General features: G+C 41.8%; 14 protein-coding genes and 1 long non-coding RNA gene across 27 annotated transcripts; 6 read left to right on the top strand and 9 right to left on the bottom strand.

Moving 5' to 3' along the window:
- Nucleotides 1-223: 223 nt before the first annotated feature.
- gap43 (growth associated protein 43) lies at nt 224-13,063 on the bottom strand. Of its 2 annotated transcripts, none has more exons than XM_004567025.5 (3): nt 12,714-13,063; nt 5,523-6,150; nt 224-1,553 (listed from the first exon to the last, which is right to left on the bottom strand). In XM_004567025.5, the coding sequence occupies exons 1-3, from the start codon at nt 12,741-12,743 to the stop codon at nt 1,474-1,476; spliced, it is 738 nt and encodes a 245-aa protein (XP_004567082.2). In that variant the 5' UTR covers nt 12,744-13,063; the 3' UTR covers nt 224-1,473. The 2 variants fall into 2 exon arrangements, with proteins under 2 accessions (XP_004567082.2, XP_004567083.1); XM_004567026.5 differs by having other exon boundaries at nt 5,532-6,150; nt 12,714-13,055.
- A 7,787-nt stretch (nt 13,064-20,850) lies between these two features.
- mpzl3 (myelin protein zero-like 3) lies at nt 20,851-33,807 on the bottom strand. The gene is made up of 6 exons (XM_024804939.2): nt 33,408-33,807; nt 29,628-29,794; nt 24,106-24,319; nt 23,013-23,169; nt 21,356-21,425; nt 20,851-21,149 (listed from the first exon to the last, which is right to left on the bottom strand). The coding sequence occupies exons 1-6, from the start codon at nt 33,475-33,477 to the stop codon at nt 21,069-21,071; spliced, it is 759 nt and encodes a 252-aa protein (XP_024660707.2). The 5' UTR covers nt 33,478-33,807; the 3' UTR covers nt 20,851-21,068.
- A 3,400-nt stretch (nt 33,808-37,207) lies between these two features.
- On the bottom strand, nt 37,208-61,698 carry LOC101480546 (myelin protein zero-like protein 2). The gene is made up of 4 exons (XM_004567055.3): nt 61,449-61,698; nt 42,566-42,735; nt 41,960-42,170; nt 37,208-40,181 (listed from the first exon to the last, which is right to left on the bottom strand). Exons 1-4 carry the CDS (start codon nt 61,696-61,698, stop codon nt 40,006-40,008), a joined length of 807 nt encoding a protein of 268 aa, XP_004567112.1. The 3' UTR covers nt 37,208-40,005.
- A 2,427-nt stretch (nt 61,699-64,125) lies between these two features.
- Nucleotides 64,126-68,013, top strand: LOC101473479 (T-cell surface glycoprotein CD3 epsilon chain). Its single transcript, XM_004567027.3, has 5 exons — nt 64,126-64,350; nt 64,762-64,944; nt 65,028-65,171; nt 65,340-65,392; nt 66,546-68,013. Exons 1-5 carry the CDS (start codon nt 64,278-64,280, stop codon nt 66,606-66,608), a joined length of 516 nt encoding a protein of 171 aa, XP_004567084.3. The 5' UTR covers nt 64,126-64,277; the 3' UTR covers nt 66,609-68,013.
- Nucleotides 68,014-75,738: 7,725 nt separating this feature from the next.
- Nucleotides 75,739-79,199, bottom strand: LOC101473769 (T-cell surface glycoprotein CD3 delta chain). 3 transcript variants are annotated; one of them, XM_076892193.1, is made up of 7 exons: nt 79,116-79,199; nt 78,722-78,793; nt 78,456-78,485; nt 78,128-78,307; nt 77,803-77,961; nt 76,639-76,697; nt 75,739-76,568 (listed from the first exon to the last, which is right to left on the bottom strand). In XM_076892193.1, the coding sequence occupies exons 2-7, from the start codon at nt 78,774-78,776 to the stop codon at nt 76,512-76,514; spliced, it is 540 nt and encodes a 179-aa protein (XP_076748308.1). In that variant the 5' UTR covers nt 78,777-78,793; nt 79,116-79,199; the 3' UTR covers nt 75,739-76,511. The 3 variants fall into 3 exon arrangements, with proteins under 3 accessions (XP_076748308.1, XP_076748310.1, XP_076748309.1); XM_076892195.1 differs by having other exon boundaries at nt 78,459-78,485; XM_076892194.1 differs by having other exon boundaries at nt 78,722-78,796; nt 79,116-79,183.
- A 936-nt stretch (nt 79,200-80,135) lies between these two features.
- tmem25 (transmembrane protein 25) lies at nt 80,136-87,597 on the bottom strand. The gene is made up of 9 exons (XM_004567033.4): nt 87,052-87,597; nt 85,594-85,711; nt 84,878-85,222; nt 84,512-84,802; nt 84,193-84,324; nt 84,043-84,076; nt 83,648-83,757; nt 80,878-80,967; nt 80,136-80,760 (listed from the first exon to the last, which is right to left on the bottom strand). Exons 2-9 carry the CDS (start codon nt 85,670-85,672, stop codon nt 80,687-80,689), a joined length of 1,155 nt encoding a protein of 384 aa, XP_004567090.1. The 5' UTR covers nt 85,673-85,711; nt 87,052-87,597; the 3' UTR covers nt 80,136-80,686.
- A 2,694-nt stretch (nt 87,598-90,291) lies between these two features.
- sik3 (SIK family kinase 3) lies at nt 90,292-130,632 on the bottom strand. 4 transcript variants are annotated; one of them, XM_076892192.1, is made up of 26 exons: nt 130,299-130,632; nt 111,073-111,189; nt 110,391-110,454; nt 109,124-109,285; nt 108,814-108,938; nt 108,464-108,587; nt 107,971-108,089; nt 105,519-105,629; nt 105,298-105,432; nt 104,936-105,016; nt 104,462-104,571; nt 104,041-104,197; nt 103,790-103,939; nt 103,622-103,695; nt 102,538-102,672; nt 101,160-101,301; nt 99,573-99,692; nt 99,081-99,139; nt 98,766-98,875; nt 97,210-97,376; nt 96,550-96,677; nt 95,043-95,794; nt 94,727-94,881; nt 94,111-94,240; nt 93,904-94,030; nt 90,292-93,743 (listed from the first exon to the last, which is right to left on the bottom strand). In XM_076892192.1, the coding sequence occupies exons 1-25, from the start codon at nt 130,587-130,589 to the stop codon at nt 93,909-93,911; spliced, it is 3,840 nt and encodes a 1,279-aa protein (XP_076748307.1). In that variant the 5' UTR covers nt 130,590-130,632; the 3' UTR covers nt 90,292-93,743; nt 93,904-93,908. The 4 variants fall into 4 exon arrangements, with proteins under 4 accessions (XP_076748307.1, XP_004567088.3, XP_023008970.3 ...); XM_004567031.3 differs by having other exon boundaries at nt 95,034-95,794; nt 130,299-130,631; XM_023153202.3 differs by having other exon boundaries at nt 95,034-95,794; nt 104,936-105,013; nt 130,299-130,630.
- Nucleotides 130,633-133,025: 2,393 nt separating this feature from the next.
- sidt2 (SID1 transmembrane family, member 2) lies at nt 133,026-152,152 on the top strand. Of its 2 annotated transcripts, XM_004567034.6 has the most exons (27): nt 133,026-133,422; nt 133,593-133,863; nt 133,956-134,077; nt 136,404-136,568; nt 136,694-136,739; nt 142,271-142,372; nt 142,619-142,702; nt 142,794-142,959; nt 143,126-143,219; nt 144,118-144,176; nt 144,399-144,425; nt 145,179-145,217; nt 145,301-145,378; nt 145,938-146,053; nt 148,471-148,544; nt 148,737-148,803; nt 148,906-148,979; nt 149,063-149,186; nt 149,314-149,431; nt 149,749-149,885; nt 149,986-150,094; nt 150,352-150,428; nt 150,614-150,660; nt 150,749-150,854; nt 150,955-151,065; nt 151,157-151,270; nt 151,377-152,152. In XM_004567034.6, the coding sequence occupies exons 2-27, from the start codon at nt 133,618-133,620 to the stop codon at nt 151,437-151,439; spliced, it is 2,565 nt and encodes an 854-aa protein (XP_004567091.1). In that variant the 5' UTR covers nt 133,026-133,422; nt 133,593-133,617; the 3' UTR covers nt 151,440-152,152. The 2 variants fall into 2 exon arrangements, with proteins under 2 accessions (XP_004567091.1, XP_004567092.1); XM_004567035.5 differs by lacking the exon at nt 144,399-144,425.
- Nucleotides 152,153-152,352: 200 nt separating this feature from the next.
- Nucleotides 152,353-171,685, bottom strand: cep164 (centrosomal protein 164). Of its 3 annotated transcripts, XM_076892190.1 has the most exons (28): nt 171,530-171,685; nt 171,061-171,144; nt 170,708-170,819; nt 167,760-167,985; nt 166,539-166,703; nt 166,334-166,444; nt 166,180-166,260; nt 165,910-166,014; nt 162,624-163,517; nt 162,014-162,067; nt 161,445-161,575; nt 160,656-161,195; nt 160,330-160,461; nt 160,043-160,238; nt 158,068-158,145; nt 157,801-157,923; nt 156,781-156,924; nt 156,571-156,654; nt 156,426-156,494; nt 156,083-156,342; nt 155,717-155,893; nt 155,042-155,198; nt 154,855-154,962; nt 154,442-154,544; nt 153,659-154,045; nt 153,483-153,555; nt 153,263-153,382; nt 152,353-153,116 (listed from the first exon to the last, which is right to left on the bottom strand). In XM_076892190.1, the coding sequence occupies exons 2-28, from the start codon at nt 171,137-171,139 to the stop codon at nt 153,020-153,022; spliced, it is 4,806 nt and encodes a 1,601-aa protein (XP_076748305.1). In that variant the 5' UTR covers nt 171,140-171,144; nt 171,530-171,685; the 3' UTR covers nt 152,353-153,019. The 3 variants fall into 3 exon arrangements, with proteins under 3 accessions (XP_076748305.1, XP_076748306.1, XP_024660760.2); XM_076892191.1 differs by lacking the exon at nt 162,624-163,517; XM_024804992.2 differs by lacking the exons at nt 162,014-162,067; nt 162,624-163,517.
- An 8,437-nt stretch (nt 171,686-180,122) lies between these two features.
- On the top strand, nt 180,123-182,225 carry LOC101475711 (apolipoprotein A-I). Its single transcript, XM_004567036.4, has 4 exons — nt 180,123-180,220; nt 180,763-180,814; nt 180,927-181,071; nt 181,247-182,225. Exons 2-4 carry the CDS (start codon nt 180,772-180,774, stop codon nt 181,845-181,847), a joined length of 789 nt encoding a protein of 262 aa, XP_004567093.1. The 5' UTR covers nt 180,123-180,220; nt 180,763-180,771; the 3' UTR covers nt 181,848-182,225.
- A 105-nt stretch (nt 182,226-182,330) lies between these two features.
- Nucleotides 182,331-186,221, top strand: LOC101481117 (T-box transcription factor TBX1). The gene is made up of 7 exons (XM_076892189.1): nt 182,331-183,812; nt 183,924-184,025; nt 184,185-184,356; nt 184,581-184,736; nt 184,882-184,949; nt 185,270-185,379; nt 185,713-186,221. The coding sequence occupies exons 1-7, from the start codon at nt 183,748-183,750 to the stop codon at nt 185,871-185,873; spliced, it is 834 nt and encodes a 277-aa protein (XP_076748304.1). The 5' UTR covers nt 182,331-183,747; the 3' UTR covers nt 185,874-186,221.
- Nucleotides 184,270-185,864, bottom strand: LOC143422032 (uncharacterized). The gene is made up of 3 exons (XR_013101630.1): nt 185,682-185,864; nt 185,225-185,340; nt 184,270-184,338 (listed from the first exon to the last, which is right to left on the bottom strand). It is a non-coding gene; the product is annotated as an uncharacterized LOC143422032 (long non-coding RNA).
- A 613-nt stretch (nt 186,222-186,834) lies between the features above and the next one.
- On the top strand, nt 186,835-202,430 carry bace1 (beta-secretase 1). Its single transcript, XM_004567037.4, has 9 exons — nt 186,835-187,733; nt 195,021-195,109; nt 195,206-195,422; nt 196,572-196,709; nt 197,234-197,368; nt 197,480-197,581; nt 197,693-197,842; nt 200,645-200,816; nt 200,947-202,430. Exons 1-9 carry the CDS (start codon nt 187,422-187,424, stop codon nt 201,183-201,185), a joined length of 1,554 nt encoding a protein of 517 aa, XP_004567094.3. The 5' UTR covers nt 186,835-187,421; the 3' UTR covers nt 201,186-202,430.
- Nucleotides 202,431-209,217: 6,787 nt separating this feature from the next.
- Nucleotides 209,218-224,065, top strand: pcsk7 (proprotein convertase subtilisin/kexin type 7). 3 transcript variants are annotated; one of them, XM_004567040.5, is made up of 17 exons: nt 209,218-209,511; nt 210,235-210,542; nt 211,585-211,827; nt 212,807-212,941; nt 213,422-213,587; nt 213,697-213,787; nt 213,896-213,950; nt 214,114-214,252; nt 214,361-214,461; nt 217,738-217,905; nt 218,953-219,057; nt 219,151-219,253; nt 221,457-221,613; nt 221,769-221,863; nt 221,965-222,070; nt 222,180-222,297; nt 222,837-224,065. In XM_004567040.5, exons 2-17 carry the CDS (start codon nt 210,294-210,296, stop codon nt 223,092-223,094), a joined length of 2,289 nt encoding a protein of 762 aa, XP_004567097.1. In that variant the 5' UTR covers nt 209,218-209,511; nt 210,235-210,293; the 3' UTR covers nt 223,095-224,065. The 3 variants fall into 3 exon arrangements, with proteins under 3 accessions (XP_004567097.1, XP_004567098.1, XP_004567099.1); XM_004567041.5 differs by having other exon boundaries at nt 209,226-209,354; XM_004567042.6 differs by lacking the exon at nt 209,218-209,511 and adding an exon at nt 210,002-210,104.
- A 598-nt stretch (nt 224,066-224,663) lies between these two features.
- tagln (transgelin) lies at nt 224,664-230,378 on the bottom strand. Of its 2 annotated transcripts, XM_004567038.6 has the most exons (6): nt 230,219-230,357; nt 227,226-227,269; nt 226,238-226,426; nt 225,920-226,091; nt 225,562-225,664; nt 224,664-225,477 (listed from the first exon to the last, which is right to left on the bottom strand). In XM_004567038.6, exons 2-6 carry the CDS (start codon nt 227,235-227,237, stop codon nt 225,339-225,341), a joined length of 615 nt encoding a protein of 204 aa, XP_004567095.1. In that variant the 5' UTR covers nt 227,238-227,269; nt 230,219-230,357; the 3' UTR covers nt 224,664-225,338. The 2 variants fall into 2 exon arrangements, with proteins under 2 accessions (XP_004567095.1, XP_004567096.1); XM_004567039.6 differs by lacking the exon at nt 227,226-227,269 and having other exon boundaries at nt 230,219-230,378.
- Nucleotides 230,379-232,014: the final 1,636 nt, after the last annotated feature.

Raw genomic sequence — 232,014 nt, 5'->3', positions numbered from 1 at the left:
ATCTTACAGGAATACTATCCATTCATTTTCTTCCACTAGTCCACTTCAGGGTCGCGGCGGGCGCTGCAGTCTATCCCAACTGTCATGGGGCAAGAGTTATAATAAAACCACACATGTGTGGTTTCGTGATGGATTCAGTGGAAAATAAGCATGATTATTGGAAACTGCCGGGTGTTTCAAAGTGACAATATGTTTCTATCAGGCTTTAAACAAACTCCACAGCTTATGATGGTAATTGGCACATTTGCTTTATTTTGAAAACAGACATTGAAACCATTTTTTATTTTTTTCATTTTTTTTTTTCTCACAAGTTTGAACTCCTCGATAAGATTGAAACTGGACATTGCACTCACTGGAACATAGGAAATTTTTTTGTTGTTGTTGTTTGCTCATTTGTTTGATTTTTCTCTTAATCTTTTTTTGTAACATCAGTGCAAGAGTATTTTTCCAATTCATATAAACTGTCATAACAACACCAAAGACATCAAAAAAGAAGCCGCCACACCTCTTAAGTTTTTTGTGACTGCGAAAAAGTTCCTCTCAGAGGGAGAGTTCCCATCATGCATCTGGTTCAATGGTTCATGCTATGGCCTCACGTTTGGTTGGCAGAGCACAAATTGTAATATGTAAGAGCCAGTTACATCAATAATATAGTTGATTTCTAGAGTTTTTATTATATGATCACATCATTTAAATGGCAATAGGTCCTTTATTTACTGTAACTGTGAGTATACAGAGTTTGTAAAAGGGGTGTAAACCAAGCTTGAATGACTCAAGCAGAATAGAGAAAGTTGAGTAAATATTGTTTTTGGGATTCAGGATAAAGCTGCCCCAACTGGAAATGTCACACATTTAATCATACATTCTATTATCCATTCAGTGTGTCAGTACATTACCTCTTTGTTGTGTTCTCAGTACACTTGGATCGTGTCGAAAACATGAATTGCATTTATAAACCTGGTTGTCTTTTTGTGCGTGCATTTGCAATACGGATTTCATTTGCAAAATGTGTCTGAAGAAAGAAAGTGCATTACAATGCAAATACAATACGGCGCATTGGCAATGCATTCTTTTTTTGAAATTTTAAATGTGTAAATATCCAGTTGGAAGCGTTCATTCCACCCCCGGTTTTACATCAAATAGTGAAGATGTACCAAATGAAATCATCCACCTCGACATCATCACCATCACGGTAAGAGTCGCTTTTCATAAACATCAGCAACATCAACATCATCATCACCGTCGTCGTCAGCATCGTCATCACTTGCGCATAGTACAGTGTTAGCTTGAGCCAAAAAACTTCACGCTGGAAACTCCCCCAACATGAGAAAATCATTGCCACACAAAAAATGACAAACAAATAGAAACGGACTGCCTTCACATTGAGAAGGCAAGAGCAACCTTTTTAGATTTTTCGTTTTTGTGGTATTCTTCATACTTTTAATTCTGCTTTCATTAAGTTAGACTTTAGCCTTAAGCATCCTTGGACTCGGTGGCCTCCGCCTCTGCATCTGCCGGGGTGGCCTCCTCTCCTTTAGACTCCTCTGCAGCATCTTAATGTAAGAAGTGGTGGGGTAGAGGGTGTAAGGGTAGAGAGAAGGGGTTTGGGGCGGGATAGATGAAAGGAGGGTGGAGAAAGAAGAGAAGAGGAGAGGTGGAGAGGTGGTTTTACATTGCGAGTAGAGTAATAAAGCTCTGTCTGGGGCGCCTGAGATACAGAGCTTCAAAGATTTCACTCATGAGCAGTAACTTTTGATGTTTTAAATATTTCACCCTCTATATGAAAAAAAAAGCCATGTAACATTCGGAAATTCTCAAAATATTCACATCTTCCCTCTCAAAAAAATTATTCGCACATGGAATTCTGTGTTGTTCACAATGTGTCAGCTCCACTTAAACTGAGAGCATGTCTGAAGCCCGCACTGACTGTGTAAATAATAAAAGAAGAGCTTGCTCCTAATGGACCCATGAAGCATTTGAACGGGCATCACAAAGCTAACAGGAGCATCTTGGCCTGTCACATCTGATACAGTGTGATGCCCAGAGTGCACTGCACTATGATAGCAGGCAACGATAACTTGCTAAGAGGTGCACACTGCTGAGTAGCAATCCGTGATACATCACAAAGCAAATGCTAATGAGATTCTTGCTCAGGTACTTTATATTTTTCAACATTAAATCATAATATCCTTCTTTAATAATCCTGTAGCTGGTGCGCTTTTTAGCTCCAAAAAAGCAAAGACATTCTCATTTATACTTAATAAAGACCTTCTTGCACTATGCAGGAGCAACACTGATTTTGGGGTCTTTGTTGTTCCTGCCCAAACTCGTTATCCGAGTGATCTCATCGGGGTGATGTCACACCCCGATGAGATCATATTCTTTTATTAGGAGGAGACATCAAGGAATGATATCATTGCAATGGAGACCAGGGTGCATGTCTCCTGGTGTGTGCGTGTGTTTGTGTGTGGGAGGGCGAGGGAGGGAGGGAAAGAGAGAAGTGGGGCAACGGTGTCTGCACTAATGCGCGATTGTGTGTGTGACTCAAGACAGCATGACTCATGGCAGATCTTCCAGGTAAGAGATAATTAGCTTGTTAGCCACTGTGACAGATTTGAGAATGTCCTTCACTACAGCCACTGAACTGTGCGATGCAAATCCAATTTCACCCAATTTACAGAGCCAAAGCCCGTCATTTCTTGTGTCTGACATCAGCGCGAGCTCACTTTCATACACCAGTTACCGGCTGAAGTGACAGTTTAGCTTTGCTGCTGGGTTTGTGTATGAAGATTGCAGACAGGGAAACAAACATTTATAAGTGTTTCATCATTTCTACTCACTGACCTCTTAGTCTTTAGTAAATAAGACTAATGAGATCATGGCAGAAAAAATATGAAGCGCAAAAGCTCTTTTCAGACTGATAACATCGCCAGCTTTAAATTCTGTCATTCGCACTGAGGTATGTTTTACATAAATGGTTCTCATAGCTTCATTGAAACATATGCAGGAGAGTTACAAAAACAGCCACACAGCAAAAGACTTGTTGCATTTGTGACCATTGACTCAAGTGAAGTGTAACCACACTTTTGAATGGTTGCTTTTCTCCATCATTGTCACTAAAATCTGAGATCAGAGAGAGCTAGTGCCACCCCTCATTCTCAAAGAGAGATTGAAATCTCTACTGAACTGGAAATGGCATCCTTTTTTAATCTTTTTTGGATTTACAATCAGAGTTGATGAGATAAAATGCTATTATATGTACGTTAATGTAGTTTAGGGCACGCTCTACTAACACAAGCCATTCACAAAGATGTGAGAGAGGACTTCTAATGATGTACAAGCCTGTCTTAATATGACAGCCTGCTTTCAGATATTGTGTCATTTTAAAAGTGCTGGGCAAACATTAATAGGTCTGATCTGGTTAGACTGTGGTCTCATAATCGACCAGGACGTTCATTCAGATGTAAAGCAGGTAAGTCCAGATAAATCGGATTTTGAATGTAAACATGTTCATATCTGAAAAAAGCTGATAAAAGTGCCAATATCCATAAGCATGGTATTAATTTCACTGCTATGCAGATGACACCCAACTCTTAGCGTTATAATGAGCTCTTGAGAACCACATATCTGGTGTTACAACTGATTCTGATCTAAGTCTCCATCTGCATATATATTTCATTAAAGGTACGTTGCAGCTTGTTTATGTGTTTATTATTTAATATAGTCTATAATCTGCTTTTAACAGCTTCAATGCTCTGTTTCCCAAAAAAAGAGTTAGAATTCACTAGATACATATAAAAACCTTATGTCACTCTAGGGTTTTCACTCAGTAGCACCCTGAAATCCCCCTGCTCACTGCTGCTCGCTGTGCCAAAACAAAAACTAAAATACATCTGACTCAGTCTGGAGTGGAGACTGAAGAAGTCACTTGGATGAGGAACGAAACATTAATCCCACTGAAAACGCTACAGAGTCAGCTTTATCAAATAAAGAAATCATCTTTCTATATCGTCTCTGAGTCACTACATCTGGACAGTCCAACATCACTGATGGCTTGTTTATAGTGAGAATCTGTTTCTACTACTTGTTACTTTTTCTAGTTAAGTTCTAGTGTTTTCTTTAATGTTTTTAACTTATTTTTCCTGCCTCCTCTTTTTAGTTTTCCAAATTAATCTACTATTTCTTTTCATTATTAATGAATCTGTTGCCACCTTTTAATGTAAGAGAAGTGCTCTATAAGTGCAGGAATTCGATAAGAATTTGTGACATAGAGACCGCCTCATAGAGTACCCATCATCCTTGTGGATGTGACTCTTTTCTGTGTGCAACAAACCTTAACTGAGCGATTTGGTCATAAATATTAATTTTGGTCTCTGAGTCACTTTGGTAAGTTAAGCAGATTGTAGACAGCAGTGAATTCTTAATAAGCAGATCTTTGTCAAGTAGTGTTTGTTTATGGCAGACTTCCCCAGTGCGGATCGTGACCAGTAGGGATCATTAATCATTCATTTAAATCAGAGCACCTGTTCTACCCGCACTGCTCCATGCAGGCCAGCTATCCCATCGAGGTGGTAACTATGACAACAGGGAGACAGTGCTGCCTAGGTGACCTACTTTCTGTGTAGTTCTCCAGTTGGTGTATGCATGTGTGTGTGTGTTTCCCACCTCACGCCCCCACCAGCTCCAGACTGAGCATGCTCCATTAACTACCTGTCTGACCCAGTCTGAGAGTCCTTGGACCAGAAATATGAGTTCATGTCAAGTGTATCTTGTGACAGTGTTGTATCAGTGGAATAATATCATTTAATCTCCAGTTTCTTCTCAGGTCCACATTCCTGCTGTAATTGGACATCACATGACAGTGCTGGAAGACTTTTTTTTTACCAAATAGTTTAACGTGATGTACTTTAAAAAAAAAAGAAGTTTAACTGGGTCATCCATTACAACCGTTTTTCATGACTATGGTAGCAGTCAGGTTAATATATCACACCTCGTGTGAAGGCATCTGAGAGCTTTATTAACCTCAGTGATTTATAATTCATGCTGCTTTTACATTATGCAAACAACACATTGCTTTTTATCAATAGCTTTGATCATTCCCAGTATAACAATATCAGTGTGTACCACACTCTTGACCAGTGCTTATCATTTTCTATGCCGGCCTCTGTCTAATCAGTATGGAGTTTTCATCTTGCAGAGGCTGAGCTACAAGGCTGTCTAATCTTATATTGAGCTGTGTCTCTGTGTTAACCAGTGAATGGTGGAGCACTGCCAAATATCTCTAAATCCCAAAGACACACCAAGCGGCTATGTCCTGTGGAGCCTGCCAAGCAGACTGTGTAAAAGCTCACCTATTCTTCTCGATTTTATATTTACAGTAAGTAATTGCTTTTTGATTGGTGGAAGTGGCTGGAACTATTTTTAGCCCTGAACTCACTGCCCTCACGAACATGTGCATAAGTGAGAATGTGCTGGTAAACCTTTCTTCCTGACCACATGGAGCTCTCTCCTATTCTGCATACCTTGTTTACCTTTTGTTTGGTTAGGCTCCTCCTTCTCAGCTGTCGGACTGACAGCAGCAGGCACGTCGGCTTGTCTGGCCTCCTCCTTTTTCTCTTCGCTCTTCTCCTCCTTCTTCTCTTCAGCTGTGGCCGTGGTGGGACTCTTGGCTGGGGCCTCCACCTCTTTGGGCTTCTCCTCAGCTTTCTCCTCCGCTTTTGGCTCCTCTTTCTTGGGTTCAGAGGGCGCTGCGGCGGCCGTGGGAGACGCAGCAGCCGGGGCGGCCGCTACAGGAGACGTTGCTGTGGCAGCAGCTGCTGGAGAGTTAGCTGGCTTGTCTGCCACAGGGCTTTTGGCTTGGTTTGTCTCCTCTTCCTCCTTCTTAGCCTCTTCTCCTGCGGCTTCATCCTGCTTAGCAGGTGCCTCCTCTCCCTCCGCTTTCTTTGCCTCCTCTCCTCCCTCTGTTGCCTCCTCTGCAGCAGCAGGACTGTCACCCTCTTTCTCCTCCTCTCCGTCTTTCATCTTTTTCCGAGTTATATGTCCACGGAAGCTGGCCTGTATTTTGGTGGCAGCCTTGTGGGCCTTGTCCTCGGGTTTGTTGGTGGTGCCATCCTGTTCAATCTTCTGGTCCGCCTCCTCATTCTTCTCCACCTGGCAGGCGATAGACAACATACCAGGTTAACATTTACTGCAAGAGTTGAAAAGGTTGCGCTGAATGTCTTTATTTTGCTAGTGTCCAGTTGTTGCTGTGTTTGTGTGTGTCTATCCCTCTTTTTGTTGGCATGCTGCTTGATCACGAGAAGGCATGCTTTATTTCTGTTTGCTAAAGTATGTAAAAAATAGTCAAACTGAAAGGTCAGAAGTCAAGAAAAGAAAAAAGTGTATATCGTGAAATGGGAAAGCTTAATAAATATATATATATTTCTAACCATTACATGACAATCATAGGCTGGGAAAAGGTTAAAATTTCAGGACATGTTTAGAATAAAAGTGCGGGATGAGATGAGGAGCAGAGTTAGGAGTAGGACAGGAGACAGGGTAATATTGAAAGTCTTTCCTTGATATTACCTTCGGTTACTGGATCCAAAGCTGTCCATCAAATAGTGGGTTGTGCTATGAGTCATATAAATCTAATGAAAAGAAATCAAATCAAATAAAGGAATGAATGATGAGCACTGAAAGTGGCAACACAAAATGAATCAGTACATTCCAAATGAATAGGCAAACAAATCAAGGTAAAATATTCTCTCGCAGGTGTTGGAACCAATCGAAAGCCTCAAATGAACGTGAATAAGTGTAATGAAGCAAAAGAACACAAACCGTCAAGCAGCATGCAGACTGTGTAGCATCAGTTATACCAAATGGAAAAACAAAGTGAGAAAACAACACAATCTATTTTTTATTTTTTTATTTTTTTATTTATTTTGGTCCTTCCAGGTATCAAGGCTTAGCTTGACCCTACAGCATTTTATCATTTCACGTGCCAGAGTGAGGAGATTTATTGTCTCCACATAATAAATCCAAGGCGCTGTGATTTTAGGTTGTGACAAGTGTCTCCGGGCATTTATTGCAGTTATTCAACCCAGGCATGAGGCTGATATTGTCCTCCTGATAATAACCCTGAAAATAGATTTAGTGAATAATTAAACTTAAATGTAGACGCTCTCCGTGGCATCCATTAATCTTTCCTGCAGTCTCTGCTAATGATATCCTCAAAATTATGAGCAGTGCTCAAAATCGGAGCCAATCTTTATTCTCTGGGTACAGTATATAGCAGCTCCGTGTCTGGCTGCTAGGGAACGAGCTCCCTGCTACAATCTCCTCACCATTCACTGCCATACCCCTCCCAACCATCAAAGGTTACCTTGACAACCAGAGTGCTAACTCATCACAGAGCCTGTCTGCTGTTCGGTGCTATGAAAGACTATATGTCACCCTGATTGGCAGTGCGCCTGACCCCTCGGGGGGAGCGGGCCAATAGGAACTCGTAAATCAGGTGGAGTAATCAGCATGGAAAAGCCAGGGATGCGATGAAGCAACGGTAGCAGCGGCAGGGTGTGGCGGTAGGGGGCAAAGGGGTAAAATGTATGTGCTTACATTAATGTCTGTGTCACCGAGATCTGGCAACGTCTTGTTTAAGGCCAATGAATCTGGGTGGAAAGAGCTTTCCTGCCTCTGCATCCACCCCCTATGTATGGTCTCCCAGTGTGTCATTATGTAGGATATGAGCTTTGACTTGGACAGCCTGTGTGAGGGATCACATCTGTGTGGAGTGATTTAAGACCCCGAGGCCCTAAATCAACACGTCTTCCTCAGGGTCAGTGTGTCAGTGCAATATTGGAGCAGCGAGGGCAAGGTGCAGCTGTATTGGTATATTCAGCTCCTCCGCCTTTATTCCCCCGGGTTCGGGTTAATATACACAGTCTTCCAGAGTAATATTGTGCAGTGTGAAATTATAAGACAGATAAATGAAATACACACTTAAATGTAGTGATTCACATTTAAAATCTGAACTGGAGCTAAACAAGCTACCGGCCAGTGGGTGTGGAAATAAACTTCAGCAGAACAGAGAGCAGGCAGACAAAGCACCACCACCACCACCACACCCTCTGCTCTTAATAATATGCACGTCTCCAGTGACTTATTGGGCTTTTATTGTGTCTGATCTCATAGGTGCTTACAATTGCCAAAAATCTGACCCGAGCACTTAACTCTTAATAGAATTACTTACTGGCTGGGTTCAGTGAGTCAGACGGAGAAAGAGAAAGCGATGGATGAAGGGTGTTTGGGAATAAGGGGTATGACATCATTATTGGAACAGAAGAGCGATGTCATTTATGTTAGAGGTTGGGGAAATGTGATAAAATACCAGAGGAGCACCAGATGATCTCATCTGGTGGTACGAAGACAGGAAGAAGCATCACCATCACAGTTTGACCACAGCTGGAGCGTCATCACTTGAATTATTGATACTTGTGTGTGCATCACCCTTAAAAAAATAAAAATAAAAAAATGCCGTGCTGTGATTTTTCTTCTTCTTCTTCATGGATTCACTTCTGAGATGCAAAACCAAAGATTACTTGACCCAGCACAGCTGACATTTGCCTGCACTGTATTTAAATCCCAAACAGAAGCATCATTGCACATCATTTAAGACCTGCACCTTGAAGCCTCTGACCGGTAATTGAACCCCGGTCACGTACCCTCCCTGCAGGCGCTTTTGCACCCGGCATCTATGTGGTGCACATCTCCATTCATAAATAAGGCAAGACTTAGTGGCTGTTTAAACTCTTCCTTGATTAATTTGCAGTGAGACAACATATTTGCATTATGAGTTAGTCAAATGGCTTACTACAATTAGCCTGCAGTGCTTGCTATTTGCACACAGTCGTTCTGGTTGCCATAGATACACTACTTTAACCGCTGAAAAACTGCTTTTAATCTCCAAGAAAATGTGGAATGTTTGCAACGTAATAGTGCAATTCTTGCAAGATTATGAAGCCAGCAATTATGCAATCTTTGTGCAATTATATTAGCTGTAGTATGATGTAGCAACATTAAAAAGGCTTGCTCCAGGATAAACTGACACTGTGCTATAAAAGCAGCTGACCTGTGACGAGAGAATCTAGTTCACGGGTTATCAAAATGCAAGAGTGCCATTCACCACAGGACACACACACACACCCTCTCTGTCGGATTTGTCTGCAAAGATAATAAATGGACATGGTGAAATGCGCTCAGTGCATTATCTGACTGGCTGGATGTGTCTATTACAGCTGCAGTCTGAGCCTCTCTCCCTGCCCGCCTCTGTCCTTGGGTGGGCACCGGCTGTTGTAAGAACCACACCCCACAGTCAATGGCTTTATCCATAACCACACACTCACACACGCACCATCCCCCCAATGGTGACACAAGTAACAATCCACCACCTTCCCACTGCCTCATTTAGAGTGCCATTAGGGACTTGTTTCAGGAGGCGGGGGGGGAGGGGAAGACACAGTGGAAGCAGCGAGGTTAGTGCCATCGGACCGCAACTCACACTAATGCATTCGTGCATGCTGTCTAATGATAATGTTGGGGTTTTTCTTACTTATTAATATTATTACTATTACTATTGCAATCCATTCAAGTCCTGAGATTATTTGCCTCTCCACTTCACCCAGCATTGAATGCCTCAAGCGAAAGAGGAGAGAAATATTAAAGGTAATATTTGCATGCATAATGGAGATGCTTGCTTTGCAGACACCCCTTTTTTTATTATCGCCAAGCCAACAGGTGCAGCTGCACTTTAATATGGGAGGCTTGTATGTAATAAAATTAGAAGTCATAAAACAGACTGTATAGCGCACTGGCACTCTTTGAAATAAAATGGAAAAACTCCACCGAGCAGTTGTCATATTACCACAGCTCCACCGAGCAGGTGGAGAGAGACTGTCAGCCACCCTTGCCGGTGGCACACGTTTCTCTCTGCAATGGCACCTCTATCTTGTCTTCGGCGTGATTTCTGTGGCCGTGTCTGCTTTCCTGCAGGAGCCATCCAGACAGCAAAGACTGAACTGCTGTCTGGAACTGCTGAATATCTCCCTCTTTCTCTCCCTGTCGTCTTTCACTCTCCATGAGCAAACTGCTACCCACTCATTCTCCCTCTCTCACACACACACATACACGCACATAGGCACAGCGGAGCACCACACCCTTTTAGCCGGCTATCTCCTGCAGATGAGGAGAGGGGGGCTCAGGTGGTGACTGCCACAGCCCCCGCTCGCCGTCTCTCGCCATCTCTCCCTCCTCTCACGCTTTTTTCCTCTTCCTTTGACGGTGAATTGATGAGCAGCCGTAAAGGATGCACTGTTTCTTCTACGATGGCCCGGGAAAAGATGCTCCACAGCAACTAATAAGCAGCCATATGCCGGCCTCATTACGTCCTCTGGAGCAGCCTTTAATTCACTTACATCAGCTCTCTGGCTGAACAAAGGCTCTGCAATCGCCACTGATCTCATCGGGGGCTGGAGATATATATGTTTCTTTCTTTCTTTCTTTATTACAGCCTAAAGCAGAGGAAAGTCTCAGTTGAGACTAAAAACCTTGTTTTCAAGAGTGACCTGGGCAAGAGAGCAGCCAGTCACACACTGCAAATGAGTGAGCACTGTATCCATAGGTAACCAGATAAGAGACGGGGTAGAGGAGAGAGGAAAAGAAGGTGATGCCTGAGGGAAAGGGCAAGGGTTGCGCACGGTGGTGGTTGTGTTAGTGGTGACGTGTGATAAGAAGTAGAGATGGAGAATTGAGTGTTAGAGGAATAGCTCATTTGGGCGGGATTTGATTCTGCTTAAGTTCTGCTTATAAGCACAACCTGGAACTGGGTTCAAGATGTTGAGGTGAGAGCTGAATATTGTTGTAAAGCTGCATAAAAAGCGAGGGAGGCAGATGGGACTTAAACTAGGTGCCCGTAGCCACTCCCATATAGTGGAGATGTTGCAACAGCACTTAACACTCCACAATGGCGGGACCCCACAGCAACGCTGCCATACTCCAGAGCAGAAAATCATGCTTTTTGCTCATCCATCCGTGAAGACCGCGCAGTCTGTCCGGATTCATTTATGCTCAAATGCAGGAGCACGAAGATAAGTGCTTGTAGGCTGGGAGGACGTTTTTTTTTCTTTTTTACCCTCCCCTGTGGTGCACGCTTGAGGCGGCGACAGCCTTCCGTAGGAAAAAAAAAAAAGCTAGTGCCTCACCCACATGGCTGCAGTGTGCAGCGTGCCGGCTTCTCTTCCTTCAATGTTTCCTCGTGCTGCTCCCTTTCTCATCTTCGCGCCTGCTCACCTACTCCAGCCACCACCACCACCACCATCACCACGTTCTCGCTCCACCACATATCTGCCAGTTGTAGTCAGCCATCTAGTTTCATTCCATCTTCACCTTTCTGCTTTGTTGCATTCATGCCTCTCCCTACCTCCACCCCCCCGCCCATGCCCCATACCTCACAGCCTCCACTCCCTGTCCCAATCCCTGTTTCACCTCTGTATCAGCGTCTTCTCCCTTTTCCCCCCTCCTCCATCTAGCTCCATGTGCACCACCCTGCTTCTGTTTCTCCCTCTTTCTCTCCCTGCATCCTGCTCCACCTGCATGGAGTTCATCTGGCAAGCCTTTCTTTCCTCTTTTTCTCTCTCTGCCAGAGCTAATATGACTCATCCGGGCTGACATTTAAGAAGCAATCAGAGTGCCATCGGAATCCAGCGTGTTATGGCTCTGATAAAAACCCTAATCAGTTCTGAGATAGCAGCAGGAGCATCGCCCGCGATCACATGCAGAACCACCGCGACAGCTGCTGAAATGCTACCTCAGTGCAACACCTTTCTTTCATTTCATATTCACTGCCGGGACAAGACTGGCCACGGGTACCCAGCACCACCCTTTCACACCCTTTTAAATGAGTGCTCACTTCATAGAACCCTCCATTGACAGCAACCACTCAAAAAGCTGGAGGGCTATGATAATCCATTTATGCTCATTTATTCCCATTGTATTCCCCCCTCGAGGCCACTGACATGATGGAGCTGCTCACTCAGTCAGTACCCCACCCTTTTTTCCCCCCTTCACACTGTGGAAATGATGCACTTTCCTCTGTCACCCACTTCTTCTGCTTAACATAAGACTAATACAGAAGATACCTAGACCTCTCCCCTGCCCCTGTTTAAGGCGTAGGTTAAGAGAAAACTGTCATTTATCTAAAGCATCACTCGCCGGTGGATGAGATTGGGTTTAGTGGATAAATCAGAGTATTTCAGCTTTGATATTGAAGACAATACATAATCTATCAAGTGCCATTCAGTAATAGTTCACTTTTTTCAAGCACTTAATCAATAAGAGGGAATACCGTCGGCCCAGGATCACATTACATTCTTGCTGCCTTTCTACAAGTACGGTGTGAGGTCTGAGAGGCATTGTGGCAGCATCCATTCATGCAGGATAATCACATTAACTAGGCGTGTCTGTGCTCCGTGGATAGATTTCTATAAAGACAAGTCAGGCCTCAAGTCACAGAAAATTACACCAACATTTTGGCTAATCCCACCTCGTGCCTCCTAATCTCACCAAAATTGGCAAAAAAGAAAAGAAAAGACAAAACTAAAAAACAAACCCAACAGTCACAAAGTTCAGAACTGAGGTGAAGCTGAAAAATATTGATAAAGCAAATCAGAGCAGTTTACCGGTTTGGTTCTTCTTATGCAGCACAGCATAGTTGTAGTATCCTCCCTTTTTCTTCTCTGCTTCTTTTCTTCCCTTTTTTCTCCCTTTCACTTCTCTCTCACCCTCTCCCTCTCTCTCTCTCTCGCTCTCGCTCGCTTTCGCGCGCACACACACTCTCTCGCTCACTCGCTCTCTCTCTCTCTTTTCTCTCTCTGGCTGTATCAACAGCTAAGCCGCCCAGTACATTTACTCATCCCAGTTTGCACACACGCGCTCTCCCGTCAGTCTGCCGGGGTGCGACTCTCTCACTCTTTCTTACTCGCTGCCTGACAATGACTGCGAGCCCACCCTTTAAACCCCTCCCTTCTGCCTCCCTCCTCGCTCCATCATCCCTCTCGCTCTCTCTCCTCCTCCTCCTCCTTTCCTTCTTCTTCTTCCGCCTCCTCGTCCTCTTCTCACTCATAGTGATGACCCCCCCACCACCACCACCACCACCTCTTTTAGATCGGCACTCCTCTCTTCTACATCTTCTCACCCACCTCCTCCTCCTCCTCTTTCTTGTTCCCTTACAGCCTGGCTCCAGCAAAAGCTGCGGCCCCACCCTAAAAAAGCCTCTCCCTTAATAAATGACTGGATACCTCCCCTCAGTTTGGTCTATTGATACATCTTTCTTTCAGCCGTTTCATTGTCTCTCTTTTTTTGCCCTCAACACCCACATAGCCTCACTACTTTATCCCCTCCCCTTTCTATAACATTTAAGGAGGTTTTTCTTCTTCTTCTTTTTCTTTTTGTTAAGTGGCTCCCAACTGGAAGTTGCCTCCTCTGATTGCTCAGAATCCCTCTCAGACTCGGAGTGTTACAGACTCTGGATCTCAGATCAGCATTATAAGCCCGGGAGCCCTGTTTCCAAATTACCACAGCAATGCCAAAAGCATGTTTTCTGGCACAGTCAGGGAGCAGCTCTTGGCCAGGATAGACGTGTGAAAGAGAGCAGTGATGATCGTTCAAACGCACGCACGCACGCACGCACGCACGCACGCACACACACACACACACACTCTTTGCTTTTAGGACACGTCACCCCACACCACCGATCCGCCAGCCCACCCCCCCCTTCCCTTCCCTTCGCTTCCCCGTACCAGCGCTCTCTGTTCTCATGGAAACACCAGCAGATAGACTCGAAGAGCAGAGGAGGAGGAGTGTGTGTGTCTGAGAGAGAGAGAGAGAGAGAGAGAGAGAGAGAAAGAGATAGACATAGAGAAAAAAGGAAGGAATGAAGGTAGGAGGAGGAAGCAAGAAGGCCGGGTGTGGCAGACAAGCAGGAGAAGCAAACTGCTTTTTTTCACCCCTTTTTTTTGTTTTGCATTTCTTTCCTCCCTCTGTGTCCACATTTGCACACACTCTGGGCTTAATAAGCAGGCACTAGGCATGCATTATCCCTAGAATCACATCTCAAGCCATTACCAATACAGTGAGGCTTGCAGGCGCATGGTCATGCAAACACCCACACTCTGTATTTGCCTTTCATAATGCACACAGACACGCACAGCGGTGTCAGAAGAGTCCCCACCCCCGCTCTGACACCGGCGAGCACCAGCAGATGCTACAGACACAATGAGGATGCAGGGAGGGATGGAGAACACGGGGGAGACAGACTGAGCCAGGGATGGAATAGGGAGGCAGGGAAAAGAGGAAGAGGAGGAGGAGAAGACCTGAGGGGGGGTTGCGCTTTGCTATTCTTCTCTTTTACAGGATTATTCCACATGCAGTTCACTGAAGGGAAATCATTAACCTGCAACGCTGAGCCTCAGCCTTCTCGGTGGTCACTGCTGCCACACAGGGAAGGCAAAAAAAAAAAAATCTAGCACCATTACTTGGCCATCCTACATCATCACGATGTGTCATCATGGCAAACCACGGCCAGTGACACAGATACTGTAGTAATGCAGGGTTCTGCTGAGTATGCATGACTCTGCCCTGCTTTACTTTTCCACAGTTGTGCACATTCATACTAAAGATGTCCAGCTCACAGTCCACATCCCACATCCCGCTGTAATAACCAGATAAGCGCTTTCCTGAAGGGGAGGTGCCTTTTTCTGTTCTGAAGCAGTTCAGATATCCCGCTTCTGTAAAGTGAAGCCAACATCAGATGTTCTTTGAGGGTGAAAACTATGTGCATAACTGGGAAATGAAGCTCTGACACTTATCATCTCTATTCCAAGAGCTTTCTGCACCAAAATAGGCAGAATGATTTACTTTTAAAGCAGGAGGCCTTGCCACGATTCAAACCCAGGAATTTCTTTTCTTTCTTTTTTTTTGCTGTGAGGATCCATTCTGGCATCCACCAAGGAAATGTCAACATTTGTTGACTTTCTTCGACAGTATTGCAGATATCACTGGTGTGGCGAGCACTGCTGCCTCACAGCAACAAGGTCCTGGGTTTGAATCCACCATCTGGCCGGGACCTTTCTGTCTGGAGTTTGCATGTTCTCTTCGGGTACTCTGGCTTCCTCCCACAGTCCAATGACATGCAGTTAGTGGGGTTAGGTTAGCTGGTGATTCTAAATTGCCCAGGGGTGTGAATGTGAGTGCGAATGGTTGTCAGTCCCTCTGTGTTAGTGCTGTGACAGACTGGAAACCTATCCAGGGTGTATCCCGCTTCTTGCCCTATGGCAGCAGAGATAAATGACCCTGAATTGGATAAGCAAATGAGGATGGATGGATGGATGGATGGATGGATAGATGGATGAAATAAACTGACTATCAAATCTAAAGTGAACACCTGACTGTCACCTCACTAAAGTAATTGCTGTTTCGCATCAAAATGATTATGATTCTGTTTACCCAGAGGTTTTCATCCAAACACAGTCGGAATTTAAATAAATGCAATTTTCTTGCATGTTGATGATCAGCATCAATATTTAAACATCAAGTGACACTTCAAATCAAATGCCCACTGGGAGCAGTGCTACAAATCATTTCAGAGAGGAATACAAAACACAATCCTAATCTTCTTATTCAAAAAAATAGAAAGGGGAGGGGGGGGGGGTGTATGTAAATGAAAACTTAGGAATTGCAAACACTCAAATTCCAAAGAGCCAGATTAGGCTCGCTGTGTGATCTGAAGAAGTGGCAGATAAAGAAACAGAGCCAGAGTGGTTGCTCCTGCAAAACAATCCATGTGCAGTTGCAAACAGACTGAACAGCAGTTGACAGGAAATAAACCCAGCCCAAAAGAAGCTGCTCACTCTTCACTGTATGCTAATGTGTGTCCAGTGACTTGATTGTTCTGTTAAGCGGCTGAGTCTGCTGCTGCACCGACCACAGAGATCAATAACACAACAGCGATCTGCCAGTACTGAGAAACGCTCAAGAGCCTAGTTCTGGCAACAGTTAAGTGGAAATACAGACAGCTTCCTTTTTTGTGATTGGTGTATTCTGTCATTAAATATAACGTTCAGGACACGAGTCGACACGTTTGTCTAATGATCAGCTATTCGTTTGCTGCTCGGTCTGTTTGTGCGTGCTTCCTCACAGAGCAGTGTTATATAGATTTATATAAACCTGTAGCATATGCAGAGCTCAGCCCAAAGGCAACTGAATACTAACTAATTAACTAACTAACTTATGAGCTTGTTCATATGAAACCATTAATATTGGTTTTTGAAGGGTTTTTTTTTTTTTTTTTTTACATGTAAATCCACAGTGTGTTGTATTTGTTGCAGTGCTGTCTGCCCTTTCAGGCTAGTTGTGATGAAGCTCCTCATCCGGAGTATGAAAGGTCACTGTATCTGTGAGAGACAATGAGATTCTACCTGCTGCAAATTATACATGCTGCAGGAATATGAATGCACAAACCAAGGGCATCTAATTGACCATCACCGTTTTAATCAGTTCATTTCCTTTAGGATGAGGACCTAAAAGTCAAAGGTACAAATGAGTGTACTTAATCAGTACTGTGGAGCACACTACACTTCACAAGTGGATGGAGTTTAAAAGTTGCAAAGAGCTTTTTTGCGAAATTCAAATAAAGTACATAAAGTGTACTACAAGTTATTTTTAACCAGTGCTTTCAGTCCAGGCAACATTCACATGCATCACTCACTCAATGAGGGCGTGTTCTTAAACAACATGATATTAAAGGAGCAGCAAATAAACAGACTCTTTAGGTGTTCTATAAAGGCTGTCGGCACCGATTGCATTGCTTTATAACCCACATAACAAACCCAGAGCATAAAGTCCCAAACCATCAGAATACTGGAACTATCTATACAATGATATGAAAGTATAACACTGATAGGATGGCACTGCAGTGGTAAATCCAGGCCTGTCTCGTGTCTGGTGACTGACACGGCAGCAACGTTGATTACAGGGATCAGCTGTCACGTTAAAGCAAATAAGTGGCCTGCTGAGCGGCCTGCCTGCACTCAAACGTATTATTACCATGCAAGGTGACTGGTCTGATGCTTTCGCCTGCTAGGTGACGCATTGTGTGTGTCACTATTCCGAAAAAACTAACATTGGAGAAAAAAGGGGGAACAAATCTTGTGGACTAAGTGGAAGCAGACACAGCATCACAAGTAATAAAATGACTCACTGTTGAGTAAATTTTAAGCATGATTGGAAAGAAACCACAACTGAGATTCAGTGAAAGTAAGATCGAATAAAAGTAAATACTAAGAAAAAGCAGTGATGCAAAGATGGATATGCACGGGTGGGGTGTGTGTGTAGTGATATTTCTCTTCTTTACTTTCTTTCATATGTTTAAGAAAGTGTAAATACATATGCACTGCAGTACTATATAGACAGTAATTTTATGTTTAAAGTTGTTTTAAGAGAGCACAATGCTAAAAGCAAAAACAGAAGGTTACGGGTGGAGGGAGCGGGGAGTTTTTGAATGTTTTCTGCTCGACCACTTCCAATTTGCATAAGAATGTTTGATAAAAATGCAAGGATCAATCAAATGTAATGACTGTTGTGAAATTTTGGGATTTTGTTTCATATTTCAAATACTTTTCAATATGTATTGTTTTGAAAAACGGTCCGTTGACCCACATTCAAGCCCCACTTTTCATATATCAAAATCTGAGGCAATATTTGAACATGAATATTTCAAAAACTGTTAAAGATAAAAGCCTTTTTTCTTCTACTGGTCTTTCATGCTATCAAAATGAATCAGATTCTAAAATATGGGACAGATATATTAAAAAATGTCAGATATGGTTAAAATATGAAAAGTCCACATCTGGAAACTCCAGAGTTTTGTTCTGTCTGGATTAGACTATGTGCTGATTTTTGTTTTTTTCATTTTTGCTCAATCCAGCATGAAAGTTGATGAAAGTATCACTCTCTTTATTTTTGTCAGTAATTATTCGTGTTCTATTTTTGCATTATTGTGAAATGTAACAACACACAATCTGATGTATTTTATTAGCATGTGCTCAAGTATGGGACTTTTTTTTTCATTTGAACTGAACACTCAGACATTTTTAATGTATCTGTTCCAAATTAAATATATCATTAACATGATTCAGGAAAGAGCAGTGAAAAGTCTTATGTCTTTTTACTTCAATAGTTTTTGAGATATTTATGTTCAAACATCGCCTCAAATTTCAATGTGCAAAAAAACGGTGCAAAAGTGGGTTGATGGACCATTTTCAAAAAAATATATCTTGAAAAGTATTTTATATATGAAGCCTTTGGACAATAATATTGTCTAAATTAAGTGGTGGAGGTGGTGTTGTGGCCAGAAATTGCAGTGCTCCAACATTTTCTGCTCATGTCAAATTACATGTTTATGCTAGCATTGAAGGCAACTTCAATGCTAGCCTGAAACATTACCACTGTTGCTGACATAGCTGGTCATCTTCCCCCCCATGGAAAAAACAAATGTCCAGGGTAATTTGTGTATTAAGTATTGTATTTGAAATCTTGCCCTGTCTACATAAATCTAATTCACTTCAATGAAAATACAGACTAAGGCTAATCATTAATCATCAGCAGGCAGACTGTGCTAGTTTACACCTGCAGACACAAAAACTCGATTCTGCACTCTCTGAATGTCTTATTGATGGGCAGGCAGAGTGCAGATAGCTGTGTGGAGTGATCTGGGATGAATGATCTGTTTCTGAATGCGACACCATGTGGACACAGTGTGTCCGGAGAGGCAATGAAACAGCCATTTGAACTTGTCCACCAGTTTAATGGTTTTGGACCCAGTGGTTCCAGATTCTTCCAGGTCTATTACTGAGACGGAAATACGCTCACAACCAGTTTACACTCACCAGTTGCACCAGCAAGTATGTCTTTGATGTAAAAGCACAGGGAGAACAACCACACAGGAAAGTCCCCAGCTGACCAGGACTTTCAGTGTCACTGTGCCAATTTTCCACCCTAAGCTCACTGCTTGCTCTGTTTACACGTGGGATATCTGCATTATTGAAGAGCACTTATTGCTTTTGCAACAGGTCGAATAATACAACGCAAACGATAACCATGTGTGTCTGATTTTAGGTCCAAACATAACACTTACGGGCTATAAAGACCATGTGGCAATCCTAACACTCAGTGGTAGTGAGTTTTCCCAGTGGGGGAGCAGATGGTTTATTGATCATTGTTGGGTCTACTTTCCACGAGATGCTGCTTTAGAGGAGTTTCTTTCAACACTTTCTCCGATTTCCAGCCGGTAACAATATCCGACAGCACAAATAAATTTAGGTAAATAAGGTAAATCTGCAGCACTTCCACTAGGGGAAAGTCATAATCGCTACTAAACCCAAAGGCAGACTTTAGGTTGATAAAAACAGATGTTCTGCAAAATGTTTTGCATAATTGAGCATTTAGAAAGATGGATGTTATGTGGCTCAATATTTGGAGCAGTAAATCTCTGCAGGTAAGTGATATTATGAGACAGGAGTGATACTATATCCTCTTAGCATGGAAAACAGAACATCTGAAGCGTCTCCTAAACAAGGTTTATCCAGAAATTTGAGTCCGGGCAACAGTCCAACGGTTTCCTTTCTTCAATCAGTTTTTTTAAATATATTTTTTCCCTGCTTGACACGAGTAAGCTGTTGCCATGGCAGTTCAGATGAAGGAGGAATAACTGTTTCACCACAGCAGTTTGTGAATTATTAAAACCTAGAGGACATGAATGAGCAGGCTGAGAAATAGAAAAGAAATGAGACAGATTGAGGACTTGTCGCTTTCAGTGCGTTTTGCTGGAGACTGTTTATTGGATCTTTTCATGTCTCTCAAGGCCCACGACTGTGTAGATGAGACAGACGCAACCACAAATTTACAAGTAGTTCCAAGACTCCAGCGTGTCCTCAGAGTTTTTAAAGGAATATTCAAGAACGTTCATGAATAGTTGAAGAGATCCATTCATGAATAGTGCAACAGAGCAAACAAGGAGAATAAGGGAGAAAATGGTGGCAGTGCGCCATGAACTTCAACATCAAACTGTCTCAATAGAAGTTAAATACAGATCCATCACTTTAATAAAAAAAAATAAGAATAAACAATTTCTTTATATTAAAGTACAATCATTTTTTAAAGCATTCTTACAAAGCCAAAAGAATCAGCTCAATTTATTTGTGAAAAAGAGATGCAAAAGCACGGTGTGCATCCAAAACCGTTATATTACATTACATAACCACATCTGCAGTCAAACACAGGACTTCCCTCCAAACAACTATCCAAAAGCAAATGCATACAGTTATTGCTGGAAGTGAAACAGAGTACTGACTATAAATACCATGAGTGATCTCAGTTAATGTTTAGTTTTTATTTATTTTTTTACAAATATTAATGATATGACAGAAATGTTCCACAAGAGTAAAACAGAGACACTGACAGATATCACACAGCCACTCTGATGGAGGCAATAAATTAGAAAAAAAAAATGTATGCATCTCCAAAAAACTAACAAAAACAAAAAAAACAAAAGAAAAGAATATTTGTGTTTGCATGCATTGCATACACAAGGACAGTTTGCCAAACAGTACCAGCCATGGTGCTTTGTGCACACAGAATAAAAAGTAAATACCATATTCACACCACAGACTTTAGATTTCTCTTCATCCCCAGCTCCGTCGTGTGAAAACAGTCAAAACAGCCTATAAATTCTAGCTTTTTTTTTTTTGGGGGGGGGGGGGGGGGGGGGGGGTGCATGAGCTTGGGAATACAAAAGAAAATCTAATTATTTGCATAGTGTTAAATATATGGAGTATTTACCAAAGAGGTCACCAAAACAAACCTCATCACCAAGTGGTGGAGTGGCTGAGTGGTGGACTGTGACATAGAAGATAGAAATCCTGCATTGATTTCCTATAAAGCACCAGGCTGCAGTTACATCTCCTGACCACCGGGGTTCTCTAGCAGTGGGAGTCAGCATAGCCTTCGGCTTCAGGAGGCCTCTTTTTAAAGTCTTTTAAGTAATACTCTTCGTCTGAGTCCTGGAAAAGAAAAGGAAGAAATACTTATGGACAGGTACACACAAAGACACAGAACAGCTACACAGGAAAAAATTAATCAATAATTTACAAATCCCAAAGTCCTGTTGTCAGACACCGAGGTCGTGTAAAATGAATCATGTGAAATGTATCTCGCAGACATGTCTCAGTAAGTTATTTATGGCTTTGTAGAAATTCTGTACTCTTACCATCACATATAGGTCACGGCATTTGGCCCTATCTTCTTTGTGTGTGTATCCTGGGATGCCATATTCATCCCTGATGAATGCAGAACGGACAGCAAAGATAGTTAAGAACGACATAATCACATGTTTGCAAAGTAAAAACCTGCCTGTGCTGTTTAGATACAATACGTACAAATCACCTTTCAAGCCCACAATAAAACACGTACTTTTCAACTGAGGCTCTCCATTTGTTGTTTCCACTTATGTCCATGTTTGCCACATTCAGTCTATAATTGGGCAGCAATTTAGGATATATTATCAGCTGTTAAAATATTTGAAGACCCAGTTTAGCTTTTTCCTCTTCATCTGAAAGAACAATGCCATCTGCCATAAATCTAATAGTGGACTATTACCTTCCCGCTGGCTCACTCGCTAGGTCACCATTGTGGCAGTCATCGATACGTCACTGATGTCTCGTTAGAGAGTTTCTCATGCCACAGTCGCATTGACTCCAGCTGTAGTATTTATTTTGCTGTGGAGATCCGCTGCAAACTAGGGCCACTCTGGTTTCAACGTTTCCTTCTAAGCTACAGGAGAATTGTTTCATGTTTTGTAGTGTGAGCTCAGAGCAGAGCAAGGACTACCATCATGGACGTTCATCAGAGGGAGGGAGGGAGGGAGAGGCAAACTGATTTTAAAACCCTGTTATTCAGCTCCACAAAGTAGCTGTCCATTAAAATCTTTGCACAGGAGCACCTTACACACTATATTATTTTAAAGTATATTTCCAGACAGACAGCAGCGTGTGCACATTTCTGATGCATACATTTGTATAAATATGTTTATATACTGGTACAAATGAAATATGAAACTGTGGGAAACACTGGATTTACACCACAAACAGACGTTAGCACTCAGACAATTATTCCTCAATAAATACAAAATAAATGTTTGAAATTATAATTCCCTATTAAAATGAATCCCATTTAATTATGTCAGTTAAGCATTAAGATGACGCAAGCGCTCAGTTAGCTTGGCAAAGCATAAAGACCAAAAACAAGGAAGACAGGCTAGTTCACCCAAAGGTAACAACATCAGATTTTCAGCAAATACAAAGATCACTGATAGATATATTCTAATTAAAATATTTTGGCCTTTTTACAAGTTTTCTATTCAGTGTTAAATAGCCAATTTTTGTTATTCTCTTGTTTTTTACTGTAAAGGTGTATTTGAGTGTAGTTAACAGTATAAAAACAGGAAAAAGTCAAAAGACAAAGATGAAACAATTTTTCAAAAAGATAATGGTAACAGTGGCAAGCTGCTTATATATAAGTATATAATGTTCGTAGAGCACCTAAGATTAATGTGAACCACAGCTGCAAGCCAGTACTTGTTTTAAAAGCTTCTTCCTGTATGAACCAGTGAAAAACAAGCCAGTACTGGCTGAAACCCTATGTGACTTCTAATCACATGACATACCAGCGAGAAGTCAGTTAAAGAGTGATTGATAGCCACTCTTCAGAAGCAAACACCCATTTTAAAAACTTAGATTCCTGTTTAACGTTTATTAAATCCATTTGAAAAAGCATGTCTATAACCATCAATCCTATTTATCACCTGCTGTGACCATCATTATCCCCTGGAGAGCCTCACCAGTGATTGGCAGAATGCATCTACTCACCCCTCTGTGACCTCTATGGGTGATCTGTGGGCCTTTGATTGGTTACGCTCTTTCTTGGGACACATCATCCGTCCAATAAGAATGAGGGTTATGACAGCAGAGGGAAGGAGGATGAAAAAAAGGAGGACTGCAACATCTGAGAAGCGAATGCTGGGCACTGAGGAGGAGGAGAAGATTGTTTGGTCATCAGGGGCACAGTTACATGATGTTTATGATCACACATCTACAGGACTTCATAAAAAATCTGCACTTGGCAGTCACCACATATACACACACACACTGTCACACAGACTGTAAACTGTATACATAGTATATACAGCAGCTCTATGAGTGCCACTATACAGTTGATGATAGCACGGAAAACGTGAAACAGTTTGTAATATTCTTGCAGAGAAGAGATGAAAAGACACATGGCTCACGTCTTTACAGTAAATATGCAGCTGAATCCAGCAGCTGATTAGAACAGCTTGCCTGTCTTTACCCATAGGTAACAAATCCACCAACCAGCATATCGCCAAAGCTCCCTGACAAAAAGTTCATTGCTAAGCTGTACAGAAAGAGAAAAAAACAACAATGGGCCATTACAGTGGGGCTACATGCCAGACTCTTCCCTGGCAGAGAATAGCAACTTCCTGGTTGGGTGGAAGCCGTTCCCGGAAAAATACAGTCAACATTTCACATGTTCATTTTACGTACCAGAGTTACAAACTGCACAGACAAGAGTGGGTTCAATCTTCCCTTCTAGGTTTTTATAAGCAATTCAAAATGTGATGAGCTACACTCCAGTCATTCTCTAATCATCTACCGTACACTCATAGCTGACGCAGGTTAATACATGTGAGACCAAATGCTTAAATCATGACAGGCTTACACAAACACAACATGGATGTTTGGATTAGTCTGCCATCCATTAAACTGTGAGGCTGGCATTGGAATTTTAAGCCTTTCCTAAGTCAGTCCAGTGTCTGCATGCACGCACTGTACAACTGATAATGAGAGGCACCAAAACCAGACACCTGAGTTGAAGTCAGGACAAACACAGAAAGAGTCTGAATGCAAGACAAGGATTTGACTTGTTAGGTTAGCATCTTACCCCTTGGTGTGACAATAAGTACAGTGTGTGAAGTCGTGGACCCGTGGACATCAGGTGGGTTTCTGACTGTGCATGTAAAGGTCCCATTGTCATTCAGTGTGGCATTGATTAAAGAGATGGAAGCATCTCCACGTGCCGGGGTGCCTTGCCACCGGATTCGACCGCCGAACTGACCCTCTGTTGGCGGGTACGCCCGTGAGGAGAAGTGGAGAAACTGAAAGGAGAAAAAGACATCTTACATCTTTATATGAAAGACAGAGGAGTGGTTAAATAGCCTGAGCAAGCTGAAAATGATATTTGAGTGTGCAGGAAGGCTGTGCAGTGAAATGTGGCTATGCATTGTGCATATTTCAACCTGCTGTGTCACACTAGGAGACTAACGCCTAAAACTGTGTAAATTAATGATCATTTTCCTGTTCAGAGAGCACATAATACTACTCATCATTTGCAAATCTAACTTGTCTGGAGAAACAGATGGCGGTTGGACATCCTTTCCTTGGGCAACATTGTTGACAGAGGGAAGAGGGCTCCTTGTTCCGTCTGAGAAATACGAATAAAATCCAGCAACTCCCAAAGGACATTCACGCTAGTGCACAATTCTGCAGGAGTCTTAAAAAATGAATCTACGTCTGTGTTTAACATTTACCACATCAGTCTGTTTTCAACAACAAACTCCATCCCTTTTATCACTCCCACATCAAGCTGACCCAGACCTCTCTACAACATGACATCCGGAGAATGAGTGTGCTGTGCATGTGGGTGGAAAAGAGGGGGATAAAAATGTGTAAACACGACAGAACATGTTTTGCACAGAGTAAACTAAGAGTGCAGAATGTGTGCTTTATTAAGTTTATGACACAACAATACGCACAGACATGGAGGAAAAGAAAATGAAAGTAAACAAATAAAATACAAACAAGAAAAGGGTAAAGAATACAGTCTGAAAGTATGTATTTGTATTGTCATGGTTTTCTGCTCCTGTTTGAATAATGTGAATAAAACTCCACCAACATGAAACACAGGATTTAATAAGAATCTCCTTTATTAAGATAAAAACATAATTATCTATTTCCACAGCAATACCAGATTTGACCTAAACACTGTTGTTATTTATAATCGCACCAGTTTCCACCTTTTTTTACTCTCAGTATTACTGCGTGCACGCCTCCTCAAACACAGATGATATTAAACAAGATCACAACAACTTACAATGTTACAGTAAGTTTTAAAAAGCAAAATCTTAACTAGTGTTGATCTGAACATCAAAAAAGTGAAAGAGTTGTTGACAGAGCTGCCGTCAACCCACTAAGAAACTGTTTGCAGTTATGTCACAACCCACTGAAAACACGTGCAAAGTTGTTGGTGTCGCATGCGCAAAATACCTACAAATTGTTGAGTGTGTGCTCTGTTAGCTGACAGTCACCCATAGTTTGCACATGAAATGCCGACAAACACAAACTACTCACCAAATGGTAGTGAAACTGAAAAGTGTGGTGCAAACAGGAAATCTGTTTGAAATCTGTTTGTTGTAGCAGTAAAGCAAATGTTCTCCATTTCGGTTTGCACTGCACTTTTCACTGCCTGGAGAGAAAAAGCCAGGTGTTTGGAGAGAGGTTAGCATCTTTCATGCAAACTACAGATGGCTCCAACAACCTGCTAATAAACAAAGTTTTTAGTGCTCTTTGCGACTGATTTCACGTGGCTGATGCCTGAGCTGTCCTCGCAACTCATACTACGCTTCTGACATATGGCAATTTAGACACAGAACATTTTCCGAACAATTTCCAATATAAATACAGATGAATCCATGCCCAGAGACCGCTAAACATACATGTAATTTCCTACAACTTAACCAGACAAGTATTTGAGCTAATACACATAATGACAAGTAGTACGCTCAAGTAGAACTGATAGCAGAGATAATCTAAGCCACTAATGCAGTGATTCTTTGTGCTCAGGAAATCTGATAAACATGAACCATTCACAAAGTGCTACAAACCCTAAATATAATCCCTCCCTTTCCTGAAAAGTACATGAAAATAAAACTGAACAAACACAATAAAGTTTTATATTATTTATAATGTATTCAAACTGGCTTCACAAACTCAGAACAATATTTACTTTGAAAAAAATCAAGATTAGGTAAAAACGTTTGCCTTGTTTGAAGTTTATACATTTACTGCCTGAAATGTGCAAATCTCTGTGAACACTGTCAACAAGGATAACTGCATATGATGTTCACAATAAACTGAGGCAGGAAAAAAGCAAAACCACAGAATCACCTGGATAATTACTAGGATTGATAAGGTTTTATGCTTTTACAGCCTCGTGCTGTAGAGGCAGGCAAAGATAAAGATGGTCATATCAGTGTTGCTCACTCTTGGTTGATCATTTAAAAGTTGGCAGAGCTCAGCCTACATGAGAAAAGCTTGAAATCAGTTACTACTACTAGACTCTGCTCAGGCTGAAAACAAACATTAGACCCAAAGGTACTTTTGAATTCATGAGAGATGCTGCAGCATGACTAAGGATGGAAGACTGTTTTCAACTGAGACCACCTACATTTAAACAAATGCTTCCCCTGACTTGAGAAGCTTAGCAGCAACTTTTAGATCATAATAATAGATTTTAATGTAACATTATTCAGCAAAACCCAATAGCCAAGTCCTTCAATTACCATCAGCTTCCACTGATATTTGATTGAACATTCAGCCTCTCTTCGCCAATCTACAAAATTAATTCTCATCAGGACTGGAGGTAATTATGTAAGCCACTGAAGCACTGCAGCAATTCAGATTGACACTAAAGCTTTGGCAGCAAAATTATATTTTCTGATAGAGGTTTTCACATGCTTATTCATGGCCTCTCCCAGCATGATATACGAGCAGGGACACACAGGCCAATAAAGCAGCCAAAACTGCAAATGAAATTGGATGGGAAGTAAATGAAGGCTTAGAAGTAAGTCTGGAAGTTTCTAATTGTTATTTGTATGTACTGGTCGCATCAGGAACCTGCCTCTTTTTATTTAGGTTGAGTTAGTTCTGATGAACTGCAGGAAAAGTGGGCTCCTTTTTTTTGTTAGGAAGCAGCTGGCTCCTCCCCCCCCCAAACAGCTGTATGGCTTTATCAAGCAATTACTGCAGACTGACACCCCAACGCTAATATAACATGCATCTCTCCCTCCACACAACTACATCTTAATGAGAGTGAACCAGCAGAACTCCATATCTGCAGAGCCACAAAGCATTAGCCTCTACTTTACTTCAAGTGCTCCTATAGGAAATGGTTGCATAGAGGGTTGCAGCTACCACACTATGGATTCTCACAGTCCAAATGCAATTACACAGAACCACAGTGGATGGCTATCTTAAAGTACAAATGGAAATGCTTAAATGATGTGGTGTGTTTCCAGTGGATTGGTCAGTGAAACTCAAGCCACACTTAGAGGACTGAATGCAGTTATGGGTTAGGATGGATACATTTCAACGCACTTCGAACAAGACCACAATTCCATCGCATGAGGAGGGGTCTATTAAGGTAGCTCACTTTCTGGGGTTTTACCGAGGAAGCCACAAAAGATGGACTGGAACATGAATGGGTAAAACGTGGACTTTTCTTTTTCTCTTCACACCGAGGCTCATAAATCAGATGAATTTGGCATAAACAAAATTGTAATTAAACTGAATTTGCTTGAGGGTGTTGCCGCTATCACAGCAGGTGTACAGGTACGTTCAGAAATCAAGCGAAGTCGAGCTGGCCATGAATGCAAATAAAGCAATCACATATTCAAACAAGCTGTGTTTGCACAAAGTGGCAATGCGTGTCACAAGCCTGTCTTATGAACAATTTCTGTGTGAGGCCCTGCAAGTTCAAAAATATTTTATGTCTGTTAAACTGTTTTTTGGGGGTGTTTTTCAGATTTTCAGCTGAAGAAATGTGTACAAATGATGTGTTTTGCAACAGAGGGCCTAAAGATCAAATTTAAAATGGGCTCTTTGCCAAGATGTCTGTTACGTGTAGACATGGCACTGGTTCATCCCATGAGTTAGGTGCCTTTTCAATGCTTGAATGATTCCTAGGTCAGTGTTATGTTGCTTATGAAGGACTGTGAGAATAAGTGAAAAAACAACCAGTGAGAAAAGAAAATCTCTGAAAGACTTTATGACAAGAAACTCTGGCCCCTTGAAAGCAAGAAAGAAGACATGAAGTGCAGGTCAGGAGGACCTTAGATATATAAATACTGTCTCGAGTCTATATTTTATCTTCCAACTATAACTTCAGCCTACAGTGATTGTGAAGCAACGTATCTGACATGTTTCACAAGGATTTTCTTGTTTTGTCTTGTTTTGCCCCACCTTAATAATCCATAGCTCCTTCCCTGCCAGGCTGAGTCATGTTTAGTTCAGCTACACTTTTTATTTCAGTTCAATGAAATCTAATTACAAAGACTTCACAAAATGCATTACATTTCTACAGTCAGTGTCAGAGATTTTGTCTTAATCTCTGGCTCTCTTCCACAGCATGAGCCTGGTTCTGCCAGAGGTTTCTTCCTGATAAAAGGGAGTTTTTCCTTCCCATTGTCGCCAAAGTGCATATGAGGGGCAGGGATAGCTCAGTAGGTAAAGTGGTCGCCCCATGATCGGAAGGTCGGCGGTTCGAATCCACTTAACGGCTACCCTGAGGTACCCCTGAGCAAGGTACCGTCCCTACACACTGCTCCCCGGGCGCCTGCTTAGTGGGCTGCCCACTGCTTCACTGAGTGAATGGGTCAAATGCAGAGAAAAACAAGTAATTTCCCCATGGGGATCAATAAAGTATCCATTATTATTATTATTATTATTATTATGATTGTTGGGTTTCTCTCTGTATGTATTATTGTAGGGTCTACCTTACAATATGAAGCGCCTTGAGGTGACTGCTGTTTTGGCGCTGTATGAATTAAATTGAATTGAAAAAAAGTCTTACCAGCACTCCATATTTAAAAAAAAAAAAAAAAAATGTATAGACAGACAGCCACCAATAAATGAATCTATGAACCGTTGACATAGAAAAATCGGCTACTGAGAACAGTAATTATCCTGCGAAGGAAACAAAAAATAAAAAATCAACAACCCCATAATCCTGTTTATCTGTTACCAAATTATAGTCGTGGTCTTCTAATTTTCATGTGTGATAATAAGTCATCATTAGTTAGTTCAGTAAATAATGTCATTACTGGAAGCACAGCTTTGATCTCTCTATGATCTTTTACAGAGTAATACTTTCAACTGACATCTACATTCAGCCGGTGCACTACAGTGTTTATTTGTTCTCTTGTCCAATTATCTTTTAATGTGTAAAACTCCCAAAATGAGTCAATTACAGGTGTTTTAGAAAAAAATGCATGTTTCTGAAAGAGCTGACTGAACATTACAGACTTTAACATTTCACGGCAGTTATGGCTGCAAATAAAGCACACACATTATTTTGCAACACTGGCTGCAACACAGCCTTGAAGTTAATTTGGATAAAAGTATACTCACCATCATTGGTGGACCTCCGCTCTGCGGCCGGTAAGACCAGTCAACTGTCATCCTACTAGTTGGCCTACTTGTGGAAGTAAATGAACAGGACAATGTGACAGTATCTCCTTTAGATGCATGGACCTCTGGTGGTGTAGTCACTGTGATGGAGGAGACTGGGGAAGGAGCTGGAGGTGAAATATTATAGTAGAAAAAAAAGAAGAAGAGAGATCCGCTGGTCAGAGATGAAAGCCAGCCAGAAAAAAAAAAAAAGAAAAAAAAAATGGCACTATCATGTACAGATTTATGTATATTTGTGTGTAAAGCAGGAAGGAGAACACAATGTGAGTGACGTTTTACCCACTGCAAAATAGAGTGTGCAAATATGCTCACACCAAGGTAACAACGTCCTCCGGATAGACACAGAACGCACTGACGCTAATGCAAGTTACTCATCCGACTCTCTTGCTGAATTGGACAGACCTTGTTTTACATTTGTATCTCTCAGAGGCCTTCAGCTCTGTCTCGCTCTAGATGGCTTTTCATTGTCATTTCTTCAGTGATAATACCAAGGGACTCAACATCAGCACTGTCCACAACAAACCGCTCAACTACACCTATAAACAAAACAAAACAAACAAACAAACGGCTTCTCTTGCTAGTGCTTGCACACACACCATGAAGACTGGATTCAAAACACAGTGGACAGACTGTGCAGCAAGGTTTGAAATTTCACCCTGTTCAATATCTTTGTTTAACATGTTGATTGCTACTTAGCAGTAAAAATAAAGTGCAAAGTTTGGCGCGATGTGACACTACATAAAAAAAATAAATAAAAAAAAATCAGTTCCATTTACCCTAATAGGACCTTAGGGATCTGTGGCAAATTTCACAGCAATCTAGCCGACAGCTTTGCCAAAATGATTTGTTCTGAACCACAGACACCAAGCTTCTCGTGGCCAATCCATCCAGACATGGTTATTTCAATAAATGCATAAAACTGCTGCTGATAGCAATACAGAAAATGTAGAGGATCGCCAACATGACCAGGAATGATCCTTGAGAGACTCTGTGCATCTGGAGCCATTTTTTTGCTTTGTTGTTTTATGCAGTAACTGTAAAGGTATTTTCAGTCTCAAGATGAAATGTCAGCATTGCTGTGGTGCATGCCACAGTCACCTCCTCTGGGGCTCATGAGAATTCTGGCTATGTGATAGATTTCTGACTGAAGCTATAACTGGTAGACTGATAAAACAGCCTGACCAACTTTGACTCGAGCTAAAGTGAATAAAAGCATCATCGTGGTGCAACATTGTCCCCTTCAAGACAAAGTATTTATGTGAAACCGGCTGCATTTTCCCTTCAGCTATCTCTGACATTAACACACTGCTTTTGGAGGGCAAAAATGAAAGAGCCCTTCATTTCCAGAAAAAGCCTCAACATGTATTTTCTTTAAGAATTTACCAAAAGCAAAACAGAGCGATCCCCTGATATAACCAATCTTATTAGAACAACACCACTGCTTTCACCAAGCATCCCAAGGGACATGATAAGGCCAAAGTTTATATTAAACACATGAGCAGAAGAGATCTCATCCAATCAGCCCGATTCATCGACAAAGACCTTGGGGTGACTTGAACAAAGCAATCTCTTCAAAACAGTGGAAATCAAAAAGCCAAACCACTCTTGAACTTGAAGATAATAAATGCTGATAATATCGTAATCAGTGCTGGGACAGGAACACCGGCAGCTCATCGTTGGGCATGTTGACACTCGTTTTTGGACATTTACTTGAGTAGAAGAGCGAGGATGAGAACACACTGTGTAAGCATGTTTTTATGTAACCCTGCAAGGAAAAACTCCCCATATTAGTACAACCTTGATTCCACAAAATTTGGATGCTCTGTAAAACGTAAACTCAAATAAACATATTTTTTGACAATATAACACACAAAACGTGTTTTGAAACTGAGGCATTTTACTCTTTCATAAAATACATAAGCTCATTTTGAATTTGATGGTAGCAACACGTCTCAAAGAAGTCAGGATGGGGAAAACAAACACCTGGAAATGTAAGAGGCACTAAAAAGAAACAGCTGGGGAACTTTTTCAACCAATTAGGTTTATTGCAATTAGGTCAGCAGCATGATTGAGTATTAAAAACCAGCTTAGAGAGGCTGATTTCTTTCCACATTTTTTTTCTTTAGCTTATGCTGGTGGGCTGAATTTCACTAGTCTGCAATAAACGGCATCTTTAAATTGTGAAACAATTTCAAAAACAATGTTCCTCAAGGTAAAATTGTGAAGAATATGTTAGCATCTACAGTACATTCACTATAAGATTCCAAGAATTTGGAGAAATCTCTGTGCGCGAGGGGCAAACTCACACAAATTCAGGTTAAAGCTATCATGCAAAGAAGAGGCATCAACACAATACAGAAAGGCAAATCCACTTAAAACAGAGACAGAACATAAATAATCTGACCACAGAATAGCATTAAATTTGAAATTATTTTTGGAAATGACACCACATCCTTTGGACTAAAGAGGAAACAGGAACAATCTGGCTTGATATCACTGCTCACTTATAGGTCCTGCATCTTTGAGAGTACAGTGGTGCATTAGTGCCTATGGAATTGGCACCACCATTGCTGAAAGGTATATACAGGTTATAGAGCTGCACATGCCCCCATGCAGACAACGTCTTTTGCAGGGAAGGCCTTCCATATTTTAGCAAGACCATGCAAAACTACATACTGCAGATATTACAGCAGCATGGCTTCATAATAGAAGAGTCCAGGTGCACAGTGAAGTCCCCGGTCTCAATTTTTGGGACACATTGCTGCCGTCAAATTCAAAATGAGCTAATGTTTTTCTTAAAATAATACATTTCCTCAGTTTAAACATTTCATATGATCTCTAAATTCTATTAACAATTAAATTTGGGTTTATGAAATATTTGAATCATTGCATTGTTTTTAGCTACATTTCACACAGCATCCTAGCATTTTCACAGAACTGCGTTTGTGGACGTGCTGATGTTACACCAACCTCTCCGTGTTTTATGTTGTCCACGACAGTCATGACTATTTTCACAATTTATTTTTCTTATTTTTTGAAAGTCTGCCCACAGTTCAGCGCCATCTTTGGCAAAATGCCGTGGTCTTGTGTTACTGAATACCAACTGTCTGATTTTTTTTTTTTCATAAGGTCTTATTATTATGCTTATTATTAAGAGCCGAGCGTGTGTGCCTGCCCCCACGGCAGCTACATTAGCAAGCCTCTGTGGATTATTAGGCTTATTACCACAAGAGGGAATCATTAATTAGTTGACAGTGACTTAACACTTGTCTGAGTACAGTTTACTACAACTTCGTGGTGTTTACTGGATTACATTTAGTATATTTTGTATTCACTGGTTTGTATTATATATTCACTGGCAGTGTTTATATCTAAAACGAAAAGCTATAAACGAAAAAAACTACAAATAAATATGGCGTGCTAGGTCTATGGAAGTGTTGAGTAGGCTTTAGACCCAGAAGGCCTCCATTGCCTTGGGCATTTATGTGATAGCCTTAAAAACGAAACGTGTAATGTACAACTAACAGTGGTGAGCTAACGACACTGAAAACTCAAACGTCAACTAAATTTTAAACAGCCTGTGTTTAACGAGTTATTGCGGAAATGGGACATAAGTGCCAGCCTACCAGCCCAAACTTTGAAAGACGCGACAGGGGTTGTGTGAGTATGGAGGCTCCAGTTTAAAAACAAGACAGCCGAGCCCGGGCTCGGTCTACTCACCCAAACAGCAGAGCCAATACAACAGCAAAACCACGTTCAGGGCGCTGGTTCTTCGGAGCGGTCGACGCATTTTGAAGTTGGGGGGAAAACGGGCTCCAATGCGTGAAGTTTAAAAAAAAAAAAAAGGTCCAAAGTTGCGTCAAAGCTTCAGTAAAATTCCGCCCATAGTCAATTTTTCATGACTCAGTCTCCGATAGCGTCGCCTAGGCGGACCGCCCTACCACTACCTGCCAAACAGGTGTATCAGGAAGTGGCGCTCAGACAGTAAAATTAATTTTAAGCATAGCCGCTGAATACAAGTAGACGCAATTTATGATAGCTATGACCCTCGCCTGATTCGTTCGTGTGTTTTTTATTACTCGCATGAGAAACTCCATGAAAATGCCACGATGGGACGCAAAACACTCGCGTAGTAACCCTGTTTTTCAGAATAAAGCAGCGATAACAAACATATGAGACCACCCGATGTCAGGTTTATGCCACAGCTGCCCTAAATTAACAGTATTTGTAATTACCAAAATATTTTTTTGTTTGTGTAATGTTTAATTTGGCAGTATGAACAAGCTCTTTAATCAACATATTGTTTGGAGTGCTAAAATGTAATTATTGTTTTTTTTATCCACGAATTCTCAGATTTACTATTTAACAAAAAAAAAGAATAACGCATATTATTTTATTTATTAAAATGCCCAATTGGAGTTATTTAATTAATAAAGCAAATAAATATGTTTTAGTGGTTGAGGATTATGCTTAATTCACTTATGATTCATCAGAAAAGGGCAGTGTGCCAACTCTTGTGTGTTGATGCAAGTATATGTGAACTTGTGTTGTGTATTTAAGATGGTTAATTTCTAAATAATAATAATAATAATACAACAAAACTGTTTTATTACGCCTGTTTTGAGGTTTTTAAAATAGACATTGGCCAAAAAGTGCCGAAATGAAACCACATTAAACTGCAATAAACTCCCACCCACCCACTCTCCTCTGTGTGTGGAGGCCTTATCTCCCAAGCCAACCCTACCCAGCGATGCTCTACTGGGACCTCTCCTGGTATTTCTAAGCATATTACACCACTATCGCTGTCCCCAATCTCATGTTTTTACCACTATAATTATATCCACTGGGAGAACGGGTTTGTTTTTCTAGCCTCAGTGTAGTTTCAGTGGGATATTATGTTTTATCCCCCAATTACATGTTTGCACACATCGTTTGATGTTTGTGTCTTTATTTGGTCTGAATTCTCAGCTCCATTCTTATATTCAACTGCTCTGCCAGGGACCTTTTTCCCCTCTAATCTGACAGCAGCTATGGTTGCTGTAATGGGCCTCCATAACTTCATTTTACGACACATCAGCGTAAGAGCAGCATCCTCTATTACAGTGGCTCCAGCTCTCTGAAATAGTACATGTAATATATCAGCAGGCTAATATAATTGTTTGTAATGTGCAGTTCAGGATCTTGGGGGAGGGATTGCACCATGGCATTAACTTCCTCTGCAAGTAATCCCTTCTTTCTTAATCTTAATCTCTAGGAATCTTTCTTAATGTGTTTCATGAAATGGTAAGAGATCAAATAGATTTGTTCTTATTCCATGTAAACTTGTGAGATGTGAGTGTGGCGGAGGTGAATTCTGCCTAAAGACATCACCCTGGGATGGATGTACACAGTATTTGTTTTTATTTTTTCTCTTTTTTTGGACAATATTTGTATCTACCAAAGGAGGGCTCTGCAGGGAAAAACCGACTGAGAACCACTTTGGTTGGTCAATTGCAGAATCTAAATTGATTGCAAAGTTTTTGTCCCCTCTCTCAGAGATGAGAGGCACAGGCCACAGGCTTTCTCCTCCTCCTCCTCCTCCCGTATCCATTCACAAGTACACTGTTTGTGTTGTATCTGTTAACAGTATTATGTAACAGTTCCCACACTGAGGCAGGGATACCACCTCTCTTTTTTTTTTCTTTTTTTTTGAATAGATGCTGAGATGCAGGACTCCTGGCTTACCAGGAAATGAGCACTAACACCTTCCATGTAGTGGGATATCTTATAATCTGATCGAGTATAGCCTCTTACCTAGATACATGCAGGCACATCAGATGAATACAGGGGCTCTCTGTCTGGTTACAGTGGCGGGGTCTCAGTTTCAGCTGAAATCTTCTCAGTCACAATGAAGTCTGTCCCCGCTCACTGACTCTCCGGTGGCTCTGGTGGACAAGAGGCCCGTTCTTCTGTTGTCAACACTGGATGGGGCTAATAAAGGTGATCTTAAATTGTCATGGGCCAGATGGTATATGGGAACCATCATCCATCGGGCAAAAAGACAAGAAAAAGCAAAAACCTGAGAATCCTGCAGTCTTTTCATCAGTTGATTTACACTGAAAAGCTGGTAAAAAGAACAAAAAGTCGAATCTGCTGCACTGGTTTGTGTATTTTAAAGGTTTTGCATACAGATGCACTTTCCTCAAGGCTGTCACAAGTAAGTACAACAACATTAGTCATAGCTGTACAAGCTGTACCTCTCACTGAGAATAAAGCTGACTCTCTGCCTTTAAAATAAATGTATTCATAACCAGTGAGTGTTTTTTTCTGCAACTCACTGTGCATGTTTTCTGTGTGCACACAAATGAGTGTAAAGTCATTTATTTCTACAACACTGTGCTAGGTACAGCCCACCTCTGGAGTGTGGAGTGCAGACTGGAAGGAGAAGGAGGAACGGAGCAAGACACGGCACAAGCAGGAAAAGGGAGTGAGTTCAAGAAAGGCACGAATCATTTCTTCAACATTTACTTTACTGTGCGCTCCCCGTAGAATATAGAGGTGTTTTCTGGGTGCGTGGCAATGCTGAACACACTGTGAAAGACAATGGCTTGATAAATGAGTCATGGGCGAGGAATGGCTAAGAGCACCTCTCCTGGGAGTTTAGTTCTCAAATAGGTAAGAGGGATGAATGCACAAAGGGCAGATACACAGAAATCAATCACCTCGGTCGCATACGATGTGTTTCCTTTCAATGACAGGAGAGGGGAGGGGTTAAGAACAACAGCTGCATTGAAAATTTAATGCGTCTATCGTCCTTCCCATCATGTTTCTGCTTGCCTGGCCAAATAGATTGATAGCACAGAGAGTGGTGTCATTAATTTGCCCAAAAGTGTTTTGGGTGTTGCATTCAAATTTGGTCAATGAAGATAAATAATGCTCTAGAAAGTCAAAAATCCAGGTGTACATTATGTTATTTAAACATCCACAGTTGATTATTATTATTATTATTATTGTTGCTCTTTCTACTATGAAATATAATTATTTAACATCCCCCCTTCCATTTTTAGTTAACCCTCCTGCAGACTTGCTGACACTGTTAAAGTCTGTCACTCAGTAACTAAAACTGGCCAGACTTTGATCGGTGCTCACAAATGGACTGCCAAACACACACACAAACACACAGACAAATGTATAGAGTGACATATTTGTAGACATGACCAATCAGAATTCAGTAAACAAACCCAGACTGAAGTGACAAAGGCAGGTATGAGCATACTGGACCTGCAAGGAATGAAACAGTGATTCAGGACATTAATGTTTACAGGTACAACAAGTGTAAAGCTCTCTAGACGCACAATAAACACGCAGCTGTAGATAATGCATTAAAGATAATGATGCATAATAAATGCTGGATAACAAGATTACTCTCTTACATAATAGATGACATATATCAAATCACACTGAGCTCTAAGTGAAGGTCTGCATGTCCGTGTCTTTTTTTGTGCAGTGAACTGAATGTAGTCAAGAGTCAAGGGCCATGATTATTAGAAAATTCTCTTTTTTTTATTATTTTCTTTATAAAAGCTCTATAACAAATACATAGAATGACACTTTTTTAAAACAACATGATAAAATATTTCTGGCTTTATCTACAAAAGAAGAAAATAAAAATCTATAAACATAGTGCTCAATATTCAAATAGAAGTAAAAAGTCTGTCACACAAGGATGAAAGACAGGCAGCAAATTCATTTGTTAGTAGACACGATGCATTCACAGGCGCATGGAGGGGGGGGGGAAAAACGGGCTCTCATTTTCAAATCAAAAGGGTTTTCAGATCTGACTGTGCGCTCCCACACAACACTCAGGGCAGGTGCATGCGCAGCTGCTTGCTCATGGATCAGATATTTGGCCTTGAGAAAAAATGGCAGCAATATTTATGCTTTGTTTCTCCATTTGATATGACACATTGTACGCATCTCTGTGTACTCGAGTAGGACAAAGCTACTCCTGACCAGTACTCGCAGGCTGGCGTCACGATGGTGTGCATAACCGACTGAAATGGAAGACCTCCTGTACATTATCTTTAATGACATTTAACTGTAAAACAAAGCCACTGTGTGAAAGATTAGCCCACAGGTACCAGAGATACTCTCCATTAAGACGATGAAAGAAAAAAAGCCTCAGTGCAATAAAGATCTGCATATATGGCTGATCATCAGCAGTGGTGTCCTTCTCTTTCTGTCTAAATACAGTTCACGCCAATGTCTTTAGGGAAATCGATCGCTTGGTGCAGCTGATTTTGGTATTGACTTCCTACATGTAACAAGATCCACGTGTCACCTGGGAGACAGCTACTGATTAAGAATTGTCCCCTCTTCCCTTCAGGACAGTAGCCAAGATTTCAGGGTTACTTCCACAAACCCTGCACTTTTACTCACACATTTCTCCCCACATATGAATATTTCCGGACTCAGTCAAGTAAAACGATTCTACTTTTGTTCTGTGCTCATTCAGCCTTGTTCTAACCTCTCTGTGCTTGCTTGGAAAGTTTTCAAACTTTCAGTTTTCCTCACAGATTTGTACAGACTGCACAATTCAACCTCAGCTGCAGCACCTTTTTAATCTGACCCCCGCTGGGCCTGATGGCGAGGTCCGCAGGTATCATCTGGCATCCCTCTGTCGAGCTTCCTGGCTGGCTCTGCTTCAGCTTCTCCTCCTCAATCTGAGTCGTCACCGCCATCATCATCATCCGAGCTCGGGCCTTCTTCCTCGGAGGAGCTCGAGTCTCTGGTGCTGGGATCTGAGATCATGCCGTCTGAACTGTCAATCTCTATGGAGGTCTCTGATAAGAAGAGGTGGACGGCCCTCGATGGGTGGCTGTGACAAACACGCACACAGATATGCACACGCAGGCGAACGGGGGAGACGAGCGAACACGGCACATATAGACACAACGGGATATGCATTCATGCATGATCATACATGTACACACCCACAAGTCACACACATTGGGGGGGCGGGGTCAAAGGACAAAGACAAGCAGACACAAACACAGCAGCAGGGACAGAGGGTTAGCATCAGCTAGGAATAATCTGTCCCAAATTAAGAGGAAAGGTTGGATGAACATCTCTCCCACATGAGCTCTGATTGGGTGCAATTATTTCCTTCTTATACAACTTTTTTTTTTAAGCAAGAGAGACACTTTGACTAAATCTGATCAGCGACAGCAAGAAGAACAAAACTTCCTCAACACCTTTCGCTTTCACGGTGTGACGCATTACAGTAACACTGTATTTCATAGAAAAAAACAAATAATCGTTGCACCTTTTACAGAGAGATCTGAAAACCCAAGAGAGAAGCAAAGAAAACTCCAGCGCCCAAGAAAAAAGGTGTATTTTTGACAAATTAGCTCATTGTTTGAAACAGACAGAAGGCCATTAAAATGGTTCAAAAGAAAAGAATTCAGAGCTGATCGTGTTAATGTTTCTGTGTTGTTATTGAATTTATACAAAAGTGCTGGTTAAAAATGTCTGTTTCCAACAAAGCAGCTCACCAACAGATCTTGATTGTTTCAAAGCACCTCGGTTATATTACACCAGTCACAAAATCGGGCTAACGATGACACAGGATGTCAGAGAAGTACAGCAATTTCACTTCAGCAGTGGAACAAAACAAAACAGAATCGTAAACCAGCATCCTCCTGCAGCTTCACATGAACCACGGAAGACTGAATCACACAGCCAATATTAATGACTAATGAAATAACAGCTTTGTGTGGGTTTCACAATATTACCATCATGTGGTGATTAAAGGAATTCAACAGAAGCGCTTTCATTGTAGCATTGTTTCTATTGTTTGCTGAACTACTATAACAAACATGCGCTGTGGTGCATTGCTATGTAGGAGTTTAAAATGCATCAGTAGGGAAGTAAGCAACAGGAATACACCATTGTTCTAAGTTTACATCAAAAGTTTACTCCAAACAGGAAGTGTGTTTGGAAGCACATTTAGTCTAACAGGAAAAGAGGATGCGATTAAACAGTCCTTTCTGAGAAAGGCGCGTGGTGATTCGCAGCAGTCTGGCTAAAAGGTCAGTGTCTACTGCTTTCAGCACAAAGGCACATTTTTCATTTTATGTCTGCTTTGTAAAAGCTGGCCCTTTGATTGGTCCAAATCTGTAGGATCCAAAGACTGCAGTTGGAGAGGAAGGAAGAAAGTGAATTGTCCGATAGGAAAAGAGCTGCAGGGAGGACCACAAGCCCTGATCCCCAGAGTTAGACTGAGAACGGGAGAGAAAGTGTGTGATTCTTCTTTTTTCTTTCCCTTTTGTCTCTTTTCTTACCACGCGGTGGGGTCTTTTCGCTCTTTGCGCGGGGCCTCCTCATTCCCTTCCAGCTCCCTTTGTCTCCTCCTCTTGCATCTCCTGCAGGATGCGATGATGAGGAGGAGGATGACTATGCCGGAGATGGCGGCTGCGATGGCAAATGCCAGCAGGAGAAGTCCGGAGAAAGAGGCTGAAAGTGATAGACAGGGATATTTATTTGAAAATAAACAACACCCTCAGCTCAAAGGCACTTTAACTGTGCTTTTCCAATATGTGTCTCCTGTAAGCCGGTATAAATACAAAAGCACTAGTAAGGCTACCAGGGCATCTTTAGAGACGACGAGGTCAGTGAGTCCACAACTTTGGTCGAAAGTGAAAGAAGTACAGCCTTTGCTTTTTGTATGTGCAGTAGAGGAACTTCCTCGTGGTGCCAGTTCATTTCTGGCTGCCAGTGATCACCTGACTTTTTCTCTAGTCAGGTGATCACAATTACTTTGCAGAATTCGAGCTTGGTTTCCACAAACACCTGCCAAAACTTTGTGTTTTTCATGCTAAGACTGTAAGATTAAATTTACTTCCCCTGTTACACTACGTCAGCATTCTAGCACTCACTCAGGTCTGCATACGTGACATCTCATAGCTGCTAGCACTGCTTTGTCTCATCTTGTTGACTGATTTTTTTCTGTGTTTAAATACTGATGCATAAAACACCAATCGTCATAACATTATGACCACTGACGGGTAAAATAAACACTGATTATCTCTTCATAGTGGCACTTGTTAGTGGGTGGGATAGATTAGATGAACATTTAGTCCTTAAAGTTTATATGTGGGAAGCCGGAAAAAATGTTAGTGTGAGGATTTGAGCGAGTGCGACAAGGGCAAACTTGTGATGGCCAGATAACTGAGTCAGAGCGGAGTGTGGGGTGTTCCCAGTCTGCAGTGGTCAGTACCTATCAAAAGTGGTCCATTAAAGGAAGAGTGGTGAACCAACGACAGGGTCGTGGGAGGCCAAGGCTCACTGATGCATGTGGGGAGTGAAGGCCGGCCCGTGTGCCCTGACCAACAGACAAGCTACTGTAGCTCAAAGTGCACAAAAAGTTCATGCTGGTTCTGATAGAAAGGTGTCAGAAGACACAGAGCAGTGTAGTGTTTTGTATGTGGGGCTGCATAGCTGCGGACCAGTCAGAGTGCCCATGAAAGCACCAACAATGGGCACGTAAGCAGAACAGAACCACAGAGCAATAAAGGAAGGTGGCCTGGGCTGATGAATCACGCTTTCTTTTATATCATGTCGATGGTCTGGAGAACACCTGGCACCTGTTTTAGGCAATGTCCTGTGGGGAAACCTTGGGTTCTGCCATCCACGTGGCTGTTACTTTGACACGTACCACCTACCTAAGCATTTTTGCAGACTATGAACACACTTTTATGGAAGCAGTATTTTTTGATGACTGTGGCCTCTTTCAGCAGGGCAATGCACCAAAATGGTTGAGGAATGGTTTGAGGAGCACAACAACCAGTTTTAGGTGTTGACTTGGACTCCAAATTCTCCAGATCTTAATTCAATCGAGCATCTGTGGGATGTGCTGGACAAACAAGTCGGATACCTGGAGGCCCCACCCTAAACTTACAGGACTTCTGCTGCTAACGTCTTGGTGCTGGCTACCACAGCCTTCACCACCAGTCTCTTTTTTTCAAGGATATTATTACACTAACTTGAATTTATTTCTAATTATTTATTTATTATTATCTTTATTATGCTTTTTATTATTATTTGATAAAATTAATATTTATTTCTTTAACATTTCTAAACTTTTCAGGTGAATTGCACATTGTGTTTTTGCTGGTTTAACTTGCGTTGCCATCAAATGTTTGACTTTCCACCATGACATAAAATGTATAGCTAGAAACGTTCAATGAAGGATGTACGAAGGAAAATGTTGGCTGAAAATTCAAACTGCTGACCTGTTTCAACTACTCTCAGTTTAATTTCTCCATCCGGGCCGTGGACATCGGGTGGGTTCTTCACTTGGCAGATGTAAGTGCCGTTGTAGATGAACTTGACCTCTCGAATTATGATGGAGGCATCGCTGCCCATGATGTCACCAGCCCAGGAAATGCACTTTCTGAAGAGTCCTTCTTGTGGAAGAAATGGTTTCCTTTGGTAGTAAAATACCTGCAAGAGAAAATTGGTGGATACATTTAGATAGGGTAACGATGGCAGGGAATAGTCAGAAGTTATCAAACTGAGTCCTCTGCTGCTGCTGCTGCTGCTGCTGGAGAGTGAAGACATTTTCTTCCAGCAAAGAAAGGAAAATAAAAGCCCAGACTTGCCCAAATCTCCCGCTTCTTACTCTGTCTATTCTCAATATCCCCACACACAAGTATACAAACACTGGCTGTCTTGAATGCTCCACAGGGAGCCAGATGACTCACCGGTTCCTCTCTTACTTGGATGAGGGGGCGGATGCTCCTTGACACAATGAGGGAGGTTTTGTGGTTTGTTCTCACTTTTTTTTGTCTTTGCAAAGACACAGACACGCACACATTCACCGACACGCACACACTCACCGACTGCCTTGGACCCCCCTTAAGTGGCCTGAAGCTCCACGTGATGACGACATCATCGGGTTTGATGGGAGACGAGCTCTCGAAGGTGCACCTCAGACGAACGTCTGTGCCGTTGACCGCCTCAACCTCCTCAGATGTGTATATACGCATCCCGCTGACCTGCAGCATGCCTGCAACATGTGAGCATAAATTGCAGCAGCAGAATTAACACAGTGGGTGAGATCAATACATGCACACGCAGATGGCGGGTAAAATAATCTCTGGAATGCACAAGAAAAAAATACAACCCAATAGGTGTTGTACAAATTCACCCTCATCAGTAATTCCCTTCTTTTTGAGTACATGCAGTGTACTCAGTGACCCTGCTTCTGCCTACGCAGTGCTGCTGCAAGAAAATCACTAAGTTGTCACTGGAAATACACAGTAGCCTATATTAGATACAGAAATCCTTCAAGTGCTAAAAGTAGGAATTTACTAACGCACAGCTACGATCAGAAATCCGCTTCATCCCATCACATTTGCTGAAAGATTTCAGATCAGGAGCCAATTCTGTGACACTTTGTGAATAATGGCCAATTTGATCACTGCGACTGAGAGAAGCCGGAAAGTGAGAGCCTGCAGTATATTAGGTGGATGTGGACCATGTCAGTCTTTACAGTACGGTGGAGCTATTAGACGAAAAATGGATGGACCTGAAGACCGGGGAGGGATATTGGCAACAATTTGGCTCCTCCATAGTATGATGGATAGAGCTGCCCAGAGTCAGCGCTGTTACACATTTACACCATGTGGAAACACACACACCTAGCATGCGGTGGGCCATGAATAGACGTGTTTAATGCTGACTTTCCGTCTGGCAGCCCATCAGTATGGCATAGGGAGCCAGACGATTATGTTTTCCCTCTCCCAGAGATCACAGACTCTGACAGCAGATCCTTGATGAAGTAGTCTCCTGAGTATGTGTGTTTGTGTGAGTGCAGGTTGATATGGAAGTCTGTGTGCGGTTGTGTAGTTAAAGCCACCAGAACTATTTATAGAGAGAGCTCTATATTCTAAAAACAACAGAAGCCATGTCTAGTGTTTTTCAATACCAAGAACACAGCAGACATCCTTCTGCAGGGCTAGTAGCTGCAGTGAGCTCAGGGTAGCCCAGACTTTTCCTATTGCCATTAGCACTATCTCTACAGATTAAGCCAAACACTTGAAAAGAATCGTACGTCTGATGGAAAAGCCCTCTCTGGCCAGACTGCTCACCTCAGTGTCTCATACCTGGCCTTGATTTTATACATACTAGGTTATAGTGAAGTATTTAGTCATCAAAACATCAGAATTAAATAAGGAGACGTTATTAATCAGTTCATTAGAAAAAAAAAAAGGCTGAACAGTAATTACATCTTTGTGACAGTGTTAATTATTAAAGATGTGAATAATATATAATATAAAGATGGATTAAGCTGTCCTTTACAACGTAAACTCTCAGTTAAGTAATTTGAGGTGGCTGGTGAATATCAATATAAGGCTTCAGGCACAAAACATCAGCAGCAGCAGCACAGAAATTAGAATAGTCTTGCAAAGCAGGCAAATTGAGCCATATTGTTACCGCTGGTTTATAATCACTGTGTGCATTAAGGCAGGAGCTTGCTGGGAAATGTTCAGCGGGGGCTTAGCTCCTTGGGCAGTGTGTTTTGTTCCCTATCAGGCTGGAGAGAGTTTCCTGTGGGCCGGGATGAGACCAGGCAACCCCTCGCAGCATTAAACAGACGAGCTTCTCTCTCCCTGACAGTGCTCTAACAGCCTAATGTGTTTTAAATGAGTCTGGTGAAACCTGGGAGTGCTGCGTACGAGTGAGCAGAGCAAGGCAGAAGATACCAATCTTGAACTTTTCAGTGCTTTGTTGGATGCACTTCAGAGGCTGTAAGCCTTAATTCACCACCTTTCCACCTCTTTCCTTCCCATCACTTGGCTGTGTGTATAGGAGCATGGAATTAATGGAGAGAACTGGCTGTGTTTAGGATGTTCATTAGGTCAAGAGCATCGACACTGGCTGCATCAGCACAGCCGCTTAATGACTCCCTCTCGACGGCAGGTGTGCGGCCGTGTGCACTTCTTCAATCCTGACACTTGAGTCCAGGCCACAAGGATGTCCAAGAAAAAGACAGGGAATAGCAGAATCGAGCAGGGGTTTGGTTCAAAATGAAATATTTAAAGACCTGCTCAATTTTGAGTGCTATGACTCCCTAATTTTAAGTTATCAGTACAGATGACACCGCATGGCATGGTTTCAAATCTGCTTTGAACCGGCCATGGCGTTCCCGAGGTCTACTCTTCTAGCCTGTTTCAGTGTGAAACCAACCAGTGGCTTAATTAAAGGAAAATGAATTAGACTCAGAGCAGCAAGTCATCACATTTTAGAAAAGCATCACAAAAAAACTATAAATATTACTACTCAGTGTCATACAAATGTCTGCTCATCTACATCTGAATTCCCTGTGAACGTGATATCTTCTTATTTTGACTTGTTGAACAGAAGTCATGCAGTGGGGGCGTGTTGCTATCTCCAACATACTGCGATAAAGACTCAACGTGCTGGACATCCCTGAAGAAATGTTACGCTTTGCAACTGATGGAGAGGCTCCAATTCAGAAGCGCTAAGTGACCTGATCAATCCTAACCACGAATCACTGGCTGTCCATGATCCTGTAAAGCATGTTACAGAGGCAACGAGTCATTTCAGATGTTTGCCAGCTGTTTGGTTCTCTCTCAAAGTCTAAAAGCCTTTTTGTTTATCTTAGTAAATGGACCAGGGGTCGCCTATCCTGTCTGGAGATTTGCAGAGATGTAACTAAAAGACAGGCAGCACACTATAGATGAGCCCTCATAGCAAACAGCAATAAAAGGAGGCCTTGTTTCAAAGTTTACATCTTCTTTCTTGAAAAAGTAGGAATATACTTCAGCTTTCTATTTAAGTATTCATTTATTTGGGGGGACAGCATAATGTGCTGTTGCAACTTGAGATTATGTCGTATTAAATATTTAAGTTGGCACGACTGATCAAATGGCACTATTGTTTAGTTCTGGCATGCTAAACTAGCAATAAACTGTTTATTTTGTTGTAAGCTGCATTGATCCCCTGTGGCCATAAGATACAAAAGCACAAAACAAGACACTGAGAATATTGTGCAAATAGCTTCATTTCTTTTTAAAGGAGATGAAATATTCTTGCAAAAGCAGTGATTAAATTTTTAAATTCTACAAATGTTACACTGACAGCAGCAATAAATAATAATTAAGCTAACAAGCATCATAGTCCACTGCGGTTCCATGTGCTGGAATACAGTCCCCTGCTGAATTTGTAACTTTGCTGACTTGCAAAGAAATGAACAGTCTCTAATTTTTATGATAGTTTAAATTTAATGGCGATGGAGAGAGAATATGAACCAAAACTCCAGAAGATAAAAAACACATTACATCATTTCCATGTCATTGAGTGAAGTAAGTATTTGATTCCCAAACAAAGCATGACTTAATACTGGGTGGAGAAACCCTTGTTGGCAAGAACAGTGGTGAGATGTTTCTTGTAGTTGGTCACCAGGTTTGCTCAGCAGGGATTTCGGTCCACTCCTCTTTACAGAAACTCTCTACATCCTTTAGGCTTCTTGGCTGCTGCTTGGCCACTAAAACTTCAGTTCAAGTCAATTAAATTTAATTTATACAGCGCCACGTCGCAACAGCAGTTCCCTCAAGGCGCTTTATATTATATTATTGTATTATACATACAGAGAAAAAACAACAATCATATAACCCGCTATGAGCAAGCACTTTGGCGACAGTGGGAAGAAAAAATTCCCTTTTAACAGGAAGAAAGCCTTCCCTCCACAGATTTTCTAAAGGAGTGAGGTCTGGAGATTTGCTAGGTCACTACATTACCTTAACGTCCATTTTTTGCCTTGGTGATATATTTTGAGTCACTGTCATGCTGGAAGATCCATCCATGACTCATCTTCAGTGTTCTGGCTGAGGAAAGGAAGAGGTTGTTTTCCGAGATGTTATGGTACATGCCCCCATTCATTAGCTCCTCAGTGGAGTGAAATTAGAAAAGTATTAAGGTCTCCACTTCTGTGTTTGACTGTGGGGGTTGTGTTCTTTGGGTCATACTCAAAATCTGTCTTCTTCCAAACAAAGAAACATCTTGAGTTTAGTTTCATCTGAATACAGCACCTTCTCCCAAACCCTGTCTGAAGCACTTAGATGTTCACTGGCAAACCTAACAGGGACCTGTACATGTGCCTTCATAAACAAGTCCATTAAAGTGTAGTGTGTTATCAGTGGTGGTATTGATGTCTATTGTCCCAGCTGTCTTCAAATCATTAACACTGTTCTCCAGTGGACTTTTGAGAGGATCTACCATCTTTCTTTCTTATAATCTCAACATCTTGGATGGAGCTTCAGATTGAGGCCGATTGATGGTCATTTTATACTTCTTGCATTTCCAAATAATCTCACCAGTAGTTGTCACCTTCTCACTAAGCTTCTTGCTGATGGTCATGTAGCCCATTACAGCCTTGTGCAGGTCAACAATCTTGTCCTTTGACAGCTCTTTGGTCGTGGCCACTGTGGTGGAAAGGTTGGAACACACGCAGATGATTCTGTGATAGGTGGGCTTTATATACAAGGTCTCAAGTATCTGTAATTGACTGACTGTAATCAGTATCAGTGACATGCAAATCAATTTATAACTTTCATCTAATGTTTTTTACGGACTTCTGGTTCACATTCAGTCGTGTCCAATAAAATGGAACTACTGTAAAAAATGATAGACTAAACATTTCTTTGAAAGCTTGCAAAGTTACAAATTCAGCAGGAGATGAAATAATTATTTCCTCCACTGTATTGCAATTATACGACCAGCACAGAGAAGAAGAACCAGAGAAGAAAGGGGGTACATTTCTGGTTAGAAGTCAGTACTCACAGCTAAACTCTTTTATTTTCACATCCGAGAAGTGACAGAGGACCTGGAAGATTAGCAGAGTAAAAGTGCAGTGCCTGTGCTCCTCTACCAAATTGTTTAAAAGCTTACACTGAAATGATTCACTGTGCTTCAAATGCGAGCGGAGGAAGCAGGTCCTCCGGGCCATAACACCTCATTTCACATTTCTACCCTCAACCAAGTCTATTTTCGAGTACATGAATTTAAATAAGTGTTACTAATCTCTTTTTGAGCAACAAAAAAGTACGCGCTTTCAACTGTGCTGTCCTTTTGACGCACGCAGAGCTGATTAAGAATTAAGGTTAATTAGGTCTTTTTAGAGGGAGAATGAGTATTAGCACGACGACAGCAGCATTAGGGTTATGTACAGTGCTTCTAACAGTAATTTGTCCCCATAGCTAGAAGTGCGTGATCACTATTTAATTTGCCATTAGCAGGCACTAATTGCTGAGGGGGACACATGCCGTTACATGAGTAAAGACATTACCAGTGTTGAACGGACCCATTTGGGGAAAGAAACAAGAAATAAGCAAGAAGCATAGGAGTGACTTATTAGTGCATAGATGGAGCTAGAGATTAGCCATGTCATTCTACACAGTTGCAGTCTGTAAGGATTAGATATGATAATGATGTTTGTTTGCTTGTATGTCCACTTGTCTCCTCCAGCATAAGTTTCTGTCCAATCTCGTTTGCTCAACTGTTTATGTCTGAACATCCTGTCCAGCCAATGCCGACCACACCCAGCACGCAGAGACAGAGAGAGGGCTTTCACAGCTTATTAAGTTGGAGCTATGTAGACTACGGAAGAGGGCATGGGAAGATTACAGGCAAATTGATTTGTCCTATTTGTGTTTGTGTGCAACTTGCTACTTTTTTCTTTTATTTGTGTGATTTTTTTTTTTTTTGCATTTTTTTTTACTCTTTGCAGGCAGAATGAAAAACTTTCATGTAAAACGTTTTATCTAGAAAGAGTTGGATTCCTTTACAGAAGGAAACAGAAATTCAATTGTCAGGATGACACGAAAACATAATATTTCAAAAATCCCACAACCTTTTTTTTTCTAATTGGAAATATTAAATACTGTGAAGCATCTGAATGACATCAGTTACATTCTTCACTGGTAATTAAAAAAGACCAAATTAGAGTCTTTGTGTGAAATGCGTCTGTAACCCGACGCCGTTACAGTTTAAATGAAAGACTTTCCCACATGGGATTTCCCGCCAGGTCAAAGTCTTATCTCTCCCAGACTTCTGGAGAAAGTGCGTATGTGCATGCGTGTATCCTTGTGCATATTTTTGTTGATGTAAACGTCAGCTGTTCGTGTTCCTGAACCAATACAGTATCGGATACAGCTAGGATCATAAAATATTGTCTTTCGTTGTTGAGTGGATATCGACCTGTGTGGGTTCGCTGGGTTAAGCCCAAGGGCCCATCTGTTGGCACAAGTCCACATGCACCCACACACACACACACACACACACACACACACACACACACACACACACACACACACACATTCACACACACGCTTCATTAGCTGGTGTTGGCGCAAGTCCAGAATATCTATCAATATCCCTTATATATCACAATAAAATGAACTTGCTGAACCTTTAATGCACTTTATTCTACCTGTCAACACTGCTCGGTACAAACTGCTCTGGCCCACTGTTCTGTCTGCAGCCGGAGAGGGTAAGTACTTTCATCTACTGTAATAATAATCTAACAGAGTCCTCTTGGCTGTGATTGGTTTTGCTTGGCTTGGCGGTCATCCCATGACTCTATGAAGCCTTGCAAAGACACAGAAATTATTAAGTACTTTCTGACCTGCATGTATGTATTTCAACCGGTGGCAGTGAGTGCAGGCAGGTTTATGAGTGCACAGCCTCATTCAAGGACGCTTCAGTGTTGCTTTTAATCTCACACTGCCAGACATGCAGGTATGTGTGGAATGAAGCAGTTGGCAGGAATCACTTTTATTCTTATTATTCTTATTAAAAGCTTAAAAATATTCTGGTTTTGGTATTCTAAAACTTTCTTTTGTGCGTGGTAGTGCACTGGTTGTTCCGGGTGCTATGCAGAGGTTAGCAGGCCTATTTCTACATGAAGCTGTCTGCTGTCACTTAGAAGCAGCGCCCAGAATGTGTGGAGCAACCAGAGTGTGGGGTCTTTTCATGTTTCCACTTTCATTTGGTCCCAGCTGTGAAAAAGACCAAAGTCATAACATAGCAAGAACTAAGGGGCGAAAAACATCAATAATTGTCCTTTGTGGTCAATATTTGAGGCTCCTGCATCTCCTTTGTTGACCTTTCTGACCTTTTAAAACCAATTTAAAACAGTCAGAATTTCAGAAGTTACTGCAGTTTGAGCCTTAACACAATCCGTCTCGCGTCATAGAGAAAGAGTTACATAAACAGTGTTCCTTAGCAACCATTAGTCACTAAGGAAGGAAAAAACTGAGGACTTTTTATCAGTACTAACTCCTGAGCCAAGGCTATAAAGTCAAAAATGATTATTGACTAAAGAACCATCTGGGAGAAACTATCTCCGTAGTTAATGACTACTGCATAATAATCTGTGAATCTGACTCCCCATTTTCATCTTAAAACGACAATATGTACTTTTTCATTACAGATTACATTATTATTTTTTTAATTATTCTTTTTGTGTTGCTTCAAGCTGTTGATTCACATTTAATCAAGTAACTATGAAATAATGAAGCCCTACCGAGTAAATACTGAGGAACCAGCAAATATGAAGTTTCACTTTAGTTGAAAAAGTTAATTAGATTATCCTGAGGAAATAAGGACGCACTGAGAGTGACGCATCACTGATCTGTTCCCAGGCTGGATTTTTTCGTTAGTTATTAAAAGTTATTTACATTTTTTTTTACCCTTGGAAGATAAAACTGAAGTATTTTTATTATCCAGGTTAAAAAAATACCATCTCATAGAGTTCTGCCAAGGATGCATATCACGTCCTTCCATCCATTCGCTTCCGCTTGTCCTTTTCATGGTCGCGGGGGGCGCTGGAGCCTATCCCAGCTGTCATAGGGCGAGAGGCAGGGTACACCCTGGACAGGTCGCCAGTCTGTCGCAGGGCCAACACACAGGGCCAGACAACCATTCGCACTCACATTCATTCGCACATTCACACCTAGTGACAATTTGGATTATCCAATTAACCTATCCCCACAAGCTGCATGTCTTTGGACGGTGGGAGGAAGCCGGAGTACCCGGAGGGAACCCACGCAAACACGGGGAGAACATGCAAACTCCACACAGAAAGACCCCAGCCTGATGTTGGAATTGAACTCAAGACCTTCTTGCTGTGCGGCAACAGTGCTAACCACTGTGCCACCGTGCTGCCCTCATAGCACATCCTGCACAACATATTCTTCACTCACTTGCTTTCCTACTTCGTCAACTGACCTTTCTCCCACTCGTCGGTAAACCTTAGCTAACCAAGAGGCAGGCAAACAAACTAAGACCTCTGCTGACTGCAATATTTTGCTTTGGTTACCAACAGCTGTACTTCCACAGCTTAAACATTTCCAGGCCGTTCTGGGTGTGTTTCACGCTGCAGAAAGGCAATGCTGCGTGGTATATAGAGCTCTTATCACAGCTCCTCAGCAAACCTTCTCTGTTGGGCTTTGGGGTTTGTTGATGCAGTTGCTCATAAATATGCATCTTTCTAAAGCAAGGGGAACAGAGCTAGTTTAAAAACAGAAGACACCATTGATTAGATGGTAAAGTATATCCACTAAAGTATATCCAGGCAGCTGTGAGTCACTGTGTAAGTGGTATTTTCTGCCAACCTGCGTTACAATTTGCAAAGAGGACGTTAGGTCTTATAGGGAGGCAACACTGCAGGAGAAATCGAGCAGCTGACACAACTCTCCGAATCAGGAAATTGGTTTCATTACATTATTTCCTTGTTGTGCGTGTTTGTGCCTTTCCTCTCCTCATTACGGCTCAGAAACAAAACGGAGCGCCGGAGGAAACCTGATTCTCTGTTACGCCAGTTTTGGAGGAAACACTTAGGACAGGAGCAAACACACAAAGAGCTCAGTGGATTACAAAGAGCCTCTTCTCTTCTTTGTAAGATGTTTCACAAGCCCAGGTTAGTTTTCCCTGGTTTTAACAAGGCCTCGCTTTCATGAGGGGCTGGACTGAGGGCTGGGAATAGCAGGTTCAGGTAACAGTGTGTTCACAGAGGAGGGGGACACAGGGCTGAGTGTTGACTGGTGTAATGGGAGGGAACCCCTGAATGAACACAACTTTGTTTGAGATACTGACATGTATGCTTTCTTTATACAATTCAGTTTTATTTATATAGGCCAAAATCACAACAGTGGCCTCAAGGTGCTTTATATCGTAACCCCTTCAATCAAATAACCCCCCTATGAGCAAGCACTCGGTGACAGTGAGAAGGAAAAACTCCCTTTTAACAGGAAGAAACCTCCAGCAAAATCAATTCAATTCAATTCAATTTTATTTATATAGCGCCAAATCACAACAAAAGTCGCCTCAAGGCGCTTCATAATCAGGCTCAGGGAGGGGCGGCAATGTGCCAAAACACGATGGGGGTGAAGACAAAAGACACGCTGTAAAAAAGAGTCAGAGATTAATACAAATTCCTCAACCCATTAGAGAATGCTCTACACTCAATTTGTTTAAGGCAAAGGTTAAAAACTGGTTATGGACAAATCAAGTGTGTGATCGTGTATGAGTTGTATAGTTTTAATGTTTTATTTGGGAACAGAATGGTGTGTATGTGTAAGTTTGGTGATGGAGTTTTTATTATGAATGAATGATGAATTTTTATGAATTATTATGTCTATTTTTTATGCTTAAGGACAACAGATGGAAATTAGCCCTTGGCTATAATCTGGTATGTATACATTCATGTAATTTTTTTTTACATTTATGTTCATTAACATGCACTGTCCTAAATAAATAAATAAATAAATAAATTTCCATTCACTCATGAACAGCTGGCCTTAAGTGATCTTTCTACTTTGTACTGTTTTACAAAAGTTACGGCAGCCCTGAGAGTTCAAACGCACTGCAACTTGAGAAAACCAGCAAATGCGGCTCACAAAGCTCACACAACTCAACAGAATTTGAACATAAAACAACAGAAGAAGAATTACAAATGAGTGTTTTTTTGGGAAGACAATAATGAGAGAGGTGAGGGTAGGTGAGGGTACCCTCACCTATGGCCACGAGCTGTGGGTAGTGACCGAAAGAACGAGATCGCGGATATAAGCGGCAGAAATGAGCTTCCTCCGAAGGGTGGCTGGCCTCTCCCTTAGAGATAGGGTGAGAAGTTCGGCCATCCGGGAGGGGCTCAGAGTAGAGCAGCTGCTGCTCCACATCGAAAGGAGCCAGCTGAGGTGGTTCGGGCATCTGACAAGGATGCCCCCTGGGCGCCTCCTGGGTGAGGTGTTCCAGGCATGTCCCACCGGGAGGAGGCCCCGGGGCAGACCCAGGACACGCTGGAGAGATTGTATCTCTCGGCTGGCCTGGGAACGCCTTGGTATTCCCCCGGATAAGCTGGAGGAGGTGGCTGGGGAGAGGGAGGTCTGGGCCTCTTTGCTTAGGCTGCTGCCCCCGCGACCCGGCCTCGGATAAAGCGGATGAAGATGGATGGATGGATGGAATAATGAGAGACCAGCTCCAGAAGTAACACCCCCCCCCCCCCCCCCCCCCCCCCACCCCAAAGAGCAGAGGATTTGTCTGTGTTGTGAGGCAGAAAATTATGCAAGGTACGGTGTGTTTTAATCACACGGTCCATATAATCATTTATTACATGCTTAGCTGTTTCCTGCCTGACACTTCCAAAGCTGTTCAGTCACATTCATTTCTCCCCCAAAAAACTTTCATATTTGTGTATCAAACTGTCACACAGACCTGTTCCATTCAGGTGTCCACACCTTTGGCCATGCTGTGTTAAGACATGAGGTCACTTTGAGGTGTCTCTTTTCTCTTGTCCATATTTAGGTCTGAAAATTAAACGCTGAACTGCTTGGTGTCATTCTTTCTAGTAACCACCAGGGGGCTGCACCAAAGGGACAGCACAGAAGTCAATGAAAAAATGGCCCTACATCTCTCCTGATTTATGACCTTTCCTAAGGGGGTTATGATCTCAGTCACTACTGGACTGAGGGTGTCAAGTCTTTTTTAAAGACAGCATGCTGCTCAGTTATGGTCCCATTTACTGTGAAATTGCTAATAAAGCTGGGTGTGCTATAGGGCTTGGCTTCTTTGAAAATGACAAGTTACTAGCACATGAACACTCAGTGTCCTATTCTTTGAAAAAACTAGTTTAATAGCCAAAATGTTCAACTTAAAGCTTTATAAATTGCAATAAAACCCAGTAGTTACTGTTTTGTTGGTGTGGTCTATTCTTTGCATACAGTCTATGACACTGCCGCTATTCCAAATAAAGCTGAAATGTAAAATTAATTATTAACAAGACATGACAAGCTAAAAGCTTTGATTAATTTACTTTGGAAAGCTGTTCCTTGTTTATAGGAAGACAAAGAAAAATATTTCTCCCAATAAAACAAGTCACAAATTTTGTCACTGCAATTTCTTTCTTATTGTGATTTGAACTCTTTAGACATGAACTATGCACAGCTAATGTGTCTGAGTACACTTAAAGGTCATTCCAAGCAGGGACCAAGCATCAATCTCTTTTTGAACACTTTCTTCCTCGTCTTTTTTCTCCCACTCCCCCTACTTCCTCCTGGCCAATTGTAATTCATCAGGCGACGGTGTTCAGAGGAAACGCGAAGTGGGTGAGTGAGGATAAGAGTTTAATCCATCAAACCTCTTCCACTCCCACCTCGCGGCTGACTCAGCTCCTCTTCGGGATTACAAACTCCTGAGGGGTTGGGGGGCGAGGGGGGTCCAATGAGCGCACTTCGATCCAGCTCACCCACAGCCCTCAGGCTTCTCTTGGACAGACAGTCCAACCCTTAATAGACAGCCTCACATATTTACTATGCAGCAAAAAAGATGTAGGTTTTGCGTGGTATGAGTCAGACTGCATGTGGTCTTGCTGTGGCTTTCACCTGTGACCCCCCGCCTCCCCGAGCAGATAAATAAGTGAGGCAGTGACAATTTATACACAGATCAGAGACCAAAGTGTGGAGGAGGTGCAGGCCTTTGCTCTCAGCTGGCTGCCTTAAAGGGGAACGGGCCAATTTTACAAATAGAGATCGCTTTACTTCAGAGAGAGGAAAGAGCTACTCTGTGAAAAGAGTTACATAACATGGTCTGGCTCTGTCTGGCTTTTTAGAAGGAATACTATGTAACTCAAGATGGAGGAAACAAAACATGGTTCCTGTAAAATGGAAAGTTGGATTTTAGACACACTTGCTTAGTTCTAATGCTGGTTTGTTTGTTAAGTCGGTCTAACAGAGTCTCACTGCATTTAATCAAAGATTCATGTTCACTGTTTCTTTTTTGTGAACAAGCACACAGACAAAAGTAGCTATTTCATAAAAAACTAATTGTATCAGTTACAGTGTTTAAATTTTTACTCAGAATTCACTGAAGAAGCTAAAGTTGAAATCCTAAAGGGGAAGGGTCTTTTTCTCTGGTATCACTTTTACACAGAGGTTATGTTTTCAGATACTTTTTGGGCAGTTTTAAGGAAAAGTAACGTCTGAATTCTGTCTCCACACTGAATCTGTGCATCTCTTTACATTCTGCCTCGACTTAGAGCTCAGGATGACACAGTGTCTTCCAGTGATTCAGCTCATGTGATGTTGTGGACTGATACTGTGAGGTCGTTTCACAGACTGTGTGGCTCTACTGTTGCAAAAGGTTTTAGAATTAGGAATTATACGCTGTCATCTGTTCAGCAGAAGTTACAAAGTTTGCAGGAATCCCATTTTTCTCTCCAGTGGGATTTCAGCCTATCATGGGTAGTCCAAGTTTCAGACTTGGGTTCAAGTTGAAAAATGTTGGAAAACAGGGTCTAAAAAAGTGGGGCCAAATCCTCCCACATGAGTCCTTTACCTCCTTTTATCATTTTCCTTCTCATTCATTTAAATTGTGATTACAGCACAAAAGCTTACAGCGGCTTTTGTATACACTGAAAAAATTTGCAGCCAACACATGAAAGTCAGAAGCTAAACAATGGAAAGGAAAATAAGGCAAAGTAACTCTCTCAGCTGGTGAAATACTATCGTCATGGCCACAGTTATAAGTTTAGTATTTCCTAATTCGTTTTTCTTAAATTTCATTTTGACTTTTCGTTTCTAATTCAGTTTAGCTTCAGTTAGTCTCCAAAGTGGGTTTTCTTCATTCAGTTACATTTTTATTGTTTGAAAATGTTTAGTTTTTAATACTTTCAGTCTTTTTAATTATTATTGAAGTCAATTCAGCTCAATTCATTTTCTTTTATACAGCTCTAAATCACAGCAACAGCCTCAAGGTGCTTAAAGACCCTACAATAATACAACAGAGAAAACCCCAAAAATCATATGAATCCCTATGAGCAAGTGATTTGGTGACAGTGGGACGGAAAAACTCCCCTTTAACAGGAAGAAACCTCCAACAGAACCAGGATCAGGGAGAGGCGGCGATCTGCCGAGACCGGTTGGGGTGAGGTGGGGTGGGGTGCATGACATATGTCAGAGGGAAGATTCAGGAAAATCAGCGCAGGCATTACAGTAAAGTCACAGCAGTTTTATTTTTTGAAAGCAGCTGACGCTCTGTCTTCTAGCCCTTTAAGACCTACCATAGAACCAAGTCCGCCAGAGCTTATATTATATTTTTACAGGAGCCATTTTTTGGAGCATTTCAAGTTGCTACACATCAATACAACCATTATAGCCCCAATTTTAATAATATGTCTGCATTAAGTGTATAGTAATTACATAAATTGCAAAAAAGTGCAATAAACTACAAAAAAATTTAAAATCGTTTTTGATTTTTTAACATATATTTCTAGTTAGAGAAAGAGGCTTATCCCTCAAAACTGTAAATACAAAAAAGTTGCACAAACTAGTTTCCCACCACAGGAAATTTATTTTAAGTGTCTTCATAGTTTTATTTTTGAGATACACCAATTTTCATATATTGCAGGAAAAACGAAAAAATATATTATAGTGCAAATTTGCAAAAAAGTAGCATATGCATCAAAATCAAATATTTCCAGCAGTGCAATATGAGTCCTCAGCATCCCAGAAACGACACAGAAAGTCATAAAGTCAAACATAACTTTTAAAAACACAAGTATAGGTTCATAAGGCCACAATGGTAAAAAACGACATTTCCGCAAAATTACGTCACTCCCGGTTTCGGGCAGGTCATGCCGGACATGTGATAGTTCACGCTGATGGACGTAGGAAGTGTTATGAACAGCTGATCGGATCGGCAAAGCGTGTTTCTGGAATATTATGTTTTTGTTGCTGCAAGTGCTTTTTATGCAGTTTTTGCAAAGCTGTATGTGGAAGGAAACTGTGACCTAGGACAAGCTGATGGCATAAGATGTAAGTACAACTCCTCCGGTTTCATATGCAAAAAAAATATTGCGCTAGCTTACGTGGTTGCAGTGCTACCAGGATTTAAAAATAGTTACGCAAAATGGAGCGTGTCCGCTCTGACCGGCTTTAAAGGGCTAGCTCCTACACTCTCTTTTTTTTTTTTCTTTTCTTTTATGTAGAAACCTTTTATTTTCTGAGACTCCATGCTTATTTATGCATGCACAGTGCCATAAAATTGAAATATTTGGTAAGATTTTGGCCTCATTTTATTCACACAATTCCCTTGGACTATATTTACTGGATGAACAAAGCATTTTCACTCAGATACTTTTTTTTTTTAATTATTATTATTTTTTGTGTGTGTTTATTGAGATCCCACACTCTCAATAAACACTTCAATCAGCGCCTCATCGGGCAAGTTGTTAAAATACTTTTACCAAACCAACAGACGGGTCATTCTGCTCCAGTTTGTATTAAATTGTTATGGTACAAAGTTTGAACGTTTATAATGATTGCTCTAAAACTATAACTTCATATATTAAATACTTTTGAAGATTTTTTTTTTAAATGTTGGTCTACCTACTTTTTTGCGCATTGAAATCTGAGAACATGAATATCTTGTAAAGTATTAAAGGTAACAGCCTGAAATTCTCCCAGGTCTTTATTACAATCAAAATGAATCTGTAATTTGGGACAGATACAATAAAAAAATGTCTGAGTATTGGCTAGTTCAAATATTGTTATAAGGCCCAGCACTCCCACAAAGTCACATATTTGATCTCACACTAATAAGAAAAAAAAAAGTTTCCAGATGGTACTGGAATTATAACTCACAAAATCATTTTTCTTAAATATATGTATAATTCTTCATGTTAAAACCTGGTTATCACCATCTCAAATCAGGAAATTATTGGATGTTTTTTGCTCAATTAGGTATTATTTGAATTAACTTAATGTAATTTTTGAAATATGGTTTGAATTTTTAGCTTATTTTTAGTTAACTATAGTCACCTTGGTCACTACTCCTCTGTTGAGTCAAAAAACGGTTCAACTTAACGATAACTTAAGCGACAAAAATTCTCAAGGTCCTCCTCCCCGCAGATAAGATGACTACGAAAGAGCTGCTGATATTCTGTGGAAACTGTCGAGTTATGTCATGCTGTAAACGTACTGGGGTGGGTCGTTTGAACTTGTACATGTGCGTGTTTAAAGTAACTCTAAACATCTTTGGGAATGATTGGCCAGCCAACAACTGAGTGCATGTAAGAAAAGTGACTACACAAGCCAAAAAAGCCACTCTCACAAACATACGGGCTTTGCATTTGCACGAGACGCAGCGACTCAAATGCTCCCTGCACCCAGATAAAGGCATTTCAAACCCCTGCTTCCATCTGGAGCCGAGCACAGTTTCTTGACATAAGTGCGGGGAGCACCTTGCCGTCATTGTCAAATATTTTTCACATGGGCCTCTAAACCCTCTGTGTTGGGATTGGTGCACCCTTGCATACAAGGCATTCGTCACTGTCAACTTAACACACCCCTCTAAGGTAATTCCAATGCACCACAAAGGCCAGGCGTCCCTCTAGTATGTCAACACAGCACGGCAAGTCAAAAAAAACCACAGTCACACTTTGTTATGTTGACCTATTATTAACATTGTTGTGGTGAGATTAGAGACCCGCTGGCAGGGAGATAACAGCTACATCCCAGTCAACAGAGCCTAAAGAAGCTGCTCCTTTACTGTCAACAAGGCAGAGCTAAGAAAAAGCTTAAACAATCACCGTTTATACAGCCCGGCCTGGAAAGTCGCAATCGTCAGCAGCCATTTGTTCGCATGTCTGTGCGTCTGTATGTGTGTTAAACCTGTAAGTCGGGACAGGCTGACACACATTAGTCAGTGTTTCATGCGTCGAGGATCATGTTTAAGAAAGAAAGGAACAATTGAAACAAAGTGAGAACAACAGAAACAAAAAGAGACGTACAGTAAGCAGAAGAGGATGAAAAAAATGTTCAGTTGGCGGTCTTTATTTGGATGATGAAAAGGAAAAATGAGAGAAATCTGGTCTAAGTGTTTGTTTTTGCTCTGTTTTTCTTCTTCTCAGCTGGCAGCGAGTACATGTAACTGAGTTATTGCTCTGCTGGCTTTGAAGCTAAGTGGTCAGACGTGGGGGAGAAAAAATATGCCCGAACTCAAACCCCCACTTTCATAACAAATGGATGAATAATGCAAAAGTACTGAACAATTTAAACAGGAGGCCCTGTCTATTCGCTGTGACATGTCTTACAAATTGGAAAATTCCAGAGGAAGTCTGGTCACTGTAAGATTACGGTTCAAATCCCGCTTTCTCCTTTAAGACATTTAATCAGCACAAAAGAAGAGAGTAATGTGGGGCTTTTAAGAAATGGCATGCCAAACCGCTACTGCTACAGATAACAACAGCAACTGCTGTTATTTTCACTTCATTTCCTGTTTCCTGTATTTATGTATATCATTAACTATTTGATTTCTTTATAAAAGAAAAAAAAAGTCTGTTGAAAAATGTGTTTCAATTGATGCTGGATTGCCTCCAAGAGGCCTGTGCTGCACAACAGGTCAAACAGACTGCAGTTTAACACTTTGATTTGACAGCTTTCAGGGGAAAAAGCTCTTTGTGTTTAAACTCCTGTGTTTTTATTCAGTTTGAATCTACTCTAACACCCTCCACCTCCATCACGAAGCAGGAAAACACAAGAGCTTTCCACAAAGCACAAATGCACTACCGAAATAAAAATGTATCCAAATTTGATAAGGATCACACTAGCTGAAGAAAATGAGCAACAAAAGAAACCCCATTGCTCTTAAATATGTCTTGATTTAAATATGATTTACTGAACTTAAAAATAAGAAATCCTGCCAACACACACTTTTCAAAAAACACACACAGCAGGAGTTCATTACGGTTTTCTGAGCCGTGAAGGATTTTTAACACTTGGTGACGGTGATGTTTAGCAGCAGCAGTGTGATTGTTCTCTTTGTTTCATCCTAAATCCCATAAAACTGACTTTTCTGTTTGCAGCAAGTCTACAAATGAATACAAACTGGCTTTGATCGCACGGTGACAGGCTTTTGCAGTCGAGAGAGAAACATCCCATTTATTTTGCATAGAGGGCTGCATATTTTATACCCTACATGGCTCGCAAAAATGTTGCGCTGGCTTGTTTTGTCATGCCTGCCCTTTTTTTTTATCAATAAAGCCAAAGGCAATGGTAGTGATTACAGCACAAAACGCTCGAGAACTGAGGTGCTGCTGAGCTGTAATCAGTCCCAACATGCTCCTCTTCATCCACATGCTGTTATTTGAGGATCCGTTCCTCTGCATCCACGCGTCCTCCTGCTCCGTCAGTGTCAGCCTGTGCTGTGACTGATCTGCAGGCACATGCTCATTGTAAACATAAGCAGCTTGCCACTACAGTGAATCCCTACATGGTGCTTTGGCAGTGGATGGACATGTTCAATCAATATAATCCACTTAACCGGGATGGACAGAGATTACTTCAAGGTTAAAGCAACCTGGCTTCTTGTGAATGAATTGCCACTGATTGATGGGCCAACTGATGCTATTAAAACATGTTCCATTAGTCGTGCCAAAGCAGTGATTAGATGTTGGCTGGAACTTTTTTTAGAGGTGGATAAGATCTATGATTGTTCATTTCCCTGCGCATCTGACAAGTTGTTATGATCCAAATTACATATCCTGAACACCAGCCCCCCTTCTCTTACGCCCCCTCTCTTAACGGAAAGCAGGTGGACTTATCTGAGGCCAGCGGGCGGCTTCACAGTCTCTGTGAATGTAAGCACGTTAATAGACAGGAAAGGAGTTTGCGTGAAACCACAAACACAATGGGTTCAATGTCGGTAATTGCTATTAAACCATTATCTTGCCTGGAATGGGCCCCACTATGGGTATTGTAAAGCCTTTACTGGAATTCTTAAGTGACCCACCCAGTGCCACTGTGCCAAGTTCCCCACTTCCCAGTGACGCAAGACACCGGTCTGAGATGGAGGTTAAAGGTCCCTGGGGAGCTTTAAGTAAAAGCCAGGCAATCAGCGTTTTTACTCTGAAGCTGTTATTATTGGAAGCTCTCTTTAAGGGTCAACCCAGATATGTGACACTGTGTAAACTTGTGGAAAGCACAGACGCAAAAATATACGCGCAAATTGCCAGATAAACCAGGCGTAAGTGTCCTGGTATGAATATAAAACAGCGTGTTATTGGATAACTTTTAAAATATTAACATACATTTAAAAAAACAACATAAAAAAATAAATAAATTTATATATCACAAAAAATATGTCAAACGGCAACTCACATTAAACCAAAATCACCGTTTCACTCAAATGAGCGGCTCTCACCTGACGCTGCGAGTCCAGACAGGACGGTGAACACATAGAGCCCCTTTACGCACATTGGATGGACGGTAAGAAAGCGACCGGTGGCGGTCAACCGAACCACAGAGACGCGATACAAATCTGTGGAAGCCCTCTGGAGAGGGATTGAATCGTGAAGTCGCGGTGATTCCTCGCCTGCTCCTCGTCTCCCAAAGACGCGTCCCAACTGGCCACTGCCCCCTCGCAGTTCATTTTTAGCACCCTCCCTCCACATTTTCGGGCGGAGTAAAAGTCATCCACTTTCCTCGCCGCCCTCTTATCTCCTTTTCACATGTAAAACTTAGAGACGGAGAATTCTTGATGGTCATACAACCTAATCTACAGCTACAGGCTTGATGCCACGCGTGGACTCTTGCGTAAAAATTTAACCTGGAGGCCAAATCAGTATTAAAGAGTTTATGGAAATGTACTAGTTCTTTTACAGCATTATTATATTCTCGTGTTATATGATGTAATGTGTTATCATTAAATGAAACAGCAAAAGCATGTATTTATTTATTTACATACATCTACATTTTCTTTAACGTGTACTTATTTAGTATTTTACTTATTTTTTATTTTGTGTATAATAGAGACAACAGACGCATTTAAGAACAGTCTGGATGTGATATATAGAATTTCCACATATTGAAGCTACTGTAACCGTGATATTAAATTGTAGCTTTCAAACTAATTTGATAGTTTATTCTTTACATGCTACAAATATGATTTTAATATCAAAGTGAATTACATTGACTTCTAAAACCAAACTTACTTGAACGGCTGTGCTCATGAAACAGGAGGATGTTACTGTGATGCTTCTTGTTGACCAGCAGAGGTATGTGCGCAGTTTACCGCCTTGAACCACTTGGGGGCAGAGCCGCACTTTGATGTGAACACACTGGCTCTGTAGGTCCAGTCAGAAGCCAGTGAGGAAGACTGGTTTTCAGATCTCCCCCTTTTTTATTGCTCAGATGCCAACATGTTCTGTTGCATTTTGACTTACAGACATAAGTTTGCATGATGTGAATGAAATTGATACAGTGGGAATACAAGTTAATTAGTAAAGTGAGGAATGGCGGTGACCCAGGAGAAGGTAAGGAATCTGCTCGCCGGCTGGGCCGATCTCTGTGGAGCCTGCATGTTCTGCCTGTGCCTTTCTCTGGGTCCTCTGGTTTCCCCTCACAGCACAAAGACATACATGTTAGGTAAACTGTGATGGATGCTAAGTGTAGACGTGAGAGTCCATAGCTGGATTGTCTGTTTTTTGATGAACATGGTGACCTGTCCAAGGTGCCATGGTCTACTCTGCATCTGTATAGGTTGAGCCCCCTGCTACCATAGCTGGTTAAGCTAGGCCAAGTTATCTAAAAATAGATGTACATGCAGTGATACTGCCTTTTGTATTACTTGTACTTTGTATTTGTACTACTTTTTAAACACTTAGTTTATTATACATTTTTGCCAATAGTTGCTAAACACATCTGTTCTGTGTCTTGACTGCAGACAGGCGGGTGAGGTGAGTGGAGCAGATGTGTTGCAGACACACAATTACAAATGGACACGTTGAAGGCACTCGATAGGGGCTCTAAACAGCAATGTCTCTATGCACTTGACTCATGAGCTGATCACCTAAGTCACATTTGAAACCCAGTAGTGAACAGTCACACTGTTTAAGGGTTTATTCATAGTTAACACACATTCTAAAGCCATAGTTATTAAAATGCTTTTTCAGTGCCAGGGTCTTGATGTCTGTCGCCTCCAGACATGTTCGACTGCATGACAACATTTTATTATCATCTGTAATTCTAACGGAATATCTGAAACTCTTATTGGTCTTTTATCAGTGACGTTTTTCTGTTTGGTTATTTGAAGACAACAAGAAATGGGGGAAGGGACGTTACATGTAAAAAAAAAAAAGACATCCACAAGTCACACACAAAGCAGGTGCTGTTTAAGAACAGGAACCGCCATGTTGGCTCAAAAAATAGCTCAGACACTTGTCACAGAGAAGTTTTTCATAACCTAAAAACTTCTTTTATCCATCATTTCGAACTGATCTATGAGTTGTTGTTACATACTGATGCATATAAGGCACAGTTTGTGAAACATACAAACTGCAGCTTGGTTGTAAATGTTTGATTCTTTGTGATTCACTGGAGTTAAATGTTGGTATTTTAATCATGCACATGGAAAATGATCAGAATGAGAAGTTTTACTGATCTAAGGATCTTTACAGTAGTGCATCATATGTTTTGCAAAGCCGCCCCAAACATCACTGTGAGCTGCTGTGAACGCCGCCATCTTCACTCGTCACACACTGCACATAAAACTAATTCCCATCAAAGATTCAGACTGTGTTTTCAGACTAAACAATATCTGCATGTAAGGGGGAGTTTAGGTGCAAACTAAAGAGCATGGAAATATACGCCACACTGTAGATATGAGCTACTCATTCAAGCGGTGTGACGTTAGCTGCTGTCATTTGCAGTTTTTTGTGTTTTTGATCTGTAATGAATCAGAAAACAAGCAGAAGCATTTCTATTCAGTATACTTCTTCAGTTTGACTTCATTTTGAGGTTTAACCGTGAATTCATCTTTAAAAAAAAAACACTTCCTGTGGGTGCAACGTGTGTGTGTCAGAACAAGAGAGAGAGAGAGAGAGAGAGAGAGAACCTCCTCGTCTAATTTGAAGCTTTTCGTCTCATTGAGCAGCATTTTGATGTAACTGAAATCTTCAAGTGGAAATATTCAAAAAGTTATAGTCTGTATATCAGAAAGCTCTAGAAAACAAAAACAGGCATCCTGAAGAAAATGCTCAGCATGGGTGTCCAGGCCGTGCTCGTCGTCGTCCTCCTCGGCGTTGCTACCACGAAAGCTGGCGAAGGTAACAGTCTGGCGTTTGTTTTAATTCATATTTTAAAGTCATTGAGTCTCACTTAACTTCTCTGGATTTAGAAACATGAATTCTGTCAACAAACTAGGACATCTAAGAGCATTTCAAAGAAATTTCTACAATTTCCTGTATGTCAATGATATGCTTTAATGTCCACATACACTTTTTGACATTTATATACTTTTGTCTTTGCTATATTGAACACATTTATTGTGAGCAGACATGGCCTCTTTTGGTAAATGTTAAAGGATTTCTTTTAATAATAATTTAGAATGATGTGTATTCATGCAGGGAAAATTCACAATGTGCAAAAGATGAGCCAAGTTTAAGGAAAGTGTCTCACATCTCAGATTGTCCCTTTCTGTGTGAAAAGTATCTTAATATCTGTCCATGTTTTTTCAGACAAAGTGGAATTCTGGAGGAGCAAAGTCAAACTGACCTGTCCAGGAAAGGCGAAATGGTTTTTCAAAAATGAACAAGTCTATAATGAAAGTGATACCTATGAATTCACATATACGAGTAAAGGCGAATACAGATGTGAATACGAAACTAATCAGAAATATTATTTCTATGTTGAAGGAAATGGTGAGTGAAAAAGAATCTTTTTCCTTTCCTGTCTTGTGTTAGCTGTTCATGCTGCTCTAACACTTGATGTCTTTTACCTCCAGTGTGTGAGAACTGCTTTGAGCTCGATGGAAACACATTATTTATGGTGATTGTCGGGGACTTACTCCTGACAATAATTATGATGGTCATAGTCTACAGGTGCACTAAGAAGAAAAGCCCAGCTGGGCCTCCTCAACCTTCCAAAGGTAAAAAGTGCACTTGGACAAATGAGTGACAGTCTACTAGTTTACCCTTTTGTCTTGGTTGAGTTAAAGGTTACCTCATGTCCTTTATACACCTTTAATTCTTGAGAAATTCTGTTATTATTGATATTACGAGCGTTAAGTTGTATTTACTCTGTCATCATCTTCCAGCACCTCCTCGATCGGGAGGCCGAGGTCCACCTGTCCCGTCTCCTGACTATGAGGTACGTACTGGATAATAAAAATTCTGTTTTACCTGGAATGTTAAATCCCCAATAATTCAGAAAGTATGGCTTTTATATTGTTGATGTTTTCATAGTTTTCATGGTTTCTCCATCTAACCACCCATTCATCCATCCAACCATCCATTTTCTACCGTTTATCCGCTAGATGAACGGAGCAGGTTTAGCAGGGTATTCCAGATGTCCTTTTGCCTTTAATACTTTTCTGTTCCTTCCTGGGAATCCTGAGGTACACTCAGGCAACAAGAGATATTAATATATTACAGTTTGGGGGAAAGAAGAGAAAGAGAAAAAAAAAATGCAGCCAAACTAATTAGTGATCTGAATTGGCAAATTGGCACTAAGTAAATAAAACTGAATTGAATTGTATTGAACTGAATTATTCATACTTTTTTTTATTTACCAGATGAAACAATTAATGTCCTGAAATGGTGTTTTCATGTTCTGTGAATTTTTTTTACTTTTCCACACATATTTTAATGTTGTTTTACATGATATTTAATGATGTGGTGCAAGGAGTGATAAAAATCAGAACATGTCATTTGATAAAAATCAAATCTGAATGACTAAAAAGATATTTTTAGCTTTGTTTGCACTAAATTCTTCCAGTTCCTTCATGTAACAAATAAGACTGTGTTAGACGATATTGGAACGAGACCAACGTTGCAATTGAATGGAATTGGATTAATTCCTGACCAGAGTTAATTAACTGTTTATCAACATAGAACATAGATTACACTAAATATTAACACTAATTTGCCAAGATGTGATTCCAAAGCCTGCTATGAGCAGAGTCCAAACTTGCCCAAATATTTTATACTTTCCCTCAATTTTGAGAGAACTAGCAAGATGTAATACATGCAAAAGTGTTAGAAGAAGAGATTCCCCTAAATCAGCTACTCAGATATGTTGGGATTAAAGAGCATCACTCCATTTTCACCTGGTTCATGGATCTGATGTAGTTCTTTAACCACTTATTTTCTTGGGCTTTCTGGGTGGTTGATTAAAATCCCTCCCTCCCGTAAATAAATAACATTATTTAAGCATATTGGACTATTTACCCACTTGGTGATGTGTACCTTAATCTGGCATCCTAAAGCAAAACATTTTATTGTTTGTTTTGTTTTTCTTGCAGGCACTGAACCCTCAAACTCGCGCCCAGGACACTTACTCCACGGTGGTCAACAGGATGGGATAGAAGCACTTCAGCTATCGACTCCGGGTCTCTGCACAAATGAAGGAAAACAATCACAAAAGACACACAAGAGTATCAGTCATGATCCGAGTAGCGTGCAGTGGCTTCTTCTGTTTTGAATTTGAAGGGTCACCTTAGCCAAAAACCAACACAACAAATTTTCTCCGTTTCCCTTTGACTTACAAGCAGGTAGAGTTCAGGCGGAATTTGCATTGAGATTCAAAAGTTAAAGATATTTCATTTAAATATTATTTAGTATTATAGTATATAGTATTTAAATACTTTTTTTTTTAAAAGTTAAAATAACAGATTTTATCAATATAAAACCATTTTCCAGTATATTTTGAGAATTGTTCAGTATAAAGGAGACGTTTGTGTATGTCGTCAAGTGGTTTGGAAATGGTGAGTTGGTGCTGATTTTAAATGAATCAGTGATGATCTGCCTGATTTCTAATGAAATGATATTAGCATCGTGACATGATGAGTGCCTGAAAAGTAGCCTGCAAAAAGTGAGTAAAAAACCAAATGTAACATGAAACATGTCCAACAGAAAGAAAGCGTTAGCACTGACATTAACCTAATGAACATTACAAATTTGTATTTGTTGTCGTGAACTGTTAATGCCAACAATGCCCATTTGCAAAGATGCTACCATGAAGCACGTAGAATACATAAACTTATCTAAAATGACTGTTAGGGGTATATCAAACAACAAAATATTCAAACTGATATTGTAGACTAAATATCATCTTTCAATATTGTGAGCCATAAAAACAGTTGTCAGGCTAATGAATAAAGAAAGATGCCGTCGGAGGCAAAGTTAAAGAAATCAAATTTTTTTGTGCTTATTGTACAGATTATTAGGTGTACACAGAAATGCAGTACAGCACTGCGACTGCAAGTTTGCTTTCTTGATGCCTGTAATATTCATGTTTTGCTTTTAAATATATTGTTTTGCTACCGTCATGAAGTTTTTAGTGTTAGTTAGTTGGTTAGTGGTGAGGGTGCACAGCAGCAAATAAATTTATTACTGTGTTGACATGGAATTGGATCACATCAGTCTGTAGGAGTGTGCCTGATAATGTGGATAGCCAAATATATGTGTTTATGGGCATTTGAGTATTTTGATCTTTTAATCTAAACATTGGCAGAAAGGGCTGTAATTTAGAGTGATAAAATCATATCAATTCAAATATACTTGCATGTCTTGTACATATATAAATAGAGTATATGCAGCATTTTAAGCTCTGACGTGTAAAAAGAGCATCAGATATGTAACATGCTGCATGCACAGACCTTTGAGGCTTACTTCTTTGCTTCTTCTTTCATTACATTATAATGTGATAACCTTTTTGTTACTGTAATGGACAACGTGCGTCATTAATATAATAAACCACAGTGAACACTGCTCTCATGTATGTCTTTGTTCATGGTTGAAAACAGTACTGGGATGGTTCAGCAGATAGAACTGTAACCGATTCATGAAGCTGCCTCAAAGCCACAGCTCATATCCGTAGCACCCCAGCCCCCATCACACAGTCATCACCAGTATGCCTTCGTTTCTGCTGTGACAGTCGCACACATCACCGTCTCTGGAAACATCCGATATATCTCTGAAACATTTCGCAATGCATAAACATATTTTTGATAGTGTTAAAGACACAGTGGAAATATCACATCATGTCATGTTTTGGGTTCTGTGTGATTTTTTTTTCCCAGCAGTGACGGAGCACAGCTGTACTGGTGGAAACAAAAGAGGGAAACACAACGTAATGTTTTATCTCCATGCAGATTATTAGTGATTGATAAATCTGTTACACTGTAAGCATCTCAGAAGAGCAGTGTTTAGTGGAAACACACCCACACTTACTGCTCAGTTATCTTCATTTACATCTTCTCTATATTTGTGAGAGAAAGAAGCAAAGAAAATAGGAGGGGGGTGGTGGTGTGTTCTTCTCTCTTTGTTGAGTCAAACCGCTCCCACACACAGACCTACATCTGCTCATCTGTTAGTGTGCACGAGCACACACGTTCATGTTGGATGAGAGCGTGCATGTGCTCGAAGGTGTGTGAACATGCCCTGAGTCAGAAGTTGGTGTTGTGTGTGTGTGTGTGTGTGTGTGTGTGTGTGTGTGTGTGTGTGTGTGTGTGTGTGTGTGTGTGTGTGTGTGTGTGTGTGTAGATCAGGTTTGTGTTTCAGAGCCGAGCTGCTTAAAGCTCCATTGTTTGATCTGTTCTCCGGCTCCGGTAGAAAACAGTAGTTTGTAGCTTTGTCACAGCAGAGTGAGGAAGAAGATGAGCTGCTATCAAAGACGTTAAGCTTTTAGATTATCTGACATGGGGACGCCTCTGAGTTTCTCTCCTCCTTAACTTTTGTGTTTCCTGCAACACTTTGTTACTATTTTAATCTTTCAGTTTTTTTAACCTTTCTCTCTGCTTTTCTCTTTGCTCTTGTTGTGTAACTTTCTCTTCAGTAAAAATTTTTTTTACTGATTTTATGCATCTCAAAATCAATGTGAACCTTTTGACTAAGGTTAAAGTATGACTAATTATTGCCATTATTTTTTATGTTGTATGATGATCATTAACAGTGGTACGTTTATTCAACTATTATTCTTTACTAATAGTCAGTATATTTTCACGTATGTCTGCTTTTTACTCCAATACATTTATGCCACACCTTTCATTACAAGCTATCCAGAGAGTAGATTTAATTTAATCTAAAACATTTAAAGTATATAAAATGCAATTAATTAAACTATCTAACTAAACATTCCATACAAATGTATTAGCTATTAAAATGTACAATAATATATAAAAAATAGTCATAAATAATGCAACTAAGTGACCATTCTTACTTAGTGTTCCCTCCAAGGCCCTGTACTTGTAATTGAGTATTTTAGTGTTATCATTAATTTAATTAAGTAATCTGAATTGCTAATTACTTATTTGGTGAATTGTAGAGGTGGGCAGATCTAAATAATATTCATCTAAATACTGATACCAACACTGGTATCAGTATCAGATTGATATTTATGCAATCGGGGGGGGGGTTGAGCTTATTTCAGCTTTTTTAGGGTGAGAGGCGGGGTACACCCTGGACAGGTCGCCAGTGTATCGCAGGGCTAACACAGACAGACAGCGATTTATTCACATCTAAGGGCAATTTAGAATCACCAATTAACCTAACCTAACTGTGTTCAGTTTTTTTTTTTATTGTTTTTTGTTTGTTTCATGAAAAAATTTCGTCATGTCAATTTATAGCCCATAGTATATGTAAACAACAGAAGCCGGCCCAAAGTCCTTTAAAGACAGGCACAGTTACATTCCAGGTCTCTTAAAAAACATCTGTTAGAAGTCGGAAACTGTGTTAACTAATTGTTGTGGGGAGTTAAAATGTACGATGATTCAGCTCATGTATCATGACACACTCCTCTAACCTACATAAGCTCCCTTTATAGGTTAAAAGTATTGGCAATACTGCTCTTAATTTACTTGGCATCGGATTGATACCAAAGGTTGCAGTATCACACAGCACTTGTGAATCTGTGCAGAGGCAGTGGGCTGTTGTAGCTGGTTGAGATAGGGCTCATTTTTACCAGTCACTGTTTTCTCTTGGGTTAATATATCAAAGGTTTCATTCATTAAAAGCATGACTGCTGTGTTAATTATTTAAACAAAGATTAACAACATTTCTCTTTCTTACGTTTAAATATGTTGAAATGGCAAGGCTGCAAAAGTAAAATTGCATGTGTTGGTACTTATTAGAGACCTTTTACCATTTGATACCACAGAAAGTTTCATGTGTAGGTATTGCTAGACCTCTTAGCATTTAGGATTGACATCATAGCATCACGTATTGGTTTCTGGACTCCATATCCATCCAGTGTTTGGATGCAACTATATTGGTAACCACAGTTAGAAGAAAGGGTGACGTGCTAATGCTAGTAAGTTTGCTTACCAAGCTGCATCTTTAAACTGTGCACAAAACAGGCACCTTTACCTGACAGTGTTCTAGCATTTCACTCACCAGAGCACAAATGTCAACCTCTTAGATGGGCTTTTTGTGAAATAATAATGCTATCGTTGGCAATTAAAATCGACGAGCTCTCAGCACTGGTACGGAGTCAGAGGGAATACCGAGAGTGTAGCCTGATGTGTTTCACCGAATCACGGCTGCACCAGGTCATTCCCGATGAGAATGCTTCCGTGGAAGGCTTCCACACTGTTCGGGCAGACAGGGACAGCATCGCTAGCGGTAAGCGGAAAGGAGGTGGGCTTGCTGTTTTAGTTAACAAGCGGTGGTGTAACCCTGCCAACATAACAGTCAAAGAAAGGATTTGTTGCCCGGACACTGAACTGTGTGCTGTTGGACTCAGGCCGTATTATTTACCCAGGGAATTCTCTCACGTCATCTTGGTGGCTGTTTATGTTCCTCCCTCTGCTAACCCCACAGCTGCATGTGACACTATCCACTCTGCCATAGCTCGGCTACAGACTCAGCACCCGAGTGCCTTTATTGTGATCTCGGGTGACTTCAACCATGTATCACTGGACAATACACTACCAACATTCAAACAATATGTGGACTGTCCCACCAGGGGAGAGAAAACTTTAGACTTACTGTATGCTAACGTCAAGGATGCATACAGCTCCTCCTCCCTCCCCCCACTTGGTAGGTCAGATCATAACCTGATTCACCTCACCCCCCGCTATGTGCCAATTGTGAGGAGGGAACCTGTGACCACCAGGACTGTTAGGAGGTGGTCAGAGGAGGCCTTAGCAGAACTACAGGGCTATTTCGAGGTGACCGACTGGGAAACACTCTGTGAGCCTCACGCCGAGGACATCAATGGGCTTACTGAATGTATCACAGACTACATAACTTTCTGCACCGACTCCATTGTTCCAGGTCAGACTGTTCATTGTTACCCAAATAACAAGCCGTGGGTGACTAAGGACATCAAAGCCCTCCTCAACAACAAGAAGAGGGCTTTCAGAGGGGGCAACAAAGAGGAGGTGAGGAAGGTCCAGGTGTTACTAAAGGACAAGATCAGAGAGGCTAAGGACAATTACAGGAGGAAGCTGGAGTGGAAACTCCAGCAGAACAGCATGAGAGAGGTGTGGAGGGGCATGAAGACCATCACTGGATTCAGGCCAACCAACAGCAGGGGAGCTGAGGGAGGTGAGAATAGAGCCGACGAGTTGAATCTGTTTTTCAATAGATTCGACACCACAGTGTCTGCTCCCACCCCCACAACCTCACCTGCAGTCAGCCTGGAATCCAGAGCCACACCACTGTGCCAGCCTCTCTCTTCACATGTTGCCTCCTGTGAGAGTCCTGACACCCCTCCCCCACCCATCACCTTCACTCAATACCAGGTTGGGATGCAAATGAGGAGACTTCACTCAGGCAAGTCTGCTGGACCAGACGGAGTGAGTCCCCTTGTCCTCAAGGCCTGTGCCCCCCAGCTGTGTGGAGTCTTTCATAAACTGTTTATGCTGAGTCTGAGTCTGCAGAGGGTCCCGGTGATGTGGAAGACATCATGCCTCGTCCCTGTACCAAAGACGCCACGTCCCAGTGGCCCCCAGGATTACAGGCCCGTGGCACTGACCTCTCACATCATGAAGACCCTGGAAAGGCTCATCCTGGACCAGCTGCGACCCATAGTAAGACCACATCTGGATCCCCTTCAGTTCGCTTATCAGCCTCGTCTCGGAACTGAGGACGCCATCATCTACCTGCTCAATCGTGTCTACACCCATCTGGACCAGCCGGCGAGCACTGTGAGGGTCATGTTTTTTGACTTTTCTAGTGCTTTCAACACCATCAGGCCGACCCTCCTGGGTGATAAGTTAGCAGCGATGCAGGTGGATGCTTCTCTGGTGTCCTGGATTGTTGATTATCTGACAGGAAGACCACAATATGTACGTCTCCCACAGTGTGTGTCTGACAAGGTGATTAGCAACACAGGGGCACCACAGGGGACTGTCCTCTCCCCCTTCCTCTTCACCCTCTACACCACAGACTTCAGCCACTGCACAGAGACCTGCCATCTTCAGAAGTTTTCTGATGACTCTGCGGTGGTTGGATGCATCAGCAGGGATGATGAGACAGAGTACCGGGCTGTGGTCGACTCCTTTGTCACGTGGTGTGAGCAGAATCATCTGCAGCTCAACGTGGCAAAGACCAAGGAACTGATCGTGGACTTCAGGAAGACCAGGAAACACTTGACCCCTGTTTCAATCCAGGGGGTCAGTGTTGACATTGTGGAGGACTATAAATACCTTGGAGTACACATTGACAATAAACTGGACTGGGCTAAAAACACCACAGCACTTTACAGGAAGGGCCAGAGTCGTCTCTATTTTTTGAGGCGACTGAGGTCCTTCAACATCTGCCAGAAAATGCTGAGGATTTTCTATGAGTCTGTTGTGGTCAGTGTGATCCTCTATGCTGTTGCATGCTGGGGGAGCAGGCTGAGGGCAGCAGATGCCAACAGACTCAATAAACTGATCCGTAAGGCCAGCAATGTTGTGGGGATGGAGCTGGACTCCCTCAAGGTGGTGTCGGAGAGGCGGATGCTGTCCAAGATAAAGACAATGTTGGATAACACCTCCCACCCACTCCATGACATGTTGGTCAGTCACAGGAGCTCGTTCAGTGAGAGACTGAGATTACCGAAAAGCACCACTGAACGACACAGGAAATCATTCCTGCCTGTGGCCATCTCCCTGTACAACGCATCCACTTAACACACTGTTTGCTGCTACAACTACACATGTTTCTTTTCCAAATATTTATTTATGAGTGACTTATGTATGTATGTATGTATGTATATATATGTATATATTGTACTATTCTTAGTTAGCGTATTGTCTGTCTTGTCTTAATGTTGGTTTATAATGGAGCACTGTAACAAAAAATAATTTCCCCCAGGGATCAATAAAGTATTCTGATTCTGATTCTGAATAAGGCTCCAACAGCCAAAGTAGGTGCAGTGACTCAAATTAGTATAGGTCAGGAGACAGATCTCAGTGTCTGCACAACAGTCAACCTAAGCAGTCACGCCCATAACTATACAGCTTAACAAAATCCCCAAAAGCACGTATTATATGATATATTACAGATATCAGCTTTAACACTAAGTTGTATATTTTAATATGAGTGTGGGGTTTGACTTGTGTTTGGAGACTGCCTTGTTAACTGGTTTTTGGCACTTCCATTTCATTGCTTGTTACATGCACATTTACAGAGAGAGGAAGAAGGAGTGAGAACATACATATTTTTTCACATTCAGAGTAGTTTATTATTACATGAATATAAGAAGTCTTTTCAACAAGCAAAAGTAGCATGACAGCAACGTTAAGGGCTTTTTGTTACTATAGCAGCACTGCCACTATCATATCTAGACACTCAGGTTGTGAAGAAAGAGGCTCTCCAACTAGCAAGTCTACCTCTGTGGTACTCAAGCTTTTCAACTCAAGTTTATTTTATTAATTCATAAAGTATTTTAGAGGAACAGTTTTATATTTGATTATAGCAATTTATAAGTCATCCTTACATAAATGTGACTCGTTGGGGGATGGGGGGGGGGGGGGGGGGATTGTAAACAAAGCATAACATACAATATGATGCCTCCTGACATCCTACCCACATTAAACTCGTGGACTGAACATAAACACACCCACAACCACCTATAACTGAACACAACACAATGGACAAAAACAAACAAATGGACAACTGTACCCTCATACACACAATAATAACATGGAATCAACCACCACTCCCAACCTCTAGCACTTTATATAGCCTCTGTAGAGGTTATCCACATATTTCACTTATCTTAACTGCACTACTGTAAATGTTGTATAGACAATCATTCTGTACAATATGATAACTATAATTCTACAACTGTTTACAACTGTTTATAATTTGCATAGTTCATATTTCTGTATAGTTTTCATATTTATATCCTGGTCATAGCCTGTACATAGCTTGTACACTCACTACAGCCTGTACATACTTATAGTTACAGCATATTCATAACATACCTTCATACCGTGTACATTGTAAAATACCCATAATAGACCCATATTTTGTACCCTCATACCTATAACAGACCCATTTCTGTAATATATCTATATATCTATATTATTGCTAATATATATTTTGTAATATATCTATATTGTGGCTAAAGCACTTTCTGGATGGATGCAAACTGCATTTCGTTGCCTTGTACTTGTGACATGTGCAATGACAATAAAGTTGAATTCTATTCTATTCTATTCTATCAAAAGTGTGATTTGATCTCTGCTACTGAAAATACTACTACTACTGTTGCTAATAATAATAATGAGAATAGCATAAATAATAGTAATAATATAGAGAACTCAGTTTCTGCTCATTTTGTTGTATTTTGTTGTCTTGCTGGAATCGTTATATATTTGTCTGAAATAATTTGAAAAGTGGACTATCACTGGATAAATACTAAAACGTCTGTGCTGGGCTAGTTGCTATTGTTTCATTATTTTAACAGCTTCGCTCTTGTCATCCACTCTGTGGCCTTATAAAGGCACAGTTATTGTGTAATCTCTCAGTAGCAAGTGGTATCATGTTTTCAAGAATGACGTTAAATATATCATAAGGTAATGGGTTAGAAAATAATTATTTCATTAGCTATATGGTTCTTAAACTGATCTATCAAAGCTGACATACTCAAACTTCTCAGATGAGCTGGGAGTTCCTCTCCCAGGAACGGGGAATAGTTTTGGAAAAAAACACTTCAAATTATGAAATTCCCAGTGCGTGTAACGCATAGAAGATTTTGACTGAGAACAAGACTTTAAGGATGTCATGCAGTCAAAAATGAGGTGCTCCTTTTTAATGTTAATTTGTTTTTATCTCAATGAAATATAACACCATTTGTTTTCATTTAGTGCTGCTTTTTTTTAGTGCTTTTGTGATTTGTAATATCGTTAAGTTAGTGTTTTGTGATGCCTGCACATTTTTAAAATTATAATTGATTTGGCATGTAGCACTGGTGCATGCAGCATACTTAAAAACATACAATAAAATAGGTCTGTTTAGGCTTAAAAAATTGTCACTGAAATAAAATCCACAAACAACTGGTTTAACATCTAACAGTGCTTTGTTTATTTTATAAATCTCTGTACGTATTTTTAACATTTACAAGTATTTATCTGAATATATGCTTTCTACAGCTGTATGAGGTCTAGATTTTTGATTTGGAAATTTAAAAAAAAAAATACAATTAATAACAGTGATACCATTAGTCAAATTATTCTGTCACATTTTTTATTGAGTGATGTCTTTTTTTTGCCAAATGAGATAAACTACAAACTATAAACAACAAGTGCGTGGATGTGGCAAGAGCTTCTCTAACTGTAGTCAAAAGCATACAAAAAGAGCAATTACATTGACATTTCTGATCGTATCATAAATGCATTATTGACACAATGCTACTACAATACAGCATATTAATCCTAATCTTAATCTTGCAATTACTTCAGAACTGTACAAAGAAAAGTAGCTTGAGAGATTTTCACCACTCACGATAGCATGACAAGACAGCGTAGCTAATTTTATTCACTGAGTTTTCATTGGGCAACATGACAGTCAATTTTTTTTTCTTAATAATCAATAAGTATAATATAGCTATTCCAATACTACCCAGGTTATTATAATTTCTGATATTATATTACAGTGATTTTAAAGCATCATCTTACAGGCATGTTGAAAATAAAGCCCTGCATTGGGGATGGGGAACAGCTTAGCTAGATGTAACTTCTGAAAACAGGTACCAGACTTTCCCCTCCAGCAGATGTTGGATCTATGAGGACTCTCAAGCTTCCAGCTAAGGACACCAGTGAGCTTCCTTCCATTTATCTTCTGTGGACGAGTTCATCATATGTATCTTTCTGGCCACCTCTCCTCAGAGGCTGTTGGAGAAAACAAGTCATTTGTTGTTTTCTTTTTTAGTGTTATTGTCACTTTCAGGTTTCAGCTTACCTGATAGTGGTCATTGGTCGGTCCTCTGGTTTCAGAAACTAGATGCTGTCTGTCGGAGCCTGAGGACACATGAAATAACATTTTTGCAAAAGCAAAGCCTAATCGGAATCGGTTGCTGAGTGTTTTTATTATCGGTAATACTGGTAATAATAATAATAATAACATTTTTTAAGTGTTTGTAGTCGTTATTTAAGGGATTATGATTTTTAACTCTTTTTGATTTGATTTTGAGTCATTAATTATAACTGATTTTCTTATGCCCATTGTCTTCTACCTACTGGATGAATATGACCAAGATTATGTGAACTGATTAAAAGATCAACACAACATCACCTAAAAGAAATGATTCTTGCAAATAATTAGAGAAGACGACGCTACATTGGAAAAAAAATAATGGTAAAGATTTAGGAAAGTGTGTCAAAACTACAGCAACGACTCGTTTTAAAACTTAGTTTTATGTGGAAAGTAAAAAAGAAAAACTGGTAAAACATGGAAGTGAAAATTATTTCTCCTGGAGAATCCAAAAATTATTTAGGGATAATTCAAAATTTATTGCAAAGGAAAACAGATTTACTCCCACTGTTCATGAATGTTCTAAAGAAACAATAACCAAATCCTGCAAAATGATCAAAAAAGGACAGTCAATATAACTGTTAGTTGCAAGTTTCATGATATAAGTACAATATCAAATTTTGTCCCACTCAAAAACAGTATATTTATAAAGTAATTCATAGATAGTAATTCGCAAAGTAGTTATTTCATGTAGTATATCATTCAGTGTTTTCATACTTCTTTAAACACTATGGCAGGCAATAATATACCTGCAGTTATATATATTTGTTAATTACTTTAAATAATAAATATGTTTTCACAGTGATGTTTCCTGTGAAAACACAAAACATTTGATTTGTAATTAAAAAATAATAATATGAAAATCATCATATTATCATTATCATACACTTCTGTATACAACCTTTTTTTTTTTAAGTAATTTTGGAGTCAGTCTATGTTGCTCCTGTTTGTTAAACCTAATAACTGTACCAGTTATTCAATATACCCATGGAATGTGCCATCTGTTATTTTAGTTATTTTAAGTATTCCATAATAAAACTTTGTTTTCACATAACTAAACAAATATTATTTAGATGGATAAATAGTCTTTACTTTTACTCTTCTTGTTAGAGACGACAGGGCCGGTTCGAGTCTGAGAGGTCTGAGAAGCGATGAGATAGACACCCACTCCTACCACAATGGTAGCCACCACATTTCCTACGACCATGCTTATTAAGGAAGGTGTATCAACTTCTACACAGCTGTCACAGGCTGGAGAAACACACACACAAACACACATTGTGTATGAATACAGGTGCTGACATTTTTTTCCTCAACATTACAGTTGAAAGGTAAGTGATAAAAGTGTACAAACAATATAAAAAAATTAAGCATTTTCTTTTCATATTATGAAAACAAGTTTTCCTACAGAACTTACTGCGGAATTTCACATAGATTAGTTCATTTTCTCCACATTTGTATTCTCCTGTGCTGTTATCTCTGTATGGCAAATGAAGACTTTTTGTCTTAATATCAGTGTTAGTATTTGATGTAACATCTGATAGATCACTACAAGCCAGCTCAATTCCATCGGCGACCTCTTTCACCTGTAACTCAACTGGGCGTTGAGAAAACAGAAATATTAAAAAAGTGCAAGCCTGTTTAGATATGCAGCAGCTTCTGTTACTTAACTGCTATTTGTAAATTACCACATATTTGCTATAATACTACATAGCCCCATCTAAAGATTCAATTAATCTTCTTACCACCTTTTTTGTCCTGACAGCTGACAAACACTGCAAGACAAATGTGGGGAGAAAAATGAAAACATTCACTGTTAATTAAAAAAAAAAAACATCCAACTCTGAAACATTCAAAGTCAACATTAAATGCTTATCACTGAATTATGATTTCTACATTGATTTTCATTTCATGTCAACATGAAACAAATTTCCCACGTGTGGGACTAATAAAGTCCCAAGTCTTATCTTATCTTATGTTGGTGTGGGATAAAATGGTGTAGCGGGCCTACCTGTGAAGGTCCAAAGCAGCAGCAAACAGGAGGCCAAAGCAAAGTGATTCTTCATTGTTCCTGTGAGTTCTGCTGCTGATAGAAGGAAACAGTTCAGTTCCCTGCAAGTAAGAGCGAGCGTACTACAGAGCAACAGGAAGTACGCCATTTTCTACTTCATGTCAACCATTTATTGGACTTACAGAGACAGATAATAGATGATGAAATACAACATTTAGGGTGCTATTATGAGGAAATCATTTTAGTTAGCCAACAATACAAACTCTGAAACCAGGTTTAATTTGTTTTATTCCTAAAATTCAAGCTTTACACATTATTCATTCTAAATGAAATAACAATATCAACACTTAATATCAACACAACATAATTTCAACTTTTAAATAAAAGCACTGACCACAAAATGAAGAACTGTGGGTCTCAGCTGCCGAGCATCCAGTCTCTGTCTGTCAGAGTGTCTCAGTCTCTCTGTGCATGTGCATGAAACGGAAGTGAATGTGATTGGTTTATCTTCTGTCTCAGCAGGCTTTGTTGATTCCTACATCTGGAGGAGACTGACTGTGACTTTGACATGTTCAGATGCACTTAGCTAATAATGTTTATTACACTCTCACCAACACAAGCAACATTTTAAGTTGCAGTCGAGTATTTTGAACTTGTCACAACAAAAATCAGTTTGTGCAGTTTCAACACTAAAGCCTCACTGAACTGTTCACTCATTTCCTGTTTGATCATTAAACTTCATGTTTGTTGTATATGTAATAAGATTAAAATGTTGTGGGTATCGAAACTCCTTTTTTTCCCCTACCCACGTGATTTTTTTGTCATGGCAGCTTTCACATCTTACAAAACACATGAACAACAACCAGAGAAGAAAATTCCGCCTTATGGGAATGACTGATCAGCCTGTTGACAGTAATTGCTGCTTGGTGTACGCTTGCTCTGGGATATGTTCGTGCCGGTGGTGGTGAGCAGCTCCATCTGGTAAAACGAAGGCACAAACACAAGCATGTGTGTTCAGATGAATATTTTAATTCCCCCGTGTGTTATGAATGTTTTCTTTTCCCACTATGTGTGTGACAGACTGCATTTACTGTACAGAGCAGAAGAAAAACAGAGAGAAAGCAAATAGATGCTCCCACAACACAACTCGACTTCCTGTTTGATGAAAAGCCACAGGAACCTGTGACCCAGAGGTAACACCTGGCACACACACACACGGTTAAACCTAAAGAGCTAGATTATTCTTCTCCTGCACCTGCTACAGCTATAGAGTACCCAATTACGTTTCCCCCAAATGCAACAGTGCCTTCTCCATCACACAACACTTATTGCTAGAACAATGCCAACAACACACGACTCTCATCGTAAACCGCTCTGCAGCGCCCCCTGGTGAGTGTTGATTGCAACCACAGCATTTTCCAGCTTTTGCCTCCACACAGTCTCCATATTATCTTTATTAGACATCTTCTTTTATACACATATACATATGCATACAAATATACAGTACATTGCATCTTAACATTTCCATGACCAAATACATATTCTATAATTATGCACCATTTTATTCAGGTATCAGTGTTAGCATAGAACATTTAATGCATTCCAGTAATGCAACACAGAGGAGGGACATTATGAGCATGTTTACAGGAGATCATGTCGAAACAAACTGTAGGATGAGCGCTTCATTTGCAGTTCATACTGTTGAGACAACATGTCAGCAGTGTAAATACCGAGCACTTGGTAACAAACACACAGACAGTTTCCTTGTGTGGTTATGAAACTTGTGATCATGTCGATGCGGTCAGCAGAATGGTGTTAAACTCCACCAACAAGATCCTGGATCCTGTTCGTGTCAGTCCAGCCTGAGTTGTTGGTTGAGTGGCAGTTGCTCTGGGTTTCCTTCGGGATGGCTGGACTGTTTTTAAGTAGCATGCATGTACAGTATGTGTGTTACATTCAGGGACGTCAGAGCCAGATCTCCTCGCTGCTTGTGCTGTTCACCTTATAGATGTAGCCCACCATCGGATATCTGGCAAAACCTGGAAACATTAGGGGGGAAAGGAAGAACGCTAATGTTCCTTGATACAAAAAACTTATGTTAAAGTATTTTAAAAAGTGAAGAAAAAACTCAACAGGATCAGGAGTATTTCCCTGACCTCTGGCAGCATAGGCTAAAGATAGATCTTCCTCCTCCTCTTCCTCTTTCTTCTCCTCTCCCACACTGTTCTGCTGGGCGGCCTCTCGGGCTACAAAAAGTGATACAGGAAAGATGGAGGATGCAGTAGTATGTAAGATGTTATCCTTTTTTTTGGTGGGGAAGCTGTGGTGAGATTTTTAAAATCAAGTTAAAGTGTATTCACATTACAGTAACATTACAGTAACATTTGGGATAGGCTCCAGGAAGTGGTTAGAAGGATGGATAGAAACTGATACAACTGTCACACCCAGCTAGATACTTGCTGTAGCTAACAGGCTAAACGGAATCAGAAATACAAGTAAAATGGCTAAAAAGCTAAAACATTCCATTGAAGTGTACAAATTAACACACTATCAACTATTTATTTAACCTATTGAAAGCAGTCTGTAAAAACCCAACATGTAACAATGCATTTCTTGGAGGGGGCTGATGTGCTGCAGTACTTCCTAACCAATCACAGTGTATGCTAAGCTAAATTTATGTTAAGCTAAGCTAGGTTTAGCTACCACACGACATAAATAATAAAAAATAAAATAAATAATCAAAATAACTTGCCAAACCGAAAAATAACTTACAAAGAATTCAATGAAATTTGCATCTCTGTGTGTGTGCGTGTGTGTGCGCACGCTAGATAAAAACAAAACAAAAAAAGTTAAGACAGATAAGTCTAGCTAACGTTTTTCCTGACCTTCTGTTTGCTTTACTGACAGATAAGCAGGTGATTGTTCTGGCGAAGAACCAGACTGACTGGTACATTGGCGGCTGTCTGGAAACCCAGAGAAACAGGTTTCAATAGACACATCTCAGAAGTGAAGTCTGGTTGTAATCCTTTCTCTAACTGTGAGCAAAAAAGCAAACAAGTTCCCAAAAACTGTTTAGCATCTTCTTTTTTTTTTTTTTCTTTTTTTTTTCTTTTTTTTTGGAAGTGACATCAGAAACAGCAGCATGTGACATCACGTGATGGCGGAGCTTCAGTTCATCCTTTGTCATCCTTTTTTTTTTTTTTTTTTTTTTTTTTTTTAGGACAGGGGGAAAGAATGAAAGAAAGAGGGGGAGAGAAAGAAAGAAAACCAAAGGGGAGAAGAGACGGTGAGAAGGGGGGGAAGAGAGAAAAAAAAACAAACAACAAAAAAACTCCTGGGTCACCTGTATGGAGAGAAAGAAAAACAAAAAAAACAGGGGAGACAGCAAACAACAAAGAGCAACATAATAATAGAAAAAAAAAAAAAGCACCATAACAATAAACTAGCTAGTCATAGATATCAATAGTTACTAAATAATAAACGATATTGTGCAGCACGCAAGATAGACAGCGCACAGTGTGCTTTGAGGCAGCAGCCAAGAAAGCTGTAGTCCGCATCTGTGAATACCCGTGTGTACACCTGTGTGCATACCTGTGTGGATCAGCATGCTTGCATTCCAAAGGTTTCTCCATGTAATGATCTGCTAGAGAGTGTGGGGAGCCACAGCCCTGTCCTCTATGGTATCAAGCAGGTATGGAGGAGATCAAAACTCCAGACATCCAGAGGCCCCCAGAACACAAGAGACCAAGGAAGACCCACAGAGGGGCAGCCGCGCCACTGTCCCAGTAAGAGCTAAGGAGAGTCCCAGATGAGGGCTCATTCAGCAGCCGCGGAGCAGAAGCCAGGGGGAGTTGCAGTGACGCGCCCGTGAGCTCTGCCGGCAGCCAGCTGTGCCTGAGTGACCGAGCCCCAGGCCGAGAGGCCGGGGGCACCCCACCTCCGAAGTGGCCCGAGCGAGCGCCCACCCCCAGATACAAAGAACCACCAACGCACCGATACCTGAGGGAGTCCGCCACCGGCAGGGGAAGTGGTGGTGGGTGGAGATAGGCCTCCAAACCTTGGAGGGCCTGAGATGTCCCCAGAGAGGTGGCGTCTGATACCCAACCTGACATATAGACACAGACATACAGGCACACACAGACACAAACATCCATTCCCACCCTCATGCTCTCATATGCACTTCACACTCAACCGACGTGGAGACAGACATAAAGGGACGCTGTATACACGATCACACTCCCCAAGCGTACTCTACGAACTGGGTCTAGGTACCCTTGCCCCTGGAGGGGGGAACTGCACCCAGACCCAGGTGGTGTTACCCTTTTCCCTGCGGTGGGGAGAGGCAGACCGCCCCGACTCCGCAGCAGCAGGGAGGCCCCAGACCGCAGTCGGACGGCCAAACTGTTTAGCATCTAAAGCAACTCTTGTTCCCTCTCACCTTCATGTAATCTCCTTACAGAATTAAATGTATTTAAAAATATGACATCAGGTACTTTCACAGTAAACTTTCTGGGATCATTATCATTCATTATCCAGTTTTGAAATGGTGTAAATCCTGTGCATTACTAAATAATTATTTTCCCTCTTTGTGATCTAATTGATTTTAATAGAAGAACATAACCACAACGGGGCGGCTCATTTCTGAATAAAAAAGCATGGATCTAATCTAAGTAGTGCCCGAATGGATGCCCAGAATTCCAAATGATCAAGAAATGACAGACTGATTGCTCTTAACAAGATCTTGGAGAACACATTTTACACCAAGATTGTCAGATAACGTTGTCCTGCTTCTTCCGTCAAAAGGTTTTTGCACCTGATTATCGGACACTCAAAGATATAAGTGAGTGATTTATTGTTAAAGTGTTGTATTCTTAAACTGTTAGCACGGTCAGATTCTGTGCTGCGGTTAAACTGTGGTAAATGTACCTTTCTTTAAAGTGCTGAGGTCGTTGAGCTGCATGTTTGAAGGCAGGGACATGTTCTCTCTGGGGATGAGGGTCTTATCAGTTTTATCCGGCTTCAGATTGGCTGACTCGCTGTGTGGAAGATATCAAACTTGGATTAGAGATGGTATTGATCTGTAGGATGCACATAAAGTATTCTTAAGAGCAGAGAAATGCTTTCAGCAGTGTTTTCAGTCCGCTAATGCGCTGAGGTGGAAATTATTAAGGGAGATGTGAAATATGGATGCGCTGGAATACAGAGATGGTGTCGGTGTGGTGTCAATCAAACGTTGAAGATTTAGAAAGAATAATGGCAATGACTGCTGAGATTTCCACTTTTTTGTGCTGTAACATCACAAGTCTGCCCTCCTTGCTTACCTCTTCTTGGTCATCACAATCTCCACTGTATCCTCTGTAACATCAAACGGGGATGTGTGTTAGTCTGCTGAAGAATACCTTAAGAATACATGCTGCAATCAAATTTTCCAGCTTGTTTCTTCACTGCATGCATGCACACTTGAGTCTCACCAATAGACTTGCTCTTGTTTTTTTGCATGAGGCAGAGAACTATCAGGCTGAGGATGAGCAGAGCCATAAAGGCCATGGCTCCTCCGGTCACGATTCCCAGCATGGGCACCTCCACACGAGACTGCAGGAACTCTGGAGACAGAAAGTGGAGAGTTTAAAGGAATAATTCCACATGTTGGGTTTTTTTTCACTTTTTCTTTTAGTGATCTCATAATTGCATGGTAAACAGGAAACTAAGGCCAAGAGATGTGCTGTAGAGGTCCTGATGACTGTATTATCATCACATGTAGTTTCTGAAGTCATGGTAGATTTGTCTCACCTGCCAGTGTGAGGTTGCTTTGCGCCGTTCCCACGCTGTTGCTGGCATTCAGCGAGACATTTCCTGATAGACTGCTGAGCGTGACTCTCAGCGTGTGATTGGTCAGCCAGGGGTAGCTTCGTGAGTCCAGAATGAGGAAGTCAGAGGTATTGGCCACCAACTGGCCGGACTGGTCAACAAAGGTGATCGTGGCAGGTGGATTTGACCGCACCAAGGCGAAGAGGACCAGGGAGAGTCCGGGGTCTGATGTTTCACTATAGTGGGCATTCACCCTGAGGATTTCTGGCTGGACTGAGACACAGAGAAAGAGAAATTCAGCATTTCGTCAAATGCATCAGGTGAAGACACATGGGCCCACATACTCACACTGTACATTGAGCGTAACCGTGGCGTTGTAGCTCTCGCCTGTCCTGGGGTTTGATGCGACACACACCAGTTCCCTGTCCCACTTTCTGGCCCTCAAAGAGAAGGTGCTGTTGTGATTGGACCCCGGTCTCATCACCTCAGAATCCTCTTGTGATGTCATGACTAGACGGCCACGGTTTGGCGATGGATCTCTCTGCTGCTCGCCGTTCAAATACCAGGTCAGCATGGGAGGGGCGTGGGGGTCCCAGCCATCTGAATGGCAGTTGAACCGGTGTGTCACATTCTCCTGCAGCGTCACACCTCCCCCGTGCCATCCGTCAATTTTAGGAATGGGCTCAATTGCACCTATAGGTACAAGAGTAGCACTAATATATTATGGTTCATTCATCCATCCAACCATCCATCCTCGTCACATGACTCCATGTGAAAGAACTTTGCAGGCTGGTAGATTCAAACACAAAATCTTCTTGCTGTGAGGCAACAGTGCTAACCACCAATGATTGTGCTGCCAGTCTACTTTATTTATTTATTTATTTTCATCATCGTCATCTTGGTCTTTTGAAACCACGTGATCAAATATGATATCCCAGTTATAGCTTCCATCTTTTATATAAAGTCTGTATATCAATGACACCTGTCAGCTATGACTAAACTGGAGTCAAGATCATAATTAGTACGACAGATATAATCAGGACTGAAGCTGCCATGTTTCTTACCTGTCCAGGACAGGGCCAGTGTGTGAAGGAACACGACGGCCGAGCCCGACGTCCACCTTCCCAGACACACACACTCCATAATGGCCCAACAGAGCACTACACACACTCGCACATCTACCTGCAGAGACAAGAAATCACATATATTTTTTAAATCAAGAACTTGCTGCGCATTGTTATTAATGCGAAACATAATATGGTAGCACAGTGCTGAAAGATCATCCCAAATGAATCGCAACCTCCATCTATGCAGATCAGTTTGGTTCTACAAGAGCAAATGAGGCCAGTTCAAGAAAAGGCAGGGATATGGTTTTTGTGATGCAAATTCAACATTTGAATAAGGCAGATGTTCTCACTCATCAACTCCACTGTCACTGGAATCAAGCTGTTACATTGTTCACAGCTGGATTTCTCACACGTAGAACACAACACAGTTCTCACTTTCGGCTAGAGTGACAGAGTTCAGGAGGCAGGAGATATGATGCCCCCTCTAGTGCACAAATCCACTTTTTTACTTTTTTACACCGGATCAGTCCAACCTCACCTGGACCGTGTACCAGTGAGCATAGGTTTATAGTTTAATATACTGTTGTTCTAAGCCTGACATTTTCATTCTCATGTGAATGAGAATAAATAAATTTATTTTTTTAAAACAGCTTTAAGGAAAAACTCCAGTAAATATGTATGAAAATTGTAGGTAGCCTTTTGTGCCTCTAGAGGGAGCTGTCAGAAGTCTGATTATTGCCTCCAGCAGTGTCTCTCCAGTCTGTGGCCCTGCTCCTTGTCTCTTCTTAAGACTAACAGCTCAAGGATTCAGTAGGACCTACAAGAATACCACCCAGCTCTTGATGGTCAAATTGCATTGTGGGTAAGGTGGGCAACATGTTGTGCAAAGCTTCACTGTAGGTTTAATATATATGTATATATAAAGCAGTTGACGGGAAACTTTGAATGCAATGCAGTCTCTACACAGGCACTGACAGGCCCATCATTCTTTAGTATCTTGTCAAATATAGGGTATGTACCATGTACCCCATCACTACAATGCAAAACACTGACAGGCGGCTGGGATCAGTACACGCAATAGCAGAGAAGGAGGAATATCTAGTGTTTGCTTTCCTGCTGTATAGGTCATGTGATCTGTGGGAGAAACCTGGAGGAGAGCAGGAACTGAGGCACCTAAGAAACACACACACAATCCAACATGTATGAGGACAACCAAGAAAATTCTTAGCTGGGCTCATATATGCGCAAGATAGCATCGTACAGATGTTTGCAGCCAGGTGGAAGAGATGCTTTGCACTGACAAGCGTAGGAATCTGATCGCCAGCAAGATGCTATATATTACAGTGCAGGTCTACACACATGCACACACACATTATGCACTCTCTTAGGCTGCATGCAGTGCAGCTGTGTGCGCTTAAATACACAGCAAAAGTCCTCTATAACACACAGTATTACCTCAGCCCTTTCTGCAGATGCTGCTGCGATTCAGCCTGCTGGAGCTCCATGGCAGCAGAGGAGGAGGAGAGGAAAGGATGGCGATGACAGCGGAGAGATGAGAGGCAGCCCTCCCTGACTCAGTTGCTTTCCCATCTGCGTGCACTCATACACTTACACACATACACGCACACACACACACACACACACACACACACAGGGATCTCTGCAGGATACGGCAACCTCCAGTAGCAGCTTTCACTAGCTGGCAAAGGCTGGCTGACGCAGGCAGTCACAGTGTCGCCACTCGGAGGAGAGGAGAGCAGAAGGGAGGGGAGGGTGGGAGAATAGGAGAAAGAAGAATGATGTAGAGAGAGAAGCGTAGTAAGGAAGAAGAGAGCGGGCACAGAGTCATGAGGGAAGAAAGAGAAAGTGATGGTATGGGGGAGGAGACAAGGATGCAGCGTCGAGTAAAGCCAGAAAACTGTCAGTTCCTAGGGATTAACACATCATTTCCTGTCATCCATCACCCAGTTCCATCATTAGGCATGTTAAAGTGAACCCATGTTCTACAAACACAGACACATGACAAGTCAGCGCTCGGATACCACCGACTGAAAAGCCTCTGCAGTGCAGCTGCACAGATCAGAGCAGCAGCATGCAGAGCACTGCAGCCAGAAGGCAGACAAAAGAAACAAGCTCATACAGTAGGGGGCTATGTTTCCATTGTGTCATCAACCTGTGACTTATAATGAGAACTTATTCATCTTAAGGGTACAGCAGCCTAATTCTCAGTAAAGAAGTCACTGATTTAATTGTGCAGCTGTTATTCATTCAGTGGAAACGCCTCTCTGTGTGCTCTTTTCTCCAGTTCAGTCATCTGTGTGATTGCATAGTAGAGGGTTAGGAAACATTTAGAGGTTAGGAAACATTTAGAGTTTAGGACTATCGTGGCTCAAGAGTTGGGTGTTTGTCTTGTAATCAGAAGGTTCCCGGCTCGGACAGCCTCGGTCATTGTGTCCTTGGCCAAGACGCTTCACCTACCGCCTACTGGTGATGGCCAGAGGGGCCGATGGCGCAATATGGCAGCCTCGCTTCTGTCAGTCTGCCCCAGGGCAGCTGTGGCTACAACTTTAGCTTGCTTCCACCAGTGTGTGAATGTGAATGAATAGTGGTATTGTAAAGGGGTTTGGGGGGTCCTGAAAAGCACTATATAAATGCAATCCATTATTATTATTATTAATATAAACAGAACGTTTCAGTGTGTACAGACAGCTGTGTAAACCGTGTCAACACACTTCTACACTCACCCAGCTGACAAGACTGCTTAGTGAAACGCACCATTCACCTGGACGCCATTAATAAAAGGAATGTGCTCGGTTACTTCACAAGCATAATCAAACAGACAGACCTACAACAAGTCTGATCTGCATTACCTGTCAAAGTGACGATTTTTGCGCTTTGTCTTATGTATTTGCTTCTCTCTTGAAACCTGTCGGTTTCTGTTTATTTCCAGGCTGCAGTGATATGACATCATTAGCAATTTCCAAGACTTCAAATGAGCCGTTGTCAAACTGAAGGCAGGATGTCTTATTGCACATATTTCAGTATTGGAATAACTTGAAGATCTTATAGTGTCATCACTCAAATATCTAATCCTGTTTGCTTTAGTTATTATTCAGGTAATTAGTTCTTGAGCTGACAATTTGATTGGCATTCTCGTTTGGTAAACTGGCATTTGATGTAGTCCGTAAAGACAGCTGTTTAAAAATAAATGCTGAGGACTTACAAGTCAGTTCCATGGACTTCTGCAAGATTCCATCCAACCATTGATTCTCTGACGCTTATCTAGGTTTGGATCATGGGGGTAGAAGTCTGAGCAGAGAAGCCCACACTTTCCTCACCCCAGCCATCTCATCCAGCTGGAATAACAAGCCAAGCCAGTTGAGAGATATAATCTCTCCAGTCCTGGGTCTGGGGCCTCCTCTCAGTAAGATATGCCCAGAATGCCTCACCTAGGAGGCATCCATGAGATATATTAGTGGAGTTCGATGTGGAAGAACATCAACTCTATTCTGAGTCCCTCTTGAATGACTCTAAGCTGAAACCCCGGCCACTCTTCGAAGGAAATTAATTTCTGCTGCTTGTATCTGCAAACTCACCCAGAGCTCATGACCATAGGTGATGACAGGAACGTAGACCGACTGGTATTTTGACAGTTTTGTTTTTATGCTCAGCTCTCGTTTCAATATAACATATCAGTTCAGCATCCACATTATTGCGGACGCCGCCCCTATCAGTCTGTCAAAGCAACTCCCCCCCCCCCCATTATACCCTGAGGGACCTAGTCAAATAACTTGTCCAGGTCCACAGAAACACATGTAGACTTGCTGGACAAACTCCCACACACCCTCAAATATTCTTGAGAGGATAAAGAACTGGTCCGGTGTTCCAAGACCAACCCAGGGGCCCTGCCACTGTGCAGTAACCACATCAGTGATGGGTGAGTCATCCCCTTCCTCCCCAGACTCTGCTTTAATGATAGAAGGCGTGACTATAGGATTGAGGAGGTCCTCAAAGTGTTCTTTCCACCACTTGACTAAATCCTCAGTTGAGGTCAGCAGCATCCCACCACTCTAAATAGTGTGTGTGTGGAATACCAGTTTCAATTGAGGTCAATCAAAAGTCTTGTTCCACGGTCTCACTGAAATCCCTTCAACAACTGACAAAACTGACAGAAATTTGGAACTAGCAGATCTCTTAATAGGGTTGAGTAGCTTTTGCAATTAAGGCCTTGGTAAGGGAGGAGACCAAGAACCCCATCGTCCCTTTGACACAGCTTCAGCCCTCAGCAGCCCAAAGACACAGTGGTGAAGATGGCTGTCTCAGTTACACTTAATCAGCTGCATATGGAGGAGTAGGCCTCTCTTGGATAAAAATAGACAGTCTACTTTGTGCTAGAGCCAAACTGCACTGCTCTGCTAATGCCCTCCCTACAGTGAAGCACAATGGCGGCATCAAGCTGTGAGGAGTAACAGGGATGTCCTTGAGGAACAAGAACTATGTAGTGCATGAAAAATATTAGTAGGAAGAAACTGAGTGTGCAGCCTACACTAGAGTGTCTTCAAACCTTGTCTGGTCATGTCAACGTTTGGCCAAATCACTCTTGACCCTACAGTCACGATGTTGTAATTCGGGCACAAGAAATTTCACTTGATTCACAAGTTTCGTGCGAGCAGGTACAACAAAGACACACTGGTCAACCTTTTTAAATTATTTCTTTATTTATATATATTTATTTATTCATCTCAGTTTGGTTGATATTCTTTTTAATCATTGTTGTTGCACTTTAGTATTTTTGTACTCAACAAAAAAGAAAAATAAAAACAACAAAAAAGTAGACAAAAAAAGAACCAATAGAAAACAAAATGAACCTAAGAAACAGGAGTGGAGCAGAGAGCTGGCTTGCTGGGATGGAGAGAGAAGATGGAAGTCAGGGATGGAAGAGTTGATACACAAATTAAAATAAAACAAAAAAGAGGAAAGATCATTCTGATCAGGCAGATGTGTGCGATTCAGCTCAGTGCTGTGCTTTCCATTCCAGTGTGCTCCCCCTCGACCTTTACATACAGCTCTGGAACTGGACACAACGCAAACAACAAGAGGAACTTCTGGAGTTGCGTCTCTTGTCCAGCCAATGGGACGAGAGATGCATCTTCCATCCCCATTATTTCCCTTTTCCATACTCAATCCTTTCCCCTTCAGTTCTTGATTTTGGCTTGGTGTAAACAATGAGGAAAAAAACAAAAATAACAGGAGGTCAGATCTGAAAGAGGAACGACTGAGATCTGGAGGAAACTCTCGAGTTAGATTGGAAGGTTGTCTTCTGTCCAATTAAAACACGGTTTGGAAGGAACAGCATGCACATCAGCTTCCCTGTTCACATCTGTGTGTACACTTTGTTTTAGAGATACAACTGCTAAGAAGGAACCGCGGGCCTGAATAAAAGCGAATGTCAGTAAACAGGAAGTGACATGCTGCAAATGGAAAGCGCAAGCGCTGCATGACACCACCTACAGTTCTCGGGCGTATATAGCGTACAATATGGAGACCAGCGCAGCAATGTTCTGCGGCGTCTCCCTTGTACAAGCACACAAGTGGAGCTCGATTGTTTTGCGCCGCAGTCCACTTGCTGGCCCAATATTGAGTATTGATTTATGAGAGGATAGATACAGAACAAACCAAATTTGAAAAACAAAGAGGAAGAAAAGGGAGGTGCAGTCCTCTGCTGTGGTCCCCAGTGTGCTGCAGGGCACGCACCTTGGGAGACTAGCGTAAAGGTGGGCGTACCCTTCCCAGCTCAGCTCTGACCACACCTTTCCTTTTTTTTTGGAGAATCCAAATAATTCATTCCTATGGTTACCTCCTTATACATTTTCCCTTTTACAGTTCGGAGGGATGTCCAGGTGTATCCAAACTGTTCATGCAGCCATCACCTCCACCCGGGGTTAGAGTGAAACAAAATCACAAATGAATCCAAAAGAGGGGAACGTGTGGGGGGTGAGCCGCAGCTGCAGTGTCCTCCTTGGTGGTAACATTGTTAGCCTGGGAGGAGGGGGCCAAGTCTGTAAGGCGCCGTCTGATCAGAAGCCGACATAGTAAAAGATGGCGGGGAGGATCACAGCAGACTGGTAGGTAGGGCAGCAAGAGGGAGAAATAGAAGTGGGTTTATCCGTGACCACACTTGTGATGTTTCTTTTTTGGATGATATGTCAGCTATTTTACAAGATATTCCCTCATTTTTTTGTCTTTTTTGTAGTTTGTTTTGTTTTTCCTTTAAGAGCATCAAGTCAAGTAGCACCCGAACCAACCCAGACAAAAGCCCGAAAGCCTGACCCTGTAAAGCCTGCCACAACTAGCCCGTTAACAGAAAACAGGCCCCCCAACATCAACGAGAATGACAGTCACAACAACATCGATTGAAATGATACTTTAAAAAGCAACACAAAATAATTACTCTCCTCTTATTCAAGTGTCTCGATATCATAATAACATTAAAACAAATAAGAACAATCGCTTTTTTTAACGACGCAGGAAGAGCACCGTCTCTCTTCTCTCTGTCCTCTTTTGGCTAGAAATCTCAAGATTCATAAAACAAGAAGAAAACATTTTTTCTCAAGACATCAAAAAAAAAAAAATACAAATACAAATGATAAACAATACCAATATACTTTTTAAAAAAAGAAGAAAAATAAAGCCTCCCCAACATCATCTAAAAACAAAAACAGAACAGAAACTAAAGTTTAGATACAGAAATTTGCAATAGCGTTCTATACATGGCATCACTGTACAAGGAAAGGAGCAAAATGTCTGGTAAAACTACCCACAATGCAATACACTGTCACTGACGTGGGGGGAGGAGGGGGGGGGAACACAAAGTGGGGAAAGTTTAGAGGTTGGAGGGGATTGGGAGGCTGGATTGAAAACCAAGCTGACAGTATGGCAGAGAGCGAGGAACCGCGATGAAGGGTGGAAGCTGACGGAGGAAAGCTGGAACCGAAAGTGCTGAATTACTTAAGTCAAAGAACAAAGTTTGTATTCCTTGTAACACAGAACCGTTTCCTTTAATAATAATAATAATAATAATAATAATAATAATAATAATGATAACAATCATCATAGTAAAACTTCTTTTACAGAAAAACAGTAATAACAATAAGAGTAACAATATCGAACATAATGCCAACGTGGACATTAGCTGTAAAAATGAATTTTAAAATAAAATAAAATTTAAAAAAAGAAACAAAAAGTAAAACAATAGAAGAAATGAAGCCAGAAAAATAACAAAACAATTAGAGCTGGTTTGTCCTGTGCGATGTCACTGAGCTCCATCTTTGGATAGAGCGCTTTTGTTGCCCATTTGGGAGCCTGACCCAAAACGCCCGCCGCCTGGCCGGGTGAGGGGGCGGCCACCGCTGAGGTTTCAGCCCGCTCTGGAATGATCTGCTGCAGGACAGCAGGAGGAGAGGGGAGAGGGGAGGAGCAGACTGAAATTCATAGACACCCTCGGCTCACCCCTCTCATTCATTCACACACACAAACACACACACACGCAGTCGCACCTAATGTGAATACTTTGGGTTTGTGGCAGCAGTGTGGACGTTTCTTTGTGTCGCTGAACTCGACGTTTTTGCAAGTATTACTGTATCGATGCATCGGCCAGTGAGGCACATAATGAAGTATGCCGACAGAGAAAAGGGGAGGTTTGGGTCAGGCGGCTACAAGGTGGGTGTGGGGTGAGCTGGGCGGGCCAGATTTGTAGATAGGGAGGAAGAGGGGAAAGGCGGGTGGGGTCGAGATGAAAAAGGGAAGAGCGGAGCCCCAGTCTACCCACGGCGGGAGCTGCGAAGAGGAGACGACCTGCGGGAATGAATGCTGGATGTCTGTGCAGAAAATGCTGGCACTTTGACCTTTGAACCCCGAGGCTCCACCTGAGACCCTCACCCCTCTAATGTCTACACCCACCCACCACATACACCCACACCCTCTCTCGCGCAAACTGCCCTCCCAGGGGACAGATGGAGACAGACAGATGGACACAGAAGCACCCCTGCTTGGGCAGACGACGATGGTTTGGCGTGATGCTGCACAACTCAAGTCAACACAACTCAGGATGGCTGATATGGACCGATGGACACAGGATACACCGCTTCCTGCAGGAAGACAGAGGGAAACAAGAAACAATGTCCTCAATCATTTTGCTGCTGATATACCAAAATCTACATCAGTTGTTATCAAGTATTTAAGATTAAAGAAATGATGTTTGAGGCTTCACACAGACTTTAAGGTTGACTTCACATTCACTGTGTGTACCTGTGCTAGACCCCAGCCTGCTCCATGCTGTACTGCAGGTCAGGGGGCTTGTAGCTAAGGAGCATGTCACTGGTGCAGGAGGAGGGATAGCAGGCTGCCGCATGGAGCTCCCCTTCAACGTCGCACACTGCATGGGAAACACAAATCTTTAACTGATGAGGAAACAGAGAATACTGTTTTTGGGGTAACTACAGGTCTCATACTGACCCGATTCTTCCCGCTGGTGTAGCTGCTGGCTTCCTGTCAGCGATGTCTGGCTGAGAATGTCCGACATGCGAGCGGAGCTTAGCGCCTTCCCAGCCAGCAAGCTCATCCCAGACATGGGGTCTGCCTGATCCTGGAACAGGAAGCGAACGACAGTTTAGAGGCAGGAAAAATGAATCGTGTTTAATAAACGGCTTCTAGCGGAAACAGTGAGTCAGAATTTGGATGTTGTGAGCATCCTTGCAGTGTGTTGATACCCTCTTAGTTCATTTAGTCATACAAACAAACATACGCTTTCTTCGTTCTGCTAAGTGGGTGTTCTCCAGCACTGCACTGGCAGAGAAAGTGAGCTAAGATCCCATATCCTCCAAAAGGACATCGAGCCAATATTAAAATGACATACAAATGTGATTGTTTCTGCCAGCCCTTTTCCATGACCCACCAAAACAACAGGATGGAATTTAACACTGAATTGTTTTTATTTTACCTAGTTGGAAGCTGATGTAAATGTAAAAAAAAAAGAAGCCCCAACAACAACAAAAACACCCCCAAAAACCTACTAGAACCCACACTTAGTGATCAATGTAGTGTGTAACCATAGCAGCAGTGTTTGACTCACATAAGCATCATCACAAGTCTGGATGGTGTGGTGGCGCTGCAGCTGTCCTCTGGATCTGTAAACCTCCCCCTGGGGGCCTCGCGAGTAGCCCACACCATTATGATCAGGCACTTCCATGGCCTGTCCTTGAGGCCTGCACTCCACATGCTCAGACTCTGAAAAGGACATATTTGTACAGGTTTACCTCGTGGCTTTAACATACAGGAAAAGAACATGAATTTAAAGGCGGGAAAAAAATATTCCAGTTAAGACAGACACTGGATTCCAGATCTTTGGAGAAAGCATTGAAATTGGGGTAAGGTCTCACCTCTGTTACCTGTGCCAGTTCTTATGTAGCCACCATGCCTGTGTGTAGGGGAGGTGTAGGGTGGGGTGCCTCCTCGGGGAGGCCCCAGGAGCTCATGTCCTTCTCCTGTCTTGGCAAGAAGGCCTTCGTGTGGGTGATGGTAGCTAGCCGGTACCTCGTCCTCCTCCATGCTCTCTGAGTGAGGTAAGCTGGGGCACGGTGCCTGCTGCTGTTGCTGGACCTCCGGGGGTCTGATCTGAAGGAGGTGGTGGTAGTGTTGCCCTCCAGAGGCACCCTGAGGTGCCTGTGGTTCCAAGCTTTCTCCTGGGCCTAGCTGGCGGAGAAGCAGCATATCTCCATACTCTTGTGGCGCACCGCTGGATGGTGTCGGGGGTGCCGGACATGGCCGGGGGCTCTGCCTTTTCAGCAGGGCAGCCAGGTCCTGTGGGGGCAGTCTGGGATCGGCGTGTCCTGTTAAAGAGTGGCGGGGAGACAGGAGGCCCTGCAGGGTGGGAGTGACGTGCTGCTGAGGGGGGCGGTAGTCCAAAGGAGTCGGGGAGAGGAGAGCCTGCTGTAGTGTGGAAGGGGCTCCGTAGTTGTTGGTCCCCACCGCCCCGGTCTGGTAACCCTCCAGGCCGGGAACTTTAAGGGAGGCTCCCTGCAGGTAGGGGCTGTAGGACCCCACCACGCCTGAGGCGCCTCGGGAGGCAGCGTCGCCAGAGTAGAGGTGGGGATTGAACTGGGCCTGGTCGTAGCCCGATGTGAAGCGGCCAAGGCTGCGGCTAAACAGGAGGGAACACACACAGTAATTACCTACCTGCTGTCTAACAACAATGTACTCCCAATCCTCTGTATACACAGCAAACACATCACCTAACGTCCACCAATCTGCTAAAGATCCACAGAGACAGCCTAGAACACACATCACACGCTGCTCCAGGTTCAAGTATTCACTGAGAGGTGTAACATATTTCCAAAGGATGCTTTTTAATAAAGATTGCAACTTCAAGATTGTAACATGCTCACTCAGTGAAGGTAGTCCTGGCTACAAGGGGCAGTTATGGGATAATGAAGTCAGGGGTGGTGGTCACAGGTTTGACTGACCTCCTACTCGAGTTGATGCTCTGTTTACATGCAGAAACTCACCCAGATACACTGAGCTGGAGAGTTTGTTGTTGCTGTCCACTCAGCACAGACGATGAGGGATTTACAGTCATTTTAAACACATTTCAAACAAAGTTATAATTCTTACGTCTGCTCTTTTACGAACAATGTCCAGAGCAACGAGTTTTCAAAATACAGTTGTAGAAAAATCATTTAATATGGAAGCAATGAAAACACAACAAAAACAAAAAAATGAGAAGCATACAGTGAGAAAAAAACAAAACAAAAAAACAATGCAATGAATGTGAGAGAGGGAGAGTGGTGAGTTCATGCAATCTAACTAAAAGGCAAAGAGGAGGACACAGAAACAGTCCATTGCTGGCGACCATCAGGGGAGGGGGGGGGGGTTGTGGTGACATGATGCGAGCGTCACCTGTGCGACTCGGCGTTGTCTGCGCTGAGCTGCTTCCCGAGGACTCTGTGTCCGCCTGGCGTGGACAGAAAGTTGCTCTGCCTCTGTGCCCCACCTCCCAGCTCCACCTCCTGCACCTGAATGGTCACCTGCACAACAAAGGATGGTGTTCGTTAGTGACTGCAGCATCGCTTCACGACTAATTAAATACATTCTAGCTCGTGACAGCAAAATTTTAAAAAAAGTCAGATATTATGTTTGATTCGGTTATAGGAGGGATTCCAAACTCTTTACATCGTGGGCCACGTTCAACCCACTTTGACCTTAAGTGGGTCAAACCAGTTGAAGCAGAATTGCAATTTTTAACAGCACGTCTCAGTTTTTCTGTATAATAAACGTGTCAGATTAGTGAAAATGTTCTGGTAGCTCACTGCTCAGACATTCCTGCAGTTATAAAACAGTGTTTCTGTCATTTAACAGTTTAACTGTTACCCAGCTACTTTGGTATAGTATGAATGGCACTGGTGCACTCCTTTACATTTTACAATGCCATCCAGTGGGCCGGACTGAAGTCTTTGTCAGGCCAATTATGGCCCCTGGGCCTCATGTTTGACACCTTTGAATTAGAGGGAATTCCTCAGAAGACAAAAACCCCACATTTGATTGGCTCTTTGCAGTCACCTGCTGTTGTTGAGGTACACCCTGTGCCAATGGGACAGTGGGGCGGGCAGATGCTGCTTGCGGATTGGTTTGCAGAGACACTCGAGGAAGGCCCGTGGGAGGCGGGCTGCCACTCTGGCCCTGGTACATGGCTGGAGCGCCATGTTGGTACTGCACTGATGATTGACCTGAAAGAGAACGAGAGAGAGAGAAGGGGAAAATGATGAGAGCAAAATCATCAAAATTTTTTATAAATTTAAGCTGAGCAAAAATTTCCAAAAATAAAAAATACAACTAAATAGAATAAATAAATTCTCTTAAGACTTTTCAGCTGGAAACTGCAAATGACACAACGAGAAAATAAAAACAGCTGTTAACCTATCACGCTAATCACATGTTATTTTGTTCTTGACGACTGAGGTGTTTACTCACCTGCTGTCCCTGAGGAAACATTTTCATTGAGTCAGCATAAGCTATATGCTTTCTACTGCATTATTCAGAACACACAAACGAACATGGCAGTGCTATTGTACAGAGAACAAAAGCCAGAAATGAATAAAGAGCTTTGTTTTTAAATTAAATATCTGCTCTTTAGCTGCACAGCAAAACCCAAACCGTATTTTAATTAACTTATAAATTATGAATTGTGACTATAACATTAACATTTGACCTCTGTAGCATCTAAAGTCTTCTTGTGTCCACTGAAGGCAGGCATAGATTTAATGTAATTAGGAAACTTTCTCTTACTGTTACATTAATACTGACGAACGAGTGTTTACAATCGGACACCATATTAAAATTGTACACTATTCGTTCAGGTCGTGTCACGAGTTAAATGCATGGAACTGAGAATTGGAAATCAGTTTGTATTGTGCAGATATTCATACTTTGATTGCAATTACAAGTTTAAATTAACACACTATAACTCCAGGTGGGCAACTCCAGGCTTCGAGGGCTGGTGTCCTGCAGGTTTTATATATCACCCTGGGTCAACACACCTGAGTCACATGATTAGTTCGTTACCAACACTCTGGAGAACTTCTCCTCCTCTTGAGGAGGTCATTTAGCCATTTGAATCAGCTGTGTTGGATCAAGGGCACATCTAAAACCTGAAGGACACCAGCCCTCGAGGGCTGGAGTTGCCCACCCCTGCAGTATAATATGTTAAGATCAACATCACACTCATGCACAGAGACTACATGAACAATATTTCACTGTGTCTAGCCACGTAGCTTTGAGTGCAAAGTGACTTAAAGATTCCGAATGAGATTGTTTGTTTTATCTGGATAAAACAAATGATGTCAATGTATGTGGAAGATCTGGATCTTTTAGTGAGTCAGAATAATTACTTGTTGAAGTCTACGCACACTGGGATGCAAACTACCATGTGTTGAATCAGAAATGCAATATGCTGATCATTAGGTTTTTCTTTCTATGTTAAAATAGATGTTCTAATAAATATATAGCGAGCTGTGAATAAGCCAGTTAGTTTTATATTTACAGTTTAATCACTGCATTTCTGTACAGTCACATTACCTACTAAAGCATTTAAGCACTCCGGCGGTAGTATTACTAACCGTGCCCTTGCATTATTCCTGCAGAGCCAGGCGGAGAACTCTGATTGGGCTGTCTGAAGAGGTGGTTGCTGGGCTGTGTTGGCGGAGGGCTAGAGGGCTGGATACGCAACCTGAGGGAGGACAGGACAGAGTAGGAGAGGAGAAGAGAGAGATACGACAGTGATGTAACACTTCAGTCGATAGCGCTGCACCACGGTATCAGGTTCATTGTTCACCGTTCAATAGCTGATGAGTAATGTGTGTGTGTGTGTGTGTGTGTGTGTGTGTGTGTGTGTGTGTGTGTGTGTGTGTGTGTGTGTGTGTGTGTGTGTGTACCTCTGAAGCTGGTGGGTTAGGTGACTGGGCTGGCTTTCTCCATGGCCTAAAGACAGACCCTGCAAGTAAAGACAAATAACCAGATTATGGCTCACAGGGCAGACTACATAACATGACAAAGCATAACACGCATGTACACTTCTCATGCCTCCAAAAAAAACACATTAAGTAAAATGAAGCTACAATGCACTGCAGCCAAGTCTAAGGTGATCCAGATCAATAAAGTTTCATCTCACATGTGTTTCTCCTTCAACAAGATAAGCAACTTTTGTTTCCAGGAGCATCAGTAATTGAGTGCAGTACGCCCAGGTCTCATTGCAGCAATAATCAAAAGATAATTCTCCCTTTTCTGAGTAAATTAGTAGAATACAATAATAATACAGTGGCGGATGCTCATATTAAACATGAGCACAACAGGTCCACTTAAGAGTTTCATAACGTGGCCCAAGTTGATGTGAAGACACAGTGCTTCATATCATTAGCTTCACATACCTGGATTTGCTGGTGGAGGATTTGTTGCTCTTGCTGGTACAGGATATGCTGCTGCTGGGTGTGCTCCAGGAGTTTCTCATCCTGCTGGATAGCATACATTTTCTGGAGCTGCTCACACTCCTATTGGAAACACAGACGCGCACCCAGGGTGTTTAATACACATGCTAACAAGGCACAAAATTACAAGTATCCACACTCTACACGCTCTCAGGTTTGAACAATTACCAGTCTTGCCAGTAATTAGAACAAAAATCCAAAAATCCAAACCATTCAACAGTTTCACCTCAGATTTGTTTGCCACAGGTGTGCTCATATAATTAAGATCACCCTGTGTTTAATGATACCAATCACATTTAGCTAATAAGATTAATTGTGTTGCAAAAATACCACATTTTCCACGTGTTTCTTAAGTACAACCTCCTGATAACACCAGCTTTTTCAGTTTCAGCTTTTATGACCAACGAAGAGAGACGTAATTTACTGTAATCTAGTTTTACGGGTGCTTTCCCAGGCATAGGTCATGTATGTGCCTCTATTCTAAGCAATATTAATCCTGAATGCTCAACATGAAGCGCCCACCGATTCTGATCATTATCTCTTTCCCCACCTACGCCTCCTAGTGGGTGAGGTAATCTCATTGTGGGATTGCTGAAAATGATGCGACATCTCAAGAAAAGTTGTGGGTTTTGTCAGGTCAGAGATTCAGTTTGGTCTCATTTTAAGAAAAGCTGATGCAGTGGATCCAACATTGTTTTTCTTTTAAGAAAAACCTTTAGTTGGCCAACAGGAATCCCCGCACACTTAGTGGTGTGAAGACCAAACAATAAAATGAAGCTGTTGCACATTATCACAGCAGCCTGTGCAAACATGTCAAACAGATTTGGCCATGTGATGCACATAAAAGCAAAAAGGCAGATGTTACAAGAAATTCAAGTTAAAAAAAAATATGTGTGTGTGTTTTTTAATTGAGTCTTGCTTGATTGTGATAGTCTATTGTTGTGCTACTCTGTGTGTGTGTGTGTGTGTGGGGGGGGGGGCATCCAAAAACATGAAGCAAGAACAGACAGGTGATGTGAAGCAAATGTCAGACTTCAGGTTTGATGATTACTGAAATTAAGTTAGCATAAGTGCAGTAACAGTCCTCCCAACAAGGAGTCACAACAGTGTTCAGATCCCATGGATGACTTGCCAAGACTATCTGACTGAATGCATCGCATCAGAGTCCTCCACTGCTAACAAAGCACATATTTACAGTGTCAGGGATCTGTTTGTACTCGCCAGCGATTCAAACTTGCATCAGAGCGACTGCAAACTATTTCCTGTTCTGCACTGTTGCTCTGGGAACCATGTTTTGCATACAATATAGAGATATAGATATATATAATATCAACCCTAAGGGGAAAACAGTGATTTGTTTAGCCAAGCAAGAACAGTGATACGGTTTCACTGAAAATCCTTAATCTTTGAATGTGATTGTTTTCTAACTGGTTAAAAAGTAAAAGTAAGCCATATATTTTTAACTCCCGCACAAATATAAGGATGTAAACAAGTTAATGGCTCTAAAAGTGTACAAGTAAGGTGATGTACCTGCTTGAGTTGCTTAATGAGGCTGCTGTTCTCTAGGTGAGCCTTGAAGGCCTGAATGGTGGCAGCCCCGTCAGAGAACCGTCTGACAGGAGAGAAGCGCTCCATGGGCAGATGAAGGGTGTTACAGTCCTTATAGCTGGATCTGAAAAGGGGGCCATGGGGAGCAGACACAGACAAGTGTGTACACAAATACACACGTGCACGCACACACATATACACGAGACGTAACACGACAGATACCATAGGTACACCATTAGACACACGCATTCAGCCATACAGACAGAGATAAGACACAGAAACAGACATGTGAGCACTTTAAACCTGCACAACATGGTCATATTCAGGTGTTGTCATGGAGGCGTAGTCCAGTGTGTAAAAAGCGTAAGGAGCCCGAACTTATGTGTCAAAGGAAACCTCGAAATTTCACCTTTCCTGTAAATCATGCCATGTAAGCCTGGTTACATTAAATGATCTTCATGCCAGGTTATCTAAGGTCAACACTGATGATATATATACACCAATCAGCCACAGTATCAAAACCTCTGACAGGTGAAGGGAATTAAACATCTTACTAGGATGATTTGTTTTTATTTCTGCAGTGGGTTTTAATCTCATACACCCAAACCACCTAAACAGACCACACACATACCCAGTGTTACAATGGTACTCCCTAAGAAGGACAACACACTCAAGGAAGCTCAAGGAGCACAAAGAATAATCCAAGATGCTGACCTGTTGTTTTCCCTGCAGAAGGAAGCCCTACCCTATTGGGAGGTGGGGGTTTAATGTTGTGGCTGATTGGTGCATGACAGTAAGTCCCCTGAACACTGATATAGTTATTTTTCTGTACAGAGCTTAGACAATACAGAAGTACACTCAGTTTTGCTGAGCTGAGGGGGAGGATAATGACACCTATAAGGGACAACAGTTAAAACTGCCAGCATGACAACAGTAAAATATGGCTGCTATTGCAGAGAAAATGTACAAATGTAGTGATTTAGCTCTGAGATGTTGTTCATACCTCCAAAAAAACCCTCCAAAAACCTCCAAAAAAAAAAAAAAAAAAAAAACATCTGGTAAAATCTCTGTCTTCCGCCAGGTTTGTGAAAATGAAAGAGTTCTACTAAATCCTGGTTTACTGGTGATGTGAAGATACAGCATTTGCGCCCTGTGTCAGAAACTCCATCTCTACCATCACTCTCCATTGGTGGGTATGGATCACATCCTTTGTGTTGTTTGTGATGTGTTTGCAAGTGATGAGAATGTGTGTGTGACAGTGTGTGAGAAAGAATTGGGCTTAACTTTCCATTCATTTAATGGGTCTCAGTGTTTGTGTGTGTCTGTGCATAGAGAGCTCGGAGTGGGTGTGTCCCCTCACCGGGTGTGTGTGTCGGGGACCCAGCCCACCCGCTGACGGGGGCCTTGGGGCCGCTGTGACTCTGCCGAGGGCTCGCCATGCGATGTGCTCATGAGCGTGTGCGTCGTGTGCCGCTTGGAGCGGTTCGCCAGGTACCTGGGCCGCAGGGAGGGGGGGAGGACGGGGGTGAGGGTGGGAGACAGGAAGCAGCGCTGGTCAGCTCTCTGTCCTCATTGGCTAATGGAGATGGGGAGGGAAGGCCCACCCCTTTCCACTTCTGCCAATAGGTGCCATGATTAATATCATCTTAGCCAATCAAAAAACAGTAAACAAAAAAATTACACCGGTCGATGGATGTTATAGCTTATGGGTGTCCCGCAACGCCCCAGCCTTCCAATTTTAGGATTGGACTGGTTGCCATTTAGTATTCATTGGTTTTGCAAGCTTCAGAGTTAGCAAAGCTGTGTGAGAAAGAGTGAAAAGGTCCAGAGGATAATTTGGCACTTACTGAAATGAGAGAGAGAAAGAAAAGCTCTTGGCCAAAGAGTATGAGTGATAGGAGGCACTGTGTCTGGTGGCAGATTCAGTTTAGGACTGTGGCAGAAGGCACTTGCGCAATGGAGAGAGAAAAGATGGGATAAGCACCGCAGCAGAGTGGCCACCTCCCGTTGGGGGGGGAAAAAAGCAGAGCAGCCAGAGGCACTCACTCCCAGCAACCCAGGACACCAGCGAGGTCTACAGAAGGTGCTGTCTGAAGAGGATCGGCTGGGAAGAGCTCACCTAGACTCAACAGCTCCATAAAAGAACCCAGCGCCCATCATTACCCCAGACTAATGTCAATGTTTTTCCACATTATTTTTAAAAACTAAGTCAAACATAAAATTGTCATTACATGACTATATTCATGTGGGTTTTTTACACTTTGTTTTATTCAGTTACCTGGTTATAAAACCTCCTCTATAAACTTTAGACTTCAATATCTTGGCCGACCCAGATCTCAGTACTTGTACTTGTCGTCACAGGTTATGAGACTTCCACAGATTCTCATTTAGACAGCACCTCTGTACGGTATTCCCCTTCACCAAAAACCGTCACCGTGGGTTACCTCTGTACTGCCTCTTGATCTGGCTCTCCGTCTGAACCCTCCTCATCCACCGGAGCTACTGCAGGGATAGGATGCTAAGAGAAGCAAAGAGTTTACTGGTCAACGCCTGTTCAGCACATAGGAGGACGACATACAAGGTGGACTACATTCAGAAATCCAGATCCTCACCGGGCTTGTGACAAGTGGCGAGGGCCCTCGGGGCCTTTTCAAGAGCTGAGCGTGTAGCTGAATGTTGGCCCCGCCGTCGGAAGCTCTTCGACCCAGAGGCCCCATGCCGTTGAGCAGTTGGAGGGTAGGCGGCTGCAACAATGATTGCTCCTGGAGGATCAGCAGGCACAGGAAGTCAGATTAAGTAGGAAAATAAATAAAGTAAGCTGATGGCTACCAAGTGAAATCCGGTCTAACCCAGCTTACTGTACCTTGTATTCCAGCTGCTGTGTGGGCTGCAGGCTCTGTGTGGGCATAAGAGTGTGCATTTGACCCATAGTGGGGGCAAGAGGGATGAAAGGGGGCTGGGGCAGCGCACCACGAGGGAAACCAGGTGGCAGCTTCTGGAGATCTTCCTGCATCTCTGTCCTGTTAGGGAAACGGAGAAAATGACATAAAATGAGTCGATGATTGTTTAAGATTAGTGAGAAAGCAGCTAATATAATTACTTATGCTTTAATGCTCCTCATTCTTACTTAAATTTGCTTGAAATAACCCACATGTGCACACCCTAAAATATATTACCTCATCTATAAATAGCTGGCAGTCAACAAATCTGAATGCAATTGTGCTGCACTATTTTAGACAAATACCTAATAATGTGAGTGAAAACAGTGTCAGTTCATGCCTAACCTTTGGTCTGGTACCCCCACAGTGTGCCGCCTCATTGAAAGGTAGCGAGCCATGGCCTCAGGAGATGGCTCCTCCCCTTCATCGCTGTCCAGAGCCATGCTGCCGTCAGGCTGAATGATAGATAAACACACAGCCAGTGTTTGGTAATCAGAAGTGATCTTTGGTACTGTGTGCTGCATGCTTGTGTGCATTTGTTACTTAATAAAGACAAAGTTCACATTTTAAATGCATTCCATGTTTATATAAACATGCATAAGTGTTTTCTATTAAAACAGAACACATTTTTACTACATAGCACTGACTAACTGAAATCAAAACACAGTTGAAGAGTCTAAAGAGACTCCCCTTATTTCTCATCATACTATATACACTGTTGCAGTTTATGAAGAAATTAGCTAGTTCTAGCTTGCTTTTCAAGCTGCTGCGCACCTACTCCCAGGCTGATGCAACCACTTGACTCCACTGCTAACTCACCTCAACAATCTGGTTCTCTGGATTGATGAGTTGGACGTGGGGAACGGTTATGCTAACAGGATTACCTTGTGGGTCTGTCTGCTGGGACACACAAACACACACACACACACACATAGAGAGGTCATAAGGGTTGCGCTAATTTGATAACAATCTTCTTAGCCCAGAGTGATTGGCAGATATGGGTTAAAACCATTCAGCGGACAGACACCAGGACTACAGTAAGATATACTGATGGAGGAGGCGCCTTTACTACATCTACAGCTCAAGTGCCTCGCTTAAAATTTATTCCTAAAATCTGTTGATATAAAGACAATTTTGTATACACAGAATCTGCAGAAAACTACACTGATGTAATGAGTCACCTGTACAGCATTTAGAGGATAGCTAATGGGGCGCAGTGTGGGTTGAGCAACACGCAGGGTCTTGTGTTTCTTGAGGCGGTCAGCCAGCAGACTGTAGATGGCACTGTAGTGATCATATGCATCTGTTTGTAGAGACTGAAGAAGAAAAGGCAAGACATTCATAAGCTGTGCTATTTATTTTGACAAATAAACAAAAAGGTAGAGATGAAACTTTTCGCCACCTGAAGTGTGCGCTCTCGGTCCAGGCCCATCTCACACATGGCCATGAGCACTTGCTCGTTGATGAGCTCCATCTCTCTCTCCGTCTTCACCTGCTCACACTCCGCTATTAACTGGAAGGGAGTGGAAAAACATGGCAACGCTTTACAGACTGCAAATAATTGCTGCTATTAAACAACAATAATGATCAAAGCATTCACAATTTATTAGTGAGGCCAAAACTTAAGTTGATTTATGTCATTAGCTTGTGTTAAACAAGTCAAGATTTAATGAAGTGTGAACTATTTTATGTGTAATTACAGCTGAAAAGAGATGATAATTGCATTCTGATTACATCCACACCCATAACACTACATATCCATTATAGTATGAATTTTTAACGATCACTGTGGTTTGTGATCATGTTTTCATTACTCCTCCTCATATGCTCAGCTACAGATACTGACATTAAGTCAAAAGATCAGTATATCTTAACCCAGTGGGTTTTCCCCCCTAAAATAACCAAGTAGATTTGGTCCCTGAACGCAACCTAACCTAACAGCAAGTGAAAGCAAACAGACAGTGAAACCAAAACCAAAAGGTGAGTACTGGAATATAAACTACAGCTTTCAGGTTCACAGTCTTGTGATTTACAAACGTACAGGTGAGGACAAAATTCGTTTTTGCCTATATGTTTCCAAAGGCTTTCTTTAAAAAAAAACCAACAAAAAAAAAAAAAAAATCATAGTTTTCTTTAGAAATGATCAATTATTTCTATTTTTAGAAAATAACCGAGGTCTATATTATTAGCCACCCCTAAAAACTGACCATTTTATTGAGCTAGAGCATAAACCACTGCCATGATGACATTTTGTAAAGTTAAAATGAGTGTTATTTTCCCATTTACACACAGTATAAAAACTTCAGTGACAGTTTGAGCTGTCAGTGAGAAAGTATCATGTCGAAAACAAAGGAAATCAGTTTAGACTTGAGAAAAAGAACCGATGACGCTCACAAAGCAGGAGATGGATATTCAAATGTATCACAGAGTTTCCAAGTGTCAAGAACTGGAGTGAGAAGTATCGACAGCCACACAGTACAGAACGAGCCTGGCGGAGGTAGGAAGCCAAAGAAACTCGTGAATGGCTTATCCAAGACTGGAATTGTAGTCTTAAACAAGAAAATCTCTAGAATCCTGAACATAATGAATGAACTGGTTTGCAGATCAAGAAAAACTTGATTTCTGTTTAGAGACACCTTGAAGTCAGACTGAAGTATGCTAAAGACAACACAGAGAAATATTCCGCATTGGGCAGCACGGTGGTTAGCATTGTTGCAGCAAGAACGTCCTGAGTTCAATTCCACCATCAGGCTGGGGTCTTTCTGTGTGGAGTCTGCATGTTCTCCCCGTGTTTGCATGGATTCCCTCTGGGTACTCCGGAAGTGAATGGATGGATGGATGCTGGAGATTGGTCCTTTGGTCAGATGACATGAAGCTAGAGCTTTTATCCCATAGAGATGGGCGTTTACTCCCCCCATAGTGAAACACAATGGTGGGAGTATTATGCTGTGGGGATGCTCCAGTTGGTCTGTAATAGGGAATCTCATCAAGATGGAAGGAATCATAAAGAAGGAAGGATATGTGAAGATTCAGAAAGAAAACCTTGTGTAGTCAGCAGCAAAACTGAGTCTGGGTCATCGCTAATATTATTATTGTAAGTGCACAATAATTCTGAGCCTGGTAGTTTTTGGTTTTTATGAAATAACTTTAATTCTGTGTGCAAAATAAGGGGAGCCAGTAATTCTGTCCTCATCTGTATAATCTCTTAAAAACAGGTGTTGCAAAGACCAGTGACACTTTTATAACCATCCATAAAAAGGCTTATTTGATGAACCACAAACTACTTATTAACCATTACCAAAGTTAAAGACATAAATGTTTATAAATGTTTATAAAAAGTACGTTCTTTCATGTTGTTAAACCATTATCTAAAGCTGAACTATAAATTTAACTTTTATAAATGAGTTTAACATTTTTAGATAATGTGCATATTCAGTTCCTAATGATGCAAAGTAACTTTAAATGAATGATTCCTTGCAAAGGGATTAAAGAGGGCTAGTTCAAGGCTAGCTGTTAAGCTTAACTGGTGCCTGACAGTAACTATATTTAACATAATATTTAATAACTCTGGGGTTCATTCTCATTCAGCTTTCAATCATCTTTAGTGCAACCAAATTATCTGGCAAATTAAATATGTTATTCATGTAACACAGAGTAGCCACTAAATGATGGGGTGAGTCATTTTTGCAAAAACTCTGCTTTCTGGCAAGAGTTTTGCCAAATCAACATATTATACTGAAACTGTAACAGAAAAAAGCGCGCGCGCACACACACACACACACACACACACACACACACACACACACGAAGAACAGAAAGAATGACTTTGTGAAATTCTTTTAAAAAGGTCTCACCCGGTCAAAATCTGGGTCTGGGTCCCCCTGTCTCATCCACTTGTTCTTACAGATCTGCTCCATGGTCAACCGTCTGCTGGGCTCCAGTACTAACATGTGTCTAATTAAGTACTCACAGTCTGTAACAACACATAAGCATACATGATATGCATTTATATCAGAGTATAATAGTTCAAATATTTAACTAATAAGCCTAAATCTTTCATGTGGTGACAAACGATCAGAAAAGGCTAAAATGATTTGCATTGTTCAAAAAAAAGAGATAATTATTAATTTATTAATTTAGTTTCTGTTAGTCCAATTTTATTCTTTCCTCTCATACAACATAAAATGCTTTTTCCAAAAGAAACTTTTGAAAATCAAAAGCTGGCCAGGCTTGGACTTCAGCGGCAGCTGTTAAAAGTCTTTACCGAGTACGTCACGCGGAACAAAGGTAAATTTGTTTTGTCTGATTAAAAACATGGAGAAGAATAAGAGTTGACTGCAGTCCCACCTGTGGACATGAAGAAAGGGATGCGGAACTTTCCACTGAGGACACGTGCCCGCAAATTTTGTAGAGTGCTGCCATCAAAGGGCAGGGCGCCGCACACCAGCACGTATAACACCACACCTAAGCTCTACACAGAGGAGAGGGAAAACAGCTGTGAGCACATCACTTTGAACAATTTGAAAACCATTCATTTATTAATTTTTTCCAGAGCTCTGTGTATTATTTAAGAAATGTGGTCGTCTGTGTTTTTCTTTTTCTTTTCAATTCAGCCGTACCTGGAACATTCAAGTCAGCTAGCCACACCCCACGTTTGAGCCCAGCAGGGCCTTCTGCGTACCTAAAAGTCGACTCACCCATATATCTACTTTGGGACCGTCATACTCCTTTCCCTCAAATAGTTCAGGAGCAGCATAGGGAGGGCTGCCACACCATGTCTTCAATAGCTGGCCTCGAGAAAACATGTTGCTGAAACCAAAATCTGACAGGGCAGACAAGAGGTTGATTTAATCTCACCAGTTGCCTTGACAGAGTAAACATTTTGTTCAAAACAGAAAAATGCTCCCTAAGTACATGCTGACACTTGCCTGCATCCACATCCACCACTAAATTTAACCTACCCACCCATTCGCTCTTCAGTGCAAACACACACGTGCGCGCACACACCTGCGATTTTGATGTTGAGGTTGTGGTCCAGTAGCAGATTCTCTGCCTTCAGGTCTCTGTGGACAATGCTGCGGCAGTGACAGAAATGAACCGCTGCCACGATCTGCTTGAACTTCTTCCTGGCATCTTTTTCTGCCATTCGTCCGTGAGCCACCAGGTGGTCTGTACATCCAAACAAAACACAATTGCTGGATTTAGGAAGGGAACACAGTGTTTCTACTGTCTACCTGTTCATGTACAAGATCCTGTGCTACAAATGTCCTTAAATTAATTCCCAAGACTGGCCAGGTGAACATTAAAGTGTACAGCTTTGGTGGGATCTGGGATTTTAAAGCACAGAGAGGGAATTTCATTTCATTTTTACAGGAAAAACTTTCATTTTAATTACAGAGAGTCTGCAGATTTAAATAAATTAGACTCTAAAACCTTTTTAATTCCACTTTAAAGGACATTTAATACCAAAGCTACATTGGAAACACATCAAACACATTGATTTACATTCAACATGAACATTAAAGTAAAATAAAAGCTTTTGACTGACGTTAAGAAACTTGTGTTTATTAAAGAGAAAAATCTCGATGTTGTCCTTAATGGTCTTCAATGTTATTTTGATTTATCTGCATTTCCAAACACTGACTTAACATTGTTTAGTAAAATACACAATTAGTCTTAAACTTGCATCTTCCCACGTCTGAGACTAGCTAGCAAAGGCCCCTTTTAATCACCATTACCTTTTTCATCAGACTTTCTGGCAGTGAAGCACTAAACTGAACCTCTTTCCCCTCTGAACACATTGAATTTCAGTTTTGTTTTTTCCCCCACATTAAGTTTCAACTGTTAGATAATGCTTCTACTCCCCATTAGCTGTTTTTACACATATATTAAAAAAGAGAAAAGCTTAAAGAAGTTATTAAAAAAAGAAAGATTTTACTTAATAACACAGTTATTCATAGCTGATATCAGCCCACTTAGATCAGCATTTAAATTCAGCTTGGAGTTCCAAAGTAGCAGAGCCCAAATGCTACAGCTGCATTACGTGATCACAGTGCAGTCGTGAAAGCAGCGGTACTGTGTGTGGAAAAAGTTCCTGAATTTAACACAAAACGTTTCAGTCTGTGTTTATCTATAACTTTTACAGGACCTGGATGCACTCTGTAATTAGATTACAATTTTGTTTTATGTATGTTGACACATTTAAAAATCAAAGTAAGAGAAAGTCAACGACAGAGAATCTACATTATAAGGTGACAGTGGGGGACTCCCTTACCGAATATCTCTCCACCGCTAGCGTACTCTGTTACCAAATAGATCATCCTCTCCGTCTCCATCACCTAAAGATATAAACAAATGATAAAAACCAGGACCTGCAGACCCTCTCACAGGCCAACATCTAGTCATGGGCAGTTCATGCGTTACATAACTGAATGACTAAGCACGGTTTGGCATACAAACAAGAAAGATGTAAATAGAACAAAAACAGCCATGTACTTAAGTGTACTGATCAACCTATGCGTGTGTGAGGATCAGATTGTTAAAATTTATGGTAACGTGATAAAAAAGCGTGCCTTCAAATTGCTGGGGGCTATTTCAGATCAGGTGCTGGGACACTGGTAGGGTGTTACAATCCTCATACACTTGGAAAAGTATGAAAACAAACAAAACTCTCACCTCTAAATTTCTATCACCGAGTCTCACTAGAGTGAGGTTTTGGGCAGAAGGTTGTAGTTGTACTGCCCCCCCACTTCCCCCCACACCCTCCAATACTTTTGAGACTTTTTCAGGTACATTTTATAATTGAACTGTCAACACCCCCAGAAAACAATGTCTGGTAACATCTGGATTCTTCTACACTTCAATCATCTATTTGTTCACATTTGGCCACAGGTCCCGGGTGGAAGAAGTGAGCAGAGATGTGTTAAAAGGCTCTGTGGGTGAGAGTGACTGTGTACCTGGTAGAGGCGGATGATGTGGGGGTGCTTCAGCAACTTCATGATTTGCACCTCTCTGAAGATCTTTTTCAGGTTCTCCTCGTCCAGCTGGGTCTTATCCACTATTTTTATAGCCACCTGGAGACAGAGACGCGAGAAAAAAAGAGATGGAAGGAGATGAATGATGGGAGAAAGAGAGATGGCGAAGTGGTGAAGAGGGTGAGTTTAAAAAAAGAAACAAGACAGAGAAAAAAAGCAGAAACAATAACGGTTAGCAGAGGAGGAGAGAATGCGTTTTAAAACATACAATATGTTTGTCAGCTCTTATGTCTCTAAAGCACTCATGACAACGGTATTTTGCCGACACCTAAATTACAGACAACACATCTAGGGCACAGTCACAGTGTCTTAACAATATTGCTGTGATGACACAATAATCAAAGAACAGTAACAAGCCAAGTAAATTACCAACAAAGGGACTAAGGGCATGCAGCCCAGGAGACTTTACCCATTTAAAAAAATAACTTAAAGACAACTAAAAATGAAAACTAACATGGGACACCGACACTTCTTGAGGTGATTGGTCGGCAAGTGTGCTGTCAGACTGTGTTATTCCTGATTTCCAGCTTATTTGGATAACGTGACCCACACCGTGACCTTCGACTGCAAGCGTAATGCTTGCGTAACTGCTGAGCCCCTCGACAATAGCTCCGGCAATGCGGACTGTGATAATTTGTGACAGGAGCTTTGCTCCGCCACTTAGGAGTGGGTAGATGACTTTAATGACTTAATCAAGCAAAGCTAATGGGGATGCCCCAAAACACAGCTTCTGCTTCTGCTAGACAAGTGTGGACAGAGTACATGAAAACTATGCTGTGATCACACACACACACACACACTCAGACACACACTCACACACCAACTCATTTGTCAAATTCTGTGAAGTACTATTTCGAGTACTCCTTTTAGCCATGAAGATGAGGCCACCTGAAGCCTGGCAAGGCCAACTTCCTGGAGCAGACAGGAAGGGGAAGTGAGGAAGAGCGGACGTAGGGGCTCCTGAGAGAGCACAGGGCAGCAAGTGTGGCATTCATCCAGCTTATATGGTGCATTGGTGTGTGAACTTTCCTTTCAAAGGTATTGTACAAACTGTGACAAACATTGGCACTTGGTAGAGTTCATGTGTTCACTAAATTTGGCAACTTACAAAAACAACGTGTCAGGTGGGCAGAGTTGGTGTTGTTTTTTTTAAAATCACACTTTATTTGATAACAGCACTGAGCCCCACATACACAACTGCTATTTCAGTTCTAATAGTCGCGAGATATACTAAGAGTATCTTAAATTGGTTAAATAAAAATAAAAGAAGCTTGAAAAACAAAATTCCTAATTAAATGAAAACAGTTGACTTATCCAGCCTGATTGACCATGTTTGTTTAGTTTAAATAGATAATTTTACAGAGCATCAAAACAAGACTGAAACAAAAATCACCCCCCCTCTCATGTATGTAAGCATCTGTTTGGAACGTGTGAGTCTACGAGGTATTTTAAGCCCTGGAAATCTATTGTTAGAACTGGCCATCGTCAAGCCTTGTTGACGTAACTGCTCCCCTCTGCATCTTCTGGACGGTATCAACAGGACATCTGGATCACACGAGAATGAGCACAATTATTATCACCTTGGGGGGCAGCGAGACCTTGTGAAAAGGTGGAAACAGGGCAGCAAGTACAATTATACAACAATGACATACCCCAAAAAAGAGGAAGAGAGGAAGATTATTCATTTTTTGGCACCACAAAAATAAATTTGAAGTATTCCCTTTTCTCCATGTTCTCATACACACTAAGGCATCCTGTAAATTTAACTTGTTCTTTTTCCAGTAGTAGCATATGGGACATCAAAATAAATATCTCAGCCACAAAAAAACTAACAAAGGACAAGCCATTCTTTCCTAAAGACACACAGTCATTTTTCTCCTTTATACGGTAGGATCTGGCTTGAAGTGAGATGCTGGATCAAGATACGTTTCCAAGGACAGAGCAAAGATACCAGTTACCTCCAACCATGATGTTGATCTTGGCTGAGACGGAATTCATGATAACACATTTGTGTCTGTTTGCACAGGCATTTGGCTGTGCACAGTGAAGGGTTTGAGGAAAGCAACCTATGCAGATTTGCTTGCGTGCTGTCCTCCATAAAACCCAGCAGCATGTAGCCCGACTACCGTATCATGTACAGAATGCCGATTGCGAAGTGGATTTGGACGGGAAGGGAGTGACTGGAGCTTACCACAATGAGCAAGAAATACAAAAAATAATCAAAGTTTCAAAAAGCATCATGGGAAGCACTGAGAGTGGCTGCAGTGGAGCCCCCTCATTATGACTTCAGTCTTCTCCCTGATAGGAACAACAACAGCACGAACACACACGAGAAGTAGCCCACAGACCAGCCTGCAAAGCTCTGCGTAGGTCCAGCATACAGCAATCCCAGTCCCCTTAAGCCTTTCAGGTCCAGAGGCAGTTATAACATGTTTTAAGGTTGTGAGGAATGAGTAAAGGGTGCGGTTTCACACATGCCTTGCACTGAATATTTAGTATTAAGTGAAGAGAAATATTGGTGGCAGATACACAGAGGCAGAGAGAGAACAACTCTATAGAGAATGTTAGCGGGCGGAAAAAAACAAATGTATAATGTTAGACACACATACACGCGTCTGCTAAATGTCATTTGTACTAGTGAAGCAAAAGAAAACATTTAGTCACGTTTGACAGAAAACTCCAGATCATATTGGTCCCGCTCTGGAGCCTTGTCTCTCTCTCTCAGCACAGACAAAATCCGGCCCGTGACAGGAGACTTTTTCCAGTTATTCGGTTAGTAATATCTTAAGAGTATAAAAACTGAATGTGTCCTTGCAGGAAGTAAGACATGGCTGCAACATGGTTTAACTCTTTATCCCATAAAGACATCTGATGACTGCTGCTGTACCCTTAGTTCTGAGACCTCAGTATATATCAATAAACACATGGTTTGGCAACCATTACAATTGTTTCTGGGGTTTTCCAAGGGTAGCTGTATAGGTAAAGACCTCCCTCACTAACCTCTGATGCACACAGAGTCATTTTGTTCTATAAGCAGGTCTGAAATGACACAAAAACTGATCAGATGAGAAAAGAGATTCAAGGGTTACTCCTAGTGAGCTTTCATGGGGTACGGAGTTAAGCACAGGGTGCATGAGATCTGGTTTTCATACCAAAAATTCAGTTACTTTCTGTTGTTGTTTGTTTTTAGCTGCTGTAAGACGTGCTTTTTCCCCATCTTATCTGGTGGATGAGGTTCATTGCAGAGAGGTGATAACGAAGAGCTGTCCTTTTTTAATTCCCCGTTTTCTTAAATATTAGTTTCCTGAATTTTCCCTTGAGCAGCTTTCATTGCTTGAGATTACCACAGCTAGTAGAGTAGTAGAGTAGAGTATGTTCATTTTATTGTGTTAACAGGTTAACCAACTTGCCCTGAGGTGAGGTTAGCTCTAAGCTCGACTCCACTGCCAAGCATGCGACAAGTGCATGTCTGTAAAGTTCAGTTTCAACCTTCACTAGAGTTTGTGTACCGAAGCAGTTTTGGGATTTTCATCTGCTTTGATCCAATTTCCATGGCTATTTCTGCCAAAATACCTGCGCTCTCTCTCTCTCTCTCTCTCTCTCTCTCTCTCTCTCTCTCACATACACACAGGAAGACACACACACAGACACACGCACGCTCTCCTGGGAGGCCAGCTGCAATGAGACGAAGTGTCATATAGCCCTTCTGATCACAAGACAGTGACCTCAACACAGCACCATGTCCGAGCAGCTGATGCCCAGAAGAGGAGTCTGGACCCGTTACTACACACAGACACAGACAAGTTTCGGAGAACACAACAGTGTAACCACGAAGTGTTCAAGAAATGGCTCCTTTAGTATTTAGTGTAAAGCACCATTCATGACTCAGAGCTGGAGGAAGAGTACTTTCTATACCCAAATATTTTAGGATGTGCGTTTCAAAGTAACTGTTCCCAACTAATAACAACAGTAAATAAAAGTTGGTGCTCATGTAGATACAAAAAACTAAGCTTTTGATTTTATTTCATTTTAGTTATTTCACTGCGTCCACTGTTAAATGAACTTGTAACATGCAGCTCAGGAAAGGTTAAACATCATAATTCCGTTATAAGAAACTCAGTAATAAGCTAAGATGTAAAGTACATCCAAATCTTATCACTCTCCTTTATTGGCGGTTTCAGTTGTACAACAACGACTCTGCTACCGTATAGAGGACAGCAGGACTGAGATTATTGGGAGCTTGTTAGGAGCTTATACGCAAGTTAATGACACAGTGACTCTTAAATGTCTCCCTGCATAAACACAGTGGACACCAACACAGACACAAGAAGGACTGAAGTAAACACTGCTGCAACAACAATTTAAAGACCACAGCGCATTTCTTGTACTCCATCTTTGCTGTGAAACATGCCTGCCCTCATGCACACGTGTTTGTGGTTGCTGTTGTGTGGCGGGGAAATCTCATTGTCATTGGTTAGCAGTTACAGTAAAAATGCCTTCATTTTCAGCAATGCACTATTTATGGAAAAACATTACACTGTCTTATCTTGTGTATTACTGTACATCTACTATGGGCCACGATCTCTGTCATGCTGCTCATTTCTAAGAAACTGTGTACACAGAAAACCATAAATCAGCTTTTTTCCAAGTTACGGAAAACACCCTCACTGTGATTCTTGAAAATACCATCAAGTCAACATTTTTGCCCAAGACACTGAAGATAACTGCATTTAGGCTGGATTCATGCCCTGATCACACTAGATAGTGTGCATCACAGATGGGCATTATCTGTAAGCTGCCAAAAACGATCAATATGGCATTTTAAACCCACTTTACACTGGGACTGGACAGCTGTGTTGAGGTGAGAGGAACTGGGCATCACTTCGCAACATTTTCCAAGTGTGCAACCCATCAGAACAACTCTGAAGAGACTAAAATTGTCTGAAGTTATCCTGGATTTTAAATAACACTGGATTCCTGCAGCCTATTTTTTATCCCGGCATTAACTGACATGAGCGACCATAAACACAATCAATGTATCTATATTGAATTGAAACAAACAGTGCAATCGACAGAAACACTAACCTCGCATGCCTTTGGTCAACAAGGTCTATCTTTGAGGAAGTAAAAGTCGTAAAAGGTTTCCGCGGGTGAAACTGTGGAAGCTTTTATTAACCTTCTATTAATGGTTGCCTGTAAATGCCTTTGTCTGCGGATCTCAGGCGGTCTCTCGCCCTTGTCAGTTTTCGGCTTGGTGCGGCTGAGGTGTAGGTGGCATTTGGCTTCGGTTCTCCATTGTTCTCTCTGGTGCTAATGTGCTAGTCTCAAGACTGCTTGACTTCCACACCGACGTCTGCTCAGCCAAGAAGTGTATTCTGCTACAGTAAATTGAAACAGTCTTGCTGACCACGCAAAGCACTTTAGACTACACGCCACATTTAACCATACATTCATACTGTTCTTATTCTCCACACTTCAAGCACTTTATCAACAAGACAACCACAAACTATTCAGAATTGCCAATTAAGCTAACACGAATGTGTCTGGACAGCGCTGAGGGGTTTACAAGCAAGCCAGTCAGAGCATCTCTACTGGAAAAACTGTTTGATGACACCATTTTTAAATTGCCCTCAAGCATGTTTTCGGCATCATCTTCTGTTAAAAAAAAAAAAAAAAACAGAGAGTGCAGGGAAATACCTGACAACATATCTATAGAGAACCTACAGATAACATGAATGACGAGCTATGCTCTGTGATGCCTGTTCGCGTAGCTTTCAGGATCCTTTAGGACTTGAACTTGAAAACATCCATGCATGACTCAACTATAATTCTAAAAAGCAGAACTTGGTTTATGTAATGTCTACAGTGGGAAGCCTGGGAAAGTGCATCTTGTGTGCTCATCTGTGTTCTCACACACACACACACACACACACACACACACACACACACACACACACACACACAACATGGTGTGGTGTTAAACTGTATGAGGTTAACATTCATCGACAGCAGGCACAGATTACGACACCCACAGAGGGAATAATGCTCAGGCTTAACCCACATCAGCATGTGAAGGCGTTTTAACTCACATGCACACAAAAACCCCAGCTCAACTGATAACCTGCCATCCAATGTTTGCTGTTAAATCTCATATTTTCAAATATAAACACTATAAAACTGAGTCTGAGTCTTGCATGCTTATGTCACAAAGACATCACGCACCATGAGGCCACGTCAGGTCAGCACAAATGGCGTTGCTCTGGCTGTGCTAGGCATGAGCACGCACAGTGATGTTACAGGCACAATGAGTCAGCAGCACAATGCCTTTCAGAGGTGTTTTACTGGTGTGTTGTGCACTTGTATGAGTAAATGTGTCGAAATGACTCAGCTGAGTGTGTTGAGCTGAAAGTACAAGAAAGGGGACATGCTACAGCGCAGAGAAAAAAACTGGACATCACATTCATCTGCCAATTTGGCAGCTTTTTCCCCTTCTTAAATAGCAAAGCAGGCATTTTATGGTGACTAAACTCTGTGGGATAGAAATACCTCATCGTGAGTAGCATTCACCACTGAGCTTTGATGAACACAGACATCACAAGAACCACTCCTCCGAAGCTTAATAACTATTTTATTCGATTTTTATTAATGACATTTTTATATCAGAAGTAGAAATTGGAATTAATGCATATTTTACAAGGAGACGCCACCTGAAACAGCATCAGTCTGCATTAGGCCTGTTCGAATGAACGATCAGCTTGGGGATTGGCAATGTTCAGAGTAAGTGGCCACTATCAGCTTCTTTTTTTTAATGTCTTAAAAAATATTATTATTAAATTAATATCCAATTTAATTTGACCCGTCATAGTTTTGCATCAGCATTCTATGACTATAACTGCTACTTGCAACACCTACACAGTAGACTTGAATAGTCCAGAGCAGCAAGTCTTTTGTGGCATGCTCAGCTAAACGCAGTTTTCAATGTGCCTGATTACCATAGACAGCACAAAAGATGGAGGTAACGACCATGCCATCCCCGGTGGCTTTGGACTCCACATTTTGAAGGCTCAACAACAATCTTTCTTTAGCATTAAAAGTGGAGACAACACGTCCTTCATCAGGATGCTACAAACATACAGACACATCTATATAACATTCAAATCAAATTTAACCAGCAACATACTTACTAAGACTGCAGTCAAAAACTGAACAGGTGCCATGCAAAGACACATATGCTGGCCAAGGCACAGAAAACTGCTAATTACTGGAAGAAATGTAACACCAATTACATGCAAGTAATTGTACTGTCCTGTTAAATTATGCTATTAACTTTTCACAAGGGTGGGATTAATAATGTTTGCTGCATAGCTCCCAAAACTAACGTGGGTGTTTTTTTACGACCTAAACCCACTAGCTGCTACCTTAATGATAACTTAACAGACAGTTAGTGTGGGTGATTGATAGTGAAAAGCTAACTTTAGCATGTGTACACCATTGTGCATGTTGAACATACTGTGAACTTCCCATGTATTTACTGCAAATATAGTAACCAGTTATCCATCCTTTATTTAACATCATTGCTCTCTGCAGCACTGCACATATAAATACGCTAAACATGTTACTGTCTTTACTGTCTGTTTATATTGAGAACAAGAAAACAAAACAGAGCCCAATTTCCTGTATTTGGACACATACTTGGCCAGTAAAGCAGATTCTGATAGCTGTTAAATGCTTCGATGCTGGTGAAATGAGAGCCTTATTGACATCTCATATATTCTATAAAAGTGTTGTGAACTTCACTTAGTTCAGCTGCTAGTGAGGAGTGGGTCTGTGTGTAATGCTACTGTGTGAACTTGTGTCTCAAGTGGAAGAGGCAAAGATGGCACTGATGGCATCAAAACCACTGCAAATGAGCATCTAATCCAATAGTAATTTTTGGTGTTGAATAGTAACTGTGCATATGCTTTTTAATGATGTAAACTTGGGCATTATAAGACTGGAGTCTACAGTGACAGACCTTTGGAGCTGACTTCAAGCAACACCTGGGGAACTCAAGTTTTTGGCATTTTTGCATCGGCTTTATTTTTCAGCTCTAGAAGCTGCCTCCTGGCATTTACTTAGACCATCTATGCAAAGACACAAACCTATGCAAATCTGTGACCATCAAAGCAAAAAAGGGAGTAAAGGAGTAATCACTGGGCGATCGTGGCTCAAGAGTTGGGAGGTCGCCTTGTAATCAGAAGGTTGCCGGTTCGAGCCCCGGCTCTGACAGGCTCGGTCGTTGTGTCCTTGGGCAAGACACTTCACCCGTTGCCTACTTGTGGTGGTTAGAGGGCCCATTGGCGCCAGTGTCCGGCAGCTTCGCCTCTGTCAGTGCGCCCCAGGTGGCTACAATGTAGCTTGCCATCACCAGTGTGTGAATGTGTGTGTGAATGGGTGGATGACTGGATGTGTAAAGTGCTTTGGGGTCCTTAGGGACTAATAAAGCGCTATACAAATACAGGCCATTTACCATTTACTTCCTGCTAAGTTCTGAAAGTATGTTACTGAGTCGTTCACCCATTTCCAAAGTGCAACCAGTAACTGGAAGTTAGTAGTTCTCCCTTTGCTCCAAAAACACTCCATAAACTGTATTCACACATGTAACATGAAGCAAAATTTCTCCTTGGGTTTGTCTGCACACAACCATTAGACTTGTCCTTGGAGAAACAACACACATTTCTCCTGATAATGCCTGATGTTGAGCTGATGGTTCCACTGATATAGAAACCAGTACAACTAAATGCAGTAGCCTTTCTTCTACTAGGACCAGTGCCAACTACAAGCCCTGTGTGTGAGAGCTTTATCCATCATACAGGTAAGAGGCTACAGAACAGGGACTTTGCATGCACTCTGAGGCAGAGCCGTAGCTGATTTTATAATTCGACAGGAACACAATGTGATCGTATTGACGAAGCCTCGAGTGCCCTCAAACGTGCGCCGCACAGTCACACACATTCTGGTGCGTGTTCTTCCTCTTTTGAAGCTGCAGATTCACTGAGACGCGGGAGAAGACAACTACAGGGCAGGAAAATAAGTCAGGCAGAAACGTAGCCTTTGTCGTATTACTCACCCAAATGAAATCACATTCGGGCATGTGTATGTGTGTCTGTGAGAAAGCGAGAAGGATTGCTGTATCTTTGAGAGCTGTGTGTGAGTGTACTGAGGGAGTGAGTGAAATTGTTACACAGTACATTAGGCCTGTTACCTAACGCTTGCCATCCTGTCGGCCCCCTTCCTCTTGCTTGTTTCTTACCAAGAGCACAGGGGAGGAAAAGGGGGACAACACAGGAAAAAGGACAGAAGGACATGGGGAAAGGCCTGCTTCCCTAAGAAACACACAGGTCAGGGTGTGCCACACAGCACCGTGTACCTATCATGACACTTTGCAGTTATTTCAATGACAAAGAAACCAAGGACCCAGTCCGTCTGATAATAGAAGCGCACTTTGTTCATGGCAGACAAAGACCATAGCCAATGGTAAATCACTCGCATTCAAAATTGGTGGTTGGGGTCTGGAACCACCATCATCACGACTGAAACCATGGAAACCAGTTAAGACTTCAATGAAGCGACCTTTCTCCAACTAGGAGCCTTGGCAACACACTAGGGCTGCTCGATTATGGCAAAAATGATAATCACGATTATTTTCACTGAAATTGAGATCACGATTATTTGACGCTATTTATTTAACCCTTTAAGACCTACTATAGAACCAAGTCCACCAGAGCTTATATTATTTTTATTTATTTTTTTTACATGCTGTAGTGCCATTTGTGGGAGCATTTCAAGTTGCTATACATCAATACAACTGTTATAGCCCATATTTTAATAATATGTATGCATTAAGTCCATAGTAATTACATAAATTGCAAAAAAGTGCAATAAACTACAAAAAAAATTGAAAATCGCTTTTGTTTTGTTTACATATATTTCTACTTGGAGAAGTTTAAGAGGTTTATCCCTCAAAACTTTAAATACAATAAAGTTGCAAAAAATAGTTTCCCACCACAGGAAATTTATTTTGAGTGTCTTCATAGTTTTATTTTGGAGATACAGCAATTTTTATATACTGCAGGAAAAACAAAAAACAATCCTATGATGCAAATTTGCAAAGAAAACAGCATGTGCATCATTTCACTGTGGGAAGTGTTACGAACAGCTGATAGGAACGGCAAAGCGTGTTTCTGGAATATTATGTTTTTGTTCCTGCAAGCGCTTTTTATGCAATTTTTGCAAAGCTATATGTGGAACGAAACCGTGACCGAGGACAAGCTGATGGCATAAGATGTAAGTACAACTCCTCCGGTTTCATATGCAAAACAAATTATTGCGCTAGCTTACACGGTTCAGGTTCTACAGGGATTTAAAAATAGTTACGCAAAACGGAGCATGCTGCTCTGACCGGCTTTAAAGGGTTAACAATGACTTTAAAAAAATAATATAAAATAGTGTGCAACACCACTGAAGTTTTTTTTTTTTAAACTCTTTTCAACCAACGGCAGTCACTCTCCTCTCCAAATAACTTCTGCTTAGCTTTCCGAGCTTCCCTCGGGTCCTCTTAATCAGCGGTCTCCACCCTTTTTTGCGCCACGGACCGGTTTATGCCCGACAATATTTTCACGGACCGGCCTTTAAGGTGTCGCGGATAAATGAGGGAGGGGCTAATAATCGGCTCAGTCATTTTTAATGATCGTTGAAAGCCCAGATCGTAATCGTGATTAAAATTCGATTAATTGAGCAGCCCTACTACACACAGTCGCCGCTGACAACAAGTAGCACTTTGGATGATGACGGCACAGAGTTGTGATTTTTAACTGCCGGCTTCCTGTGCCTACAACTCAACCCGCTGCAGAAAAAGCCCAACTCGACTTTATTTTTAACCAGATCAAACAAGACCACTGATCACACCTCCTTCATCATGATGCTACACACACGCATATAACATTCAAATCAAATTTAACCAGCAACCTGCCTGTTAAAGCATCACACAGACTAAGACTGGAGGTTTTTGTTGTGATCGGTGATTTGCAATAACCATGTTTACAATTCAAATAAATAAAGGTTTGTCATGCAGATAAAACGGACACTATTTGGTGCTGCATTCTGCACTCCGAGTTCATCATATGTCCTTGGGTCGCACATCAATAAATTATTAGCGATGACCTCTTACCTAGAAACCAGCAAGGACCAAAGACACTGTAGTAGCAAAGATGAAACGTTTCACTGATTCTAATTAATTAAATGTGCATAAACAGTCAATTCCATAAAACATCTGACGGGCACTGTTAAAAGGATATGCAAAAAGGATGTGCAAATTTGCCACCTGTTAAAGCGGTCTGCACTGTAAACACAAGGTGACCACCTCAAAGCCTGCACCCTTATGTCCTAAGCTAACAGGAAAATTGTCCATCTCTATGATATACAAGCAACATATGCATTTGTTTTTCATCGTGTCTATATAAATCCTAAATCACTCTTTGGAATCTTTTTTATAAAATGTATTCAAGATTTTAATGACATGACATTTTGTTTACAAATATCTACAAATTAAACATATTTGTTTTAGTTTGTCAGTTTGACATAGAAAGTAGGGCGGGGCCATATCATACCGTTCACGGTAATACCGGTATAATGTTGGGCAACGATAGGAAAATGAAATATTGCGATAGAATATGGGTAAAACGCGCATGCGCAGTGCCTTTGTTTTCATACGCACATGGCAGAAAAAGGGTGCCGGCGACAGAGAATGAGAAAGGCGAAAGCAGATCGTTGAATGAAACCGATGAACCAGAATTGGTTTGTAAAAATGCTGCAACTTCAGTGATGTGGAACTGGTTTAGCTTTCGTCCGTCAGATACACAACAAAGCACTATTTTGGTGGCGCATGCTAGCGGGCCGTCGTTATTACTGTGTTTTTTGGAAAATACAGCACACTTAAAATCAATCATTCGATTTTTCTGAAAATCGACAGTGCCCCTTATAATCCCGTGTGCCTTACGTATGAATTCTGGTTGTGTTTACTGACCTCGAAACGATTTTATGTTGTACACGACGCTCGAAAAACAGTCAAATGTTTTAGTACAACTTTGCTAAGCTACAAATCCCGTAGGCAGGAGCCTCGCGGAGTGATACGTACTGTGCTTCAGCATAGTATTACGGTATTGTGTGTGTATAACCTCTTTTTAAGTTTTGTGAATATTATACATGGTTATGCTGAGGATATGTTGGCCAATTTCCACTGGAAATGCCTTTTGGTTAAACTGTCAGCAAGGAATTTGCATTTACAATGTTAACTTTTTATATAACTTTAATGCACATAAAAAACAGCTGCTTGTTTAAGTGAAAATACGTTGATTTTTTTTTTTTTTTTTTTTTTGCACTAATAAAGTTGTGGAGTTGTAAAGTATCTTGTCTCGTGTCAATTATATCGTCAGTTATATCGTTATCGCAAATTTTCAAATGTATATCGTGATAAATATTTTTGGTCATATCGCCCTGCTCTAATAGAAAGCAATTTAAAGTTGTGATCTTACTACTTTCTTAGATCACACTTTAAAACGAGTGTGCGTGTCTATGTATTCTTTACATTTCAGCAAGTGCTCTTTCAAAACACTTTGCGTTTCAGTGAGTGTGTATTGCTAACATGGGAAGGAAAGCTGGTGGTAATTTTGGAGGAATCTGAATAAGTGATTCTTCAGAAATATAAATAATTGAACAAATGACATTAAGGTGACTCCTTTAGGTGTGGAGCGACTGATAATGACAACAGTGCATCACAAAGATGGCCGTGCAGAGATAGGGATGGATTCTATTGGAGAACAAAAGCTTAAAAACATCAGTCACCGTCACCTAAATCACCTACAGTGTGGGGTTGTTAAAACAGAATCAACACTGCAGTACTTTGTAAGCTCTGCAACTGGAAATGTCTTTTCAAATCAGCTCAACCTGCAGTGCTCCGGCTGTTTCCTGTACTGTGTTTACTGTAACACGGAATTATCTCATATCATTTGATATGCCAGTTGTAAACTCTTGATGTGGACCCAATATCAAAGTTAGACCCCCTTCTGGTTTGGATCTTCATTCTTTCATTTGAGAATAAACGCGTATTAACTGCTTATTAAATGTTGTTTTAGTATCAGAATAAACAAGATCAGAAAGTCTAACCTAAAACTCTCTTTGACTTGCTAGTAGTGCTGGGCCACATTATACCATTCACGGTAATACCGGTATAATGTTAGGCAACGATAGGAAAATGAAATATCGCGATAGAATATGAGTAAAACGCGCATGCGCAGTGCCTTTGTTTTCATATGCACATGGCCGATTGTTGAGTGAAACAGATGAACCAGAATTGGTTTGTAAAAATGGTGCAACTTCAGTGATGTGGAACTGGTTTGGTGTTTGTCCGTCAGATACACGACAAAGCACATTTTTTTGCAGAACATGCAAGCGGCCGTCGTTATTGTCGTATTTGTCGGACTAAGATGCTCTTAAATCTGGGAGTAATCTGGGTCCTAAACTCCGTATGCTTCAGGTCAAACGAACACTGCAGCATCACTGAGAGTTAAAAACTGTCTAAATTCTTTCATCTTTAATAAAACGATCAGCATTGCTGCTTTACCAGGTGTAACTATGAAGTTTAACTTCCAGGCATCCATGAAAACAAAAGTTATTACATTTAACGGAGTTAGAAGTTAGCAGCAAGCTAGCGGAAGTTAGCTCGCTAGTTTCCTAAGCATGATATAGCATGTTCTGACTGAGAGATTTCTGAAAAAATTCAAACGTACAGCTCTGTTATCACTTCCAACATAAATGAAGACAGGAAACTAAACAGCAGTGACGTTTGTAGGGTTACTGAAGTTAGGCTAGCTGGTATATAATGATGTGCTACGTGATCGCTAGCGACACAGCTATGTTAGCATAACATAAACAGTGAAGCTGGAGGACGAACACTAACACTTTTCCACTTATAAAAGTTAATGTTAAGGTTCCGGATAGTTAGAGACAAATGCAATCGCATGGCAGGATGCTGTAAACGGACCAAACTTCAGTCAGGAGAACAACTGAGATAATCCATCCACAATACAAGGTTAGTCATTAATGTACTGCAACAACATGGGAATAGAGCAGCTGCCAGAGAATTCAACATTAATGAATCAATGGTACAGAAGTGGAGGAAGCAAGAAGAATGAGTTTAATAAAGTTTGATTTATCTGACTGCTTTATTTCGCTTAATGTGCCTTATAATCCAGTGCACCTTATGGTCCAAAAAATACGTACTGCACACTGCAGTTTAATGTTGCAAAGCACCTCTTTTTAACTTCAGTGGATATTATACATGGTTATGCTCAGGATATGTCAGCCCATTTCTACTGGAAATGCCTTTTGGTTAAACTTTCAGCAAGGAATTTGCATTTGCACTGTTACATTTTTATAAAGCTTTAATGTACATAAAAACCAGCTTCTTATTTAAGTGAAAATAAATGGAAGGTTGTCTTTTTGCGCTAGTAATGTTGTGGAGTTGTATTTTGTCTCGTATCAATTATATCATCAGTTATATCGTTATCGCAAATTTTCAAATATATATCGAGATAAATATTTTTGGCCATATCGCCCTGCTCTACTTGCTAGCTCCTGTGTCTTATCAAACCTAAGTGAGAACACATCGGTAGCTACCAGGTGTATCCGCAGCAAGCCTGTGGGTGTCCCCGGTCCTGTCCTATGTATGCTCCAATCAGGCACCAACCTCACCTAAACCAAACAGCGCTGTAGCAAGAGCACATCTAGTGTGGACTAAATCTACTATGTGCTACATATGAGACAGTATAAAGTCCGAAAACACTAAAACTTAATTCGCCTGACACTCTCCGAAATGTCCGTGGGAAAACAGTGACCAAGATTAAATGAACAGATGTAGCATTTCAAATAAAATTTCTCATATTTATTTGAGGTAAAAGCTTTCAAATAATTGATGAATTAGCTTTTACATTATTCGATTATCGAGTCATGCGTTGCTTGAGAAAAGTTTGAGGAGCAATGTTCAAGGCCAAGCAATCAAACAAGTACAGTGTTAATTATATTTTATAAAATGACTGACCAAAGAATTGTTTTAATTAGTTACATCTTAATACACGTTAATTAGGCATTAGTTAATGCCTATTATACCTAACTACATGAGTATATCCTGCTTGCTAGTTTAAATGTTTACATATTCATTATTATTATTTCTATTAGATGAAGGCACATTGGATATTTTTGTAAATAAGGGCAAATCAAATGGCTCTTATTGTTGCTATAGTTGAAAAGAATTTAAAAATAAAAGCAAAACTCAATGATGGGTCACAGTTTACTTAGTCCCCAAAATTCACAGAACTATGAGTAACAGATTTAGTCTACAATGGGTAGTTTACAGTGTCACAGTATCAGAGAGGACTAATAGGTTTTATTAATGAGCCACGGCTAGCAAGGATGTTTGTGGATACCCTGAGCAGTAAAGCCAACATTTATCCACAATGCTAGCAGCAACATGTGACACAAACTGCGTGAGTGTAACAACTCTCTTGTTTTGACTTCCACCTCACAAACTGATCTTGTCTGGGTGAAATGAACTTTCACTATTACGACATCAAGGTGCACCACACCAATTGTTTGCTTCTCAAGGTCTGTGCTGTGTGACTGCCTCCGTTTTACTAAGCATGTAAGCCAAAAGCCCCAGATTTCCACAAATGTGCACGGCAAAAACCCAAGTTGAAGTGCTATTGGGAAATTAAACTCTGAACTAATTGCCCATCGAATTGCTCAGATTTTATAAAACATCAGAGGGGGGAATGAGGCTTCGAAAAGGGACCATCCCTTTCTGTGCTTGTGAGCCACAGAGTATAAATATCCAGGTCCTCTTCTGTGTGACTGCACTGCAGGATATCACGCAGCTCCATCTGAGAACGGGGGGAGTTGTTAGGCTGTTTATGACTAGTCAGCATTTCTCTTCAGATCGTTATAGAACCTGGGCCATGAAACAAAGCTACCCGTGCGCATTTCATCTGATGGCTGATTACCATATCCATATTCATGATAACTACGGGCACGTTAAAGCACGCTGCTACTCTTCTGATATCCGTAAGCCAAGTGGGGACGCTGAAACCCCTGCGATTAGGGGTGGGTTTTTATAATCGATTCATCGATTAAAATCGATTCTGGCTTGGATAACGTAAAATCGATTCATTAAAATCCTGAATCGATTTTTTAATATAAATTTATTTTGTCCGAAATGCCAGAATCTCTGGTGACATCTCACAAAATTTCAAGAACCACCAAACAGTAAATGAGAGCAGGTACAGGGATTCTGCACATAGACTTAAACACACAGCGCAACCCGCGGATCAGAATCAGTTAGATGTCGCCTTTCTCACAGTCGGGGCTGAAAGCCGACAGCTCGCTGATCCGGGTCCGCGCTTTGTGTTCACGCCCTTTATGCGCTGATTCTAAAGCTGTTAGTTTGATCTCTCTCCAAACAATATTGATCGAACCAGCAGCAAAAGAAGATCCAAACGCTTCACATAAACATCGTCATGAATTCACTCTTTTACTGTTTTGCTTCCATTGCGATGCGCAGCTCTCTCTCTCTCCCTCTCTCCCCCCCCCCCCCCCCCCTCTCTCTCGAACAGTTTCGCTTTCTTCATTATTCGCTTGCTTGTTACGCACAAGTCTACTGTTGTTTACAGCGCTGTCGGCCGCTGTTTTTTTCCCTTTTACATTCTTCCGAAAAGAAAACCTCATTTCTGCTGTTCAATACTGAACAAATTTAAACTTTTTAATATTATTCAAAATGCAAAATGCTTAGCCGTGTGTCTAATAAAACCGCTGTAACGTCAGAGGTAATGTTCATTAATTAATGGTTTTCTTTCGTTTTTGATGTACTGCAGAATATTTTTATAAAATCCCAGGCCAGGAAAACCTTCATGTTTTTCTGTGTTTTATCCTCAGCTACTTTGACACAAAGGCATCTGCTGTGATGCTCACACCTTGGATAAAGTCTTGCGAGTGTCAGCTTCCTTTTTATAGATACAAAAATATGTAAATGTTCTGATCTGAATTATACTTCTGACTGTCAAAATTTCCCAGATTTAAATCGAATCGAATTAAATCGAATCGTGGATCGAATCGATTTGGGACCTTGTGAATCGGAATTGAATCGATTCTAGAAATCAGTGACGATACCCAGCCCTACCTGCGATTGTTGGTGGAAATTATGAGGTTACTGCGACCAACCATCAACAGACAGAAAACAGGGCTTATTTCATTCTCTCAGTGATTGTCATCTCTCAGGCTCAGACAGACACACATCAATACAAGTGAAAACAATAGACATTGTATTGTTATTGGAGGAAACTAACAACATCTCCCATAAATTCTGGCCTCTACATATCATAGTCAAACACACACACAGGTAGTCTTTCGAGCAACATCCCCAGGATTAAAAACATCTCCACGGCTCACCGACCCTTGTGTATTTTGTCATGAAACTAAATGGAGGGTTCAGTCTCTATGTGACGCAAAGCATCCAAATGCCCCGTGTCTACTCGTCTGTGTGTATGTCAACAAAAACACCAAGGTAAAGCTACACACTTGGCAGCTTTGACATACCTCTATTTATATCATCTCAATAAAAGGCTCTTCATCATATATTGCAGGCACCGCTTTCAGTAATCGAAGCCCTGAGTGTTCACCTGCACATCGATCACTACTGATCCCAATACTCCCGATAACCTAAGGAAGGATTTTTAACGCTGCTATACTAATCTGCTGCAAATCACAGTTAGTATTAGAAGAGACCTCAATGACGCATCTGTTGTCAAATATGCCAGCAAAGGCCTTCTGATTTGTTTGGCACTTTTTAAGGTTACATTACCAACACAGCTGATAACCCAGTGGCAACAGACTGCTCAAAGACAAATAAAGCCTTACAAAAACTCAGGCACCGCACGCGATAGGTCAGCAAAACTTCAAAACAATACTCAGAATTTGTGAGTGCTGCCTTTTCTTTGTAATGCCCCCAAACGTGTCGCAAACAATAAGATTTTTTTAAAGCACTGAGTTGCGGCCAACTTCAGTGTAAGGCTGAAAGGCATCTACTCATGAAGGATGATTTTGTGTTTCATTAATTTTCTGACAGTAGCATCTGCCATTAACTATGCCAATCGTTCAGTATATTTCAAACTGTCGCACACACCATGCAAACGCGTTTATGTTCCACTTAAAACTGTATAGTGACCATTCTGAAAACACTTTCATTTTTTTGGCCAATGTCAATATTTTCCTGTCCACGAGGACTCAACGCGCTGTCATCTAGCTATTAAACCTGATATCTAGTACTACAAAATCTGATATGTACAGCTGAAAATGTTCCAACAAACTGGTTAAGGTGTACGAACGTATCTTTACGCGAAACGGTACATGTTAAGTAGCTTGTTCACCCAATTCTTTAAACAGTTAAGTTTATTTTAAAGCCCACAGTCTTTAGCTTTCCTATAATATAGTGTGACAAAGTTTCGATGGTACTTTATTGGGGAATTCCTAAGAGGGATATTAAATCTTGGGCCAAACACAAACCTATCAAGTTTGGAAGTTCACGGTTAACTTAACAAAAACAATTGCCCAAACTTTTCTTTCATCCTTGACGGACTGGCATCTTTCTCAGAGGTATCTAAGTTGTACTAACCGGGTAATTAGCCATCAAGCTAAGCTAGCTACTAGAAAATCGACTCATCTTTTTTATCTTCGTCGATACCCTTCTCTCTGTCCTTTGCGCTTTGCTACACATTAACCTCGGGCCTTTTAAGCTTTCAGAAAAAGCACTACAAGTGGATAGATGCGAGCTATTATTTACGTTGTGATAAATAAATCTGGATCCAGTAGCTAACGGTGGTGTCCCGTGTCGAGCGGACCTCCGCTACACCGAGCAGCGGTGTCACCATAGCGGGCTGGCCGCTGCTGTCTCCCGAGCCTGAAGGCCCCACCGTCATTCTACTAAAGCAGCCGAAAAGGCTCAGAATAAATCAATGACAACTTATAATTGTTCACCTCTGATACTCGGACATCAATTGTCTTACCTTTGCTTTAGTAATGATGTGTGTGGCCAGTTTAACAACCGCGAAATTTCCCTTCCCGATGGTCCGCTCGATTTCGTAGTGGCCCACTCGGGCTGGGGGTGGCCTGGGGACCGAAGTGTGGCCAGGATTTGTGATGCACCCAGTGGCTGTGCTGGTACGACCGGAGTGGCTGATCCCGGAGGATGGCTGGGCTCGGTTCTGGGAGCCCATGCCTGCGTGGGTCGGTCGGGCAGAGTGCGTAATCCCGGCCGCTGCGGACCCAGCAGCACCTCCGCTTGACACGGCCGCCATCTTCTCGCCTCTCTGCGGGAACAACAAGCAGCCGTGCGCAGCGCGCATCGCGGGCACGCCCCCGCCCTGCGTCATTTTACGTAGAAAGCTCTTCCGCAGCGCCCTCTCTAGGTTGTAACCATAGTAACGAGCGGCGTAACAAATGACTTCATCCAGAGAAACGTATTGTGGTTGCCCTGGTGACAAAGAAGTGCGCATTATCACTCCGGTTCCCATGATTCAGTGATTCCTTGCAAAGTGCTGCGTTCTGTATGAGCAGACGGTTTTTAAAGTGTTTAAAGGTGTACGCCGCTTTACCCTTACAATGGCGGACGAGAACAACGGTCGCTTTGTTATTCCACCGCAATACAAATATACATCTGATATGAGTATGTTTCACAAAAATATGACTACAGTTTCTAACAGCTGAATGCCATGAAGAGATCCCAAATAGAAAAATTACAGCCATTATGGCGGTCGTCCACAGGCACTGTATTAGCTATTTTGGCTGGGTTTTTTTGTTTTTTTGTTTTTGTCTTCGATAAATTACTAAAAACGTGTACTTAAACAACAAAAAAACAAGCAAACCTTTAACTTCCCCCAGAGATGTAGGTGTCTTTATAATGCTGATAAATGGCCCTGACCTTCTGAGGAGGCTTTGATAAGATCTCTTAATGAACACAGAATCATTAAATCAGCGATTAGCTGTACTTCCGTGGTGACTGGCCTGCACTCATACGAAAACATAATCACTGTGTCCCCACCACAAGCGTGCAGTGATACCTGCACAGTGACATAATAATAATTATGCAAAACTAAATGTATGTATGCGAAAGAATAAAAAGATAAATAAGCGGGGTCACTCACACCATTTATAGAAAGATGCATTACCTGAATCCACTCATAGAGCTAATTTAACATAAGGATAATCTAAGTAAAACGAAAGGAAACATTTCAAAGCTCGATGCAGTTAATTTTATTCTCTGGTCCATAGGCTCTCTCACCAGACTGTAGACAGCACCCCTTCATGGTGGAAAAGAGTTCCTGCATCCAGGCTGGTCCAAAACAGGAAGGTGCCCTGTGGCTCCCAGACCGCAGAGAGAAAGCAGACTTGTTGTTTGGAATTAGATAACTCATTGTAAATAAGTTTCGTCATGTGCATTTCTAAATGATCGTGTGTAATGCATTTCTAAAGGAAAGTTTTGTAATGTGCAGCTGACTTGTATTTTAATGTAGGAAGTGGCGCATGTTAAAGGCGCCAGGGAGTGCTCTGGGTAACAAAAAGAGCACTTGCTGGTTTCTTGAGGAGTGAATTAATGAATATGTGGGTGGTGTGGTGGTGCAGTTGTTAGCACTATCCTGAGTTCACAGCCGCTGACTGGCTGGGGCATTTCTGTGTGCAGTCACAATGCCCAGCTTCCTCCCCTCCTCCCCAAGTGTTGATTTTAAATTGACCGTAGGCGTAAATGAGGTGTGAATGATTGCTTTTTTGTGTCAGCCCTGTGATAGACTGGCGACCTGTCTACCCCACTTCTTCTCCTATCCTCCAGTGCACCAATGACCATGAGTTGTATAAGTGCCTGGGGTACAGTATTTTGTAGTTTTACTTAAACTATAACTAAAAGCTACTTAAGTAGCTTAACAGTGCACAGGCCGCATTTTCAACTATATTTATAGCTGCAAACGTAAATGTCCTAATGTGTAATGATATGTTTCACAATGATCATGTAACATGACGGTATTCTTACTTTTATTAGTACTGTTGTTGTTTTTGGATAATAATATATTATAATTATTCATTTGTTGACGTGTATATCTAGCAGTTCATGGTGAGTCTAATTCCATATGTATTGATTGATCAACAATAATGTAATTTATCAGCAAAATAATGTGTGACTAAAAGTTTTATATGTGCTGGTTCTATTCATCTTCGCCTACACACAACAGTTTTTTTTTGGTGTGCATTCTGTTATTTAGACAGACTGCTGGCTGCAGAAGACAATGGAAGTCAAGGAAAGGAGTAAAATTTGAATCCAACAGCTTGGTTTGCGTGAGGATCCTATGATCCAACATATGCATACATAGTAACACATTTTTGCCTTGGTATATACATAAAATAGATCCAAGTCCTTGGGACAGTAACCACTGAAATACCTTGAAATGTCCTCTTCATCAAGATTAGCTGTAATAAAAACATATTACATGAAAAAATAAGGGAGTGTAGTTCATACCTCGTGATTTAGTATTTTCCTGATGTATTCCAGCTTCTTTCAAATTGACCTGGTTAATACTTTACCAGTTTTGTATTATTATTATTATTATTATCGTTGTTGTTGTTGTCGTTATGCCTGGTTTCAAGTCACTATATAGGAAACTCACACATAAGGCCAACCCCACATACAGCAAACATGCAGACCCAGATATTTGACTGCTGATGGTCCAGGAAGTGTCGTCATTACGTCGTGCGTCGGTTTGTTTACTGTCTAAGCGTGCAGGGAGGGTGGGCGCTAACGGCACAGATTTTCACACTGAATCTCTTCCCCCCGCTGGACCAAAATTTCTTGCACAATGCAGCGGTCCTACGAAACCCGATAGTGACAGCCGTTCGCAGTTTTACAGGAAGGCTTTTGTTTTCGACGACAGAACCGAAGTCCGACATGAAAACATGAAGCTGCCTAACCAGCAGTGCTAATGCTAACACGGCGAGTCAGCGAGCTGTCAGATTTCAGGGTTTCATATAGAAGAATTGAGTGTCGCTGGTTTTGTTGTGTTGAAACTTGGCACTGGGCGCATGACTGACAGCGTCTACTTCGTTACGGATGCCGACAGGACGACGCGCAAGTTTATAGCAAATGTAAACACTTCACTGTGTCACTAGCTTTCATTTAGCACCTGCTGTTATTGTCTGAAGGGGCATAGTTGAGCTAGCCTGCCTGCTGTCCTTGTTATTGTTGCTGAATGGGGTGGAGTTATTTTATAGCGTTGTCTCTCCACCCTAGAGTAACTTAAGATATCGTTTCCCAGTTGTAGGAAGACGGTGTCAGGCAAAATGGTGTTAAGAAGCTCCTGGAAATCACGACATAAAAACAGCTGTGGACCTGCTCCCCGTTGGATCCGACCAGGATTGGCTGCCCTGCTCTGGTTATGTGCGATTCGGTTAGCTTGCGGCATTGAGGTGGGGGAGATCAAAACCATCGTCCAGAAAGATGCGGAGTTTGATGCCAACTATAATGACATGGTTACGAGTGAAAACCAGACCATTTACGCGTTTAATCACACCATCTCTCGGAATAAGGTGAGTTCGCCTCCTCAGACTTGTCGGTTCGTTTTTTCACCACTTAAAGATTATTATCAGTCCTTTCTCCTTTTCCCTCTCTTGACTTTCAGACTGAGGGAGTGCGTGTGTCTGTGGACGTGTTATCCAACAAGTCGGAGAGCCCAATCTTGTTTGTAGTGCGACAGAAGCAAGGCGTCCTGTCTTTTCAAGTCCCCCTCATTCTCAGAGGCCTGTGAGTACCCCCCACCGTTTACATACATAACATATATACATCACACGTATGTGATGTATATATGTTAATGTTTTTTCTTACAAAAATCAAGTAATTTAAAATAAAAACTGATGTGGTCTGTAATTTGGTCCATCCCTTAACTCCTTTAACTTCACGTTTTTGTCTAATTGCATATTAAGCTTCCCTTCTTTGTATGTAACCAGAGATGGCCACTCACTGTTATTTTAAATCCTCTAAGTTAGCGTCAAAGCATTTTAAAAGATCTATGTGTTACAGAGTTGAAATTGAAATTGAAACACCAGTATGCATTATGCTTAGTGAGGTGTGGAGTCAATTGTCTAGTCTACAGTAAAGCCAGCAGTAGTTAAACTTACTGTGCCCATGGCAATTTTTAAGTCCTATTAATTTATGTGCAAGTGACATAGAAGAAAGATGAGATACAAAACAGAATATGTGTGGTATGACATGCCAGCTTTTTTGTGTTTTTCTGGACCCAGCAAATGTTTCCTTTTCTTTTTTCTTAATAATGTCTACATTAGTTACTTCACCTTATCCAAAACCTTCTACCAAATCATCTTAAATCAGTGTTTCTCCCCAGATGAGATAAAATGAGTGTATTTAGCTTGTGGAACCAGGTTTTCATTGGCAAACATTTCCCAGCAGGTTCATGTTGACAGCCCTAGTCCAGTTGAAGCCGTAACCCCAGGAGCTTTCATGATAGATGCAACTAACAATTGTTTTTTTTTCACTTTCCTTTCTGTAAGTACACAGCATGTCTTATCCTCTTTGCAGACATTCAGGGCTTTTGTTATGTCAAGCTCCAAACTGCCAACCATCCATCAGCTATGTGAGCAGACTTGGCAGAGGTTTTCAGAAAATGCCCCTGTTTGGAAAATGAGAGCCCTTAGAGCTCGAATATATTCAGTTACAATTCTTTGTGCCATTTTTACACTGCAGCAGTGATGTGGGGCTGCCAAAGAAAATATCACATTTCAAATTTGGGCTTGCCTAGAGGTGCATTAGTAGGGCTCAGCACATCATTTGGGACTTCTTACATTAGGGCGTGTAGTTAAATATGACATAATTATACAAGATGTTTCCCGGCTTCTCATCGCAGCATTGCTTTTCTTGGGCCTCACTAATGTAGTGACCTATCACAGATATAACCATATTTCAGGATGTCCTGAAAAAAGGTACTTGGGCGTAATTTAAGAACGGTGTCATCTCAGGCTCAAACTGCACTTTCCACATGTAGCATCACAGCTGTGAAGATAATGGTGTGAGGTCAAGCTGTCTCCTCAACTTTGATTATTATAGTGTGAGGTATCTTCCTAAGTTTTTCTGTTTTCAATAGAACAAAGATAACATAAAGTAGTATTAAAAATAAACAATAACAGCCAGTATATCGACATTCAATAATTTTTTTTTTAGTCCCCAAACATCAACATTCACCCTAAAAACCTGTTGTTGTTTTGGTGCTGGTAGCTTTATCAGGTTTGTGAACATAGACTATTGTTTGTGATTACAGATGGATTAAATGTAAGCAAAGGCTAATAAGGATGTCCTCTTCCTAAACGCCACGTAGGCACATTTTATTTGAACATGTGTTCCAAGGTTCTTTTTAAGGAGTGTCGGGCTACTTGGACAGTAAATGAATATAACTACAGGTCACGGGGTTTAGCTGTAAAAGCAGATGTAGTGGAGAAAGGTGACGAGGCAGTTCAGTCTGCAATCAGTAATTCTTTTCAGAAGTGTGACGGTCATTTGACAAGTTTTGTACGGAGGAAACGGCAAAAACCACTGCCTGTAATGTGCTTGGGATTGTCTCCAAGTCAAACGGCTCCTGTAACCTTACTTCATTGTGTGCAGCGTGATAAAAGGTTCCTAGTTCTGGAGTTTATTTGCCATTGGCCAACAGTCCATTTGTGATGTGTTCCTCTCTTGCACTGGAAGGTTTTGCAACACCAGAATCACCCCGCTGTCAGTCATTGCTTTGTTGGTCTCATGGTCAGGCCACGTTTTTAGCAGCTCACTAATGAACTTTGGACTCTCACTTCCTCCTTTGTGAACCACCAGTGCAGAGATGGGGAGCTAATGTCATTGTGAGGTTTGCATTCAACCACTTTTAAAGGAAAAATTACGTTTATGTTTCAACTTGTCAGATTGTGTAACTGTCAAACAAAAAAACCCACCTGATTTGCTTCGATCTTATAATATTAGAGAATATACAAGAAGGAAGGAATGAATGTATGAGAGGTTATGGGAAACTTGATCTTTGTTGTCCCCTCCTTTTTTTTTTTTTTTTCCTTTGTTCCTTTTTCATCAGCTATCAGAGGAAGTACCCTTACTACGATGTGGGCAGGACACTGTGCCAACCTCCAACCCGGGCCGCCTCGGAGACCCAGTACTTCTTTGTGGACGTGTCTACCCTGTCCAGTCAGGGTACAAACTACCAGCTCAGAGTGAGCCGTGTTGAAAGTTTCACCCTGCAGTGAGTGTTATCTGTTATGTAATAAATCAAACACAGTACGTGGTACCTGCCTGAATTCCCATCTTATTGCACTGTACATCAGCCTGTGTTATTTGAATGACACGTTTTGTTTAACTTGATTACAGAACAAACAAGAAATTCAGCTTCACTGCATCACCATCCCAACCTCAGGTAAACTGCCTGGTACCATAGCTCTGTGTGACAGTAGGCTCCTTCTTTACATAACTGTGTTGAGTCAAAGAAATGTGCACCACAGATGGGGGAGTTTGTGGGTGGGGGAGGGACTCATGACAAGAAATGTGCAGGAAGCCAGCTGAAAGTATACATGTGAAAGAGGATGTTATGAATGCAGGGAATTTCTGATTTTGTGTAGTTATATTACATTAAAAAAATCTTTTTCTTGAGTAAGCTCTGTTTTCTGCACATCCAATCATTTAAACAAAGTTTTGCTTTCTTTTTGGCCTTTGATGACACTTTCATTGGATCGTGTTAGGTTTTTGTTTTGGATGTGCGGGGTGTGTAGATTTGTGTGGATTGCAGGGCTTTAAACTCAGTTTTACCTCACATCCATGTGTAGTTAATGGACACCTTTTAAGAACATAACCTTCTCATTTCCAGTTTGAGCCACGTAACGTCTTCAGACAGTCAACAACAAAGATGTTCAGATATTATACTATTTAGTCAGGCATAATAATGCAGTCTGACTGGAGTAGTCTATACTGCAGCAAACAGAACAACCTGTTTCACAAGCCTTTATGTGACAGTTACTGGGAGCATGGGTTGTTTATTTAACCCAAATACACACTTATGTTAAAGCTAAATAATGCTTTCATTTTGTATGCGCATGTGTTTCTAAAAAGCAAACTATGTTGCTGAGCATGTAGTTTACCTCTGGCCTACAGCTTAGGCTTCCTGCATGATGGTGGCTGCAAAGAAAGAAAATAACCACTGCAAATAAACCTCACAGTTTCTCTAAAGGTTCCAGACTCTACAGGGAGTGCAGAATTATTAGGCAAATGAGTATTTTGTCCACATCATCCTCTTCATGCATGTTGTCTTACTCCAAGCTGTATAGGCTTGAAAGCCTACTACCAATTAAGCATATTAGGTGATGTGCATCTCTGTAATGAGAAGGGGTGTGGTCTAATGACATCAACACCCAACATCAACACCCAATTATGAACATCAGGTGTTCATAATTATTAGGCAACGTCCTTTCCTTTGGCAAAATGGGTCAAAAGAAGGACTTGACAGGCTCAGAAAAGTCAAAAATAGTGAGATATCCTGCAGAGGGATGCAGCAGTCTCAAAATTGCAAAGCTTCTGAAGCGTGATCATCGAACAATCAAGCATTTCATTCAAAATAGTCAACAGGGTCGCAAGAAGCGTGTGGAAAAACCAAGGCGCCAAATAACTGCCCATGAACTGAGAAAAGTCAAGCGTGCAGCTGCCAAGATGCCACTTGCCACCAGTTTGGCCATATTTCAGAGCTGCAACATCACTGGAGTGCCCAAAAGCACAAGGTGTGCAATACTCAGAGACATGGCCAAGGTAAGAAAGGCTGAAAGACGACCACCACTGAACAAGACACACAAGCTGAAACGTGAAGACTGGGCCAAGAAATATCTCAAGACTGGTTTTTCTAAGGTTTTATGGACTGATGAAATGAGAGTGAGTCTTGATGGGCCAGATGGATGGGCCGTGGCTGGATTGGTAAAGGGCAGAGAGCTCCAGTCCGACTCAGACACCAGCAAGGTGGAGGTGGAGTACTGGTTTGGGCTGGTATCATCAAAGATGAGCTTGTGGGCCTTTTCGGGTTGAGGATGGAGTCAAGCTCAACTCCCAGTCCTACTGCCAGTTTCTGGAAGACACCTTCTTCAAGCAGTGGTACAGGAAGAAGTCTGCATCCTTCAAGAAAAACATGATTTCCATGCAGGACAATGCTCCATCACACGCGTCCAAGTACTCCACAGCGTGGCTGGCAAGAAAGGGTATAAAAGAAGAAAAACTAATGACATGGCCTCCTTGTTCACCTGATCTGAACCCCATTGAGAACCTGTGGTCCATCATCAAATGTGAGATTTACAAGGAGGGAAAACAGTACACCTCTCTGAACAGTGTCTGGGAGGCTGTGGTTGCTGCTGCACGCAATGTTGATGGTGAACAGATCAAAACACTGACAGAATCCATGGATGGCAGGCTTTTGAGTGTCCTTGCAAAGAAAGGTGGCTATATTGGTCGCTGATTTGTTTTTGTTTTGTTTTTGAATGTCAGAAATGTATATTTGTGAATGTGGAGATGTTATATTGGTTTCACTGGTAAAAATAAATAATTGAAATGGGTATATATTTGTTTTTTGTTAAGTTGCCTAATAATTATGCACAGTAATAGTCACCTGCACACACAGATATCCCCCTAAAATAACTAAAACTAAAAACTACTTCCACAAACATTCAGCTTTGATATTAATGAGTTTTTTGGGTTCATTGAGAACATGGTTGTTCTTCAATAATAAAATTATTCCTCAAAAATACAACTTGCCTAATAATTCTGCACTCCCTGTATTAATATTAAAACTTTCCTTTACTGAGATTTAGCTCTGAAAACCAACCAAATAACCAAAAAAATGAACATATTTTGTTGTAGTTGCTTGCCTCTTTGTTTCGCCCTCTTTTCCTTGTCTGTGGCTGTATGGATCTATAATCATCTATACCAGGGGTCTGCAACCCTAGGCACGTGTGCCAACTGGGTTAACTGATGGCATGAACATAGCTGGACTGGCCATCGGGCATACTGGGCATTCGCTTTTTTTTTTTTTTTTTTTTTCTCTTTGTAACGGTATAAACAATGAAAGGTGGTGGATTGGCCAGATGCTGGTCGGTGTGTAAAAATAACTCAGTTGTTTGGTGGTGGCTGTGGCAGTGCTTCCTCAGATTCAGTAACATTAGCAAGTGGTGGAGGCCAGCAGGTGGATGAGAGAAAGGGGAGGCAGGAGGAGGAGAGAGCCGAGGTGGCCACTGGTCCGAGCATCAGGTGAACTGAACTTCAGGTAAGAAGTTATGACCTGCAGTCTATCTGGGTCAGATATAAACCAAGTTTAGGTGGAGTTTATTTTCGTTGTGCTGACTTTTTACAGTCAGTTACAATAATTCGTACTGCGTACTAGCTAGCATGACGGAGTTTATATACAGCTGGGTGGGTGCTTTGATGTTACTGATAGTGAACTTTATTTTATTCATAAGGTTAGTTAGTGGAGTTGCCAACCGTCCCGTAAAAAGACGGAATCGTCCCGCATTCAGAGAAATTATTACTCGTTTCGTGTTGAGGTTAAAGGGAACAGTTTGTCCCGGACTTTAGCTAGAATGGAAAAGACACAAAGCTGGAGATATTCTGTGTCTTTGCTGCACAGCTGCCTCTTCTTCTCTCACTCTCCCCCTCCCTCTCCTGTTTCTACTTCAATCATGAAACTGATCAATGATTAGCTGATCAGCTTTTCTCTCTTGTTTGTTTATCGCCCACTTTGCGCCAGAAAGAGGAAACCGCCGAATGTTGCGCTAAACAACAGCAGCACGTTTAAGCTTGATCAGCTGTTGTTAGAATTTATTTAATATTAATTTCTAGTATCAGCTGATGTTTGCTGGAGCCACAGCTGTAAAGCTGCTGGTCATGATATCGGTTTGGATATGTGGTGAGAGGGAAACATGAAGATGAAACCAGGAGATGTCCTTACTGAATCATCAGAGCTGAACAGGTGATGGAGAAACAGGTTTACCTTTTAGGTGACATGAATGAGTTGAAGGGAAGTTATGAACTGTTTCTGAGAGACAAATAACCCCAGGATCCTTTTTTACGCTGACAGCTGGTAACTGTGCAGACAGTATTTGGCTCTACATATCTGTGTGAACAGATCTTCTCTCACATGAGTGTCCTCAGGCAGCCGTCTGAATGCTTGACACTCGGAGACCTGTGTCTCTGAGTGGGAGACCAGAGATCACATCAACATGTGTGTCTCTGTATTAACAGACATACCATAATGGCTTAGTTTATTTTTCTTACCATTGTTGTGAGGAGACCATAAATAGCATTTGCATTTTCTGTTGTACAGTTCTTGTTATGGATAAAAAGTCTTTTTTTTTTTTTTTTTTCAAAATAGCTGATAACTATTCGCTGATAGCTCCCAACATCTGCGAACAGATATAATTCTATAAAGTGGTTCTATATATTGTGTAACTGTTAATATAGAGCGTTATTACATTTATTGCTAATGCAATCATATGGCACACTGACCTCTGAGGAAATTTTAAATGGCACTCGTCATCAGAAAGGTTGCCTACACCTCATCTATACAGTCCTATGTAAAAGAATGAAGTAAAACTTGTCATTCAGTAGCTTACAGTTGGCTTTTGGAAGCAATAACTTGAAGTAATTCTTTTCTGTATGACTTTATCAGTATTGTCATGGAGTGAGTTTGTTGCTGATTTATGCAGAGCTCTCTCCAGGTTCCTTCACATTTTCAGTCAGGTTGAGGTCTGGACATTGCAACACCTTGTTTCTTTTCTTCTTTTTTTTTAGCTGTTTATTCTGTTCTAGATTTGCTGCTATGATTGGGGTTGTTGTCCTATTGCGTGACCCAGTTTGGACCAAGCTTTAGCTCTCACGCTGGTATCCTGACATTTGAATCACGAATACTTTTGTAAACAGAGGGGTTTGTGGTCAACTCAATGACTGCATGGAGCCCAGGTTCTGTGGTTGCAAAACAAACCCAACCCATCACCCCTCCACCACCGTGCTTCGGGGTTGGTCTGAGATGTTTGTTCTGATAAGCTTGGTTAGCGCCAAACGTGTTGCTGTGCGTTATGGATAAGCATCTACACTTTAGTCTCGTCTGTTCAAAGGACATTGTTCTAGTTTGAGTTTTTTCTAATTGTCCTGTTATGAACTTTAACATTTAACTGCGGCTTGTAGCGTCTGAGATGTCGCTGTTGGGTTTTTTGCAGTTTCTTTAAGCTTTGCACGGTCTGACCTTGGGGTGAATTTTCTGGCATTTCCACTCCTGAGAAGATGGTGACATATTGTTAACTTACCTGTGAATGCTCCTGAGCAGCAAATTGCCAAAACTTCTGCTTTTGCAGAGGTGCTCACACTTGCTGATGACCGAGCAATCAAGTGTGTTTGATTATCAGCACCTGGCTCCTCCTTACACTCTTCATTCCCATAGCAGCAGTATGGGTGCACTGAGTTATGCTCAAAACTGCCAATCCTGTGAAAACCTTACTTTTCACACGACTGTATGTTATTTGAAAACGGAGATCAGCTTGTGGCAAATGACTCCATGACTTTCTTTTGACACTTGATGAAGACGTTGTCAGTCTCTGACCTCTTTTAAGACGGTCTGCTTTCTGCATCAGCTTTGCTTCGTTCTCCCAGTCTGTGCTTGTAAGCTATCAGGTCAGCTCATTTGTATGCGTGAGGTGCTCTGCAGTCGAGGGCTACAACTGAACTGGATAAAACCTTTTGAGAACCTGGAGTGGGAGGCTCTCAGTAACATATCACTTATCAAATTGTGCAAATGGCCCGTGGGGTGACGTATTGGTTTAATGGTTTATTGTGCTGTCAGCAATTAAAACGCCATCCTCAAGTCGATCTTTCTGAAAACTGCCTCGCTGACTGTTGTCCTCTTCTTTCCCTCTCCTTTTCTCTCAGTATTTCAAGTATGTCTTCCAAGACGGGGTGGATACTGTGATCGTCAAGGTCAACTCGGACATGACTTTCCCCTGTTCTGTCATGTCCATCCAGGACATCCAGGTACAGTTATCCAGAGCACACATTCAGCTGTGCTGCAGCAGCCCTCAAGAGGCCCCTCCCTCAGCCTCAGTGGTCAGCGTGCAGTAGCACTCTGAGACCACATGAGGGCATCACAGTGGATACCACAGCTGATTTCTTGCTGTTCAAAAATGTTTTCTTATTTACTTCTGAAACAATCCATCTGAATCTTTCTTTTTTCACATCTAATTCAGTTTTTTTTCTCCCTCTCTCACTGTCTCCATTCAGTGCCCCATTTATGACCTTGACAACAACGTGGCCTTCATTGGGATGTACCAGACTATGACAAAAAAAGGTGCCATCACCGTGCAGGTAGTGTCCCGCAGAAATTCAGAGCTTATTGGAACCGGTTGCGATAAATCCTGGTGTAGATTTGAATGTAGGTGTTTCTGCCTTTATCTAGAGGAAAGATTTCCCCAGCAACAGTTTCTACGTGGTGGTGGTGGTAAAAACTGAGGACGAGGCATGCGGCGGCCCGCTGCGCTTCTACCCTCTGAGACCCGATCAGCTGATTGACGCCGGCAATCGCAGCAAGGCCCTCGATGTGATGGTCTCACCCGCAATCAACTGTAAGTCACATGGCTACATATGTGAAGCGCTGAGGGTTAGCATGTGCTAAAAGAAGCAGAGATTTCTCTGCTTGTGTTGTTTAGATTTGGTTTTTTTGGCAGCAGATACAGAATGTTGTGTCTTACTATGCAAATTAGCTTACAGTTAATATGTCCTCCCGTGCAGTGGAGGCGTACGTGATGGGAATGCTGTTCTGTTTGGGGATCTTCTTCTCATTCTACCTCCTGACCTTGCTCTGTGTCTGTCTAGAGCGTGCACGGTAAGGTTTTGAAATTGCCTCTGCAGCAAAGTCATCATTTGCTTTGTTTATCTGCTACTTGTACAAAAGAGTTTCCAGTTGCGGCGGTCGTGTTGGAATGTTCTTCACTTAGAAAAGCCATCTCTGCATCTTTGTCTTCCACTATTGCATGAAGCTTGATTATGTTATACTCAAAACCCAGAAAAAGTAAAGCATATGCATATATAAATAAACTGATCTCACACCTGTAGGAAATATCAGGCCTGCATCTTTTTTTCTGTTTTTATTGTGTCTCCCTTTTTTTCTGGCTTGTTTTCGGAGTAGAAGGAAGTACGTGCTTTAGGGTGTGCCCTTCCAAACGGACCTCAAAACTCAACAGCATATGCAGGAGCTTTTTAAAAAGCTGCAGGTGGGCAGAAGGAATAGCTGATTAATTGAAAAGAGCTGAACAGTAAACGTCAGAAATGGCTTAACCGTTAGCTGTCATGCATTTATGTTTTTTGGCTGTTGAATTTCACTGAAGTGAAAGCAGAGCAGGGAATCAGGAATTATGTTGTACACATCTGCAAAACCCTGTGAGGAAGATGCAACTTTTAATCAAAGTCTTCACCCGAAACACAGAATAGAAAAGCCAGGGTGGCAACAAAACAACCGTCTTTGCAAATCTGCACCGCAACAAAAAGACGCAGGCAGACGGCAACTTGTAGCTGCCTGAAAATGACAGAAAGTTTTGCACTTTGGTTGGAAAAACAACAACTAATTTCCAACCTCCTGTACATCAATTAGTCCCTCTCCAGCCCACGTTTCAACCCACGAGGTCGGACGTCATATTGTCAGAGTAGATCTGCACTGCAGGAATGTCACTGCACTGAATACAAATTGTGTTCATTTGCATTTTTCCCCCTCTCTATTTCTGCAGACTGAACAAGAGGAGAAATGTGTTTCTGAATCCTGCCGACATGTCGCCTGCTGAGACAGGTAACCCAGCAACTAGCTCTGATGGACCGGCCCATTAGGAGCAGTGTGCACTGACCACAAACCAGCAAGCTTGTTCTGTTCTGTTAATTAAATACCAGAGTAAATGTGATCCTAAACTGGACTGATCATGCAGTCCCACAGCTGTTTGCCACTCTTTTATCTCAGAGCTGAATGTTTAAGCGTGTACTGAACGTGTATCTTTCTCTCCCCCCTGCCATTCAGCCTCTCTGCTCGGGAAGAACAGCGACGGTATACAGACACAGTTACTCCCCTTGTGCACTCGCTGCCCTCTCTCAGTCTGTGTTGCTTGTCTGCAGATGCTCTGCATGCAGTAGCTTCCATACTTTACCCTACAAAGAAGAGAAAGAGACTTTTCGGCTGCAGGGCTTCATGGACATAAACGTGGCTCTGTTCTGAGGCTTTTCTGGCTTTACAGAGATACAGATATGCACTCACATGGGTCTTTGTTAGCTTCTTTTGCCTGTGTTTGTAACAGTGTTATCCTTTTGTAGTCCTCACAGCTTCATGGCTTTGAGCTAAAGAAACACGTGAGCATATTTTCAGCAGCACTCCCATTAAAAGCATGAAGGCGCTAAGATGAATGCAAGCGCTGCTGATGTGCTTTTTTTTGGCTGCTGGCTGCCTCCCAGTGTGTATCTGTATCTATCCACTGCAGTAGTTGCTGCCACTGTTTGATTTTAAACCACTAGTTTTGAAATAATCCTCTTCACTGCATCTCATTTCTCAGCTTTCACACTTTTGGAGATTAATAACTTTTTTTTGCCCCCAGCCAGAAAAGAATTTAAGGAATTGCATTTTTTCACTGGATTCCTTCACGTGTTTACGTCCGCCTCACCTCCCTGTTTTCCTGACTAACACAGTGATCATTGTGCAGTGTTAGGATACTAACTAAACGTTGATCGTAGTGCCGCTTGTTTGTGCATGTGAGCATTTGGGAGCGTGTATCCTTTCTTGGATTTTTGAAAGTTTGTGTCTTTACAGGAAAAACTCCAGCCTCACCAAATGAATATGGCTCATTTGGTGAGTATTTAAAAAAACAAACATTTAGTCTTTGTGATGTCATTGTTTGATTGCCAATGAACGAAGAGTCATCTCCTCCTCAGCCGACAACGGCAGCACAATGAGTTCAGAGGCCATTACCGACAGCGCCACTTCAACTGACAACAACTATGGATACATGGGTATGAGCAAACAGAGACTCACTCGTCCTTTTTTCCCTCTTTCTTGTTTTTTTGGCCCACTCTGCAGAGCGGCTTGAACATGGATTCTTAGCAGCTCCACACCCTCACTGGTTTTCTGTGTGTCTTTGTTCATTAGGACAGGAGCCTTTCAAACGTCGACCAATCCTCAATCACCTTCACTACATAGCCATCCGCATCGGTGACACGCTACCATATAACTAGCCGAATCAGCACCCCAAACCAATCAGCCACCATGTCAATCAAATATCAGTGGAGTTAAGAGGCCGGGAAAGTGGCCACTTCTCTCCACTGATGGCACTCAAATGAACAGCGACGGTGATCTCATCAGCGCAAAGATCATCTGACCAAAAAAAAAATCATTCTGGTCATCTATTTAATCATTTTGAAAATTGAAGATCATTTTTGAAAGGTGCGATGTGTTGGATCACCTTTTTGCATCAGCCTGCAACTCCCTTAAATCCAGTCGTCGGTCTGCCTGCTCACGTTGTGCCTCCTCTAGACAGAATGACTCTCTTTTGCTCTTCCCTCCTCCAATCAGAGCGATCGCTGGAAAGTGTCGCACGGAGCAGGCAGGAGTCTTTGAGCTCCATTGAGGAGGATGACTATGACACACTGGATGACATACACTCCGACAAGAACATTGTTCGCACAAAGGTACGTGAAAATCATTTTTCCTGCCTCAGAATGGCACAGATGTGGCTTTCTGCACATCTGGCTTATTTAGAATGAAAAGATCTATGAATGTGCAAAGTAGTCCTCACCTCTAGTACCTCAGGGTACTAGAACAAAAACATCCATCTGATCTGTTTGGTCACTAACAGATTGCTGGATTCATCTGTGGAGATGGTGAGCCAAACTGGAAACTGGAGGCATAACTTTTTTTTTCTTTGATAACAAACATTCTCATTTCCATTTGTGTCAAGTATTTGCCAAGTTTCGCTACATCTCTGAGAGTTTAAACCCCAGCCGGGTCTTTAAAACTCGAGCAGCATCCTAAAAACTTGGTTTTGTTCATCTGGATCATCTGGCGTTTTCAGGGGGAGAAATGTATTGTCACTCATCCAGGTGACTTCTTCGGTTTCCCCAACCTTATAAACAGTACCTATGCACAATGACTGAAACCAGCCCCACTGAATGAACAATGTGCTGTGAGGTCAGTTTCTTGATCATTAATATGCAATTTGTCATTCAGAAATCAACAGCCACTGATCAATGGTTTATGATCAGTGGCTGTTGATCAGTTGCCATGAGTACCATTCACAGAGAGTTGGGGAATGGCTGCAATCGCAGCATTGTAAGATGGTGAAAGATGCACCCTTAGGCCCCCTCCTCGATTCAGAGATGGTCTTTCCTTTTTCACGTAAATGGCCTCTTTGACTCCGCGCTCAAAACCAGCCTTCCTCCCTGTCCAAGATGTGTCCTCATCATTGAAAGAGTGTCCACTGGCCTGTAGGTGTGAATAGACTGCAGAGTCCAGGAGGTAGCTCTCCTGTGTTGTGCCATCTGCTTCGCCAGAGGTTGTTTGGTCCCCCCCCCCCCCCCGATGTATAAATCACAGCAATCCTCCTGGCACTTAACAGCGTATGCTACATTACTCCGTTTGTCCCGAGGGACCCGATCCTTGGTGTGGACCAACTTTTAGCGCAGTGTGTTTTGGGGTTTGAAAGCTACAGAAAGGTGCCTTCCCAGCTTTGACAAATGTCCAGTTGGGATAACCACATTTACTCAGGGCCTTCTTGGTATGATGTTCTTTTGCTTCCCTGGCTGCTGTCTGTGGGGGTGGAGTTTGCGCTGTGTTGTAGTGTCCTGATGACACAGAATTTATGCTCCAGTGGATGATGAGAGTCAAACCTTGAATACTGACATTTGATTTTCACCCAGATGTCACCCACGTACTTGAACCAGTGACTTGGTACTGAACCATCCTGTAATCTCTTACAAACGACCTTCACTGCTTCAGTAAAGACAGATGTAACATCGTACAAGACCTTTGTTTCATCTGCCTCCATAATGACATCTCTCACCTTCTCAACAAAATCCAAGCTGTTCTGGATGTGGTGTTCAGCGGGTTGAGGGTCGAAGCCAGAAACTTTGAGATGTTATAGGTGACCGAGTTGATCATACAGACAATTGGTCTTAGAGCTACCTCCTGTTTATGTCTCTTCAGTAAACCATACAGACTTGGTGTAGCTTCTCCTGGGTATAGCCTGTGGTATGAAGTCCGGTCAGTAGCATTGTCTTGTTCTTTTTTTTATTTTTATTATTATTATCTCTTTTATTGGGACAGCTGTTGAACATAACAGTAGTTAGCCTTTTTACATTTTCTTTGCTGTCACATTTTAACTTATAATTGAAAAATAAAGAAGACAGGAAAAGAAAAGAAGAAAAAAAAACAACAACCCCCCCCCCCCCCCCCCCCCCAAAAAAAAACCCCAAAACAACAACAAACAAACAAACAAACAAACAAAAAAAACTAGGGTTAGGAGGCAGCAGGGCAGGTAGGTTTACGTAGAACTCAGGGTTGTAACATCATACACAAAATCACACCTCATATGCTTAACATAGTCTGTCCATTTAGACCATATTCCGTAGAAGGTATCCCTCTGAAGTTTAAGAGAAAATGACACTTAGCATTGTCTTGTTCTAACTGCTTCAGACAATCTATCACATCTTCCTGTAACCACTTCCTGGGTCTCGTTTCAGGGGCTCATAAGTATTTTTCTCACTGACCAATGACAAAATTTTCTCATGGTCTTTCTGGTTTAGCAAAACCATCAAGCAGCATTCCCTTCCATAAAAGCCAGCTCTGAGCTCACACACACGCGCACACACAGTGTAAAACGAAGAGCAGGGCAGCAGATATTCTCATACTGAGCTCAAATGAAACAAGTGCACAGAGACAATTTAATAATGTGTTCCTTCGTTATATTAAACCTCTAAACCAGAGTCACAAATTTAAAAAACTTGTCAGCAGTAAAGAGTTTGAACATTAATTAGGTGAGGTTAATGCTTTCTTCATCCAGACTTTAATAAAGTAATAAAGTAATAAAGTCCTCTTCTTCCTCTTACAGAAATTTCTGTACGTGGCTGACTTGGCCCGCAAAGACAAGAGGATCCTCAGCAAGAAGTACCAAATCTACTTCTGGTGAGTTCTCTTGTTGCACCCATGATAAGAAACATGATATTCTTTTATATCTAAGCCAAATCAATTCACAGTGAATTAACCAAGCCATAGTTTGACATTATATGAAACATTAAAAAAATTACTGATTATTAATGAAGTGCTGCAGATCTGATGGTTGTGAGTGGCTGAAAGTAATAATTGTACCCTCTTCAGGAACATTGCTACGATTGCTGTGTTTTACGCCCTGCCAGTCGTCCAGCTGGTCATCACCTATCAAACGGTAACAATGATTTTATAAAGCATGGCGACACTTTTTTAAAAAAAAAGATTCCGATAAGCCGTCAGCTCGCTAATACGACGTGTGCATCTCTGTTCTCCACAGGTTGTCAATGTTACAGGAAACCAGGACATCTGCTACTACAACTTCCTGTGCGCCCACCCGCTCGGAGCTCTAAGGTTTGCAGTCGAGCACAGTGTGTTAACATGTCCAACGTCATCAGCTAACCCGCGTAAAGTAACGATTAACTAATTCCACACAGCGCTTTCAACAACATCCTCAGTAACCTTGGTTACGTGATGCTGGGGCTCCTCTTTCTCCTCATCGTCCTCAAGAGAGACCTCGCCCAAAATCGTGCTCTGGAGCGGCATGACGTCAACGCGCTGGTGAGGCACACGCACACTGACAAACATGTAGTCATTTGTCATGAAGATGTGTTTTTAAAGATTTAGATGATGATGATGATGATTGACAGCGGTAGTTTAGTTATCAGGTTGTCTCTTCCTCCTTCAGGAGTGCGGTATCCCAAAGCACTTTGGCCTCTTCTATGCCATGGGAACTGCTCTGATGATGGAGGGTTTGCTCAGTGCCTGCTACCACGTCTGTCCCAACTACACCAACTTCCAGTTTGGTAAGAACGATTGTGTACTTACTCAGACTCGACATGGTTACAGTTGTTTTTACCTTTGTCAGGATCAGTAGTCTGAAGAGAGTTTTGGCTTTAAGCAGCTATCACTTCAAAGGAAGATGAGGTTTCCTGGCTTTAGTCTGCATCAGTTCTTTGTGCGGTTACATTTTTACTGCTTCAGCCAGTTTCTTGAGTTTCTGCTGGCTGTAAATCTTGTGAATGCATTATTTTTTTTGTCTCTCTGTCTGTTTACTTTGAGTCCTGGGCTGAAAAAAGTTCAAGTTGCATGCGGTACATTTGAGTTGTTCTCCTCCCTGCAGACACCTCCTTCATGTACATGATTGCTGGACTGTGTATGCTGAAGCTCTATCAGAAGAGACACCCGGACATCAACGCGAGCGCTTACACCGCTTACGCCTGCCTCGCCGCTGTCATCTTCTTTTCTGTGCTGGGAGTGGTAAGTACGCACACACACAATACAAAACCTGAGTTATGCTTTATGGTCTAAAAACACGGATTTCTTAATAATCATTGTGCTGTGTTTTTTTTCCTCTCAGGTATTTGGGAGAGACAACACAGCCTTCTGGATTGTTTTCTCTGTGATCCACATTCTGGCCACGCTGTTGCTCAGCACACAGCTCTACTATATGGGTCGATGGAGGCTCAGTAAGATCACAGAAAGAAAGCAAACTCAGTCCAGTGGGCTTTACTGGCTTAAAATGAGTCACGTTAGACTAATAACTGACTGCAACTAAAGTAGTCCAGGATTATATTAAGGCTGTCGTGTGAGCGTGTGTCTCACATAAGCTAGCAAATCAGAGTAACTAACATTTAAATCCACTTATCGGGATATTCTAATAAAATAAAGCAGCTTATAATCCTTGTTGTTCTCTCTCCTTCCTCTCTGTGTGTTCACGTATCAGACGCTGGGATCATGCGTAGGATAGTTTACGTCATCTACACAGACTGCATCAGGCAGTGCAGCGGGCCGATGTACATTGTGAGTAACGGCCAGAAAATCCAGTATCAGTGTATTGCATAAGGTAGCAGGTCCTTCTGCCTTTACGTGGTAACTCAATTATTATCTTATCTTAACGACCGGTAGTTGCAGAGAGCAATAAAAGGCATCGGTGAGTCCTGATGACCTGCTTTTTAATCATTTTTCCGCCGGTGTATGTCTTTCAGGACCGCATGGTTCTGCTTGTGATGGGGAACATAGTCAACTGGTCTCTGTGAGTAAAACAAACTATGTTTTCAGCTCATTTAAATCAGCAGAGTGCGGAGGAGGCAGGTGATGTGTATCTCGCTATCTCTCTGCAGGGCTGCCTACGGCCTCATACAGAGACCCAACGACTTTGCCTCGTACCTGTTGGCCATCGCCATCTGTAACCTGTTGCTCTACTTTGCCTTTTATATCATCATGAAGGTTTGTGTGTTTAGTAACTCTGCGCATGTGAGAAGCACCAGGAGAAAGTAGCAGACATGTTTGGGACCTTTGGAGCTCACAGTTTTCTGTTTGTGCCCAGCTGCGGAGCGGTGAGAGAATCAAGTGTCTGGCGCTGGTGTGTATTCTCTTCACGGCGGTTGTGTGGGGCTTTGCGCTGTATTTCTTCTTCCAGGGTCTCAGCACCTGGCAGGTTAGCCACACACACACACACACACACACACACACAAACCTATGAGATTTGAAAAGACACTTGGATTACTTGTTTCTCTCCTCTGGCACAGAAAACTCCAGCTGAGTCTCGTGAGCACAACAGGGACTGCATCCTGCTATCATTCTTTGACGACCACGACATTTGGCATTTCCTGTCCTCCATCGCTATGTTTGGATCCTTCTTGGTATTATGAGTCATGTTTAAGTTTGTTTAAACATGCAGGATATGCAGTTGGTCTAGAATGAGGCGTTAAAACCTTAATATCCAATATTACCTCTGCTCCCCCTCAGGTCCTCCTGACCATGGACGACGACCTCGACACCGTCCAGAGAGACAAAATCTACGTCTTCTAGATTTGCCAGATCTGCGAAGAGCTCTGCTCTTTCTCTCTGCCTTATCACCCTGTCTGTTTGCATCCCCTCCATCTTTTTCAAAAAGCACAGCCAGTAGCCTGTTTCTGGGCTGTCGATGAGCACCTCTCTGCCTCGTGGAGAGTCGGGGAGGAGCAACAGGCCCCTCCCTCTACCTGCGTGGACACTAATGTGCCAATAGAAGCCGGAACGTCGTCGAGCGATGCTGAAGTGTTTCGTCCTCTCGCTGCCATCATCGATGTAACTGTTGTGAGCACCGTTTACTGCTGACGATTAACGGTGTGCATTCTCGCTTGACACGAAACTCGTCCACTTTAACTTATTTTATATTGTCTGCATTACATTTGGCCTGGAAGTCAGCAATGTATTTTAATTACTGTTTATATGCTGTGTGTGTTTGTACAGGTGTGTGCGTGCGTGCGTGTTTTCAAAAATAATTGTGGGAAGATGAATCCTGTCCAGTCTGTGGCCTTCAATGTTCTAATCATAGTAGTCACAATACTGTGTTCTGATTGGTCAGATCTGCAAGCTAGCCGTCCTCCTCCTTGAGGGAATATCCATGAAGACATGATTGTATTTACTTGTAACTGCCCTTAAGTGTGACTCTTAAAGGTATTTTTGCACTCTACAAAAAATGAATTTTATTGTCAGGCATTGCAGTGAAAGGATACTCAATAATAAAGGTCTTTTCTGAAGTGTGGTCTATTTTTCCAATACCTGGCTTTGATAAGATCATCTCGGGCACAACAGCTCCACCCACCTGCTGTTTGGATCTTCTGTTTGAGAGGGGCAGCCATTCAGAAGTAACCTGGCTTAATTACTGAGCCCAATTTAGAGCATTGGAAAAAGAGCAGCTCACAATTTAACCACAAGTTTTTCCATTGGAAATCATTCGCACATTAAAAATGTTTTATTAAAATATTTCATAGAAAAATACAATATTTACACAAATATGTAACAGGCACAACTAGTCGACAGCTCACTATTACTGATATGCAAACACCAGGAGACTGGACATTAAACATTTTTCAAAGTGGATTGGCTTCACTGTCTTTACAAAAACAACAGGAAATTCAGTCTCTGTTAAAAAGTGCATTACATAAATGGTTAACCTCCATCAGGCCGTGTTGTGGAAGGAAAGGTTTCAGCAATAGAGAAATCGCACAGGACACTTCTCTGTGATTGTCTTATACTTATTAGGAAAACCCAACCCGACACAAGTGAACTACAGCTTTAAAACACAGAGTGGATAAGTTCTGGCATGGACCTCTAACCCTGAATTTGTTTGCCTGAAAAAATAAAAGTAGTTTCTAGTGTTGGAGGATAAAAGTCCTCAGCCCTCTCAGATATGTAACCTCCCTGAATGAACAGCCATGTCCTCTAGAGTGATCTCTTCCTCTGGGAAGAGCAGAGGAGGCTGAACAATCCCTGAAAATTTTCTGAACCGACATATTTAATTTTAAAAGAAGAAGAAGGAATGTAAACATCACGATGCAGACGTGTCACAGTAATACAAAGTCCTCGGTAACGGTCTCGGTAGAGGGAGGCCGTGCATCATGTTGTCAGTAATGATAGACTCTGATCTGATTGTTGTCATCCAGGCCCAGCTGGACCAGCCCGCTCTTTGAGGAGGGAGCCTGATAGCGGGTGAACAGCGGTCTGAACGGTGGAGTTAAAGATGGCAGGTACAACCCAAGGTGAACTTAGACTAGAGATATTTGCAAAGTGAAAATTTTAAAAAGGAAGTTATATGAAATAAAGGAGAACTAGAGGATGGACTGTGTGTTAGAGTGATGGAAGGATACATGCTGGTGTCTTTCTTGCGCATTTCCAGCCACCTCTTGTTGCCGTCTATCAGCCCCTGCAGCCTTTGGCCGTCCATCTCAGCTGATCTCGGTGTGGAGTGAAGCGCCCGGCTGTGTTCACTGAGACACACACAGGAGTTACCGTAAGTACACTTAAAACAGCGTTTGTGTGGAATCTGCTACACAGGCTTGATTAAAGGTGTATTGTAGGTTGCAGTACTTCAGAGGAGTGTATGATGAGTAAGCCGTGGAGGGTCTTGTTGTGCTGGAACCGAGCGGGGCAACAGCTGCTCCTGGACAAGAGAACAATGACACAATTTGTACAACTTTGGTTTTTTTTGTTTTTTTTCCCCCAACGAGTGCTGTTGTTGGTGCACCACTAATCCAACAACATACCAGGGAATATCTGGCTCCAGCGGCTGTTGAGGGTGTCCCTGGATGCCCTCAGCTCACTGCTGATGGGCGTGCTGAAGAGTGGGGGGGCTGCAGGGCCGCTCTGAGTCGCCCAGCTCCACGGTGGCTCTGAGGGCCTCTCCAGAGGAGGAGGCGAGGCTAAGGAGCTGGTTCCCAGGTTGTACATCTGAGCAATGACAGGAGCTGATGAGGAGGAGGTAGGAGCTAGAGTGGAGTGAGGATGAGGTGGAGGGAAAGCTGCGTAAGGTGTGGTGCTCTGCTGCTGGGTCAGCGAACCCAAGGCACCCAGGACGGTGTTGAGCTGGCCTGAGATCTGCTGCAGTGACTCTGCTAATTCCTGGACTTTGGCTGGAACGGTGGGAATATCACCTGAAGAGAGAGGGAGGAGGAGAGTGTAGATTTGCAGAGGTAAGAGAAAATACAACAGGTGAGTTCTTCAAACTGGTAGGAGCGGCTCTCTGGGGACGCACTAGAGCCAAAATGATTGTCTATTAACAGCTGATTTGTGAAGTTTATATACAGAAACATTGGCTCTGACACACAAATCAAAGGGACACTTATAGTCCCCAATCATAAATCAAAGTATGGTATAGGTTACCTTAGATCTGCTAATTCAGTATACTTTGAAAGGGGCTTTACTCTCAGCCCATAGCTACAGGGGAACATGTTACTTCCATCCATCTTCTTTTGCTTAGCAAGGGCTTGTTTGTTGGATTTAGACTGAAATGTGAAAATCCTGTTCATTGTCTGGCGAGCATGCATTACCTGTCCCATATGGCGGTTCCACGGTGCTGCTGAGGTCTGACTCACTCACATCAAAGGTTACCTTCCTTCCTCCGGCGAGCCGAGACAAATCCTCAAACAGCGGCTACGTGGAAAAAGCACCAGGGCGTTACAGTCATCACGACATTCCATTAAAAGTGTGAATTCCCTTCTGCTACACCTTAAATCTAATCCAGGTTATATTTCCAATCCACTGAGACACATTTCATCCTTGCATATAAAGTGTTGAGTGGCAGAAAGGTACCATGCTGCTAAATGTTCTGCTTATTTTTATAGCTTTTCATCAATTTTACTTGGTCAATATAACCTTCTACACTGATTACACAAGCTCATTCCAAGTGAGACTTTAAACAAGCTCACAGAAGAGCACAAATACATGCTGATGACCTCCTGACCTCTTTGGCTATAGAGTTCTCTAGCTGCAGAAGCTGCTCCTCTTTCCTCCGCAGGAGACTGTTTCCTCTCTGAACCGTCCGCTCCAGCTCCGCCACACTGTTGGCCTCCTGACAAAGGGAGGGGAAATTCCCATCTTGTTTAAAAAAAAAATCCGATTGAGGTTTAACACGTAAGGCTCCCCCTTACCTGCTCAAGGTTTATCATCGTCTCTTCGGTCGCTCTTCCCTGAGCGGGGTGGGCCTGCAGGGCCGCCTGCCTCTTCATCAGCCGGCTGCTCTCTCTCTCCAGGAAGAGTTTGGTCTTCTGGATGGAAGCGCCATGTGAGGAGATGTACCGCCGGAATCTGGACACGTTAGAGGTGTGGGGATGGGAAGTGTTGAAGGTAGACACGCACCAAAAACTCAAATGTTTTGATATTTCTATCATACAAACATTAGAACTAGAAACATGCACGCTTCAAAACAATGAAAGGAAGAGTTTTAATCAGTACAACATCAAGTCACTTAAACTTCTGGTATTGGTCTTGTTAGTTAAGTAGCAGAGGGGGTTGTTACGGTAGTCAGTTTTAGCTGATTTAGTACTGAGGACATAAACAACAAGTGCATAAGAGTGGTAACAATGAAAAAAACCCAAATCTGTAATGTCAGATCCGGGAGGAGCTCTGCTTTCACAGCATCTGTCATCTTATTAGGAGTAGTCTACCTCAAAGGTTTTTCAATTTTTAGGATTCGGCTATTTTTTTAGATTGACAAAATGATAAGAACAAAATGCTGGAAAGTACCAAACCATAAACAAACCCCTAATCCTGAAAATTTATAACTGTTTATTCTGTGATTGGTACTGTGTGTGTGCTCCCCTTACTCATCCATGCTGCTGTTGCTGTCAGGTACAGGGGAAAGAGGCGGCTCCTCCAGGTCATCTACATGTAGTGATGTGTCTCTTCTGTCACTGGAGGGCGGCGGCGTCTTCTCTGCCGCCTTCTTTCTGTCCTGCTCTTGTTCCGCGGACGTGCTCGCCCCTTCACCTCGTTCCAGCTCACTGAGAAAACGACAGCAGACTTTTCACATGGAATCATATTTAAAGCCATTAAAAAAGCTAAACAAATACAAAACAAGACAATTCTACATATGCAAGGCGACAGTCATTCTGTCATTTAATACTGAGGCAAATCTATGAGTACCAATCAGAGCTTTTATTTTGAAAGCTATTAGTGTAGGAAGCCTCTACCTGACTCTGTGGCTGAGGCGGTCACATCTCTCCTGCAGCAATGCCACCTTGGTCTCTAGGTGCTCCTTGTCCTCCCTGGCTCTCCTGCTCTCTTCCCTGGCTCGGTCCAACTCCTCCCTAAGCCTCTCCTCCTTCTCCTTGGCCTCACTCCTCTCCTCCCTGGCTCTGTTGATGAGTTCTCTGGCTTGGGCTGTCTCTTCTCTCATCCTCTCGAGTTCCTCTCTCAGCCGGTCTCTTTCCTGGATCAGCCGAGGTAAGGCCTGACGGAGGAAAAAAGGAAAGTTGGCAGATCGCAAAGCAAGTGAATAAAATCTGTTCATTAGGAGAGAGCATGGCTTCACACCTCTATCTGTCGGTCCACTTCCTGCTCCTCTTGTCCAAGCAGCTTCCTCCTCCTCTTCAGATCTGCTGCCTGATAGGAGACAGAAATTGATTAGTCCATGTGGTTCAGATACCTCTTAACAGAGCACATATTGTTTAAAACGGACCTTGGTCTGCAGCATGGCCTCCTGGCTCTTCAGCTCTTTGGCTCTCAGCTCCAGCTGATCCCCCAAATCCTGCAGCTCTGACTCCTACACAAAGAGATAAGATGACTTCCTTTTAGAAAAGGCTAACCTTTACCCTTCCTTGGCACAGCTTAGCAAATATTATGTAAACCCCACCTCAGAGTTAGCATTCGTGTGTCTGTCCTGACTTACCTTGCGTGAGTGTGCCAGCTCAGTCTTTTGTATCTGTGCATCCAGCTGTAAGCGGAGCTTCTCCAGCTGGACAGCATGTGAGGCCTGTAATCGCTCTCTGTCCTCTTGCAGAGTGGACAGCAAGCGCTCCCTCTGAGCCGTCTCCTAGGACACAGACACAATGACGTGACTGATAGTAAGTATCCTGCTTGTTTACAAAAAAAGCCTTGAGGCAAAAGCTTGTGATACTAGTCCACTGTTTAAAATTAAACACAAACGTGACACCGTGTGAGAAAAGCTATTCTTTACTTTAAAGTCCAAAGCATGTGTGGTGTTGTTTTAACAGCTCAGTCTCTCTTTTCCTAGATTCAGACCTGTTATACGCATTTCCAGATTTGTTTTTTTCACAGCCTCTCCTAGAGTAAGTTATTTAGCTCCTCTTAAAGTTCTACCTGACTGAATCTGACCAACTCCTCTTAAACAGAAGATGGAAACAGCAGGTGAGTCAGTCTTCTATGCCTGAGCTGGCCAGATTAAGGAAATCTGCACTTACTAATATCATTTGGAGCCAAGAGTAGAAATAAACTGCCTCTTTAGAGCAGTCTGAAATGCTGATATGCCAATCAGACTGATATTAGCCATTTGCTGACATATCAAAAATGTCATTTATGACATTTATGTACAAAGGAAGGAGAAACATCCTTCAACCATGTTATGAATGTTGATGTTGCATACTTTGTCCACCAGAGGGCACTCTGCAACTTTCCTTTTGGCAAAAAGCTTGGTTGGAAACAGATGTTAGGAGCAGAGTCGGGTCGAGCATAAACAAATCATTCAGTATCTTATTAAGCACTTATAAATAACGATATGTGGAAATCTGGTTATGTTTGGTGAATATCGGCTGAAACAACAGTTTTTTTAATCGGTATCGGTCTTAAAAATATCAGCCAGGCTCTAGTCTGAAGATCATTTCTTACTTGAAAGTTTGGCTATATGTTTATAAGAATCTACAGTACAACTAAATCTGAAACGCTCCCTGACCTCGTCTAGATATTTCTCTCTTATGCTGTTCATCTCTCTCCTGTGGTCGTTCCTCAGCTGCTCCAGCTTCCTCTCGTGATCCCGCTGCACTTCCTCTCGCACTTCCTGGAGCACATCGGTCAGCTGGGCAGCGGTGCAGAAAAGGGGGAAGGAAATTTTTTTAAAAAGAAGTTATAACCCATTCTAATGCTACTAGTGCTTCACGCCCTTTAAGCTCATATTCACAGAGATGATGATTCAATGCTGTATAAAAATGTGTCCTCTAACCTCGCGGTGGTACTCGGCCAGTTGCAGCTCAGGCCGCGGACTCATCATCAGCTCCCTCCTCCTCTCTGTGCTTCTGACCTTTATACACACAAAAAAGTGCAAACACAGACAGATCATTAATCCGTGTTTGTTGTGTTCGTGTACTATCGAAGCAAACCCATGGATCGGTTGGTTTTAATGTTTACATTAGTATATCACACTACCACTGGCCACAAAGATCATTTGGCAGTTTAAACTGAGACCATTTAGATCCTGGCAATGTCTGTCTTTTCTGTCTTTACAAAAACTAAAAAAACAAAGCTACAACTGTATGGTGACGCAGACACTTTAGGACTTTAGGTCATGGACATAAAATATGTTGGTATGTTAGTACCACTGTGATCAAGAATTCTTGCCCTGAGTGACAAGTCTAACTAGAAATGGAGTTACAAGGACTAGGTCACAACAAAACTGACTTCTGGAGTCCTTTCACTACACAAGACAACAAACATCCAGGTTTAACCTACCAGCATCTAGTGTGAGTCAGTGGTTTGTTTTTCAGTCCAGATTGCTTCATAACAAGGACAATATTTGACTATTTACTGAACCCAACTTTAATCTTGATTTCTCCCATGAAAGCAGCTACAATACATTTGCTTCCTTCAGAACGTGTATGATCACTTTTCTATAAATCGCAATAACAATCTTAATAAATCAAGATAGGAAAAAAACTTTCACCTATCAGGGGCGGATCTAGAGAAAGTTTCGTAGGGTGGCATCAGGGTAGCATGGAAATCAAATGGGATGGCAAAATGTAAGCCTTTTTTGAAACACATATGCAGGTGTTACACTTACTGCATGATTTAAATGCAGTAAGTATACACATGTTTCATATAAATATAGTCTATAACTTAATTATTTTCTGTAGCTCACATAATTAAACTTTTCAGTTACATAACACGTGAATTTTTACTTTATGTACTGTATACCCTGTATAATAAATAAATACATATAAAAATATAGTTTTTTAATCAGAAGTCTGGATTTAGTGGCCTGTCACTAAAATTTAAAAACTGATGTATACTTTGAAGTCCAAACTTTCAACACAAGCTGAAATAGAGACTCAGCGTGGCTCCAGCTTGTTGCTATGTCAGCTTAATCACATGCCGGTCCTGCAATTCGGAGGTGCAGCACACACAGTGTTAAGAACAGTCACCTTCATTCCACCTTCAAAGTGTTAATGCTATCTTATCTTAATAAACAACACCGTCATATGCAAAACTAGGGTGGCACTAGAGGTGGCAAGAGATCATTTTAGGGTGGCACATGCGACCCCATACCACTCCTCTAGATCCGCCCCTGTCACCTGTCACCAACAGCCCCGGGTTTGAGTTCCCTCACCTATAATAAATTATCTCCCACATGGAGACAAGATTAATCACAATATAAAAGCAAATGTGTACTTTATTTCAGACAGGTATATGACACACAGTTAGTTTAATAGGATTCTATTAAAGGGATACCTTCTCATAACTACATACAGGATGTGGCCTCTATAATTATTAAAGCAGCTATCAAAATATAGCCCCCACAATAAGAGAACTCTCACCTCATGCGTTACATGTCACTTAACATTTTATTTTAAAAGTTCGAGCATTGCTGCTCAGCAGTCCAGGGTCTTCTTTCTCTTACTTGCTTCATAATGTGTCAAATGTTTCAGGATGGTGAAAGGCTAGCTGCTGCAGTAACAGATGCAGTATGCCGTTTAGCATTGTCTTGCTGAAATATGAAAGGCCTTCCCTGAATCTGGATGGGAGCATGTGGTGCTCTAATTCCATTCCATCACAGATGCAGGATTTTGAACTGAGTGCTAGTAATAAGTTGGATGGTCCCCCTCCTCTTTAGTCCAGTGAACACTGTGATTTATCTGACCTAAATATCCCTATAAAGACAAGCTGTCTGAGGATAAAAAAAAATCAGCAGCATCAACAGTTACCTCCTGTTTCAGAGAGTCCAGTTTCTCCTTCCTCGCTCTCTGGAGCCTCTTCTTCTCTGTCTCCAGCTCTTCTTCTAACTCCGCCTTCAGTCGCTCGATGTCCCGTGTCTTCTGGGCCTCCAGTCTTTCCCGCGCTGCAGTTTGCTCTTCCTCTAGAGTGACACGTACCTCCTTTAACAGGACTTCACTCTCTTCCCTGCACATGACGCAGATGTTCATGTTAATACAGGGATTGTGTTTTTTCACTTCTTTAGGGGCGACTGTGCTGATGTGTTTTAAGCGTTGACCTGAGTTTGTGTTGCTGCTGCTCCCTCTCCCTCTTCGTAGACTCTCTGAGCTCCTCCAACATTCTGTCAGACTCCTCGTTCAGCCTGGTCTCCTCCTCTCTCCTTCTAGACAGGAGGTGCTGCCGTAAAGCCCTGAGGGAGAGGCATGTAAATTCAGAAGCATTTGTGTATGTAGTTACAACAAAAAAAACCTTTGGAAGCAAAGGAGCTTCATCAATTCGCGGATTCACACCTCATGAAATAATAACAATAAAGAGCAGGAAGTAAACAACACAATACAAAAACAAATTTAAAGGTGCTGTCTTTGAGTTTGACCTCCTACCAACCTCAGTCTTTCCTCAGTCTCCCCCCTCAGTTTCTCCTCCTCCTCCTCCTCTTCTCTTTTCAGCTCTTCCCGGAGCAGACGAATCCTCTCTTCTTTTTCCTTAGCTATGCGCTCCTTCTCCTCCTCTATCTCTCGGTCAGCTTTCCTCCTTTCCCTCTCCATCTCCTCTCTTTCCTTCTTACTTCTCTCCTCTCTCTCTAGCCTCTTTCTCTCCTCTTCTTCTTCTTTCTCACTCTCTTTCTTCTCCCCATCTTTCCGGCTTCTCCCTCCCAGCTCTTCTTCCAAAGCCCTCTCTTGTTTTTTTAAGGAGCGTTTAACACCATCAGCTTGGATGCTCAAAAACCGTGCCTGTCGGCCCCTGGAAGTTTCAGGCCTCTCAAATCCCAGAGGTACGCCGAGGCCCTGGGCCGTTTGCCTGGGGGTGACAGCCTGGTCTGAATGCGAGGAGATGGAGGGTGACGGTGAAAGGCTGGACTGGTGAAGGACAAGCCGGTCAACTTTATGCACTGGGGATGTGTCTCTGTCTTTGGCCAGCACATGGCTAAAATAAAAGAATGAGAGCAAAAGAGTTAAAAGGTGTTGTATTTGTTCATCATAATTCTATGAACAGGCAAGAAGGGCATAAGTCTAAAGCTTTCTTTATAAACTGTAAATGTTGTAAAAAGTAGATGTTTCTTTACTAAAAAAAACAAAATAGACCGAGTGCTAAGTGCAACTTCTTAAGAGGATAAAGTCACATAAAATCAACAAAGCAGATATTTTTGAGGACCAATATGTAAACCAAAGGCACCTCTTGCTGCCCTCTCCTCCTTTCCTTTCCCCCTTTTCTCCTTTCTCCTCCTCCTTCTCCTCTGTGTCAGTTTTTTCCAGTGGACTGACAGCATCAGACAGATCGTTGATGTCCAGAGCCTTCTGCGACAGCTGAAAGACAGAGTTTGAAATCTAAAAATCATTTATCAGATGTGTCGCAGCTGCAAATTTTTGCTTCTTTTTTTTTTTACACTGGAAGAATAAAAAGAGATTTATGCAGTTAAATGAAAGGGAAGCTTTTTGGATTTTGAAATTCTAAAAAGACATTTATTTTCTGAACCCTTTAGACCATTATAACTTGTCCAAGCCTGCCTATCAGTGGAACACCACAAGAAAAAAAGTGTCATTGTCCCCACATAGCCTGTTATTAAAATAAATAAAATGTAACACCTCATAAAGGCTTTTAAGAGGCTTTTAAGATGAAATGAGTCGGGTTTTTAGGTCATGACCATGCCATATTTAAAAGAGTCTTGGGGGATTTTGGGGGGGGGGGTTGTTTTGGCTTTTTGAGCACAGTAGGTTGAATGGTAAATGAGTTAGGGTGCATACCTTGTTATCTATGGAGGACGACGCCTCCTCAATGTTCTTACTGGCTTCAGAATTCTGCAATAGTACAGACAGTGATCATGTAACGTTCTCGCTGATAACCTATGTCTAAACAACTGAACTGCCCACAAGCAACACTGGACATCCAAGCATGCTGTCTCTACCAAAGCCACAGAAAGACACTAAGGGTGATTCCAAGCTACAGCCTACATGCAAACACAACCAAGGCCAGACTGCAGGCAGGCACACTGCAAAATCATTGTGCAACTAAAGCAAGCACACTCTCCAGGTGAAGGGCAAGGTTGTGGGATATGACAGTTCTGTCTGAACAGAAAACTCAAACCAGCAACTTAAGGTCAGGTCAGCTTAATAAGTCTGCACTGTCAATGGGAAAATGCTCCAATCCAATCCTCAGGGGCTCAGATAGATTGACCTTTTGCCCGATTTATCATTCAGTGTGTGAATGAAGACTTCCAGGCAGGAAGTCGCAGGGCAAGTAGCAGCCCCTAAGGCAGTGGAGTTGGAGCCTGAGAGCTACTACATGCACCTGCTTGCAAAAATCAAGCAAGACTAAGACTGAGAGGCAACACAGAGGCACAACATTGGACCCTACCTCTGCAGGAAGGGAAGAATTTTTTGTCACATTTTTCATCTTCCGATCATTACTGGCTGGTTGGTCATAAGCTCCTTCCTCTTTAAACCTCTCTATAACCTCCTCCTCCTCCTCCTCCTCCTCCTCCTCCTTGCTGTCTAATGCTCTCTGGCCAACTGAGTCCTCCTCTAGCTCCACTCCCCCCCTCTCTGTGTCTTCTCCTTCGCTCTGTACACATCTTTCCAACACCTCATCACTCTCTGTCAGTTTCCTCCGGCTTAGAGAGCACCTCTCCAAAACCTTATCGCTCTCCTCCTCCTGCCCTCCTTTGCTACTGGTCTCGACCTCCTCTTCCTTTCTCTCACTGTGCCCTCCGTCACTTACAGTTCTCTCAAGCTCATCCCTCTCTTTGTCAGTTCTGTCCTCCTCCCGACTTTCTCCACCTTGATCACTTTTGGAGGACTTCTTCACGACTTCACTGCTACTATCCTCACATTCCTCTTCTTCTATTTTTTGCTGCTCTTCTTTCCTCTCTATGTCTTCATCTTCGTTCTCGTCCTTATCTTCACAGCACTCTTCCTCTAGCTCATTATTTTCATCTTCCCCTTTCTTGTTCTCTCCAGCCGCTTTCCTTTGAGCATCCTCTATCTCTTTCCCCTCCTCTTGGCTTTTTCCATCTTCCTGTCTACCTTCCACATCTCCTTTTGTCTCTTTTGCTCCTTTTTCATCTTTGTCTAATGTGCTACCCTGCTGCTCTTCTTCCTCTGCCTCATTTAACTCCTCTGCTACCTCCTCTTCTGAGTGCTCAGCAGAGTGTTCAGGATCAGGAGTGACAGCATCAGCCCCTTCCTCACTGACATGATTTCCACTGCCTGTCTGTGGAGAGAGGTGGCTGTGGCGACCCTTCAGAGAATCCTGGGTGGAAGACAATGGGAAGAATGGTCCATCCATCCCACACCTTGTTAGGCAGTCAGCACATAAAAATAAATCCACCAAACAAGAACATGCATGTCTGCACAAACAAAAGACACAAACATTGTGGTTCTGGGACTCACATTTAAACACAAGCACAAACACGGGGGATAGTTCGAGCAGGTGTGTTTTATGACTGTGATTTCCTTGTTTCAGCACTGAATCAGTACACCTTTACGCTGACAAATCAACAGGGAATTCTGTTATTCTCCCCCAAAACACACCAAATTTATGACTTTGGGTGCAAGCCTTGATTTGGTGAAAAAAAAAAGTCTAAATAAGTTTACTACAGGTAAAGAAGCTAGTGATACAACTGCATTTACAGTTTTTCTCCTTATTTATCCCTTCAGCATTTAAATCAGTCATGCAGCATAATTCACTAAGGTGCATATAAAAGAAGCAAAGGTGCCTTAAACCGGCATTCCTTATAAATAAATCAGCAGGAGGCGACTCCTCCAGTCATGAAAAGAAATCTAGTTATAGAGACATCTAAGAGAAAATGACCCTTCAGCTCCCTGTGACTTCTGCAAACACTTTCTTAATGAGCTAATAGACTTAATTACTAGTTTAGTCTTACTCAATCCAACATAATGTTCACTTTGTCCCCATTAGAGTCAAGAAAGACGATAGAGCAGGGTATGGGCACACAGTGTCCCTCAGCTTCTCAGTCAGACTCAGAACTCGAGTCCAGTATGAAGACAGAGGCATCACAGCTGGACATTTGGCTAACACAGTGGGTTATGTAATTATTACTGGGTCCATTTTAACCTCACATGGCAACAATAGTTGTTGCTAGGGAAATGCTGCACAAGAGCACGGAGCACATAGCAGAAATGAGACAATTTTCTCAACTTGTGTTAATTTATTTGGCATGTGAGGAAAAACTGGTTTTATTTGAAAGGAAACTCAACCTCCTGAAACATCCAGCTAAACTAGAAGGAGTCTGACTTCATGAAGCCAAGCGTGGCTTTATAAACTTGTTTTTTCACATAAGCATCAAATCTTAAATGAAATCCTCAAATTTTGTATTTTTTTCAGAACCACAGAGCACATCACTGTTCTACTAGACTACTTTTGCTAGCCGAACATTTTACAGAATATTCGTTTAGCTCAGTTGGATGAGCAGGCGACCATATGCTGTACGGCTGAGAGCCGACAGCCTGGGTTCAAGTCCGAAACGTGGCCCTCCTGTCAGTCTTCACTTTACCTATCCAATAAAGCCATAAAAAAAGAAACTGTTGCACTATCCTTAGGGAAAGGCTACAAAGTATCTGTCACTGTCCAAAAACTTATGGACCCTTCTCTAACCTCTCCTTGGTCTACTCTTCCACATTTGCTTAGGGCATAAAAACTACACACATATTAGGTCTGTCAGACTTCAAGCAACAAAGATGTGCCTGCGTTCTCAACTTTGAAAGCCATCTGTGCTCCTTTTGGTGATTGTGTTTTTCAATATAGAAATAAAGTGTGTCACAAATTTGTGCATCATTAGTAAGTAAATTGCATTTTATCCCTCAACACTTTTTTAAAATTTAATTTGGCCCGATTAACAAACCTGGCCGTGTCTGTATTATATATACATTTCAGAAAAAAAAACTATTTATATGACTTATTAAATTACATGATATAAATACAACTGCTCAGTGGTGATGGTAAGGAATTATACTGTGAATGATATACTTAAATAAATAAATTCATGAATGAGTTTTGATGGCGATGGCCCATGCTCTTGCTGTTTAGAGAGCAAAGCAGTAACAGTGGCAGTAGGAGGACAGAAGGACAAAGAGGAAGACACAGTAACAGCCGTGCCCGTAGGACAGATCCCAGCAGCACAGCAGCTGCAGGGACACACATGGGTCACAGTGCAAAGGTGAATGGTTTAAAGGTCAAAGAGACACAAGAGAAGCAGAAACATATGGTTTAGAGACCACAGTTAGACAAGACAACAAGAAAAGTCCCTTCTTGTAATCATAAAAACACTTATAATAATATAGCACCAATACCCATTAATAACACTTCTAGTTAAACAGGCACTGAAAATACAGCAGTGTTTGTGTATTTTCTAAATCTCTCACTCTGCAGTTTTACCAGAGGAAAGGTACCCGAGACCCCCATTCTTCACAAACATATTCTGATCTTTGTACAAAATCTCTGGTTTAAAAAACAGAAACACAACAATCATTATAATACCTCGAATGTGCCGCACATTAAACAACACACCACAGCCGTTCAAAGACACACACACAGGTGAAGAGGGCAGAAGTGGCAGAGAGGTTTTACTTGTTGAGAGCGAGAAAGAGAGAAATGATGCGTGGACACTGTTGTGTGCTTTTACTTGTTGTGACTGCGGTTCAGGGCTGTGGTCACCAGACAGGCCCAAATCCTGCAACTCGGGCTCCGTCCTCTCCTCAGCTGGTGCTGCGCCAGTGGCATCACTTTCCTGCAGTAAACATTTACACAGGAAACTTTAACACTGACACTGATAAACCATTAATTAGGAAACATAATTATACTTTCTATAAATGAGAAGGTGCATAATGGTCAATGCAGTTATTTGTGCCTAAATTATAACTCAGAGTAGTAAAAAGCTAGTAATCCTGTCTACCTCATACTTTAGGCTTCCTCCGAGGGCATCCAGATCCAGGTGGAGATTCTTCAATAGTCTGTCTGAATCATGAGGACTTGGCTGGAAAGAACAGTCGCTGGTTACAGAAGGACGTGAAGTGTATTTCCTGGGAGCTACAGGAAGCTAAACCAACCTCGTTTTCTGAGATTTTGTCATCATCACTGTCAAAATCGGGCAAAGTAAATGACACTCTCTCTTCCTGTCGGATGCCGAGTATTCTGGTTGCTCCACTGGTTCGAGGAGCCTGAAAAAGAATGAATGGAAGGAAGAGATTCAGATGGGATAAAAAGGGAGAAGCACAACATTTCATCCATAACGTAGCATGATGGCTCTTTTACCTGTAGGGGTTTCTTGAGGGGTTCCAACCCCCCAGAGCTGCCGAGAGACCCCCGCAGAGCAGTGGCAGATCCAGAGAGAGCGCTTTGGCTGGGGGCATCTAGACCTCGCAGGGGAGCCAGGCTGGTAAGCGAAGATTGCAGAGGTCCCAGAGACGAACTGAGGGCCTGTAGGAGAAGAGACGCAGTCGGTGATGTGAGCTCTCGCTTTTCAACAAATCCTTTTTTAGGAATGCATCGTGTTCTCTGACATGGAAGTCTAGTTTTAATATTGCAGTAGAAAGAAAATGTATTTGGGCTCTTTAGATGTTTATATTTTAATAACGTAATACCACTAATTAGACATTTCCACAACTCCTTCTGCAGCAGTCCAAAATTCCAGCCTGTGACATAAAGAACTCTCTCAGTCACAGGGAGAACACAGAGTTCTGCAGCAGATGGCCCGGACCCCAAGAGAGCCCCGATTACAACACCGAGTCAGTGGGGATTATGCAGAAGCAGATGCAGAAGACACTGAGGCAGCATAACACTATATAAAAACATTGATAAAGTGTCCACAATGTTAGAAACTGATTTTGCAAAGTGTGCATAAAAGGACCTTGGCGGGCTAAATCTGAGCATTTTAAGGGCTAATTGAAAAAAACAACAACAACAACAACACTGACAACACGACGGTGGAGCAGTGGTTAATCTCACAGCAAGAAGGTGTTGGGTTCAAATCCACCATCTGGCCGGGGCCTTTGTCTGTAGGTTAGTTTAGTTGATGATTCTAAGCTGCCCACAGGTGTGAATGTGAGCATGAATGGTTGTCTGTCTCTCTTTGTCAGCCCTGTGACAAACTTGCAACCTTTCCAGGGTGTAGCCCACCTCTTGCCCTATAGCAGAAGAGATTGGCTCCAGCATGGTTAAGTGAAAGAAGCTGGATGGATGGAGGTTGGAGTTGTGAATTTCAAACTTTAAGAATCAACAGGCTAACCCTTATGAGCTCAGAAAACCTCCTAATAACCCAGTAACAAACAGTAGTTTGTTGTTCGGCTACAGTTTTAGTAGTGAAAATACGAACACACACATATACATACACGTTTGTCCCTATAACCACTTAATCAATCTATACACATCTTATTTGCAGTCCACTTATACTCTGATGCAATGTTGCTCGATAAGTAAACATAAAATTTTTGTCTAAAACAAGAAGGAAGAAAATAAATCAATAAAACCACTCACCCCATGAGTTTTGAGTGGTTCCTTCTTCTTCTTCTCTTTCTTCTCCTTCTTTTCTTTCTTCTTTTTCTTGTCTTTCTTGGCTCCTGCGCCCCCAGCTGTGGCTGTGAGCTGAGCTCGCTCACGCTCCTGGGCCACCAGGCGTCGGTAGTGCTCGTCACAGGGGTGATCCCAGGTGGACTGACCCGTGGAGAAGTTGAAGTAGTAGATGTCCCCTGTCACGTCCTGGCTGTGGGTAAGGAGAAAGGAAACGGGAGTCATTCACTGTTCTATTCAGTCTTGAGTCACCCCACATTTCTTTATAATTTTACTTTGAAGGTATCAGACATTCTTGAAATTATTTAAAATGGCCTTGTGCAACAACACCATTAACACTTACCAAACTGAAGGGATGAACCAGTGTGGACAACTAAAGCAAACCTGTTGTAGGAGGACAAGCTGGTGGTGCTGGATGGATCATATAACCCCACCTCCTACATTTTTATGTCCATTAAGCATTACAAATGATTATTATGCTATAACTGTCTTAATAATTATTTAGGTTTAGTTAATACATTCAGTTAAAAACCATAGAATCCATTCTTACAGTTAACACCACTCATTGAGGACATCATAATGAAGCTAAATTATATAAAACACATGAGCCAAGAATTAGAAGGATGGCTATGTTAATCTATTACGTTAATCTATCATCTATCTACAAGTAATAATAACTGCTTTGTAAGCCATGTGTTGCTGGGTTAGAGGCATTATTTTGTCAATAGCTCTGACGTCTCCCTGGAGAATTTGATAAGAGATGGTTGCTACACACTTTGGCATTCAGTTGTCAACAACAGACCCTCACTTGTAATTAGCTGGAAATTACACTGTAATCCACACCTTGAAAACACTTTGTAAAACACCTGAATTTGCCAGAGCATACGTGAAAGGGGACTTATACAGAGGCGGAGCCAGACATTTGAAACACCCGGGGCTTAGCCCAAAAGGGTAGTATGCATGTGGGATATATATTTTTGTGTGTGACTGAAATGACTGAAAGATTAATAGGCTCTGTTTTGAATTTTGTTCAAAAAAGAATGACTTCATATAGGGAAAAATATATATCACATATGCAGGACACCTTGAACTAGGTTTTTAATTAAGCAGCAAGGCAGAACAAAGTCGGGGCTGTATCAAGACATGAGGACTAAACCCCAATTCAACCAGACCCAGAACTGATCCGGAATTAAAACAGGACTACAACAGTTCAAAATCAGGACTACTGAGGACTTAACCAAAACAGAACCAGAATCAGAACTAGATGATAGTAGCACTAAAAATCATCATAGACCTGCACTACACTTATTTTTTAATTCTACCAAAGCACACTATTTAGATTCAGAAAAGTTTATATAATAATTTAGCCTTGTTGTGCAAACAAGTCTGCATAACGTAATAAATATAGAATTTGAAAAAATAACAAACCTAAAAAGAAACACTAGGTACGAGATACATGAGGACCTATGATACGGTGATACTTTTGGTAAACAACCATTTGACTAACATGTGTGTCTCACCTGCTCTTGTTCCATCTCTGTTCTGTCCTCATTCTCTCTCTCCCTCTCTGTTCCTCTCTCTCCCTCTTTGTGCTGACAATCATCAAATATACAGTTGAAACCAGATATTTACAAACTCTTCAGATCAAAACACTTTTTTAATTGTAACATCAAATCAGACTAAATGTTTATTTTTTTAGATTGCTAAATATAAAAAAACATATTTGTTAACTTTAAGAGTAAAGAGAGAAACTATCTGTATTTCTTAATTGCAAATGGCACCAAATTGTATTCAAAATTGAGCCACACTTATGGAGCTCCACAATTCTTTTCCTGGTGTTTTGGTTGACATCTCTTGATTTTCCCATTTTAAAGAAACAGGCTCTGTGTTTTGCCTTATATGCATCCACAGCTGTGCCACTAATTTACTCACATGGACTCTACTAACCTATCAGAAGCTTCTTCAGCTCAGAATGGAATCATCTGGAGTTTTCTTATTAATTAACAATAAACTTAGTGTATATGTGCTCCTAAATTTGATGAAAGTGATAAAAAATAGACAGCTAACTCTGTCTCTCTTTATTCTGACATTTAACTAATTCAAAAGATATTTCAATATTTATTTATCCAAAACAAAACAAGTTTACTCTAAATTGATGTTGTACAGTAAAAAAATGTTCTTGTGTTTTCCATAAAGTGTATGTAAATATCTGGTTTCAACTGTGAATATACTGTTGTGTATTGAAGTTCCTCTTGTTTTGCATAGAAATATACTGAACAACATACAAAGCATAATATATAAAATACTACCAGAGTTTTTTCTTTGAAAGAAGCCCCTTATGTCCATTCTTGTATATCAGTGCATTACTGAAACCGATTTATTTAGCCGTGGAGGGTAACAACTGAAAATATGAAATAAACATACATGTAAGCTAAGAGTCTCTAAAGAAACAGCATTGTTGTTGTTCGGCTTTTCATTTCACCATTTGTTGATTCACTCGAAGAGCAAGTAACGTAATATGGGCCAAGTGATCAGTTTGATATCAATCTTTCGTGATACACCGTCATATTTACATTATTTGTACAGTACGAATGATTTGCTTTGGTACCTGATCGAACTTTAGTTCTCCTCTGTCTGCCTGGCTCCGTTTTAGTGTCTGAGCTTGGATCATACCAATATTAGGGGGGATTTACGCACAGTCGTAAATTCCCACAGTGTGCACTTTGTGCTTCGAATATTGTGTGTAGTTTTTGTTTTATACAGTTGTCAGCCAGGCATCTAACTATGAAAAAATTACACCCCAAAAGACTTCTGACAAAACAACCCGGGCTTAAGCCCAGTAAGCCGCCCCCCGCCACTGGACTTATATCTCTGGTGCTTGAGGTCCACTCCCTGGGTGCTTTCCCATTACTTACCAAGGCTTCCACTCAGGAGGCAAAGGGGCAACGATGCCCTCCCTCGCCAGCCACAGAAGCTCGGGCTCATTGTCAGGGTCAATGCCAATCTCTCTTGCATACTCTTGGATCTCTGATCAGAAGAAAAGAAGAAGAGCTGAATGCAAAGTATACACCATCATGTAGCATAGTTTTGGAAATCTCCAGAATTTAAGCCATAAAGCACTGCAGTTCTGCATGAGCTCTGTTTATGGAACCTGAATGCAACATGTTCCGGACTAATATTAGTTCAGCGTTTAGGTGTGAATAAACACAAGTAAGCCACAGTGCAGTTTAAATCTCATCAACTGTGCTGTTCAATGATGCTGGGGTACCTTGTTCAGAGGGTATATAATTCTCATCGTATTCCTCTTCGAGGATCAGCTGGTCTCCTACGAGAGCAGCTGCAGTCATGGTTACTGCAGAGACAAAACATAATTCACGCACATATTATAAAACAATGGCGACGCCGTTTGCATCAACATCTCTTTTGAAAACGGCAGGTTTTGCGTTGTCGTTTAGCTAAAGGGGTAAAATTTACACATTAGCTAACTTTTGTCGCATATTTGTTGTATACTGACTAACAATGTTTAGCATGGGGAAAAGGGCTTCTGGGCTAAAGCCACAGTCAGCATACAATCAACATATAATCCTTGCTGAGGACAGCAATTAGGGTCGGGGAGTAAAAGGAGCGAAATAAATCTAATTAATCTAACGTTAGCATCTCAGCTAATTTCCACGTTAGCGTAACGTTAGCTCAGGAAGCTAAGTAGTTGGAAAGCAGATTAGAGCCGAGCCGTTTACCTTCCCAACTTTAAATTAACCTCTGTGGAAGCAACGCTTAGCAGTCAGTTCTTTGACGGCGGCATTGTGCACAAAGACAGGGGAAAGATGCGAAAGTTACACTCCTAACAACATCTCCAAGGACGCTTCCTTCGTTTCCTGTTGGAGACGTTTGAATCTGACTGGCTGAGCCACTCGAGGCGTTCACATGTACTCGGAAACTCAGCAATTGTCAGTATATCCAGTTTATGTGTATTACAGTACATGGTGAAATTAGACTTTAACAGAGGTGTTAACGGTGAGCATACTGTCATTTATTTTAGTTTACGCATATAGACTCAAAATAAAAATAAAATGTCTGAAATATATGAATAAAATCTGTTCATATGATACGACAACGTTAATATGAAAGGTATGGTTTGCAAAATGGTTTTGAGACTTGCTATGATGTATCTCTTGGAGACTGGTACTGGCAAAAACACAGGAGGCCAAGCTATAGGTGATAGAGTTGAGGATACTCAGTGACCATAATGGATCAGATCCGAAATGAGTATGTCAGAGGGACGACTCAGGTTGAGCATTTTGGAAAAATAGTTACAGAACCAAAGCTATGAAGGTTTTGATATGTGCAGAGGAATGACAGTGGATTTATTAGAGTTTTCTTTTTTTTTTTTTTCTGCCTGTCCCATTTGGTTCTTTAGCCATCAGAATTGTTGTCTGAAGACCAACAAGGATACCCAATGGATTTACTTTGCCAAATGGATCATCGTGGCATTGCCGTATTGGTCCATTTGGTCGATCTTTGTTTTTATTATTTATTATATTTTATTTTCAGATGTTACAGACGGGACAGACATGAGTGAGGGATAGGAAAGGGAGAAAGAAAGAGGAAGGAAAGGAAAAACAGAAGGGGAGAGGGACAGTGAGAAAGGGGGGGAGAAAAAAAATAAAAATCTCCTGGATCACCTGTTGAGAGAAGAATAGAAAACAAGCAAAAAAGACAAAAAAACAAAACAAAGCAACATACTAAACACAACACCATCACATTAATCTAGCTAAGTGTAAACAGCAGTAAATACTAAATATTCAATGTTGTTGTGCAGCACGCAGGACAGATGTGCTTCGAAGTAGCAGCCAAGAAAGGTGTAATTTGGGTCTACGAGCAGTGAACACCCGTGTGCATACCTGTGTGGATCAGCGCGCTTGTATTCCAAAGGTTTCTCCATGTAACGATCTGCTAGGGAGTGTGGGGGGGCCACAGCCCCGTCCTCCAGGGTGTGAAGCAGGTATGGAGGAGATCAAAACTCCAGACATCCAGAGGCCCCCAGAACACAAGAGACCATGGAAGACCAACAGATTTATTAGAGTTTTCAGGCAGAGGAAAAAGAGGAAGGCCACAGAGATGATTGACGGGTGTAGACAAAGAGGACACAGCGAGAGGATTGATACAAAAAGGAAGAATGGAGGGATAGAGTGAGAAAGAGGCAGATGAACCACTGTGGTGACCACTAAAGGGACCAGCCAAAAGAAGGAGAAGAAGACGAAGAAGCAGATTCTGTACTATGTATGTGCAATATTTTGCAGTGCACCTGAAAGCACCAATAGTTCTACAGCTTCAACCTGCCCTTACTTTATTTTCCAAGGGTTTGGGGTGTAGGTGTGTGTTGGAGGGAACAAACCTTTAAAGGGGCTCCAAGCTGAAACTTCCTAGCTCTACATTTTATTAGTAATTCTTACACCGGGATGACTACCACATCCATCCTCCTCTCGCTCATTCCTCTTGTGTATTGTAGGAGTAAACTAGGACTGAAATAGCTATGTTATCCAGTTATGTGATATTACCTTTGAAGAGAAATATCTTTATGTAATATGGAATTTTCTACCATATCTGTGGTGAAGTTTAAAAATCTATTCTAAATCCCCCAGTTCCCTTTTTTAACATGTCCCTTTTTAGGTCGAAGGTCACAAGGCAGCAGTTGGATCTGTTGTTGGCTCTCACACACTGGATGTGAAACCCTTTCTCTGTTTTGGAAATCACATGGAAATAACAAAACTACTCTCCCCCTGCTAATGAATGACGTTCGTTAACATTAATGTCACAAAACAAAGACAATCCCCCCAAAAAAGAAATCAGGTGGCAAGAAAGAAACTCCCGACCTTTTAGCACGTCATTGTGACAACTGATTCAAAGAGCTGCTCATTGTCAAACATGTGCTAAAACTGCTTTAATGGGAGCCAGTTTATTTTTACAGCAGGGCAAGGCATGTGGCTTGCAGGCGTTATTGTAGGGGGAGTTAAGTGTGAGGATCCTGTGGCTGTGTCAAATGGCACTTTTTGTCCTCTGAGCTTCTCACTCCATCAAAGAGGCGTTGCCAAATGAAGCTTTTTTACAGATCCAGAGCCAGGATGTGATATCAGATGCTTGACACCTATCCCATTCAGCCCTTTGTTGACTGCTGTTTACAATAAAGTAGCTCCCGCAGTATTTATTTATTTTTTACACTGTTACCAAGTAACATTTGCACAGAGGATTATAGGATTGTAAGCTTCAGAAATATCCTAGCGTAATAACCTAGAGTCTTAACCACAAGAGGGCAGAGGAGGGAGAGCACACAGCAATGTCCAGACCCCTTTCTGATAAACAGCAGCTGTATTAATACACTGAAAGGACTAAATTATTCTAAATCTTTGGCTCAACACAGTGCCAATTATCTCTCAAGTTTCCAAATACTCCCTATTCTTCTTCGCTCTTTTGAGTTTATGGCTTCAGTCATCCTGCTCTTAAGCCACCCATCGCATTAGTAAGAAAAACACGGTCACCTCTCTAATGACATGTGTTCAGCAATACATATTACGCAACAAACTCCCAGAGTATTGAGAAAAAATGCCCGGGTTCAGGGGAAATGGCTTTTCTTCCCCAGCGTTTGTTTGCTTTGTCTTTGGTGTGGGTGGTTTGGTTCTAGCGTCAGGGTGAATAACCTCCATATCTTGGGCAATGGCAGCTAGAGGACCACAAACTGGCCTTGAAACTTCGATGATCACCTCAACACCCACGCACATGTGCACTTCTTATGTGAGGCTGCGATGCCATGTAGGTATTGAAAAATAAAAAATAAAAAAGCAATGACAGTCGAGTGCATGTACACCAGGTAAGCGGAGCCAGTAAAAGTCGAGACGTCCAGATCATCACCAAACTCTTTGCTTTCACTTTTCCATGAATTTAAAGAGCCACATGTTCCTTTTCTGCTGAAAGGTCCTAATTGTGTACTAATTATCTATGAGCAGCAAATAACTGCAGCGCCTCATAAACAGGGGAGATAATGTTCCCTATCAGAACGGCTGGCATGGGAGATGCCCTGGTGTGTCCTCGTTATTCTCTGATTACATGAGCATTTGTCAAGCGAAAGAGTCTGTGTGTGTAGAGACTTACAGTTGAATCAGAGTTCTCAACTGTATATCACCATGGCTGCACTTCTCAGGTTATTCGAGTTCACGGCAGATTTTCTGCTGTACAGCATCGCCCTGTCAAGCTGTACAGCCCACAGGGCGATGCAACCTACAGTGACACTCTCCATGCAGGGCTCTGGGCCAAATATCTGTATTAAAACCAAAGGGGCCTCAGCAGCTGTGACATTGCAAAACTACCTACGGACAATTAAACAGACGTGCGTATGGCCGACCTGAAGCGGCGTGTATGTGTTTGACAAAGCCAGTGAGTGCGCCGCACTGTTGCTTACAGCTGAGATAACCTCCCCTGCTGATCAGAGAGCAGTGCTCCATCATGGAGGCAGCTGGAACAGTGACGTGACCTTTGAACCTCAGCCAGTGCCTGATCAGACGGTGGGTTTGAATGATGAAATATTTATCAACGTCCTCTGAAGAAATGAGGCATACATTAAAACTGACTTGAAAACTAACTTCTTCTTTTTTTTGCCCCAAATATCTACGTCTCATAGGGAAATCAGAATAACTCACCTACTATATCCCCTCAAACGCTTGTCAAAATGATGATGACGACAAAGACAGGAGCATAATATCAGAACTTTCTGTTTGCATAAGAGTTCACTTATATATGCCTCGTTCGTGGAAATCTCAGCAGAGGATTGAAAATCAGCTTGTTTTGGAACTCATATGCAGATAATGAATGTTCAAATTATGTTTATTAAGCATGTATATTGTCTGACAGTGCTTTTAATAAGCTATAATGAGCTCATTTGAGCTTGGTTTTAACATTATTCTTACTCCATCAGAAGAGTTCAGTGTTGCTACACAATCTGCAACCTCAGCAGCTGAGTCACCAGCGAGGAGTCCTGAGGTCCTATTGATATCAGTTATGACAGCAGTAATGTAGACGGACTGCTCGGTGTGGATGCTGAATCAACGTCGTGCGACGCAAGCAGTCTCAAAGGTTATTCTTCCAGATAAGAGTCATTCCTCTGATGAGATTCCTGCTCAGCAGCTCTGAGCAGCTGATATCCAGAACATTCTAATCTTATGGTTCAGGGCAAAAGCCCACAAGATCACTGCAAAGTGACAAGACAGTCCAAGTACTATATTTATCCAGTTTTTATGGTAGAATTATTTTAATTGCGAGAGACAGAATATCAGCCAAAAATCTAGAAAGAACACTTTACGTAAAAAGTTATACATGTATATGCCTCTGAAATTAAATAAGTAATTGATCTCCACGTAAAGCATGGCTCAGTAATTGGCAGAAAAACCCTTGCACACGTCTCAAGACAGATTTTGGTCCATTTCTCTTTACAGAAACTCTCTAAATCCTTTATGTTTCTTAGCTGCTGCTTAGTAATTCAAAACTTCAGCTCCCACCATAGATTTTCTATAGGACTGAAGTCTAGAGACTGGCTAAGCCACTCCGTGACTTTAATATGCTTCTTCTTTAGTCACTCCTTTGTTGTCTTGGTGGTACGTTTCGGTCATCCATTACCCATCTTCAGTGTTCTGGCTGATTAAAGTCATCTAAGATTTTAATGGTCAATGACCCCCCAGTGAGGTAAAGTCATCCTACACTCTTAGCAGAAAAACACATAATGTTTCCACTGCCGTGCTTGACTGTGGGAATGATGCAGAGAATGGTGTTCTCTGCATCATACTCAGCATTTCTCTCCCTCCAAACACAGAAGTGATGCCACACAACTTGATCTTGGTTTCATCTGACCACAGCACTTTCTCCAAGGCCTTCTCTGAATCATTTAGATGTTCACTGGCAAACTTAAGACAGACATCTACATGTGTTTTCTTGAGTGGGGTAAACAATGTGGGTGCTGTAAGATTTCAGTTCATCACAGCGTAGTGTATTAAAAATGGTATTCTTGGTGACTGTGGTTCCAACAGCCAGATCACTAACAAACATTACAATAAAACTTACTAAAAAAAAAAAGTTTGTTCACTTCATTGTAAATGAGCAAACTTAAAATTTAGCAGGCGTTAAAATAATTAAGGGCATAGAGATAAGACAGGAAAGCCAGGAGGAGGGGAAGAAAAAGAGTAAAAGGGCAGGTTTGAACCCAAACATTTTCATTAGTCTGACAGCATATGGTCACCAAATCAACCCAGTGACCTAACGTGGCAACCAGTTCTGCCTTTTAATGTGGCTGGTGTATCAAGTGGGAGCCTGCACCAAACGATTATTTTCACTGAGGACTTTTTTTGTCAGAAAGTCATTGAAAGTCCATCTCACAGCTTCAGAGCTCAAGGCAGTATCGCCAGATTGCATATATTCCAAATATGTAGGATATATGCAATGACAATAAAGGGCTATTCTATTCTATTCTATTCTATTCTATAGCCTGAGTAAAGCAGTAATTTGTGACATTGCAGTGGCATAAAATACTTGGCTTTATAAATGGAAAACAACTTACCGATGTAATCTGGCACTGGTGCAGTGTTTTTATAATTAATGCATTCCAGGCTTCCATCAAGATGTTTACCAGTGATTTGTGTTTCACCTTGACTGCTGGCATTTGTTAATTGGTGTCAGACAAATGGCAGGTGGTGATTAAAAAAGAAGAAGCTGTGAACGTGGTAGACGTGGGTGACTCCTCACCGAGTCACCAGGCTCAGCTTGACTCCTTGCATACTTCAAGACACGGGGGTAGAAAAAAGACACCAAGGTGTCAAAGAATGAACAGCAAAGACAAATGAAAGTGGGGAGAAAAAACATTTAGACTTTTAAATGAATAGAACTGCTGCTAATTGTGAAAATACACCAAAACTAATCTGGAATTTTGTTCAGGCAGAAAACTCAAACACAATGTCACAAACTACACTGAGCTTCACATCAGGCCATGTGCAAACACTTTTTTCTACTACTGTACATATCAAGTCAACATTTGATTACTTGAATCCTCTATATTTCTACCTCTACGTGTGTGCAGAGCTGTGGAGGAAAAGTTGATGTTTCCAGTTTTTAAAAATCATTTTAAATCCTTAATATTTTTTAAGACTTTATGAAACAAGGAATGATTCTGACATGAAAGTCTAGAGTCAAAGCCTTCTACTGTCTTCATTTTGCAGACTTTATAATACTCTTCCATTAGGTAAATTCTTTGGGTAGTATCCTGCAACATGTTGCTTGCTCTTATGTTGCAATCACACAGAGATTGCATTCAAAGAAACGTTCATTGATTACATAGGCTTCTGGAACTTTTATTGTGCAACACTGCACCTAACAACCCAGCAATACACAAGTTTTAAATCTGCAGATATGGCCCAGAGTATAATTCAGTTAAATTGTATTCCTTTTTTATATATAGTGCCACATCACAGCAATAGTGACCTATTGGTGTGTCGTATGCCTCATGAGCAAACACTTGGTGACAGTGGGAGGGAAAAACTCCCTTTTAACAGGAAGAAACCTCAAGCAGGACGAGGCTCAGGAAGGTGCAGCCATCTGCTGGTTGGGGATTAGGGGAGGAAAATAGGACAAAACACACACTGAGCCAGAGATTAAAATTGAAATGAATCACTATGAATGAATGCAGTAGTCATGTATAAACACATAAAGAGCGAAGAAAAGGGGAGTGAAGAAGAAACGCTCAGTACATCCATGAAAGCCCCGAGCAGCCTAGGCTTATCATAATGTAACTAAGGGAGGATTCAGAGTCACCTGATCCAGCCCTAAGTATATGCTTCATCAAAGATGAATGTTTTAAGCCTAATCTTAAAAGTAGAGATGGTGTCTGTCTCCTGAACGCAAACTGGGAGCTGGTTCCACAGAAGAGAGGCCTGAAAGCTGAAGACTCTGCCTCCCATTCTACTTTTAAATATGCTAGGACCAAGTAAACCTGCAGTCTGAGAGCAGAGAGCTCTATTAGGATGATATTGTACTATGAGGTTTTTAAGATGTAAAGGCCATAAAAAGGGCATTATTGATGTTCACTAGTGCTTGAATGAAATTCTTCAAATTGACTCTACATGTCTCTCTATGACTTTCCTCAGGTACAGAAACCATCTCAATATTCAGATTTCAGCACATGAGCGATGAGGGGCTACTAAAATACAACTGAAATATAAAAATTATGCTCCCATCTCTTTTGACAGCAACTTCTTTTCAAATAAAAACGAAAGATATGAAAGTACTCCCAGTAGACATATTCATGCACAGACTTAGAGACAAATCTTTGCACTATGTTCATTCCTATTCCCAAAATCACATGAAGCTACAGTGACAAAGTCCACCGGGGATAGGACAACAAACAACAGCATAGCAAACATCACTCTTTGACCTTATTAGTCATCATCGCAAACACACCAGTGAGAGAATTTGTTATCTAAAATGAGTCTACATTTTTTTAGGTTGCATGTTATGTGGCATTGCTTGTGCGTGAACGCGTGTGTATAGTTGCCGCCTGTGATTTAATGACTTTAGATTTAATATGACTGCATTTCTGAGCTGATTGCATCAAGTCACTGTCTTCTGTTTACTCGTGTCTGTTTACCCTGGCAGCTTTTTTAGAAAGGAGTTGGACTGTGAAGGATGTGGCTTTCCCCATTACAGAACCTGGTGTGAACTGAATGTGAAAAATGTAGAAAAATACAAGAGACTGCTGGGAAATGTGTTTACCCAGGTAATATTTTCAACCCTTGTCCTCATTTTCACCCCCCTCCCACCTTCCCACCAGCCCAATCAAGCTCTCCTCTCGTGTCACCCTTTACACCCATAATAATATTCGCACTTCCTTTCTAATTTCACAATCTTCCTGGCTCAGTCTTCACACTGAACTGGCATTTTTACTTTGTTCTTGTCAGCCTTTCATGTTTTTCTGCAACAATTTGGTCACAAGACAAATGCGAAAAAGTCCTCGTGAAGCAGAAAAAGGTGCTGACAGATGTCCCAGAAGAAGCAGACGGAGTTTTTTTTTTTTTTTAAAAGAGAGAAAGAAAAAACTGGTAAACGGGGAGGACTGATTCACCGATACGCATATGATACTGATAATGTATATTTGTGTGTTAATGGTGTGCGTCGATGCGTGTGTGCAGACTGATCTCCTCCCACTAGATGACCATTGAACTGTCACCCCAGTCCTCCTGCTGATGGAGATAACAGGGGGCTGAGGTCCACCTCCACGGAGACACACAGACCTCACACCTCCACCCTCCCCCTTCTCCACATGGACTCGTCCCCCACCAAGGGACTATAAAAAGTCTGCCCCCGCTGAAGTTGTTCAGTCTCGTCCAGAACTCCACCAGGTAAGAGAAGCAACTTTGCGGTACTCGCAGAACAGAATTGGAAGCCGGAGAGGACTAAGTGTAGGGGAACTTTTTGTTAGAACTAAGTTGATAAACAAAGGGAAAAAAAAGAAATTGCTGGAAGTAAAATTCTTAATTCTGACTTTTTGTATTTTTTATTTTATTAGATATAACTTTGGGATTGTTCTCTTTAGCCTGAGGTAATTTTGCAGCAGTGCTTCTCCACCAAGAGCGTCTCCTGCTAATTCTATGACCGTGTTTTACAGCAAAAGCTGAAACAGGATTATGTAGCAGCTTAGGTCTGATCTCCTTAATCATCCTCTGTAATCTACTCAGATTACAAGTTCCTTTAATAGCTTGCTATACATTTAGTGCAAACTCATTCAGGCTAATTCAGCAATGTGCTGGGCTGTTAAGACATTCTTACTTCTAAGACTACTGAGTCTGCTTTAGGCACAGGATTCAAGCTCTGTTGGATTAATGAATTCCCACTATTCAGTTGGATGTTCCTTTCCTAATCATTAACTGCTTTTCTGCTCTAGACCATCACCATGAAATTTGTGGCTCTAGCTCTCACTCTTCTCCTGGCTGTCGGTGAGTACTGAACGCACCCTTTCCAACCTGAGGGAAATCATTTAAAATGCAGGTGGAACTTTAGCAGGTCCACTTTACCCTTTAAAAGTTTTTCCCTCTTCGCTTGCCAAAGGCTCTCAGGCTGCCTCCCTGCAGGCTGATGCACCTTCCCAGCTGGACCAAATCCGGTCCGCTGTGGATGTCTACCTGACTCAGGCGAAGGACGGTGCCATCAAAGCCCTGGACCAGCTTGATGACACTCCATACCAAGAGCTCAAGTAAAGATTCTCATTCTTGTCCATCAGCCGCACTTTTTTGTAATTGGTCCATGCATTGCCAGGGGTTCGTTTAACTTCCTGCCTTAGTCAGTTTTTACACTTTGCAGTCGACATTTGGTGTGTACACTTAGCTTAACTAAAATGGCTTTGCTTTCCTATCTCTGTTCTCTCTCAGGACCACCCTGGCTCAGCGCCTGGAGGGCCTGCACACTCAGATCAAGACTCTGCAGGCTTCCGTTTCTCCTGTGACCGACAGCGTCTTTACCACAGTCTCTGAAGCCACTGCTGACTTACGTAACAGCATTGTGACTGATATTGAGGCCCTGAGAGTCGAGCTGGAACCCAAACGTGCTCAACTGAGGGAAGTCATTGAGAGACACATGGCGGAATACCGCAGCCAGCTCGAGCCCATGGTCAGAGAGTACCATGCCAAGCACACAGCTGAAATGGAAGAAATGAAGACAAAGCTGGAGCCCATTATGACTGAGCTGCGTGAGAAGATTCGCACCAATGTGGAAGAGACCAAGGCTGCGTTGACACCCATTGTAGAGAGTATTCGTGCCAGGGTTGCTACACACGTGGAACAAGCAAGGGAAAAGTTGGCTCCCTATGTTGAAGAATACAAGGAGCAGCTGAGGCAGGCCTACGACCATGCACAAAACGTCAAAACTGAAGACCTTACTGCCCTGAAGGAGAAGATTCATCCTCTGACCGAAGACATCAAGGCAAAGCTCCAGCAAATCTTTGCAATCGTTTCCGAAACCTTCAAGAGCTAAATCCTCCCTACCCTGTTCCTATAACTAACCTCCCTTTCCTATCATGTCTAGATCCATTCCAAATTTCTCTCGATTCCTTCTTTCTTCACAAACAGACCACTTCCCTAAAATTTAGCCTTGCTGATGAATTAAACGGCAGGACTCTCTCTTCCCCAGCTTACTTCATGCATACATGATCAAGCACAAGCTCCCAAACACACAGACGTGTAGATACTCAGCACATAATTGCTCTATTCTTCACATTCTGTGCCCAACTTTTTGTGTAGCAATCATATGTGAATTATTGCACGTGCTCAAACTCCTGTGTAATGACGCTTGTCTGACGAAAAGTGTGCCTTGATGAATTACAGCTCAATAAACATCTGACTGTTTATACTACTCTGAAATGATTTTTTTCTCCTATATGATATGTAAAACTTTTCCTCATCCTAGAATTCCCCAACAGTAGCATTGAACATCTACGCCTTTTTTAGGGTTATCAATGCTCATATTCAGATTCATTAGAGTGTTTAAGACCTCAGTGAACCCCTAAGGTTATGTCACACAGACACACACAGCATTTTAAGAGGTCATCATTGATTAGAAAGGTCTGCTAGAGAAGAATATTAATACAATCAGTTGTACTTAGGAATGGTGTACGATAGCACATGAGACATTTCTGTTTGTGAACACCAAAAGCCGTGATTAATGACTTGATCACACAGTGACCGGTCTATTGACAACTTATGTCTTGTGCTTTATTGGAGAAAAGCATTCTTTCTGCTGTGTGCTGCTACCCTCCAGGCTGGATCCCTTCAACACTGTCCCATTGAGCTACACACACACACACACACACACACACACACACACACACACACACACACACACACACACACACACACACACACACACACACACATACACGCATAGAGTTCTTATATGAACAGTAGTTGTCTGGTCATCATGCAACCCAAGATGATTTGCACAACAACACTGTGAGATGAACTTTCTCCAAAATCTAAAAAAAACAACAACAACATTCATCAGTGGATCCTTGACAAGAGATGATGTTTAAACATGCCAGAGTCTTGCTTCTAACCAGCCTCAGAAATGTATACCTTGGTCAGTGTTAAGGAGTAACCGGTTCGTTAATTAGTAAGGTGTTGAAAATCTGCTCCCAGAAAATACTCTGAATAATAAAAAGCAGCTCGATGATGTCCTCATCTGTCTGCACCCTGTAACACTGGACCGATTAGGGTGTTATTAATGTGCTAAAGGTTGGTTAGGACGAGCTTCACTTATTGCTCCAGGCCATAAGAAACAATAGGTAATAGAGCAGAGAGTTCTACATGTGTGTGTGCACGCGCACATTTTTGCCTTAACTGTTCTCAGGGCGGCAAGTGAGTGCATCTGTGATTAGTGTGTGTCAATGGCACCGTGAATATTGTAATGGATGAGTCCACCATGGAAGTCCCCAGTGAGAGCCTCATGGTGTATAAAACCAGCTTGTTTCTCACTGCAACCAGACACTCCACAGACCTGGATGTACATCTACTGCAGCACCTGAAAACTGGAATACAAATTGTTCTTTTCAGTCCCATGTTGCTTTGCAAAACTGTGGGTGAATGTGTTGACTAGATCTGGATGAAAAGACTGGAAAAAACAAAATAGCACCTCCATCTATGTTATCAGTAAGAGGTGTTGAAATTATGAATGGTAAGTGTTTCGCACTCCAAGTTATCGCATCAAAGCTCATGGGCAGAATCTGTTCCAACAAATATGAACAGAATTGTATTCTCTCTTCTCCTCAGGTCTTCAGCTGTCTCAGAGCTGCGATCTGTCTCTACCCTGCTGCGCAGACGAAGGGTCACTGTCGAGCACAAAGTGCCCCCAGATCAGTGGGGTCAGAGTTCAGCTGGAGATGCAGGCACTTTGGCAGCAGTTTGACCAGCTGGGCACAGAGATGATTGTTACCAAAGCAGGAAGGTGATGAGAATCCTCACATTTATGCATACTCCTACTAAACATCATATCTTGTATGTTTCCTATTTGTCTTCCTGCACTACCTCTCACTAGAATCTGTTTGTTAACTTGCAGGCGGATGTTTCCGACATTCCAGGTACGGATCTCTGGGATGGATCCCTCTGCCGAATATGTTCTTCTCATGGATTTTATCCCTGTCGACAGCAAAAGATACAGGTCAGAAACACAACCTGCATAACTGTGTTTAGTGTATTTGTGATGTTTAACAGTTGTGTTATTTGCACGAATACAATTCTGCAAGCATCAATGCTCTGTAAGTCCTGCTTTGAACATTTTACACTTTTGTGTGTGTGTGTGTGTGTGTGTGTGTGTCAGATATGCATTCCACAGCTCATCCTGGTTAGTGGCGGGAAGAGCAGATGTCGCAGCCCCAAGCAGGATGCATTTCCACCCAGACTCACCTGCCCGTGGAGCCCAGTGGATGAAGCAGACTGTGTCCTTTGACAGCCTAAAGCTCACCAACAACCTGCTGGATGACAACGGACATGTTAGTGAATGTCTTAAATGAGGGGCTATGATGCTAAACGGGCTTTTTCGCACAGAACATTAACTGAGGAGCTGTAGTAAGGATTATTTTGAATTGTGAATCATGCAAAGCTTCGCTAAAAGATTCCAATGGAGCAGACTTTGAAGGCCAGAAAAAGAGATCATAGCAGTGTGCAACAATAAGTACTAAGCTATTTGTGTTTTCTCATGTCCCCCCACTTCCAGATGATACTGAACTCCATGCATCGCTATCAACCGCGCTTCCATGTGGTGTATGTAGATCCAACGCCGAACAGCCACTTGAATGCATACAAGAACTTCTGCTCTTTCTCGTTCCCTGAGACACGCTTCATGGCTGTAACTGCTTATCAAAACCACAGGGTACGGAACTGAGTGAACCAAGATGCAAGCTAAAAAAAAATTATGACATTACAATGTTTTTATCTGTTTGATTTTTGATTTTTTTTTTGTGTGCATTAAGCGATTCTTTGCTTTTCATGCCATTTATTTTAACCTCTCCTCTTAGATCACTCAGTTAAAAATTGCAAGCAACCCATTTGCTAAGGGCTTCAGGACTACAGACCCCCAGGCTTGGTGAGTGTCACACTTTCCCTGCACTTCACCTAATTTAATAAACATATCTGTCCCTAGACCATAGACCAGAAGAAATCACGACATGATGACACTGTTTCTTTATCACTTTTATCACCCGTTAAATAGTGATAAGGCGAAAGTCTTGATGATAGCTAATCTCTGACCTTTGTATACAAAGAACTGACGTTCATAGATGACAGGTTATACATGTCCGGGATGAACACCTTTGCCTGCCATGTATTTAATTTGTGTGTGAGGTTAAGGTGAACACTTACCTCTCCTCTTTCTCACTATGGTTTCTTGTGTGTGTTTGTATGTAGGGCGGGTAATCCCAGTCCTCTAGCAGTGTGGTGTCCAGCAGAGGGCAGAGCAGAATCTCAAATCGACAAATCTGGAGAACAAATAAACTGTGACTCAAAGACCTCAACCAGTCAGTATCTTTTGCATTTTTTTAAAACAGTGTTATATGTGGTTAAAGTCTTTTTAGCTCATGGAATAAAGAAATTTTAACTAGTAGATACCTGTTTGAATTCAACCTACTTAATGAAACTGTACGGAGAAGGATTATTTAAGGAAAAGACTGTAAAAACGCAGCCTGTTTGGTGCTTTATTTGCCCACCAGTCCTGCAGTGTTTTAAAACTGGATAAGAACAACCACATTATTTAAATAAGCTTTTGGCAAATGATTTATATTTATTAGACAGCAGATTTGGTCTAAATGTTCTTCAGTACCTTTCTAAAGATTTTTCTTCTCCATCTTCAGGGCAGGAGGGCCTGGACCCGCTGATGATGGAGCAGTGTGAACTGTTTCATCACAGTAAAGACTCCATGGGAGGCACGGAGAGGAAAGGTGGGAGCAGTTTTTTAGCACCTGCCTCCTGCCTCCATCTCCCCTCTTTCTGGGACCGTGCAGGGTCATCATGAGACCACCAATCTGTCAAGGTTCAAAAGAAGTGTTTTAAATGAAAAAGGACCCTCCTGTTATATAATATTATGTGATAACTTCACACTGTGTTCATTGTCATTTTTAGTAACTATTTTACAAAATAATGCCTAATGGATACTTATAATCATTAATTGTAATTATTATTAAGTGTAACATAAAATCCAATGTCTACATGAATTATGACAAACACTGTGAATAATACCATTCAAGCACTTCAAGGACATAGTAGGGTCTAGTGTTAACGCCGCAGTTATACAGTTATAGTGTTGTTATCTATGCAGTTATAGTTCGTCTCCATAGCAATATTTATAAAATCGTGTGCAACGTTTGTAATGCATCTGTTTGTTGTCTGAGATAATAAAACAGCACCCTGAAGTTTTGTATGAATGTTTGGTGTGTTTCTGATATTGGAACTGATGACTCGTGATTTGCAAGGGAGTACTGGTGAAAACTACATTCCCCAGGATGCAATGTTTCTTAGGGACAGTTTCCAAACAACCTGCGAGACCTACAATACCGCGGCTTCAGAATAAAAGACGATATGAAAGCATTACAGGCTATACAGAAAGAAATGTCGAGGAAACAAGAGCGATTTAATTTAAATGGAACCAAGTGTAACCTTTTCTGTTGTAAAACTGAAAACTAAGGAATTATAAAGAAAGTACTGTAAACCAGGCAGTTCCTTTTAAACAACCTTGTTTTAAGTTAAATCCTCTTTAAGAAAGGCGTATACTCCAAGCCTTCTGCAGTGGTTTGACACGTGATGTGTTACCGTCAATGTGTAGAGCTGCAAATAATCAGTGCCGTCTAATTTTAGAACCCATTGGGGTAAAAATGTGGGCCTTTCATGCTTTTTTGCTTATGCAGGCGTAATCGGTGTAAATTGTTTTATTTTGAAAAGTATTAGAGGAAATTGTGTGGCTATGTAAGCTAACTTGACGGAGGTGATGCTCGCGCTCTTGCAGCTCTGATGGATGCAAAGGGGTAGATGGAGGAGGAGGAGGAGGTGAAAGACTTGAAGGCGGAGAACAGAGAGAACGTGTCGGGCAGGGGGAAGGATGCGGATTATGGCAGCCTGCCGACCGTCCTGCCTGTCAGCGGTGAATGTCGTTTGACACGAAGATGCGCGGACGGAACTACGCAGGCCTGCAGTTTGTTGGCTCACGGAGGCACAGACTGTAATTTACGCGTCGGTGACACCAAGGATTGCCTGGATCAGCTGTGAGGACGATTTATTATTATTTTTTATTTTATGCTATTTGATTTATTACTCATGCTAGTTGTTGTAGCATGAGTATCCCCCCCTCGACGTGTCATTTAACATGAAGAAAACAGGAGTGAACGCAGAGTGACCTCGTCTCTTCGTGTTTGTGGTTTAACTGCCATCATGCTTTTAGCCGTCATCTTAGCATCCTCACCACCTGAGCTCTCCCCCTGGGTTGCTGCGGACTGGATGTCAAACTGAAGCGAGTGTCGTTAAGTCAGACTTGAACACGACAAAATCAAAACTTTTACCCGGTTTCACCATGGACATGTTACAGCCTCGCTGGTTAACGGGTATATTTATATGGACGACTTTATGTCGGCTCAGCAGCGGTCAAACCGCCCCCAACTCCTCGGGCCTGTCTCTAGCCATCCGCGTGCCACTGCGGCAAGGTGCTCGCGGCGAACAACCACCGCCGCTGCCACCTGCCGCCTCCGCGGGCAGGAGCCCTGCGCGCAGGCGGAGAGGAGCGCCAGCGGGCGGTATCAGCTTCGTGGACATGATTGATAACCTGCGTGGGAAGTCTGGCCAGGGATACTACGTGGAGATGGCCGTGGGTTCTCCTCCGCAAAAGGTAGAGGTTTCATTCACAAAGAGTAATTGATTTGATGTCCCCTGACTCCTCAGTGTGTATCTCATCACCTTTTTAACCAATGAACACACACCCACTGTAAGAAAATCAATGTAATTAACACCAGGCACACCCAAAAAATCAATATCTTATCCTTAAAACATCCTTCTTTAAGAGTACTCAGACCTATCAGGCAAAACCAGCTTGAAATTATCATTGGATCCAGGGTTATCAATTGGCACAAGACATACCCTGTGATGTTATCTGTATTACACAGTCACCTTAGTGTTGCATCAGTGTGTCAGCATATATGCTCATATATATAGTCTTTGTTAGAGTACGTGTGTGAATCCCTGTGAAAGTGTGAGAAAGGACTGAATGATACGGGCAGATAATGGAACCATTAATTCTGCAGAGTGAGGACTGCCAGCTGGGTGCAGCTGCGGTGTACAGGCTGGCACACAAAGGGCGAGCACGGAGGGAGAGATGGAATGAGAGGATCTGCCAAAAGAGAAGGAGGAAAAAGGAAAAGATGGAGTGGGGTGACAGGGACAGAAGAACATAAACAGAGGGACAAGGGTCAAAGAGAAGAAAGTGGGAGTTTGAGAGTGGAAGAAGAGGAAGGAGAAACAAGTGTGTGTGTGTTACAGAGGGAGGACGTGGAAGTCAGACAGGCAGCTTTCAGGAAACAAAAGCAATGAGATGGTGTGGGAGATGGAAGGCCGAAGGTGCTAAGCGGAGGTGTCACTTTGCCACTGATTCTTCCTGTGTCAGTGAGAGAGACAGAGGTGAGAAGGAGATCTGTCTGCTGCAGATCAGTCCCCGGCAGCAGAGGCCAGTCAGCACTGACAGGCAACACTGTGTGTTGGTGGCTGGAGTGATTGTTATTTATTCATTATTCTAATCTTTCAGCGCAGGAAGCCAAAGTCTGACGTTAAGTGAAATATAGGAAGCCGTGCAGGAAATCTGTCTTCAAAAAAATATATTGATTGTAATTTGAGGAATGCGTCAGAGACTGTTTGTTGGCATTTTCTGAATCTTTGTGTTGCAGACATAACCTTCTAAAAAATAGAAAGAAAACAAAAACAGTGACCTTTGATATGTAGCCGTGGAAGTAAGAAAGAGCATCCAAAATTTAGAGGTGTTAGAAGCTCAGTGAGGTAACCACCCACAGAACACTTTTATTTACTTTCATTTCTGTAATATAAATAACTTTAACTAAAAAGCCAGTCTTCTAGTTTGTTATCTATCATAAATTCTTTATGAGTCAAAAGGGTGTCTTTTTACTTTTGAGCCTGATCATGCCAAAAAAAAAATCACTGTCACCCTGGTAACTACCAGCTCGATGGCCCCTGACCTGAGGATAATCAATATGAATTCACTTAAGGGCAAAATCCAATTTTGTTGAAAGCTCGTCAAAACTGTAGCCACCATTTTTCTTTCTCCTGCCTTTATTTCTCTGTGGTATGAAATAAAAATGTGTTTTAACTAACTTTAGGAATTTTTAAGATAGATAAAGGTTCTAATTCTCAAAGATTTTTTCATCTGTGTGGTGTGGACGTAGCTCTGAGTCTGAAAAGTGAACCCAGGGAAGGCTTACTTTAAATCTGCAATGTTTTTAGAGGTCACCAGGGGGCGACTCCTCTGGTTGCAAACTTGGCATCCAGCTGTGTAGTCTGTGGGGATCCTTGTCTCTCTTGCTCTGCAACATCAGAAAACACTGATGAGTTTATCGGCTCAGTCACTAGTGTAATGTCTTAATGAGTAAAATATTAAGTTAATTCTGTAAAATTATTGTCATTGTCACAGTCACCCTAACCCTAACCCCCAAAATTATCAAGGTATGTCAGGGATGTGTGGTGTCTTCAGCTTCACAATCATTTTCGCCACTTTCTCTTCCCTTCTGGTTTAAAAACACTGGGATGGAAAAACACACGGAAAAGTCTTGCTATGAAGCCTCAGTGGGTGACTTCATAGTAGCTGCTTTAATCTTTTATATACAGGTCTGGGAACATTTGGAAAGAACCTAAACACTGTCATCACACTTTGATTAAAATGTGGGAAAATCCTTGTTGATACTTGGAATATTGAGACATCACTCACAAGAGATATGTTTGACATATGTTTAACAGATTACAAGCCAATAAGTCATCTATTAACGGTTAAATACCGACAGTTGTTTTTTGGCAAATACAGTTAATCACTCTCTGGCAGACGATCATGGCGGAGTCTGCAGCTTGGATATAAACATTATTTTTATTGCACAAATGGATGAGTCCGATGGGAAAGTACAAACTACATCCAGAACAGAATGAACTTTGTTAAGCTCAAACTAGAGCTGGGCGATAGAACGATAACGATATGTATCGCGATATAACTTTTACTCGATAGAGAAATTAAGCTATCGCGATAGACCTCGCCGCTCTTGTCCTCTTAAAAAAAAAAAAAAAAAAAAAAAAAAGGTCAGCCAATCCAAATCAAGTAGCGCAGAGCCGAACCAATCACAGCCGCAGCGTCACGTCGCGTGACTTGTTACGTACAGCACAAGTGCCAAGCCGCACGTGTGTTTGTTTGGGAAGCAGCCAGCGGGTAATGGAGGAAATGAGTGTGCCGACTAGAAAAATCAACCGAGCGTGACCGAAGAGAAAACAGATGATGGTTCCAATGCCGGAGAGATTGTCAAACGGAAGAGCCAAAGAAGTTCCGTAGTGTGAAGGTATTTCGGCTATTTCAAGTCTGACAAAAAACAGAGTAGCGTGCACTGTAAATTGTGCCGAAAGCAAGTCTGGAAATACAATAAACTGGTGCATGCGTCACACTGGTTTCGGTGAAATGAATTTCTACAATACTGTTACTGTTAATTCTACTCTCTGCAGTGTTTAAATGCTTACATATACACACAGTTACTGTCCGTCCACACATACGACTCGGTTCTGCTTCTATGCCCCAGCTTTGTTTACTTTTTCCCGCCGAGGCTTCTAGACTTCTGATTGGCCAACATTTCTGCATGGTTAGGAATCTAACTCCACCTGCTGCTTTGGCATGTTCATAGCAGCGTTTTCCTTCATTTCTGCCTTTATGTGTGGACGGGATTATTTTTTAAAACGAAAACGGAAAATCTCCGTTTTCAAAAATACCCGTGTACGTGTGGACGTAGCCTCAGTCTCTGACTGGAAGCGCTGATTCGTCATTCGGCTTTTGTCAGACTAAAGTAACTGTTAAAACTGTTTGAAAAGCTCAGCTATACAACAAGGAGAGATTGAGAATTTCCTTTTAGTTCTCGGTTTATTTGATATTGACAAAAGTTAGTCAGTTTTGTCTGTTCTTCTGTAAAACAAACTAAGATTTATTTTTAGAATTAATATTTTGTTTCTAAGTGGAATTGACAATTTAGTCTGTTTCATTTGTTCTATTTTGAAACTTAAACGCTTTAGCGGCTGCCTTTTGTGTAGTTTGCAATATTTGCCTTTATTTATCTGAAAAAGTCTCATGTTCCTACCCTGTTGAACTTATTATGGGAAATAAATATTTAAATAAAAACAAGCTGCTGATTATTTCACATTTTACTTGTGAGCAACGGCACATTTAAATCTTACAAATATAGTTATTTGGCTCATATCGTGATAGATATCGTTATCGCCTGAAATGAAAAAAAACATATCGTGATATGTAAAAATCTCATATCGCCCAGCTCTAGCTCAAACACAACTTCAGCTCTTTGGAAACATCTGCACAGATCATATTTAGGTACATTAGTAACATATCATTAATGCTGCAATCCCGAACAGGTTGGAATTCAGAGATTTTGCGTTCCTAGTTGTAAATGTTTTGTGGAACGTCCCCAACAATCCAAGATGGTTGCACTAAATGTAAACAGTGCTAAAACTTTAAACTTTTAATCTGTACAGCCTAGAGCAGGGCGATATGGCCAAAAATATTTATCACGATATATATTTGAAAATTTGCGATAACGATATAACCGACGATATAATTGATGCGAGACAAAATACAACTCCACAACATTACTAGCGCAAAAAGACAACCTTCCATTTATTTTCACTTAAACAAGAAGCTGGTTTTTATGTACATTAAAGCTTTATAAAAATGTAACAGTGCAAATGCAAATTCCTTGCTGAAAGTTTAACCAAAAGGCATTTCCAGTAGAAATGGGCTGACATATCATGAGCATAACCATGTATAATATCCACTGAAGTTAAAAAGAGGTGCTTTGCAGTCTGAGGTACACCTGTGCACTACTCATGATGTCAGATCAACATCCTGATGTGGCACACCTGTGAGGTGGGATGGATTATCTCAATATAGCAGATGTGCCCACTACCACACATTTGGACTGATTTGTGACCACTGTTTGGGAGGGATGGTTATATTGTGTATCTGGAATGAATTTTAGGTCTCTACGTCCATCCCATGGGGAATGGGAGCAGTAACAAAGGTGTTGCGTTTATATTTTTGTTGAGTGTATATGTGTGTTATCATTTTGGATGCCACAAAGGGAAAAATTCCCTGTTAATTTCCTTCTGGTGACTTGGTACCATATTTTCATTGCTGATATTTGTGGCAGCTAGTGGACTTGTCTCAACTTAAGTCAGGGACTTGAACCATAAGACTTTCAAACACAAATAGCTGTTATCCTGTAATCTTAACACCGTCTATTAACAGTATTACAGATGGGGAAAACATTTGCTGCCTACCTTCAGGGCTGAGTTTTATCGTTATAATTTTTTATTTAGTAATTAGATTTTTTTTTTTTCATTTTTACTCATTTTTTAAAAAATTCTGTTTACTTTCAGTCAGTTTTCAAAGAGGTTTGTCTTATTTCAGTTTTTATTGTTTGAAAATGTTTAATCTAGTTTAATTAGTTTTAATCTTTTAAAATGATTAAAATGTGGAGGGCATATGGCAGATGCAAGATTTAGGAAAATCAGTGTAGGTCTTATAATATAGTATATACAGTATGCAATAGAAATGCAAAACCTTTTGAAGGCAGTTGTTTCTCAGTCTTTTAGACATCCAGAGTCTCATCCATCAATGACTGATCAGGCAAGTTGTAAGAACACTTTTACTAACAAATACAAAAACTTAAGATACTGCCTCTATATTTTTTATTCTTTATTTTTATTAATTTTACAAGTTCACAAAATTGTTTCAGTTAAATTACTTTTTGCTTTTTATTTTTATTTTAGTTGACTGAAATGTGTTTTAAGATCTACTTTTAACTAGTTTAGTTTTAGTTCACTATAATAACCTTGTTATTGGACAACTAATGTGGGTTATGTGGCTAATAGTTAAATGGCTAACGTGCACCAGTCAGGTTAACATTTATGGTAATTGTTCAGTACTTTAGTATTAAAGAAACATATGCTTTACTGATCTCTTGAAATTCTTCATTAAAAAAAACAGATGATAATCTTTAAGATGCTTCATCAAAGTTTGTTGTGCTGCTGTTCACACGTTCAGCTGCTAGTGAGGGGAGGGGCATTGTGCTGGTCTGCAGAGCTGCAGTTGTTTCTCAGCTAGAGGAGAGGAAGATGCTACTGTTGCAAATGAGTATCTAATCTGATTGTAGTATTTAGTATCAATTATCCAAGTAGCAAAACTTTTTCTCCTATTCATTACAAATGCTGGCTACGGTACCTGTGGTACTGAAAAAAGTTCTCAGAATTTTGGTATGGAAAGGTACCACAGGTATGTGTTCTGGTGGTGACAGTCATGTCAGAATTGCTACCGGGCCAATAATAATGTGTATGTGAATAATGCTTACAAAATGCATTTTTAATTGCATTTTGGTAGTTATTAAAACAAAAATTATTCATAACAAGTTTATTTGTTTTGTTTTGACTGTCCGTCACACACCCCTGGAGATCCTCAGAGCCAACTTCAAGAAGTAAACTATAGAGTATACAAACCTTTGGATGTAGATATGTATGTGTTAGAGATTAAGAGTGGCACTATAACTCAGAGCACTAGATGAATCATTTGGTCAGCGTTGGCCAAATGGTCTTGAATTTTAATGAGCACATACAGAGACACGAAGGAGACACTTTACATTTATTTATTAGAAGTAATGTTGCGGAAATGACCCTGATGCATTTACAGTAACTTTCAAAAACAGAATGTAGGTTGCATTCTGTTCTCGTAACTGCTAAATGATTTCTCCTCCATAGTGAAGGGGGAAGGGTGTATAATGGATGGAACAGACAGGCACTCTGCCAGAGAGGACAGGAAGACAGATAGAGAGAGTGCAGGGAGAGGCATGAGGTCTCAGTGTGTCAGGATGCAGTGGCTTTCGTCATTTGGGATCCTTGTGTGTGTGGCCCCGCGCACATCTCGGTGACTCAGGATGCGTGTGTGAAAGATTCAGACCTATAAAGTGTAGTCAGCAAATTTCTTTCCAAGAAAGGAGGACAGGGTGCGTACAGAAATATGGCTGACCGTGTTTTTGGGGAAAGTACAGGTGGATGTCAGTGATGTGAACATATGTATGTCTCTGTGTGTGTATGTATGTGTGTGTGTGTTGGTAAGATAGACAGTCAGGATTTATTCTGGGCTTTCAGTGCTGGCCCTTGAGACTCCAGCACTTCTCTGGATATTTAAAGAGCCAATCCATTATTGAACAGCTTGCTGTTGGTTCAGTGTCTGCCTGTGTGTTCATCTGTTTGGGTTTCTCTGTGCCACTCTGTCTCTGCTCTCAGCTGAAGTCTCGGTCTTTCTCTGAATTTCTCATTTATCAATAAAATGCAGTCAGAAATGGTGCTGTGCAACATGGGGTACACAGTCATGCATAGTTGTAAATGATCGTGTAGTATTATACATAATTAACATGAGGCAGACGTGGCTTATTTCTCTTCTCCTCGCTGTCTGCCGCGGTGCTCCATTCATACTTTTACTAACTGTTTTGACCGACTACGCAAAATACGATACTTGCATTAGAGATGCTGACAGAAGAGGAGGAGACGGGGAGTAGAATGGGCAACCTGAGAGGAGGGGAGGGTTGGAGTGGAGACTGAGAGGGGACAGAGAAGGACATTCAGGTCAAAAGGAAGCATCACAGGACACTACAACAATACAGTGATGTGTACAGTAAATTCCTGAGGTGAAAAATGAAAGTCAGTTAGAGATGAGGCTAATTACTTGCCAAAAACAGCCTGTAAGACCTTAAACTATCTATAAAATATTGATGTTTTCGATTGTAGACAGCAAACGTAATATTGTTTTACAAACTTGTGGTATGTGTTTAATAAATCCCTCTCTCTGCTTTCCTGCATTCAGTTGAATATCCTGGTGGATACTGGAAGCAGTAACTTTGCAGTCGGGGCGGCTGCTCATCCTTTCCTGCGCAGATACTACCATCGATCGCTGTGAGTAGAGACTCAGTCAGATATAGAAGTTGTTCGGAAACATTTTATGAAGGCTGGAGGAGAGTAAAACGAATCCTGCCCATTGTTCATTAACAGCTCCACCTCGTACCGCGACCTGGGTAGGAGTGTGTACGTTCCCTACACACAGGGACGCTGGGAAGGAGAGCTGGGCACCGACCTAGTCTCAGTCCCGCATGGACCCAACGCCACGCTGCGCGCCAATATTGCTGCAATCACACAGTCGGATCGCTTCTTTATCAATGGATCTAACTGGGAGGGAATCCTGGGGCTTGCCTATGCTGATATAGCCCGGGTAAGAATCACTCTGTCTTTCCAAAATATGAGAAAAGAAAATCTCAATTCAAACTTTACAAGACACTTACAAATGCCATTATCCAGAGCAGCCTAACATATTAAAGTTAGGGCTAGAAGTTAGATTATGTCTCGACTGCTAATACACTTACTTAAAAGTGACATGTGATGAAATTATAAAGGAGAACAAATGAATGTGAGGACATGCAAAATAGATTTTATTATCACATCATACATCTATATTTAGCTCTTGTGGAAATTAGTGAGAGCATGTGACCAAACTGTCAAGCGGCACAGTATCAGATGTGGGTAAGCGATGCTACTAATCTAGCAAAAGATCAAGAAACTATTGAACTGGTGATGAAAAAAGTTTGGTTCTTTCAATTTAAACCTAAACCTGTGATTCGATTTTGTTACTCAGATGTCAAAGATCAGTGTAGTTTTATTACATACGGCATAAATGCCCACTTTATGATACAATAAAAAGTAAGTAATTTTATTCGCGACAGTAAGGTGTTTGGGGGTTTTGAATATGTAATTATTTGGGGCTGTGACAGTGGTCTGAATTAGGTTCACTTGTTCATATTTTCATGCACAATTTCCACAGAACATGGAAGTGGATTCAAAGTCCAAGGAAAGACCTTGGACTTTGAATCCTGTATCACACTTACACCTATTGGCATAATAACTGCCACACTGACATCTGCAGAAAAGTAATATGTGATTAGACAGCAGAACTGCTGATGTGTCAGGAGGAGGATATTTAAGAAACTGAAAGCAGGTTGGGACGGGACAAAATATTGACCCGGCAATATATTTCATTGCATCCTCCCAAACATTATTTACAGAGAGGTGCCAAATATTAACATTTTTATTGAAACATTTACCTAAAAAATTACAATACTGAACTCTATTAAAATGAGAAAACAGTGAACACACACATTAACACCACAGTGCAGTCAACACATAGTTTTTGCATCTTTCCTTTTCTAGGGTCCGGTTACACAGATGATGTCATGTGTGGTAGATGATTATTCTTTATAATCATTGCTGTATAGATATACCATTTATATCATGATAGTATTGAATATGTAGCTATGGTCTGATTCCCGGTTCTATTCTGGACTTATTTGTCTGTGTTTCCCTCCAGCCTGATGAGAAATTGGAGCCTTTCTTTGACTCTTTGGTTCGCCAGACTCCTGTCCCCAACCTCTTCTCTCTCCAGCTGTGTGGTGCAGGCTTCACACAAAACTACTCCCTGGGCAGCGCTACAGTTGGCGGAAGCATGGTGAGAAACACTTATAGCTCTTTTCCACTCGTACCTACTCGACTCGACTCGACTCGAGTCTTCTTGGTTTCGGTCATTTTCCATTACAATTGAGCACCACCTAATGCTCATGGGTCGTTATAGCAACACGCCCGAAACTCCTGTGACTTCATTTGTATCTAACACAAACACAAGACAACAGTGGGGGACGTTGAGGCGATGGTATACCTGCTTCTCAGTATATGGCTGTTTGTCAGATTCAGGTACCACGTGGGGTTTTTCATGTAACCATTGCCCTCGTTGCCGGGTTTCAAAAATGGTGGTTTATTTTCATGAAGAAGATGCTCTCATGGTTCATTGAGTGACGCCAATGACTAGCCAATTGGTGACATGCAGTCTGCTGACGTCACATTTTCAGATGGACTCAGATTGGACAGGGCATAAGTGGACAACTCTAAAAACCAAGCAAAGGCAAGCAGGGTTGAGTAGGTACTAGTGCACATGTGTTAGGCCGGATTGGACTCTATTATTCCCCTTGCTTTCAGATCATTGGAGGTGTGGATCCATCACTCTATGTGGGAGAGCTTTGGTACACACCCATCCGCAGGGAGTGGTACTATGAGGTTATCATCGTACGTATTGAGGTAAACGGACAGGACCTGAACATGGACTGTAAAGAGGTGAGGCTCGATAAGTAGATTCCTACGAAAGCTAAAAAAAAACACAAACAGACTAATGAAGGATGTGTAAGAAATTTGAAATATGCCTGACTGTGTCACTGTCTTCTACAGTACAACTACGATAAGAGCATTGTGGACAGTGGAACTACCAACCTTCGACTGCCTAGAAAAGTGTTCCAGGCTGCAGTCAAAGCTATTGAAGCTGCCTCCTCAGTCAGTACTACTATAATGTACCATCACGTTTATATCACCGCCCTGGTCGTCTGGTTTGTACTGAGTGGATTATGAGAACCAACTAATGTCCTTCCGACCCTGATTTTTCAGACCGAGCAGTTTCCCTCTGGGTTCTGGCTCGGGGAGCAGCTGGTGTGCTGGCAGGCTGGCACCACGCCCTGGCACATCTTCCCCGTCATCTCCCTCTACCTGATGAGCGAAGTCCGTAACCAGTCCTTCAGAATCTCCATCCTGCCGCAGGTAGTCACAGCAGTCTCGCTCTGGATCTGAGTATAATTTTATAAAGCTGGAGTTTTAGAAGGGTCAGGGACATAAAGCTGTATTGCTCAACCTTGAATTCTCTCCGGGTGATGTGAAATTAAATGTTATTTTGTAAGATCTTTTAATGAGAAGATTACATTTAAAAATGTTATTCATTTCCGTCATTGGTGCAAGACGCAGTTATGCAAGAATGTAGTTAGCATGCCGCACACTGTATGAGGTCTCGACACCGTGTATTCATCAGTAAGTGAAAAGTTTTAACTTTCATTTGGACTTTGCACAGTACAAAAACTGTGGTCAGAGCAAACACACCAATATATGCAGTACCACTCCTCATGGAATGAAAGCACAACTAGAAACCGTGACAAAAGAAAAGAGCACGTTTGAATGTCCTTTGAATATATTTTCTAAAGGTTTTAAAAGTAATTCAACGTCCTTTTTTTGTTGTTTTTTTATAAATTGGAAGCCGCTCAGACAGACCTTGATGGTGACGAGATTAATAGAATTTGAGATGTCAAAGAAAAGTTCACTGCAATAAATATCTGAGTGGGTTGTGACCTTGATACTGTCAGAAAAATTAAAAGCTTATTTATTTTACTTTGTGTCCCTCTGTTTGAATGTCTGTAGCAGGTATAATACAGTGAATGACTTTGCTATAACAACTGCATATACAGGAACACTTGAGCTGGAAAAATCTGCCTCTGTAATCTGATTGTTATTTGTTCTGAATAAGATCCTTTAAATATGAAAACATATGATCGCTCTCTAGTGGACAGCTTTGCAATTACATCATTGATTCTAGGTCATAGCTCAGTACTGATCAGCAAACAATATCTGCTACTAGTCCAGTGTGGCGTTATAGCCAGGATGTTCATATTAAACAAGTCCGGTTAGTGAGGTTAGTGTATGTACAGTCAAACTGTATGAGCCAAAAAATCATACGGTCAGCTTTTGTGGGGCAGCCACTGAAAAGGAGGTTGACTTAAATAAAGCTAAAACAGCTTGTTTCAGGCAGCTGAGGGCACTTCAGTAAGGCCCGGTACAAGATAAATAAGGATTATTTCCCACTATGCAAAGCTACTCTAACAGGCTCTAAGAATAAAACTGTGCAATGAGAAATTAGGGTGATACGGGCATTTTAGTGAGCTCTCTAGTCTCTGTATAAAACAAAGTAACCAAGTTACTCAAAACACAAACCTTGTTGTAAGTAGGGATTTAAACGGTGCTTAAACGGTGCTCGAACCGGTGCTCAAAGAATGGAAAACACAAACTTTGTCCAAAAACCTCTCATGTTTAACTGTTTTCCACTTTTTCTTTGGTCATTTTAGCCTTTTTGGCCAGGGTGAAGGGAGCATCTGCCATCAAACAAGAAGACAGCCGCATGTAACTACGACGGTGTTTGCTAGTTCACCTTACGTGCATTAATGTAATAACATGGTTAGCGTACTCAACGTAAATTACACACGGACAACATTAAGCTACTCACGCAGAGAAGAACGGCTGCTGCTGCCGTCATCATCCATCATCATTTCTGCTACACTGGCAGGGCTAGGTGCCAGGACTCTCCTCTTCGGGTTCTTGGGGGATGTTGCTCCGTGTCCAATAACAGGCACCACACCCGCAGTAGATGTGCTCGATGTGAGGTCTCGCAGCAAGCTATCAAATACGGTGCATTTCTCGGCTTTAAAAAAAGCTCTATGTGTCAGGTGTTTCATCAGATTTGAGGTGTTACCTCCTTTGCACAGTATCACAGTATCACCTTAAAGCACTTGTTGCAGGCTGCTGAGTTTGTGTCTTTTGCTGTAAAGTACAGCCAGACTTTTGACCGCTTCGCCTTGAGCATTTTTAATCTGTAGCTCTGCTCTAAAAGAACGTACGTACCTGGGCCCGCCTACTATCCTCGGAAACGTAAAATGATTGGCTAGAATCTGAAGTGTATGACATCTCAGGAAAAAAAAGCACCGAAATAAAGCACTGAAATGTGCGCTGCTTTTCGGTCTGGTTACTACCATCTAGTTGTGAGCACTTTGGTTTGGGAACTATTTTCTACACGGACATTTCTTTCTGCAGATTGATTTTGTTTATGTCAGGAGAAAAAAAATGCTTTCTACATTTTATACCATTGTCATGATTTCTGGAGACATCGCTGCTATCTCTCGTTCAGCTTCATCTAGCACTCTGACATTGCAATATCTGAGCATGATGCACAAACTCTCTGTCTCTTTGCCTGTGAATTCCTCCTACACATGCAGGAGTTGAGCAACCAGGCTTGACAGGTACATCTTAGGCCCCTGAAGGCTTTTATCTATATCACATACTAAGATGTTTTTTGAATCTGATAACTCAAGAATGTAGTTGGTACCATCAGTGCATCTACTGGGAGGCTGAGGGGTAGCGCTGGGTGTTGCCCGTATTTTTAATATTTATGCACCTCTAACATCTTATAAAAGCATAGCATTGTTTTAATTTCATGACAATGACATCTAATTTATATCCAAAAATTTTGAATTATGGATGATGTATTACTTCGTCATGTTGCCTAGCGACCACCTAACAATGAGCCAGGTGACCTGCTTTTAGCAATGAAGGCACAATATCCTCAAACGCTGTTACAAAATAGCTGAGATGTTTTGTAAAGAGTAAATAACAACAACATGCAGTGATTTGCAAATCTCACATGATGGTGTATTTTAAGAATGAAGTAATGGTGATTACACAAGGGCTGTGCATGCCCGATGCTGGGTGTCTGACTCTACTTTTTTTCTTTTCTTTTGTATGCAGCAATACTTGCGTCCAGTGGAAGACGTGGCCTCTGCTCAGGAGGACTGCTACAAGTTTGCTGTGTCCCAGTCCAGCACCGGCACAGTGATGGGCGCCGTCATCATGGAAGGCTTCTACGTGGTGTTTGACCGCGAGAAGAAACGCATCGGATTTGCTGTTAGCACCTGCCATGGTGAGGAGCAGGGGATGGAGGGATGACAGAGAAAAAATGGGAGAAAAGAGAAGGAGGCAGAAGAAATGTAGGTAGTATTGTTCTGTTTCTTGACTACATACAATCCTGTTTTGTTTTTTTGTTTTTTTAGTGCACGATGAGTTCCGCACAGCCTCCGTGGAGGGTCCGTTCCACGGGGTCGACCTGGAGGACTGCGGCTACAACATCCCCCAGACGGACGAGTCCACCCTTATGACCATCGCCTACATCATGGCGGGCATCTGCGCTCTCTTCATGCTGCCGCTGTGTCTCATGGTGTGCCAGTGGCGCTTTGCCCGCTGCCTGCACCCACATGGGGACTTTGCTGACGACATATCGCTCCTAAAGTGAAAAGGAAGACGTGGAGGTCATATAAAGACATGTGCTTGAAAGGCAGGATAAACATGGACTGTGGTTAAAAAGTGTTTTAAAATGTCGGTGCTGTTAAAACAGGAGCTTTGAAAAGATTTTTCAGCTAACGTTAACTAAAGAAAATGGTGACAGCCTTGCTGCCCTCAAGTGTTTTGCAAGGATAACTAGAGCCGTTACAAAAAAGCCGTTTTCATCAGCATCAACTTTGCCTGTTTGAGCTACCTATGCAGATCAGCATGGCTATAGAGAGCAGATGCAGGAAAATGTGAAATGAAAGAATAATGATTATAAATAGTATATAAATAAATCACAACAATGGATTTGTTTTGTAATTCGGAAAGGTTTGTCTCTTAACATTTGGAACTTGAGGAAAGAGCATTTAGAAACATTAAAACACTTTTAATGAAGAAAATCACGCCAGATATGAGTACTGGATGGAGATAATGTAAACATATGGACGTATGAACTGGTCACTGTGTGCGTGTGTGTGTGTGTGTATAGATGTTCTGTTTGTGGCTTAGAGTGAATGAGACGAGTCTGATACATGTGAGCATGCCTGTAGATGTGCGCAGCTGTACTGTAAGTGAGAAGTGTACTGAGAGGTTTAACAAAAATGGAAACATGATAATAGCGCCAATGAAATGACATATGCCAGCAAATGAATCCTGCAATGCAAAACAAGTATGCATAACGTGGCTAATTTGATTAAATATCAGACGTTATATTTAAAGTATAAAAATCGGTTTTGCTTTGTGTGAAACTGAGACTACTGAACACAGCAGATGTCACTTTTTCTTATTATATTGATGGCTTCAATTATCTACTGTACATAAAGGTTGTGCATTCCAGATCATGTATTTGCGCAGACACACACAAAACACACAGAGCTTATATCCCTGCATATGACTGCTGCACCATCTGATGATTACCACATGTAACAAGAACACATGACAAGCAAACAAACCAAGACTTTATAGGGCTTTTTTTCCACAAACACAAACTGAATCACTCACCACATCTTTCAAGGGGGACCATACATGTATGCTTGGACAAAGATACCAGCCCAACGTATGTTATACACTAAAGAACACTATGTATGTCTATAAGAGACTGTTTGTATTGTCTCCGAACAAGGTGTAAATAGGTCAACTCAGAACTGTTTATTTATCTGCCAGGCGCTGGCAGCACTGTTGAACCAATAAAATACTAATTGTAACTGGAAAATGTGTTGTCTATGTACGTGTGTGTGCGGAATTATTAGGCAAATGAGTATTTTGTCCACATCATCCTCTTCATGCATGTTGTCTTACTCCAAGCTGTATAGGCTCGAAAGCCTACTACCAATTAAGCATATTAGGTGATGTGCATCTCTGTAATGAGAAGGGGTGTGGTCTAATGACATCAACACCCTATATCAGGTGTGCATAATTATTAGGCAACGTCCTTTCCTTTGGCAAAATGGGTCAAAAGAAGGACTTGACAGGCTCAGAAAAGTCAAAAATAGTGAGATATCTTGCAGAGGGATGCAGCAGTCTCAAAATTGCAAAGCTTCTGAAGCGTGATCATCGAACAATCAAGCGTTTCATTCAAAATAGTCAACAGGGTCGCAAGAAGCGTGTGGAAAAACCAAGGCGCAAAATAACTGCCCATGAACTGAGAAAAGTCAAGCGTGCAGCTGCCAAGATGCCACTTGCCACCAGTTTGGCCATATTTCAGAGCTGCAACATCACTGGAGTGCCCAAAAGCACAAGGTGTGCAATACTCAGAGACATGGCCAAGGTAAGAAAGGCTGAAAGACGACCACCACTGAACAAGACACACAAGCTGAAACGTCAAGACTGGGCCAAGAAATATCTCAAGACTGGTTTTTCTAAGGTTTTATGGACTGATGAAATGAGAGTGAGTCTTGATGGGCCAGATGGATGGGCCCGTGGCTGGATTGGTAAAGGGCAGAGAGCTCCAGTCCGACTCAGACGCCAGCAAGGTGGAGGTGGAGTACTGGTTTGGGCTGGTATCATCAAAGATGAGCTTGTGGGGCCTTTTCGGGTTGAGGATGGAGTCAAGCTCAACTCCCAGTCCTACTGCCAGTTTCTGGAAGACACCTTCTTCAAGCAGTGGTACAGGAAGAAGTCTGCATCCTTCAAGAAAAACATGATTTTCATGCAGGACAATGCTCCATCACACGCGTCCAAGTACTCCACAGCGTGGCTGGCAAGAAAGGGTATAAAAGAAGAAAAACTAATGACATGGCCACCTTGTTCACCTGATCTGGACCCCATTGAGAACCTGTGGTCCATCATCAAATGTGAGATTTACAAGGAGGGAAAACAGTACACCTCTCTGAACAGTGTCTGGGAGGCTGTGGTTGCTGCTGCACGCAATGTTGATGGTGAACAGATCAAAACACTGGCAGAATCCATGGATGGCAGGCTTTTGAGTGTCCTTGCAAAGAAAGGTGGCTATATTGGTCGCTGATTTGTTTTTGTTTTGTTTTTGAATGTCAGAAATGTATATTTGTGAATGTGGAGATGTTATATTGGTTTCACTGGTAAAAATAAATAATTGAAATGGGTATATATTTGTTTTTTGTTAAGTTGCCTAATAATTATGCACAGTAATAGTCACCTGCACACACAGATATCCCCCTAAAATAGCTAAAACTAAAAACAAACTAAAAACTACTTCCAAAAACATTCAGCTTTGATATTAATGAGCTTTTTGGGTTCATTGAGAACATGGTTGTTGTTCAATAATAAAATTATTCCTCAAAAATACAACTTGCCTAATAATTCTGCACTCCCTGTATTTATATATATATATATATATATATATATATATATATATATATATAGGTGTGTGTTATTAAACTCAACTGCAATAGCCTTGCAAGATTTGTAATTTAAAATAAGCCCTACAAGTTTCTTGGCCTTGATGTGGCCCTCTATTTCTTCCATTGTCTAAAACAAACCGTTATAGCTCAACTTTCTTCTGATTGGCTGCCCCTTGCAATCAGAAGAGGTCGATGGGGCTTCTGTGGTCACAGACAGAGCTGTGTGCAAAGGATATTAGGGAAATCTCCCATTTAACATAATTAAACATAAAAAACTACCAAACAGTAATCATTTAGTAACTACATAAGCACCTCGTATTAGAATGATATCTTCAAACTTAAAAAACGAAACAAAAATGACAGAAACGTTCCTGTTTTTCTCCTAATATCTACAATAAAAAGTACAGAACTTTTTCTGTGCTTTTACACATTCCCTCCTGCAATGTAAGCCCAAAGATATGGGATCAGAACGATGCCACCTTGAAATGAAACCGAAAAAAAAAAATTGTAACTGAAATAAATGTACTGAAAACTCTTGTATTGAAACTGAAAAAAATTGATAGTGAAAAACAAATAATTGAAACTGTAATTTTTTTGTTTTCGCTTACAAATTTCTTTTTTTTCCAGTTTCAATCCATTTTTCGGTTTCAAACCATTTTTCAGTTTCACTCTGCTGGCACTGTTTTGGCGTCCAGGGGCGCGCTGGGGGGCCTTCAAGACCTTTTCAAAGTCTTGAAGGCAAGCTAAGCCTGAAGGAAAAAAGAAGGAACACACACATGTAAAGGAAGCACTCAAAACTTGCAGCTATCCTAAATGGGCGTTTTTAAAGTCAGCAAAGAGGCACAGAAAAGAAGATCAGACACCAGCGAGGGAGGATAAGAAGGACAGACGCAACAACATTGTCATCCCCTATGTAGCCGGTGTATCAGAGAAACTCAGGAGAGTTTTCTCCAAGCATGACATCCCAGTGTATTTCAGACCCAGCAACACGCTCAGACAGAAACTGGTTCACCCGAAAGACAAAATGCCAAGACACAAACTTAACAATGTGGTGTATGCTGTACAGTGCAGCGAGGAATGCTCAGACCTCGACATCGGAGAGACCAAACAGCCACTTCACAAGTGCATGGCACACCATAGAAGAGCCACCTCCACAGGACAAGACTCAGCAGTCCATCTGCATCTTAAGGATAAAGGACACTCTTTCGAGGATGCCAATGTTCACATTTTGGACAGAGAGGACAGATGGTTTGAAAGAGGAGTGAAAGAAGCCATCTATGTCCACTGTGAGCGACCATCTTTGAACAGAGGCGGTGGTTTACGACACCAACTCTCTGCCATCTATAATCCAGTTTTGAGATCCCTTCCCAGACGCCTTAACGCCCACTCACATCCTGGGCCATCTGACCTCAGGAATTCGCATGATAAGGTGGGGCCAGGTTTCACGATGAACTCACCCGAAACTCTGGCTGATTGGGACCCACGCCCAGTTTCCCACCTTGGCTCAGGCGATTAGAGGATCATCAGGGGGTCCTTTTGTCCCTCTGTGGGGGGTTTCTCCCACTAGGTTTATATCTGGGACTCTCCACCATTTGACCTTAGAACTGAAGAAGCTTCTCGGATGAGAGGTGAAACGTCTTCAAGTAACTTAAAGAAGTCCAGACGCTTTTCTTTGCAAGCTCTTTTGGCCATGGTGAGTATATCCTTCTCTCATCCTCCCCCTCTTCTCACGAAGCTTCTCCTTCAACCTCAGTTCTCACCTCCTCAGCAAAGAGAAGCAGAGAAGACATCTGCACTGAAGAGGTAAGTGCAAAGAGGTGCAAGGTAAGTGATGACACGTTCTGTGGCCCTTTAAGGGGACGCTGTGGAGCGTGTGAGCAGCTTCAAGTTCCTGGGAGTCCACATCTCCAAGGATCTCACCTGGACGACCAACTGCTCCAAGCTGGTCAAGAAGGCTCACCAGCGCCTCTTCTTCTTGAGGACTCTGAGGAAGAACCACCTGTCCTCAGGCATCCTGGTGAACTTCTATCGTTGCACCATCGAGAGCATCCTGACCAACTGTATAACAGTCTGGTACGGGAACTGCTCTGCCTCGGACCGGAAGGCGTTGCAGAGGGTCGTGAAAACTGCCCAGCGCATCGCCGGAGCACCACTTCCTGCAATAAAAGACATCTACAGGAAGCGGTGTCTGAAAAGGCCTGGGAAAATCATCAAAGACCCCAGTCACCCATCACATGGACTCTTCACCCTCCTGCCCTCTGGGAGGCGCCACAGGAGCCTCCGGACTAAGACCACCAGGTACCGGAACAGCTTCTTCCCCACAACTGTCAGACTCCTGAACTCTGCCTCCTGACATCTGACCCACGTTAACACATGGACTGAACATACCCACACCCACAATGGACAACTGTACCCTCAAACACACAATAATAACATGGACTGAACCACCACTCACAACCACTAGCACTTTATATAGCCTCTGTAGAAACTATCTACACCCTCACTTATCTTAACTGCACTACTGTATAGCTCTGTGTAAATAATCATTCTGTACATTCGATAATCTTTAATCCTACAACTGTTTACAACTTGCATAGTTCCCATTTCTGTATAGCTGTATATCCCAGATTCTGTAAAGTTATTTATTTCATATTCTGTATAGTTTTTAATATTTATATCCTATTCATAGCCTGTACATAGCTTGTACTCACTACAGACTTATAGTTATAGAATATTCACAACATACTTCATACCGTGTACATTATAACATACCATAATAGACCCATTTCTGTAATATACTCACATATCTATATTATTGCTAATATATATTGTAATATATCTATATCACTAAAGCACTTCTGGATGGATGCAAACTGCATTTCGTTGCCCTGTACCTGTGCATGTGCAATGACAATAAAGTTGAATTCTATTCTATTCTATTCTATTCTATTCTATTCTATTCTAATTGTATAATATTACAGTTTGTGATGCTTTATACATGTTTTTATTGCTTCATTTCAAACTAGGAGATATAAAATAAACCAGTTTTCATAATAGTTTCTGTCTCTTTAGTTGTTTTCTTAATAAGTTATTTGGAACATCATTGCAACCCGTCAGCTTTTTATTGAGGATTTAGAAAGTTGCTGGTGGCCCGAGTGTGTACAGTGGGGTGTTGTTTTTGTCACATGGTGAAAGTGACCTTGGGGGGAGCAAAAAGAACAACTGCACAATTTAGGGATTCACAGACTTTGGTAATCGTTAAAAAAAATGAAGAAAAATTGTTCTGTGTGAACAAGAAGCTCAAATATAAACCCTACTGACACAAATGATCTGCTATCTGTAAGCAGGAAAATGTTTTCATGAGCCTGGGTGAAGCTAATTTGTATGAGTTTAACCTCCTGGTCAAAAACTTTTAGAAGATTAATACGTTCACCTGCTGATTCTTACTTGGCCTGAATGTTTGAATGTTTGCAGTTTCAGGTCCTACTGATCAGTTTTAAGTACTGTAGAAAGTGAGCAGCAATTTAATCGAGTCCTGGGATGAAATGGGACAAAAGGGTAATGTGACAGCCACATTAGTTCCCTTCCCTCGTTTAACAACGTGTAAGCAGACTGCTTTAACCTGCAATTTACTGCATGTTGTTAGGCTGCATGATACAACCACAGTCTGCTAACCACCCGTGGTGAGCGAAGGTTTTGAGGTCTTGCTCGAGCTACTGATGAAGTTTTATCAAAGCTTGTTAAGTTTCCCAACCACATTTCATCTCGATGGTCCAAGGCTTACATCTTTAAGTTCACAAATATACTTCTGTAATTAATCAGTAACCAATTTATTACTTTAAGTTACAGTGTGAGGGGCATTGATGAACATAAATTAGATTTAACTGGATTATGTGTTTAGGTCAAGAGACACAGACCTTCATCTTCAAGAGACTCTTCTTAAATGTCTGATTACGATGTTTGTGTTTGTCTGCAGCATCACTGTAGCAAAGAGAGTATAACACAAGGCCACAGTTGTGTGGTATTCTGTCCTGCTATTAAGTGAATAAAATACTGAAAAAACATCTAGACACTAAATACAGTCACTGGCCACTTCATTAGTTACACCTTGCCAGTACTGTTTTGGACCTTCTTTCACCTTCGGAAATGCCTTAATTCTTTGTGGCGCAGATTCAACAAAGACCTGGAAACATTCCTCACAGATTTAGTTTCATATTGACATGATAGCATCACACAGTTGCTTCAGATTTGTCGGCTGTGCATCCATGTTGCAAATCTCCTGATCCACCACATGACAAAGATAATCTGCTGGATTGACATCTGTTATAAGATGAGTATACTGTGGTCATAAAACGATGGGCATGGTCAGCAGCACAGCTCAGGGAGGTTGTACCTCTGGAGAGGCCCCTTCCTACACCTGAAGTTTTTACCAGTGAAAAGAACGGAGGTTTCCTCACAGTGTTTCCTAGTGTTTCATCAACAAAGGAGAATTTATTCCTTAGACTGTGCAAAATTTCTTTCATGGTTATCCTGCTGCAAGGGTGAGCTCTGAGATGGGCCCAAGCCATGCTTGCTCCTCAGCAGTCTTTATTTAACCTGATATGTCAAACCCAATTATTGTGGAAGACTGCTCCGACTCTGGTTATGCTTTCTGTTTTTTTAAATGAGCAGAAATAATACTTGCAATAAATGTAGCCTTTATGCAGCTCTGGAGGCTTGGATCGCTGAATTGGAAACCGAAAAAAAAAATGGTTTGAAACCGAAAAATGGATTGAAACTGAAAAAACAGTTTCAATTAATTGTTTTTCACTATCATTTTTTTTCTGTTTCAATACAAGATTTTCAGTACATTTATTTCAGTTACAATATTTTTTTTTAGGTTTCAATATTTTTTTCGGTTTCATTTCAAGGTGCCATCGTTCTGACCCCATACAAAGAGTGCTAAGAAGATTTCTTGCATTCAATAGAGCAGCAATTCTTTTATCTTGTACAAAAACAAAAACAGACATGCTGTTGAAATTGCACTTCTTTTTTATATTGAGGGAAAATTGTTAATGATTTCTTACGATAAATCTTCGATTACGATAAATGCTCCAAGTGTTTTGAATAACTTGCTGTTGTTGTTTTAACTGCAGTGCTTTACGCCGTGGCTCTGGGCCAATCAGGAAGCCCACACGACGTTTTGCGCAACGCGTGACGTAGCACCTAGATAGCGACTTTTCGAGCGTTGTACGGAAATGAGATGATTACCTTTGGTTCCCTGAATTTCACAAACGGCAGAGGACTAAACGGGGATTCAGTGGAAAACTAAGCTGAAGGTGTCTGACTACAGATCATTTTCAAACAGCTACTAATTCGTACTACTTTATCTAATAAAAGAATAGCGAGCTTACTCGTTAGCCGCCAGGACAACTAGCTCGCTTACTAAGCTATGATAACAACGAGGCTGGGAACGAAACCCGACTCCCTCTTCAGGTTGTTGACTTTTTTCCTCTTTCTTTTTCTGTTCTTACTACATTATAATTTTATCGAGTGTACGTGGCAGTGTTTTCACAGACACTGTAATTATACAACAAATCTCGGTCAAACGTACAGCTAGCTAGTAATCTGAATAAAAACAAAACAAAAAGAAGTAATCAAAACTAAGAAGTCACGAGAGCGTACTGTTGGGTGACAAGACAGCTAATGCGTATCAAAGAGAAAGAGCCACGATTTAAATAGCCGTAAATGCCTTTTTAAGGCTATCAATATCATAATTCAGATTTTCGATAGGACAGCCATCGGTAATGTCTTCGGCTGTATGTCTGATGTGGTTATAGATGTTACATACGCACATTTGCGCAGACTGGACGTTTTCCTGGTGATTGATTTGTCACGTTATTTGGTTCTGTGAAAAAACCTGAGGCATACATGTAGTACAACCTGTTGTTTGGCTAGAAGAAACCGCCCACAACAGGTATGATTGATGTTGTTTTGCAGGTGTTGGAATGCACTGTGTGTCTCACTGGTGCAAAGGCTTTGATTTAACCACAGGGTTTATCTAACACAGATGGCATCGAGTTAGTAAGGTGCTGTGAATTTGATACATTGCTTCTGAATACAGCATGCAGATGATAAACACCAAGGCGCACTGATTCACAGATTGTCCTCACTAATGACACCTTTTTCTCTCCCTGTCTGACTCTGTCTGATGTTCAGGTCGCTTTTCCAATGAGGAGAACTCGCCCTTTTGGCCCCGTGCATCACCCTTCCTCGCCATGGCAAAGCTCTATCTGCCTACTTTCCTCTTACTGATTTTTCTGTCCTCCTTCGTCCTCCTGCTGCTCATCCTTCTGACCCCTGTCACCCCCTCACTTCCTTTAGCGCCTGCCTCTGATCCCTCACTTTGGCCGTCACCCTCTTGCAGTCCAGGTCAGTCCTGGGCGGTTCGACTGCACATTGGTCTTAATCACAAGGAAGAAGATGGTGAACACGGTGCTGTGCACATGGATTTCATAGCCAACAAGGTAGAGTACTTCATTCATGCTTTTTCAGATTAGACTTAAGAGCTTGCTATTTGCTGTTGATATTGTAACCATAATAGGCCATTTCGTACACTTGCATTTGGACTTAACACATTCACATTCATTAGCTTTTCATTTCACCAAACCTTTCAGTTGTTTGTTTTTTGCTCCCTGTTCGTATTCTCTTTTTATCCCATGGTCTCTTATCTATGTAGTGATTTGACAGGGTTTGTTTTACAGGTTTGCTGTAAAAATGCTTTAGGACCAAACAGTTCTGTGAAGCATTCTCACTACGATACTTCCCACAGAACTGCATACTGTTAGATCTTTTACGTTTTCCTTTTCTTCTTTTTTTTCCATTCACACAACTGATTGCATTTCTGAGCAACATATCTAACAGCCAGCCAGCTGTTGGCATAACAACAACTAAGCTACAAACACAAGAATGAGTTGGAGGACGCTGTGATTTGGAACATGTGTTTACTGAGTGTCAGGAGTTTCATGATAATGCTGTAGTTGAAAATTAGAGATGTGATTTGGTTCACTTTTAAAATGCATAACATAACATTACAAGTGACTCATTACTTACATGTTAAGTACCGTATACAGAGAGCTGCTAATCTTACACCGAGGCTTCCTGCAGTTCCTGGTGCTGCTCCTGATTACCTCCAAAACCCCACTAACCAATCACACCTACCCACATTAAGAGCACATGCCAGCCTGTTGGAGTTATATTCCAGTAAATCATACCAATAGTGATTCACTTTCATGATCTTCTCATGGTATGTCAGTTAGCACCTGCCAACAGTTCCTTCAGTCTGGACACACACACACACACACACACACACACACACACACACACACACACACACACACACACACACACACACACAATTTGGACTTCCTCCAAATGTTATAAGATCTATAAAAAGGTTTCTCTGGACCAGCAGTGCCTTACATTAGTCTTACATGAAGGTGGCCACGTTTAGATGCATTGTCCTAGTTTAATTTTTTCAGTCGTCATCTTTGTTCTCTCTTGTCACAGGTAGCGGAGCAGGCTGGGCTGCACAACCATGGCCAGATAGGACACCTGGAAGGCCACTACTTGCTGTGCTCTACAAAGCCCGGTGCTGGGTCTGTAGGACGCATCAAGAGACAAACTCTCCGGCCTGAGGATGTTTTAGCAGGACACCCTCATGTTATGTGGTACTCTCAGGAGAGAGTGCTCAGCCGCTCAAAGAGATCGATGGCCTTCAATGACCCCAACTACCCCAAACAGTGGCACCTGGTGAGGATGCATATTAACGAGCGACCGTGGCTCAGGGGTTGGGAAGCGTATCTGTAACCGGAAGGTCGCCGGTTCGATCCCTGGCCTCTCTGTCCTGGTCGTTGTGTCCTTGGGCAAGACACTTTACCCTACTTGCCTACTGGTGTTGGCCAGAGGGGCCGATGGCGCGATATGGCAGCCTCGCTTCTGTCAGTCTGCCCCAGAGCAGCTGTGGCTACAACTGTAGCTGCCTCCACCAGTGTGTGAATGTGAGAGTGAATGAATAGTGGCATTGTAAAGCGCTTTGGGTGCCTTGAAAAGCGCTATATAAATCCAATCCATTATTATCATCATTATTATTATTATATGACTGACTCTGTCTTTATGATGAAATGTGGCATTAACATTTTTAACTAATTCAGAGGCTGACAATCAATTCATATCTTAATTAAAAAGCACTTTTAGCTCTAAATTCTATTTTAACAACTCAATCAGAATGGAATTTAAGCCAGGCAATTTAAGTGTGAATCAATGTAACAATCTGTGTGCGACGTGACATTTGGTGTTATTTTTAACGGTTATGCCAAATGCTACGGAGCAATATCAGACAGCTTACCAAGGAGAGAGAAGGAAAGTAAATTGTTGCCTAAAGTGAGAATGAAGTGCAAAGTGAAAAGCTAAATACTGCCTCTCAGTTGATTGTAACCTTTGAGCTTGCGCCTCTTTTATAGTTTCCTGATTTATAAGCTTATTACTTTGTTTTTCACAGCTGTCCAATATGTGGGTACAAAAACACAAAACAGCCATAGTGGATTTCAAAGCTCTGATTGGCTTCACAGAAATGCTTGTTGTACAATAAGACCCATACTGCCAGATACACCACTTCACCTTTTCTCCTTCTGTTCTCTTGTTTTGATTTTTGTTCTCGTTTTGATTTACCTTGACATTTCTATTTCCACCTCTTCCTCTCATCCTTTTTTTACTCTGCCTGTTTTTGCAGCACAATGACGTCAGTAAGGGCATGGACATCAACGTGACAGGAGTGTGGGAGCGTAACATTACCGGCCAGGGAGTCACAGTGGTGGTTGTTGATGACGGGGTGGAGCACACCCACCAAGATATTCAGCCAAATTATGTAAGTCAAAACTGTCTAAGCAATTTTTTGATTTATTCCTATTGCTTAACAATGGGAACTGGCATGGATTTATTTGTTTCGTAGGGAATCCAGTGTTGAATCACTGTAATCGATACTTTTTTTTTAGTCAATTCTGCCAGTGGGCTTTTGTATTATAGTTTAGCAACTGCAGGCCAGACAAGAATCATCTTGCTGTGGAGGAACTACTGTGGCAGATTTAACTTTAAACAGCATGTTGTAGATCAGAGGAAAGTTATAAAGTAGAGAGAATGTCGCTGTCAGCAGAAGGGAAGCAGTTTTTTTGTTTTGTTTTTTACAGTGTAGACAGACTTACAGTCCACACTAGTAGAAAGGTGATCACACAGTGAAGAGAACATCAAAGTGAATTGGATAATAAGAAGTTCTAGTTGTAATAGTTTTCTTGATTGTCTTATTAATGATTCTAGTAATGTTTAAAAACTGATTTTATGTCCTCCTTAGAGTCCAGAAGGCAGCTACGACCTTAACTCAAATGACCCAGACCCCATGCCTCACCCTGACATTCACAGCGACAACCACCACGGTACTCGGTGCGCTGGGGAGATTGCAGCTGTTTCCAACAACAGCTTCTGCGCAGTGGGAGTGGCCTATGGCAGCAAAGTAGCAGGTACAGACCGGAAAATCTTGATTTTTTTTTTTTTTCCGTTGTTAAAATCTGAAGATGACAGAGTTAATTCTGAATTTATCTCATTTGTGACTTGTTGCTTGCTTCTAAGGTATTAGAGTGCTCGATGGCCCGCTGACAGACAGCCTGGAGGCTATAGCCTTTAACAAACACTACCAAGTTAATGACATCTACAGCTGCAGGTCCGACTGTTTCCCCTGTGTAATTAAGCGGTGTTTTAATATGCTGTAATATCATATTAATGAAGGTTCTCATGTTCTTGCTGATGTTGCTCGTTGTGTGTTTTTTAGTTGGGGTCCAGATGATGATGGGCATACTGTGGATGGACCTCATCCTCTGGGCAAGGTGGGATCATCTATTCACAGAACTCTTTGTCCAGCAGAGGGCAGTAAAACACAACAGCTCAGCAGCTTGGACATGTAGAAGACCACTGCAGATTTTCACTTCATGTTTTTGTTATTTTTTTTGTTTTTATGCTAATGACTTGTTTGTTGTCCCTGTTCCACAGGCAGCTCTGCAGCACGGGGTGATTGCAGGCAGACGAGGATTCGGGAGCATCTTTATAGTTGCCAGCGGTAACGGTGGTCAGTACAACGACAACTGCAACTACGACGGGTACGCCAACTCAATCTACACCATTACAATCGGTAAGAACCGGACATTCTTAGGCGTGCCTGTGCCCGCCCTGTTTCTGCAGGTTTATTTGTGCAGTATGTGTGGCGCATGCAAGTAGTTTCTGTGTTTGTTTGATGCAGGAGCGGTCGACGAGAAAGGCAAGATGCCATTCTATGCTGAGGAGTGCGCATCCATGCTGGCCGTCACTTTCAGCAGTGGGAGGGGCTCTTTGAGGAGCATTGTAAGTCTCATCAAACAAAGACAACTAAAAGAATTAAGTGCATGAATAGCGAGTCAACTTAGTTTAGCTTCATTTAGCTGGGTTAATAGTGGCCATGACAGTGGTTTGACACCTTACATGTTCGGTGAAATTCAGACTAGAGGTGTGTGCGTTCTGAACTAGACAAACAGCTTTAAATCATGTGCATCATGTGTAAAGTAAGCAACTAGACAGAGATTGACTCAAAGGTGAGTCTTGGCATTCTTCCAAGTGGATGTTAGCACAGTTTGTAGATAACTACAGCATTGCGTGATGCTAAATGTAGCAGAAATTTAAAAGTTTAACTAATATTTGAACTGCAGTCTTTAAAGAAATTTGTGGAGGCAGGCTGTTCTGTATCTCCACTCAAGCTGAAATAACTTGTTACATGATTACAAGTATAATAAAAAGTTCCCAAAAATTGTTACTCTCTCCAAAGCCTTCTTTCCACTAGCACAGACTTGGCTTTGCTTGACTCTGTTTTTCCATTAGGTGGTAGTAGCAGGAGGCCAGGGTTCCAACTGTTTGCGTTGCATGCAAATGATGTTACGGGACTTCTGTGCTGCTGTGCGGCACCAATGACCACACCCACATTGAGGTGGTGCTAAATTTTAATCAAAAATCACCAAAACAGAGTAAAGTCGAGCCAAGGTGGCACTGGAAAGAGACATAAAGTTGAGTTGTGTCTAGGTGAGCTGTCAACCTCTTGGCCAGCACACACGTGTGAGTGAACAGATGATCGCCAATATAGAAAATCTATATAAAATTTTCAAAAGGGTCTGTTTCTTGCTCTACATGTTTAAAAACTGTTGTGCTGCGTATATTTAACCTTACTGATTAAGCCTGCAGATACCAAACTCCAAGACATGACATGCAGACCAGTGTGTTTGAGTTCTCTACTGGAAAGGTCTAAAACTGTAGTGATGGGGACAGCTGTTTGAAAGAGCAGCTCCACATCAAGAGCAACAGGGAGTGTTTTCATCTGAAAACCATGACTAATGTTGACAGGGGTAAGAGCCCATTGAAGCCGCTGACTTGTATTTGCTGTTGTTTGTGCATCACCACGGTAACGCAGTTTGGAGCGGCGGATGTCATCGCCTGAGGGAGAAGAGCTTAGCCAGGAGTGGGCTGCTGACCACAGTATGGTCACAGGCCAAATGCTGTCCAGACGCTGCCTGTTAGTTCAATAGTCTCCAGAAACTTTTACCAAGAACAGCTGCTGTCACCAGCGCGCTGAGTTGGGATTTATTATTGAGTTTATAACATCTGGACAGTCATGAGAAAAAAAAGTAGTGATATCTTAGAAATTACTTCTAAGCTGTTGGCAGTTTTTGCATCTTGTACTAATGGAGGATTGAAGATATTTTAAGGGCTTCAACTCTCATAAAAATAATGTAAGTCCCAAATAATAGCTGTGACTAATTAAAACATGATGCTCAGTGTTGGAGATGAAGAAATTCAGTTGTTTGAAATAAATACACCATGACTATTTCTAAAAGACATGTGGGCCTTAGAAAACCTCGTATATGAGTTAAAAAAGAGCCTCTAATGCTTTGAACAATGGTGACCACGGTTTGGCAGCATATTTTGTTTCTCATGTGTCCATCACATACTGACTTTTACATCAGTGTATCTGGTAGATAGCAGCAGTTGTACTGGCAGCATTTGATTGACTGAATGATTACACTTTGCTACCTTCACTAGGTGTCACCACAAATAGCAGTTATATCGTTGTAGAACGGCGCTTCATTATTCATTACTGGACAACTACAAGGGGCTGCAGTCTGCGTGGCCTTGCCAACAGCTCTAATACCTGTAGTGGATGTTGTAAATAAGGAGGTTGAAAGTTAGAACAAATGATTGGATGTGTAACTATTAGACTCAGGCAATGCATTACCCACTTAAATAGGTGGCTCAAGGATGGCTTCCTTCAAGGAATGATAGTAAGAGACTGGTTGATTATTTTCCTCAAGCACAACTTTCTAGGGGCAAACAGTTCTTTGTTAATGTTGGCTGTGTCATCTTTGATCAGTGGGACTAAACCCAAGATACTCATGAACAGTTTACTGGTTACTTTGTTTTCTGTTCACTGTTGTTATGTTGCACAGCTCGCTGAGCTTAGCACTCTGTTGGATTTGCGTGTTTAAGGTTTAGTTTGTTCTTGTTTTCATCAGCTGAGAAATATTAGTTGCTGTTCATGCTTTTATCTCATCTTTGGACTATTGTAATTTACTCTTCGTCTGCCTCAGTAAAACCTCCTTGGACCATCTATATCTTCCACAGATTGCTGCTGGTAGGCTTACCAGATCCCCCAACGTTGCTCATCTCACACAGCTGCTGATCTCAATGCACTCACTCCCTATTAAATTTAGAATTCAATGCAAAGTTCAACTTTAGCACCGAAATATATCAGTGAACCTTTGCAGCTATGTGTCACCAGTAGGACTCTCAGATGTTCTGATCAGGGTTTGTGTCCAGCCATAAAAATTCCTCATTTAAAAAGCTAACTGGGTCTTAGTATTTTATTTTGTCTTATCGTCTGTTTCGTTTTTAATTGTCTGTGTTTGATATGAACCACATTGTGATTTTCATCTTAAAAGGTGCTATATAAATGAAACATTCTTAATAAATTACTTATTGTGGATCAGGAGACACTGCACATTGGTGGCAATTTAACACAGTGCAACAGCACAGAAGACCAAAATACATCATCTTCTTACTAGCTAAACAGAGAGTGTATTGAAAATCATACTGCAATACCACCCACATCCAATCATAATTGCCTTTTTAAAAACATTTTTGAGACCCAGTACATGTACAGCACTGCGCTGTATTTGATGTCCATGAGAAAACAGCAAAAGATCAACAGCTGGGAATAGCTGTTGATCTTTTGCTGTTTGCTCAAGGAGGTGTCTGGATTGTCTTTGTCTGTGTATACACATTTTAATGTATTCCTCCCTGTGGTTTTGTTCGTTTAACCTCATTTATTTTACTTTTTTTAATCTTAATGTGGCTCTTAAATTCTTCTCTGGGTGTTGCCAGTGTCAAATTGTACTCCAATAACTGCACATACAGAAGGCTGAACTCTGGTTACATTCGTTCAAATGGGTCAAGATGGCTTTTTAAAAGGGTTTGAGGGTTTGATAACAGTTTATATTCAGACTCCTGACAGTTTTTACTACCGTGACACTGTTTATACTGTGCACAGTTTCTCCAAACTATCCTTCCAACACTCAGCCCATCTGTGTGGTTCTTCAGGTGACTTCAGACTGGTCCATGCAGGGGGGCACAGGTTGTACCGAGGGCCACACCGGTACGTCTGCTGCAGCACCCCTGGCAGCAGGAATGGTGGCACTCATGCTGCAGGTCCGGCCCTGCCTCACCTGGAGGGATATCCAGCACATCATCACCTTCACTGCCACCAAGGTAAGCCTGATGAAATTCAGAAACTTGGTTATTACAGTACACACACACACACACACACACACACACACACTAACATTTGCATTATTTGGTGTAATGTAATTGTCGAGTATCTTTTTGAGTAAAGCCCTTGTGTGTTCTGTTGTTCAGCCAATCAGGTCACAATACCAGCTGTTCACAGAATGATTCAAAATGACATGTCAAAACCTGAAAGGTGAAAATGGGATGCAAAGTAAACTAAATGTAGGCTCTGACACAATTTAGCTCACAGTTCTAACAGTGTTTTGAAATCTTCCCTTAATCTTTTTTTCAGCAGTGTTTTGCTTCAGTGGATAAAAATCAAGAGTTATTGGCTTATAAAAATTTGTGAGTCTTCATCGCTGACATATAGAGTGCAGTAAAAACAGACAAGCGGGAGAAAGTGGTGATTTCAGTAACATGCAGCTACGGCCCAGCCAACCAGGAATCAAAGAGAGAACTCGGCTGATTAGTCCCTGTGTTAAGTCTTGTGACTGACGAGCTCCACAAGTTATTTTTATTATTAAGGAATTGTGTGTAGATTGTCAGGATATGGTGACAATTTTTTTTATTTTAATTTTTTTCGTAGCCTTGGAAAGTCCTGCTAATTTTTCTGCACTTCCGATATCGTCAGCGTGTGATGTTGAATGCATTTTGATACATATGAAGCCTCATCTACCCCCATTATTGCTAGTTACTCTTCCAGTAATCATAAATAGTAAAGCAATGCTTCGAGTGTTATGAAGGCCAGATAAAGAATCAGCTTTTATATGGATGGGTAAGCCCTGTCCAAACTTACTGCTGCTATATTTACATAGTTACAGGCAGCAGCCAGTTTATATGAGACTCAGAGAGCCAGCCTTTGTCCAGGGGTAACAAAATTTGCCTAAGAGGAAAGCTGGCTCATTAACGTGCCAGATCTGATGTATCTCATTTCCCAATACTCCTGGAAGTGGTCTCTGTTGTTTATTTTGTCATTTCTGTTGCTCAATAAAAGCATAAACTCGATCTTGGCTGTGTTTGTTTTGACAGTGCGACAGTAGTGCCGACTGGAAGGTGAACGGAGCAGGATTTCATCACAGCCACCAGCACGGCTTCGGTCTGCTCAACGCGTGGAGGCTCGTCAATGCTGCCAAGGTTCACACATACGCACGTAGAGACACAGCCACTGCTCTCAATAAAGATGTCCACTCCAGGTTAGGCTGAAGATGTCTCTGGTTTCTGTTTCAGGTGTGGGAGTCAGTGCCATTCCTCTTGTCCTATCAGAGCTCTGTAATAAAGGAGGAAACCCCCATTGTGATCTATCCCGATGAGCTCGTCCTTACCTGGGAAGGTAACCCTGCCTCAGTGTCTACTCTTCTCTCTCAGCTCTGTACTGGACATTTACTTGTCAAGTTTACGCACTGCACTCATGTAGCTAACTCCCTCTGCCCCTCCCTCTCTGCCTGCCTGCTCCTCAGACAGGCTGCTTGTCCATATTTGGTAATGTTCTCTTTGTTTGTGAGTTCCCTTGGCGAAATTATTTTTCCAGATTTCTTTGCAGGTTTTTTTCCCCATTTTCTTCAATTTTTTTCTGATATAACTACTTTAACATTTCTCACTATTCATTTTGTTCCTTCATCACTTCTTACCGCTCTGAATCTCTCACATTCAGCTATCTGTGTATGTAATCTCTCCCTTGTACAGTTTTTTCGCATATGGTGACCTCATTCTAGCAGAAACATTTCCTTCTCCCTCATCTCCTCCTCTCCTCCCTCGATCTGTATCTTCCCTCTTTTATGGGCTTGTTGATTTCAGGAATACAGCCAGATGTGTGTGCGTCTGTGTGTGTGCGCACAAAGAGCTGCTGTTAAAGAGGTGCTGTACTCCACATTTTCTCCTTTAAGTGTCGTTTCAGTCAGTATTGGTTGGGGCTCTTTTTTTCTTCACCACTGACGCTGTTCAGACCTGCCCGTCACACTACTCTGGGTTTGTTGTGGTAGTTTCTATGTGTTTTGGCTGACTCACTAACACGCCCCCTTTAGCTTTTCAAAATTTCTTCTTCCCATGTGAACATTTTCTCCACTTGTAAGCGCACGCTGCAACTTGCTCTGACCTGTTCATGGCCAGTCACATCAGGTTTCATCAGCCCAGCTCAGGGCGAGTGGGTGACGTTAGTTTACAGACAACTTGAGTTTGACTTTTCTGAGGGAGAGAGGATGTGTGGGAGCTCGCAGTCTCACGTTCCTGTGAAGAATAGAGGTTTTAGGTTGCTGCGAGGTGAAGGAACGCCAGTGAGTTAGTTGTAAAAGAGAAACACGATGGTAAAAGCTCACAGCTGCTGCGTCATCACATTCTAACCCAGAGCAGTCATTTAGCAGAGTTGGTTTGTGTGGTATACTCAAACCTGTCATCTCAGACAAAAGTTGGGATTGAAAAAAAAAGTTTCAACAATCTTACATCATTTTTATAACTCTACACTGAATTTATTTAGTTTGGCCTAAAGCTCATGACCAGCCCAATGACAAAGATATAAAAAAAACCATCATCTGCTTATTTAGAAAAGCATACACTCTTTTATCCCAGGATACATCTTCATCTTCATGTGTCTTCCCTTCTTGAGCTATGAGCACAGGTCAGCAGCGTGCTGTCTGGAGTTTATTACGCACTCACCCCCGCACCCTGTTTATTGAATGCATATCAGGTTTCCTTAAAATTTCCAGTGAAAACCACTGCCAGACCAGTGCATTCATGGAAAATCTTCCAAAATCTGAAGTTGATTTGAACTCTGAGCTGTCAGAGCTTCTAGCATTTAAAACCTTTCTCCAAGCTTCTTCTTTGTCCTTTATTTCATTTCCCCTCTACAGTTGCTTTCTTTTCCTTCTTACTTTCCTCTTCTCCATGTGTCTCCTTGTCCTTGCTGCCCCTCCCTTTTTCTCTACATCTGTCCCATGCCTCTCCATCTTACCGTCCACACCTCTGTTTACACGTCTCCTCCTCTCTCCTTGGGCCCTCTGCGTCCTTCCCTGCCCCGAGGATGTGTTCAGCCCTACATGGTCAGATAGAGCCATGGCCCATTAGCACTCAGAGCCCAGGAAATACCAAGAAATTACCAGACACTCGCACTGGGAGGGCAAGAGGTGGTCAGGAAGACTCACTGATAACAGATTCACGTTTGAGGGAAGATTGAAATTATAGAGTGGTTTTTATTGATTTGCTCTGTTTTAAAGTCTCTCCAGATTAGGACTGATTTCATTCATTAGCTAAACTCTAATTGTTTTTAAAGGAAATGTTATTTGCTTTGTCATAACAGCAGCAAAGAAGTTTTACTGAAATAAAGTTTTGTAAATAATAGGACGAGTAGAAAATTGAATTCTTATCACCGCCGTATTGTGAAGCAGCACTTAAAATGACGCTAGTGAGCCCTGAAATAGAAACATGCATTCTGAATGATTTCAAGCATATTCACATACTCTTCATTGTTTACCAGGTTAGAATAAAGGGTCAAACTGTCAAACATACAAACAGTGTGAGCCGCTCTGTCTCCTCTCCATCAGTCTCTGCTGCCGACCTGAGACAATCTGGAATGGAGACCCTGGAGCATGTGGCCGTGACCGTGACAGTCATCCATCCTTGCCGTGGCAACGTGGAGTTCGTGTTGATCTGCCCCAGCGGTATGACATCAGTCATCGGGGCTCGCCGTGCCATCGACAGGTAGTTTCTGTCTTTGAGCTTTGTAAAACAACACTTTATGGAAAATGGTAATTGTAAAACGTACTCACGTTTAAGGTTTCTAATGTATCTCAAGATTGCACTGAAAATTGTTTGTGCTGCAGTCTAATGTAGCTGTGTGTGTTTTGTGCTCATAGAGATAATGCAGGCTACCAGGACTGGACTTTCTCCACTGTGCGCTGCTGGGGAGAGAGAGCCCAGGGCCTCTACACCCTCAAGATCTCTGACCACAGTGAGTTTCTGCCCTGCTTACAGCTTGACTTGTTTGGGTTTTTAAATTTTTTTATTTGTTTGACTCTTCATCATGACCTCCTCACTCCACTTTTTCTGTAGAAGATGAATCTTCTGTCCAGTGTGCCGCTGTGGGAGTGCTGAAGGAGAGGAAGTTGACTCTGTATGGTTCATCTATGTTGTTCAGCGAGGTCAAGGAAAGACAGAGGCAAGAACCGATACACAGTCGGCATAACACTTGCGCAGATGTTTGGAGTGAACATGTGATTTTTAGGAAGATGTTCTGTGAGTTTGATGGGCTGTGCATCGATTGACAGGCTGGTGGAGGAGGCAATGACTGGGAAGTATCTGCACAGCAACTTCTCTCTGCCCTGCCCTCCAGGCCTGGACCTGCCTCCAGAAATCACCAAGCCCTTCACATCCAACAACCTCAAGGTAAACAGCGCGGCGTTTACGTTGCACACTCAGACAAGCCGCGTCATGGTTACCATGCTGTTGCCCACTGTGTGCTTCAGTCTTTTGAGTTCTTTGCGGACTGTGTTCATTTTCTCCCTGGGGAGGTGATGTGTGTTTGTTGTTGTTTTTTAACATGTTTCTTGTACAACTTTCATGGTTTTAACCATCAATCAGGGAAGTGTTTATCATAAAGTCTCCAGTGATTAAATATATCCTCAGGCCTTCATCTTTCTTATTTAGTTAAGATGTGCGTAACTTAACTTAGCAGTAGGATGGTGGACATGTGAGAGGGTAACTAAAATCTGTGAGCCCCTGGAGAAAAGGGTATAAAACAAATCGAGTATTGATTAATTAACCCTTCAGCTAACCTTTAGGTGTGTGTGCTCCTTCTCCTTTTCCATTCTTTATCAGCTCCCTTCCTTTGCACTTTACCAGCACATTCAGCCATCACTGATTGACTCTTCCTGTGGTGATTTACATTCCTTGTTTCTATAACCTGTGTCCTCCTCCTCTTCCAGTTCATGCTGTTGCTTGGCTGTTTTGCTCTCTTCTGGTCCCTCTACTACACATTGGAGGTTATGATGGCCCACGTAGACTTCAGGGTCCTTCTCTGCTTGCCCAGGAGACAGGGTGGTCACAGGAGGGGGCGACAAGGGAAAGGAGTGGAGGAGGCACTGATTGGGGATGAGGAGCAGGACTCAGGGGTGGAGTTGCAGGCTGTGCTGGACTCTGATGTCAAAGAGCCGCTTGCCAGTGGAGAATGGCTGGCAACATAGCACTGAGCCAGATTAAGGGCTAAAACCATCACACTGTTAGTCCTTATAGGACCTCTCAGGCTTACACCTTCATTTTGCCACTCACCAACTTAGCCTTCCACACTCAGCTTCCAGCAGTGGTGTTGGAGGGTCAAACCAGTGCACTCTTGTCCTTCTTTGCATTCCCCTTAAGAGTGGCCTTCAGTGTGTTTGTGCTGCACGCAAAGGTGTGTGGCTTGTGCACATCCCCTTAATAAAGGTGATCACATTTTTTTTCTGCGATCTCTTTAGACATGGAAGAAAAATTTGGTACGAAGGTTAAAATTCCTGTAAAGTAAGTTAATGCACAGGTTTGGTATGACCATCAGATGGACTTAACAGGGTTCCTGGTTTAATTACATGTGTGAAAGTGTTCATTTGCTCATATGTTTAAAATGTAACCTCAAAGAAGAGCTTGATAGGATACAATACACCTGTGGAAGGAAGAACTGAGATGTGCACTTAAAAAAAAAAAACAGGTGTGAAAGTGTGTGTGTGGTATAACCTGAGCGATTGTGTTTGTGATATGCAAGGTCTTCCATGGAAAAAGTGACCTATGGTAAAATGTGAGGCTTCAAGTGGGTACTGTATTTCAATAAAAAGATTGCTTTTTTGAGGAAATTCCTTTATGCATTTATTTTTTTAAGCCTGGTGTTGTTTTCTGTGGCTTATCTACTACTGAGAATTTACAAATAAAAGAAAAATACAAACTTGAAATGGGATTTTTGCATTGTGGGATTTGCAAATCAATTTTTTAATAAAGTATAATATATAGACAATGTGCCTGCTGTACAGATGTACTATGCTGATGGTGTTTTTACAGTGCTTTTTTTTTTTAAAGACTATTAAAGAAGTATAATTTTTTTAATGTAAACAGTGTTTGGAGTGATATTGAAAACCATTACTGTGCAAGTCACAGGCAAGTTCAGTGATAATAAACAATGCTTGATTAAGTTTTCTCTTTGACTGATTTTTGTACTTTTAAAATAGTTTTAAAACCAAGTTCACACAAGCACACACCTCCAGTAAGTCACCTGTATAAATTAATCTGGTATGGTAAATGTATGTGTTGAGTGGTTTTACACATTTTTTTTAATTGAATAAGTCATTTGAATTGAGTAACTGACTACATTTCAAGGTAATCTGAAACAATCCTGGGTATGGTTACAGAGGTTTTTAAAGTCTATTATGGTAACAGTTGCAACATTAACTTGCACTGAACACAAACAACAGCATGGATACAAAGTAAAGCAAAAACAAAGAAAAATTAACCAATGGGAATGTCAAATCTCAGAACTGCCAGAAGATGACTGTTTTCCCGTAAAATAAGACTTTCCCATTTTTGAATTCTTTTATGTCGACGCTTACACGCCTACAGATAAAAATGTGATAAGTGTTCCCCGTTGCAATGTATTCTTAATCTGGGTCATATAAACATGCATGCATGCATGTTGGTGCGTGGGTTGTTTGAAATATTAGTAGGAGAGATCCCACCCCATTTTCCAACAAGGGAACCCTTAAAGAGCTGGAAACACAAAGTCAATTCGGAGATGTATTTCAAAGTCATTATTTAATAAGTCAATGTACAAAAATATGAGCGCTGATACAGCAGGCGCAGCGATGTGGGACGTGTACTTGACACGGTAGCAGTAAAAATGAGGAGCATTGGTGCAACATGGTTGTGCTTGTAAATTTGAGAAGAACGCTTTACGGCATGTAAACGAATTCGTATTTCTGTCAGAACCCATCAAAATTCAGGGAGGCAGATGCAACACGAGTTCCTTATCGAAGGAAAGACCGGATCAACTTTTGGTATGTGAAAGGTTTTTGTTTGGTTTAACAAGACACTTTTTGGTCATTTTTCATGGCTACAATTGCAGCTTAAGACTACAAACATTCAGTTGTTACTGGTCCGAAGACAAAGCATAGTTGAACCCTGCATTGATCACCAGTGCGAGCATGTAAATAAGGGCTCTGTGACAGTTATTAAGTTTAAGGAGGACCAAAGGGTGTAAGAGATCGTAAAAAGCACCAGAGGTTTTGGTTAAAAGAGGGGCTAAAGAGGTTTGGGGTACTGATGCAAGTGCTGCTCGCTGCAGACAACAGGTTTAGCTCCATCTCTCTGAAGTTGGAGTTAGGATGGTGGCATGGCTGGACCTGGAGATGGAGTTGGACCAAGCCAGTGGCTCTGCAGTGAGCGCCCTTTCCACTGGCGGCTCAGTGACTTTACAGGATCTGTCGAGGTCTTCCGTAGCTCATGCCCTCCTGACTGGCTCCCTTATTGGAGCCCATCTGTAAGCCAATCACATTTTTGCCAGCCTTCATCTGCTCATCGCTGAAGTCTCGCTTGTTCTCCTGTGCCTTCCTGCAATGCAACATTGAAAATTGTCACAAAAAGGTGCCGGAGTCATTGTGTTAACAGGGCTCCGTTTAATTTTAGAGGACTCACTTGAAGAACCAGTTGGGGTCTCCCTTGTATGTGCCTTCATCCTTGGTAACGGCCAAGCTTCCCAAAGCTGACAGGGTCCTCTGCACCGCTGCCAAGTCCTTACCTGTCCCAACACACCATATTAACAACAGCACCAGTCAAAATATCAAATATCAATCTCTGAAAACTAAAACCAATATGTGGAAACAACTAAAACCTGCTGTTCCTCTAATGACCACCTCCTCTAATGGCAACACTCTGAAAATAACACGTGGTGGCCACATTCATTAACAAAAAAACATCTATGGTTGCACCATACAATCCAAGTGCCTAAACCCTCCACTATTAAACAATCCTGAGAGCATGAAACCTGTCTGACCTTCCCAAAGGTCCACAGTCTGGAACATGTCGGTCTTCGTGACGCCGTATTTCTCGGCAGCGTTGAGAAACTGGGAGATCTGTTCCATCTGCTTGAAGGCCATGGGCGAGCTCTGAATCTTCTTCACAGGCTTCTCGCCGGCAAACAGACTGTTAATGAGCTCGCTCAAGACCTGGAGAGAAAAAAATGAAACCAAAAAGGAGAGTAGAAAAGGGAGGGCAGTTAAAGGGAAGAAGAAAGGAAGGAGAAGCACAAATAAAAGATTTTTATCTTAAAGCAATTTCTATTAGAAAACATCCGGGCAGCTTGTGCACTCACACATCCGTCCTTGAGCCAAGCCTGGAAGCCCTGTTTGCCGGGCTCTGGCTTCCCCACACCAGAGCCACACTGACGGCTGATCCACTCCACCAGGATCTGCTCCAGCTCTGGGTCGTACTTGCTGTCGATCTTGTCCTGGACCTGCCGACTCAGGCCGTAGGATGGACCTTTGTTAGCCATGCCGGCACCCTGGGGCAGGCGAGAGAAGTGAAGTGAAGGATGGAAATGAACGAGAAATACATGCCGTCAAAGAAAAAGGGCTAATGTAGTTATGATCCCTTGATGTCACGTAATGATGGGGATTTCAGTCTCTCTGATCTTAGTCTTACCTGTGATCTCTTTTTATCAAATATTGTCACTTCTATCTTTGTCTTGCATATACGTTTATACCTATTCCATTCATAGTTGCTTTTAGCAGCTCACATGTTTGCACTGCAGTATCATTTAGGTTGAGTCTAAAGCATATGCAGAAACATGCATAGTTGTGCAAAGAATTTAAATAAAGCCACATTTACTCGGGAACACGCATACACCTCCTCCTGACTATATGCTGTAATCATGATACACCAGTACAAACATTAACACCATGCATGTCAGAAGCGTGTATAGAAGCGTAAATGCTCAGCATTCAGTACAATTATAAACCTTCCCAGGAGCACCAGCAGTAACAGTGCTGCGTCTCCCAGTGCAAACCATTCAGCCCCGTCAGGATGGACGGTGTGCAGAGGGAGCTCGCTATCAGCCAGCTGATTTTTGCATATGTTCCTCTGTAATGCCAGCACACACACACACACTCTTTCTTCCTCCCTCTCTCTTTTTTTTTGGGTTTTGCTTTGCACCAACGCACAAACACACATACAGCCAGCACTTGTTTTTTTTTTTCTCCATTTTATGCTTCTGTATTGCCTTTGGGCCAACAGCCAATGAGTGCCAATGAGTGCAAATGAGTGCAAAAACTCATATCAAAGTGCTGTCTGCACCATCCAACCTTTGTTGCCATCTTGATGTCAGGTCACGTCAACTTCCCTGTTCCTGGAGAGGTTTAAAGTCGAAACATTGAAAAGGTTAAACTTCTCCTCTGGCTGGAGTAGCGACTCGTTCTGGCACAGGGTGAGGAATGCTGTTGTTCTGTTTTTACACAATGCACAAGTTTTTCTGATTGGATTCTTTCCACTGTAGCAGAGGCCTGTAGGGGTCACTGACAGAAGATAAAGTTGGGACTTTTTTTCTTAAAACGTTCCTTTCTTTCACATTCCTCTTATTTTCATTTGCTCATTTATTCTTTCTCACTCAATGATTTGTGAGGCATGGAAACCTGTGATGGAAACAACGTGCAAACACAATACTGGCACATTCCCACTTTGGAATATTCAACCTACTTTTAGCTCCATGTTTTTGTTTTTTCAGTTTTAATTTCACCCGTCTCCTACTCGTTGCTGGATATGCAGCTGATGAGTGAGCCAGTGTAGCTGTGTTTATGTAAATTGCAGATTATAGGCTGTACTTTATGGATTTTTACATTACATTTCAATGTAATTACTTATTTAGTTTAGTTTGGTAAAGGGATAAAAGACATGTGGATTTTTTTGGTGTCGTGGATATGATAAATAAAACCATTGTACCATTGTACGAGTACATATCCCCCATGTCTGCGTATTAGAGGCTGAATGCCAAAGAAGTGAATGGCTCCCAGCCCAGAACATCCAGAGCTCGTTACCTCCAGCCCAGTTTCATATTCTCTGCATACTCTGTGGTGCTTTTCCAGACCACAGGAAACCAAACACACATGCTGGGGAGCACGCTCACTTACTTACAACCACAAGTTCAGATATTATATCTCTTCCTCACACACACACACTCATACCTCTCATTATTCCGCCTGACATTTGCCATTATATAATTATTATTTCAAAGCAATGTGTCTCTGGTATAATTTCAATCTGTCCTTTTTTTTCTCTTTTTAAACACTGGCCCTCCTGAAACACTCTGTGGGCTTTGACCACGAATCCTTCACGCTACACTTTTTTTAAATAGGAAAAGTAATAGACGGCATCTTTACCACACTGTGCACTCAGTGCCTTCTCCCACCACGAAGAGGAGAAAGTGTGCACTGCATAACAACCAAACAAAGCTTATATAATCTTTTTTTTTGGAGGTTAAGTAAATCCATTAAGGCCTAGTCTCTATTTCTGGTATTTATGTGCGTCCAGGGGCCTGATGTTGTGTTTGGGACCCGGCCCAGGTCCAATAAATATCTGCTAAACAAGCTTCTGTGCTGTCTGGCTGCTTCTGCTTAATTCTGCTGCATGGGGAGCTTTTCATTTATAGCGACTTCTAATGCTTTGTACTGTAGAAAGAAAAGGATGGAGATTTTTGTGTAAGAGCAATATGGCAGTATGAACATTTAAAAAAAATAAAAAATAAAAATCACCAAAGATGGCCAAAACCACAGATTTGAAGTAAAGGCGAGCCTCAAATACCTCTTCTCAAAACTCCCAAAGAGCTCTATCCCACAGTCATGACTTCATCACCTCAGTCCATTCATCTCTCCCTCTCCTGTGTTTTCCCCCGTCTGTTTCTCTATCACCATGGCAAATGTGCCTAATGCCAGAACAGGAAACCAGTTTGAGGGCTGTGGCAACTGCGGCAGCCCGAGAGGACATGGCATCGGACAGCCTCGCCTCCTCTACAGTTAACCAGCTAACCGCCATCTAATGATTTGTATGAATAAGCTGTGGGGTGCTTGTGGAAACGGCGCACGCTCTATCCTTTTGTTTCTCAGCTTTTTAGAGAGTCAGGATTTGGCGTAAATCTGCTGAACTTTGTCAGCTGAGTCATCTGGCTGAAGGATGCCATCCCAGCTTGGTGATGTGCTGGTTTTATTTTATTTTTCCAGTTTATTCCAGGGGCACAGAAAAGTTTACTCCGACCTGCCACTTTCTGAAAGCCCTTTGCAGTTCTGATCATTCTGACAAACTTTACAACAGTTGTACATGTGAGCTGATGTACTTCTAGTGACTGTGTCATGTGAGCACTGCTGTCCGGCTCACAGCAACTATGCACTCTTACAAAGACGTGATCAGTCCCTGGCTTCTATAAACCTCTGCTGTGTTTATGTACTGCTCCTGGATTGGCAGCGCAGATAGTGTTATCTCCTCCTGTTGCTGCTGTTCAGAAACTCAGCTACCCACTAATACTCCTTCCCCTCCTCCTTCCCACTGCTACTGCTGGCTGGCTTTACTGGAATCACTGGGTGTGCTGCCATCTTTGATGATTTGCTCATTATCTTCTCTCCAAACGCTGCTCCACATCAGGCAGCAGCTTCATAATGTATTCATAAAGACAGATGGAAACTTTGGACAGCTCTGTATCCTCATTATATAAGTGGCTGTAACTGTCTGCTCTGTAACTCATTACGCCTCAGAAGCTCATGTATGGCAGTGGATCATTTGCTTGTACAAATAAAACTATGCAGATGTGGAGATATATGAAATGCTGTCTGGCTTTTATGTCCTTTCAGTTTAAGGGAAAATATATATATCAGCCCTCAAATAAGATATGCACCGCATTACAGTTAAACGGTGAGTTTATTTGCACAAAGTTTTAAGGTATGTATATAAAACGGTACAACCAGGCTTCCCGTACAGCAGTTTTTAATCAGAGAATGAAGATTATAAGCAGCTGTACTCAATCACGTGCAGATATTTGCAAACTTTTATTCAGTCAAATGCGCAAAAATCTTTAGTAAACCCGATAGTCTCTGCATACGTCGTAAACCATTGGTGCATATGGATGTTTGAGCTCCCATCTGCTCCTGGATTTTTCATGCAAACAGCCCCTTTGACCTCCGAAGGATGAAATTAGTCATATTCTGTATGTATTCCTTTTGATATGAATTTAACACCCCGCATCTGACCATCATCAACCAGACAACCATCACTTCCAGGAGTTTTACAAGGGAAAAAAGACAAGCATACTCACTGTGTGAAGCAATAGGTGAGTTCTCCGCTGGTGAAGGCGTGAGTGTGGATGCTTGACTGAGTGTTTGTATATGCTTGGCAAGGGACCTCCCTCTCAAAAATGCCGGCTTAAAAGGAGCAGATGAGGCCAGATGACTTCACTCCTCTACTGAGAGAGGGCGGAGGAAGGAGGGAGCAACGAAAGCCAAGAATGAGGGCGAGTGAGAGGGAAAAAAAGGAAACTTCATCCTTAAAAGGGCATGGCCTTTCAGCAGCTCCCTCTCCCTCTGCCTGTTGCGTCTCTTCCTCTCACGTCTAGTCAGAACGCCCAGCCTTATTTGGGTACGGCTGTTCCACGCAGAGAGGAGAGAGACGGCAGCATTGGTTTGGTCGGCGAGAATTCCCCAAATAGTTTCGCCGCATTGCTCTTCGTTCAAAGTGGCATCAAGAAAAAAAAAAGTGACAGCAAGATGGCGGAGGGAGAGGCTGGAGGGAAGCGGGGAGGAAGGGTGATGGGATGGAGGTGGAAAGAAAAGAGAGGAAGTGACAATTGGTTGTGGGGGAAATAACTAAAGTATTGTTCTATACTACTGTAGGGACTGAGCAGTGTCAAAAGTGACTATTTCCACATTTGTGTACACTGAGGAGGGAAGGAGGAGAGGAGAGATAAACAGGATGGGAGTAAGAGAAAGTCATCAAACTTTGAGACAGAAAGCTCCATGTAAGTCCAGGGTGCGTGCATGGATCCCACCGCAAACATTCATGACATTTCCATCACCTCCTTTCCAGTACAAGCACATTTCAGCACGATGCTCCTGTGTGCATATAAGAATTCAAACGTATAGTTACAAACTCTCTGTGAAGCTGGACAGATCACAGAGCGAGAAGCTAGTTCAGACCACTCCTACATAAAACAAAGCATCTATTCATACTGACAATGACAAAGTTACACTCTTAAACTACATTTAATAAACTCTGCCAGCTGTCATACATTATGTTTTGTCCACATACCTGATAGAAGTAATGAATCGCTTTGCGTCGCAATCACTTTGTCGTGTCACAAAACATCTGTCTTATGATCATTGGTTTCCATCTTTAGCACTCTAATATTCAAGTTACATGACATTGATCTTCTCCTTTAATCCTGCTTCCATAAGCTGTAAAAATAAAAGGAGAGCCAGATGTTTCTGTGTGCTTCATCGAGTGTTTTATTGGGTGACTATGAGATATGAGGTATGTTAGTCTTTGATAGATGAAGACGTAAAATGGCAAAATAAAAACGAATCAAACACAGAAAAGAAATGCACAACAACGTCTCATATGTGCTTCTTTGCACGTGTCAACAGTGTAGGAATAAATCTTCCACACATGGCTGTGCGGTTGGTACTGGTGGTTTTTGTGCTTCGTGCTCAGTGTTGCAGAGTAATCACATTACAGTTACTAAGCTAGCAGTCATATTATTAAGGCTTGATAGAAATCTAAAAAATGTGCAGGAAAACAGCTAAAATCGCAAACAGTTTCCAGGCCAGAAACAACTGCTGACAACAGGACAGCTACTGCTAGCATGCATCTGCAAATACAGCATGCTAACACATAGCTAGCAGCTTGTGGTTTTCGCCTTTGCTCACACTCGAGCACAAAAATCTTTCTCTTAAAAAAGAGTGCTATGTAAGTGTAAGCATCACCCTTTGAAAATGTACCAACTCATGTGTATTTTTTTACATATCTAGTAATATGTTTGTATAAATGACTTTTCATTGAGTAATACTCCCTGTACCAAACCCCAGCCCCAGTAGTACTTGGCGCCATCCCAGTAGG

Source organism: Maylandia zebra, linkage group LG14, assembly GCF_041146795.1.
Source record: "Maylandia zebra isolate NMK-2024a linkage group LG14, Mzebra_GT3a, whole genome shotgun sequence".
NCBI classification, from domain to species: Eukaryota; Metazoa; Chordata; class Actinopteri; order Cichliformes; family Cichlidae; genus Maylandia; species Maylandia zebra.
This window is presented reverse-complemented; position numbering and strand designations above follow the sequence as displayed.

Bases quoted from the DNA above. Each gene is read 5' to 3' on its own strand.
- gap43 (XM_004567025.5), bottom strand. From the start codon at position 12,743: ATGCTGTGCTGCATAAGAAGAACCAAACCG. The intron at 6,151-12,713 runs GTAAACTGCTCT...ATCGCCTGCCAG, and splicing joins GCATAAGAAGAACCAAACCG to GTGGAGAAGAATGAGGAGGC. The intron at 1,554-5,522 runs GTATGCAGAATA...TCTTACATTAAG, and splicing joins CCAAACAAAAGGTAAACAAG to ATGCTGCAGAGGAGTCTAAA.
- mpzl3 (XM_024804939.2), bottom strand. From the start codon at position 33,477: ATGCGTCGACCGCTCCGAAGAACCAGCGCCCTGAACGTGGTTTTGCTG. The intron at 24,320-29,627 runs GTGAGTATACTT...TTCTCCTTTCAG, and splicing joins GCGGAGGTCCACCAATGATG to TTTCTCCACTTCTCCTCACG. The intron at 21,150-21,355 runs GTAAGAGTACAG...TTTCTTTTCCAG, and splicing joins GCCGTGACCTATATGTGATG to GACTCAGACGAAGAGTATTA.
- LOC101480546 (XM_004567055.3), bottom strand. From the start codon at position 61,698: ATGTGGAGGGAGGGTGCTAAAAATGAACTGCGAGGGGGCAGTGGCCAG. The intron at 42,736-61,448 runs GTGAGAGCCGCT...CACATGTTGCAG, and splicing joins GTCTGGACTCGCAGCGTCAG to GCATGCTGCAGGTCAGCGGG. The intron at 40,182-41,959 runs GTCAGCAGTTTG...TATCACTTTCAG, and splicing joins ACTGAGAGTAGTTGAAACAG to CCTCTTTCTCCGGACTTCTC.
- LOC101473479 (XM_004567027.3), top strand. From the start codon at position 64,278: ATGCTCAGCATGGGTGTCCAGGCCGTGCTCGTCGTCGTCCTCCTCGGC. The intron at 64,945-65,027 runs GTGAGTGAAAAA...TTTTACCTCCAG, and splicing joins TTTCTATGTTGAAGGAAATG to TGTGTGAGAACTGCTTTGAG. The intron at 65,393-66,545 runs GTACGTACTGGA...TTTTTCTTGCAG, and splicing joins TCCCGTCTCCTGACTATGAG to GCACTGAACCCTCAAACTCG.
- LOC101473769 (XM_076892193.1), bottom strand. From the start codon at position 78,776: ATGAAGAATCACTTTGCTTTGGCCTCCTGTTTGCTGCTGCTTTGGACC. The intron at 78,308-78,455 runs GTAAGAAGATTA...CTCAACGCCCAG, and splicing joins CTGTCAGGACAAAAAAGGTG to TTGAGTTACAGGTGAAAGAG. The intron at 77,962-78,127 runs GTAAGTTCTGTA...GTGTTTCTCCAG, and splicing joins AATCTATGTGAAATTCCGCA to CCTGTGACAGCTGTGTAGAA.
- tmem25 (XM_004567033.4), bottom strand. From the start codon at position 85,672: ATGGAGTGTGTGTGTCTGGGAAGGTGGACGTCGGGCTCGGCCGTCGTG. The intron at 84,325-84,511 runs GTGAGACAAATC...TTCTGTCTCCAG, and splicing joins AAGCAACCTCACACTGGCAG to AGTTCCTGCAGTCTCGTGTG. The intron at 80,761-80,877 runs GTCAGGGAAATA...TAATGTTTCCAG, and splicing joins TTTAGCCTATGCTGCCAGAG to GTTTTGCCAGATATCCGATG.
- sik3 (XM_004567031.3), bottom strand. From the start codon at position 130,589: ATGGCGGCCGTGTCAAGCGGAGGTGCTGCTGGGTCCGCAGCGGCCGGG. The intron at 105,017-105,297 runs GTGACTCATTAC...TGTGTGTCCCAG, and splicing joins ATCCTCTAAATGCTGTACAG to CAGACAGACCCACAAGGTAA. The intron at 101,302-102,537 runs GTGAGGGGACAC...CCCCCTTTTCAG, and splicing joins GTCCCCGACACACACACCCG to ATCCAGCTATAAGGACTGTA.
- sidt2 (XM_004567034.6), top strand. From the start codon at position 133,618: ATGGTGTTAAGAAGCTCCTGGAAATCACGACATAAAAACAGCTGTGGA. The intron at 148,804-148,905 runs GTAACAATGATT...TGTTCTCCACAG, and splicing joins TGGTCATCACCTATCAAACG to GTTGTCAATGTTACAGGAAA. The intron at 150,661-150,748 runs GTGAGTAAAACA...ATCTCTCTGCAG, and splicing joins AACATAGTCAACTGGTCTCT to GGCTGCCTACGGCCTCATAC.
- cep164 (XM_076892190.1), bottom strand. From the start codon at position 171,139: ATGACTGCAGCTGCTCTCGTAGGAGACCAGCTGATCCTCGAAGAGGAA. The intron at 156,655-156,780 runs GTAAGTCAGGAC...CTCTTTGTGTAG, and splicing joins AGCTGGCACACTCACGCAAG to GAGTCAGAGCTGCAGGATTT. The intron at 154,545-154,854 runs GTCAGGAGGTCA...TTTTCCACGTAG, and splicing joins AGAACTCTATAGCCAAAGAG to CCGCTGTTTGAGGATTTGTC.
- LOC101475711 (XM_004567036.4), top strand. From the start codon at position 180,772: ATGAAATTTGTGGCTCTAGCTCTCACTCTTCTCCTGGCTGTCG. The intron at 180,815-180,926 runs GTGAGTACTGAA...CGCTTGCCAAAG, and splicing joins CACTCTTCTCCTGGCTGTCG to GCTCTCAGGCTGCCTCCCTG. The intron at 181,072-181,246 runs GTAAAGATTCTC...GTTCTCTCTCAG, and splicing joins ACTCCATACCAAGAGCTCAA to GACCACCCTGGCTCAGCGCC.
- LOC101481117 (XM_076892189.1), top strand. From the start codon at position 183,748: ATGCAGGCACTTTGGCAGCAGTTTGACCAGCTGGGCACAGAGATGATT. The intron at 184,357-184,580 runs GTTAGTGAATGT...CCCCACTTCCAG, and splicing joins TGCTGGATGACAACGGACAT to ATGATACTGAACTCCATGCA. The intron at 184,737-184,881 runs GTACGGAACTGA...CTCTCCTCTTAG, and splicing joins CTGCTTATCAAAACCACAGG to ATCACTCAGTTAAAAATTGC.
- bace1 (XM_004567037.4), top strand. From the start codon at position 187,422: ATGGACATGTTACAGCCTCGCTGGTTAACGGGTATATTTATATGGACG. The intron at 187,734-195,020 runs GTAGAGGTTTCA...TCCTGCATTCAG, and splicing joins TGGGTTCTCCTCCGCAAAAG to TTGAATATCCTGGTGGATAC. The intron at 196,710-197,233 runs GTGAGAAACACT...CCTTGCTTTCAG, and splicing joins CTACAGTTGGCGGAAGCATG to ATCATTGGAGGTGTGGATCC.
- pcsk7 (XM_004567040.5), top strand. From the start codon at position 210,294: ATGGCAAAGCTCTATCTGCCTACTTTCCTCTTACTGATTTTTCTGTCC. The intron at 213,788-213,895 runs GTCCGACTGTTT...TGTGTTTTTTAG, and splicing joins AATGACATCTACAGCTGCAG to TTGGGGTCCAGATGATGATG. The intron at 217,906-218,952 runs GTAAGCCTGATG...TTGTTTTGACAG, and splicing joins TCACCTTCACTGCCACCAAG to TGCGACAGTAGTGCCGACTG.
- tagln (XM_004567038.6), bottom strand. The intron at 225,665-225,919 runs GTCAGACAGGTT...GTGTTGGGACAG, and splicing joins GACTGTGGACCTTTGGGAAG to GTAAGGACTTGGCAGCGGTG. The intron at 225,478-225,561 runs GTGAGTCCTCTA...GTTGCATTGCAG, and splicing joins GACCCCAACTGGTTCTTCAA to GAAGGCACAGGAGAACAAGC.